The sequence below is a fragment of the Rissa tridactyla genome, chromosome 1 (assembly GCF_028500815.1).
Source record: "Rissa tridactyla isolate bRisTri1 chromosome 1, bRisTri1.patW.cur.20221130, whole genome shotgun sequence".
In the NCBI taxonomy this organism is placed as follows: Eukaryota; Metazoa; Chordata; class Aves; order Charadriiformes; family Laridae; genus Rissa; species Rissa tridactyla.
Window position 1 is genome coordinate 27,211,790 of NC_071466.1, and position 253,933 is coordinate 27,465,722.

The 253,933-nt window shown below is 38.8% G+C and overlaps 4 protein-coding genes and 1 long non-coding RNA gene across 17 annotated transcripts in view; 2 read left to right on the plus strand and 3 right to left on the minus strand.

The window, feature by feature from the left end:
• BRCA2 (BRCA2 DNA repair associated) overlaps nucleotides 1-38,716 on the plus strand; it is a 42,850-nt gene extending 4,134 nt beyond the window's left edge. Inside the window, exons 4-27 of the mRNA XM_054202951.1 lie at nucleotides 28-133; nucleotides 940-992; nucleotides 1,092-1,132; nucleotides 1,225-1,336; nucleotides 3,183-3,238; nucleotides 4,166-4,280; nucleotides 7,903-9,084; nucleotides 9,896-14,671; nucleotides 15,897-15,989; nucleotides 17,511-17,580; nucleotides 17,971-18,389; nucleotides 19,385-19,575; nucleotides 20,192-20,379; nucleotides 25,982-26,152; nucleotides 26,466-26,817; nucleotides 27,510-27,665; nucleotides 29,746-29,890; nucleotides 33,091-33,212; nucleotides 34,294-34,495; nucleotides 34,728-34,894; nucleotides 34,989-35,124; nucleotides 35,774-36,030; nucleotides 36,732-36,884; nucleotides 38,168-38,716. Coding sequence (XP_054058926.1) covers nucleotides 28-133; nucleotides 940-992; nucleotides 1,092-1,132; nucleotides 1,225-1,336; nucleotides 3,183-3,238; nucleotides 4,166-4,280; nucleotides 7,903-9,084; nucleotides 9,896-14,671; nucleotides 15,897-15,989; nucleotides 17,511-17,580; nucleotides 17,971-18,389; nucleotides 19,385-19,575; nucleotides 20,192-20,379; nucleotides 25,982-26,152; nucleotides 26,466-26,817; nucleotides 27,510-27,665; nucleotides 29,746-29,890; nucleotides 33,091-33,212; nucleotides 34,294-34,495; nucleotides 34,728-34,894; nucleotides 34,989-35,124; nucleotides 35,774-36,030; nucleotides 36,732-36,884; nucleotides 38,168-38,716 — 9,812 coding nt within the window. The remainder of the gene's footprint in view (nucleotides 1-27; nucleotides 134-939; nucleotides 993-1,091; nucleotides 1,133-1,224; nucleotides 1,337-3,182; nucleotides 3,239-4,165; nucleotides 4,281-7,902; nucleotides 9,085-9,895; nucleotides 14,672-15,896; nucleotides 15,990-17,510; nucleotides 17,581-17,970; nucleotides 18,390-19,384; nucleotides 19,576-20,191; nucleotides 20,380-25,981; nucleotides 26,153-26,465; nucleotides 26,818-27,509; nucleotides 27,666-29,745; nucleotides 29,891-33,090; nucleotides 33,213-34,293; nucleotides 34,496-34,727; nucleotides 34,895-34,988; nucleotides 35,125-35,773; nucleotides 36,031-36,731; nucleotides 36,885-38,167) is intronic.
• LOC128910134 (uncharacterized) lies at nucleotides 1,328-18,370 on the minus strand. Its single transcript, XR_008466622.1, has 3 exons — nucleotides 18,258-18,370; nucleotides 13,007-13,081; nucleotides 1,328-2,576 (listed from the first exon to the last, which is right to left on the minus strand). It is a non-coding gene; the product is annotated as an uncharacterized LOC128910134 (long non-coding RNA).
• Nucleotides 25,945-53,272, minus strand: N4BP2L1 (NEDD4 binding protein 2 like 1). Of its 3 annotated transcripts, none has more exons than XM_054202730.1 (6): nucleotides 53,101-53,272; nucleotides 45,563-45,687; nucleotides 44,626-44,714; nucleotides 43,351-43,427; nucleotides 41,148-41,414; nucleotides 25,945-26,805 (listed from the first exon to the last, which is right to left on the minus strand). In XM_054202730.1, exons 1-5 carry the CDS (start codon nucleotides 53,220-53,222, stop codon nucleotides 41,183-41,185), a joined length of 645 nt encoding a protein of 214 aa, XP_054058705.1. In that variant the 5' UTR covers nucleotides 53,223-53,272; the 3' UTR covers nucleotides 25,945-26,805; nucleotides 41,148-41,182. The 3 variants fall into 3 exon arrangements, with proteins under 3 accessions (XP_054058705.1, XP_054058614.1, XP_054058798.1); XM_054202639.1 differs by lacking the exon at nucleotides 25,945-26,805 and adding an exon at nucleotides 38,845-39,532; XM_054202823.1 differs by lacking the exon at nucleotides 25,945-26,805 and having other exon boundaries at nucleotides 41,115-41,414.
• A 4,918-nt stretch (nucleotides 53,273-58,190) lies between these two features.
• On the minus strand, nucleotides 58,191-104,408 carry LOC128913098 (NEDD4-binding protein 2-like 2). Of its 8 annotated transcripts, none has more exons than XM_054210176.1 (11): nucleotides 104,245-104,408; nucleotides 100,302-101,779; nucleotides 94,174-94,298; nucleotides 90,166-90,254; nucleotides 89,728-89,804; nucleotides 84,911-85,054; nucleotides 69,563-71,376; nucleotides 67,028-67,113; nucleotides 66,259-66,301; nucleotides 65,334-65,526; nucleotides 58,194-58,366 (listed from the first exon to the last, which is right to left on the minus strand). In XM_054210176.1, the coding sequence occupies exons 2-10, from the start codon at nucleotides 101,777-101,779 to the stop codon at nucleotides 65,366-65,368; spliced, it is 4,017 nt and encodes a 1,338-aa protein (XP_054066151.1). In that variant the 5' UTR covers nucleotides 104,245-104,408; the 3' UTR covers nucleotides 58,194-58,366; nucleotides 65,334-65,365. The 8 variants fall into 8 exon arrangements, with proteins under 8 accessions (XP_054066158.1, XP_054066151.1, XP_054066113.1 ...); XM_054210138.1 differs by lacking the exon at nucleotides 104,245-104,408 and adding an exon at nucleotides 103,844-104,238; XM_054210144.1 differs by having other exon boundaries at nucleotides 58,195-58,366; nucleotides 65,334-65,454; nucleotides 104,245-104,405.
• Nucleotides 104,409-117,821: 13,413 nt separating this feature from the next.
• On the plus strand, nucleotides 117,822-239,952 carry PDS5B (PDS5 cohesin associated factor B). Of its 4 annotated transcripts, none has more exons than XM_054198837.1 (35): nucleotides 117,822-117,975; nucleotides 140,229-140,354; nucleotides 143,861-144,064; nucleotides 148,306-148,392; nucleotides 148,484-148,581; nucleotides 149,720-149,846; nucleotides 156,801-156,881; nucleotides 159,099-159,239; nucleotides 169,739-169,854; nucleotides 171,458-171,552; nucleotides 173,735-173,880; nucleotides 174,792-174,943; nucleotides 176,690-176,803; nucleotides 178,145-178,226; nucleotides 184,040-184,088; nucleotides 185,583-185,722; nucleotides 185,798-185,913; nucleotides 187,622-187,727; nucleotides 191,841-192,001; nucleotides 192,639-192,762; nucleotides 193,509-193,667; nucleotides 194,470-194,538; nucleotides 199,166-199,302; nucleotides 205,498-205,621; nucleotides 212,214-212,418; nucleotides 217,307-217,421; nucleotides 217,788-217,920; nucleotides 218,705-218,824; nucleotides 219,164-219,226; nucleotides 221,927-222,072; nucleotides 224,260-224,365; nucleotides 228,942-229,384; nucleotides 229,476-229,577; nucleotides 232,551-232,692; nucleotides 233,517-239,952. In XM_054198837.1, the coding sequence occupies exons 2-35, from the start codon at nucleotides 140,247-140,249 to the stop codon at nucleotides 233,550-233,552; spliced, it is 4,347 nt and encodes a 1,448-aa protein (XP_054054812.1). In that variant the 5' UTR covers nucleotides 117,822-117,975; nucleotides 140,229-140,246; the 3' UTR covers nucleotides 233,553-239,952. The 4 variants fall into 4 exon arrangements, with proteins under 4 accessions (XP_054054812.1, XP_054054831.1, XP_054054840.1 ...); XM_054198856.1 differs by having other exon boundaries at nucleotides 224,260-224,359; XM_054198847.1 differs by lacking the exon at nucleotides 117,822-117,975 and adding an exon at nucleotides 118,434-118,687.
• The last annotated feature ends 13,981 nt before the right edge of the window (nucleotides 239,953-253,933 follow it).

Consider the following 253,933-nt stretch of genomic DNA (forward strand, 5'->3'; position numbering starts at 1 on the left):
TGTTGATTATTATCTTCTGTGTTTTAGGCAGAGAGAATTTGATAAGCCCAAGTATTACAAGAAGAAAAATAGATCAAGAAAATGAAATGCTTGCTTCTCCTCCTGGTACCTGCTACAACTGCCTTGCTGCTAGGTATGCTAAATATGTTAACACAAATAGAAAATAAACTGGATTTTAAGCAAAAAGAAATATTAAGACTACCGTATTTGATAGAGTTCTTTGGAGCAGTCAGTAATCTTGTATGCTTACGATACTAGTAGGATGGTAAGTAAATTGAAAATAAAACACTAGCTAATTTTGAAGACACTGTTGCTATTAGGAGTTCTTCCTTTCTATTTTTCTACTCGTTCACAGCTGGCATATGGCATTTGTTGACATTATTTCAGCTTCCCAAATCCTCAACATCCAATGCAAGGAAGAGTAGTATGTATCATGTGATTCTCAAGTAGTAATTAGTAAAGCTATTTATTTTACTGAGCTTTTTTAGTAATAGCCTTGATTTCTACATTTAAATGTATATATTTCAGATCAATCTGATAAAAGTACTCATGTTGATTATAAGAACAGTTAAACTGATTATTTAAACTGATTCTTTAATTAAAACCAACTAATTAAGCCAGTTTCCGTAGTTTCATACAGCATGTTAAGCAATGCATGGTTATATTGAAGTCTAGTATACTATTTGTCAGACAAATCATTGTTGAAAACTAACATTTCACAAAAGAAGCATTTTACAGTTTGAAATAAACTTATGGTAAGGTTTAAAATGCTGAATGATGGTTAGGAGAAATCTGTGTTTTATTTAGTCAGGGAAATAGCTGTGGTTTCAAAGAAAGAAAATAATGGAGGTGGTAATACATGTAACGTCTGAAACATCTACTTGTTTCCAGAAATTGATAAGTGAAATTAATATTTTTTAATTTGGTTTTGTCTTGCAGTCCGACTATTTTAAGGAATACTTACAGAACACCTCAGAGAAATAATATTCATGGTTTGTATTTTCACTTTTTTGGTTTTACAAAATATCTGATATCTGTAGATATAAATCCTTAGGTATTGTTTAATGTCCTTATTACATAATGTTTTCTAGGACCATACGGAAGCTTGTTTTGCACACCAAAACTTTTGGAGGTAAATATTTTATTCCTGCATTTTGTTTTCTTTTTCCTGAGTAGTCATTTAGAATTCTTCGTAGAAATAATAATTGTCAAATATATTTCTAGATCAGAACTCCAAAACGTATTTCTGAAAGTCTGGGAGCAGAAGTGGATCCAGATATGTCCTGGTCAAGTTCTTTAGCCACACCTCCTACACTTGGTGCAACAGTGATAATAGGTATTTATAAAAATGAACGGTTGCTAAGGTTTAAAAACTTCTGGTTTTGACACTGCAAGTTCACTTAGTGTGAACTGATTTTTTTTTTTTTTAATTAAAAAGGACAAAACTCTCACAGTGATGCTTAGTGGTTGACTTTAAATAATGCAGCCCTAAAAGTAAGAAATGAAATTAGATAATGTCATTGCTTTTCAAAACTTTTCTCCCTTTATGTAAGGGATATGGGAATGTAAATTTAGAAATAACATAGCAAAGAAAAGAAAGAGAATTAGATAATGATTCCTTATATTTGCACTATCACAAAACTAGATACTATTAGGTTAAGTCATGTGAGTATGTTTTTGCAGTCTAAGGAGGTAGCCTGTTGAGTAAACTTCCCGGCAGCAATGCTTCAGCATTTTCAACCGCTCTTGGTGTGCCTGCCATCACATTGATGCAGTGAGACAGACTGGGATATGGATCCAATTAAAGACCGTATTTCCAGGGTTATTTGGTCAGGGCAATTCCTGGACCTCATTTACTGCACAGCTGCACAAACAGCTGTGCCAGTATAACCGAGGATGAGAATGAGTGGGTAATGACTGTTTAAGTGGCATTAACAGTGATGGTAAACATTGAGCCTCGACCTCAGGTGTTGCTGTAAGTGGGATTTCTTTAGCATATGATAAGCAAAATGAAATTTGACTTTATGATTTGTTAATGAAAAGTCTTGAGAAAATGGGAGAACCTGGATATCTGCTTATCTCCTGACATTGCTTTTTTTAATGTGCTCAAACTATCACTGTGTAAAGCATATAGAGCATGCAAGCATATAAAGCGTATTAAGAATGAGTACAACAATTGGGAATCTCCTCATGCAGGAATCGGTCATGGCACCAAGCCTGTCAGAGTTCAAGGAGCATCTGGACAATGCTGATAGTCATATAGTTTAGTTTTAGGTAGTCCTGCGAGGACCAGGGAGCTGGACTCAATGATCCTTATGGGTCCCTTCTGACTTGACATATTCTACAATTCCCCTATTGGCAGGGAAGGGGTGGTACTATTCACAGGGCTACTGAGTCATGCTGTTTTGGATGTTAATTGGTTCAGAATGATGTGACCTGAAAAGAAAGGCTGGGAAAAGTACCCATAGCTTCTTCTGGGAGATGGGTTATGGTTTGAACTCTGCTTCTCATTCTCCCACTTCCTGGATGAGCCTAGTATTTTATAGTAGTGATGCCCACTCTCTGCCATCTGGCACCTGTAAAAGGAAACAGTGAGTCATTTGGCTGCTACTTGGAACCTAGATGCTATGTCTATGAAATGTGTTAATTGAATATGCTGCTCTTTAGGCATCTTAAAAAATAGGGTTCACTTTCTCTCTTCGTTTCAGTGGCCATCCTGTCCCAAACCATGACATTTTGTAATGTAGGTGAAAAGATATTATTCCTGTTGTGGGAGGAAATGGGGAAAAAAACAAATTCCTGACAGAGGCTTGAAGATCTCATCCAGAACATTTTACAGAAAAAATTAGAGAGTAGTGCTATGAATAACTGCTGGAAAGGGGATTGGCAGTGATGGTGGGCTCAGGGTGGTAACTGGTCTACCTACATAGCAGCAACTGCAACCTATGATTTACTGTGTTTTGTGCTGTTATGAAGCTGCTTTTGTACAATGTCCCTCAGCCTCACCTGTAGGACTTTTTAGTTAGAACCTTTGGTTAGTTTTCAGTACTTTTTTCGTTTACAGATTTCAGTTGCATTTAAAATAATCCAAAGAAAACCTTCCCAAAACACAACCATTTTTGAACATACTCAGCAAATTGCTTAGAAGCAAATGAATTGACTTGTCTGTCTTTCTTCTAAAGCTAGAGAGAATGATTCTATTTCTGGAGCAAAGCAACAGGATGAAAGAGCTGAGATAGTAAGTAGTTTTAAGAGCTATGCTGTTCTTCAATTTCAGTTAAGCTATTCAGTTATATGTTTACATTCTTTGAGTCAAGAATAAAAAAGTCCATTTTTATTCTAGGCTTTCTTATCTGACTATTTTTAAAAGTTGCTGTTCAAAACTAAACTTGCAAAACCTGTCTGTAAACTGTATTTTCACAAATAACCCCCTTTGAGGAATCTTTTTGCCATGTTTTTTTAAAAAAAACCCAAACCACTTGGACTCAGCAGCAGTGGGAGTCATTCAAAGAGAAATCGAACTTAGGAATTGCAATATACTACTTCATCTGAGGGTTGGCTGGTTTATTTTTATTCCTCTTCTGTCAAAGTTTTGAGAGCTACTGTTTGGCTTATACTGTCCAATAACTTCTGGTGCTCAATCACTATACCAAGAGTTGAAATTGAGTATTCATTTCAGTCCTTTGATATTAGGAGAGGGAGAGTTCCTGCAAAACTGTAATTTTACTCTGTGTATATGGAAGCTGAATGATTATTCAGACTGAAAACTGAGAATGGTGCTAATAAGATTCAGTTGCAAATTTACCTTTGATTCTTAACTACCTGAAACTTCACAGTTAACTAACCGTTACAAATTAAAATAAGCAAAACGTCTTTCTCCTTCCTTATATATCCTTGGTTCCTTTTTGAGAGGTTTCCTTATAGTAAACTGATGAACCCATTCGCTGCCCTTAAATTGCTTCTAGAGTGGAACCTGGTTTGCATTGAAAATGGGGATTATCTGCTTATTTATTTTCAAATGTATGTGTGAAAATGTTACCTTTCATTTTAAGAGATGCAGAATTATTCAGATATTGCAATAAATGTTTAGAGTTGCTTACTTTGCTGTTAAAGTGACTCTTATTGATATGTAATGTATATAACAGCTTATGTCTTTGGTTTACAGGTTTTGCACAACTTTTATTCCAACCACGATGAACGTCCTGGGACGAGTGATACAAGTACACTGTCCATACCAGAGGCAGTAAAGCTAAAAGCTGAAGATGACATCAAAGATTTTGGTATGTATTGATACTTTACTACTGAGTATGCTCTGAAGCAAGACTGAGGGTAAAGTTACATTGTATGTCTTGAGCTGATCCTATGACTTGTTTCCTCTGCCAACTGTATACTCCCACTTCCTGAATTGATTCAACTGGGCATAAAAAAGGGAAATCAGTTTCTGTTGAGTCAGTGAATTAAATCAGGTTACCATGCCACTGGATGACAACCAGATTAGTATTGGCGTTAGCGAAGGCGTGAGATTGCATGGGAGAGCTGAGAGAGAAAATGGTACAGGCTCAAGGGGGAGCAAGACTACTACTTCTGGCTATTGAAAAGATTTATGTATACTCATTCTGTGATGAGTTTGTTTTTTAATCCTTTCTTCATTTACTTCACCTATTACTAGTTCAAAATGTGACAATTCCTTTAGGAAAAATAAATGTTATATTTTTTTAAATGTATGTAGAAAATACTCAGTCAAGGGAAAAAAAAACCAAACATTTTAATTCTGTGTTCTTAGATCATGTTAGTGAGCAAGTGAAAATATCAGTGTGAGTTTTTTGGGTTTTGTTGAGAAATGATGTCAGAAGAGAAGAATATTAACAGAAATTTTTTCAGTATGCGTGGGTGTAAAAGGGTACTGTAGAGACTGACAAAGGCTAGACAGGACAATACATCCTTAGGATTGTGTGTCTCCCTCTTGTCTAAATTGAATGGTCTGCCCTAAAGTATTGTTTGGTACATGTAACAATTGTGAAAGAATCAGTTTAGAATTTGACAAGGAGGGCTGAGAATGCTGGGGTCAGGAAGCATTGTTGATTGCAGAGTGATATATACTGCTATTTTTATATTGTAGGTTCAAACATGCTGAGAAAAATGTAGTTGGTAGCAAACATATTCAAGTAATCTGTAGTCAGTAAAATACTTCTAGAAATTAAGGAGACATTATTGTCTGTGTTCCAAAGTGGCTTATTACATCCCATGCCACAATAGAGAAGGCTAGTTAAAACAATGTCTGAGTAAAAATAAGAGGAAGAAACCCATTTCTTTTAAAACACAAAACAACCTTTGCAAATGTCTCTTCCTCCCCCCATCTTCCCTTTTTGATAATAGTTAACTTGGCATTTGAAGATACAATGTGAAAAGAAGGACAGCTCAAACCTTCATGTTTGTGGCTTTCAAATCTTGGTTTTCTCTGGAGTAGTGTTATATGACCATGAAAGGCAGTCAGTTTTATTAGGTATACATTTTGGTTCAGTCAATGAAAATAAGAGAGATCATAATGTTGATTTGAATACCTACATGATTTTAAGGATATGAAGAGATTACTCATATTGTACAAGTTTTGTCCTTAATAACAGTGAGACTGAATATATATGCTCAGTACAAAGCACAATAACTACCAGATGTTTCAAAGATTTTTTTTTGCTGAATTTTTTTGATTTTTAGTTGTAATAATTTGGGGGAAGAGGAGAACTTTTGAAACTATTTTACATTTAGTGTAACCATGGACTGCAAGACGTGTACTGTCATGTATTAACACTTTGGAATTTCAGAAAAGCTAAATTTGCGTATAGTCATTAAGCATATTCATTTATAACCTAATCATTAGTTCCTAAGGTTCACATCCCTAGTTTAAGTAAGTCATTGTAATGCTAAGCTTTAGGCATTTGGCCCTTGTAGCAGAATTCACAGCTTTGCTGTAGGTATATAACCTGGATTCAGAGTTAAGATTCTTCAAATATGTAGTAAGCAGCATATTGACTGGGAAGCTATTTAAATTGAAAAACTAATGGGGCAACATGGAATTCTGTAATATTTTAGGTATTTTACCCTGGCCTGTTGCCCAAAACTTAATTAATTAAACTCTTTATTTAAAAAAAAAAAAAAAAAAATTACATCATTTGGTCCCTTTATAACCCTAATCAGAGTAAATGGTTCATCTTTAACCTCAGTGTCTGGAACTATTCATGAAATAGGAGAAATGGATTCAGTACCCTCTGCTTATAAGGATTCCAGCTTGAAATGTGGCAACATGTTCTAACAATCAGTCATATATCACTACAGAGCAGAAACATCTAATGTTAAGCCTCTTTTTGCCCGAGTATTGTATTATTTACTCAGAAGGAGAGGCTCTGAGAAAACAAAGTAGTTTTTGTCTAGTTAGGGCATTTACTGGGAAAACAGGAGAATTCTGTTGTCCAGTCTTTGGTTTTGGGATTTTCATTTCCCAGACCCTCCAGTGAGTTTAGATGTCAAAATGAACTTCCCTGATTATTTTTTTTTCCTGGCATCAGGTTATATACGGTGTACAACCAATATCTTTACAATCTTTCAGATACTCCCAGGTTTATTTTTTGATTAAATGTAATGGCTCCTGTTTAAGTAAAAAGAAATACAACTGTGTCTCTTTAGAAAGCTCTGTTGACAAATTACAGGCTGAAAGGATGTGGACACAAGTTTCTCTAGAGGAATGCTATTCAGTAAGGAAAAAGGACCTGTACATTTAATCTGTAGTGGTAGGTTCTTCTTTTTGAAATCTTGTTTAGTGGCACCTTCTGCCACTCAGGCAAAAAATAAAAAGTAAAAAGAATGAGTAACTGTTCAAAAGATGTGATGAGAGAGGTGGTTTTATACCCGCAGTGTGGGCATGAACCTTTAATGGATATATTACAAACAGTTGGATGTGTGTGACCAAGTATTGGGAGATCTTCTATGGACTTCCAAATGGAAAATCTTCCAGACACTACGTTATTTAAAAGTTCTAATGGGAAAAATAGTTCTAAATTATAGAAATTGTATCTAAAAAAGGCTTATGGAAAAAGTTATCTATGTGCCCAAGGATAAAAGAGTACAAGGATGTTTTCTAGGTACTTTGTTACAATTTCTTTTTCATAGAAAAGCCTTAAAAAGTACTCTCAAAATAAAACCTACCTATCTCTTTCAATGTGAAATATTTTGGTAGGTGAGTCTAGTTTCATGTATTTGGGAAGGTAATATTTTTATTTGGAGTGTGTTTAGGTTATTTTTTCCCCACTGCATATTTCCATACACCAAAAATTCTCATCATTTTTCTAATATTTGTGCAAATCATGTGGAACTTCTTAAAAACTTCCCAATCAATTAAAAAACTGAGAATCTTTTCTTATTCTGTCTAGATACTTTACTATTCTATAGTAATAAATCAGTCCTTAAATAACAGCTTGCTTAGCTGACAGTTATAGACAAAAATAGGCAACTACTTAACATGCTTGCCTACCATCTGTAAAAAAAATCCAGACATTTCTCTTCTAAAACTTACTACTCATTCTGTTGTTCATAGGAAAAAAGAAATTCTTTTGAGACAGCTAGGTTTTATCTTGGAAACCTGCTCAACCACCAAAGTCCTCAGGAGGCCAGGGCATCTGCATGTATGTCCTTTGTCTCCTGTTCACCAACACCAACACAGCTGGTGTTGGAGAGTAATCTACATTAAAGACATGTAGATTTATCTTTCCAAACTCACTCCTGAGTGAAGGTAATTGCCATAAAATTGAAAGCCATATTTACCTATAAAAACACAATGCTGTTCCTAAGTTATTTCCTAAAACTTAATTTTTTTACTTCTTTTCTTCTCCCCATCTTCTCTAAACTGTTTAGAGTCGGAGATGTTAGATGGCTTATTTGGTGAGATGAATAGCTTTGAAGATACATTCAGCATGCCTGCCAAGTCCAGTGGAACTGTGCTGATGCCACGTGCTCTGGATGCAATAGAGAAATGTGAAATAAACACAGACAAAGCACAAGAAAAGGGGGATGTTCCTTCTGAGCAGCCTATTAGAATAAAGACTGGCATTTCACAGAAAGTGAAAACAACTAGCTGGAGTGAAAAAAGCCACTCTACTGAAATGAAGGATTCTTTACTCCAAAACACAGATGAAAATACAGGGGATGGTATAGATGGTTGTTTAATAGGACATGAAAAGGAACTGGAGTCACTTAGGATCGCAGGAGATGCACAAGATTATGGAACACACAAATCATCTGAGAATGAGAAACCTGTGAAAGAAGATCTGCAGTCTTCAAGCCAGTGGTCTCAACTGAACTTATCTGATCTTGATGTAACTCACTTGGAAATGTCTTTATGTAGCTCTCTGCCCTCTGACGTACATAGAGAGAAAAATTTAGAAGAGAACCCAGCACTAATGACCCAGGATGATGCTGTGGAAACACCTTTACTGAATACTTCAGGCTTGATAAAAGCACAAAAGCTGTTGAGTGTCAATTTCTCAGAAAAGTGCCATGAAGTGAAAAATTCTGAAAACAACCCAACATCGGAAATAACTCCAGTACAATCTGTGTCTCTGAGTGTTCAAGATCCAAAGTTAGTAAAAGGATGTGCAGCTGAGAAGGTTTCCAAAATGAACTTCTTAAACTGTAATTCTTTTTTAATTGAAAGTACAAATGTCACAGAGTATTCTGTAGTCTACAATGGCAGCTTTTCCAAGCATTTAAAAACAACTTCTAAAGCTGTCGTAACTGATGTTCTGTCTCACCCACTTGTATGTAACGCTACATCTCCAGATAATTGCAATGACCTACATTTAACAAACGGTGAAAATACTCTTACAAAGTCTGGTTTTAAAAGCCTAAATATGTTATCCAGCTTGAGAAAGAGATCCAAGAGATTTATTTATACAATAAACAATACCGTACTGTATCAAGAAGAAAAAATACAGAAAGAGGTAACCTCGGAATCACCTATTCATCCTGTATTACCACGTTCGGAATCTGATTGGTGTGAATTTAAAGGTTGTCACATGGCCAGTGTTGATGAGCAAGGTATATTATCAAGCTTTTTATCATTTGTGGAGAAGTCTGTATTTATTTATTAAGAACCTTTTACATAAATGTTTCAGATAAAATCCTGTAAAATGTTGTGTTTGTGATAAATTAGCTCTGCAACTGAGTAGTCTGGGAATCAAGATATGGAATTGGTCTGTTATAATAATAGTGACAGAATAGCATTGTTTTCAAATAGTTTGGCGCTAATTTACTGATTTAGTCTCAGATTAGTTTCTGGAATAGAAACTTCCACCTTGAACCGTTATTCTAATTGACAAGCTTAATTATCTTTGTCAATGCTGTTTAGACATCCATAGTGTCAAGGGCCATCCCTTGACAACTCATCCTGTCTGAGTTGATAACTTCTAAGAGATCATAAAGAGTGGTAAAGTTGTATTGTTACTTTTCTAAAACTCGGGGGTTTAACACTGTACATCTGTTTCTTCCAGAAGCACAAAATATTTCAAAAAACAAATTATATAGTGAAAGCAAGCACATACTTGTATTTTTAAAAGCTGTTCTTGCTGGAAGAATTACTTAGCATTAGGAATTGAAGTACTTCTCTTTAAAGTATTAACTGCAGGCTACTCACTTGTTTCTGGCTATTAGAACATGATTGGATTTAACAAATCTCCAATTTTGTCAAGGTGTCCGCATTTGAAAACAAAAGTGTTATTTATGGTACTGGTGTTAAGCATGTGTAGAAATGATCTTATGGACCAAAGTTTATGAAAATCTGAATTTGCATTTGTTTGAATAAATGAGAACTACTTTATTAACATGTTTTATTCTGTAACATCTTTTGTAGACTGCTTGCTTCTTGCTGAGAGAAAGCATTTGCAATCGAATATCAAGGAAAATAATTCCAACACTTGCACTTTACAAATGGATATAATGGATAACTCATCTGGTAATTCCTTCAACAATAGGCTGAAGCAACAAGACTTGAGATTCTTGGTGGAAGGTGCAAGAGAGGATCAACCCACTACATCATTAAAATGGTTAGAAGTATCTAATATACAGAAAGAAGACACAACAGATTCCTTAAACAGTGAAATAATTTCAAATATAAAACGTAAAGTTCTAACTTCAGCATGCCTAATGGCAAGAAAGCGTTCCAGATTGCTCCCTAAAGGCAAGGAAGACAAGTGTATGAGTGCTAATGTGAACGATGGAGCTACTGTACCTCAGAGCCTTAAAGAACAACTAGTGTGGTCTTCTCCTAGGGGCAATGATATGCACCATGACACTACATCTATGATGAACAGCAGTTTCAATAATACTTTGAGTCAGATCAACTTTGGCATAAATGGAGTCAGCAGTGATTGTTGCAATAAAATATCAACTGATACAAGGCATGCTACGGCCCAGTGGTCAGTAGTTGACTGTAAAGAAGTACTTGAACCTTTGGGAATAAACTGTTCAGAAAATGATAGTAGTGGATTAAAACAAGGGGACAAAACAGATGCAGCTGCCTTTTCAGAAGGTGTAGCCAACAATCAAGAGCCAAAGTCAGTAGAAAACAATGAAAGCACTCAAGCAGCTGCTTGCGATAATGTAGCTGTAAAGATTGCTAAAGAATTGTTAGATTGTATAGATGATAATTCTTTAAATGAAGTAATTTCTGAAGAAGGTAAACAAGTAATACCTACGTACTCCAGCACAAAGTCAAAGGAGAACCTAAAGTATAAAGGGAAATCATCAGGAAATCTTAATGCATGCTGTTTGAATCTGGACTTCAGTGGCTTTCAGACGGCTTCCAATAAGCAGATTAAATTCTCTGAAGTCAGCATAGCAAAAGGCAGAATGCTGTTCAAAGATATTGAAAATGAATACTCTGAAGCTTCTTCTGTGGAAAGAGTCAGAAACTTTTCAAATCAATTTAAAAAGGAGAATACGTTTTTCTCAGATTCAGAAAGCAGGTTGTGCAGTGATTTATCTCATCCTTTAGATTCACAGATGAGTTTTCTTGAGCCCAGGCAGACACAGTTTATTCCACATGAAGTTGGCTTGTGTAAAAGCTTTCCTAGAAGTCAACAATCCTTGCAAGAAACAAACCAAACTTTGACAGCAAGCCAAGAAGCTGAAGTTGCTGAACTTTCTAGTATCCTGGAAGAAACAGGTAGTCAATTTGAATTTACACAGTTCAGAAAGCAAAATAACATGATACAAAGTCATGTCGGTCAACAGTTTGGAACTGTAGAAACACCTGGAACAACACATGTGGAAAGTATTTCTGAAACAGGGCAAGATGCTGATTTTTGTAGGACTTTTAAATCTGAAAATCAAGTGAAAAATGGTGGGTATTGTACTAAGCAGGAAGACCTAAATGAACACTCTAAAGTGGTCGAATATGAAAAAGAAAACACAGTGGTTTTCCACAAAAATGACAAAAAAGTTACTTTTGCTAACTTAGAGAAAAATGAAAGTAGAATATCTGATGCGAGCTTTCCAGTAGCTAAACAGGACAGCTTTTCTAATTTTGTAGGCTTTACTTCAGCTGGAGGTAAAAAAATAAATATTTCTAAGGAGGCTTTGACCAGATCTGCAGAGCTCTTCAGGGACTTGGATGATGATAACTATTTGTTTAAATCTTCTGAAACTAGTATTAGGTGTTGCAATTCAAATGGACACATGTCTTCCAACTGTAACTTTGTCAGATGTCAGACAAAAGAAAACAAAGGAGAAACGGTTTGTATTTCAGATTTCAAAACCATAGGTGCCATTTCCCACACAGGTTCTGTTTCCCACCATGCACAGAAGAAAAATGAGGAAAATATTAGTACACCATTCAAAGACGATACAGAAAATCAAACAAAAAGATCAATAAATGATAATGAAAATGTTAATTTCAGTAGTACTAACGCTATCAGCAGCAGCCTAACATCCATTAAAAAACATAACCAGAATCATAAAACTTCCAAACAGTTTTTGAATCAAGGAGATTGGCAAGTTGAAGGTAGTTTGCAAGAAGACTCATTAGATGTAACATATCCAGGAGATGCTATTACAACTGCAGAACAACATAGCTTAAGCATATCATCTGAAATGGAAAACCTGTCTCCTGATCAGAAAGGAAAAGACAGAAAGGAAAATGAACGCTTGTCACAAAAATTTCAAACTCCAGCTGGTGGTGATATATCCATTTCTGATGCAGCTTTGGATCATTCTCTACACTTGTTCAATGTACAATGTGGAGAAGGAGATGTAGATGTTTTGGAGAAGTCTGATAAACAAAAGACAAATCATAAAAATATGAAAGTAGAAGATGATAAGAACCTGCCAGAGAATGAAAGCAGAATAAAAATAGGTTCTTACCATCATCATCAGATACATTTCAAGCAAGAGGTGGATGTTGAAAAAAATGAAGTGAAAGGGAGTTATCTGACTGGCTTTCATACTGCTAGCGGCAAGAAAATAACAATTCCTGATGGATTTCTGGATAAAGCTGAACAGTTTTTTGCAGAAAATGTTGATGTAGGAAAGGAACATAGTGAAAATTTTGACAACCCCTTAAAGAAAAGGAAATGCGGTAAAAAGTGTGTCAGAGACTGTGATTTATGTAGTGAAAGCTTTGCTCAATGTGATCCAGAAAAACTTAATAAAAAGCTTGTTCCTGAACAACCTGGAGGTCAATTTGAGCAGACAGTAGAGAGCAGTCCCATTAAACACGCTGTGATTCTTGATACTGTCAAAGTAGATGCATTTGTTAATCTAGGTGAAGGTTATGAAAGAAGTTTGGTAAATTCATATGCACATAAAAAAGCTGATGTCAGACCTGGAAATTCAGAATTGGAATCCCTTCCTGGACAGGAGAGTGGTGCTTTATGTAGAACTCGTTTCTCTGAAGGTGGAAAACTGTTTGCGGAGAGAGAGACGGAATACTCGGCAAAAAAGAGAGATGATTCAGAAAACATACATGATTTTCCTGGGCATTCTGCTGCATCTCTGCATTTAACGAAGGTACCAAATGACCATGAAGATCCTTCTGTGCCTGGAGATATAAAAAATACTTTATTTATTGAGGATAATAACAATAAATCTAATCAATCCCTCCTCTTAACTTCAAAAAGTAGCTCCTCTTGTTTGAACTGTGACAGTAAGGAATTTGACTTAAAACATTTAAATGAACCTCGTGCTGATACGAACTGCTTCACAGACACCATAGTTAATGCTTGCCAAAACCAGTCACTAGTCAGCCCTCCTGAAGATGAAACTATTTTAACCAGCTTAAAAGAAACATCGCTTAATGTTGAAAATCAAAAGGATGATCTGAAACAAACTGTGTTTAGTACAGCAAAAGGTAAAGCAGTTTCTGTTTCAGAAAGCGCATTAGCAAGAGTCAGACAAATGTTTCAAGAAGACTACAGTGAATTTGTGAAATACGAAATTGAGACTAACTCAAGAACTAATCAAACAGAAATTGCTGGAAATTCATCTTCCGTCATTTGTGGCAACTGTCCTAATTCTGCCAAGTTTTTAAATGCCGCAAGAAGTGAAGAGATTAATTCAGCCGCATTCCATTTTATTAAAGTAAATGCAAGTGCTAGTGAAAATGGTCATCAAGATACAAACACATTTGTAGATGTTAAGTCTGTTCCAAATTCTCGGAGGCGATGCTTTGAACAGAATATTAAGCTTTTAGGGCACTTGCCTGTTCCAGATAAGCAGATAAAGCAGGCAGATTCTTCTATGAGCAATCTTGGATTTTTTAGTACAGCAAGTGGAAAGCCTGTGCAACTATCAGAAGAATCACTCAGGAAAGCTAGACAGCTCTTTTCTGAAATAGAAGGTAATCATTCAGCACAGATACAAGAAGCGTATTTAGTTGAGGAAGATGTTGAAAAGGCTGAAATGCAGACTGAAGTAGTTCCTAGGAAAATGCAGAGAGCGTTATCAAAGGGGGAAGAAAATGCCAGCACTGAATTGATTTTAAATCCAGTTTTTGGGTTCAGCACTGCAAGTGGAAAGCAGGTAACAGTCTCCAAAAATGCCTATCAAAAGGCAAAGGCCATTTTAAAAGAATCTGATGACGTTTTAAGCAGTGGGCTTTGCATTACAGATCAACTTAGTTCTATTACAGACGGTGGTCAACATGTAAATTCTCTAACTGATAAAGTGATCTCTGAATCTAAAACTGAGAAAAGCTGCAATGAAGACGTTAACTTAAAAAGCATCGACCCTGAGGAAATTAAGTCTTCCCCAAGCACTCACCATGTTAAAATCCCTGAGTACGTACCACATAGTAAAAAAACCAAGCAATTAACATTATCTAAAAACAACTTGCAGCAAGAGGAGACCAGGTCTTTCAGAAAAGGGCAGCTGAATCTGGGGATGAAAACAGAGTCTGAAGCAGCTTCATGCAGTGCTACTGCTCAAGCAGAAATGAATATTAATCTTCTCCAAACTCCAAAAAATTACTTGGAAGTGGAGGCTGTAGAAAGTGCAAGAGCTTTTATGGAAGATGATCTTTCCCATTCTGGAGTACAAATTAATGCTGTGCAGTCCTTCGGTGGCAGGCTGGATAAAAACTGTCAAAATAAGACCTTTGGGAAGAGACACTTTGATGAAAAAAACTCAGTTGGTAGGTCTTTGCCTTATATATTTTCAACTCCATATTGCTGCACAGTGGGTTGTTTGGGGTTTTTTTTGCATGTCACATTGATTTTTAGGTCATATAGAAGTTGAAGTTCTTTCTCTAAGTGTCAGTTACAAAAAATCTTCTTGCTGCAGGCAATAGTTCATCCACTCTTTCCAGCCTTAAATGGACAATGCAAGCTAAATTTGTAATCAGTAATTGTGAAGGTCTGCAGCTTTTGCTGTTTTATCATACAGTTATCGAAGAAAGCTACTGCTCTTTTTCTTTCTGAGCAAATTTTCTTTTTTTTTTTTTTCTTCACACAAATCTAGTGTTTTGTCAATGAAAAATGAGTAGTAGTATTTCTGTTTTCCCCTTTTTGTCCCTTCTAGGTGAGGACTAGGTTTCACTTGTATTGAGATTCCTAGTCTATTATGAAAAATAATTGTTGGTCTAAAAGCACAGTTTCTTACTATCTAAAACTGAACCATCTCAGGGCTGAAGTGTTGGTATTTAATGCTTGCACAGTCACCCAAACCTATTCCGGGACCTCAGCCAGCTGAAAACTATTTAGGGAAGGGTAGATGGCAACAGAGGGCTTGCCTCACTGCACAAGTTCAGGTAGAAAGGTTGGGCAGGCTGGTGCAGGGAAGTTTGGGTAGGTGTGAAAAGGCAGATAGCACTCCCTCAGTCCAACCTGAATCAGCTGTGACACAGCTGAACCATATCCTTTGTTACAGTTTCTGTAAAAGATGTGTTACATGCTCTTTTAGAATTCTGTAGGGACTCTGATTACTGAAAGTACAAAAGAAGATGCAGGTGAGCTGTGCTGCTGAAGTCCACTGTGGTGCACTTTGAGGCAGACTGTCTTGAGTATGTTTGATAACTTAAGGCTCACAAATTTTGATTTGGACAGAACAGACCTACTGACCTCAAAAAGATTCTGCAACAGACTTCATTATATAGAGTCTTGAAATCATTCTTAGTAACACAATATGCAGTCATTCTGTACAGAAGAAACTTTTGCAAATTGTGTTGAAGTAGCTCTGTTCAAAAAGGCTATTGAATACAGATGTGTATCGACTTGAAATGTGACGTGAAAACTTGCTAATTCTGCTTGCTCTGACTTCTTGAATGTTTTATTTAGAAATTATAATTAAGTTATACAGTATTGGTAAGAAACTGAACTTAAATGGAACATCACTTTTAAAAATCTGTGTTTTTATCCTAGGAGAACCTCCAATTAAAAGACAGCTACTGCTTGAATTTAACAGAACAAAGAATCCCCCCAGGTCTTTGAAAGCTTCGAAAAGCACCCCTGATGGTAATTTTAGTCATCTTGTGTTCTGAGCAGTAATCTGATGTCTGTTGTTAGTTTTAGAATTCTTCAATTTCCAGTAAACTAACATGTAGTAAGATTGCTTAATTGCTGCTTCTATCAATATAGTCATGGAAATTCAGGGAAGCTGCTATGGTAAGGTCTCTGCTGACTTGAAATCACATGATTAATGGCATGCCTTATTGTGTAGAATCTAAATACATTACAGTGTAGTACTTCTGCAAGAGCTGTTTTAATTTCCAGCTCAGTAGGAATTTATCCCGTTTCTCACAATCCTAAATCTCATGAATTCTAGTCTCAGTAGGAAGAATATATTTTATTGGTCTGTAACTTCTCAATTAAAAACTGTATCTACAGGGAAATGAGAAGGTACTTGTAATATCATCATGTAATAATTTGTGAAGAATATACTGACTGATAGATGTCTACATTACAGATGCTTTTAATATTTTGAGTCAGTAATATGGAGGCTTATGAAAGTGAAATCAAGGTTTTAAAGTCTGAGCTGATGCTTTATGTGAAGCTAGTTAGTAGTTAGGGTATTAAGATAATGTTATTTTGGCTACAGCTTTTGGTTATGAGATAAGGTGTGTTCTTTAAGGAACTTGTTCTTTCTAAGCACTGCATGCTCTCACCCAGGCTTCAGTAGAAGGGTTCATCGAATGTATTGGTTTAACCAGTATATTGGTTCCTGAATGCTGTTCTTAATTTGTTCTAAGTATAAATCAAATGATTTAAAAAAAGTCTTAAATGAAATTTGTAAGTTGCTGCCAGAGAATAATTTTATACTCTTCATATGTAAATATTATCCTACACTGCAGCAGGATCTGAACGGTGTTATTCTTTGGTGGAACAACTGAAAACAGTTCTAATCTCCGGTACAGTCTTGCCTCTGACTTCTAGAACATGTGGCATCTTAATATATATGACTTCTCATATGAAACTTCCTCTTTGCAGCCTCAGGGGATAGCACAAATGAGTTTAAATTCCATGCAGGCATGATTTAGTTATGTTGATAATTCCAAGATAACCACGTCCTTCAATGATGGAAGGAGGAGTTTGTGCAAATATGCCCTTTTCTGTTGTAACTTTAAAAAAAAAAAAGGTTGCTAAAGAGTTCTAAATTGAATAGTGAGCCTATGTGGAATTAAATATGTGATAAACATTTCCCTTTCAGGAGCTTGAAAACATAGAATCATAGAATTGTCTAGGTTGGAAGGGACCTTTCAGATCATCGAGTCCAACCATCAACATCTTGCAGGCTCACAAATAGGACCTTTTGAGAGTTCGGCATTGTGGTCACTTGTCCTTTAGATCTGACTGCAACTAGTGTGAAGATGCTTTATACAAAGATTTTATTGCGGGTGGGGGGGGAGAACAAAGCTGTTTAAATCCACGCTGGGAACTTTTCTATGTATTTATAACATCAATATAGAAAAAACATGTGCTGTAAATATCTATCCATATAACATACCATTTCAAACTTTTTTTCTAATTATCCTACAGGCATTTTCAAAGACAGAAGAAAATTTATGTACCATGTTCCTTTAAAACCCATAACTTGTGAACCTTTTGGGTGAGAAATTTATAATACATTTTAGAGTTCTATTAAATTTTTTAAAACCTCTCAAGCATTTGCAACTTTTTAAAAATATACGGTAATAATTTGCTACCCAACTTTATAAAGACTAATAATTTTTTTTCAAAATAAACATATTAAATTACCACATAACACATTGCTGCAGTAGACCAGTGAGATGCTAAACAACTTTTACACTTGTATTTCTCTTTTCTCGATAGATAGAAATTAAGTATTGAGTTTTTAAAATGTCAAAGACTGATATTTTGTCTTTTTATTGACGTAGCGTTGAAAGTTGTATTACTAAATTAAGAATATAAAAATCCTGACAATTATTTTTGTCAGGAAGCTGAAACCTGTATGTTTAAATGTTTTTCATCTCTGTAGGGCTACTAAAGAACGACAAGAAGTCAGGAATCCTACCCTTACTCTACCAGATCAAGACTTCAAAGGATTCAAATCTAAACCGGCCATTTTTCAGCATTGTGCGCTAAGGCAGTCTTCAAATGGTACTTCAGGGGTTTCTACTCCGTGTAAGGCCTCAGCAAAAGAGAGTGAAGACACAAGAAGTTTGTACAAACCTGGCAAAACTGCTAAAACTTTTATTCCACCCTTCAAAACCAAGCTGGCATTTGCTACAGGTGAACAAGGCAGCAGCAAAAGATGTGACTCACCAATCAGCAAAAACATGACTGAAGAGACAGAATTAAATCCAATCACAACTGAACAAAATGTTGCTGAACCTCAAGATCGCCAGTCTTGCATCCAGCATGCAGCAGACGCTAACCTAGAAAATGGTGATTTAGGTATTTTCAGAGTTTGATCATTTAACTATTGTGAATACTAAGTATCAGAAGTGAACCTATATAAGGGTTTTGCATATTCTGCCAGACTTCTTTTTTAAATAAAAAGAAGCTTCTTTTTAAGCTTTTTTTTTGGGCAGGAAAATTAGGAAATAATTATTTTCCTAATACTTTATATTGCACTCCTATAAAGCATATGCAATTCATCTCCAAAGTTAATTAATAACATGACAAATTTGTTTTCACACAGTGCTTCAGAAACAAGAAGGTTTATGTTTCATTTGATACTTGATTTTCTATACCTATTGAGTAAAATATTCTAGGAACCTTAAAGACTAGCCTTGCTATATTTCATTCACTTTTACAGAGCTTGTTTTCATTCTGTTTTCTAATTAAAATGTAGGGTTAACTATCTAACAGGCCGATTGTGTCATTTTCAAAGAGGCAGAGTTTAAATGCTCAACTGTTTGACTTCAGCATGTGGGCTTGTGCCTTCTAAGCTCTCTTGACTGTTCCAGCGTGTATAATTTCTGTAACAATTACAATCAAATAATCTGGATTTTTTTAGAAGGACTTGTGGTGTATGTTTGAACAGGTGCATGAACATTTGCAGAATTAGATCCTGTAGTTACAGGTCAAAATCTCGGGATTACTGACTTTGTAGCCATCATGAATTAATTTCTGTTCATTTGGAGTTTTCTATGAAGACAGAGTTCAGTCGGATGAGAAAAATACATGGATTTAAGTTTAGTTCAGGGACTTACGTACTCATATTCATTTCATATAAGTATTATTCAAATGTCTTCAGTAAACACTGCTTTTTAAATGCATGAAACTTCGAATATTTACTGTTGCAGTTTCTAAAAATCTGCAAAGTGGCTTAGAAAATATGCTTATCTGAGTCTGCTTTTATAGCGTGACTGTGTATCTTAAGTCAATATATGACGTAAAAAGGTTTTGATGTTTTGGGTTGCTTGGTGTTTTGTTTTTTTCTGCAGCTATGATCAAGATGGTGACAAATCTCCGCTGTGCCAGAGATCTGCAGGAAATGAGAATTAAAAAGAAATATAGGCAAAATATTAGCTCGCAGCCAGGCAGTCTTTATGTCATTAAAACATCTGCAAGAAATCGAATCTCTCTGACAACTGCAGTAGAAGAGAAATCTCCTAGGTTTTATTCTACAGAAGAGGTATATTGACGTCTTTTTATTGTGTGTCTTTCCCAGGATCTGTTCCTTAAGCCAAGCAAACAAAAACTCAGTAGCTTTTGAACAGATACATTCTTCAGTTATAAGTATTTACAGTAGCTGTTACACCGGTTTCTACAGTTTTTAAGTAGCTTTGCATATCCACAGGTTTTGAAGACTATTCCAAATTATAAGGGTCATAAATGTCTCTGTAGTGTTATAATCAAACAAGAGAAGCATCAAACAAGGAAAAAATCCACCAATTATAGCTACTATTGACTTTTAACCTGTATGAAGAGCTTTTTAAGGTAACAGTTAAAATTTAAGCTTAGGTAAGTCTCTATCAAAAGCCTCTTGCTTTTGGTACAGTGAAGATACAAAACCTACTGAATTTTTTTAAACACTTGTAAAGCACACTGTGATGCTGCTATTCTGCTAAAATACTGCTCGGAATTCCTCCATTCTGCTTAGATTACATACAAAATGACAAGGTCAGACAAAAGCTGTCTCAACCTCAAGGAAATATTTTATTTGAATTTATAACATTAGATACAAAAACTCTTAGCCACATTCTTTCTGTATTGTCATTATTTTGTCTTTTTCATCTAATTTTTTGCAGCTTTATACATACGGTGTTTCAAAACATTGTGTACAAGTTAACAGCACAAATGCGGAATCTTTCCAGTTTCTCATCAAGGAGTTTTTCAGTAAGGAGTATTTATTAGCTGGAAATGGAATACAGCTTGCTGATGGAGGATGGCTAATACCTACAGATGAGGGAAAAGCTGGAAAAAAGGAGTTTTACAGGTACTATTACTTATGTACTTGAGGCAAGTATGCTGTTTATTAGTTAGTGATTCTTTTATCTCCTAGAATAAATCCTTGTGATCTTTCAAAACCTCTGACTACTTTTTTACTCTGCAGTTTTATTATGTCTCTGTGAGCCTAAATAAAGATATTGCAGGATTGTAAATTTACTGTGTAGACTAATGTTAGTGATCTTCACTGACCATTAAAGAAAGCATACAAGTCAATTTAGAAAATTTCTGGGGATTCTTCAACAGTGTAAATAGTCTAGAAAAATATAACTATTTTCTGCTAATTCAGCACTCTACCATTTTGTTTAGTTACCATGAATAGGTTTTGATTATTTTTTTTTTTCAAGTGGAAAAGGATTTATTTCTGTTGGGTTCTAAAGCTTATTGATGGGAATGAACGTTGATTGGGGAGGTGCTTAGGGCTTCTTTGGCAGGACAGGGCTGAAAATGTGTTTTCACGGAACCTCACGGAATCTTCAGAGTTGGAAGGGACCTCTAGAGATCATCTAGTCCAACTCCCCTGCTAGAGCAGGATTGCCTAAAGCACATCCCTCAGGGCTGCATCCAGGCGGGTCTTGAAAATCTCCAGAGAAGGGGACTCCACAACCTCCCTGGGCAGCCTGTTCCAGTGCTCTGTCACCCTCACTGTAAAGAAGTTTTTCCGTGTATTTGAACGGAACTTCCTATGTTCTAGCTTGTGCCCATTGCCCCTTGTCCTGTCGCTGGGAACCATTGAAAAGAGCCTGGCTCCGTCCTCCTTAAACCCACCCTTTAGGTACTTGTAAACATTAATCAGGTCCCCCCTCAACCTTCTCTTCTCCAGGCTAAAGAGTCCCAGCTCTCTCAGCCTTTCCTCATAAGGGAGGTGCTCCAGTCCCATAATCATCTTGGTTGCCCTTCGCTAGACTCACTCCAGTAGTTCCCTGTCCCTCTTGAACTGGGGAGCCCAAAACTGGACACAGTACTCCAGTTGTGGCCTCACCAGTGCAGAGTAGAGGGGGAGAATGACCTCCCTCGACCTACTGGCCACAGTCTTCCCTATGCAGCCCAGGATGCCATTGGCCTTCTTGGCGACAAGGGCACACTGCTGGCTCATGGATAATTTGCTGTCTACCAGGACCCCCAGGTCCTTCTCCTCAGAGCTGCTTCCCAGCATGTCTGCCCCTAACATATACTGGTGTTTGGCATTCTTCCTTCCCAGGTGCAGGACCCTACACTTGCTTTTGTTGAACCTCATTTGGTTCTTCTCTGCCCAGCTCTCCAGCCTGTCCAGGTCACGCTGGATGGCAGCACGGCCCTCTGGAGTGTCGGCCACCCCTCCCAGCTTGGTATCATCAGCAAACTTGCTGAGGATACACTCTGTCCCCTCATCTAGGTCATTAATGAATATATTGAACAAAATTGGACCAATATAATTTTCAATATAATTTTTTAAAGCTGTCCTATGGTTTGAAGGAAGCCAAGACTTCAGTAGTAAAACTTGCTGATTCATTCAAGCTTTCTTTTGCGTATATGTAAGAAGAGAGGAAAAAAAAAAGTGCACAAACAACCCTTGCTCTTGCACTCTTCCTGGTCCTTCTATCCCTCCTTTTGTAGGTCACTTAGGATGAGCTGAAAAAAAAGTGTATGTGTTGAGTGCATTTGTCCTAAACACTTTCAGAAAAATTATGGTTTGTTTTACTGTAAGCAAGTTTGTACATTATAACTTCATCAAAAGCATGTGCAACAGAACAAGGAACTACCAGTGTAGCGTTGTTCCAGCAAAACTTCAGAAAATACTTAACCATTATTTTCTGACTTCCTCCGTAAATTTCAGATGCTCTTTTTTTCAAGGCAGTATCACTGTTGGTAGGCATTCACACAAACACTCAAGGCAGAGACCTGTATCTGAGTAGTATTTGTAGTCAAGCACGCATTGCCAGCCTATGTAGTATCAGAATTCAAGAGGTTTGCAACGTTTGCTTCCCAGTACCGAAGTGCAACAGAGATAGGTCTGTTCCAAGCTCAAGGACTGCTTTTATTTGAAAGTTTGAGTTGTTGAAGTTGGTGCTGGTAATCCAATATGGGAAAATTGACTAGTTACAAGATGTGTACTTCCACGTTGTGATCTGTACTTCCTCATTAAAAAAAAAAAAAACTTTCTGCTCTTGCAGAGCAAGCATCATTAATATCTTCTCCCACATGACTTTGCGAAACATTTTTGATGCCAAAGTCATTGCCCTGACTTTGGGAAATGCTTTTGGTGTCAACAATATTTGTTTGTCTTCGGAGAACTGGAGATGTTATGTGTCCATAGCCAACAATTACTCAGTAAAGATCAACCAAGTGCTGGAGTTCAAAGAATCATAGAACAGTTTAAGTTGGAAGGGACTGCTGGCAGTCATCCAGTCCAAGCCCCTGTTCAACACAGTTTGAATTAGATTAATTACTCAGGGACTTGTCTTGCTGAGTCTTGAACACCTCCAAGGGCAGAGATTCCACAACCTTTCTGAACAGCCTGTGCCAGTTGACCACTCTCATGGTTTAAAAAATAAAATAAAAAAAAGCCACAAAACAAAAAAAACCCCACTGTTATCTCCAATTAGAATTTTCCACATTCCAGCTTGTATCTGTTGCCTCTCATGCTATTGTTGTGTGCTTCTGAGAAGAGTCTGTCCCTATCTTCTTTGGATCCTCCAGTCAGGTAGTTGTAGACAGCAATAAAGTCTCTGCTTTCTCTCTTAAATTCAGACAAACCCAGCTCTCTTCACTTGTATGTCATGTGCTTAGCCTCCGAGAGCACGGGGCATCACGTTGGTGGCCCTCTGCAGGGTTAGCTGCAGTATGTCCTGGTGAATCCAAAGCTGGACAGAAACTTCAGGTGCAGTCTCTCATGTGCTGAAGAGAGAGGAAGGATCACTGTCTTCCTGGCTTTGCTCATAATATAGCCCAGGATGTTTTTGTGCTTGTTTTTGCAAGGACACATTGCTGCCTCATGGTCATCTTGCTGTCCACCAGGACCGTGGACCCTTTTCAGCAAAGCTGCTTTCCAGACAGGCCAGACTGTTACTGTTGGAGGAGGTTGTTCCATTGCTGGTGCAAGACTTGGCTTTTGTTGAATTGCATGAGATTCCTGCTAGCTTTTCCTCCAGCCTGTCCAGGGCCCTTTAAATAGCAACCCTGCCCCCCAGTTTATCAACCACTTCCTCAAATTTCCACACTATCTACTTATCCATCCCGTATCATACCAATTTTGTTTTAAAGAGACTGTAAGAAATTGTCATTGCTAACATATGCAACATCTACTGCCCTCCCCTTGCCCACAGCACCAGTTACTTCATCATAGAAATCAATTGGGTTGGTATAGGCATGATTTGCTCTTAGTAAATCTGTGTTGGCTGTTTCAAATCACCCTCTTGTCTTTCACTTATTTAGAAATGGCTTCTAAGAATTTTTGCGTGCTGCTCTGGAAGTTACCGAGACTCTGTTTGACAGTAGACTAAGTCAGTCTCAGAGCAGTCCTTAAAATTGATTGTGTCTTTTTTCCAAATACTGTAAGGCAGAGCTAATGCTCCCCCAGTTCCATTTTGCACCCTGTGGCATCACATGTAGGCATATGCATTTATGTTGTCACTCAGATGCAGAGTATGCAAAATTTAACAGAACTTGTTACTTGTCTGTTTCCTCCCCCGATTTGGCAAGTATTTTGCTATTAGCAATACCATCCTTGATTTCTGCATTTCAGTGATGACACAACTGTTGAATGTTTTGGGGATATACCTTGCTAGATGGAATGTTCCTACAAAGGATTTATGCAGATGCATAAAAGATTGTCTGGATCGTTCACCCATGTGAGTTACGATGCAGGGCCTCTTGCCTACATGTCAGTGTTCTGGAGTTGCATGCATTTTAGAAAGCAGGCTGTTCACTTTTCCCGTGTCAAATTGCTATGTCTAGGCTGGCAAGCAAAGCCACTACACAAATTAATAGGAAATATGAGGTTTGAGGTTGCTTTTGGCAAGAAGCAGTAGATCTCTGGCAACAAAGCATCCAACTCTGGATCAGCATGTTTGCAATCTGCTGCAATCTTGATTAATGTCATACAATTTCCCTGTGAATGGGAAAAGTATTACAGTATTTGCATAAAACAACTTATGCCTAGATGTGCCAAATATTGGGCTTTTTAGGCAGTCCAACTTCTTATTCCAGAGGCAGCTTGTCTTAATAATCACTTTCAGATGTGCTTCTCATTCTGTGGTCAGACCATCAGCTATATGGTGTTCCCCACATTCATTTTTCAGAAACAAAAGAGAGAAACCGCCAACATACATTCTGGGTTATTCTATATCCTAGAATCACCACGGTGGTTCTGGTGTCAGAACCTGCTCTGTGTGGCAGTGTCACTCTGACCTGAATACCAGATAGCCTCTCCAGCAATTTGTAGCGATTGCTCCCCAAGAGGTTGCCTTTAGTTCCTGTATCTTTTCTGGATTTGTTATATGTTAAAGCATATGGTTGAGAATAAATACCTACTGGTTGGTCAGCTGAATCAGTCTTTCTATCCCTTTAAGCATATTAACTGAATCTCTATCAACTAGAATATATAATGTCTTCATTTAGTCATCTGTATTTAGGATCTTAATCTTGAACTAAATTCTGTCTTTAACTCCTGAATTGCATTATTCTTCATAAAAGATCACAGAGAATCTCCTAAAGTTTGAGATTGCTTTTCTCTCTTCTAATGTACTAATAATTAATTTGATGGTCACGCCTGCTCCTTTTCTTCCTGTATATGACTTTTTGGCTTTTAAATTGTTTCTTTTGTTCACCCAACTGCAATACAGTTCCTTAAAATCTTCATGAGGTTTTCTGACAAGTTTGAAATTGACTTTTTGACAGGACGTATCTTGTGTTCTAAGAAGTCTAATGGCTTAGCTATTTGAATCTCTGGTCTAATTCTTTCTCTTCCTCCTTAAAGGAAATGACCTTCCTAAGTGACTGTGAAAGCTAGAAAAAATAGATGTTTCCAACCCATCTTATGCAGGTCATGGTGGTACAGCTTGGACTCCACACAGAATGAAAGTCCATTTGAGCAGTCACTCAATGGAGAAAAGAAAGTTCTTCAGTAGAAACTGAAAGTTCTTTGAAATGTGTTGCCTGCATGCATGCTTAAAAAAAAAAACCAAACACACACAAAACACCCAAACCACAAGTCTAGAAACTGTGAAGTAGAGGGAGATGGATTGGAACTCATCAAGCAAATAGGGGAAATTCCAGGGCTGAAAGGGAATAGAGCACACCTCTTTCCCTCCATGCTATGTGCATAACTGCATGAAGCAGAGCATGCCCCTGGAGCTACTGCTAGGCTCTAAAGTCTTAATTTCAAGAACACATGCATGTATGCACATGCATGCTGCCAGAGTGAGGACAAAACTTCAATATTCAGACAATAATCGTATCAGGTTATGGAATGTAACCTGTTTTCACTGTAATAAATACTCCTTTGTTAATGTTGCGTATGTACATCCACTGAACACAAAGCTATGGGAAGAAATAGGCAAGTAAAAACTTATAGTGTATTTCATGTTAATTTATTAACAATTTATCTGCAGAGCCCTCTGTGACACTCCTGGTGTGGATCCCAAGCTAATAACAGAGGCCTGGGTTTACAATCACTATAGATGGATTGTATGGAAATTGGCAGCCATGGAAGTGTCTTTTCCACATGAATTTGCGAACAGATGTTTGACACCAGAAACAGTGCTGTTGCAGTTGAAATATAGGTACGTGTATAGCAATGTATTTCAAGTTGTAATTTGTGATACTGTGTGCTTTCTAATTCATAATATTACAAAATAAGCACCTCTACCTTGCATTTGCTGTTTATCAGAATGCTTATATTGTTAAATCTATGCATATCAATATTAAAAATGTAGTGCATGTTGTTTACAAAAATTTAGATAACGTTTGCTTTGCTACAGTGGTACTTAGTCACATAGATTGTTTTTCCATAAAAGTAATTGTAGCAAACTATTGCTTAATCAATGTGATGGATTTTGTTAGCTATAACAAAGCATCATGAATTCTTTTTTGTAGGTATGATTTGGAAGTTGATAGAAGTAAGCGATCAGCAATCAAAAAAATAACAGAAAGAGATGATGCGGCAGGTAAAACACTTGTACTGTGTATTTCTAAAATCATATCGCTAAACGCTGTTGTATCTCCTAGCAGTAGCAATAAGAATGTGGAAAGTAAAAAAGCAGCAGCAATAATTGAAGTTACTGATGGCTGGTATGGGATTAGAGCTCTTCTGGATCCACCTCTCAAAGCTTTCTTACATAGAAGAAGGCTGACTGTTGGTCAGAAGATCATAGTGCACGGAGCAGAACTTGTTGGCTCTCAAAATGGATGTACGCCACTGGAAGCCCCAGATTCCCTTATGTTAAAGGTAAAACAAAATAATAGTTCAGCTTGACTGGATGTGACCGAAAGATGTGATAGATACTATTTTGTTGAGCCACGTTTTGTAAACAGAAAAAGGTTTGACAGGGCTTTATAAACAGATTGACAAATTGAAATTTAATAACCAGATTTGTAAGACATGACACAAGGTAGCTGACGCTGTTCAATAGGTTGAAGAGAAGTTTATAATACACAATTCTGCCAAGTTTTGCTGCGTGTTTTGACAGTTCCAGCTCTTTAATTTGGTTAAGCACCGAGTTACAAAAAGTATTTATCCATCACAGGCAATATGGAAGTTGGAGGAAGAATGGGGGGGAAAAAAACAGGTCATCAGAGGGTGGGCTTGGGGGGGAGGGTCTTGATTTGTTTGAGGGCAGTTAAAGTACTGGGTGAAGTTTCAGCATAAAAATTTTGCTCCTCTGGTAAAAGCAATGGCTTGTCTCATAGATGCTCATTTCCTAGAGAATTTTAACTCATCAACTTTTTAGTTCCTGTTTAAAATACGTTCTTCAATGTGAAGAGAAACCTTGAAATTAAAATGTAATATGTTCAGGTGCAAAAATGTGATATTCTTAGTGAGGTCAGTGTGAAAATAGTCTTTCCTCTAGATATAATAAGTTAGATCTATCTTTTTAACCTACCAGTCACAGTTTATCATTCAACATTTAACTTATTCAGATTTCAGCGAACAGCACTCGATGTGCACGATGGCATGCAAAACTAGGATTTCATCGGGATCCCAGACCTTTTCCTTTGCCTTTGTCATCGCTTTACAGTGAGGGTGGTGCAGTGGGGTGTATTGATGTAGTTATTCAAAGAACTTATCCTATTCAGGTATGGTATAAGTATTTTATGAATCTAATAGGTTCTGTGAGATCTAAATTATATTAGTTTATTGCTATATCATTCCTCCAATCAGACATAATATAGAGAGCTAAAAAATTCAAGAAAACGTACTATTATGTGTAAAATGAACAGGAGTGGTTCTTGCAGTGTTGCATGTATTTAATATTTCAGGACTGGAGTATCCTGCTGTAAGAAGAATTTGAGTTTGAGCTCAGTATCTTCTGGTTGGATTTGCTTTCAGCTTTAAAAAGCCAGAAATAATTGAATTTCAGTTCTGTAATCTAAAAAGCACAGCACTTTGTTTTAAAGGAGAAAAAATATTGACAGTTACAACTCCCAAGTAGAAGTGAAACCCAATTTTTTCGATTATTAACATATATATCCCTGCAAAGAAGTTAATTATCTATAACCATTAGTAAGATTACTTTTTCTTATATGTGTAAGATCTATTATTTAAAAATAGTACTGAAAAGACAATGTGATCATGGTGTAAAATAGAATGAAGATCTTTTAAACACCACTTGATATCCAGACATTTTAAATATGGTCAGGCTTCACTGTAACTACTTGCTTTTATAACAATACCAACTACAAGAAGAAACAATATTTTGTTAGTAATCAATCCTCTTAATGATAACAGTTTAACTGGGATACAATTTTGAGATTTTGTTAACTTTTCTCAGTATGTTACACTTGGTATGTACATATAGGGAGGGGTTTTTTTTCATTGCTTTCTTTCTAAAGTGTTGTATAACTGTTGGTTGATATAGAATGAATTCTGCAAAGATAATAGCAATATTTGGTTTGGATCATTACTTTGATATTTAGATCAGTACTTTAATAGAGGAAATTGCAGCACTTACGATGTGAACTGTCTGATAGAACTAACATTTATTTAGGTCCCAGAAAGGGGACTGTAATCTGTAACTGCGTCACAGTAAATGGCTTCCAGGCTGGGGAGGAAGATGGTGCTTTATATCTCACTATATCAAGAGATTGATATGTTGATGTAGATTTTTTTTTTCTTTTTTAAACACTGAGACTCTTGCTCAAACATACCAAAATTATAGAAAGACTTGGGCTGTCTGTCTCCTTTTACTCCAAGAGCCAAGGCGTGTAGGAATCACAGTAACCCTAATTAAAGGTGTCAAACTGTGAATAGTGCAGGAAATACACGTCATGCAGTTAATGAGGCAGGCAGAGCCTGTTTCAACAATTCACTGCCTCTTAAGGATCAGTCCTTCAACCCTTCCTCATCCTTCTGTCAGTATACTCCTGCTGTTTCTCTATGCTAAACCTGGAGCTCCCTGATCCTGTTGCTTAACTAATTCAATTCACTAAACCAGGAGTGAGCAACTAATAATAATAATTTAAAAAAACCGCCAACAACAATAAAACAAACTGCTGTCTATTGAATTAACAAACTGATGTGGTCTGATGAGGTCAGATATGTGCTAGAGTCAGTGCAAGGGAGAAGATGGGACTGTGCAGCAAAGAGGAAGGGAAGGCACCACTTACAGCAGCAGTGACCTCTTTGTTTGGCTCACCTGTCTCTTCAAATCAGGCAAGCTAGTTCTGGCAGGGTTGTGGACAAGACTGTAGTCCTATGGAACCAATTATAGCAGAAAAAGTTTAAGAACATCGTAGTTCTTTCACAGAATCTAATCTAGCATGTTAAAAAAGATGGTATAGTTGATGTGGAGAGATAAATTGGATAGAATGCAGATCTGGTATATTTTTAAGCATTGAGTTTGATGGAATCTTAATGTATCTAGCAGTGGGATCCAGCTATCTTCTAGACTATGTCATTGATACCTATTACTATAAGCTATAAGTTTCTTCATCTGTTAAATCATGCAGTTTTGACTACTGCTTCATTCTGTCTGTGTATCTTTAACATGAATATTTATCAACCAATGCTGTGGACTTTTGCCCCTCATCTACTTACAATCTACTGCCTGTTCATTTTTTAAAGCATTTTTACTTAACAGTGAGTATTAGAAGGAAGCTGGATGAGATTTAAACATTTCTAAAAGGGCTGGTTTTTGTTTGAATCTTTTTATTTCAGTGGATGGAAAAGACATCAGCTGGGTCATATGTGTTTCGTAACAGCCGAGCTGAAGAAAGGGAAGCTGCCAAGCATGCAGAGGATCAACAAAAGAAACTGGAAGCTCTGTTTGCAAAAATCCAAGCAGAATATGAAAAACATGAAGGTAAAGCTTTCATTATTTCAGAACATGTAATAGGAACACAAAAACTTCTTTGGCATTTACAGAACAGTTTAAAGAAACTGGCAAAAATTTCTCTGGTGACAGAAAAGCAGAGATAGGGTGTTGGGTTGTTTGTTGTTGGTTTTGTGTTGTATTGGTTTAGGTTTTTTACTTCGTACGTATCAAGATCTTTCAGTACAAAAGAGTTACATGCTTACTTGCTTGGCTTTGCAGCTATCTAGGAACCTCTTCCTGAATATATTGATAGCCAGGCTACTAAAAAATTACCAGTGAGATGATGCTCAGGGAAGTGCTACAAAATTGTAGAATTGTTAATTCCATTCTTTTCAAAGACCTGACACTGTAATATTTCACCCAGAGTTGGGCGCTGCTTAGGATGTATCTCAGTAGACCTGAGCACCGAGCCTCAGTGGGACTGTAGAGATACTGAGGTCAGTGGAGCTGCTAAATGGGACAGGGACCCTGGTGACACAGGACATGGAGAAGGCTGAGTTACTGAATGCCTTTTTCACCTCAGCCTTAACTAGCAATACCAGCCTTCAGCATTCCCAGGCCATGGAGACCAGGGGAAAGTGGAGCAAGGAAGTCATACCCTTGGTGGAAGAGGATCAAGTTAGAGAATACTTACACAAACGAGACATAGGTCCATGCCCAGTAATGGGATGAACCCACAAGTGCTGACGGAGCTGGGTGATATCTTTGTAACGCTGCTCTTGATCTCTTTGAATGATCATGGTGATTGGTAGAGGTGCCTGAAGACTGGAGGAAAGCAAACGTGTCTCCTGTCTTCCAAAAAGAAAAGGAAGGAGAACCCAGAGAACTAACTACAGGCCAGTTAGCTTTACCCTGATCCCTAAGAAGGTGATGGAACAACTAATCCTGGAAACGATTTCCAGGTACATGAAGGACAAGAAAGTAATTGGCAGTAGCCAGCAGGGATTTACCAAGGGGAAATAATGCTTGACTAACCTCACAGCCTTCTGTGATGAAATTACTTGCTTGGCTAGATGAGGGGAGAGCAATGGATATTGTCTGCCTTGACTTCAGTAAGGCTTTTGATACTGTCTCGCTTAAGATCCTCCTAGAGAAGCTGAAGTATGGGCTAGATGAGCAGCCAGCCAGGTGGATTGAAAACTGGCGGAACGGTTGGGCCCACAGGGTGGTGATCAGTGGCACAAAGTCTATTTGGAGGCCAGTAAATGTGTGTGTGTAGTCCAGGGATCAACACTGGGTCCAGTCCTGTTTTAACATCTTCATTAATGATCTGGACGATGAGGCAGTGTACTCTCAGCAGGTTCGCTGATGATATGAAATTAGGACAAGTGGCCAATACACTAGAGGATTGTGCTGCCATCCAGAGGGACCTCAACAGGCTGGAGAAATGGGCTGACAAGAACCTCGTGAAGTTCAACAAAGGGAAATGCAAATCTTGCACCTGGGGAGGCACAGTCCCATCCACCAGTACCCGCTTGGGGCTGCCCAGCTGGAAAGCAGCTTTGCGGAAAAGACCCTGAGGGTCCTAGTGGACAAGTTGAGGATTGTTGAAGGTGTAAGGAGGTGATCCTTCTCCTCTGTTTAGTATTGGTAAGGCCATGCCTACAGTACCATGTCCAGTTCTGAGCTCCCCAGTACAAGAGAGACATGGACATGCTGGAGAGTCCAACAAAGGGCCATGAAGATGCTTAAGGGATTGGAATAACTGACATAGGAGGAAATGCTGAGAGAGCTGGGACTGTGCAGCCTGGAGGAGAGAAGGCTCGGGGGGGATCTGATCAACATACACAAATACCTGAAGGGAGGGTCTAAAGAAGATGGAGCCAGGCTTTTCTCAGTGGTGCTCAGTGACAGGACCAGAGGCAATGGGCACAAACTGAAACACAGAAGCTTCCCTCTGGACATCAAGAAACCCTTTTTCACCTTGAGGGTGACTGGCAGTGTTGCCTAGAGAGGCTGTGAAATCTCCATCCTTGGAGATATTCAAAAGTTCACAGGAGACATGGTCTTGGGCAGCCTCCTATAGGTGACCCTGCTTGAGCAGAAGGTTTGGCCAAAAGGACCTCCAGAGGTCCCTTTCCACTTCAACCAGTTTCCGACTCTGTAATGGGATGACACTGCATACCTCTGCTAGTGATTTCTAGCAGTAGTTTCAGGTCTGCTGTTGCTATAAATGCCACGAGTGGCTGCTGATTGCTACAGCTCCATGAAGCTCACTGCTGCACCAGAAACATGTTTGCCTCCCCTTGGGTTTGACTCAGCTAAACTGGAATGAGGTAGGGTATTTAGGATTCTTGGCACACTGATTATAGATTCCAGCTGCCTTAATACTCTGGTCTGTTTCTTGGGAGGAGTTTTTGTTGGTTCTGGTTTGGTGTTTTGGTTGTTTTGTCCAGGAACAGATAAGTTTCCATCACTAACCGTAGCCTGTGCAGTTCCGATTTCACAGGGTTGTATCTACAATCCAGATAGCTACTCCCTTACCATCAGTCTTTCTCGTGGTGATCTGTAGCACTGAGATGTTCTCCAACTGCTTTCTCAGAAGCTGGAGTCCCTCACAAATAACAAGGAAAAGGCAACTAAAGCCATACCCTAAACCTCCTCACCCCCAAATTCTTAGTTGAAATCTGAAGTTGCTTTATAATTCATAACTTCACTGATAAGAACTTCCACATATCAGTCACCTCATTGTGTTTGAGTGGTAAACTATACTGAAGGAATTCATCGAAATGCTAGCAGCATTAAGTTAAAGTTAACTGGGCTTTTAGCTGGTGTCCTAAGGAGGCTTCACATGCAGGCCTGTGACCAGGCCTGTTGTCCCAGATCTTGGTATCTTTGAGACTTTTTTGCTGTGTGAGAGGAAGTTACAGACATACAGGAAATATGGTCAAATATTGATGAAGTTTCATGGCAGCCCATCAAGTCTCCACCCTCTCTTAAGTGGCTGATAGTGGCTTCCCCAAAGTTTGTATAATATTCTAATCTATGTTGTATTTAAATGAATGAGAATTTTTTTTTCTGCTTGTATTTTCCTAAGATATATATATACACACATATTCCTATACAGAAGTGTTTTGTATTTTTATTCTGGCAAGGCCTAAGTACTACCATGCTTCTTACATAATTATGTCTTCATTCACTTTTAAAGTATATTGGTTATACTTAACATAATGGCTTTTTTTCAACAGAGAGAACCAACAGAAGAACATCAAGATCGTGCATAGTCACAAGACAGCAAATCCATAATTTGCAAGACGGTGCAGAACTTTATGAAGCAATTCAGAATGCATCTGATCCTGGTTATATGGAGGTAACTGTAGATCCTGCTGGGCTAATTTTGAAATGCTTGTGGAATAATTTACAATTCAGTACCTCCTGCTAAAATCAGCCATTAAATCATTACTTATTTTGGCTGCCTTTTGAGATTTTCTACAGCATGCTTATCGCTAAATAAATTAAGATTAAAATTTTTGAAAATATTTTAACGAAGGCTTGTTGAAATAGATTAGTAATATCTTGGATTGCAAAACAGAATGATATTTTCTCTTGATACAAAACCCCAGGATACAGCACAATTAATACCTAATGTTACTTGTAATTTTATTACTTTGCTTTGTCTTGCATATATGAAAACTGAATACATCTTGTATGTCTTGAGTTTTACACACTTATTCTTGCATGCAGTTCACTGAAGTGTTTGAATTATTATACTGTTGTTGTCATCACAACTTTTATTTTATTGTCACAACTTTTATTATATCATCTTCACAACTTTGAAGTGGTTTTGCCTTTATTAATAAAGATGCAAGTGACTAGTCCCTGCCAGTTGTTAAAAATTAAATACATGCCTTGTGTTTTGCAAGTCAGGGTCCTTGACTGTCATAAAGCCATACAATCTGTGACTTTATTTGATAAAACGTTACACATATCTGTGGTGCTACACGTGAAGACATCTGGATCTTGGAGGCTTAGTTAGAAGGGTAACACTCCTGATGCATTTTAGTGTGAAACACTGCCAGCTCAAAGACAGCAGCCTGCAGAGAGATGCAACTCTTCTTCTTACTGAGTTTTTTTTCTAATATTTCTTCTTTCTTATGAAACAGGCAAGCATGCCTGTTATATTAAATATTCACCTTAGTGAATATTTATGCACTTGTAAGCAGGCTTCCCACGAAACATAAGAACAGTGTGTAATGTAATACTTAGAGAACTGAGTACCAGTCAAGACTGTAGCATTAACATACCTCGTTTCAAGTCCTAGTAGTGAATCACTTGAACAGGAAATCACTTGTAACAGATGAACACTTGAGAAAGAGGCTATCTAAAAATGACAGGATTTTTTTTTTTAATTAATAAAAAAAGATACTGAATACATTTTCTCTTGGTTACAGGGATATCTCAGCGAAGACCAATTAAAAGCTTTGAATGGTTACAGGCAGTTGATGAATGATAAAAAGCAAACTCAGATACAGGAAGAATTCAAGAAGGCTTTAGAGTCAGCAGAACATGAAGAAAATGGTTGCTCCAAAAGAGATGTGTGTACTGTGTGGAAACTATGTGTAGTAGACTACAGAAAGCAAGAAAAACATAAAGGTTAGTATGTAGAAACTTACGAATAACTTTTATCTGAACATGTTAACTGGCCAACGTAACAGGTAGATTTGAAGTTTCCCAACAGCATTCTAGCTTGCATGTTAATGTTTCAGGCTTTATTTGGGTTTTGCTTTGGGGCTTTTGGATGGGAGGGAGTGTTGTTGGATTTATTTTGTTAAAAGCCTTCAAATTAGTATTGCACAGCTAATATATCTTAATCTGATATTGTTAGGAGTGATACTGAGTATCTGGCGTCCACTGCTAGATGTTTGTTCATTGTTAAAGGAAGGCAGTCGGTACAGAATGTACCAGCTGTTAACATCACAGTCCAAAGGAAGATCAGACTCAACTAACATACAATTAACAGCAACAAAGAAAACTCAGTATCTACAACTGCCAGTAAGTGCTTTAACTGCATAAAGATGTATCATTAAAATGTATCGCGTTGTACATAAGTGTGTTATAAAAACTTAAAATTTTTTTGTTTCTTCAGGTATCACAGGAGATGCTGGTACAGATTTTCTTTCCAAGAAAGGCTCTAAAATTCACCAGTTTGTTAGATCCTTCTTTTCAGCCACCATGTGCTGAAGTCGATTTAGTCGGAGTCGTAGTTTCTGTTAGCAGAACAGGTATGTTGTGGACCACATTCATGTCCTCCTATTGAATAAGCACTACATTTTTTATTTCAAAAGTCAAAATTATCTTGGTGTTGTACCTGCATCTCAGGCCTGTGAAAACCTGCTAATATAGCCCATCACCATGATATGCTGGCAGATAATTCTCTTTTCCTAAAGAAAAACTCTTTGCTTATTAGCTCAAGAAGAATTTAGTAAGGAAGGATCCAAGCTCAAGAGGAGCTTTTCTTTATTCTTTTCCATAAGTGGTGTAAGTAAGTTCTCAACATTTATGTTCAGCATCTGCAGAAGTAGCATCATGCATGTACATGAGCTCCCTCTTTTGTGTACAGTGGCAAGGAATGAGTGGAACACAGACACTGGAGCACATGGGTAGGGACAGGTGGATAATCTTCTGAATAAAAAGGAAAAGCACCACAGGAGTATTGTTTTTTAAGCACTGGAACACAGACTTTTCTGTTATCAGTAGGGAGATAGTGTAGAATATAAATGAAACATCAAACATCTGTTACCATGCACATAGGCTGCCACGTTATACTTACCAATTCTCTTTCAAGACCCCTGTGATTTTTTTATAGATACAAATTGCAGCAATCAACCTTTATTTAAAGGTTTAAAGTTTAATCCAAACTTTTTGTTTTAGGTTTCACTACCATGGTGTACTTATCTGATGAAAGCTATAATTTGGTGGCAGTAAAGATCTGGGCGGATCTCAGACACTTTGCTATTGAAGATATAGTTGTCCGCTGTTCATTCATTTCTGCAAGCAACCTTCAGTGGCAATCTGAATTCAGATCAGAAATTCCTATACTGTTGGCTGGAGATCTTTCTGTATTCTCAGCCAGTCCAAAGGAAAAACATCTTCAAGAGAAGGTTAATGAACTGAGAAGTATGATAGAGGTAAATTTTAGCTTAAATCATAGCTTAATGATTAATTTTAGTTACTGCTGCATCACATTCTTCACCAAAAGTTTGTTAGTACTAATAAATCTTTAAAACAAGTAATGCACGTAATGTTGAATTTGAGGGGATTTTGCAGGAGATGGAGTAAGGTGCTAACGCACTTTTCCTGGACAACTCTCAGGACTCTCAATTCACCTGTTGAATGTCTTTTGCTTTTTTTGATTCAGCTCAATCAACACTCTCTTCAGGACGTGCAACAGAATCTTCTCTGGCTAGCAAAAATGTTGCACCTGTCAGTAGGGAATCTGTCATGGACAGTTTGGGTCTAGCCTTTTAAAAGCTGACATATACTGTCTTCCTCACTTGAACATCTTTAGTATCAGATTGCTGGTTTCATTTATTTATTTATTATTTCCATTTTCTAGCTGTGCTAAGTAGCATGTCTGGTCATGCATTCTCATTTCTTACTGAAAAACAAGTTTAAATACAAAAGGATTTTTTTCTTATTAACAATAAAAGGAAGGTATGATATTTCTCTCCATGGGAAGTACAGCAGTCTTCTAAGTTGTTGGTTTGATATAAAATAAGCTTCTAGTAGGACTTTGTTTTCTCATCATAATCCTAAATACTTGGTTTGTGATCATATAGTACTTACACAGTTTGAAACAGCTTTCTGCATTGTAATCTGTTCTTTATAGAACGTGGACTCCTTTTGCTCTGACGCAGAAAGTAAATTGATGAATTTGCTACGAAGAAATCGCTCGCTTACACCCAGTTTACCTAAAAGATGTGGCTTGGAACGCCCCTCTCCTTCCTGCACCTCAGGCCTCTATGCAGAGGATAAAAGTTTGGTAAGATTCTGGTATTTAATATGGGATTTATTCTGGCAGTACGGATATGTTTTATACTGATAGCTGTGAATGATGCCTATTCTCAGTCCACTCCATAGGTTCTTTTCAGGGCAATGCAAGCTCATTCAAAGCTTTCTCTGTGTGTGGGTTTAGGATTATTCCCCAGGAGGAGCTGTGAGACTATTCTCCCTCCAAGCAGTACATGAAAACCTCCTGTTGTGACCAGTGTTTTGACAGCATACTTTAAATAGTCAGAATTTTATATGAGTAAAATGCATCATCCTTTCCCTGTAGATGATTTATTGCCTCTTGGTCCCACTGTAAAGATTATCTGACATGGATGTCACTGGAAGGAAAAATCTTGATGTGTATATTTTTCTTTCATGGCATTCTGCACTTCCTACCCTTGTTTAGAGAATTTATCTCCTGGTCTTTTTTTTCCTAGATATTGTTTGCTGTTTCCAAGATTTAAAAGGGAAAAGTTACTACCTAGTAAATGTTTACATTTTATAGCAGTCTTGACAAAAATTGTGTTAAATAGTCCTCAAGTTTCCTGTGAAGGCTGCTGGTGGCAAGTTGTTCCTGATGTGGAGTACTGAGTGCAGTCAACAAAAATTTTTCCTGCCAGTAGTTGTGATGGAGGTGGGAACATCCTCATGTGAGATCAATTCCTGGACACTAAATTTAAGCTTATAAGGCATCCTTTTCCATTTCAGAGAGAGTGCTAATATTTAAAGCTAAAGGTTTACTTTATATCTGTCTATTAAATATATCAACCAAGTGAGACATTAAAGGCATTCTCAAATTAAGCATGTGTTTGAAGGATTTGCTGTGTAGTGTCTACCCTGTGTGTATTGTTATCCTCAAGGTTTTTGGTCTATATTCTATCCCTTTTTTTCTTCAGTTTTTTTCCTCATTTTTCCCTGTTTAACAACCTTTTAAGGATATATCCAATGCAGTAGAATACCAACTCCTTTTTATGAGAGCTTTGATTTCTTAACATCTGGCACAGAAAAATTCCCATACATTTTACTTAGATCTCAGAAACAGAATGTAAATGTGCTGTCTTAATGTACATGTAAACAGTAATTATTAAGCATCAGTATTTGAAAGAATAATATTAGTCACCATCAGAAGATACCAACCTAAAGTTGGACATGAGTGATGACATAGCATTTTTGTATCAATTCCCCCACCACACACACACACATTTTGTGGAAGTAATTGAGGAAGCTAATGATAGGACATCCTATTCAACATAAAACTTATCTCTTTTTAACTAGATCTCTTCTAAAATGGAAATAAAGCATCCAAGCCCTCTGTCAACTAGCACACCAAATATGAAACTTGTCGCACAAGGGTCAGCAAAAACGCCTTCATCTGCTACAACTAATGAAGACCACCCCAGAAACAGCAAAAAGAGGAAAGCGATGGACTTCCTCAGTTGCATACCTGCCCCTCCACCACTGACACCAATCTGTTCCATCATTTCTCCATCCTTAAAAAAAGCATTTCAGCCTCCACGAAGTTTGGGCTTACAGCATAGAAAATCATCAAAAGATACAAATCAGAATATTGGTCATGTCACCCCCTGTAGAAAATCGAGAGAAACTGTCCATCTGTCTGAGAATGATCTGGTTGCCGATGAAGAACTTGCAATGATTAATACACAAGCACTCATGAATAATTTAACAGAAGAAAAGAAGATTGATTATGTAAATGAAAACAGCAGTACAATAGCTACTAATTTATCTGATGATCTTTCACACAAAAATAGTTCCAGGTCTACTGGGGAGAAGCAAATAACTAATCAAAAGGCAGGCCTGAAGTAGCTGAAGCTCTTCAGAAAGACAAAGGAACCTGAGGACTTGCTACCTGCCTGCTGAATGCTACAAAGACAAAATCCCCGAGAATGCTACTAAATGCACGTGTACAGTATTGTATATATTTCAAATTCAAATTATTTTTACACTTTGTACATGAAATCCTGATTGTATTTAATAAAGCTGATTTACAAAAACAAAGACTCATGAAATGACATTTCACCTGCAAAATAATTTGGAGCTGAGTAACTGATACATTTCTCACACAAACATGGATCATACAATAGCATCAGTGGCTGTTATGGCTGAAGGCTTGATGACATTTTATAAGCCGCTGCTTTGATTCTGATGTATTCTTAAATTACAGCAGGATCTTTGTTTCAGTCTAAAGCAATCAGTTTTGTTACCCTCTGTAGTATTAGAACAGTTGTTTGTCAGTCCGAAGTAGCATAGGGCAAAATAAACAATTCTCGAAGTTCATTGTTACCAGACATTAATTCTGAAATATTGCTCTGTAATTCTGACATAGTTCTTGTAATTTTCCCCTCAAACATTCCCTATAGCGCAAAAAGAGTTTTAGAGAACAACTATGATTATTTGAATCATAGCAAAATGCCATACAGAGGTATTAATGGTAGATCGTTGGTCAGTGTTTCTGAGCTACTCCTTAAAGAATCACTTCAGGCCACAGCATCGTGAAAGATAATCATCTTTCTTTGATTTCATCGGGAGGTCTTCCCGCTGGGAGTGAGTTAGCACTTGAATTCATTACTTTGTTCTCATTAATTTCAACAGGTGAAGCGTGTCAGAATTGGAGTTTCTCCCCTGGAGAGAGAAACAGTCCCGCTAGACCCACTGCCAACTCCACATTTCAGTTCATTTGTTGTCTGGCTGCCCCTTGCCCTGCTGCTTCCCACCACTTGTGGCTCAAAGGAGGGAGGATGTTTCAGACCTGAGACCACCAGCTCCCACTCAGCAACCTTTCAGGGGTCCTGTGGCTCGAGTGCTGAACTAGGGGTGATTCCTGTCACCAAGTGGGACACTGTGGCAGTATGGGAGAGCTGTAATGGGCCAACACAAGCTTGCTGACAGTTCTGTAAACATTTGTGCAATACTGCAAAGCCAGGTTCCCTAGGCACCCTAGTTCATGTTTATTTACAATGATAACATTGCTTCTTTAAATGCAGCTTGTGTAGAAAATGCAATTCACCTCATACGTCTACTGTGTCCTGAAGACAGCTTCACTTTTGCCCAGAAACAGCATATTTTATTATACCTCGTACTTGTCTGCTACACTGCTAGATGAGTAGCAGCTATACACATCTTTCTTAATGTCCAGTGTGAGCTGTCTTCATTTCCTACTGCAAAATAACTCACTACTGTCCTGTTCTATAAGCACTGCCTAATCATCCACACCTACTTTAAAAAAAAAATTGTCATCGCAAATGCTGAGTTTTAAAACTGTTTTAGGCTTTTTGATGAGGACATAATCAGCAGAAGTTAAAATATGGATAAAACTACTGCAGGATTGCTTCTTTTCTCACTCAGCCATCAGCCAGTGGCTTCTTGGCACTTAGTGGTAGAAGGAGTTGATTTCTCTTAGAAGAGCATTTCTTTTTTCTCCTTAAGTCATTATTTTGTACTTCTGAGTTAGTTTGGGTGTTTGGTAGCCTTGCGCTTCAGCTGTTCAGAGCTGCTCCTGTAGCCCTGTTCCTACTTAGAAGTTAACAAGCACTAGCCTGACACTGATTGTTCCCTTTTAGGAGCCTCTGTATATGGACTCGTCTCAGGATCGGTAGAACTCCTATGTCACGGCAAGATAAAGGGCTGGGTTTGGCGTGTTGAAGAGTTTTGCCTCCACGCTGGAGAAGCTGTTTGGCTGCGACAGAGCTGAGGTAAGACCAGCACGAATCCAGACAGCAGACGTGTAGACGGGGAACAGCGTCAAATCCTCCTGCAATCTGTCAGAGCTACCTTTTCCACCATTCCCTTTGCCTCTCTTAAGCCAGCAGTAATGCTCTAGGCAAGGTGGAGTGGAAAGAGACAAAAGGTTATACAGCCAGATATAAAGTATTAAAACAGCAAGAAGCGACAACTGCGTGGAGAAGAATTGGCCACATGGCCTGTAAGAAAGAAAGGAATAATTTAGTATTTATTGTCCTTTTAGTGACAGAGTGCAATGCAGGGGAAAAAACCCAAAAAGCATGTGGGACAGGCAGTAAATTTCACCATAAGCTTGAATGGGTTTTCATGGAGGAAGAGGGATGAGAGGGAGTACAGCCTGTACTGGGGACAAGGCTCTTCAATCGGTCATGTAGAGCTGTGAGATCAGAATCCAGAGACGCTTAAAGATTTGCACAAGATAAAATTTAGACATGTAGTAGAAAAATACAAGAATAAAAAACAGTTTAGAAAAATGTAAAACTAGAGACTTTTATACCCTGATAATTAAAATCCACTGAGGAATCCACCTCTTCAGTTAAATGGCACGTTGTTTGTACGTGCCACGTGAGGTCTTCTGTTTGAGAAGACTGGAGGCGGGTTGAAATGGGCACCCATCCCGTAAGCTGCATTTGGGCCACTGGAGCTTCTCTCATCATCTCTGCTTGGTTTTTCAGAGTGAAGAACACTGTGGAAGGTAACGTTGTGCTCGTATTGTTCTTTCATCCGTTGTATCTTTTGTCGAGGGACATGATGAGTATTTCTTCTGTAGAGTCAATATTAACAGAAAATACAAGTATTTAGCTGCCTATGTATTAGAGGTTAGCATAAGCTTGCTAAGGTTCCTGATGTGTTCGGGCTAATGGTTCATGTCCCCACTGATCTATTTCTAGCCCTTTTTTACCGAATGGCTCTTCACTTCCACCGACTTCTTAAAAATATTTTTGTGAGTAGCCCAGACACAGACTCATCATCAACAAGAATAGAGGGCAAAAACCTGTAGTTTCTTTGTGTGAGCACAAGTGGGGAAAAATCATACCCGATGGGGCTCACGCTCCGGGGCAGATTTGTAAATGCTGACGAGGCTGAGAGGGAGTGGAACAGGTCGCTCAAACATTCAGGGCTTTGTGGAAAGACCAGAACAGGCTGCGTTCTCTCAACACAGTAGCGTGAATTGTTCTTCCAAAGACCACCAGGGATTTCTGCTTGTCTGTGAGTTTGCAAACTCTGAATATCTTTGGTTTTGATATTTAGCTGTACTAGGCACAATTCTTCACCTAGAAAGTTTGTCCTGCACCCATATTTTCAAAGTCTTGTGGTGTGTAAATCCTGCACTGCTCAACATGGTTTTTTAACCTGGTGGAATTAAGGTGACAGTAATGCAGGAGGTTGCCAGCTGCAGCATCCCACTTGTGAAGCGGGCACCAGGTGCCCCAGCAGCCAGTGCCCCACACACATGTGCAGCCCCCGCCTGGGACCAGCAACCGGCACAAACTGTATTGCCAGTAAAGACACACCAGGATGGAAGCAACCCTCAGCTGTCCCCCAATTATTTGCCAAAGAGCTGCTCCAAACTGAGCTTATTTCAATTAGTTTTACACTGCTACTGTAAAAAGTCCACTTGTTTCAAACGATTAATAAAACAAAACACAAGTGACTGAGTAGCTCGTCCTATAACAAATGATTACCAGTAAAATCTGCCTCTCCAGTGATGCCCTACAACTGGCTCCCAGCTGGTGCTGGTGAAGCAAGAGCTGACACTTGCGGTTGACCACTAAGGCTGTTGGTGTCCTTGCCTGCCTTCAGCCCCAAGCCATCCATGTCCTGCCTCTCGCTCTGGAGCCACCGGCACTCGGGGCCACAGCCCTTTGCCATTTGTCTCTGTCACACGCCAAAAGGAGCAGTGCTGATTTTTGACTAGAGTTCCTAGTTGGTGCAAAACAAATAAATCCGTCGGAATGAAGTACCCATGCTCTGTTTTCTTGCAATAACAAAGAATTTAGCACATGTTAGCTTCTGGATCTAGTAGATGGGACTGCACTTGCCACCGTAACGTACTTTACAGCTGGTTGGTTAAAGGCTAGAAAATTAGCCTGCATGGAGTTTTTTTAGTCATATAACCATTAACCCTACATCCACTAGCCAAGCTAGCATACTTAGAGCCATATGTGGCTGCCTCTATATCCTACCACATTATGCAGAGTTGATACATTCACTGTATCCCTTTTGCGTGTGCACGTTAAGATCTTTAGAAAGATCCCCGAGAACCCCATTTCTTGGCCACACTTAATGTAGCATCCTGCCGTGGCAAGACAATATTTGTTACGGTTAGCTCTTTTAAGAACAGATGTCTGAATATTGTCTGTAGTGCTTAGACACGTTTTGTGCCCAAATAGAGAGAGCACTGCTCAAAATACAGGATGAAAATCAGCGTTCCTGCCCCAAGGAGCTTGCAGTGTACATACACACTTCAGGGGGAAGGTGCTTTTTCTACTGCCTGACTCCCTTCAGCACGGTCAGGCTCCTTCAGGGCTGAATGCACTGCAGACTGGGTACTGAGGAATAGAAATTTTCCACGACGATCCTTCTGTTGTCATTTACTTGGCTACTTTTTAGGGTATATGAAGAAGAGTGCTGACCTTTCTCAGAGCACATCAATAAACCGAGCAGCTGTCTGCTATATCGAAGAGAAGATGATGTACCTTGTCAGTTCTCGAACATTGAACTTCCAGGGTGTATCTGGTTCTTGGAATATAACTTCATATCTATTTTCACGTGCCTGAAGAAGGACACAGAAGTTTTAGATGTATGGCTGCGGATCTGAGAAGTAGCCTATCTGCCAGACCCCCTGAGACCTTATCTGGCTAAGCAATGTATCCCATGTACCAGGGGCCAGAAAGAGGAAAACAACCATGACTCTCATCAAGGTGCTGGTCTGAGTCCCAGATAGTTTGTTTCCGTTACATCAAAGGATTTGGGTCTCCCAGCAAAACCTGCCTCAGCATTTCCCCCAGTCCTCGTCCCCCACAGCAACGGTATCCTGGCACTTGAACTGTCTGGAAGTCACAGATGGTTCAAGAGACACCGGCTGGCCACGCCATTCTGGAACTTCTGGGAGGGTCAGGTCAACATCTCACAGTCATGCTCTTTCCAAGCACTGAGACCACAGGCCTTCAATTTTTTTTTTTTAAGGTAAAGCAACATATTTTTGTGTGTGTGTGTATATACTTAATACAATTATTGATTGCTTTTGGGTTTTGATTTGGGGGAAAGGAGGCAGGGAAATCTGTTGACCTTTTTACGTCTTGTTCACCTCTGGCTGCGCTCTCTCTCTCTTGCTGCCTGGTCACCCACAAGCAGTCCCAACTGCTACTGGAGTGGCACGTCCAGGCTTTCCAGCACCACCAGTAATTTTTGCCTCTTCTGTGATCCCATACAAGCATTATTTAGACCTAAATTTCTTAACTGACAAGACCATAACCCAAGAACAGAAGCGTGAGTATAATTTTAGCAGAGAGGCCACATTATGAAACTGTAGTAAAACTATCGCCATCGCTACCAGAACTCCTGACAAGAGATACCAGTGCATCTTTGAAGACTCTTTATGGTGTATTTTTCACAAGTCATTAACGCAAATTGGAAGTCATATCTTAATATATTTGTCACCAAATAATTTGGGAACTGTTCAACTGATGTCACTACTGGGGATTGCCAAGAAGTAACAGGGCACGTTCAAAGACTATTAATCTTTTCAAGTAATTTTGCTCTCACTGAGTTATATAGCTGATGAGATAAAACAACTGCACTGCCACCTCTTCCCCTACTTCATCACAGTATCAATCCTTAACTATCATTAGAGAACTAAGGGAAAATGGAAGTAATTATTTTTAGCCATGTTAAGAACCATTTCAGTCAGATCACTTCTTAAACGTCATAGCTGAGCATATATAAAAGCAATAAATCGGAGCTTTCCCTACCATCATCACATACGGCTTCATTTCCCAAGCATGGATGTTGGTGTTATCAATAATAACCGGGCTTTTCCCATTCTTCATTGCTTTGCGTGCTGGAACGTAACACATTAATTAAAGCTAAAACATATCCAATAACAGACTGACCCAGGTCTTACTAGCCCCCAAGGGTCCTCTCCTTGCCCACTGCTAGCACGCTTGAGTCCCCAACAGGCTTGGGTTGGTAGCCACCACCCAAACAGGAGCAGAGGTCAGTGCCCAGCAGATGCTCTCCTGCAGGAGGTGCCCTCAGCAGCAAGAGCTGAAGCTCTGACAGAACATAGTCAGCGGTATCACAGCACTAGGTATTTACAACAGCTAAAAATCACTGTTATTTGCAAAAGATCCCTGTTATATGATCTGAAAGTATGTCTGCCATTGCTAGTGATGAATTCAGAGTACAGCCCCAAAAGCACGTTACATTTTTCTCTCTGAAGCAGAGACCTGGCTTGTTTCATTCTCAAACTTACAATTAGGTTTGCAAGTTTTCCTCCTGCCTGTCACTAACTTCCCCTGTCCCCCGTAACACCCCCTTCCAAGTCAGGACAGACATCCAAGAAGCTCCAGCCTGAAGGATGGCGCACACACAGCTGCACCCAGCAGCCGCTGGGCTGGCACTTGCGTGCCACCTGCTGTTACCAAGCTTCAGCACTGCTACCGAACAGGCACTGGTTTACTTTCTAAAGTAACATCTATCAATCACCAACATTTTTTTCATTTATAAATTTCTCTCTTATAAGTCAGAAGAAACAAAGTCAGAAGTGTAAATATATTTTCTTAACCAGTACCCCGTGAAGTTCAGTATACGACAACACTTTGAGATATTTTTATTTTGGGTCCTAAGTTTAAAGACAGACTGAGAAGCAAAACTACTCTGCAAAACCTCTGGATCAGTTTCAGTCACCTCGCTTTTGGTTCCATTTGTGTGCGTCCTCTAGGAAGTCAGGCTCAAACACGTATACACCATTTTCGATAAAGAAGTCGTCGGTACTAAGAACTACAGCACTGGGATAGTCACGTTTCAGTTGTCTGGAAAACAAAAAATGACAGGAGGATTACTATATGCCAAGACATGCCTGTAATCGAGACCATTAAATGAAGAGCTGTATGAATGCTCTGCAAATACGGACAGTGCTTCATTTGAAAAATCTCAGCTTAAAGGACCTGAAAGTAAAGTAATCAGTAGATGGACACAACGGACCTTAAAGGCATGGCCTGGATTTCTTTTAATTCAGCAGAGGAATCTACAATGGACCGACAACACAAATCTTTGATCACATTAATATATTCAGTTATCTGAGAAAGTACGACTGTAAATACAAAAAAAACCCCCACCAACTCCAAACTTGCTAATCCCATGGAAATTGGTCTCAAAAGACAATGTGATCATGGGAGTTTTGCTACAGAGAGATTTTTGAAGATAACCAGGACGAATGACGATTTCTCATTTAGTACAGATGGTCTACATTATTATCAGTTTGTCTTGTTTGGGTTTTTTTTGGCTACAAAGCACTTTTTTTTTTCAATTTGCAAACAAATATCTGAGTGATTAGTCAATATTTCCTATTTTTTGTTGTGCTTTTATGGTTCTTTCTGGTTTTCACTTGTCCCTGTTTTACTTAATCTTCCTCCTGTAGAGTTGAAGTCATTTTTATTTATTTATTTTCAGCTTTTAAACATGTTTTATAAACAAATCTGAATTGCTTAGACGGGCACCCCAAATGCAACAGACCCATAAACCTCGTCCCCCGTGGCCAGAGGCCACCTCCCCACCCCCACCCTCCCTTCGCTTCTCTCTGCTGTGTCCCCCACCGCAATGCTCATTCGCAGCTGGGATGCCCACGAAGGGTGGATGCGTGTCCTGCCGTAAGCTCACCAGCTGCCTCCCAGACACTGAAAATGCTCCTTATGGGATGGCTTAAATATGAAGTGTTTCTCTGCCAGTCCCTAGAGAGCATTAAAAAAAAAAATCATGCAAAACTGGGTTTTGGATTTATTTGTGTCCACAGACAGAATTGTCTATTTTTTTGAATCAAGGGAGTGCTGGGGGAGGAGGGAGTCTCTGGAAGAAGTCAGGGAGAGCCCACGGCATCGTCGCCCTGCTCTCTGTCTCCCTAAGGCCCAAAACATCTCTGGAAAAGAAAGGCAGGCCCACGGAGAAACCTTGTGCCTGTCAGGCGTGAGCGCGCTGCCCTGCCATCTCCCACCACACATGGTCTCCACGCCCTGGGACTCATTTCAAGCTTCCCTGATAAAAGCGCTTCTTCTCCATCCCCATAAGCTGCAAAACAACTATTTCTCAATGTCTTCTCTAATTGAGCAACAGCAAAGGAAAAGGTGCCTCCAGGTTATCGGCAAATAAAGACACACAGACAGAAAAAGCTGAATTCTGTCATCTCTAGCTCCGCCCTAACCATTTACTTACCACTTTTACCCCACTCTGCCTGCTAGCAGCAATTCTTCGCCAGGATTGCGTGTTACATTTAGGCGAATAAAGGTCAGCTTCTGACTTTGTTCCGCCTGCACCGTAACTTCTACCGTCTGCTGATTAATTAATATTATTTTGTGGTGGCAACCGCCCCAGAGAGCAGAGTCCCTGCTGCGGGGACTGGCCAGGGCTGGGCCGCGGCCACTGTCAGGTACCGTGTAGCACCTACATGTCGTTACCTTCCAGCTCCTGCTTTATTCACATAATTATGTGTGGCCAAACAGATTGACCACAAGTCACTTTGCGAACTGTTAGCAAAGAGTCAAATTATTTTTGCTTTCGTTTTGGGCCCAGGCAAGTATTCTTGTCGTGAAAAGCACGGGAGCACCTAACGCTTATCTGGTTTCTCTCGTGCCGATAAACTGATACATTCAGCTCTGACCGTAATTCAGCACCTCTCCCAACGCTTTACCCATCTGCATCGCCACCGCTGCTCTAAAAAACCTGACCGTGCTAAAATACGTGTCATCCCTTTAGCTACTAATAGGCACATAAAACTGCACGCATTGGTGAAAGATCTCAAGATTATTATTTTTTTTCTTGCTCAGTCTTTCTTTTAAAAATGTTCTCAACCAGTGCAAACCTTAAAAATTATCTTCTTAGCCTATACCTTACTACATTTTTAACATATATATGCCCACTTGCATGAAAGCTTTGCTATTAACCACGAGGCAATCTAAATAGTGTGTGGTTATCTGTAAACTCAGTCTCTCTGCTACCCTCCTCTCACTGGTAATTAAAGTAGGTAAAAGCCGTGCTTCAAAGGAGGAAAAATATGGCACAAAAAGTGCTAAGAGCTATGAATTCCTGTCACATTTGCTATATTCATACCAAACAAACTCCTACTAACAGCAACATAAGAAAACATTAAGTGGGAAAAAGAAGATGTGTTACCTTCTGCTTATTTTGCTGGTTTTAACTTTTAGCTTTCTACAACCGCCAAACTGCCACTCCAGCTTACGACCACTTTCTGCAATGCCCTATCGCCCGCGAAGCTGGCAAAAATCCTGGTTCTTCTGTCCCTTACAATCTCAAAGGGCACCAAAACCTCTTTGGTACGTTCCTTGAGAAATAAGCCTTCTAAGAGCTAGGCAGGACCACAAGTTGGTTTAGAAGACAGGTTTTATAATCACATCAGGCTCCTAACCACTGTATGGAATGAAAATGCCTATAGTTTAGCAAAATATACACCAGTTATGCAAAATGGGGGGGGCTTGTGCCCAGTGTTATTAATTAATAAATTTCGAGCAGCACTGCAAAAAGAAAATTACCCATTGCCGTTAGATCAGCAAGTGTAAAGCATACTAAAGAGGAAAAGAAAAATGACATTTCTTTGCAAGATCAAAGGGTACATCTGAGCTATGTTTGCATTTTTTAAAAAAGCCACGGAACGTGAAGCACTGCACTCTGATAAGCAGCATCTGTCGAAGGCTCGGTATTAATTTGCCTAATTGGGACATTTAATTGCACAGTGTTACAGCTCTCTGTCTTGCAGTAAATACAAAATATGGTATGTGCTGTATCTTGCTAAAGACAAGTTTGCTGCTCTTTCAGGAAATACAAAGGATAAGAAAATAAGAAGAGAAAGGGGGATGTTTCCTCTGCTTCTAATAAATCTCCCCAAACCCTTTTCTCCCCCTCCCACAAGGCGAAGCAGGTTTCCACGCCAGGTACCGCAGCTCATCAGATCGGCTGATGCACTCAGGGAAAAAGAAAAGAAAGCTTTTGGATGCTTCTGCTCTTCAGCTCCGACACAGCAGCAGCAACTTCACGGATCTTCCAGCAGGACCTGGGAACTGGTAAAGCCCCTGGGAACACGAAGCTGGGCAGAGGCAGAAGCTTCGCCGTCTGCCCGCACCGGCCCCACCGGCAACCCGGGCAGCAGGGACGCTTCTCACTGACGTGGCGTCTTGGCTAGTGTTGGTGCCGTCTCACCCCGGTCAGACGGATGACAGCTGCCGTGATTAAAAAAGGAGAATCTTTCTGTTGAAAATACAGCTGCGTTTCTGTGTGCCTGCAGCAGTGTTGGAACAACTGCCTCAGGGACCAGATCGGTGGCTTTAGGGTCTCCTGCGCTATTCATCTGATGATCTGTTCCCGTGATTTACACCAGTTTTAATTTCTCCTTTTTTTCCTAAATAGCATCTTCAGTATTTTCAAACAAGCATTTCAGATTTTAAATGTATATACAGACAATAATTATTCAGGGTTTCAGCTAGCTGGATGCTATAGAGTACTTGGGAGAAGTCTCCATGGACACTAGTAACACCATTGGAGACAGAGAAAAAAAAATCCATAACTGTATTTCATAGGCTGTCATGTGTTTCCATCAGAAAATTTGAAAAAAACCCTAATTTCTGATTTGAGCCTGATAAGCAGAGTGGAAGGAACATTTCCAGTGCTCAGAAGGCAACAGAATGGTACACTGGGCAGATCTTCTCAGAGCCGGTAAATTCCCAAGGTATTTCCAGTCAGAACTAGGAGATCTGGAGCGCATGCCCAGCGCTTATCAGCTGCCTGCTGGGTTCTAACACACACAAAGGTAAATGTTTACAATACGTCGCCACCTGGAAGCAGGAGCTGCAGAGCTAAAGTCCACAAACCCTGGTCAGAGCCGCAGTTCTGCAGCAGGGTGGGGGTGCTGGGATGACCTGGGGAAGGTATGGATTGTACAGATCACGCCAAGCAGTGATGCTCCGGTGCCAGGGCATTTCCTGTTCTGGCAGATTCCTCCCTTGGTGCTTCATAAGGGCACACAAGAGCGAAGGCGTTTCAAGTGATAAATCAACAGCAGTGGCTGAAAAGTTGCGTGTTTGATCATGCCCAGCCTCGCGCTTGAACAAACCTGCCAGATAGAGGGTTACATGAGTTGTGCCCCATTGCAGTATGTTGTAGAAGAGCTGGAAATGCAGCTACTGTGCAAGAGAGTGTTGGGGAAGCAGGCAGGAGCTTGCATGTGGCTCACTTGATTTTTTGGAGGTGTTTTTGGAAGCTATACCCGCAACTGCACCTCAGGTAACTGTTGTCTTAGCAGTTACCCAGGTCTGATCATGAAATCTGAACTGTGAAGTCAGGGGAATGCGTTCAGGAGGAAGGTGTTACGCTCACCTGATGGAGGCTTCGGGAGATGCAGCTCCCAGCTCCTCCTCCTCTCCTACGCGCTTCTGCTGGTGGTGACGGACGGTGAACAGTTAGAGGAAGATGGTTAGGGTCACCTAAAATATATGGTTCAGGGAAGCATATTCTCAACAGTGAAGGAACTGGAAAGGTTTGGAGCTCAGCGGTGAGCAGACCAACTCCTCATTCTGCCTTGACTATTCGTCACAGGTGGATCCTTCACCATCTTTACCAGAAACGAAAAACCAGTCCTGAACCGATCCATACCAATGTCGGCTGCTCTGAGCTGGGGGAGCAACCGGGATGGGGAAGTTATTTTAATGAAGATGCATTAACTAAATCTTACAAAGCCGTGTCCAAACTGTGCTGGATGTCACTGAAAGACCAGGGAAACGAGTTGTGGATCCAAGATTGTTCGTAGGATTGTGTGAGGAACTGAAAAGGGGCCTTTCTGCTGGAGTTATCAGCGACTTGCCATATGACCAGTGATAACATTCATGGTTTGTGACTCTTCTGAGCACTGTGAAGATGTACAAGGTGTGACAGAAATACTGGCTGATACACGGAATGAATGAATGGAGGTCTGCGTGAAAGCACCAGAAGAAACAACAGAGCAAAGGCAAAGGCTGACAACCAAAGACCATCATTAACAGCAATAAAACTGGGAAAGGTGCTGTTTACACAGCCCTCAGAGGCCAGCACTCAGCTAAGGCCCAGCACAGATGACTTGCTGCTGGTAGACCTGTCGTCTGAGAGGAGAACGGTCAGGGGGTCACACCAGCCTGCACACACCTTCCTCCCTCCCCTCGTTCCAAAAGGGGGAGAGGCTACAGCTGGAAAGACACCCAAAATGGGAAAATGAAAATAACGAGCAAAAAAACCTGCCGAAGATTCGGAGGCAAAAAGATGGCAGCACGGAAACCACTGGCTGCGGGATGGCACAGCAGACCTGGCCAAAACCCACCCTGCCACCACCCACCAAGAGGAACCCGGAAGAGAAAGTGAGGATGGGACAGCTGAAGGTCCTTGTCCTCTCCGATTGTGGCCAGACCAGCTGTGCATACGCATCTCAGGGCTTGCGAGAATTTGGGTATGATTGTGTGAGTGAGTAACATCTGAGAGAATGAATCTGAATGGGTAAAATGAGTTTACCGGGGATTTTGCAAATAAGTATCACTCTCCTGCTCCAGCAGGATCCTGTACTCAGCTTTGCTGCAGTAATTTTCTGCAAACATCGCTTTGCTTAGCACATTGCATTTACCAACACCAAAAGGTATATGATGTGGGAACAGCAAATCTCAGAATTTTCTTGGCGCAGTCCTTTCATAATCTGGACAAAGTTAATGGTGAGGTGCCGAATGCAGTTTTTAGAGCCGCCCTTTGATCTGTGTGCTGCTGAATGGCCAAATGTAATGATATAATTAACAGGGGCTAGAAACAGAACGAGTTCCTCAAACGTTCACCTCATAGGGGACTAAAACAATAGTTACAACTGAGTTTATAAATCTGTCATTAATAATTAACCCTGTGTTTTGACCTAAAAAAACAGGTGTGTCAGTTATTTGCACTGGCTGAGAATATGGCCCCAAATCATTATGTTTTTACTGTACTATGAGAAGACCCGAACTCCCTGAAGGAGAAGGCGCCTGCACTTACACAACCTTTTTAGGGGGAGACGTATTTTGGGTGTCAGTAAAAACACAGCGTTTGGCTGTTTGTTAAAGACCTTGGTCTTGCAGAAGTCCTGTGAGGCAGAAGGCACAGCGTGACATGGAGGACTGTACCGAAAAGAGGAAACTGTAGATTACCCCAGTGCCTCACACAGCTTCACGCTGGCACCTCTCACAGCAGAGCCCTTCCTGTGGCAGCCAGTGATCCCAGCATGGGTTCCTCACCCGAGCAGAGCAAGAAGACAGTGAGTGTCCCTCTCTTACAGAATCATAGAATGGTTTAGGTTGGAAGGGACCTTAAAGATCACCTAGTTCCAACCCCCCTGCCCTGGGCAGGGACACCTCCCACTTGCAGGGACACTTTGTTTTGATGGAGAGTGGGTGGCCCTGGGAGCTGCGACACCAGAACCTGTCATTTTCTGATAACAGACTACGGCTAACGCTGCGTCACGTCGACTGCGGTGCCGTCTCCGAGCATTCCCCTCTGGGTTTTTCCACCTATTTTATCAATCTTGGAGCTGCTGGAGAGTGAACAGTCTCCTCTGCCCGTTTTATACACCCCTATGGCTCTGACCGGATGGCAGGACATCATGAAAACAGAAGTCAGAGTTGTTGTCAGTTTTCCCGGTCAGAGCAAGTAAGCACTTTACCGTCTTTGTGATTAACCACGATAAAAAAAACCCAAAAACCACCAGTCTGGTGTTTTTTAGAGAAGAAACAACAACTGTCTTGGCTTGGGTGATGAGTCCATCTTATGAGAAGCACCCCATTCGGCACTGCTCGCTCACAACAACAATACACTGCGCTACAGGCAGCGCACCCGTGAAGCAGCTGCAGCAGCGGCGCTCCGAGCCCTCTCTGCCGGCAGCGGCGGCTCCCGGCCGGCTCTGCTTCATCGAGGTCCCTGCGAGGCGCCCACCCCCCGCCCCCAGCCACAAAACCAGCCCCGAACTGCTGCCCCCGCCGCCTCCTGAAGCGTTTTTTCCAGCGGTTTTTTTTTTTTTTTTTTGCCGTTCCCAGTTGGGAAGCGGCAGCCGCGGGGGGTGGGGGCAGAGGGCTCCCGGCAGCTCCTTCCCTCCCCGCACCGCTCCTGCTCCGGGGGCAGGGGGCAGCCGCGCCGGGGAGACCCGCCGCCGCGGTGAGGGGCTCCGCCGCCGCCGTCCTTACCTGGCCAGGGTGGTCTTGCCGGCGCCCGGCAGCCCCCGCAGCAGCACCAGCCTCCCGCCGAAGCGCTGCGGCGGGGGGTGCAGGCTGAGCCCCCCCAGCGCCCGCAGCAGCCGCTCGTCCATCCCCGGCCGTCCCGGGGAGGCGGGAGCGGAGCGGCCGGGCCCGCAGCGGCGGCGGGGGAGGGAGGGGGGGGCAGGAAGGTGGGTGCCCGGGGCAGCCGCTCCGGAGCCCGGCCCCGGCCCCTGCCCCGGGGAGGCGGCGGGACGCGGGGGTCCCTCCCCCGGCAGCCGCTGCGGGGCGGACGGACGGGGGCAGCGGGCGAAAACTGGCGTCCCTCCGGGGAGGGTGGATTTGGGATCATGGGTTTCCGAGACTCTTCCCCCGTGAAAACGAAAGCTGCCTTGAAGAGAAATAAACAGGAGCGAAACGGCGTTTGCGGCCCATACAGCGAAACCGTCCAGTTACGGCACTAGCCTTTCTACCCGGAACACGTGCCCAAGATACCATCTTCAGTTATTTAAAATCAAGATTAATCTCCGAAGTGTCAAAAGCAGGATGTTCAGCCCCGTGTGCTGCCCATATGTACCGTGAAATACAGGGCGTCCCAGGAAGGGAATTGTCAGATCACTCCAGAGGAGTGGAGCTATCTCCAGTGCCCCACGTACAGACTGATCTTTTTTCTTTATTATCCCTTTTTTCCGTTTTTTTTTTTTCTTTTTTGACAATGATGGAGCTATTGGAATCAAACACCACCACACCCCCCCCCCCCCAAAAAACCAAAAAAACCAAAAAAACAACCAGACAAGGATTCCAAGCAGATGTCACTAAATAACTGCCCTGCAACGAATGACCCAGCGCATCACGCTCACTACATCAACTTTACTTTTTTCAAACATATCATCATCACATGAGAAACTATAGGAAGTTTAACAAGATTTATTTCCCCAGCAGAAATGCTGGTTTGCTTCAACTTGATCACCATGCAAAGCCGAAGAAAGAAATGATAGTTTCCAATTAAACCAAAAATAGTTAGTGTGGTATCACGCTCTCCCTCTCAGAGCCATACACAGCATCAACCAAAATAGCAATATCAAAAATTATAATAAAATAATATCAAATTATAATAAAAAAATCAAAATATCAATACCAAAAGTATTATTTCTTGGTAAGAAGCCAGCCTCGGGTATGTCACAGGGTCACACCGCCAGTGAACTACACCCCTGAAGGTTTAAGAGTTTAAAACTTAAACCCTGAAGGTTTAAGAATTTGCAAAGAGTGCTAAAGAGAGTGTTCACGAACCGGGAGAAAGCCAAGTTCCCTGGGACGTGGCACACTAACGCCAGCTGAATCAGGTGGGGTAAAAAAGTGACAGGAAAGATACATAAACTCTGAAATTCAAAGATAACAGGGGAGGTTTAAAATAAACTAAAACTGGCAACACCCTACTAAAAGATGAATCACCTTTTGTCCATAAAAGAATATTGCAAGATTTTGAAAACTTATTTTTGTTTTAAGCATTCTGGAAGGTCAGTATTCTGTAACAGAAAATATAGGCGTTCAGATTTCTCTCTGAATAAACAAAAGTAGGAAACAAATATTAACCCTTGAGTGGCATTTCCTTGAAATCAAACTAACTGTTCTGTTGCCACTGGTACCTCAGGTAAGTCCAAAGCACACTTTTCTTTCTGATCCACCACACCCCACACTTTGCTTTCTGCTTTCCTCCTCCTGTTCATGGTGGGTGAACCCACCAGCCACCTCGGCATCATGAACTGGGTCTACACTCACGTGGTGGTGCAACTCCACCCCCTCCATCCCGGGCCACTCGGTCCTTGGTGTGATTCCCCCTCCCTGGACCACACACCAACTTAGGATACACAACTGTCCAGAGAAGCTGTGGATGCCCCATCCCTGGAGGTGTTCAAGGCCAGGCTGGATGGGGCTTTGAGCAACCTGGTCTAGTGGGAGGTGTCCCTGCCCATGGCAGGGGGTTGGGACTAGATGATCTTCAAGGTCCCTTCAAACCCACAGAATCATAGAATTGCTCGGGTCAGAAGGGACCTCAAAGACCATCTAGTTCCAACTCCCCTGCCAAGGGCAGGAACACCTCCTACTAGACCAGGCTGCTCAATTTCTCTGGGCAACCCATTCCAGTATCTGACCACCCTCACAGGAAAGAATTTCTTCCTAATATCTCATCTAAATCTACCTTCCTTCAGTTTGAAACCGTTACCCTGTGTCCTGTCATTACACTCTCTGATAGAGAGTCCCTCCCCACCTTTCCTGTAGGCCCCCTTCAGGTACTGGAAGGCTGCTATAAGGTCTCCCCGGAGCCTTCTCTTCTCTAGGCTGAACAAGCCCAACTCTTCCAGCCTGTCCTCATAGGAGAGGTGCTCCAGCCCTCTCATCATCTTCACGGCCCTCTGCTGGACCTGCTCCAACAGGTCCGTGTCCTTCTTGCATTGAGGACTCCAGATCTGGACACAGCACTCCAGGTGGGGTCTCACCAGAGCAGAGTAGAAGGACAGAACTCACCTCCCTGGACCTGCTGGCCATACTTCTTTTGATGCAGCCAGCAGTTGGCTTTCTGGGCTGCAAGTGCACACTGACAGCTCATGTTGAGCTTCTCGTCCACCAGCACCCCCAAGTCCTTCTCCTCAGACCTGCTCTCAAGGAATTCTCCACCCAACCTGTATTTGTGCCTGGGATTGCCATGACCCAGGTGCAGGACCTTGCACTTGGCCTGGTTGAACTTCATGAGGTTCATACGGGCCCACCTCTCAAGCCTGTCCAGGTCCCTCTGGATGGCATCTCTTCCCTCCAATGTGTTGACCGTGCCACACAGCTTGGTGTCATCGGCAAACTTGCTGAAGGTGCACTCAATCCCACTGTCCATGTCACCGACAAAGATGTTAAACAGCACTGGTCCCAGTACTGACCCTCGAGGAACGCCACCTAACCATTCTATAATAATTGAGGCATGGCTTGTCCAAGGCAGTGGACATCAATAACCTCCTGACTGCCTCATACATGTGCACCTGTGTCATGGCCCAGAGGGCGGGGGGACACCAGAACTTGAAAGTCTAGCAAGTTTTGGGCTTGTGCAACTGGTGGAAAGTACGAGAATATTTTATTGTCTAAGTTGGACCAAAACGGAAAAGTACCTGATGAAAGTCAATTTCCTCAGACCCTACAAACAGCTACTCTCATTGAGACTCTTTGAGCACTCCTGGATTGCAGCGGGCTGTGACCAGCACCTCCCCTGAGGTGGGACACCCCTCAGGCATAAACCTCTTGAGGTTTAAAGACCATTTGCCTACAAAGAGCCAGGGCGAAGTCAAACTTCTTGAGGCTCAAATTATCGCCCCTTGAGGAATGCAGATGCATTGTGAGTGTTTACTCTAAACTTGAGGATCGGGAAACATTAACGACAGGCTAGCCTCTTCCATCCACCTCTCTATGTGTTTGAATATACACATTGGCCTCTATGAGTGTGGGTGTCGATATATTTCATTGGATCCAAATATTTCTCACTGTGTGAGGAGTGGAAAAGGGCACCCGTTGGCTGGAGGAGTCACCCGCCGTGAAGGGACTCTCATTGGTGCAGTTGAAGACTTGGGTAGTGTCTGTGCGACTCCTTGAGTTGCACGTTTGTATCTTTTGTGTTTATACACATGTACATACACATATTTTGTTTTAGGACACCCTGTAAAAAGTTACTGCGAATCTTGCCATTCTCCAAGCTGTAACTACGTCGCAGTTTTAATTATAACATATTCTACCAAATCACCTTGTTAATCCTTAAATTGGTTAATGATTAAGTGCTGCTAGAAGTCAACCTTGTGATCCGCCTCAAACCATTAATAAATCTTGAGTTGCTGCTAAATCGTAACCGTGTCAAACATTTCACCCGCAACACCTCAGCACTCCATTCCCGGGCATCACAAGCACCACTTTAAAGACAGATGCACAGAACAGGTCACATTTTATGGACCCACAGCAACACCTCCCAGTAGTTCTGTGCTTCTCCAGAAAAGCAACAGAGAGCTGGTGGAAAAACCTTGCCCTGTTTACAGCCTTCACAGAAAAAAAAAGAACTCATGAATCCAATCACACCTTGGAAAAAAACCACCACAAAACTGTATTTTAAAAACATGGGATGAAACTAATCACCTATGTAATTTAGTTCACTCTGCATATGCAAATATTTCCCACTTTTCTGATACCTCTGTGGGCCTTACATAGACATTTATATGAGTGAAATTTTAGATTTTTACTGTTGAGGTTTTATTAATTTCCGCTGCTCATCTTCCCCAGGAAACGAACACTCCACCCATGTTACTGGGATCATTTCCTCAGTAACAGAGGAGTCGGTACCAGTAAGGTTACTATTCTAGTTGAAGGCATTACCCTTCATTTTGAAGGAAAGCCCTAACATTTTAAAAAAAAAAAAAAAAAAAAGAAACAACTGCTCTTAGCTTAAATTTCTCCTCACATCATAAGAATTTTAAGTAAAAAATGGAAAAAGGAATACCACTAACAAAAACATCAAATTACTGGTTACCAATTTTAGTTATAGGTCTAATCAGTCTACCACACACATCTTCCCTCCAGCGTGTTTGAATTGGGTTTAGAGTGAAATTTTCTCCTTTTTTCTGCAGTCCCAAATGACTCTAGTTGATGGGACGGTTTAAGCCTGGTCTCAGGAGAAAACAAGTTGTACACCCCTGAATGAAAGAACAGGAACAACAGATGAAGCCTTTTGCCTACTTGACATTGTAAAGAGACTGGGATGTAATTATGAGTGACAGGACAAAAGGTAAGAAATAGGGTAAGACACCAAATTAACAACAGAGAAACAGGCACCTTTCCCTGCCTGTAGGCATCACTACCAGTGCATGTGGCGACGTCTGGGATCCTGAAAGTGAATTAAACACCAGAGCCTGAAGCTCACACCTCATGCTGACACATACCTTCTTTCTGCTTACTGGTCCCCGCTCTCTGTACTACACTCGAGGATGTACTGAGAAGGTATAAATCCCAAACGCCTTCAGAAAGTGACCTTTTGCCACGCACAAAGTTATCTCAATTTTGTTTTTTATTATGCGGACAGAGAGGTTGATATTAGGTAGCTGTGGGGGGAAGATGGCCAAAGATTCACACCAGAAAATCTCCAGCGGTTACTTTCTTCCAGGTTATTCCTTACATTTAAAATCCTTCGTGGCCAGCCGAAGTCCTTCCATGGTGCAATCAAAGTGAGAAGTTTCTGTAATGAAACAGAAGAGATTCTGCTGAAATATCACAACAGCACAGACTGTAGAAAGACTTTAACAGTTGCAAATCCGACCCTCAGAATGAGAAGGGTCTGATATTTTCAAAAGTCTCTCTCTCTTTTTTATATTGCGTTGTTGGTTATTTCTTAAAAAAAAAAATAATAAAAAAGAACAGAGAGGAAGCAAATGACAGAAAGCAAAGGAAAAATAAAAAACGCAAAGAAACTGATAAAGGAAGAGAAGAAAACTTGGATGTCAAAACTAGGGACAGTAAGGACCTAGCAATCTTCTCAAGGCTGAAAATTAAGAGAAGTAATGCAGTGGATTATTTTTTTCCCCTCTCCACATCACAAACACTATATAATGAATAGCCATTCAACCAATACTACTGTAGCGTAGCTACATCTTATTACATTGCATGTTTTTCCCCTTTACATTCACTCAGGACCTCACAGGCCGCCAAGTGAAGGAGGTTCATGTGAAGCACCAGCACAACCTGGTTGTTACACTCTTCTGAGAGCTTTAGAAAGACCGTTCTGGGCAACTCTTATTCTCCCTGGTAATTACACTCTCTGCTTAAGTAAATTTTAGGCCAGGTTTTCCTGGGAAGCACTGTAAAAGGCAGGTGGGGTTTTCTGGTCATAATCCTATACACTTTCTCTTGCTTCATTTTGTTTAAAATCAGTCGTTAAATGTCAAAGGATAGATAAATTTTTTTTTATATAGTACATATATTTTATATATTTTCTTTAATAAAAGTAGCAACTGGAAGTTTGGCCATGGGATGATATTTTCTGTGGCAATAGTGGAAGACTGCTTTAGTTTGCTTTGTATCTTTTAGATATCTTTGTATCTTTTAGACAAAAGACAGTCCTGCCTGTCCCAGCTAGACACGTCCTGCTGACCGCATGGCTCTAGGACAATTTGTTTCAGCTCGATGAAAACTTTCCGTATGCTTCCATGCCTTGGATGGTAGAGCTGAACTGCTTCCCTCTCCGGCTGCGGAAGCACCGCCTCCAGCAAAAGGAAGCGACAGGAATAGCACATCCAGGGAAAGGAGGAGTAACAGGTAACACGTGTCCTCCAGAGATTTGTCTCATCAAAACCTGGACCCTACTGGGCTGTCACCGAGGAAGTCTTCCTTCAGGGAGTTACTGCAAAGTGACCTCTACGCTTCAAACCCAAACATGCCAGCTCTTATTTTGCAGCAATCCTGCAGAGAAATGCTTAAACTGACATGAGGTTTTGTCGTCTCGTTCTACATTTGTAGATCATCTGGCACTTGGGAGTCCTGGTCCAAGGAGAACTTCTGGGCCCTAAAATAATGCTGTTTTCACTGATCTCAGCATTTTTTTAATTCAGGATCTCTTGCTTAATCTCCAGAACAAACGCTGGTGTGCTGCCAATTCTGCAATAAGGAGCTCTCACAAGCACTTGAGATTAACCCTGTGCTCTCACAGAGGAACACCATGACCGTTCAGTCTGCCATTTGAATAAAAGAACCCTTGGACAACATGAATACAGAAGCACGATCACCTGGCTAACAGGTTAAGTCGCACTTAGCTGGTAATGCTTAGTTTACTCTCAAATCTGAAGGGAATGAAATGATCGTATTAGCTCTCTATTTTCTATGATTTAAAAAGCTTTTGGTAGGAATGCCTGTTGCGTGAAAAGGGGCAAAGCAGTTTTGGCAGAAAATAAACCCCCTTGCGTTCTAACACTCCTCACCGAGGTGGGCGGCTAGGTGCGGCTAGGTTTAAATTCTGAGTGATGCCCAATTCAACACTATCAGTCCAATCGCGTTTAATATGTATTAAACTATTACGATTTGGATACACTAATAGTGGACTGCACCTTCAGTCTAGTCGTGCTCATGAACTAGCACGGCCACTCTCGAGTCTTTGGTCACGTTCAGTGAGAAACCAAAACGACTAGCTACTTAAAAAAGTGCAGTTTATTTAAACAACAGATATATAGGTTCTTAGGATTGCCGGTGATAAATACACTGTCTGCAAAGCACGTGCAAATGAAAGTATTGTTACACATACAAAACGCGCGACAAAGTTATAAACGATACAGCCTGGCTTTAAATGTAGAAAAAAGAGTCTCTAGAGAAATTTCTAAGTTTCCCGAGGAAGCGCTCGGTATAATCTAAGTCTTACCCAAAGGCGTCCCTATGGGGGGGAAGAGAGGCTCAGCCCGTCGACTGATCCCAGAAGTCAGTGATGTAATTCTTTGCGATGGTGTCTTCCCTGGGCATCCCCCCTCTCTCGGGCTATTTTTATACTATTTGTTATCTTCAAGGTGGAGTTTGAGTGACTTTAGTCATACATAGTTTTATCATGATTGGTGTAAATTTCTCTCGCTTCACAATTAAAGGTATAGTTTACGAGAAATTCAGGGCGCAGACTCAAGAAGGAGTGGTCGCACCTTGGAGGCGGGTAGCCTTCGGGATGGAGGTGTGTTTTGGTATTATAATGACATTATAATGAGCAAAGTTCGCACAAAGGACAGCATTTCATCAAAATCTGACAAAATGTTGGCTCTGAGCATCTAGCGGGCAGCTAATTGGCAGCTTATCTGTTTCATGGTATCATCCCATTCCCGTATCCGCTATACATCATAAGGTAAAGCCACGGAATAATTGCATCCCGTCCCGTACCTCGTGTAGCTTATCAGGGAACCACAGATGTTGTGTCCTTCATGCCAGCTGCGGCTATTTTCTACCTCAGAAGCCTCTTGATTTTAGACTTTTCCTTAAGGTGTGAACAATGCTGTACTTTTGTATTCTTTAGCCAATTTAGTATTTATTCCACAATGCCTCAGTTTTGTTTCCTTTTTTTTTTTTTTTAAATTTTTTTTATTTTCTCCTGACACTTGATGAAGTCAAATCCATTTCAACATTTACAGTTGCTCGCTTGAGCAGTTCTACAGCCACTCTGGGACATCATTCTTCGCAAGTCTGTTTTAATCAGCAACCAGAAGAAACTGATTTTGTGGAGAGGAAAGACCACCTTATCCCTCAAAACCAGGGGCTCCATCAACCAGAAAAACTCACCTGCCTTTTACAGCGCTTACACATCCAGGCTTCAGAGAACCACTAGAATACCCAGGGGTCTGCATTACCCTGTATCCTGTGCCTGACTGCGAGCACGAGTCGACTGAAAACCTTAAGAGATGCTTTTTGCTTTTCACATACTTTTAAAAAAAATTTTCTTCAACATCCTAACATTTGTATAAGCTGAAAAGCAGTCTATCATCTGAAGGTATGATTGCACAATGTGCGGTCCCTGCTGTCAGAGCCAGCTGCCACCCAAGCGGGGAGCCCTGCGCATCCTCCCCCTCACATCCGTAGCAGCACAGCCCCGTCTGCTCCCCGGCCCCAGCTTCCGCCCTGAGTTGGACTTTCATAGAATCATAGAATGTATTGGGCTGGAAGGGAACTTTAAAGGTCATCTAGTCCAACCCCCTGCAGTAAGCAGGGATATCTTCAACCAGATCAGGTTGCTCAGAGCCTCATCAAGCCTGGCCTTGAATGTCTCCAGGGATGGGGCCTCCACCACTTCTCTGGGCAACCTGTGCCAGTGTCTCACCACCCTCATTGTAAAGAACTTCTTCCTAATGTCTAATCTAAACCTACCCTGCACCAGTTTAAAAGCGTTGCCCCTCATCCTATCACTACATGCCCTTGCAAACAGCCCCTCCCCAGCTTTCTTGTAGGCCCCCTTCAGGTACTGGAAGGCTGCTATAAGGTCTCCCCGGAGCCTTCTCTTCTCCAGGCTGAACAACCCCAGCTCTCTCAGCCTGTCCTCATAGGAGAGGTGCTCCAGCCCTCTCATCATCTTTGTGGCCCTCCTCTGGACCCGCTCCAACAGGTCCATGTCCTTCTTGTGCTGAGGGCTCCAGATCTGGACACAGTACTCCAGGTGGCATCTCACGAGAGCAGAATAGAGGGAGAGAATCACCTCTCTCGATCTGCTGGCCACGGTTCTTTTGATGCAGCCCAGGATGCTATGTGACCTTACACAGATTATCTAAATTCTCCAGCCCAGCAGAAAACTATCCAGTGGGGTTAGCAGGTTAAATTATAGACTTCGTGTCAGGCAGCAAGTGCCAGAGCTGGTCAAGGGGGCAGGGCTGGGAAGGGCACTGCCTGCTTTCAGCAGCATGGAGCCACCACACAGCTTGGCCCAAGGCAGCAGACCCAGCTCCAGAGCAGTCTCAACCCACCCGACCTCTGGTGTCTCATCCTCACCCTCCAACAGCCATCAGGACTTTCCCTGACTCATTTCAAATGTTCAACAAGAGGAAAAAAAAAAACACCACACAAAAAAACACCCCAACTAACTTCCCTCCTTCTCCCAATAGAAAGCCCTAACCATCTCAGCAGTCCCAAATCAAAGGCTTTGCTGAGCATCGAGGCTGCTGTAAGGAGGATGGGACCTTGCAGCAATCAACCCTTACATAGGCTTCATCTGCATCAGGAGACCCCCAGCTTAACCTCACGATCACAGCACAGATCTTCATCACCAAGTCCTTCTGTGCAGAGTGTGCAATACCTTGTGTTTTTTTTTTTTAAAACCAAACGCTGACTGGAAGCCTTCTTTTGTGGTAAAGTACGCATTGCTTTAATTCCATATTCTCTGGAACTAACATAAACCAGTGCTGTAGAATATTAGACTGCAACATCACATAACAAACTGGGGTTCAATGATGTTTCTTTTCAGACCATCAGTGCTCTCCAAGTTTATTTCTTTAGCATAAAAACATTTTAATCAATAAACCTGGACATTTTTGGGTAGTAGCTTAGGTTACAAATCCACACTGAGACAGCCTGTCTGTATCATAAGCAAAAATTTTGCCTGCGGAGTGTTCGCATTTGCAATATCATAAATAGGTAACTTATGAAAATTTGTGGCTGACATGGGCCTAAGTATTTGGTGAAAACATTTTTTATTTGCTTACCAAATATTTTCATATTTACCAAATATTTTAGTGTTTGATTATGTAAGAGGACAGTACCACTACCAGATGTTCTTGATGCGATTAATAATCTGTGCTGACAGCACCTTGCAAGATCAGTGCTGTCTCCACTGCATGGTTCAGAGAGATTCCCCTCATTTTCCTACAGCCCTGGTTGGTAGAGGCTAAGCAGCAAATGACCTGCAGTGTCATTTTTTTCATCAACGATATAAAAACGCATTATAATCCTGGGCTGCATCAAAAGAACCATGGCCAGCAGATCGAGAGAGGTGATTCTCTCCCTCTATTCTGCCCTCATGAGACCCCACCTGGAGTACTGTGTCCAGATCTGGAGCCCTCAGCACAAGAAGGACATGGACCTGTTGGAGCGGGTCCAGAGGAGGGCCACGAAGATGATGAGAGGGCTGGAGCACCTCTCCTATGAGGACAGGCTGAGAGAGCTGGGGTTGTTCAGCCTGGAGAAGAGAGGGCTCCGGGGAGACCTTATAGCAGCCTTCCAGTACCTGAAGGGGGCCTACAAGAAAGCTGGGGAGGGGCTGTTTGCAAGGGCATGTAGTGATAGGATGAGGGGCAACGCTTTTAAACTGGTGCAGGGTAGGTTTAGATTAGACATTAGGAAGAAGTTCTTTACAATGAGGGTGGTGAAACACTGGCACAGGTTGCCCAGAGAAGTGGTGGAGGCCCCATCCCTGGAGACATTCAAGGCTAGGCTTGATGAGGCTCTGAGCAACCTGATCTAGTTGAAGATGTCCCTGTTTACTGCAGGGGGGTTGGACTAGATGACCTTTAAGGGTCCCTTCCAGCCTAACACATTCTATGATTCTATGATAACCAAATCAACCCCCATTCAAGAGGTTTCAATTCCAACTCAAACTATTCAACTGTTTTACCTCCATCATGAACCTCCACTGTGAAAATTAAGAAACCTTCTAAAACGTGAACTTCTGCTCTTGTAACTGTCCCAACACAGCACATGTCTGCCTCCAGCTATCGACTCATGCTCAGGTCAGGCACAGGACAGCGGGTGACACAGACCCCTGGCCAGACCCCATGTGGAGGATATTCCAGTGGTCCTGTGACATCTGGATGGGAATAATTTAAAGCTTGGTATCTGGAATTCTTTTCTGGCTCAGTGTGCTCATGGTGCAAGTTATTCTGTTTCCACGTACCTCAGTTTACTTGTTTTAAAGCTACGGATTAATCCATTTTCCACTTTGGAAAGAACAACTGATGGAAAATGATGAAATTAAACTAGCATTTTCCAGCTGGATCCAGAATTCCTTCCTTCTTATCACAATCTACCTAGAATATCTCTCATAAGCAAACTGGAGAAACTTTGCCAAGTTACCAAAGGGTTCAAAAATTCACAAGACAAGCATGAACACGACAGCGTACTTTCTAATACTCAGTAGCACACTTTGTCACACCAAATGAAAAACATTCATGAAAAATTAACACTTCAATATATGGAGTCCTATTGCAACCTCCTGCTGCTGATTCTCTACTGAAAAGCAGAATCGTCACTTTTTCATAACTTGGTGAAATACTTTTTTACTGCTTATACAGTGCTCTTCATAATTAGACCCTTAATGGAGTCAGGATTGCTCTCCATGCTGAAGGGACGGGGAAAATAGGACTGAGATGACATGACTCGCAACAGATTGCCACAATAATCAAACTGGGAATAAAGTCCAGCTCTTGGGCATCCTAGACCACTGCTTTGACTTCACCAGGCAGGTTTTAGGTTTTGGAGGAAAAAAAATTGTATGGCTTTAACAACAAAAGGCTGCCTTCTCTTTTCCCCATTCAGGCTTTAAAAAAAAACCCCAAACCCAAACCTCAGCTCTAACTTGAAGAAAAAAAAATAGAGTTGAGTGATACTAAATGCACCTTAAAAATTATAACAAACAATGTTCTTTAAATGCCTGGTAAAACACGATACAAGAATGAAACACATTCACAAGTGGGACTGATTACCCTTTCCTTCATGCAGAATTTAAGATGGTCAGTCATGACTGATGAAACATGGCATCCAGACAGCCAGTGCTAGTGTAGGTCGTGATGTTCTCCTCTATCAACCCTTGAAACAGCTCCGTTTCTGGAAGAGTTTCAGAAGAGTCTTGATTGTCCTGGCGATTTTTATTTAGATCTTCAAGACTAATAATATCATCTAAAAATAAAGAAATTACAAACTGCAGTCAAAGACACCTGAAATTATCTCACTTACTCTGTCATGATGTCAGGGTAGAATATTTCTAGAAGAAGCTTTTATTTCATCAGAACACTTCTATGTCAGACATCAAATCCTATCAGCTTCCAGGGAGCTACTATTGTATATTTTTAATCTCATATTATGGAACTTGTGAAATTATACTAAACTAATATGGAAATCATGGAAAAGGCAACCATCAACCTTATCCCATAACTTCCACATTGCAGGAATTAATGCAACCCCAACGCTTCCCATGGACCCTGATATCTCTTGCTGCTCAAGTGTGTGACCTATTATTATGCTGGCAAGTTTTAGTGATCATTAATTAAGTTGAAGATGCTCAACCATTCAGAGAAATAAAGTCTAAAGAAAAACTACTTTATGCTAAACATCTTTCTGACCTGGAATGGGTAAACTTGAGCCAAGGACTGGATTAATTCCATATGGGAAACTTTAAAAGGCAAGGAATTTCAGCATTTGCATCTGGGAATGTGAAGTGATGATTCACAGCAACTGTAGCTCTGCCATACCGTGCATACGATCAACAGAGGCACAAATTCATTTATCACATCCTAGTGCTTTTGTAGGAAGAGGAGTTGTGCCGAAAACCTTCAACACACTTCACCATTAACTATTTTTTCTTCTCAACGAGAATTATTTCATACAATTTTTCTATCACAATACACTTACCAGCCACGGCGCTTCCACTCTCCAATCCATTTTTCTGTTTTTCCTGAAATAGATAATAACAGTCCAGAGAAATGAAGAAGGTATGTGACAAGAAATTTTGTTATTTTGGGAAAGAACAAGGTCCGTGCTCTATTTTATAATTACTACATAATTATAATAATTTATAATTATTTCATTGTATTTACAGGATTTTCCTCATTTCCACTACCTGACACTACAGTGCTCCTTAAATACAAACAAACCTTCACAAAGCAACAGTCACAGCAGGAAAGAAACGTAATTTGTAAGTTAACACTTTCCAACTACACAAGGAGAGTTAATTTGCCGTCAGTTACTCAGAATGACTTCTCTGCTACACCTCTTGGTTGAAGTAGCCGTGCAGAAGCTACAGGTAGTGGAAGATGAAATTTGCTCAGACATTGGGAGAAAACCACAGGAAGGAAAACAAGTGGATGATGGTAGGTTGTACATAATGAACACAGGCCAGGTCAGGACATAAGTATCAATGAAAACCATTGGGTTTTTTTTTCCCCTCCTTCAACTACTTTGTATACATTTCTGAAGCTGGTCTTTGAACCCTACACCATGGCCAAAAGTTGGTTCTGGAAATATTCAGAAGAGTACATAAAACATCCATCTCCTCATCGCGAGTATTAAAAAAACAAAGCAAATTTACTTAGCAAAGAACATCATCTTGCTTATGAACTGAAGAATTCCTCTTTACACCTGGAATATTGGAAAGCCTTCCAAAATCCCCTAAAATTCGTACCTCCACAGAGGTCTTCCACAGTAAATAGATCATCTTTGAAACTTTCCAGTCAAGAGGAACTATATAATCATCTGGCAACAAGGATTCTGCAGAAGAAAATATTTTTTGCAGTTGAGTGTTCAGATCTCTCCATAGCCAAAATATATCACTGAATTACAATTTTTGCACACATTATATATATAGACGTAAAAAAAAAATAAAATCAGCAGATATTTAAATGAGCCAGCAGCAAAGTCAGAATTTAGGTTTTCTAGAATCTTAAGGCCAGTGCACGGCAGGGGGAGGCGGGGAAGGAGATTTTATTTCGGTTTCTTTTTTTAGGCAAAGGCTTTCCTACCATACTTTCATTTCCCCTGCATACTCCCCCGAAACTAGGCACAAACGAGAAAAACAAAAAGCTTTCAGGCCATAAATTAAAAAAATGCAGCTTAAGTAACAAATTTTAAAGTGTTTCATTATAGAAATTTGTGCACTGTTACTAAAGAAATTACTTTCTAAAATGTTTTAACTCTAACACAGTTTAGAAGCTGAGAACAGATTCTTTGCAGGAAAACAGACTAAACTATATTCTACGCTTATACGAGAATCACACAAGCAAGTCAGTCAACTAAGTCTTTCATTTATAAATAACCAAAGACATTTATTTACCAAAAATATCCCCTCCAAAATAATTTCAATAAAAATGCACTGCAATTGTGTTTTAAAGTGTTGTAAAGTACTAGAGCTCAAAAGAGCACATGAATAAGTAGTAGCCTATCAATGCATAACAGGCCACGAAAAAGCATAGGACTTTTTGAAATTGTAGGAAAATTATTCAAATGAGAATGTGGCAAGGCTTCTGCAGACAGCAGGTGCAATTTTGATGGAAAAAAAACTCCAACAAACAGCACTCAGAAGCTGGCAGAGCTTCAGAGGATACTGGGGTGGGCTTGTGTTTCTTAAAGGTTATTTCCAAAGGAAACTCACCTAAAACACCAGAGAATTTTATCTGCTACTGACTCAGAGAAGAATGACATTTGGTTCACTAACCTAACTGAGTGTTTCTGAATGCCTGTTTTTAATTTTTTCCTGGAAGATCCCTGTTTTCAAGTCGTGGCCAACTCCCTCTAAGATCATGACATTGAAGATCACAAATACGAAGACTCATGAAGTTTGGAGAAGAAAAATGTTTTGTATGTACCAGCAGTACCTCTCTGCTCTGTTTCAGCTCCGTATGTCAAGTTCTTTGGTGTGCGGTGCCAGATTTAGATAAAGCGCCACTGCAGGTCCTTTGGGGACCAAGCCGAGTAACGCTGCCAGTGGTTTGCATCACTGTTCTGGCAGGCAGCACTGCCACCGACTTTTACAACAAAAACAAAGAATCCTGAGGTGAGTTTGGGCAGATAAACAGACATAATCTCCTCTTCAGTTGTCATCTTAAAATTTTCATATGAAAATACATGCTTAACTTTAAATTCTACTGAAACAAACAGGTGTAAAGGTCTATGTGCTGAAAAAAACCCACCAGTCTGTGTTTTTTAATCCTATTTATTGGCCAAATCAAAGTTACTGTTTCCCCACTGACTAAATTTGGACCAAAGAAGTTGCAGAACTTTATGCACAGGGAACGTGGCTCTTTCAGCAGGTGCGTACCCAGCACCACCTCCTGGGGTGATTTCCAAACAAATGGCGGTTGTTGTTGGGGCTACAGCTCTGTAGGGCTATGTTAGTCGGCCTGCAGTAAATTTGGAAATCACGGTTGCCACACACAACTCCTTTGAGGACTGATCATCATACTTCTAACCGCTAACTTAAAATGATTAAAGTACAAAAAAAATATGACAATTGGAGCTCTGGAAGGCAAGTATAAAAGACTCTGATGCTTCTTAGTCATGCATGAATAAATAAAAGGTATTCACTATCAGAAAATGCATCTTGTAAGTTCGATATTCAATTACAAATTAAATTAGCTTCTGGGAAAGATTTTCAACAGTATCATGAGGGTTTATGAAAGCTTTACTAAATAAAGAAAAAAGGAATGGTACCAGATGGACTACAAAAACAAAACACACAAACTTTATGTAAGAGAACAACATTTTGTACTATGTTTTCATCTAGTTTTGTAATCAACACAGTAAAGTCTTACTCAGTAGGATGTATTAAAACATTAACAAGAGCTTCATGCTTTGGATTTAAAGTTAGTAAGCCTTTGTTACTAAAAAGACCACAAATATGAAGCCAAACCTAATGATACCTTTGACAAACGACTAAAGAAGATTTTAAGTAAGAAATAAAATAAAAAATAAAATAATGACCAAAGCAGCAGTGACTCCTTTCAATAGGATTAATATTTGATTAATTGGTACCTGCAATAAACCTGAGTATTTGATCATAGAGATTTAGGGGTCGTTTTGTTTGTTTGTTTTGTTTTTTGGGGTGTGGGGATTTTGTTTGTTTGGGGTTTTGGGAGGGTTGTGGGGGTTTGCGTTTGATGTTTTGGGGTGGTTTTTTTTGGTTGGTTGGTTTTTTACATAGGAGTAGTGAGAAGAGTATTACCCAGTGGAAGACCTGGAGAACCAAAGAGTTGCACAAGTTGAAAAGCAAATCCTAGTGATAAGGGAAGTCCCAGAAAACTACATTTCATATTCACATCTTGATTGTCTTCAACCTGTGAGGCCTCTGCTGGCTCAGGGTCATCTGCTCCATGCACATTTTCACTGCAGCTTGCCAATATACTAGAATCTTCTGGATATTCAGAAACAACTTTAACAGAAGACAAAATATCTGGTTGGCTGTTCGTAACCTCTGAAGAAATTTGTTCACTCTCGTTGTCTTTTTTATCAACTACCTGTTGTTGCTTAAGAGTTCTAGCTTGCTCCTCCTTCGTCCTGGAAACTACACAAACCCCGCAGGAATATTCTGGCATAGGAGAAGATTGTCCCAAATGAATGTAAGAAATATCACCTAACAGAGCATCTGCATCCGGGGTGGGTAGGGAATAGGTTGCCTCGGTGCCGCTGTAAAAAGCGGAATATTCCTGCAACGCACAGTCCTGTTCACGTTCATCTCCAAGGTCCTTCCTTAGAAAGCTCTTTTGCTCCACTTCCAGAACACTTTTTTTGGGAAGATCATCTTTTACTGGGACTTCCTTCCCTCCCTCTGTACTACGAGCAAGCTGTCTTGGTAGATTAAACTTTGGTGCCAAGTTGACAATTCTTCTGTATCTTTTCCGCTTCGATGTAATCGGTGCGGCACCATTTCTTGGAACGTTTACTTCACTTGAACATTGCACAAGAGTGCTCCTGGCTTCCACAAGGGGATCAAAGTGCACTTCACCAGCTGGAGATGCTGATGGACCATTTCTTATTACATTGCCAGCCTCCTCAGTTACTGTTACCTGATGCTTTTCCTTTACCAATCCTCTGTTGGACCAGTAGCAGTTTAGGTGTGTTGAACCGTTCGTATGAGTCTGTTTAGGTTTCCTCATTTTTTGGGGTCTTTGTTCACCTACAAATTTATCCTCAGACCAAGAAGAGAGAGAAACTTGTGTACCAAAGCCCAGCTGCAATTCCTCAGTAGGTAAATTCACTGAAAAAAATGCCCAGGCATCAGAGCTGTTCTCTTCTGCTTTTAATACACCTTTGTCCTCTGTGTTATTATTAGGCACATTATCACATACATTTGAATTGTAACACTGAGAGATTTCTTTTTCTTCACCATTTAAACTTAAGAGCTTAGCTTCCATGTCAGATTCACATATAATATGATACGATCCGAGTTTCTTTTCGGTGCTTAACTGTGGCGTGTCATAATCCTCAGTGATGCCTTCTGTTTGCTGGATGGAATTTTTATCATTACTTATTTTTAGGAAATTGCTTCTGCAAAGATTTTCTGTGGACCTTTGATTTGTTTCCTCATTACCGAATGCATTTTTGGTTAGGTTTTCAGTAGACAAACATTTTGCATCTATTAGAAGTGAACTGTCACTTTCTACAGGCAATTTGGTTTTCAGTGGACTGTTTGACATCATTGAGACCTCAGACATGGCAACATGAAAATTTTCTCTTGAAACCACTGCAGCCTCTTTCAGGCTTTCATCATCACCGTTAGGCTGCTCTTCACAAACTGTTACTGGATCCTCTGGACCTTCACTGAACGTACACAATGATTTGCTGTTTTCTTCTTCCGAATCATCCTCTTCGCTTTCTGATGTGTCCTGGTCATCTGGAACTGGATGATGAGCTGCTCCACCTAACTTCTTCTTCATAATTTCCGTATGATTGCCTTTCATTTTTCTGTTTCTTTTTCGTTTTTTCCTCTGCTTTGCTTTTGTCCACAGGTGCCCAGGGTTCTTCTTTGAAATTGTCTCCCTATGTGAAAATAAAAAAAATTTAAATGTAAAAATAATTAAAATAATAAATTTCAGTAAAAATGTATTTGTGGTGTTTAATTTGAAGAACAGGTACTCTATGTTGATATGATGATCAAATACAGATGATCAGCTTTTTAAAATAGATAAAATCTCAGATAAAACCTTCTATTGATTAAACAAATGTACATTTTACAATTCAGAACTATCTTGAACATTTTAAACCAATTTAAATAAACATGGCTGCTGCCTCATTAACTTTGCTTTACAAAAAAGTATCACAAATCACTGCAAGATCAAACAACATGTTTCTGGATGTCTTTCTAAATGATGTTTGAATATTAGATACTGAGCAGCTACTGCTATTCTGAAGTTTCATTAAAAGTCATACTGAGCAGAAAGGTACTAAGTGGAGGATGTAGTAAGAAAATTTCATCCATTAAGATTAAATGGACTATACTTAGATAAGCTGGACTCAAATTCAAAACACACTAACCAAAAATCTGAACAATGTAAAGGTACCGTGACTACAGCGACTCTGGTATTTACTGCTCAGTATATCATGTGGGGATGCATATGTATTTGGAAAAAATACTTCATATTTTATTAGCAACAAAATAATACTCTACAGGAAAATTAACACAGTTGTAGGCAGTTATTTGCAATTATTTCTGTAGTTCTTTTCAGAACATCTGGGGTTTTTTGGTCTGCATTTCTCACCGAATTCTAACAGATAGCAGCCCTAACAGTGACTTCTCTGAAATCTTGAAGTTAGCCCATCAGCCAGCTAACCCTGAAATGAACGCTCATAACAAGAACCTAGTCCAGAAATCTAACTTCTCCCTATGCAACTCTTCAGAGAGAGATGAGATTTTCCAAGCTAAATTTGACTGATAAATCTTCCTATCAAAGATCTGCTACTTTTCTGTAATTCTTCACTTATTCTGTAATCCTTTGTTCCTTGAATGGTACTTCACACAACACACTAAAGCAAACAACACAGTAGCTGGAAGAATTATATGGTAAAATTAGTTATTTTCTGGGCATTCATATGTAACATCAGCTGTTTGAAGTGCTGTATTCTGAAATTAAGAGAGAAATAAAAAAAAAAAAGAAAAGAAAATTGTGACTGTGCATGTGGAGGGGAAGCCAGAGTCACTAGTAGGCAACCTGGGACCTAAAGGTTACCTATGGAAACCTATCCTTACCCTTTATTCATTCTTAAATCTATTCATTGTTAGTCTCAAATAAATTCTTTCTAGTTTGAATTCTACAAAGCAAATCCCACTAATTCTCTGAGTGCGAAGCACCACAGCAGTCTTCTCAGCCTCAGTATAGCCACCAAGTCACTTGACTGGACCAGGATTCAAAAGTCTTGGTGCCCTGATACTGCTGCAACAAGCACTATGGATCTCCAAAAAGATCTTGTTGGAAAGCACACAAATTTTTCTGCCCTATAATGGCATCCAGGTGAGATACCCTATGAAGAAATGGGATTTCTTTCAAACATTGGCATTTAAGTCCACATGGTGGACTTTCACTGAGTAGTGAAAATTGACTTCCCCTTTTTCAAATCAGTGTATTTTCAATACAGATCTGTATGGTTTAAGTGCAGATGTCTATACTGCAGATGCTTGAAGTCACCCAAAACAAATTCCACCCTGAATTCTGCTCACAATATATTCCCTACTCATCAACACGCCTCCATTCTCCCCAAAAGAGAGACATAGGATGCCAGACAAAGTTTTAGGATTGAATAGATATTAATTGTCTATTGAATTAAACGATATAAAAGCGAAGCATCTGCAGTGGTAGTTGGAGAGACTACTTTCTTACATATAACCCAGATTTGCAGAAATCATATACTAATCACAGATTATGTCTTAAATCCTGACATTAACTTTCTTCTTTGGTGATGAAAATTAATGATTTGGAAGTGTTTTTAGAAGAGGAAATTCTCTGAAGTTTTCAGAAGCATAAAATCCCTTGGCAGTGAAACAGAAAATGTCCCATTTTTTAATTGTTTTGAATGGGGTGGGGAATAAAACATCAGACCCATGCACCAATGCCAAGAAGAATTTAGTATTGTACCTAAAGGCCCCTGTGCTACCATAACGATTCTGCAGAAATGACAACCAAATTGCCATGTCAGCACTGGCACAGGAAAGGAACGGACTTCTCCAGTCTTGGTATTATTGTAGCTATCAGCAGCTACTCCTGCTTACCACTCACTTCTCCCAGATGAGAATTTGCGCTGCTCCTGCTGGAAGTGAACTTCTCTAATACCGATTCAAGCATGTTTCTAGTGCCTAACTCCTGACATATGAGACCACTGTACAGACAATGCTGACAAACTTTCTTAGGCTAGGATGCCACACCAAAAGGTATTGTAGAGCTTTGCAGAAATGAGGGGAGGGAAAAAGTCTCAGAGGTCAGCACAATTTTTCCTCTCCTCACCATTAATTCTGAATCAGGAAGGAAAACCATACTGGACAAGATTAACTTCGGTATGCAAGAACAGCAGAAATGCATCCACCAAATAACGGGAGGAGAACCACCCAGACGATCCAGAGAAACTAATAGCTATTATTGCATTGAAGTATTTCCATGTCAAAGTAATAATGAATGCAAATGTTGGTCCAGGTTAATGATTTAGCATAACTAGATATGACCTTCAATAGTGACATTCAGCAGTCCATATTAAATACAACAGCTATGTCATTTCTATGCTTTGGAAACATGGAGGTTTTATAGCAATTAGTTTTCTAAAGGTCTGATTTTCCTAAAAAAAGGACTAAAGCAAAAAGGAAAGCGATGAACTACTAAATGCAGAATAGTAAAAATTATTCTTCTTCACTATTCCAGGCAACTTCTGTTTTCCAACTGATTTTAAGAAAATACTACCCCAAAGAAACACTCTAATGCACTGTGATGGTATATTTCCTGCTTGTGGTATACCCAGTATTGTGTTAAGGTTTTTGCATTTAATGAACCAAATTGTCTACTAGTTTTCTTTAGTTTTATCTTAGTTCCTCCTCTTTTAGTACACCTACATGCCTTTGTTTTCCTTATTGTAAAACCATATGGCACACAAACACTGAGAAAACTCAAGAGCCAGCATGGAGATAGACTTCTCTTCTTTATGGGGGCATTTGCTAGTGAGTTGTTTTTAAAGACATACAACACATGCAAAAAAAAAAAAAAAAGAAAAAAGGTGTCGTTTCAGTTGATAATTAAATTTTGCTGTATATTATGCATTTAAAAAAACTGGTTAGTAATAAACAGACCTAAAAAAAAAAGGTAACAGTATTTCTGTTGAAATAGGAATTCCCTTTCTGTAACAACATTTTGAAACTTCTCAGCATACTGTTTAGACAATATTAAAAGCTTTTTGCCAGAACTGTTATATGTGACTTCAAGGTTGTAACCTGCTGCTCAAAATAGCACTGGCCAGCTTGATTGAGTCAGTGCTCAGATGACGCTCTTTACCGGAGAAACAAATGCACTTTCATGATTGCCAAGGCAGAACACGCAAAGGAAATGACCTAAAGAAGTTAAGTCACATTCTACTGGAAAATGGCAAAACCAGAAAAGAGTTTTTTTGCAGTTGTACAAACTTCAGCTCTAGCATGTATCTAAGCTGATGTCTGCTTGATATCAAAAAATGCCTGTAGTCATTGCTGTAATGAAATATAGAGGAACTGATAAACTTAACAAGTAATTCTATGTGACATTTAGCAATGAGGTACACACTCTTTCAGAAATATTGATCTCCAAAGTCTCTTGAGTGGGTTTTCCACATCAAAGTTATGGTAGAGCTGCTTACAGAAAATGGCATTTACTGGGATATGCTTCACCTTCTCTACCTGGTAAATCCAAGTGCATTGCTGAATTCCTTGTGACCTAACTTTACTTTAGCAACATCACAAATTGAAGTTATAGTTTTGGAATAACAAAAAAAATGCACGGTACCAGCCTTTTTGTTACATACTGAAATGTGTGATAAAGATCCAGTTCCTCAAACCCAAATGGAATATTGGTATTAGGTGATCAAGCAACTGGAAAAAAAACACACGCCAAATAACTTGTCAGCATTATTTGGCTTCCTGAAAGGCGACATTCCGTTTGACAGCTGAGCATCCAACTTAGCACTTTATTGTTGGTGAAGAAATAGTCCTAGTCACCCTTTCCTACTTCGTCCCAGATGTTGCCCTTGCATTCCACTACCTGTCTTTTGCTGGCTCCACCACCTTCTGGGTGGATTTACCTGCCTGAGCCAGCAGGAGAAGAAAGCAAGTACCTACTTTGTTGTTGAGCTGATTTAATTCACCAAAGAAGTAAAATAAGTGTCTAGCTGAGACAAAGGACATGGCTGGTGGGAGCAAGGTGACTACTTTCAGCAGCAACACGTTAGGTTGCCTCACAGCCCATCTTAAGGAAATTCACCATAAATGATTTGTTAGAAAGGTTTACACATTACAGTGTTGCAAATTAATGCTGCCGACCCCAAATCAGTAAAAACCCTCCTAATTGGATTCAATCTGAAGTAACGCTGTATTTTTTATTGTCTCTCAACAGCATCGCCAGTGGTGGTAAGATTTAAATACTCACCTCCGTAAAATACTCTATTCTATCACAATGCTCCAAGAGCTACTCCAGTCTTTATCATTTCTACAGGGTTGCTGTATATACAGTTCCGTGCAATGTATAATCAGCCATCAGACTGCTGCCCAGCTATAGTCCAGGCACAAGAGACACTGATTGAGAGTACACAGAGAATAGCATACAATTGGTTTGATCAAAGCATGCCTTTAGAAGCTGTTCATTTGATCAAACACATGGCAAAGTGCAACCACTTTACTTTTTAAGGTTAAAAAAAAAAACAAGCAAAAAACCCAGCCAACCAAAAAATCCACCAAAACCCCCAAGTTCCTGAGGTGCTAGTAACGGCAATTCAGTCTCAAATGACGGTCCATTCACTCCACAAGAAGTCTCAGGTGGGGTGATCTGGCTGGTCTTTGTCCTGCCTCATTCATGAAAGTCAAAAATGTCTTCTGACTGAAAGAGCCAATCTTCTATTTCAGCTCCTTAGTCATAGAATATGTTGATCAACATTAAGGAAATCAATCCTGAATATACTGATTGATATATACGTACATATGCACTGAATATCCTTGTGCCCAATACCAAACATCTGCTTTCTGAACAAATGAAACAACTCAAAAGGTGCTTTCAATCTCATTTAGGTACCACAAATATCTCACCTGACACAATTCAAAATTCTAAGTGGAAAAGAAAATAAAAATCACCAGTAGAGGTACTGATGGATGCTAACAGACAGAAAAGAGACACCATTTTTTGTTTGACTGGATTTCTCTGCACAATTAAGTATGGCTCAATGTTAAAAAGCAGGTTAAGGAGGAGGAAAAAAAAAAAAAAAAGGACAAAGAGAAATGCTAAAAGCGATCTGGATCCATCCTAAGGGGATGCACTTACAATACAGAGAAGAAACTGCAGCTTTATTATCAGCCTTCTCACCCGTGAAGGCTCAGAGAATCAATTTTCATTTAAGTTCTCTCTCTGGCAACATTTAGTCTTTTGAAGAGAACATGATGGACAGAGATGCCAGCGTTATGCACTGGAAGTACAGTATGAGTCATCGTGTCAAGTCTGATGACATCAGTCCTATTACTTGGATGGTACCAGCTCAAGCATGGAGACAACCTGACTGAAATTAATCCAGGCTAGACAAGAAATACGCTGCTTTGAGAAGTAGCTTGGAGAAACAGGAGCTCTAGTCAGATTTGCACCAGTTAATAAAGTTTGGCATAACCCCCTGTGCAGCAGTGCTCCTTAATTTTCTATTGACATAAAGACATTTCCATATCGGATTTTAAGGAATGCTTTCAAAAAAGTGTAACAGGATAGAAAAATCCCACCTTCCCAGAAAACTATCAGTCTCCGTTTTTCATTAGCTTCTGGAAAAACTATAGCACTACTGCATATGCGGATATGAAGCAATCACTTCTCACTATATCCTAAGCATCCTCCTCTTAGCAACACCGGAGAACACTTTTTAGAAAGCCGGTGGTCCAGGCTGAAACCCATGAATCACACTGTTGAAAACCGTGACTGACCAGACAAACAACATTATGCACTGCAAACGCAAAGCCCATTTGCCTAATGGCAAATTCATAGCTATTGAAAAAACACTCAAACTATAATTATTACCTTAAAAATCTTCACCTTTTTCTTTCCAAATGAAAAACAGTTGTTTTTCCTCTGTTTACAGATGCATTGCATAACGTATATATAATCTAACCATACAAGACAGTATGGAATCTGAGCGGATCTTTCATTTTAGAAGATCTGCATTCAAAAATTAAATTCTGTGAGCCACCTCACAATCCATTTTTCAGTTCCCCTCCCTTACAATCTGCTGCTTTCCAGGCATGTGCTTATGCGATTCCACTCGAGAAGCTCTACCCAGAAGACAGATTTACCTAGGTTTTCATGACATTTTGAAGTAAATCACGTCCTAAAATGCAGTCCACAAATAAGACATTTCCAAATCCTAAGAAATATCCTCATTGTGTATTTAGGCCACGGTAGAGTCTACTCTTTAAGTGAATAAATAAATCATGATTTTAAACAGAAAATAAAGAGAACTACATAGAATCTTCATGGTTGGAAAGGACCTTCGAGATCGAGTCCAACCATACGCACACACAAAAAAAACCAACCAAAAAACAAAAAAAAACCCCAAACCCCTACTATGTCTGCCACTAGAGCATGCCCTGAAGTGCCACATCTAGACATTTCTTAAATACCTCTAGGGATGGTGACTCAACCACCTCCCTGGGCAGGCTGTTCCAGTGCCTGACCACTCTTGCAGTAAAGTAATTCTTCCTAATATCTAACCTAAACCTCCCCTGCCACAACTTCAGACCATTTCCTCTGGTCCTGTCATTATTCACCTGGGAGAAGAGGCCAACACCCACCTCTCTCCAACCTCCTTTCAGGCAGTTGTAGAGGGCAATGAGGTCTCCCCTCAGCCTCCTCTTCTCCAAGCTAAACACGCCCAGCTCCCTCAGCCTCTCCTCGTATGACCTGGTCTCCAGACCCCTCACCAGCCTGGTAGCTCTCCTCTGGACACGCTCCAGCACTTCAATGTCCCTCTTGTACAGGGGGGCCCAGAACTGAACACAGGACTCGAGGTGAGGCCTCACCAGCGCCGAGTACAGAGGCATGATCGCTTCCCTTGTCCTGCTGGCCACGCTATTCCTGATACAAGCCAGAATGCTGTTGGCCCTCTTGGCCACCTGGGCACGCTGCTGGCTCATGTTAAGCTGGCCGGCCACCAGCATCCCCATATTGTGATATATCATCATAGTACTTGAAGACATAGATGGCAGCCATCAAAACAGAATATAGAGATAAGCAAGTACAACAAAAAGGTTTCAGAAGGCAAAATTAGATTTACAGTGAAGCGTTGTCCTTTCTTGCCAAGGCATGTTCACACACAAAACAAATGTAAAATGAAGTTTGAGGTGATATGCACGCAAAATCAAGTTGAGGAAAAATATGGGTGGGAGCGTAAGGAAGCAACAGAGGTACGATGAGAGCAGAATGCAATATTTAGAACTATGTAATAAGCTATTTTCTGTTAGGAACTTTCAATAAAAGACGAGAGATTTTAGCTGTATTTAAAATAGCTTCAATCAACAAAATTGTAGCAAAGACATGTAATTAAATATCCACCAAAGCACAGACCATAATTCTGGGAACAAAAGTATGAGTTTCAAAAACACAAGAAGATGCTGCAAACTTAATGACGCCACGAAAAAAAAGGAATGAAGAAAAATATATTGTATGACAGAAAATACTACTTTCAGGAGAATAAAAACAAAATTCAAAGCGACAGCCTGTGAGAAGTGGAATATATATACACTCAGTTTTTAATTAGCACCAGTTTGCACTGAGGCATTAAAAAAAATAGAGAGTAAGGTGGAGCTCTCTACACAGGTTTATAGTTCAGGGGAAAAAAGGGACCGGGGAATGGATAGAGAGTTATGAAAACAACTGTAGTAACTGAACACACAGGACTAAGATCAGACAGATGCAGTTCCAGAATAAGAAAAAAGGGGGGGGGGAAATTACAAGAGGAAAATCGTAAAGAAAACAGATCAGTAAATACTAAATAACCAGCCTCTAACCTAGGTTATAGCAACATTAAAATTCAAATACTCGTAACTACAGACAATGTTGCTATTGAAAACATCTGCTCTGGGTATGGTGCTCATTCTATGCATCTCGAATGCTCTATGAAATACTGAGCTACCCAGCATTCAATTATAACGTGCGTTCTCTGGAAGATATTACACCCTTTCCAACAAATCTCAGTGCTTTGTCATACTGCCATACTCTCAGTAAGGTACACATTGAATGGTCAAGGACTGCCTGCCTGCCCACCTGAGCAACGAAGCATTATCATCATCACGATAATTTAGCATCATCAGCTAAAAGGAAACTGCAAAGACCCATTCCAGACACAATACTTCAATGCTTTTATTGCCCTTGATCTAGAATAACACTGACAGTCTATCTCAAGCTAAAACCACCACTTGCTGCTTCTCCATTACTACAGAAATAAACTAAGACGACTTTTGAATGATCTGACCTCGACAAAGCCTGTTATTTACTAGTTTATCTTCTAAATACTTAGAAGACCAGCTACGTTTGCGCGTATTTTCCTGTGAACTCAAAATAAGCTGATTTACAGCTAATTTCAACCAATTATGCTCTAGAAAAAAACAAAACGCAAACCCCAAATTAACTGACATACAAGTAGATTCTCACCTAGGAAATGATTACTACAGAACTTCAAGCTCTGCTCTTGCTTTTGAAAGATGTTGAAAGGATGAGAACATAAAACATTGAAATGAGGAAGCGTCACTGTAAAAACACTGAAGTGAAGCATTTCCACATCTGACCTATATGAAACATCTGATTGCTCTTTTAAATTGAGTACTTAATTTCAGTGTTATGAACTGCATCTGAACACCATGTCTTCTTATTGCTCTTTACTGGGAATTGTAATATACGTCTCTGTTCTTTTGTATGGAAAACCCTCAAGTCTCAGCGTATACCTAAGTCACCTCATCTCCATGACATACCAGCACAGAGGGAGAACATTTCTTCCAGAAAACTTGACTGCTAGGAGGAAGCAGCAGTTAAAACTACAGGTATCACACACAAATGTGAAAATACAAAAGTTTTGGGTTTTTTTTCTAATTCTCTGAAGTGAGTCCTACTGGTCAGCTCAAAGAAGAAAATACCAACACAGTCTGAATTACATCAGGGAAGACATCTCAGCTAGACAAAGCCTGGTTTTCAGTTATCTATTAGCAGAGACACAAAGCAAAACTACCATCTCTGTAGAAGGTTTCAAGAAAATAGATGACAAAAGACAAAAATCTTGGCTTTCATTTTAAAGACAAAAACCTTAAAAAAGTTTTGCAGCATGGCAAACTAGATTAAAATGAACCTAAAGAGGACATGACTACAATAACAAAAGACAGAATTCCTCACAGATCATTTAACATCACACGTTAAAATATAAAAATAAAAAAGTGTTACAATAGGTTGCCATGGTTTCACCCCAGACGGAAACTAAGCCCCACGCAGCTGCTCCTTCACTCCCCCTCAGTGGATGGGGGAAGAGTAAAAGTGATGAAACTTCTGGGTTGCGATAAAAACAGTTTAACAGGTAAAGCAAAAGCCGTGCATGCAAGCAAAGCAAAACAAAGAATCCATTCATGACTTCCCATCAGCAGGCAGGTGTCCAGCCATCCCCAGGAAAGCAGGGCTCCACCACGTGCAGCAGTTACTTGAGAAGACAAATGCCATCAGTCTGAACGTGCCCCCCCCCCCCACCCTTCCTTCTTCTTCCCCCAGCTTTATAGACCAAGCATGACGTGATACGGTATGGGATATCCCTGGGGTCAGCTAGAGTCAGATGTCCTGGCTGTGTCCCCTCACAACTTCTTGTGCCTCCCCAGCCCACTCGCTGGTGGGGCGGTGTGAGGAGCAGGAAAGGCCTGGACTCTGTGTAAGCTCTGCTCAGCAATAGCAAACACAGCCCTGTATGACCAGCACTGTTTTCAGCACAAATCCAACCCACAGCTCCAGACAAGCTCCTATGAAGAAAATTAACTCTATACCAGCCAAAACCAGCACCTAGATGTTCTAGGGTTTGGTTTTGTGGGTTTTGGGGTAGGTTTTTTTGTTGTTGTTCGTTTTGATTTTTTGTATCTGTTTTTCTTTCTTCTCCAAACAAAAGAAAAATAAGAACACTAAGTCATCTGCCAAAGACAAGGCTGATGAAAAATTCTGATAATTCAGGAACTAATCAAACAAGAATCATCAGTTTAGATGAAGCAATAGAACTAGAACTATTTTTTTCTATAGCAACATGTAATCCTATATAAGCTGATGCTAACTGGTCAGCCAAATTACGTATGTTCTGCAAATTAATTTTCATAAATTTTATGCTTAGAAGAGTAGGATGTTAAAACTATAGCTCAGTATCTTAACTATTCTGTTTAAATTTACTTACCAAACTCCTCACTGAAGTGAGATTTTTACAAATTTACATTTGTAACATTAAGGTCCTATGCATTAGTTACATTTAAAAAAAAAATTTGACACTTATTTAATGAAATATGGTGAACTAGCAATCTACTAAAAATCTAAACCAAGAAGAAGCCTTTGTTATAGGTAAATTATTATGCTCAAAAGGTGTACTGCATAAATACTATGACAGATAGTGAAAACTTTTACATCCCCAATCTAATTGAACAGCAAGTTCTTACATTTCTGGTACCTTCTTTTTGACAAAATAAGTAATTTTCCTCATTTGTGAGGGAGCAGGAGAAATCCAATACCTGCAACATGTATTTCACATCATCTTTTTATTATTTTTACATATAAATGTTGTAGTGTAAAAGCAACTTCTAAGACATACATATGACCATGACTGTCATATCCTCATGAAACATGAATATACCATGAAACAAAAATGTGTTAGACAGTAATTCCATTGTGTTTTCACGTACCATGCCATTGTACTTACCTTGGAACACAGCTTTATAGGTTAAACAATTTACAAGAAATGTTTGATACAGTGCCAAGCTGCAAAGCGTTCCTTTCTTGTTATATGTCCTTTGCAAACTGCAAGCCTATTATCAACATGCTTTGCATGTCAAAAATACTCACCATCCACCAATAATTTATTAAAATGGTAACACCCCAAAATGCTGCACCATTTTAAAATAGTATGAATTCACATCTATTTAAATACAAATTTCAGTTAAAGAGAACTTAAATATCAATTAAATCCTAAAAAAAAAAAATCAATTTCCTTTAAAAACTGAAGACAGAAGGTGCCAAAGGATATTGTAACATCAATTCTCCATTATCAGCTCTTTTTTGTCATACCTTACTTAGCACACTGTGTGAATATTACATAAAGCCTCAATAAATTTTATCACTTTATTTCACCTTAAAGTAATATACAGTAAATAAAATGAGTCTTTCTAAGACGTTTTTATCTTCCTCCTGCTTGAAATATTCTTTCATGTTTAAATATAAAAACTTTGGGGTAATTAAAGTATTACTGACCATTTACAACGATGTCCATGATGCTTTTGAGACACGGAAAAAGATAACCATGAAAACTAAAATACAATAACATAATCGGTATGGATAACAGACAATTAATATAGTTGGAGAGCTTCTTTTCTATATATATATACACACACGTAATTCAATATATTAACAATCCATGCGCTACTGAAATTTTAAATTATTTTTTAATAATTAAAAAACGTGAAACTGCACACTTCAACTTTTATAATTAATAGAATCTCTTATTAAAATACTACTGTAGATATATACACTAAATTGTACAAATTTAGATTTGCACAATAGGCATAGAAGAATCATTAAAAAATACTTCATTATATACCTGGATTTCCAACTTTCATGATATTCTTGATGATAAAGATGAAGTAACTTTTAGGGCGTACTCAAAAATTGTCCATATGTAAAAAAAAAAAATTATGCTGGCTTAGGAATTTTCAAAATTCTGATGGCCATTAGACCAAATTAGTAATAGAAAAACCATGAAAATTCTTTTAGCTATGTATTCATGTTCTTGGCAAAACTTCCTATTCAAGATTTACTCATTCAGTGCATAAGGAAATAAAATATAGTTAAATATAGTTAGACCTGAAGATAGCAAGTTAGTAATAATGTTCACCTGTATAAAATCCTAAAAGCTGGAAAATAATAAAACCTGTTGCACTGAACTACTAGAAAAACACTGAAGACAAGTACGTTTTATTAATACAGCAAGCTGTTAGAAAGCAAGCAAAGTGAAAACTTACAAATTCATCATTTTTTTTTAAGACAAAAAAGGCAGTAAATTAGTCAATCTCCATGCTGGCTCATTCTTTGATATGCGCTAACCAGATTATATTGGCTGTGCCAAAATTAGGAATGCAACATGATTTTACAGAATTATGTCCACTATTTATACTGCATTGATGCATCCCAGCTGTGGACTGGGACTTGACATCCTAATGCTTTAATACTTCATTTTTATCCTAAGTGATTTGACTGAGAAAGACATAGCTGTGAAATTTTTGGGTTTTAGTGATAAAATTTAGATTTAAAGAAACAAAAAAGTTCGCACAAAAAAGCTGGCGGTGTGCAGCCACCATCATAGTTTATATACTACCACTGAAAATAAACAAGTAAAAAGATAATTCAGGTTACACAGTTTAAGGCTGGTGAATACTGTATTGGCAGAATGTTTCGTCAGCTTCCAGATGAGCTTCTGAGACAAAACCCCCCACAAAAAAAAAAAAAATAAAATCAGAAAACATAACTGAAGCCAGAAAATACAAGCCAAAATTTTGCCAATTGGCAATACATGCCAAATAGAACAAAAGGACAATCCAAGGCATAATCGTTTAAAAAAAGAAATCTCATGAAAGATAAGGAGACTTTATGGCAATCATTAAAATTGGTTATTACATAAATAACCTCCTCTTCTGAGACTGTAATTCTCTTCTAAAAGTTATCTAATATGAACTCTTCCCTAAAAAACTGCTCAACAGTTACTTGATATATGACATCATTGTCTTAAGTTTATGAAGGAAGACTCTGCTGTATGTCATAATATATTAAATATTTTACTAAAATCAAAGTTTTACAACTGTAATAAATATAGCTTTAAAAAACATTTAATGTACAATTTTTTTTTACATGTAAGTCCATTAAAGGAACAACCTCCAGAAGAAAATGGTCTTGAAATAGGCCTATTTAAAACACAGGTGATCCACTATTTTATTGGAGGTGATGATGTGTTTTAGAAGGGCAAGCAACAAATTTTTATTTACTGACTGCAACTGTGTTATCGGCTACTGGAAATACTGAAAGAATTCCATGAGTCTGTACTGCCTCCCCACCTATGTCTTCTCTGCAGAGGTGGCCTTTGTGAGTTTTTGTGGGGAGGTACCACTGAATTCATGACAATAGGTACGGATATTTGAAATTCGTATCGTTCCAACATCTGAGCAATCTTCTCACGAGTGACCCCATGTTTATTCCTCCTACAAAAATAAAAATTTAAATAAATTGTCTGGTATGTTTATCTGTTTACAGTCTTTAAGAAAAAACCTCTAATTTCACAATTTTTCTTCTTGCCTTTCATATTTGAATTTTCACTTTTATTACACTGTATTCTCATTCTCTCAGTATTCAGCTTGTATTAAGGTTTATTTCAACAATTCGCCACTGCATATATTAAATAACAGAGAACAATACAGTCATTCTTCTTCATACAGAAATATGATGTTATTCACCAGGACTATGTACCTAAATAATCCTAGAATGACCTTGCTTTAGATTTATTCATCAGATTTTACATAGTATACTAGCCAATGAGTAGAGAAATGAATAATATTATAGACTACTACTTATGCAAGCAATGTAGCAATGTTCAAACTGTCATAAAAAATGAAATTACATTGTTTCAAGAGTTAATGACCGAATATTTTTGCATCAATAAATCTATATATAAAATAAGGAGCAATTTTAGTTTTGAACCAGAACAGCACGCTCATGATACCTGTATCTACTAGCTCTTATGCATACTTGCTGTAAGTTTAGAAATGTACCAAAACACCCGTAAGGGAAGAGAGGCCAAAAGTCTTGCCCTATTCTTGCAGTGTTTAGTGAACAGGTACTTTCAGTGAGAACTTGGCCCGAGAACTTATTAATAACCCGAGACATTAGACGTTACATCAGAATGTATCTATCTCCTTAGTATCTATGGAATAGGATCTTAAAATCCACACTAGCAGAAAATTTTGGTCCCTGCGAAAAAGAAAACCACAAGGCTCACGCACAAACTGAATGTCAGAGAATTGCCAGCACTGTAACAGAACTGGAACTAAACAGATATAAGACATAAACAAAACGTTTTGATAATGTAGACACGCATTTATCATAACCCAATTCTTATCACCAAGAAACCTTGTCCAAGCTGAATTATTTCCAAGTCATACCAGCAGGGAATATATGCCAGCATCTTTGTGCTCTCTGCCAGGGACAGAAGAGGCATGGGCCTCCTTACTGACTTACTCAGTTCTATAGAGCAGAAATTGATACTAGGAACAAACAGGCTGTAATGGAAAGAAGCTATTCTCTATAGAAATATTTTTAAAAGGCTGATTCACTTTCCTTCCCTCTCCCCGCCTCGTAGTTTGTGCATATCATTACAACAAAGTAGCACATATCAAGTTGATGAGGTTCAAAGCACACTGCAGGTAGCACATTAGTTTCACATTCAGAATGGAAGAAGAATTGGTCATCTCAGAAGTACTTAGAATTATGCTGGCTCCTTAAGGTGTATTTTAACAGCTTGCTTTCTAAGAAGGAAAGGCTTTGAGTATTTATCTTATAGACCCTCTTCCCTGAGACTACATCAGAAACTAGAGCAATCATCACAAGTGGATCATTGTTTAAATGCTACTAATTTCTACATTGTGCTAAGAAGTCTAGGAGCAGCAGCTTGTTGAACTTGTCAGTTAACAAGTCTTAACAGTTTTGATTTTATTCATGAACACGGTTAATGGTAAAGAAAAGCCAATCCCCTAGAAATATGGGGATTCTATGAAGCATTTGACTCTCATGACATAAAAAAAAAAACCTGAGAAGAGGAAGTCTTAAGTCCTTTTATGCCAAGCAATGGAAGCACAAAGTTATTCAATATTTTCCAGATCTTAGTACTCCTAGAAAAAGATTACAGTTCAAATGCTCTGGGCACTCATCCACAATTGAATGGACTTGTGTATAATCACTTCATAACTGAGCAAGTACTTTTCCTTAAAGAACACGGCAGGATAATAAAATCACCACCAGCAAAATCATATCAAGCATAAAGATTAATTTAAAAAAGGAAACAAATCTGCTGTATAGTGTCGTTTAATAGCTGGACCTCCTATTCAGGCATGTCTTCACTCACGCTTTGGCAGCTTGGCTATGCTGAAAGAGCATAAAGCCATCTATCCTTAACCAATACAGATGTAACAGCAAAAGCTCCTAACAGATAGTTATGCTCTGGAAGCTGGTTTTGCTTGGAGGAACACAGAATCTATTGATAAAAGCAAAGTTCTGTCACTATTAAACGCTTCTACACTGGAATAATCTTACATACCAATAAACTGGCAAAGAAATACTGCACAGACATTACTACATAAAAGAATCAGCACAGGTTTGATGAAGTTAGTACTAAATTGCAGTTTTATGATCATACTGAAGGGAAAAGGATTATATTAAACATTTTGCATTTCACTTCTGTGTGAAGTTACACAGCAGGTAACTTTTTTAAAATTAAAACAACATACGTCCCAAAATACAGATTATACACAGCCTACCTGTTATTCCCCGAAAGCTTGAAACGAATGTATACTTTTTTTAAAAAAAAGTTCTGGTTCCCAACTGACCAGCTACTCAGAAAGCATACAGATGTGACAGAGGGTAATCTTTTCATCCAACACTGATTAAACACTTAATAAAGAAAATAATTAAAAAAAATAAATCTCTTCTACCAGTGATTTTGCCACCCTTTTGTTCTCTCACCTGCAATTTTCAAGATTTCCTAAAAATTATATCAAAGTTCGAAATCCTTTATACCAAGGTCTAGACGCTATGCAAGAAGTATTGACCGCTACCACAAGGCATATGCCTGTGCAGTCAAGATGTTTTCACAAAAGTTATGTGCACAAAACTGAACTAAAAGCAAAATCACTCATGAGCGAGTCTAAAGATAATTTGTACCTCACAGGCACACTGCAAGAAAAAGACACCGACACCTATTTCACACTAAAACATCTGTCACATTCTTGGCATCAAGAACTCCCCCAGTGTTGATGTAGAGAGCCTTTTCACAGATTTCTCAAACACATTAAGCAGTGGCAGAAACAATCCTACAAAAATAGCATCTAGAAATCCACCTGACTTCTAGAATATCTGCATATTGTATCACTTGATAAAAGTTACTAACAATCTAGACAGCGCCACTAAAATAAATGAGTACATATCCAAAACACAAGAAAAGTCTTTTGCTAATTAAAGTAGAAGCTAGTGTATTTTTTATTCTGACTACCAGAAACAGTCTTAAGTGATAGTGTGTAGGAGGGAATTAGAACATATGACTCCGGAGAACTAATAAAATTACCTAAATTTATTATTAGTATAGTATTTGCCCAGGTTCTTCACAAAATGTTGATCTCAAAATTCATAAGGGGAATCCCAAAACTACAATAATATCTCTATCATTATCTATTTCCCAAACACAAATATGGAAAAAACAACTCCTTTAAAAATTGAGCCCTCTCCCCAAGCAATTGAAAAGCAAAATGAAACCTCCTATTACCACCCCTCCTAAACTCCCCAAAAAATAAAGTTTCCAGACAATGGGCTGCTAATAAAATATTTAAAGCAACCGGAGCTGCTAAAACATTTCTAGAAAGCTCCTAAGAACTGGCAGCAGTACTTCACAGTTCAAGGGTTTTCCTTCGGTTTTAGGAAAGATAAGAACTTAACTGCTCCAACTAATGGCTAGAGAATAAAATTCAACGGTAACAACACTTCACGTTTGTTTATCCTGTTACTTGTTAAGACCCTGTGAAATATGTATTTTCCTGCAAAATGAGTCTGTCTCACGTAATGGAAATCTCACACTCAACTTCTTAGAAATGTTCGATTACTAAGACAGCTTCCTAACTTGGCTGGGCTGTACCCCAGACTGGAAAAATTTATTAGAATTCACCCTACAGAGAGAGGACTCCATCTCTAAAAATAAGTTAGTGGTAGCTTAGGAGCAAAAGGTGAAAACTTTAAGATGTTTATAAACAAAATAGAGTCCAAATCGGCAATGTAAGTATAATACACACATACTTCATGCATTGTAGGGGCTACTTTACAAAGCTGAAACAATTATAAGCCAAGCCGGTTGGAAGCATGTAAAATAACAATTAGCGAGAGAACTCTTAAGATCAACCATGAAAACATTACGTTATATTTCAAACAATGAAATATCCGTTAAGTTGTTTTGGTATCTCATAGATTCCTAAAGCAGATACATCTGAGACAAAAAGAGACATTAACCAGGAATAATAAGCAGCTTCCCAGGCACTCTTACAACACAGAAGTCCACTGACCTATGTCCAACAGTACTCTAAGTCAGATCCTCTGAAGACTGGGGACAATTTCACAAAATCTTGCAATAGAATAATCTAAACTACAAGCTAGCTTTCTTTCTTTTTAACCTTTACTGATTAGTAATGGACTGTTGTTCTTTGACAAGGAGACATCTATAAAAGTAGTCAAACCAAAGCACCTATATTGACGCACTCCTTGCAAAATGTGCAATTTCTTTTTGTCTTCTATCTATTTTTTGCCATCACCATTTTGTAGCAACGAATTTATCAGAAAAATTATTCATTATAGTAGCAGCAATTCTTACAGGTGTCAATCATTTTTCTACTTATGTCCAACAAAATTTTAACATGGATTTTTTCGGCCAACAAGACAGGACCTCCATTTAAAGGTATATCTCAAAATGCCTATTTAAATAAAATACATTTTATACTAGTAGTTAAGTATTTTAAAAAAATAAGATACTGAAGAAAATATGTATTACATTTATATCTGTGTGTACATTTATTTATCTACCTCTATATATAAAGTACAATGATTTCTGTAATATAAACCTTACTTTTCTAATTCTTCAGGATCAAACTTCCACCAAGTATCTGGTTCATGGAACTCCACTCTGTATCCCTTTTCTAGAGCCTGCAGCAAGCAAAAAAAAATTAAAAAGCATGATATATGTATCTTTATTACATAAAATGTAACAGGAAGTTTACAGACCACTATAACAAACAGATGTAGTTAACTCTGTGGTGGTAGCATGCTGAATTTCACTTACCCTCAACCCATCTTAGCTTTCATTCCAGGCTAAGCAGATTAGATCAAGTTAATCCTTAAACTGGTCTGAACTATTGTCATACCAATTACTGATTGTATCAATAAGCAGCCTCTCTTTAGAAACTTGAGTAAGAAAATGTTTCTAGACAACACAGGCCAACTTATCGCATGTGAAGGTATGTTTGCAAAGTTATACCAGATGATATAATCACACAACAAAACCTACCACTTCCACATATGGTTTCATTTCCCAGGCTTGAGTATTAGTGTTGTCTATTATAACTGGAGATTTTCCCTGCTCCATTGCTTGCTTTGCTGCAATGAAAAATAGTGCAAGTTAATAAACAGCTATGTAACTCAAATAAAATGGTAAATGTAAATAAACTGTTCCAGACAGGTTTAGCACTAATCTAGTCTGACTGAAACACACTGTTCTAAGAAAAGGAATAAAAGCACTGAAAGGTAGAGACAGGAATGGAAAGAAGTAGAAGCAAGAAGGTAAGAAAAATTAAGTGAAGGGCATAAAAAACAGGTGGTGGTGAATTAATACAAATGGATAAATGGGAAGTGTAGAAGTCAAGGAAACACAACAGAATTGCTCAAAGTCTGTGACCTGCTGAGTACAGAGATCCTGGCATGAAACCATATCCAATCCTGATGGATAAGACATGGTGTGTTGATAACTGAGACCTGTGGTTAGGTATTGCAGTTCTCCAACAAAATGCTACGAAATACGTGATCTTCACAGAAAGACATCACATATCTGAACTATTTCTGAGATCCATTAAAAAAAAATAAATTACAACCATGCTGTCTCTGCTTGAATAATGTTTGAACTCACTGGTCAACTTCTACCAAATCCAAAAGAGGGCAGAAGCTTCAGGAACAACAAGCTGCTTTGAGTTCTACAAAACAGGAACTGGTAAGAAGGCACATCCAAATTCACATCTTTATTGATGGAAAGGCAGACAGAGCACAGACATGATACAATTTGTTTGGCAGGACACTTATTCAGTAGCATACTTTTTAACTTTGGACCAGCAAGAGTATACCACTTCTTAACCAAACAGAAGCATCCTGGAGATCACAGAATCGAGATTGGCTGGAAGAATTTAGGGGACTAAACATGCAAATCAGTTGGCTACCTGAGATTCATCACCTCCACAGCACAGAAAGCACTTTAACATCACCCTAATGCATAAAATGGTATCTCTTCATAAGCCCAAGACTGCTTTAGTCTTCGTAAATCAATTAAGCATCTATCTTATGCCTAAACTTAACTTTGATCTGAGATCAGGTATTCTTCTAAATCCCTACACAGTCCAGAAAGGATTCTCAGAGGACTCCTAACTCACATTACTAGGATTTGTCCCTGAAAAAAACAACATTACACAACCACTTTTTTTCGAGCACATCTAAAGAGCATGATTATGACATTCAGCTTCTACGTAATGCTACACAGCAGACTCACCCAAGGAAGTGAAAAACTCAAGTTCTGTACCCTTATCAGCTTGATATTCACCTCCTTTTTATACAAACCAGGACAGCAGTTAAGATATTCTTACCAGAAGTTCAGCTGTTCTTACCAGAAGTTCAGAAGGAACTCCTGCAGAGGACAGTACCTAGACAGGGTACTTGAGTATCCCACTTTTGCGACAAATGGGCTATCTTAGTTTTCATTGTTTTAACTTCCTTCACCTTTTTATTTTGAAAGCAAGACCTCTGCCATTCCTTGCAGAAAAGGTCACAACTTTTACATCTTTAGAGAATAGCTACTTTATGCATGAATCAGTAAATGAGGTTCTTTTTGCAGGCTGAAACTAAGCCAGATGGAGAAGCAGATTTCCAATTTAGGATTATCAGATTCATGAAGAAATTTCTCATCTCCACCTACGACCCTAAAGCATCTTACAATTGAAAGTAAGGCCTTTATAAAACACATTCCTTGGCTTCTTTGTGCCTCAGTTAATCAGTAAAAACATAACAATGATTCCTTATCTATTTTACAAAAGCATTGTGAAGATCAATTCCATTAAAAAAAAGTCAACTGCTCTGATGCTACACATTGAAGCCAAGAAAAAAATTTTTTTTTAGTCCTAAGCAGTACTAGCAATGCAAGCCAAAACCACATCAATAATTTCACATTTCAAAATTCTTGCAGGAAGAGAGCAAGGATTCAGTTCTGCTTTTAAAAGACACAGAAAGGGTGCCAAAAAAAAAAAAAAAGCAAGCATCATGGTTGCAAAGCAAAACTCTGAACCTTACGAAATACCTGAATTAAGGCTGGGTGTGTAGTAATGATAGGGCATATGCATTACCATACTGTCCTTAAATATGCATGTGTGCACTATTTCCTCCCATATACTCCCACTTCTTTGAGCACATGACAGACTTGTTCTGTAGTTGAATCGGGGGTATGTATCAGATCATCAGCACGATCCAAGCACTCCTTTTCTTTTTTTTTTTTTGTGAGATACGTAATGAGTGAGTCAGGATGACTGCAAAGGGAGAAGGATCCTGTTTTGGTGAATGCTCTTGAACACCGTCTCACCTCTTTCCAAGTGGCCACTACTTTGTATGATCTTCATTTCCTGGCTGCCCAATTTCAAAAGTTACAGGTATCGTTTAGAGAAGTGATATGAATTCATCTGAATATGAAGACAATGAAAATTTATTCTGAATATATGAAATTTAATTACTACTATATACTCTGAAGAAAATATCTAAATAGCTAAATTTGTCATCCAAAACAGGAAGACGTCTTTAGCAGCTCTGCCTTAACTTGCCAATGAAAAATTCAGAATATAATACTACTAGTGCTCACAGGAAAGTTAAGATGACAAACTAGATGAAAGAACAGAAATATCTGAAGTTCAAAAAATTAAAATAACACTCATACAAAAAAGTTTCCAGAACTAATAACATTCCATGAAAAAAGGTTAACATTCTCTGAAGGCCTCATTTCATGCATTTCAAGGATACACACTCAAATGAAACCAAGAGCTTCTGAAGTCCTTCAAGTCAAGAGAGCTCTATCTAGACAAAGTAGGAGGTAAGAATTGAGTGTAACTTCAACCCAAAGCTATTCTGGCAAATGTTTCGCAATGGAGATGTTCTGTACAACATGGCACAGCTACTGTTCTTGCTATCAAAATACTGAATAACTAAATTATATACTGTTCTGGTTATCAAAACCACTGTGTAACTAAGTGATACAGAACTAGAGAGATCTTAAGGTCTAGTCATAAGAAGCCATTATCAAGTGAAAATTGTTTGATGGTCTTATAATTGTGAAGTGTTGAGCCCATAAAATACTGCCTTGTCAACTCTGCTGCTATTCAGGCTCCTACTGGGAACTTCATTCAAAGTATTTATTATTGCTGCACTCCAGCCTCAAAAGTGCTCTTTATAACTGATATCCTAATGATTGCTCTAAAAAATTCCTTCCCTGTTCAGACAGAAACGTTCCCTGATGTATAATAAATTTTGCATTAGTGTGAAGAGGGGAGGAAAGGGAAGAAGTTTTTTCTTCCTTGGCCCCCTGTATCTTTGGATGCAAAGAAGCAGTCTCCAGACAGGAAGGAAGTTTCTGCTTGAGACACTGCAGCATGGAGAGTAATCTGCATGCACAGGCAATGGAGTTGCTCAGTCTGTCCACTCCTTGGAGCAGACCAAACACATAATACGATTCTTAGAAAACTGCTACAGAAAGAGCAAGAATCTGTCTGCTACCCTTCTTACCCCAGGTATCTACTTCCTTACCAATTAAACCCAACCTTTGGACGCTGCTGGGTGTTAAAAAAGATGACTTATTAAAGCTGTTAATCTACACAGATGAACTAAAATCTTCCTCAGAAAAACTCTTTCATAAATTTTGTATGAACCTCAGATCAGGAAAGATACCGGAAAAAAATAGGATACTCTGCTGTTGCCACCATTGAAGAGGTTCAATTCTGCCATCGAGATACTAGTATCAAATCAGCAGGTCATAGCACAAGGAAGAGAGATTTTCTGTTTTTAACTCTGAACCTTCTGTAAGTTCAAAATTTAATGTGTATATATATACACATTTATTAAAGTATAAAGAATACTTTAAATATATACTTCTATATATCCTATACTAATATATATATATGCTTTTCTTCATATAGACTATTAACACATGTGTGTCATTCTATACTTCTATTTTCTAAATATAAGCATAATCAATAGGATTCTTCTTATGCACTCAAACCTCTCTTCTGGTTCCACTCATGAGCATCACCAAGCTGAGCAGCATTATATGTATATCCATCTTGTTGACGAAAATAATCATCGGTGCTGAATACCATGCCATCACGACTTTGACCAAGCAGAATACTGTTAAACAAAGGAAAATGCAAAATTATTTTAACTCTTATTTTTCAGATAGAAAACAAAAAAAACAGGAAAAAAGAATATAGTTAAAATAAATTTAACTGTGCCCTATTTCTGAACTTCTTGCAAACTTCAAACAGGTTTATAAAAGTACACTCATATATATTACCAATAATTCTAATCCAAATTAAAGCAATATATTTTCTCCCTTTCTGCTATTTCTGTATTTGTTATTTCTTGTCCTCCACCCCCAAGAGATGTTTGTACCCATCTAATTTATGTTTATATTGCAGTTAAGTTCCAAGTACCTCATAATAATTTAGTGTATTTACTAACATTTGCCATATCAATTCTCATTTCAAACTATCTCTAGAAACCAATCTGATCATGAGGAATCTGGATATAGCTGAGAAATGAACTGGATTTTTAAGTCCTTTTTCACCACCTTAAACTCTCAGCACACCCTGCTCTGACCTTTGCCCATGCTGCTTGCACATACAATTTAGGTCAAACAGGAACAGCGAAAGAAAACTACTACTGTTTACAGCAATTTCCCTATTTTCAGAAAAAAGTAAATGAGCCCAATAAACTTTCAAGATTGTCCTACTAATGAAAGTCAGGATTACAGAGTGTGTCCATATTCCTTCAAGATCCTGTACTCTTCTATTCCAGTTCTATGTCTTCTCCCTCAATCCTGGTGACACAGTCTTTCTGTTTTTTCATTAACTCTGGCACTCACTGGATCTATAAGCCATTCGAATTCATACTCGGAAGAAAGCAATCCTTTTCTCATTTTTTTTTTCTGGGTTACTTTTCTGAAGCTTTAGCAGTTGAGTCTATTTAAGAAAAGGTCCCAAACGCTGATACATTAAAACGGACTATCAATGGAGACCTCCCATGGTTAAGCAGCAGCAAGCTGCTACATGGGTTAGCACGTGCTGTAGCACTGTAGTTTCAGTCTAATAGAAGACAAGAAATTTAAGATAGGATTTTTTCATATCTCAGTTTCTATCAGGGCATTATATTGGTTTTCCCTATCATTCATACTTTAGTGCTAACAGGGTGAAAGGAAAGCCATGCGTTTTACTATCCCTGCGTGTATTACTTCAAATCAGGAGAAAAACAATCACTTCTCAAATCACTTAAACCACTTGATTACAGTGTTTTAGCTTGGTTTCCTAAGGCCATTTGATGATGACTTCTGGACATACAGACCAATTTCAATGAAATCTGACAAAATATTATCTCAAAAATACCATGAAATTTTTTTTTTTGGGGGGTGGGGTGGGAACAAACAGACAAAGCAAAGCAAATTTGCAAACAAATGGATAAAAAGCAGAAATTCAAATTATAATCCACAAAGATAAAAGAAAACAATCGCGACATAAATTTCACATCTACCCAGTATTTTAGGCCTGTCATTTCCAAGCATAGATACTTTACTGGCTAGAAGTTTATTTCATTTGTAGGTTAGAGTAAGTTGCATTACATTCTACTTCTTGCACAGCTAACATTAAAGATTATGGGAGAAATTTAAGTATACTTTAGCAAATAATAAAAGACACACTACACTGGAAAGCCAATGAGGGTAAAAAAGGGAACTCAGACACAGTTGCAATGTTCACTGTTAACATATTTATTTTTACTCCGTGTTGTAATATATTATATTACTGATAATATGCTTATTAATTACAGAAGTTATTGTAATCAGTGATGTAGGAATACTACAAAAATCCATTCAGCATTTCTAGAATTCTGTATTTGCATTGCCATGAAATGCCACAGTCAAACCTTCTAGAAGCATCATACAGATCACTTTTGGATTTAATTAAAATTCATCCTAAATGATGCCCACAAATACCTGTGAGTTAGAGAAACTGATTATAGCGAAGTTACGGGGAATAATTAACTGCTGGTTAATCAATAACATCAGACTCTGTCAAATCAAATCCACATTAATCCATCCCAATGAGCAACCACCATTCTGACAAATCAAACTTTATTTTCAGAAAGTCTTTGAAAGTTGGGGTTTAAAGGAAAACCTTGTAAAACTGAGACAACAGCACAATCCCGTTTAAAGTCTGATCTACTTAGCAAATGTGATTACAAAACTTCCTGGAGTATTTTTGTTTTCGATAATATATTTAAATTTGAAAATAGAGAACAGCCAGTTAGTGCCAAAAAGCATTTATAGCCCTTTGCAACACTCAGACATCACTGTCCTATGGAAATTTAGGCAACTATTCTGGCTCAGAAATAGGCAACATGTCCAAAGGTTACAAAACGCAAACTGCACTACAGAAAAGAACTGGCTAAATCCCAAATAATGTAGGGGAACAAATGTATGTTAGTTCTAAGTTACCAAGCTTTTCTGTAAGTATCTGCAGGAAGAGCTACTTAAGTTTAATTCCCACACAAACAATTTGTTATGTTTTGCCACCTGCTGTCACCAACAACAGACCTGTTATGGATCATAGTTTAAAGACTGGGACACTGCATTACAGATTAATTTACATTCCTACACATTTACTGTCACAAAATTAAGTTGTTGGTTGTTTTTGCTTTTAAAATACAGATATCTGTAACAACAAAATTCAGATTAGTGAGGACCAGAAGAAACACTAATGATGCAAATATTAAGTAACATGATCAAAGCTGCATACAAGCTGTTTTTATCCTTCTTGCTCTTTCTCCCTTTTTCAGAGTTAAGGTTACTTCAGGAGAAACAGCAATGCTACTTCAGAAAGCAGAGCATGATAAACCAAAAGTACAGCTGCTTTTCTTGGACATTGTTCAATAATTATTTGTGTTAGAGCCTATGTCTTTTAATAGGATGTGTATCACACTGGTTTAGGAGAGCACAGAAGGCTTTAAAGCCTATTTTTTTTTTCAAAGTAGATAAAATGGCACAAGGAAATCACATACCACACACAATGGCAGGTTTTTTCCTATCTATTCCTCTCTTGTAGAAATCATTTAACAGGAATTTATATTCATTACGTTACTTGGCCATGACTTCAAACACGGCCCAATTTTCTTATTTACAGTATGCTACATTTGCTGATTAATAAGGCTAGAAAAACAGGATCCATCTTCCACACTCACTTTGCGTGCTGAATGTATATACATGCATCTTAAAGAGTAAGGAATATCTGCCTTAATAAAAGAGACAGCAAATAATAACTGGTATTCTTCTACTAGATGAGTAGGTAGACACATCCCTACAGCTCCTGGCCGTCAGGTTTCTGTAGGAATATATATGAACTGATGAATCCACACTAATGGGACTAATGGGGCATTCATTTTTATTTTTATTTTTATTTCTAGGAACTGACTGTTTGCGAGTGTTCTGGAGAATAATTCACTTAGTCAAATTCTTCTGTTGATCTTCCAAGCATCATTAGTTGTAGCAATAAAGAAATACAACGACAAGGGGTCAGGAATCTCGCAAACCCATCAACAAAAGTTTACTCTTGAAATATTTTGTTATTATTCCTTGAAGTTCAGAATACACCACAATTTATTTATGAACCTATGTAACTGATACCCATACAGACTTCTTATGCCGTACGGATTTCATATAGCAAACTACGTTTGCAAGAATAATCCTAAAACTACAGAATTTGGGAAGGCAAAGTTACCACCAAAGAGGCCAGAGTAACAAAACCCTTACCTTATACACAACACACAAGCTATCACAACGTAATGAGTTTCTGAACTGAAACTTCAATTATTACAGCAATGATCATAGCCTGTTTCTAAATTGTGAAATGAAGACATAAAATAAAACATTTAAAAGCCTGACAATTACCTCCTTCAGATTTTGTAGTATTTAAACTTGTAAAATTTAAAACACAAACATACTTGTTGACGTCATATGTAATAATTCACATACTTCTAACAAGTATTTGGAAATAAAATTTATCCCAGGCTCATGAATTAGGAAACAGAAACAACAAAAAGCACATCTATGCAAAGAAAGTATCATTACTACCTAAACCCACAGACTTCAGTGGAAGATTTGGGACAGATACGGGTCAAGTTTGGGAGCAGGAGGAAGTGTCTGTACTTACAAACCCTCACTTTGCACAAAACACAAATAGGAATTCAAGATTCCTGAGTCTCACTGCTGCTCTGCTGTCATTTCATACTTGAGAAACCCACTTGCAAGATGCATCTCATTCCCTTCTAGCACTGATCCACATGGATGATGTCAAGTTTCTGCTGTTCCTACACAGTCATTTTGCTACCAAAAGTGGTAGAGGCTTGTCTGCAGGAGCTAAAGAGGTGAAGCTTGCAAAGATACCTTTGGGTACTAACATGACATCAGAAGACTGCATTTACTGTCCTAGTCTACACTGCAGAAGTCTATGATGTTACATACATACAAATATAGTCAACTTTATTAAGAATAAGACTTAGTTAATAATATATATATTTTCCTCATAGGCAGACATTAATTCATGGTTCGTTCCCCTTCCCTTCCCCCCCCCAGGTACCTGAGACATGATTTTATGGGAATCAACAATTGCAGCCAAACTTCGAACATATGAAACTGCACATAATTGAATACACTGAAAAATAAGTCCCACACAGTTCAAATTCTGCATCCAAATTTGGTGACTATTCTTGACGTTGATCTCATAGTACTCACTTTCCCATCTGTTGAATGAAATTAGTAATTGATCTCACTAGCAAAAAAGCAAGAATATGTGTTCATAAAAACCTGAAGATATTTAGAATCTCTCAGATAATATGAATAAAATATTTGGAGAAAGACTCAAAAGACAATTCAGCACACAAAACATGGAAAACAAAATATTCTATTCTGCTAGATATCTTCATTAAGTACTGTCCAATTCCTGCACTGAGGCAGCATTTTTCCCACAGTTATTTTTTTTCCAATTTTTTATGTTGCTTTCATATATTAAAGGAATTATTGCCATAATACCCACACAGGCTCATGTAGCTTCAGAAATGTATGCTTGCAAAAGCACTCAGTAACCAGAAAATGTTATTGTTAAAATTATACAAATACATAAGCTAGACATTTCTAATAGGTATTTTTTCTATTATATGGTCTCCTAACTTTCAGAAGAAAAAAACCAAACAGGAAGGTTACTCCTTTATGCGTAAGACAAGGAAGAACATGATCACTGTATCTATCTAATAGACTCTTAGCATAGAACGGAAGATAACCAGAGAAGTGATGTACAGTTTCTGGATGAAGCTCAATCAGTTAAGTACTGATATAGTAACCTTTTTTTTTTTTCTATGCAAGAGAAACCTTATTTTCACTTAATACAAATAGTGCCTGTGCTCTACGTCAATTTCTGTGCTTTTTAAACTAGGCTAAAAAAAAAAAAAAGTGAAAATCCAAGTTGGAGGTGGTACCTGCTTTTAACCCTGGCAGACTTCAACAAGTATATTTTTAAGGGAAAATAATACTTTTCTTGTGTGCTGTTCACAAATAAACAGAGAAGTTGGCAAACCATAGTATGAAAAAAAAAAAAAAAGAGTGAGATTATACTTAGTTTCATCAACACACTGAAAACAAATTAAGTATTTTCAAAGTAGTAAAATTCTTATGGTCTTTGAAGACTTTTGCATGGGCATAAAAAAGTACTTCTGGTTCAGTCAAATTACTACTGTTAGATTTGACAGAAGATTTTTTTTAAATTAAGGAACTTAAGAATAAAAAAAAAAAAAAGAGGCAGAACATCACATACCAGTATACCTGAAAATTTCAGAATAAAAGGCTATGCAGTTTAATGGATAGAGAACACAAAACAGCTCCTGTTCATCAAAAGTCTAAAGGAGACAAAAAACCCCAAGTGAATGTTTTTAATATTTACTGTCATTTGTACTCATTAACTAAAAATTACTGCATTTTAATAGCCTACTGTACAAATACTAAAGTTTGCCAAGTGCTTACAGATACATATATTTTTAATTCTTAAAAAATTTTATTTGAATAAGCTTCTCAAGCTTTAAGTCTTTACTTACCGAGAAAGTGTTGATTTCCCTGAACCAGGTAGGCCTCTTAAGATTAGGAGCCATTTCTGTGAACAAGTGAATCTTTCTTCAGGTAACTGCAAGTGAGAAAACCTGTGCATTCCTTCTGTATTGTCAGCTTTTGGATCCTTCCAACACTCTTGTCTGGTTTCACAGAAACCATTATTTTGAAGTCCGTTCTGGTCATTATTTTGGAGTCCGTTCTGGTCATTATTTCCATTTCTGAAGACCTGAGTAGTATGAAAATCAGTATGACCAGTACAGTCGGTATTTTGATCAAGCAATGGACCATGACTGTTGAAATCAGTATTTCCATGGTAACCATGATAATTTTTGTAAGGAAGTTCACTACTGTGAGAAGGGAGAGAATCTGTGTTTTGTGGTGGGGAATTAAGTATCTGAAAATGTGATTGATGGTTGAATCTAGGAGCAAGAGGTCCCTGAGGTACTACGAAGGACTCTGTTGACTGCCAAGCAGGTCTCAATTCAGGCACTGAGTAGTTCCAATACTTAGAATCTACTTGTCCCGTACAGGTATTTTCAGTTTTCCAGCCACTTGCTTCCACAACAAACTGCTGGTCATTGCTTGTTTTCTCACTGATATGTTCCCCAAATAAACACTGTCCATTCTCGTAAAATGAGGGTTGCGGGCTGCCCAACAATACACTTTGATAATCCTCTTGTGAGGTTTGACAACAGTTATATGGAGAATATTGTTCCTGAGAAGTTTCAGTTTCTTTTTCCTGAAAAGTAGTATCTAAATTTTCACTTTCCAGCTGGTGAATTTCTTTATAGAACTGGTCAAGTTCATCATCTATTTCTGGTACAGCAGAAGAAATAGCCTGAAACTTCTTTGCCTCCTTTCTTTTAGCTCTGTTTACATGCAATTCATTCTCATCTCCCCCACTGCTTCCACCTTCATCACAACTCCCAGATTTGTCATGTTTGTTGCTTTCGCCAGGCTTGTAAATTGGTCCGATAAATTCTTTGCTTGTAAAAAACTCTTCATCTGACGCATTTCTATTTACTGAGAATGATGTGCAGATATTCCTAATATTATCTTCACCAGCAGTATTTGTAATAAAAGGGCCTTTCTTTTCTTCAATTTTAGTGTCATTTATTGATGCAAATGGAGGATTTACATTCTGCACAGTTTCTGAATCAACTGGCTGACTAAGCACTACGTTATTGTCAGGGGGCACTTCATCTGGTGCTTCAGTTCCCAAAACACCAGTATGTATTTTCTCTTGCTTCTGCATTTCATGTTGCATTTGGTTATCCAAGGCATACACTGGTATCAAATAGTTTGATGTTCTCTTAGCATACGCTTCCCCTTGAATACCTTGGTTATCATCATCAGAGAGTTTCTTGTAAGCCCCTTCTGTTGACTTCATTTTTTTAGAACATGGTTCAACTGTGATTTCATCCTGATGCTCCAAGAGTCTTACTCTATTTTCAGCATGAAGCATCTTAGAAAAAAATAATACATTATCAGCATGTACATTTTTGAAAAGCAGAAGTTATTCAGGCCTATGATACGCATCCTCAGACCTTCCATGGTCACAACTAAGATGTACTCAATCAGATGAAAAGCAGACATCACCTACTGGAAGTCTTGTTTAAATAAAATTGCACCATTATTGCACATCTTCAGCAAAGCAATACATTAGTGCTGTAGCAGTCTAGCAGTCACATTTTATGACACATCTTAAATAATTTACAAATCACTCTTTTAAAACGTGAATATTTGAAAATTAATTACATCAACAACCTCTGTTCTCTATTGACCTATGCTATTTTGACGAGTGTTATAAATCTCTTTTACAGCATAAACATGTGCCAATTTCCAATGCACAAACTGATGCCTGACATCACTAATACAACCAACAAAAACGCAAATACTTCAACGACAAGGATTATTTTCTGTGACACAAACTGAACTCAACTAATTCATTTAACACCAATCAAATAGATGCTGGATGGCATTTATAATTTGGTATTAGTCAAATAAGACTTAAATCTGCAATCTGTTATTACATTTTTGGTTTTGGAACAACTAAAGACCTTTGTCAGGGACCAAGACCACTTGGTTGCATGTTTTCTAAAAACAAGCACAAAAAAAGCAATCCCTGCCCCAAACAGACTGCAATTTAAGAATGCGTCAATAGGTTCCAGAAATATTCAGAGACATGAGAGCAATTAAAAACAAAGCAAGATGGCACTGACCACCACAACATGCAGTTATGCCATTACCCATATATTGGTTAGAATTACGTGGATTTTCCTTTGTATTCCTGAAGTCTAGATAGAATGCAATAAAAAACAATAGTCATTTTATTATAAATCAAGTGCCAAGTAGTTTATTCAGCAAATCCCCCCCAAAAAAAAACCCCAATGCAGTACCAAACAAGAAAGAAAGAATTTTTCCTACTAGAGGGTTTATTCTACTGCTTTCTGTGAACATTTCAAGTTTCTGCGAGTAAATATTAATAAGTGTCACATATACCTCATTCTGGACAAAAAATGAAGTTTTGTTTCTCTACCTAGAAAGGGTCTGTAGGTAGCATTAAAGGAAGATTTGTAAGTAACCTTTATCATCTCACATTCACTTGCAAAACTAACAAGGTGTTACTCCAGGCACTTTCTCACCTACTTCCCAAAGGAAGAGAATTCTGCCATCCTCCGTCTCCAAATGTCTAAACCAAGGAGACTTTACTGTTTACACTTGACTTTACTACTTGGAAGGCAGCACTAATATCAGAAGAGGGAAAAACATGGCCATGGAACTACCCCTCTTCCGCAGAGCTGGTGGAACAACATTGTGGGTACTATGGTCTCTCCTCAAGATATACACATTTTAGGCATACCTCCAACTCCTCTGTTCCTCTTTTTTGTAAATTAGAAAGCGAGAGTGACGTCAAATGAACTGGGGACTCTATCCCCCATCTATCCAAAAATGTTACTCTAGCTTCACTCAAAACCAGGGTTGGAATAAAAAAGTTGCTTTATTAGTTTCTATGTCCGCATCTATCTTCTGGTATGGTGTTTAAGCAGAGTCCATGTTCTGATATGTAAAAACAGGGCATGTGCATACTTGCTGCACAGCTATCTCTCTAACGATGGAGAATGCTGCTCTGTTACTGTCCCAGATAGGAACATCCTTTCTTGATTATCTTTAACACACTTGCTCTGATTATCCTTTGGGACAGTGAAGTTACATGAGAAAGCATCTCCACCAGCATTCTTGGGGAAGACAGAGCAAGTATGTACTGAGAACGCACAATCTATGAGACAGTCTTGCCTCTTTAATGGGACAGGCATAGGTCTGTCATATTTCTGTAAAGAACTGGTTGTAAGCATTGAACCTGAACTGGCATACATCATTCACCAGGCTGGTGCTTGCAACACTAAATTACCACTTTAACTAAGCAGCCAAACATCCAGAAAACTCAAACAAGTAACTCACAGCCTTAAGCACCACCTGCACAATAAATTTCCATATGAAAAAAGAAGGCATATGTGGCAGAACTTACAGATAGGGGAAACTGATTGGTTTTGTCTGTGCGACCACCTCTTTCTTGGTTCAGAGGAGACAAAGCACGTAGGCCAGCGTCCCCCACACAGGCAGGCCGCACAGCAGAGCCGGAGGCAGCAGGCGCTGAGGCGAAGGCGCGGCTGCCGGGAGCCGCCTGCCCTGACTCCCGGTAGGTGTGTCAGCCGCTCCCCCCACAGGGTAAGGCACCCTGCTCCCCGCCACACACACGCTTCCCTCAGCCTGGCGCCGATCTCCCACAAGCGCAGCTGCCGGCACCCATGCGCCAACACCGCCGCCCGCCCGCGGCGGCCCGAGCACTCGGCCAAGCCCCGCTTTGCCACACGCCAGTACGGAGAAGCGCCTCCCCGGCCGCAGCCGCATGCGGACGAAGAAACCAACCTCAAGGCAGAGCCGCCCGACTCCCGCCGCTTCGGCGAGCAGCGCCCTCCCAGCCGGCGGCGGGGGGAGACTCTGCCGACCTCTCGCCCTCAAAATGGCGCCGCCTCCCACTACCCCTTCATCCCCGCAACCCCCGGCCCGTTTTGGGACTTGTAGTTCCGCCCGCCTCGGCCTCGGACTACAGCTCCCAGCATCCCCCTCCGGGGGAAGGGGCGTCACTGAGCGCGCGGACGCGGGGCGCGGGAAGGGGACGTTGCGGGTAGGCCACGACGGGCGCGCGCGCTGGGCTCGGCGGGGTCGGGCAGGGCAGGGCAGGGCAGGGCCGGGCTGTGAGGGGCGGGTTGCCCTCCGCAGACCCGCCCCCCCCCCCCGGAGGAAAGTATTCGAAGGCAACGGGGGGAGGGGAGGTTTAGGCTATTTTAAACGCTCTTTGGGGTACTCTCAGCGGGCGGGGAGGTGTTTGGGTGTGTGCAGTCTGTCCGGTGGGGGCAGAGGCCCTCTCCGATGTTTCCCAGCTGCCAGCAGTACTGCAGTAAACTCAGAGAAGCATAGAATGGTTATGGTTGGAAGAGACCTTCAAGATCATCAAGTCCAACCAGTAACCTAGCATTGCCAAGTCCACCACTAAATCATGTCCCTCAGCACCACATCTGCATGTGTTTTAAATACCTCCAGGAATGGTGATTCTGCCACTTTCTGTTCCAATGCTTGATGCCGCTTTCTGTGTTTTTTTCCTAATATCCAATCTAAACCTCCCCTGCTGCAGCTTGAGGCCATTTCGTCTTGTCCTATCGCCTGTTACTTGGGAGAAGAGACCAACCCCCACCTCTCTACAGCCTCCTTTCAGGTCGTTGTAGAGAGCGATAAGGTCTCCCCTCAGCCTCCTTTTCTCCAGGCTGAACATCCCCAGCTCCCTCAGCCCCTCCTCATAAGACTTCTTGTCCAGACCCCTCACCAGCTTCATTGCTTTTCTCTGGACCCGCTCCAGCACCTCAATGTCTTTCTTGTAGCGAGGGGCCTAAAACTGGACACGGTACTCAAGGTGGGGCCTCACCAGTGCCGAGTACAGGGGGACGATCACTTCCCCAGTCCTGCTCACCACAGTTTCTGATACAAGCCAGGATGCTGTTGGCCTTCTTGGGCACACTGCTGGCTCATACTCAGTTGGCTGTCAGCCACCACCCGCACAGGTCCTTTTCTGCCAGGCAGCTCTCCAGCCGCTTCTCCCCAAGCCTGTAGCATTGCTTGGGGTTGTTGTGACCCAAGTGCAGGACCCAGCACTTGGCCTTGTTGAACCTCATACCATTGGTCTCAGCCCATCAATCCAGCCTGTCCAGATACCTCTGTAGAGCCTTCCTACCCTTGAGCAGATCAGCACTCCCACCCAACTTGGTGTCATCAAATTGGCAAGCTAATGTCTCTAAATCAGCATTAAGATATCTGGTGTTTTATTCTTGGTAGAAGAAAAAATGTCGGAAGCTCCAGCTGGCAGCCTCGTTTGCATTTCCTCTCTTTTGCTTTTCCACTCTCCTGCTCTGACTGCTGTACCCACACCACATTTGGGCTCTGGTTTTGGTGGTGCGGCTGACCTTCCTAAAACTCTTTGATTGTTGTGTTTGGTTGTTTGGTTTTTTTTAAATAAATAAACTTTGCAGGCATCTTATGCCTAGACATTAGGCCTGTCAATGTTAATTTGAATAAAGCTTTATTTTTTTTTTGGCTGTAACTCCAAAAGAGAAAATTTATTATATACATATACACCTCTGCTAGATGCACTTACTCTGACCACTATGTTAAAGATAAAATATTTCCTTCTGTAGAGTTTTGAGCGCCAGAGCATTTATTTTGCTTTAAGTGGTATTCTGATTTTTTGTAAGAACAACAAAGAAAGATTTTAGCATTATGAAGTTATGATGAGGATTCTCCCCAATGTAAGAGCTGCCCAAGTTTCCTAGAGATGTATTGTACTTCTTAAATTAACTTGCAACTTCTCCTTACAGCAGAGAGTATATTTTTTTCTGTAATGTGGCTACATTCTGTTCTTCACATCTTCTGGTATTACGCAAAGCAAACCACATTTTTCCTAAGGAACAGTCTTGTAACAGCAATTCCCCAATTTTCTTTAGTGCACACAGCAGCTCCTGTAAGTGATGTGCCAATTCCAAATATCTGCAACATTTATACTTTCAGATGACCAGAATAAATGATGAGTATTTTAGAGTTTATTTAGTTTATAAAGTCTCTGAAATTAGTTTATTTGCTATTCAAGGTAAAAAGAAAATAGTAATTGTTAAAATCCATGCCAGGCATTCCCTCCAGTTACCCCTGTGACCGAAACATAGTCTCTTTTCCTGTGCCAGACGATAGCCTTGTTTTGTTAGAAGGGACAGATGTGTCTTTGGTAGCATTTTAATTTAGATCAGAAGTGAGATTTTGAAGTGAATCTCCTGATTCGTCCCATTTACGATGCTTTGTTAAGATTAGTGCTTGTCCAATTTAAAAGCTACGTGTATTGTAGCTACGTGAAATGTGTATTGTATGAATGCCACAATCGTAGCATGAAATACTTTTCCACATTGATTTGCTCTTAACAGTGCTGCCATAATTACGTAGACATTGCCTGCATCAGAACCAGACCTGGGAAATCTGTGTGCAGCTGCTTCTGAGGAATAAGGGTGGCATAACCTTGGCACTCCATTGCAGACTGGAAAAACAATATGTGAATTCTCCTGGAAAACAGAAGCAGTCCTTATTTTGTAATCTACAGTCAAAGGGACAAATTCTAAAGCTATTTTGAAGTAAATAAAAATTCAGAAGGAACTGGTCATTTCTGCTGTAAGGAGTTCTTTCAGAAAGGAAATTTCATAAAGAACTGGCCTTTGCTACCAAGAAAATTGTAGAGACACAAGATATACAAGGGAGTATGTTATTGCAGGTTGGTGGAATATTTCTAACACAAGAATTTTCGGAAATACAAAGGGCTACACTGCTTTATTCTTCTACCCTTTTTCATGAGATAATCTCAAGATAATAAGACTAGTCCTTAATTTTAATATTAAAAATATTTTGCAAGCAAGTTTCTTGACTTCTTAGAGAATTCTTTTCTAATAGTAATACTATTGATTATTTAATCCTAAGGAAAAAAGTATTTTCCATCTGAAATAATAATTATTTGCTTCCCTATGCAAGCTAAGTGATGAAAAGCCCAAGTTAACCATTTAGAGAGAGTAAGAGTGTGCTGTACGAGGACCTTTTGAAGGGAGTATCTGGAGATCAAAGCTCTTAAGTGCTTCATGTTGTGTATCTGGTAATTGTCTCGGATGTATTTCATTTTGGGAATTCTCCCAGTACTTGTGTACCTAATTAAATAAGCCACATGTTACAGCTGACAATACCCTAATGTCATTTTTTCAACCTCATTGAGGGTAATAAAATATGCCTTCCCTGATGATACTGCTACAGCTGCTTCAGATCCCATAAGGGGAGATGTTGTACTTATTTGAGACAAAGCTATAAACATCTCCCTCAGAATCCTCAGACTGCACTGGATGATAAAAGACGTTCCGTCAGAAACATCGGCAGGAGAAGCTGATAGGGTAGGTAAAAGTAGTGTCCAAGGGGCTGAACACTGTAATGGTGAAAATATTTACAAAGAAGCATTAACAGATAGTGGTTTATCTTTGTTTGCACAGGAGTCTGAATTTTATAACTTCATTTTTTTCATCTGTTTATAAATTTGCTTAGAACTGTACCATGTACCAGGTAGAACTCTACTGTGTACCTCTGCTATATGTTACCCAAATCACACTTCCTGTAATGCACAAAACTCATTATGATTTTGGTAGAAGCTTCTCATAGAAGTAAAAATTATTATAAGAGTGTAGTACTGTTGTTGCATGGATAACAAATAATGAAAAATTATCTATTCTTGTGTTTCTTGACATTTATGCCATCACCTTAGTATTAGTTGATGAAATGTTGTCTTTAACTGCTCTAAGAGAAGACTGAAAGGAAAATATTCCACTTTATATAATCAGATTTTGATTCAGTTTTCCAGGGGTCTTGTAAGTCTGAGTTATTTGATCATTACAGATAGCATCACAATCTGTATGTGTAAGGGAAGAATGTTCTATGAAAAAAATTCATTTTGATGTTGTGTAACTTGAATGTTTGAACTTGCAAATGGAGCCTTTTCTCAGAGTAGTTTTTGCATTTCATTGCCTTAATTAAAAAGGAAAGATGGCAACTGTCCACTTTGGAGGATCATCCTGGTTGCTACATGGTTTACCAGTAAAGTTGGTGCTTTAGATCCATGGCAGAGATCACTGGTATACTGGTACTAAAGGAGAGCGTTGCACTGACAGACTGCTCTCTTCTGCATGGTCCCAATTTCATGTTGTGTAGAAAAAAATACCTTGAAGTGCAATTTCGAATTACAAATAAACCACACTAAAACTAAACTACTGTCAGAAAAGGTGCTTGTGCTACTCTCGTCCCATACATGGGGGTGCCTAGCTGCTGTCCTGCCTCCTTTCTCTTGGTAGCTTTTGTTCTTGTTTGACCCTGGACAGACGCAGTGCTCATGCATCACTGAGAACAAGAACCTGGGGAGGGTGTTGGGACTGGACCCCTCCTTTCAGCAGCATTCAGCTCTTGGATCAGTTTAAGTGTATCGCCTCACCCTAATGGTTACCAACTAATGTGAACTCAGCACCTCCTTGCCATTGTTGTTACACTCCAGTGTTTCTGCCCACTGTGACTGCAAGCCTCTTCCTCACCTCAAGTGTTCCGTTCCAATATGATCTTCCTTCTTGAATGGTTCCCATTATTCCCTTACATTCCATAGTCCTATATCACCTCCTACCACGAATGCTCCTCTTTTTTCCCCTTCCCTCCCTTTCCATTTGATTCAGGGTGTTTTCTTCCTTCTGGTTTTTATCACTTTCTTTGCTACAAAAGACTAATGTGCTGCCTTTATCTTCTCCTGCAAGCCTGGAACACAGCATCACAGTGGCATCCGTTTGCTGAGGGGAAACTACAGAGAATACACACGTTCTCTGCAGAGAGAGAGGTACACTGTTTGGGTACACTGTAATGGCAGTAGGAAGAGGAATATTCTTCAGATTTCTGAAATTGGTAGTTCCTGTTTCATAAAAGGGGAAGCGCTGTGTATTTTTAATAAAACTATTATACTATTCTTTTTTGTAAGGAAATATTTCCCTTAAATTTGCTTCTAGAAACATTTTAGATAAAACTTCCCAAAATAACTCAGCATGAAGAAGGTAGCTGACGTGAAAAATACTAACCTACAAAATTAAATGTTGGCAAAGCAATAAATGCCTATATTGTGCCTTTCCATGGAAAAGATTAGGCAAATTTAAGATAGAATGATGAGACTCTATGTATAATAGCAAGGAAAAAAAAGTAAGAGAAATACCCAGTGGGCACCACTTGATATTGGCTTTTGTAATTAAGGGTTAATATGGAATGATAGCTTAATCATTTAGATCTTGTGTCTTGATCTTGTTATCAGACTTGACGTAGCAGAGTACTCTTTCTTCTTCTCATAACGCTGTTCTTCTAATAACACTTTAATAAGACATGCATTTGAGCTCAAGAGGACTAGTTATGTACTCGTATTTAATCGTGCCTCTTTCTGAAGGATAATCACCTTGGGTCTTAGTTTGTCTTGCCACTCTGTACCTCACTAAATCTTGTTAGAAAAAGTGAGGCTTCAAGATGTTTTAGGAAATATAGGAAATACTCTTGCATAATTCTTTGAATTTAAATTAAACTATATTGAGAGAAAAATTCTGGTGAACATTAAGAGAACTGGTTCACTCAACCAGCTAGGAATATTGTTTGCCAAGTGGTTTTCTGAAATATTTGTATGGCAAAGAGGTATACTGATATGTAAATGTCAGATCAAAGTTTCAATCATAAAAATTTGGTAACAGTTTTTGGCTTATTTATTTCCACAAATAAAAGGGTTTTTTAATTTTCAAATTTAAACTTGAGAATTAACTTAGCAGCTCTGTACTATAGTTTTGATAAAGTCCTATCTTTTTATGAAAAAATATCCCTACTGGCCTGCTGGTTATAGGAGATAGGAGTATTTTTTGATATGTATATAACAGTATCTAGTAAGCAATATTTAATATATGGAGAGATGAGTATTTCTTTTGATTATGATATAAGTCATTTTTCATTTAAATAATTGTTATTAGATTCCCTTCCAATATAGGATGAACCCTTTTGAAGATAAAAATATTGGGGAGAAAATAAAAGGAACACCACATTAGTTTACTTTGGAGGCTCTTTAAATCTTTGATTTAATGTTTTTACGTTGAAATATGCATGATATGTAGAGAGAGATACATATATGTGTGTGTGTATATATATATTGACAGTAAAGTACTGTAAGTTAGGTCTCAAGCACTATAGCAAAACAGAACTAAAAGAACTGTAAGATTTAACCTTTGTTTTAAGGCAGAGTGCTTTATAAAATATAGCAACTGCTGGCCTATAGCTATGCTGAGTTTATAGGCTGTGAAATATCAGGGGAAAGCAGACTAAGAGAACACGATTCTGAACAATTTAAGTGTTTCAAAGTAGAGCATGGGAAATTTCTGGGAAGAGACACTCAAGGTGAAGGTCTGTGCACTGCTTAGTGTGCAAGAATATCTAAATAGCAGCTCAAATTTACATAAAAATGGAGGAGACTGAGTATAATGCTTTCAGTAGGCTTAAATTCAATGGGACATTAAAATAAGTAGCTTTAAATAGAGGGCAGACAGTGGAATAGTAAAACGAAAAAGTGTGAGTAGAAGAAAAAGAGCATCAGATAGAGCAACTGAAAAATATCCAGCATTTTACACAGCAGAATATGTTTATTTAATGTTTAATACACTAATCACTGTTTAAGTGAGAGGAAAAGAGGTGATGAAATACTACAGAAGTTTAGTGCAACATGCTTAGTTATGGCAATGTTAACATCCCCACTGTTTTGTAGATTACTTTTTCCTTTTAACTATGCAGTTGTTACCTGAAATTAATTTTATTTGGATACTTGAAGTTAAACAACTGAGATGCTCACCTTTCAGATGCAACTTACTTAAATATTTTCCCCATTTTTTCATACTAACAGCATTGCTTAAGAATATTTAGGTTATGTACTCTCCCACCTCCTATCCTATATCTCAATTAAGGATGGAAAGTATTTAAATCAATTAAAGGTAACTCCGAGGAGGAACTAATTTAATTCACTGACAAACTGAGCTAATCACCAGGGAAAGACCGACTGATGGTACAGACTCCCAAAATACTAATTCTCTACTGTCATGCCTACCAGGAAAGCACTAAGGGAAGAACAATTTTTATTTATTTTTTTCCTGACTACAGTGGGTTTTTAAATGCTGTCTGCCATAGGTTATATTAGCGTTAAGTTGTAGGCATACACTGTGCAAATAGCTGGAGTGGTCAGCAAGAAGATCCCGTGACATTTAGCAACAAAACAGCTGTTACACCACACTAGAATGAAAAAAACAATAACAAACTGGTATTAGAAGCCTTAACGGTTTGTGTATTAATGCTCTCTAACTTATCAGACAGCGAGATAGCTAAATTTGTTTAAGGAAAGTGTAAAATATGCACTGGTTGGTAGTGAAGTAAAGCACCATCACTTCCTGACTGCAGTAAAGAGACAGATTCTGTTTCAGAGCATTAACAATCTAAATGATGGTTTTTGCTCCTGTGGCTACTGTAACATGAAATGTTTTATTGTTCTCTTCCCATACGTGTCTCCAAAGGCACTGACCTCTTTAGGATCCTATCTACCTGAAGAAGAGAGGTCAGAGAGAAAGATACATCTACAGCTGACTTGAGGTGGCATGTGTTGGGAGGGGGTAATAGTTTTGGTTTTAATAGAAAGATTTACTTTAGTAGGTCATTTAATCTTCCTTGTAGCTGTTAGCAATCTTTCTTGTAGCTGTTAACTATTACATGAAGAGAGCAGATGAGTAGGTGTAGTGAAAGGCTTCCTGCAGTCCTCACCCTGAAAAGTAACATAATGTCATCTCCAGTAATTATTTTTGTGAAATATCATCTAGTACTTAATGACTCTTGTCTTTTTATTAGAAAACAACCACAAGAAAACAACCAGGTAGGTATTCTTGGTGGTCAAACTGATGAGCACTAAGAGTAAAGTGGTACTTATTAAACTTTAGAATGAATATTGCACATATATTAAAGCTGGTAGCTTCTGAGCATCACTTATTCAGCTGTTTGATTTTTGTTTACAAGGAGACAGTGTTGGGAACAGCACTCACAGAGACAGTAAGATTCTAAAAATTCCAGTCATCTTAAGTCACAGTTTCCATGTGGCTTCCTTGCAAATTACTTAAGAGACATAGGAGATACTAAAATTAGTTGCAAAGTTAACTCGTGTTCGTAAGAATGTCAGACATTTAATTGAAGAGCCAACACTAATAAATGAACTATTTTTTTCTTTCTCTGAGACAAATCACTACACCTGCAAGTTGAAGGTGTATACAGGCACCAACTCTCCCTTCTATATGGCAAACCCCCTTTCAGTGTGAAGGGCTCAGTATATAAATGACAGGTATTTCATCTGAATTGGTTTTCTAGTATAATATTTTTGATGCAATTGTTCAAGAGTCGTAAAAGAAACAAACAGAAGGGAAAGGTGGTTCTACCTAAGAAACAAAAGTATTCTTTTCAAAAACTTGCTACATTAAGAAAGGGAATTTAGATAAGCATGGTGGAAAAAAAAAAAAAAGAAAGAAAAAAATTGCTCCCTTCTATTTCTTAAACTTTTTCCATTTTCACTTTCCTGTTCTGCCTAGATTTTCCCCAAATCACTTATAAAAGGAAAGAAAAGCTACTTTAGGATTCAGTTAAGTGGTTTTGATTTCTCTTGGGTAACTTATGTAATGTTAGAAATCTAACTTGTTTGCATTCAAATAAAATCCCCATCAATTGGCTTTCATTCAAATTCTTTGGTATTTGTGCTGGCTCTACATCAGACACTGGTGATGAATGTATGGGGGGTTTTGCTCAACAGTTACTCTGAAGTCACATGACGTTAATCTATAGGTAGGGAAGTTGATAAAAGAATTCACAACTTACTGCTATCAAAAGCAGGTGTTCTCAATCTCTGCTCTGTAGTCCCCCCCTTCTTCCTTGTGGTAGTTCACCATCCTGTGAGCTGCCTGAGCTTGCTAGCCAGGAAAGTTCTATAATATGGTTTAGCTAAAATATCTGCTTCTCCTGGGGGAAAAAAAAAAAAAATTTGCTCCCTCCAATCTATTCCTTCCCTTGTTCTGTCTGGGACTATAGGATTTTGTCAGGCTATTTTAATTTTTCACTGTTGTGAATCAGTAGGGATTGTTGAGGCCTACAGTGTTTAGTCATTCTAGGACCGAGCTTCCTTCCATCCTTCCAACCTTCCTTCATCCCACAGTGGGATGCTGGGGTGGTTTGAAGGTCTGTGTAACTTCTCACCTGTCAGCTCTCTTCCTGAGCTCCCTGTCTGTTCAGTCCCATGAGGTATATCTTAGAGCTCTTATTTAAATAAAGGTATGACTGGTTGTTGTGGTTTAACCACAGCTGGCAACCAGGACCATGCAGCCACTTGCTCATTCCCCCTGGTTGGGATAGGGAAGAGAATCCGAAGAGTAAAAGTGATAAAACTCGTGGGTTGAGATAAAGACAGTTTAATAAGTAAAGCAAAAGCCGTGCATGCAAGCAAAGCGAAACAAGGAATCCATTCATGACTTCCCATCAACAGGCAGGTGTTTAGCCATCTCCAGGAAAGCAGGGCTTCATCACATGAAACAGAGTTACTTGGGAAGACAAAACACCACAAGTCCAAATGTCCCTCCCTTCCTTCTTCTTCCTCCAGCTTTATATTGCTGAGCATGACATCACATGGTATGAAATATCCCTTTGGTCAGTTGGGGTCAGCTGTTCTGGTTGTGTCTCCTTCCAACTTTTTGTGCACCCCCAGCCTACTCACTGGTGGGGTGGTGTGAGGAGCAGAAAACGCCTTGGCTGCTCAGCAACAACCAAAACCATCAGTGCACTATCAACACCATTTCTCATCCCAAATACAAAACATAGCACTATACTGGCTGCTAGCAAGAAAATTAACTCCATCCCAACTGAAACCATGACACTGGTAAAGTTAGGATGTTTGTCTGTTCTGTTGTGAAGTATTCTAAAAATATCCTATATCTTCATATACTTTGGTTCAAGTTCATGAGTGGAAAAAATGGAGAGACTTAAAGGCAAAACATAAAGATTCATACATGCAAGTGCCTCAGGGTTACTGTAATGAGGAAGGACACTCAGTAAAAATGTTTAGTGAATCTTCTGGTGGTGGTGGTAGTACCTTGACAGATATTCCTGCTCCTGTTCACACTGAAAGGCCAATACCATAAAAGAGTAAGATCACTGGGCACATGGATAAAGACAATGTCTTGGGAAAGCGCCAGCATAGTTTCTGTGAAGAGAGATACTGACATGGTCACAGACTTCCAGCAGGCTTGTGAGTCAGGAAGGATGTAGAAAAAGGCAAACCAGGGAAGAAAGTTGGATTTTCGGAAATCATTTCTGGAGGTTCCTCACCAAAACCTATTAAACAAAGTTACCGTGGAATTGGAGTAAATGTCCTATTCTGAGTTGGAAATCTGGTTGAAGGATGGAAGCAGAGAGAACAGCATAATGGTTACTTTTCAGGGTGGAGAAGTCAGCAACGCTGTCCTCCAGAAATGTTTAGGTTTAGTGATGTTGTTTTACTCAGTATCTTTGTCAATGACCTGGAAGAGGGGGTGGATGCTTGGATAGTGTTAAGCTCTCTCAGGTGATCAAATGCTGTGTTGGTGGAGAAGATTCTGCATATTTCCAAGTTACAAAGCTGCCCTTGTCACTGCAGTCTGCTATTTCCACGCAATGTCTTACAGACAGAAAGCTGTGAGAAGAATGCTGCTGTGTAAGATGCTCTTTGGCTGGCATGTTCATCCTTGTCACTTGAACACTGAGATGTGAGCAGCATCTTCAAAACGCACAGTCTGTATAGAAGATACGGTCTTTACAGTCCTGTGGCACTGGCTTTTTCTGTGTGTCATACTGTAAGCAAAATATTTATTTTGTGCAAACATTTTGAATCTTTCTGAAGTATACCGTGTCTGTAAGTAACGTACATTTGTCCTTACTTTTGGCCGCACTTTCAGGAGGTGGCAAATATAGTACAAACGAGTCTGCTTACGGTCACCAGTGCCCTGTGAGACTGCACGGCACAGCTCTTTTGGGGCAGCATCGAAGAGGGACAGGGTGCTCGTTCCTCCCTCCTGCAGGTAGAATATCGCTTCTCAACACTTTCTGAGGAAACTCCCGCGCAACACGTCTGGCAAAGCCACCGAACGAGCGCGTTAAAGAGATCTGACGGGGTTTTGCCGGCGAGTGGATGGATTTCGCCGGCGCTGAGGATCAGCAGCTCCATGCTGCCTCCTGCCGCCCACGGCACCCAGCCGGCATCGGCCTCCGGCGCCTCCTCGCGGCGCCGCCGCCCAACGGCCGCCACCAACCGCCGCCGGCCGCTTCCCCCCGGCGTTGGCGGGAACCGGCCGCGGGGTAACGGCCGGGGTGAAGGTCAGCGGGCGGCCCCCGGCCGGCGGGCGGAGCGCTGTGGGGCGGGCTCCCTCCTGAGGGCCGCGCAGGCCGCGGCGCCGGCAGCCCAGCGTCCCTCACGGAACGCGGCGACGGTTCCGCGTTTCGAGGGTCGCGAAACCGAAAGGGAGAGTAGAGGGGGGACGAAGGGAGGAGTGAAGAATTAGCTCAAAATGTCGATTTCGGAAATGTTAAAGAGTCTTGGTGCGGGCACGACGTGAAGGGCAGAGCGTGACGGGGGGGAGGCCCCCGTTACACGCACCTGGATCCGCTTTTCCAGGGCTCCACCGTGCCGGGAGCCCTGACGGCAGCTGGGAGCGTTACTTGCCGCTGCAGCCCGCCCCGTCGGTAAAATCGAGCGAAGCTTTTCCGCACAAAGTAGTTATTTTCACAGTTATGCACCCGGTTTCGCGGTTTCAATACCTGTATGAATGTTTAACTCTTCTGCTGGCTTGTAAGCATCCTCGCACACGCGTGGAAGCCCTCCACAGGAAAAGGATGTGTTCCCCAGCCTCAGATTTTATATTTCTATTTTACCTAAGCCCAGACAGATGGAAGTGGAGGGGACTGAGGGGAAATTGTTCAACCTGCATCCAAAAATTATATCCTTCACAGCTGCAGGATCCTTCCCGATAATATGCAATACAAGTGCAGGATTCTTCCCGATAATGGGCAATATGAAAACATCAGATAAAGTGTTCCTCTGTTGACTGTCCGTGCAGCAGTACTTTTGTTTTCAGTAAGAGTGTGACAAACTTAATTCACCCAGAAATGTAAACAAGGAGAGTTTTGGGGCCTGAAAAGTGAATTTTATGTAATAGCCCTGGCCATCTATCCTGGTAGGACTGACATAGCCTTCATTAGAAGATGAGGATATTCAACTTAGTCTAAAACTTGTCTGAAAATAAGACAAGCTGGTTACAATATATTAGCAAGTTCAGAAAGCCTAAGGGAACTTATTTAAAGATTTTAAATACTACCTACAATGTCTTGGCTAACATGCTATTTAAGTATGTTTCTCACACCAGACAAAGCCCAGAGTATATTTCAGCAGATCTGCTGAAGGTTTATGTCTTTTAAATCATCATACCCTAAACAGTTCCATGTTCTCCTGATGTGTCATTCATAAATGCAGCGTTTTCTCTGTGGCAGTGAGGTGAAATTACGTCACTTTTCTGTTTGCCTTTTCCTGTAAGGGTGCCCCTGAAACTCTTGCACTCACTGAAGCAAAACCAAAGGGCTCGACAGGCGATTTCTGCTACTTTTTCTGCTCTTTCCCTGCAGTTGAGTAACTTTATTCCTTATTGCTTTACAATAATCCTTTAATAATTCGCGTTGTTGGGGTGAAACACTCATTTCGCTCATTTGGACAGAGCACACCAGCACATAATGGGCTGTGGTTTGTCCGCCGGCCGCCTGCCCGGTCCTCTCTCCACCCGGGCCGTTTGTTTTTATCCCCCCGTTCACCGTCTCCGGCTCCGTAGGTGCTGCGGTTCCCGCCGCCGGGGCCGCCGAAGCGGGTTGTCCCGCGCCGCCAGCCTGGAAATCTCCCGGCGCCTTTCCGGACCTACTTTTGGCGGGGGTTCGTACCGATGCTCCGCCGGGGGAAGGCGGGCTTAGTCTACCCCGCGCCTGGACCAGGCCCCGGGGCGCCAGCACTCGTGAGGAGGGGTCGGGACTTTCTCATCCCCCAGCTATCTCCTGGCAGCCGTGCTGGGCGGCGGGCCGGGACGGCCGTTGCGGGGAGCGCCGGCCGCGGGGTCCCGGCGACTGGTCGCCGCGGCGTGGCAGCTGCGCGGGCCGGCAGGGGGCGCTGCTGCCCCGCTCTGGCCCCGCTCGCTTCCCCCGGCGGTTCCATTGGAGCAGCCGGAGACAAGTTGGCGCCATTTTGAAGCCGACAGGGGGACCGGGGCGAGCTGCGGAAGGGGAGGGGGTTAGAGGCGATTGGCTGCGGCTACGGCGGCAGCTCCTCTCCCAGCCCGGAGCAGCGGCAGCGCGGAGCGGACCCGCCTGGGACCAGCGAGGAGAGGCGGCTGCGGCGGGGTAAGGAGCCCGGCGCCTCGGCCGCCGTTACCCCCCACCCCGTCCCCGCTCCATTTTCCTTTTCTTTGGGTGGGGGGCGCCCGCTCGGACCGAGCTCCGCGGCCAGCGCTGGAGGAGAAGGAAGGGAGGAAGGGGGGACTCCCCCTCCCCCCCCGCCCTGGCCCATGGCGGAGCCCCCCTCCCCATCCCCCTCGCTCCTTGGCGGGGCTGCTCCCCTCCCCCCTTCCCCATGGCCGGCGTCGCAAATTAAATTTGCCGCCCCCCTTCCCCCCCCCCCTCCCCGGTTCCCGCCCCGGGCGCGGCGGGGCCCCGCGGAGTGTGTGGGGGGTGACCTTGGCCGGGGTGCGCTGTGCCCCTCGCCCGGCGCGGTGGCCTTGGGGCGGGGGGGGTCACCCCCTCCCCCGCCCCGGGATGGCCCGGCGGGCGGTGTCGCGCGCTCGGCGGCGGTGGCTCCTCGCGGCGGGGGCGGGTGGCGGCGGGGCGGGCTCGCCCGTTGTGGCGAACGGCCGCGGCTCCCCGGGTGTCCCCTCGCAGCCGGCCTAGTCCCCGCTCGGGCTGCACCGGGGCTCCCGCGCGGCTTGCCCGGGCTTGGCGGGGGGACCACCACCCCCCCACACCCGCCCTTCCAAGCCCTCCCCGCCCGGTTGGGTCTCTCCGCTCCGCGCGGATCCTCAGCCGGGAGGAGGTGGCCGCTGCCGAGGACCTGGGTTTGGTGGGTCCCTACTTGTGCGAGCCCCTTTCTTTCATGCTGGCTTCTCTTTTCTTTTTTTTTTTTTTTTTTCTTTCTTTCTCTCTCCCTTTCTTTTTCCCTCCCCCTTTGCATCAGGCTCTGTTAGAAAGCGCTCGGGAAAGAAGGGGGGGGGGTGGTGATAGTGGTTGCCGCCGCTTGGTAGATGAAAAACTATGAATTTTACATCTGAATTGCCAGATGGAGAATGGTTAATTTATAGGTTATGTATTGTTTACGTTGAGAGCCCCTGGTCAGGAATCTAGGTCTGTAACTTCAACCTGCTGCAAATAAATCACTATCTGTTCTTCAAAACAAATCAACAATTAATGACGGTGAACAATCCTGGAAAATTAAACTGCAGCAGATCAGCTCCTACAGAGCTGGATTTTGTCGTGCAAGCCTTATTCTGACTTTTATGTTTGCTTCCTGCGCCGTTGCTTACTGAGAGCTGTGATTATTTTCTTAGGCGTTCTGTTTTCCCATTCAGCACAACTGCTGAAGTATTCTGGTGTTGGTCTTTGTTTTGTGCTTGCTGGGTAGGTGCTTTGGCTGTAACTGATTTCCCTTTGCTGGAGATGGAATAGAAGGAGCTTTGAAAATTTGAGTGGCTTTGTAGTTGAGAGCGGGTGTCAAATCACATTTTGGGGAGGAGATAAGGTGATGCGCATTCCTTCAGGTTTTCCCGTTCCAAACTAGTAGAATTGTTAAGTTTTCAGTTTACAGAAATTTTGCTTGGTGTGTCTTGTATGTAATATAGATATGCTCCAAATATTGTATTTACTTGTGTCAAGTAATACCTCAAAAAGGTGTGAAACAGCTGAATGTATGCTATGCTCAGACCACCCTAGAAGAAAACTGGTAGTGACAGACAATCAGGTAAGATAGTTTAACGGAGGTGTGTGTATTGTGTTCATCACCGGCACTTGAAAATGTGCACTACTGGAGAAAGTAGTTGAGTACTTTAGTCCTTGCGTGACACCTTGTGTCTCTGAAGGAAGGTTGTACTTTATTACTGTGAGGTGGGGGCGTGTGGTGTGGTTGTGTGTGTGGTGTTTTGTTTGATTGTTGTTTTTTTTAAATATGGTTCTTAGACAGTAGCATTTGCTTATGTGTCTCTTGCATTCTGTTTACTGGTTACTATGCAGACTGGATTAACTGTAGTTCAGTTTTTGAGGAAAAAGCTAAAGCATATTAAAACGGAAAAGCATATATGTGTAACACTTGTATGCTATTTTGTTTTCTTGTGTACCATATAAATACTGGGTTTAGACTGTATATAGCAAGCTTACTTATGGACTTAAATCGAGCAAGTCAGCTAAGTCATTATTAAGCTGTAATTAAAAATATAAAAACCAACAGTCATTGCTAGCATTTGGAAAAGCATAGTAATGAAATATGGGCATGACCTCGGGCATTATCCATTTTTGGCTCTAGAACAGGAGTCTCTGTTACCTCCTGTAGATCAAAAGAGATGCATTTTCTTTTGGGATACGTTGCTCTCTACCAGGCTCTCGGGTTATGCTTTTTGCCTCTCTGTCTCTTTCTTTCTTCAATCACACAGCTTATATTCATACAGAGGAGCAAGAGGTTGTATGGGTATGTGTAGGAGTCTTTTAGTGAGGGATTGTCATTTAAGTGCTTTTGGAGTAAATGTTTTGGTTTTTTTTTTTTTTTTAAGCCTGAGTTTGGAAGAGGTGATAAAGGCTACTTGTTGCACAAGGAGAATTTTCATGGGAGCAATGAATAAGAAAATGTGAAGCTGAACAGTAAAAGCATGCAAAGTGGGAAAATGAGGAAAACATGATGCTAAAACTCATTATTTTTCCCTAACAGTTTCATTCTAATACCACTTTCCCTTAATATTACTTAGCCCAAATACATACCTTCCTCTTTCTTGACATAGTCCCCCTGCCCCCTTCAGACAAGTTCCTTTATTAGAACCAAAAAGTAGTTCTGGTGTGTGGTAGACAAGTAGTAAGATAGTGTATCATACTCCTACATACTTATTGCTCTTCTATTGGTGACATCTTCAGTTGAATGTAGTCTCCTAGAAAACTTGTTTTGTTTTTTTTTCCTGCTTAGTTCTGATGCTTAAGTAAAACATATCAAAAGTGCAGTGTATGGATGAAAATAAACTTTGTTATTTTATTAAGTTAGTGCTTTATTTCAAAAACTCTTTGGAACATTTTGGATTCCACAGTAAAAATGCTATTAATGTGGGTGATTACTGTAACACATCTAATTTGAAACAATTCTATAAAATACAACTAATAGTTTGACTTTGTTTTTAAGAATCAAAAATTTTAATGGTTCTACTCTTTTTAAAGGTTATTACTGTCTGTCTCTGTATGCTGCTTTTCAACCTTTTCTAAAGTGCGAGGAAGTCCTTCAAGTAGGTTCTGAGGATGAAGACCTCCATTACTTTGTCTCCATCTGCGGAATTTACTTTTTCACATCCCATCCCAAGCATTGGAAAAACGTTCTGCATCATTCGGCTTGTTTTGCACTGCCTGATCTTCAGCTCATGACAACTTTGGTATTAATATGCTTCAAGAAATAATAATAAAAAAAAAAGTGCCATACCTCACTGAGAACAGATGGGCATGTTTGTACTAATCATCTTGTGTCTGTCACCATTTATATGGTAGTACCGTAACCAGGGATCAGGACCCCATCTGGGGTTTTCTAATTTAGATCCCGTTCTTTAAAGATCGGTTCCAGACAATACTAACTGCGTGTACTTTTTCTCTGACTTAATTAGGAATCCTCGTGGATGCTTCTGCTGCTGAAATGAGATGCTTCACTTGCACACTTTTTAGTGGGCAAAACCAACACGAAGTTAGCAGTCAAAAATGTTATTGTCTTAATTGCTTCCATTGTATAGTCACCTAAACTATATTTTGTACCTCTTTTAAAGAGGACTAGATTCAGCTAAAACTTAATTGGTAATCACTTAGAAAGTAACCGTTGAGTGAGGCTTTCTACCTCTTGTGTAAATACGCCATTAGTTGTCCACAACTTCTATCAAAGCAGCCTCTGGTTCTCTCTGAGACATCCCCAGTGTATCCACATTGTAGCTCAATGCAACATCAAGAATTAGAATTCTGAAAGTCTTAAAAAGGAGAGAAGGGAAAAAAAAAACAACTGACTATTTTTAAAAACTTAAAAAAAAAATTGTTACCCACGCTGAGTGTGAACATACTGCTCATGAGGAAGTCTTAAAAACAAATTTACATCAAAACTTTTTGTATGTAATCTGTGGGCCACCTTGAGTTTGACTGTTCACTTCTAGTAGTACTGCTTTGTTACTTGGATGTAGAGTTTCAGTGAAGACAATCAGATTTCTGGGAAATCTTTGGCGCTACATGTGTTAGGTTTCTGTTTTTAACAAAGAAGAACTTAAACAACTCATCTCAATTATGAGAAATGAGTAGAAGATACTTCATGGAAACTTTCGGGAATTTTTTTTCTCCATCTACCTACTTAAAATTTGAAAGAGTTCTCTTGGGGAAAATGTACAGAGGTGCTAAGCAGCTTACCATTATGTGTGATACTGTGTCTGATAATTATTTTGTTATTTGACAGTTCAGTATGAAGCATTGTGTGTAGTTCATTATGACTTCCTGTACATAGAAACAAAGTATACGGAAAACTGTAGCTTTTTGTACCATCAATTTGTGAACCTTTTGTGTGGGACAATGTCTATGGACACTCTGTGTGCCACCCAGTGCTTTTTCAAAGGTCTAAGGGAGATGAACTGTGGAAACTTACTTCATGGTATATAATAAAGTTTACATTGGGTTTTCTTCCTCTGAGAGTGTGAACTAGTCAGTATAAGGCATTTTGCTTTCCTTGTTTTGGAAGTGGAAGAAAGAATGGTTAAGCCCAATGATAAACTCTTCAGAAGATTTGTGAGGGAGTTTTTCAGAGACATAGCGAGTAAGAGATGCATTTCCCTTCCATTTGCCCAGCTTAGATTATGTAGTCTGCAGTTCTTAGAAGCATTTCTGTAACCGAGGGAATTAAGAACAGAAATTTTCATGCATGTACAATTTTCAGAAAGAAATATTCTGCTCTCACTTTAATGACTGGTATATCTGTATTTTGAGAACTTGAAACATTTTGAAGGTGTTGCTTATAGCAAGCTCTCCATCAAGTTGTTCATATAGTGTTATATATGAGCACATTTACAGTAACTTTTTATTTCTTACTGGGTCATTGCACCCTTAATCTTCCATATTACATACAGAAGTGCCTTAAAACAATATTCAATTGCAGTTTCTTTTTAAAAGTAGGAAACAGTTTTAATTCATTTCTGTCTGCATAAGTACGTGTTATGGTAGTCTTAGTTATGATTTATATATAATTTGCAACTTGCTGTATTTAGGAATTACAGCTGCATATCAAAGTTGGCTGACATTTGCCAAAAGCTGGAAAATGTGAAATGAATTGACAGGGGACTGTGGGAAGGGAAAGCATCTCTAGTGATTTGGGTGATTGAATGTCACTTTGGAATACTGGAATTCTTTCTTTCTGTTAGTTTCTTGTGATCCCAGATGAGTCTGTTTAAATCAAACTTTCTATAAGATCTTAGAAGTGCATTGATTTCCTGGGAGGCAGGCTCTAGACCCTGACTACTTCTGCATGGCTCAACAGAAGCTTTAGTTTCAGACACAGTACTGGATAACATGGTGTACTTTAAAAGTTGTGTCCTAAATTTCTCTTAACTGTGCAGGCAAAATTGGTGGATAATTCTTAAATTTCAGTGTGTAACTCAGGTTACTCATCTATAAAATGGGAAGAATACTCATTTTTTTTATGAAAAATTTTGTGAAATTGTTGTGAAAACAAGTTAATTTTTATGGCATGTTAACATATTACAGTGGTGAGTCCTGCATAGAAGCCCATTAGGAAATTAAGTCTCCTCAGAGCATCATTTAGATAGGGTGTAATAAGGGGCACACATTAAATTACAAGGAGAAAAGCTGAGTAGCTGCTTTGCTTTGATTGAGAAAGAAGTCCTGTGGTATGGAAAGAGGTAGTGAAGGATCAGGAAGAGGTAGTGAAGGATCAGGTAAATCGGCTCCTTAATTCTTAATAAATGATTTTGCAACTATTTTCATACTTTTGCTGTTTCTTTTTAAGCAAACTTAGTAAACAAATTCACTATATGGATGTGCCCCTGTGAGTCATTAGGTTGTAACCTTTAGGTACGTTACCACTAATTAAATTAATGGAATGCTATTAGTAGCAATAAGTTTTTCTTTTTTAACCAGCATTAAGTGGGATGAGGTGCAAGAGCTTTTCAGTAGATTCTTGCAAATACTCATTATTGGTAGAAGAGCAGCATAGCACGTGATGATTGCATGTTATACTGCAGGCCCTAGAAAGGACTGACTTCTGCTGGATGTGTCTTCTCATGCTGCCCTGCAGCTGAATCTTCCCCCTCCCCCCCCCGACCCCGGTGTCTCTCTAGGGACTTCTCTGTCTGGTTTGTCCTCATACCTCTTCAGGCTTCTGATTCCAGTCCTTCATTGTCCAAGTAAATCCTACTTTCTCTCTCACATTCAATATTTCTTAGACTTCCAGCCTTGAGGTTCCTAAACTGTGGTGTACGGAGTTTGTGGAGTTTTGTGTGGTTGGTTTGTTCGGGTTTTTTTTGTTTGCTTGGATTTTTATTTCACATGTCCCCTCTCATTAACTTTATTTCTTGGTTGAATGCCTTTCCTATAACCCCTAAACTGTCTACTCCATTTGGCTGATACAGCTTGTTGGTCCTGCAGCTGGTAGAAGTAAGTGTGTCCGTATCTCAGCTGTTTCCATGCTAAGCTGAGCTGTTTGTCTTAAAGACTTAATTAAGACAGACTGCTCTTGAGCTGAGAATCTGGCTGAGGTGTGGACAATTCCAGCTTTTTCTGCTAAAGAAGCAACAACATCTGGCTGTGAGCAGACAGGTGGATTAGTGATGGATTCAGTTGTCAACAGGATTTACTAGAGGTGTTCGTTAGTCTGGTTTGGCTGTGTTAACCTTCTAACTTCAGGGGAGTCAGGAGACAGCAACTATAATGTACACATCAACAGTTCTTTTACCTTAAGTAATAGATGGAAACTCGCTGAACAGTTGTATCTTGATTGTATGCTTACAGTAATAGTGCAAGCAGCTGTATTTGTTTGTTAATACTTTAAAGCTTCCTCCTCTCAATTTGCAAAGCCCATCCTTTTAACAATGAGTAAAGATCAGTTTCTATTGAGTTTTTTACTGTTATCTCCTATGGGTGTTACTTGTGTCCTAATTGTTTCTATTTATGAAACATAATCCAGTGTGGGGTGTGTGGGGCTTTTCATTGTTGTTTTGATTTGGGTGTTTTTTTTTTTGTTAATGCTGATGTGCTTTAGATTTTTCTTCTGAGTAGATCTTTGCCCTTCTTGGCGGGGTGGGGTGGTATTGGGGTATTGTAAGGAAGTGATCCAGTCTAGTAAAATGAGATGTGTGTCCTTACTACATATCAGCACAGATCTAAGTCTAAGCGAAAGCATAACCTACAAACTGAAGTACACAGAGTTTGGTTTTCTCTGTGCAGCGACTATGTCATAGAATCATATCTGAAGTTGGAAGGGACCCATAGGGGTGGAGTCCAACTCCCTGCTGTTTGCAGGACTACCTAAAACTAAACCGTATGACTAAGAGCATCGTCCAGGTGCTCCTCGAACTCTGACAGGCTTGGTGCTGTGACCACTTCTTTGGGGAGCCTGTTCCAGTGGCTGACCACCCTCTCAGTGAAGAACCTTTTCCTGACGTTCAGTCTGAACTTCCCCTGATGCAGCTTCATTCCATCTCCTCGTGTCCTAATGTGAGTGCATTAGGAGCTGCAACTGAAGGATAACTAAATATTAAGCATTGATTCCAAAGGGGAAAATAAACCACAGAGTTTGAAAACTTACTGCCAACGTTGGCATAGCTGTAGCATTACATACACTCCTGTTTCTACCTATGCCGGGATTAAAATGTATCGATGTTTGTAAATTTCTGAAAGGAGGGTGCAAAGAAGGTAGAGCCAGGCTCTTTTCAGTGGTGCCCAGTGACACGACCAGAGGGAATGGGCGTAAACCTGAAACACAGGAGGATGCCTCTGAACATCAGGAAACACATTTTCCCTGTGATGGTGACCAAGCCCTGGCACAGGTTGCCCTAAGAGGCTGCAGAGTCTCCATCTTTGGAGATGGTCAAAAGCCATCTGGATGCAGTCCCCAGCAACTGATTTTAGGCAACCCTTCTTGAGCAAGGGGATTGGACCAGGTGACCTACAGAGATTCCTTCTGACCTCATCTGTTCTGTGAAGACACAACTCGTCAGGGCTAAATAATTCTAAGGAATAAATACCTGTGTTAGAATAAGTTACAGGAGTGAATAGGTTATTGGCAAAGAACTTAAGTCTTGGTCAAGTGTAGAGATAGATGTCAAAGGTTAGTTAGGACTCTGCAGATTGAAACACCAAAAGAGTCTTCAGCTTCAATTTTTTTTTTTTAGAGTGATCTTTACTGGTGGGTTCATGTATGATAGCACATGACTAGGCTCTGTCACTTAAGTTTTTTCTAGTCCTATGGTCTTAAAAACCTACCACAAATTCGCTTAGGTCACCTGGTTGTAGTTAAGTCTTCATCTAACTTGTGCTTTGTAATCACAATTATAAGTTTTTCCTCCGTCTTCAGGGACACGATCATTTTTTCAATCTGTGGTTTTCTGCCACTTAGTTTTGCAAAAAGCAAATAAAATCTTCAAGTAAGCTGGAGGGAAAAAAAGCTAAACTGATAGAAGCCATCTGGGTAGACAACTCCTATTTTTAAGACACCGAGTTGAATGTGATTTTAGTACTAAGATTTCTGTATGCAGTCCTAATATAAATGTTTGTTTATAATTTTACTGATTGTTGTTTAGCACAACATCTGACTTTGCAGTGCAAATGCTTTCTTTTAGGTCTTACAATTCAATCCACACCGCTAGCATTTTTTTGTTTGATCTTTAGTAATTTTGTATCGAATCACTTGCAATAGGGTGTGAGGCATTTAATTTTGTATTTTTTACATTGTATATGAAGTTAGGAAGGGAAGAGAGTCTCATTTTATATAAAAATTCGGACTTGTTACTAAAGCAACTTTACAGTAGTTGTTGTGGTTTAACCCCAGCCAGCAACTGGGACCACGCAGTCGCTTGCTCACTCTCTCCGCAGTTGGGGTGGGGAAGAGAATCAGAAGAGTAAAACTGAGGGAAAAAAACCTCCTGGGTTGAGATAAAGACAGTTTCATAGGTATAGCAAGAGCTGCACACACAAACAAAGCAAAACAAGGAATTAATTCACTACTTCCCATCTGCAGACAGGTGTTCAGCCGTCTCCAGGAAAGCAGGGCTCCATCCTGTATAATGGTTACTTGGGAAGGCAAATGGTCTCACTGTGAATGCCTGCCCCCTTCTTTCTTCTTACCCCACCTTTATATACTGACCATGATGTCGTATGGCATGGAATACTTCTTCGGTTAGCTGGGCTCAGCTGTCCTGAACTCTATCCCCTCCCAGCTTTTTGTGCCCTCCCAGTCTACTTGCTGGTGGGGTGTTATAAGGAACAGAAAATGCCTTGGCTGCCCAGCAACAACTAAAAACACCTATCAAAAGTATTTTAATCCCAAATCCAAAACATAGCACTATACCAGCTGCTAGTAAAAAAGTTAACTCTGTCCCAACTGAAACCATGACAGTTGTCCGTCTGTGAAATCTTACAAAAATATTGTTTTGCTTCTGTGGCAGCATGTTAGTATTCTTAATGTTTGTGGTTTTTTTTTTTTGTTTGGTTTTAATTCTTGCCAAAAAACCCAAACAAACTGTCATGGTAAGGCTCAATAAGGCATTTTTTTGCTAAATAAATGGTGTACTAAAATAATACCAAGCATTGTTTCCTCCTAAGGGGCACTACAGTGATGAAACTTATTTGTACCTAATGTCTGTCTGTTGTAGTTGTCTGCGCCTTTCTGTCATGTTCCCCTTATTTTCCCCGTGGCTTCCATGCTGCTCTTGCGTGTTTTCTTTTCTCCCTTTGTGTATAAATGCTATAGATGTTAGCCTTCTAAATTCTGTAATGCAAGGCAAGTCACGTGAGGGTTTTATGACTGTTTTTTATTTGTTATGCTGTTTTGAAAATAGAGTTAATGTAAAGGAAAATAATAATTCCTGCCTCCTTCCCCTCATTCCTTTCCAGCTATTGGGGGAAAGAAACAAATCATTCTTGCCTTACTAACTCTTAAAGTAGCTCCCCTGCTAAAAGAGGACTGTGTCAAAACTATGGACATAGACTAGTGATATTGTGAAATTTTGATACCTGGGCTCGTTGTCAGTTCTTCTCTTGTTTTAGAATACCAGTCTAAGAACTACATGTCAGTGTTCCTGGTGATTCTGGTAAAAGGTATTTTGTAGAGTGAAAGGTCTGCTTTTTCAAATAACTATCCGTGTAGCCTACAACAGCAAGATACTAATCTCCTTTGTATACTGAATGAGTTCTGTTATATTCTGTTTGGATATTTGCTTCAGTTGTTGTCCAGAAAGTTATTCCAAAACTTTAAATTAAAAACTAGGAATCTTCCTCTAATTACCATGTTTTCTTCATTGTCTGAGCTATTTGTCTTTGAGCTTTTGTCTTATGGTGGTTCACTTTCTTTGGTTGGGATCTTCCAGTATTCCTGGTATTTATAGTGATTTCTGCCTCTCTTCCACTTATCCTTCTGACTGTCTCTTCTTGTCACCTCTGTAGATAAATGCTCTCCTGATGTAGTAGACTTTATGTGTGCTTTTTCTAAGTTCTCTCAATGATAGGTGCTGGTAGTTGTACATAATATTCCAAGCAAGTTCTTGCCAGTACCTTGAAATGTGTTAGATGTTGAGGCTTTGGGTTTGTGGGGTTTTGTTTGTTTGTTTTTTGAAGTACCTTGTCTAGAATTAATGTTGTGTAGCACTAGTGTATAGTCTTGTGGTGATTTTCTGTGCCTGGACCTAGGCATAGGACCCCCCTTCAGCCTCTTGTTTTTCCCCCTTACATTTGATTGTCTTTCAGACTTGTAGCATATATTGTTTAGGGTTTCAGATGCAGTCTTTATACTTTCAAACATTTCTGTTTCTCTGGTCTTTTCTTGCAGTGTTTCACTGAGAGACAATCTGATCCATCTCTGCCTCCATCCATCTATGATTTCCAATTTAATGTTTACATAAATGATTTTTGGTGTAAGGAAAGTGCAAATTGTTTTATCACAGTCTGATCAAACATGAATTGTCCCATAGTAATATAACCTTAGAAGTTACATTTATCCTTGTGTTTAAAAGTCTTACTTTAGCATGCAGATTTTCTCTAAACTCTTCAAATATTATTGGTATCAAACTGGTGCAGCTGCAGTAGCAGTATTACTTTTTTGCTCTGCATTGTTAGTGACAGTGCTGCCTTTATTTTCTTGTACTACACCTTCATTTTTAAAGTTAACTTAAATTTTTAAGATTGAAGTGTACTATACCTTAATTTTTAAATATCTTTAAAAAGCTTTTTAAAGATACCACACTGGTTCACGAATTCTCAGATTATGTCTGTGCAGTTGCTTTCATTTGAAAGTATGAAGGTCTTCAGTGTAGACACAGTAACTTTTGATGGAATATACCTGTTGCCAATTGCCACAGGAGAATGAAGTTTTACCTGGTATTTCTTTGAAAATGGGTGTTCAGCAGACTTTTAAGGGTATTTCAGTATCTTCTTGATACCCAATCATTACTATGCAGGAGCACTTTTTTTTTCCCCCTTGGTTTTAGCTATTGAAGTGGGTTTTTTTTTGTGTTTTTTTTTTTTCTTTCCAGTTTGTTTACAATGGCCATCTCAGTTTGGCTCCAATTCTTTCTTATTTCTGTATTTCCCAGTCTTTGTGGTGCAGCTCTCCTCTCCCAAGGGCTCTGATTACTACTTACAACTTTTACTAAGTGGTTGTTTGAATTCACTTAGTAGTATGAAAACTTTACTTGCACCCCAATCAAGGGGACAAACAGCTTAAAACTCGGTTTTGTTCCTTTGGCATGGACATTGACTGTGACCACTGTGTTGGAATTGTATACATCTCCAAATCACTTCTGCTTTCAATTTGTGCCTTTCAAAACAGAGACTTTATTTATTCACTGCTTGTGTCAATTTGATATAAACATTATTTGTCTCTGAATGTTGGCAAAATCATATCCTGTGGGATTGTATACTTATATGATGTTTGTGAAACTTAAGTTTTGTTGTGTGTTTATAGGCTGGAGAATAACCTATATCCTGACTAAATGTGAGGGTAGTTCTGGTCAAGCAAGTGCGTGCATGTGGCTTTCTTGATGGAAGATCTTTTTATTTTATTTCAAGTTTCCCACTGAGAGCAGCATTCCCAGATGCAGTAATAGTTAATGAGGAGGCTCATGTGGCCAAATTTCACTGATTCTCTTTAGTATTGCATAGCTCAAATGTACAGATAGGATGTTGTGAACATTTCTCATCTTTCTGAAAACCACCCATATAGCTAATGTTGGTGTGTGTGATGGTTTCATGTGGTGGAATGGAAGCAGAATTATCCTGCAGCTGATCCATGTGCTATTGGTTCACTATCTGTGAAATGCCGAAAGATGTCCAGAACACTTACGCCTGTGGTCTCAACTGATACTGATAGCTCACTGATTTATGCTCTCCATTCTTCTGGAGAAATAAACAGGACTCTGTGTGTGTCGCTTGACAAATGTCTTTTGAGCATCAGTATGTCAGATTTCTCACCAGTACCAGAAAGGCAGGGTATCTCAAAGGCATCCCCTACAGAAGCCAGGTGAATATGTCAAGGAGAGGTTAATGAGTCTTCGTTCACCAATGGTAGACTAAATGCAGTTTTGTGAGCTTTACAATCTTACGGAATTCTCCTTGAGTGTCACTTGTAATAATTAAATTACCATGCTTTATTCTCAGATCTCATCAGTATTTCAAAGCATACCTTCAAACAAAACACTTGTGTTTCAGTTTAGTACTGATTAGTTTGAGTCTCCTGTATGAAAAACTGCATTTTTTTTTTTTTTTTGTCTTATTGCAATCATAAACAAGAAGATTGTGAGAGGTCTTATTTCTTGAGTTAGGTCAATATATGCACTTTAATTTTAGCTTTCCTTAGACCATGCCCTTATTGTAGACTCCAGGTATTTTTTTGACTGCATTTTTTCTTAAACTATACAAATCATCTCGAAATATAGCCTGTGAAGGCATGGACTTAATCAATAAAGACAATTTTTGTAGGCTTTGTTGTTAAAATGGAGAGTCTCAAGAGAATATGTATATCGTGGCTTTTCAGAAGCTTTGGGCAAGTTTTCTTTAGCATAAGAGCATATTCTTTGCCCCCAAGAGTACTCTTTTCCTAAATTGGTATTTGTATTCTAGAGGACAGGGAAACTGTCATCTTTTTAGACGGCTCTGTCAGATTTGTGATACATTGAGTTTAGTTACTTCATCTTGGATTTATTCTTGGACGTGATTGAGCCATTAACACTCAACTGAAGATCCTTTACATAGCATATGTAAGTATTTCAAGTTTTTAAAAAATGAAGTGACTGAAATTTTTTTTTTTTACATGGAGACTATCAAGAAAACAAGAAGTGTTAGCAGCCTTTCTAATGTAGCTAAACTTCATAGTGTTTGATAGTGACCTTTAGTATGTGAGACTTCATCCTTTGAAGGTTAAGGTGAAAAGGTCATTGTCAAAAACTTAATAGCTTTTTCTCAGACTTAATGAAACTTACCTCTGTTCTCTGCATCTGCCTTTCTCCCTGCTTTTCCTCCTCACTGGAAGCGTGTTATCTTTTTGCAAAATCCTCTACATCCAACCCTTACATTTCTGATTTTGTGAGTATAATGACATCCTCCCTATTTGCAGCTCCTTCTGTGCATTCTTTTTCCAGTTCTTTAAGGAATTGTATTTTTGTAGAGCAAAATAAATTACTACAGGACTAGAAATGTTTAGTAAGTGTATTAGGTGAAAACTGTCAGGCTCCTGTCTAACCAAATTTAAGTTCAAGCCAGTTTGAATGACTTACGGCACTTTTTTGTAATATTACCATTTTTGTTATGTCACGTACTTTGCATTCAATGTTAAACACTCTGAGGACTGCTCATAGTCTGCTTGTTGTGTACTTGCCTTTTTTATGGTATGCTTGTGTAAATGACCACCTGACAAGCAATAAGGTGGAATGTTTTCCCTAGTATTTTTCTTGTCTGACAAATATATTGCAGATGTCTATTTTACTAACATCATATTTTGTCAGCCTACGCTCTTTTCTACATTATGAACCAAATAATTACACTTTTCTACATCTTAAATCTTTATTTCTTTGGTCAGTTATGTCTTTTCCTTTTTCTTTCTCTGTCAGAATCTTTTGCTATAGTCTTCCAATTTTTATCTCCTTATCATTTCTCTTCCTACAGCCATGGACAGAAATAAGAAATTACAATTATAATTCCTACATTCCATTTACTTAGTCTTGGGTAGAAGTATGAAAGCTGAGGTCCCACAATAACAGAGCAATTTTGTTTTTCCTTAGGTTGTTGATTGGTTTAGTGGTGAATTCTGTTATGTAGTTTCTCATCCTTTTTTTCAAACTGGGTTTATTTTGGTGAAAATGCTGTTTCATAAATGGCAAAAAAAAAAAAAGGCAATTTTATTCTTGTCATTTTTGCTTTCTGTCACGTCTGAAAAAATGCTGTTGGGTCACTTGAGTCTTGTGGAAGCTGCAAGTGTCTGCAACACCACTGGAGAGAGCTGTATGCTGAGACAAAGTGGTACTGAATATTGTCTACTTGCTTAATCTTTGGGAGGCTTTCTCTAATGAAGTTTGGGAAAAAAAACCCACAACAAACACACAAAAAAAACCAAACCAAACCCAAACAAACTCATCATCAGAAATGGGGAATTGCCTGGGATCGTTTCCTAACTGATTGCAAGAGCGAGTACTATATTCTGTGTGAGTAGCTTGCAGACTTTTTAGTGTGCCTGTGTGATTTTAGTATCATGGCTTGTCTTTATTTTATCATGGTTTGTTCTTTATTCTTACATGTTAGTTCTCTTCCTAAATCCTCCAAATTCTCTGTACGTTATCAAAATATCTCTTCTTGCACAGTTACTACTTCTACATCTTTTCCACAAAGTGTTTACTTAATATGTTAATAAAGAAACTCTATGCTCTTTGCCATATTTTCTAATGGAAGCTTGAAAAATAGTTTCCTAATTTAAACAGGCTTTATTACTTACGTATTGACTTAAAGGATTGCCATTAATGAGGCTTCTGTAGTGAAACCCAGCGCTTTTCATGTAATTTGCCAGGCTGAGTGTTACTTTCGCCTCACAATGTGGTTCTTCCTTCCAGATGACCTTTAATTAGTGGTTTCTGTAAATTCTTCATGTATCAGTCCTTACTGCATATAGTGCTGCCTTACAGAAATAGGAAGGTAACGTTTCCTTCATACTATGAGTAGTACTAGTACCTTGATTTAATGATGGTTAAGTAAACAGTATAACATAATGTAACGCTTCTTAAAGAGAATAGAAAGTATTCCTCTAGACACTATATCTGAATCAGTATGAAAAATGACTTGGATTTACGTGAGCACACTTGGTCCAACAGTAAAGTTTTCTGTTTTACTCAACAGCAGAAAATTAACTGCCAAGCTTCAGCTTGGAGTGGCTTTTTATAGCCCAGTTATAACTCCTTAGCAGTAGATTTATTATGGAAATAGATTTAATTTAGTGGCACTTAAATAATGAAAGTCTTTAACACCTAAGTCACTTCTCACCTTGATCAATTGTCAATCAGCTATACATAGCCGGAATTTACCAGGATGTAAAAACTTTCTGTAGGTGGCTTAAGTCATTAAATTATTTGTGTTTTATTAATAATCCTGCTGAAGCAGAAAGATGCCTGCCTGTTCCACTTCTGTAAATTGCTGAGTAATCTCTTCAGAATGTCTTGTTGTATCTTTTGTGGAAATTACGGCTTGACCAATTTCTTCTTACATGCTATATTGTTGAAGCAAAGTTAGTGCTCTCAAAGTATTTCTAATGGTTTATATTTATTCATACAAGGATGTTACCTACTAAGGGTACAAAAATAAAAAAACCTGGGTATAAATAATAAAAAGAAATGATAAAACAGCATGTTGACAGAGGAAGAGAGCTCTGGAGTGAACCCTGTATTGTAGTTCACAAGATAAAAAAGATTTGACTTCCTCACAATATTCCCTGAGACAATCTGGGGAAAATGTTCTTGGGTCTTCTAAACTCTCTTTGTATCCTTAATGGAATGGCCCGTGACAATGAGAGGCCACTGATTATACGGCTTGATTGTAGAGAACAGATTGATGAAGAGTTGCAAATCCTTTTTCTTGGCTACACTTTCTTCTTGTTGGAGTGATATGAACTGTGTAAACACATAGTTATATCTCTACACATCACAACTTTCTCCCATGCCAGCAATTTATTAAATTCACTTAGGCTTCTAATAGCATTGTGAATGTGAAGAAAGTGTTATTCCCAGGGCTCATTTTAAAGTGTCTTGCAAACATAGATTTATAGGTATTTGTATAGGTCAAATTTATGTAAGCTTTCTTAAATTTTGTAGGTGTAATTTTAAAATACTAATCTCAAGATGTAACTACATAAATAATTATGTATAGTTCAGTGAAAGTTCTGAAAAAAAGAATGGTGAAGTTTGTACGGTTGATCACTGTTTCTGGTGATCTTCCATGCCCTCATGTTTGGATTCTGGATTTGAAAGAGGAGGCAATAGTAACGCAGGAGACAGACTTGCAAGAAATATAGGAACTGATTTGCTAAAGCTTCCTTTATCTCTTGGAAAAGACTTCTGTAAAAATATCTGAAGGATTAAGATTTAAAGTATTTTAAGTATGGATCTCTGAAAAAGTACTGTTGACACATGACTTCATGTATGTTAAGGCATAGTTTGTTTGGCAACTAGCACAGTTAATTAAATCACCGTAGGCAATGTGAACTGTCATCCAAACAAAATACAATTAAATGGAGTGTAGTTTAAGTTCTCCTTTTAGATCATTGGCTGTAATGATATTTATTGACCTATTAAGTACATTGCGTAGGTACTTAATATGCAGGATATCAATCCATTTTTTATTTGCATGTGTGTAATCTATTTTTTTATCCTATTGAGGAAGTAGAGTATGTGTAGTTAAACTGTTCATAAAGAATTATGTACTATATAGAAACAATCTGAGTATTGAATCTTTTAGTATTTAATATCATGGCCAGTAGACTTAGCTGGAACCGAGTAGCTATTGGGTTCTTCCAATTATGTACAGAACTACTAATTTGTGTTTTATTTATTTAAGTTTGGACAAATTTTGGCAATGGTACCTGTTACTAATTAACTCTGTTTAGAGTAATGAATTGTTCCCCATCTATGGTCTGGCTGATAATCGTACTTTTACATTAAATATAATCTTTCAATTTAACTTTTGCCACAGGAGGTGGATGACTTTAATCCATCCTATTTTAATGTCCAATAAATGCAGCTTGCACTTCTGTTGCTTTTTCCATGTTTTAATTTTCCTGTTATCATTGTACAAAGAGTGTATATTTTTTCTTCTTTCTTTGTTTCTTTCTTTGTTTCTTGTACTAGTTTCTTCCATACACTCCTCATCCCCAATGTATAACTTAGTTTTTAATTTTTCAAGCTTTTTTTATATATACTGATTTTCAGTGTACTTCTGCAGAATTGCTCTTGGTTCCTGATTTCAAGTCTTTGAAGTTGTAGTTGCAACGGTGCTTATGGTGCTTCTGTGTTGAAAGAAGCAGTGAAGCAGGACTTCACTGAAGTCCTACTGTATCATCTCCTTCTGTACAAGGAGTGTAATACATATTTGAAATGCGATGTTAGTTCAAGATATTTTTATTTTCTTTGTAGTTTTTGAAGACTTGACTTGGCTTATAGTACGACGTAACATAACCAAAGCCTGATTGAATCATGATTTTTTTTTTTTTTTATTCCCATGTATTAGGATTAGCGTTGATTTGTTATGTATTTGAAGCTTTTTGTTATATTTATCTCCTTTTTTTTTGGGTCTCATATGTGCAGAAACAGTGCCCATCTTACTGATTAGTTAATAAGCTTACGTTCTAGCTGGTACAAAAGCATCCCAGTGTCTGGAGTGTTTTCTTGCCTTAAAGGTATCCATGTGAGCTTTTTCCTTTTTCTTTGCCTTCTAATTATGTATATGGAATAATACTGGATTTCTGAAAACATTGTGGAGAACTTCTAAAGTTTCAGTTGTTAAAAATTAAAAAATTATCTGTCAGCTGAGTCTCTTGTTGAATCTCAAAGAAACTTTGAAAGAATTGCCCTTTTTCAAAATGCTTGTCATCTTCCAGTATATTCCAAAAGAAGACAGTGCATCTTTAAAAACAAATTTGAAAAGCTTTTTTGAAATTCAGTCATTGGATATCATCTCGCTGGCTTATGGATTTTCATGCTTAAACATGTTCTAGGTAACAGCTGGCCTTGAGGCTGCTGTTCTTAGCTGTCACTTTTCCTTGACAGAAGTTAACTGAAATAGCTGGTGTAACTGTTATGTGAAATCAGAGGCTTTCATTTGGCTAGAATCAGGTTAACACCACCACCACCACCCCACTCCCCCCCACCCCCCCCCCCCAAAAAAAAAAAAGTCCTGGATCTTACTAAAGGTTCAACACAGATTATTTTGACAGGATAGCACAGTTATACTGGTAGTCCAGAAGACCAGCAACTTTTAACAGTGGGGTGTTACAAGCTAATTCAGTTTTTTTAGGTAATGGTTGAAGTGATAACTGTTGTACAAGGGGGTAGTTTAGCACTGAATTTTCTCTTGTCGAATGATAGGTTTTGTTTTTTACTATTTCTTTTAAATGACTTTTTTTTCCCCCAGTAAAGCTTACCATTAATGCTAAAAAAACTTTCAGGATTGATCTGCAAATTTTTTTCTTACATAGGAAGTTTAAAAGATTGATTATTCTTTGTCCTTTATGGCTGAAGTAATAGGCTATTTCACTGAACCTTTTTAAAATTTATTTTTGGTCGTATAAGATTAGATGTATTAATTCTATAGAAAATTAATTCCTATTTAGTGATTTCTATACTTCTGAGAGGCATAAGTTATTATGTACCCTATTGTGTAACCTTGGCTGGCTGCTAGGCGCCCACCTCGCTGCTCTCTCACTCCCTCTACTTAACAGAACAGGGGAAAAAAATAAGATGAAAAAGTTCATGGGTCAAGAGAAATACAGGGAGGTCGCTTACCAATAACCATCACGGGCAAACCAGGCTTGACCTGGGGAAGATTAACTTAGTTTATTGCCTATTAAAAATAGACGAGGATGGTGAGAACAAAGACAAAGCTAAAGGCACCTCCCCAACCCCCACTTCTTTCCAGACTCAGCTTCACTCCTTAATTTCTGACTCTTCTGCCTTCCCCATCAAGCAGCGCAGGAGAGATAAGGAAGAGGGGTTGTGGACAGTTCATAACCCTTCATCTCTCCTGCTTCTTCCTCACACTTTCTCCCTTGCTGCAACGCGGGTACTAACCAAGGGATGCAGTCCTTCACAAAGGTCTCCAGTGCCGGCCCTGCCTATGGGCTGCAGTTCTTCAAGAACTGCTCCAGCATGAGCATTTCTCACAAGGTACAGTCCTTCAGGAACAGACTGTTCCAGTGTGGGTCCCCTATGGGGTCACAGGTCCTGCCAGGAGGTTGCTCCAGTGTGGGCTTCTCTCCACAGGCTGCAGTATGGGTATCTGCTCTGATGTGGTCCTCCATGGGCTGCAGGAGGACAACCTGTGTCACTGTCATCTTCTCTATGGGCTGCAGGGGAATCTGCTCCAGTGCCTGGAGTACCTCCTCCCTCTTCTCCTTCACTGACTTTGGTGTCTGCAAGGTTGTTTCGCTCACGCTTTTCTCACTTCTCTCTGTCATAGCTGCTGTGCAGCATTTTTTACCATTTCATAAATACGTTATCACAGTGGTGCGACCAGTGTCACTGATGGGCTCAGCTTTGGCCAGGGGTGAGTCCATTTTGGAGCTGGCTAGAACAGCCTCTGTCCGCCACGGAGGCAGCCCCTGGTGTCTTCCCACAGAGACCATTCCTGCAGCCTCCCCTGCTACCAAAACCTTGCTGTGTAAACACAGTACTGATACTCATTTTCAAACTCAGACCTTGGATGCCGCTCAAGCTTAAGAGCTTGGTGGCATGATAGTTGGACAAACCAGCTGGACAGTTCAACTTTACCATAATACGTGAGTCTCAGTCTTTGGATTATTTAATAGTGTGCTCCAGATGGGACGGTATCACCATATTCTAATGAATTTTCCACTGCAGTTGATCTGATCTGACAGCTATCCACCACTGGAAGGGGGAGTTTTGTTCCCCAGTTCCCTTAGTTTCTTCCCTTCAGGTAGCCTTGTATGTCACATGTTTCAAAAATAATTAGGCGTGTTTTTCTGGGTTGATGAATTTGGTTGGTCCAGCAAAGCATCTGATGCTTCTATATATTCTCAGATTCAGGGGAGCAAGTTTCCCTTCTGCTGTGGTGAACTGTTAAAAGTAATTTAGCTATGATACGTAACATCATTCCATCTGAAAGCTCTAGAATGGAGGATCTACATCAAATAGCAAGAAGAGTGAACTTTGTTACATCTTCTGTGTGTTTTTGAGGAATCCTAGACTTACTGTCATGATGGTGCATTAAGAAATATACCGGGGATGAAGGTGGCATCATATTTTACTGGGAGTATTAGGAAAAGTTACTTCAGTGAGTCTTGTTTTGTCCCAGCTCTCTCAGTATCTGTTTTTATTACAACTGCAAGTACTTAGCACTTGATTCAGCTGCTGTGTATGTGTAGGTACAGAGAAGATGACAGAAACTGAGTTGGCTTTTGTGTCGCTTTTGAACTGCATTGCTTATCATGCCTCTTTAATTACATCTGCTCTGTTCATTGTACTCGTATTTTCACCATTTCCCCTAAAGTAAAGATGTGTTGTGCTGTATGTATTCTTCACAAAAACTATTCGAGTAGTCATCATTAACTTCTTGTTTTGTAAAAGATTAGCAAAGATGAGGTGAAATCTGCAACTTAGGTTGTTACTGTGAAATGTGGACTAAAGAATACAAAACACGTTGGGATATTTTCTGGTGGTGCGTGGGTGAGTCTATTTCTTGTTCCAGTTCTCCTTCAGTGTAGGGTGACCTTGGCTTGGGCCAGTAAGTCTCAGTTATGGCAGGTTACATCATCTTGTTAGGGAACATTCTTCTAGCCCCTCTCTTCTTGTGGATTCTCTTTGATTTTTATTTATGATGATATAGGTCTGAGAAGTTTGAAGTGTACATAGATCCTCCTTGTATAGGAAGTCAGTAGGAAGAAAATGATGGACTTGGAATTCACAGTTCAGGAAAGTGGTGACTGTGAGGAAGCGTTTCAAACTTTTAAGTAAATAAAAATATCAAGGCAATGGCAAAGAAATTTTATTTCCTCTGTTGTGGTGTGTTTTTTTTTTTTTTGTTACATTCTTGACTTGTAACTGCCCTGGTGCATTCTTTTTCTAAAATCCTAAGTATCCCAACACGTGCTGTCTAGTTGGTTTGTTTTTCACTGCCTTTAGTATTAATTGCTTTTATGTAAAGTTTTCGATTCAGATTCCTTCTCTACAGCAGTGGAATTTTTCATAGTTTAGGGTGGATTAGGTGGCAGTCCGCGTTTGCATCAGTTTAAAGGGACTGAGAAACCAAGTAACTGGGTTGTTTTCATAGTTGAATTTTGGAAGAAGATACCATTGCTTATTGGCAGTCTTTTACTTAAAAACTTGGCTTTATGGCATAGAGGGATGACTTCCATTTGGTCTCCTCTCTTCTTTTCCCTGTTTCATTCTCTATCTGCTGCTTGTCTGGCAGTATGGGCAAATTAAAATTAGTGATATATAACACTTCAACAGCACTGTTGTTTAGACTTTTGGGGAAATTGTGCTCTATTTAATCATTTGGAGAACACAAAGTTCACTTCAGATGTCTGTTCTCATAGAGTCTAAGATCTAAGCTGGCTAGGACTTATTACCGAGTGGCAGTAACAATTCATACAATAAGATGAGAAGAATCCTGGTTCTATCTCCACATGTGAAGACCAAATACACTTAGGAATGAGGGGGTTTAGCTTTTCTGTTGTGTACTTCTTTAAAGTGTTACTGTAGCATAGGATAAACTACCTGAATATCAACGGTTGCTGTCTGCCACAATATAGGTTACTGAAACAATCAAAATCTTTTGTTCATTTTTTCTTTGTTTTTATGGGTTTTGTCTGTATATTTCCAGTTGAGTTTTGTTTGTAAAAGTGGGACAGGTAAGGTAAACATAAACTAGCTAAACAACGTTGACTTCTTAATTTCTTTCCACAGTTTTAAAATCGTGAAATCATGGCTCATTCAAAGACGAGAGCCAATGATGGAAAAATCACATATCCTCCAGGAGTCAAAGAAATCTCTGATAAAATATCTAAAGAAGAGATGGTGAGAAGACTAAAGGTTAGTAAGCAAGTAACTGTTTGCCGAATGAAGTGTGTTGTATACAGCATTCAGTGATCCCATTACTATATTTTCTATCTGAAAGGATTATTTTTTTTTTTCGTTCGGGCTTTACCTTTTCTATGCTCAGAGGAAGAACTAGTTGGCTGTTACGCCTTTGGTTCTACAATTTTCTTGAAGTGACTTGTCCCAAAACATTTAAATAAGTTTAAAAAAATCACAAATGGAAACAAGCTATGTTAATTTCAAATACTACTTAAACTTTCTTTCAGCTTCTAGAGTAAGTCAGTACTTTTTAGGGAAGAAAATACTGGAAAACATAGAGTGTCATAATTTTGGAAATAGTATGAATGTGTCAGAGTACACTCTTTTTATGCATTTGTGGTCTTTGAGTTGATTATAAAACCCACTTTTATTCTCATTATTTCAGTCTATATTGTAATGAAAGTCTTTGATTATACTACATGTTTCTGTCTGCTGAATTTCTTGACCACTTTATTTGGTCTAACTCTTCAGGAAGGTTGGAGAGATTTGGGGGATAATCATGTTACTACATTTTTTTTTTTAATCTATCCATGTATTCTCACAAAAAGACAGGCCTGTTAGTATTGTGCAGAAGGAATGCCTGCAACTTGGGTTTGCCCAGTGAAACAGGAGGGAACAGATGTGGGAGAGGAACCTTAAGTATTCTAACAGCTGGAAGAGCTTAATTTGGAGTTTATTTTCTTAAGAAGCAGTTTTAAGTCAGTTGGAACTACTGGTAAATGAACAAAAACAAATAAAACCCTCAAACTCAATGATTCCTTCTCCCCTCCCCCCAGTAACCTGTCCATGCTTTGGGAGTTGCGCTTGAGAGACTTTAGTTGGTATAATGCATTCTATGATGTTGAACAGAAGACAACATTTATAACTTTATACATGAGTGACTCCTAACAAAAGAAATCATTTTTTAGCACTTGGGTATTTTTTTCAGCTTGTAAAAACGCACACAGTTCTCTACTGATACTTTTTTTTTTCCCCTATAGATTAATTTCATTTTTAGCCTTGAAAGTCTAGTCCCTTCTCCTGCAAGACAGATCAAGATGACAGAACAGAAGCGTACTTTGCAGGATGTCCTGTATTTCTTGTCAGCCCTTTATTCTGGCTGTGCATTCATCATTACACAGGCAGGGAGAAAACCACATGTTGTTTCTTTTATGAAGGCTTGGATGATCCAGGCTACACTACAAGTGTATAGACCTACGGTATAAACAGAATTTCAGGTGCTAAAGAACAGTAGTTGATAAATAAGTGAACTATTAGCCTCTTCATTTTCCTGACTGCCAAATTCATATAAGTAATAGGGAAGAAGCACTTTTCTGTGGATTTTTTTATCATTTACACAAGCAGATAGTCTGCTCTTTGTTAACGACAATATATTTATATAAATACAAAATATTGGGAAATCTGAGAATAAAATGGAAAATATGCACAGTGTCTTTACATATTAGCATGACTTACCTCACAAACGTTATGCATTTCTGATCCACGCCATCTCCAAGTTATAGTAGATTTGGAAGGGACATAGAAACTAAATGATTGGAGTTATGAACTAGCACTGAAGACAGTGAGAAGGTGATAAACATTTGAAAATGATGAACAGTATGACAGGAGCATTTTTTCCACGGTTTCTCTTCATACACAAGAGCCAAAACATCATCTAATGAGAAATAGTAATTTTAGACCAGCAGGCTAATAGCATACTTATCCGTAAGTTATATAACTAAATTTCAAAGCTTATTACTGTATAAAGATACAGGAGCCAGAAAAAATGAATAGGTTAAAAAGTATGGGCCACGTTTGGAAGATGAAGCTCCAGGAGTATTAATCATGGTGGTCTGGGTGTGATTTCAAGCTCAGGAATCCTCTAACCTATCGCTTTGCAGGAAGCTAGAAAGGTATGCCAGGAAAACTAGTTTGTTTTACTTTGTTTTTCCTTAAACACTGTGACAAATTGCTCTGGAGACAAGATGACTGATTTTGTTTTCCTGACCACTATGGAAGTCATATTGTCAGGAAAAAGAAACTGAAGGAAGGTTAATTTTTAGAGTGGACAAAAAACATACTTCACTTCCATAGAAGTGAAAACAATTCTGTGTTTTAAATTACTTCAATAGTGTGTAAGGGTACCAGTGAACTTCAGATGGTTCATCTTGTGTCTGAGTGGGGAAGACTTTATTTTTCTCTCAACAGAAATTATACGTGTGCATAAGCTACTATTCTTCTGTACCTTTTAGTAAAAGATTGTAATATGCTAAAGACTTTACAGCTGGTGTGATCCTAATTATGCCGTTCTTCCTTTTTTTTAAAGTAGGATTTGTTGTTACCTGATCAGTTACAGTAAATCAGGGCCCAGGGGTGGAATTAAATAAAAGAAACTATAGTAAAGTAAAACAGTTTGTATTGTTGAAGGGTTGTGGGCTTTTTTGTGTTTGGTTTTTTTTTTCCCCTCTTAGGGGTGGATTATTTGGCTTGGGTTTTTTTTTTTTTTTGAGGAACTTAACTGACATCATTATTCTTGAAAAATACTCTTCTGCACTGGTGAAATAAATGGGAGTTTTGACTTTAATTTTCAGGATTGTGTAGTTAAGGCTTTATTACCATTTTGTTAATTTTAACAAGAGTGTAACTCCTTAAGATAATTCTGCCTCTCTGATTCAAAGAAGAAATTGGAACAAAGCATAATTACTTTGTTTTGTCAATAGGTTTTTCTCTTCCAAATAGGTTTGGTTTTTTTTTTTTTAAATATAAGAATTCTCACCAACTAGCAGTTACTAATTTTGGCTGTTCTTGCTTTTGTTCTGTTGAGGGTGTTAAATACTTAGTGTCCCAGACTTTCTTTTTTTTCTTCTGTATCTTTAGTATACTGGATCCTAATAAGACTAATGGGCATTTTAGTCCTGCTGGACAACATACACGCTGCTGGGCTGCACTGGATTTATATAAGCTTCTGCTGAAAGTGCATGCTCTGCTTCTGGGCAGCACAGGGGATAAACTTGTCCTCAGAGCAGTAGTAGAGGAAAAACCTCATGTTGAAAGAGAATAGAGGGAAAATAAATTGTAACCCTAAATACTTTAGGAGGTAATAAATATTTTGAATAAAGTTTTGCTGTTTTCTAAATTTTTCAGTGAATGGCTGTAACAGTGAATGCTGTTGTGTGGTTTTTTGTTTTTTGTTTTTATTTTTTTTTTAATTGGCCAACTTGATTATATGGTTTCTTAAAGATATGTGAAGTACTACAGCCAGGCTTTCAGTGACTCTGCTGAGTTGGAACAGCTGATAGAGGGCTTGACTAGGCCCTTCCTGTACCCTGAAAAATAAGACACTAGTTATTCAAATAAGTACTACTGCATTGCTAATTATGCTTCTCATAGAAGTTGCACAAAACCAGAAAAGGAACTTTCAGTAAGGATCCTGTTACACACAGCACTTAATTTTATGTACTGATGTCTGTCTCCCTTTTTAGATGGTTGTGAAAACTTTCATGGATATGGACCAGGACTCTGAAGAAGAAAAGGAGCTCTACCTAAATCTTGCTTTACATCTCGCTTCAGATTTTTTCCTCAAACATCCTGATAAGGATGTACGTTTGTTGGTAGCATGTTGTCTTGCTGATATTTTCAGAATTTATGCCCCTGAAGCTCCATATACTTCACCGGATAAACTAAAGGTAAATTGAATCAATGTCTTTTTCCACACCAGGTTTTTAAAATGAGTGATTGATGTAATTAACTTATTTTCCCCCCCCTCTCCCCCCCCCCCCCCCCCCCGCCTTTATTTTTGGTTCAGTCCGAGCAATCTGAGGTTTTCACTTGATTCTGGAATAAGGGTGTTTGATCAGGTCAACTGTTATCAGATAAAGTGATAATACAGTAATCTTTTAATAACTTTTAGAGTTTGGATCTATATTGAAAACGAATATTTTACTCAACTGTCATTGAGATTTGCAGGTAGTTGTCTACTACTTTAGAAATATTGATATGTCTATAGCTTTTATCATAATCTCTTGCAGAACAGCTAATTCCTTCATTGGGAAAATACCCCCGTGTTTCCAATAAAACTACCAAGAGACAATTAGTGTATTTTTGTAGATAAAGGCTCTATTGAAACAAAGAAAAAGCATTTTTGTACAAGGGATAATGATTTCTGATGTGAACTGTAAAATTCTGCAATTACAAACATCACTGATCCCACTAGATGGAGATGGTTGATAGAGAAATGCCAGGTTTGAAAAGGCAGTACATATCTGCCCCATTTGTTTCAGAAAAAATAAATTTTTAGATTGTTTTGTGTCATTTTTACTTATTTAAAAGTCGAAATCTAACTTACTTTCTAAGTCTCAAAATCAAACTACTTCCCTTACACAGTCTCTATCTAGAGTGATGAACCCAGTCTCATAGAAAATCTTGCAGGGAAAAATTACACTGAAAAATGTGTACTTTTTTTGTCTCCTTGATTTAAGAGTGAGGGGGGGCTTTTTTATTTTGGTTTGGTTTTTGTTTGTTTTTTCCATGGTAGGATAGAGAGGTGGTTGTGGTAGAAGCTATATCAATTATAACTCAAGAAGAAATTACTCAATTTCTGATCTAGTGGTTGCACCGGAAGTGCTTCATAAGTAGAGTGAACAGTACAGTTTCAACTGTAGTGCATCCATTGTTACCATACATACTGGAGAGATACCTAGGGATTTCCGTTAGCTGTATGTTCTTAATTCTAAATTATTGCACCTCTGATTACACACTGTCCAGTTACCTTACTTACTGATTACACCATCTTTAACTGGAGACAGATGAGATATTGAAAGAAGGGATCAGAATTTCAGGTTTCACTCTTTTTTATGTGTATCATCAGTATAAATCTTACATTCCTTGCTGAGTGTTGAAAGAGCTTTGACAACAGGGATGGAAAATGCCACAAGTAGGCTAAAAGCAGAACTGGAGCAGGATCGAGGGAGGTGATTCTGCCTCTCTACCCCTCTCTTGTGAGACCCCACCTGGAGTACTGCATCCAGCGCTGGGGCCCCCAACATAAGAAGGACATGGACCTGTTGGAGTGGGTACAGAGGAGGGACATGAAGATGATCAGAGGGTTAGAGCACCTCTCCTATGAAGACAGGCTGAGAGAGCTGGCGTTGTTCAGCCTGGAGGAGAGAAGGCTCCCAGAAGACATTATAGCAGCCTCCCAGTATATAAAAGCAGGCCTACAGGAAAAATGGGGAGGGACTCTTTATCAGGCATTGTAGTGATAGGATGAAGGGTAACGGTTTTTAACTGAAAGAGTGTAGATTTAGATTAAACATTAGGAAGAAATTCTTTACTGTGAGGGTGGTGAGACACTGGCACAGGTTGCCCGTGGAAGCTGTGGATGCCCCATCCCTGGAAGCGTTCAAGGCCAGGTTGGATGGGGCTTTGAGCAGCCTGGTCTAGTGGGAGGCGTCCCTGCCCATGGCAGGGGGGTTGGAACTAGATGATCTTTGAGGTCCTTCCTAACCCAAACCATTCTATCTATGATTGCTTTTCTGGCATCTGGAAACTTCTAACTGAAGTCCCTTACAGTCTGGGAAAAGCCTGGAGCTCAAATCTAATTTTCAGGGGGGAAGATGTTGTAATCACTGGTATTTGTCAAAGAAAACCACTTGGACAAATGGACTGTCTGCCTGACTTGGCTGAAATGGAGATGTTCAATGGTGTATATAGTAGCAGAACTTCAACCATCTGAGTGTGTTCTGTGGTGAAAGCTATGGCTGTGATGCTTACTGAAGCCATTATGTAGTTAACTGGTATCAAGACAAAAAATCCACAAAAAACATTCAGTGTTGTTTTCAGTGAAGTTGAAGTATAAGCACTTTTGTATTTGGAGTTGGGTTCTAATGTAGACTTGCTTTATGGAGTCTGATGTGAAACCATATTGTCCAATTTGTGAAAGTTGTTGCGATTTCTTAGGTGCAGCCAAAGTTTTTGTCCCATGTTTTGCATTTATAAATGCATGTTCAAATAGTATATTCTGTATGCTCAAAAAAGGGAAAAACCTTGGATTGTATTACATTAGCTATTAAAAATTGGTGAGTACTTTTGAGTTTAGTCTGTCTTGCTTCCTTTAAAACAGGAATAGGAAAAAAAATAAAATTAGAAATAAATGATCACTTTTTCAAATGATGCCATTATTATTTGTGAAGTATTCAGATGCTAGACATATTGTACATGGATGCTATTCATTAATGTACATGTTCATATACAATACAGTGATGTGTGCTTTATAAAAATTAGGAAATTTCGTTTTGGGCTTGATAGGGTCTTTGAATCACATCCACTAAAGTGTTGCATACTGAGCTCCAGGATAAAGATACTTTGTTAAATGAACTAATTGAGATTCATTGGTACAAGTTTAACAGAAAAATTCTACCTTGGGCATGACTTCTAAGATGAAGTATTTTTTTATTTTTGGCATTGGTCATTGTCTTGCATGCTCCCTCTTTTCTTTAATTGAATCTTAACCTTCACTGAGACTTCAGTTTTTCACATGATGGAACTCATTTTGGGTGGTCTGATGGCCGACTAATGGTTCAGGCACTTGTTTTTAAGCGGGGAATCTTCAGACTGGCTTTTTCCTCTGGACTGAATGCTCTTCAGTGGTTGGAGGCCATTAGATGCATCCTTTGAACTGTGTCTTTTGGTTTAGTTTCAACCAAAGAGTCTAGTTTGTGTGCTCTGACTGATCTGAAGTGTGAGCCAAACAGTGATTCTTCTGGTCATCCACTTAACACTTCAAAGGCACAATCTCGATCCAAATTCAAGCATTAATACAGCTGTATCTCTGAACAGTGTACTTCCTGTGCTTTTTTTTGGGAAGAGATGATGATGTCATGTGTGGTCTAATTCTTGTTTTTACCTAAAACCACAGTAAGTGCTCAGCTTAATGATTGAGGTTGAATTTTGTGGTTGTAGCAGTAGAAAAAACAAACCCTATTCTCATCTTCTGCCCATCTCCTTCTTGGGGGGTAAGGGGAAATGGTCATTTGAAAATGTTATAGAAAAGCTTTCTAGACTATTTTTAAGATAGTTTTTTCATGGTTAACCGTTGGACTTTCTTCTATTTATTATGGCAACTTTATACCTTTTGGAATTTATTTGATTTATACCTAGATTGTTAGATGAAATATTATACAGTTGAGGTTGTGAACAATGTTTCTGGTGATATGTACTTCTGAATCTTTTGATTTAATATAGTAGCTATGAATTTCCAGCTGTTAATTATCTGAATGTAAAAAGCGTTTGAAAAAGACACGTTCCTGTGTGTTTCCATTCTGTTCATAATCAACTGGTTGTTCCTTATAACCTGCTTGAATTTATTTTGTGTGAGACTTTCTGAAGAAGTCTTCCGGTGCTGGAAGTTGATAAAGGAAACAGGAGAAACTTGGTTTATTGGTTTTTGCAAGAGATGTGATCTCTGTCAGTAGTATGATGACTGAGAAATGCACAAACAATACAGTGCAGTAATACTCTAGGAAAGCTGCAGTTGCCTACTGCTTTTTTTCCTCTTCTGTTGAAACCTATTGCAGTATAAAGTAAAAATGTAAAGTTCTTCGTCCTTCTGAGTGATCTTTTGACTTCTGTGGGATGTCAGCCAGTTGCAGCTCTGTTTGTGAAGTTGAGTGTTTTTCTTTGGAAAAGAGAAACTTTTCCTTCCTTAGAAAAAGGTTACTTTTTCAGCCCTTTAAAGAAACACGAAGCATTTAAAGCATTCTCTGTGATGCTTTTGTAGATCATCTTCTTTTCGACAGTGAAATAGTGTGTCTGTCATTGCTGCATATTTTGTAGTGATGAATAATGCTGGTAATTTAAAAAGATAATTATTTCAGTTTTGAAAGTTTCATTGCAATTGATTAAATAACTGTCACTTTGTTCTTTTCAGGATATATTTATGTTCATAACAAGGCAACTTAAAGGTTTAGAAGATACAAAAAGCCCCCAATTTAATCGATATTTTTATTTGCTTGAGGTAAGCTTCATAACTTGTTTCATAGTAACTGTTAAGTGTAATTTTTCAACTTGTATTAACTACTCCTTTTATTTTTTCCTGTTCAACACAGAACATTGCTTGGGTCAAGTCTTATAACATATGCTTTGAATTAGAAGACAGCAATGAGATTTTTACACAGTTGTACAGAACGCTGTTTTCAGTAATAAAGTAAGTATCGCTACCCCCAATTATAATATATTATTGCATGGTTGAGGTCAGATATTTCTAACCGAGGTGTTCAGTCTATTGTGTTACTCTTGCATTAACGAGCTTAGTTTTGTAAATCAGTTTAACTAAAGGTAGTACCATAAATATGATAACCTGTTCATTTTGCCTGTTTTAATTAAAGAAGACACACTGCAAATCATCTTTTTCTTTCTAAGAAATTTATTTTGATTGTCTCTTACTGTGTCTATTTTATTCTGGTCTTGAAATTTAATGGTGCAATATGCAATTCTAAGGAATTTGGAGGATTATTGCTATAAAAAGGCGAGTCAGAAAATAGTGAACGCTGGAAGGTACTGCTAGAGATCATCTAGTCTGTCCCTCTTGCTCAAACCAGATCAGCTCTGCCCAGGACTGTAGCCAGTTGGACTTTGATCATCTCCAAGGATGGAGACTCTGTGGCCTCTCTGGGCAGCCTCCTAGTGCTCAATCACCCTTTAATTTAAAAAAGTTTCCTATGTTTTAGATGGTATGTCCTGTATTTCACTTGTGCCCATTGCCTCTTGTCCTGTTGCTGGACACGAATGAGAAGAGTCTTGCCCTGTCTTCTTTACTACCAAAATCAAGTATTTAAACATAATGATAAATTCCTTCCTAAGCTATTTCTTCTCGAGGCTAAAAAAAGATGTCACATCTCTTGGCCTCTTCTTTTATGTCAGCTGCTCCCGTAATCATCACTTAATCATCCCTTTGTGGCCCTTTGCTGGACTGACTCTGGCATGTCTATGTCTCTCTTATGCTGGGAAGCCCAGAACTGGACACAGCACTCCAGATGAAGTCTCACCAGTGTTGAGTAGAATCATAGAATATCGTAATAGAATCATAATACACTGTCTTTTCACGGTAGGGACAGATACAGTCCTCTTATTCTTTTACTACAGTTGTAAATTAAGAGGGCATGAGATTCAAGAACATTTTAGGAAGTGGTATGTGTAGCTGAGAAACTGTATTTTAACTTGTAAGAAAACTTGTGATTTGATTATTACATTCCTTGCTGTTTCGCATCACCACAGGGAGTACGCTGAATGGAAGTTGTACTTCATATGAATAGTACACTAAGAGTTCTTGTTTTTAATTTCAGCAACGGTCATAACCAAAAAGTACACATGCACATGGTTGATCTAATGAGCTCTATCATTTGTGAGGGAGATACTGTGTCGCAGGAACTTTTGGATACAGTGTTAGTTAACCTAGTGCCAGCACATAAGGTAAGACTTAATAGTGGCTTTATTTTTTTTTTTTGTAATCATGACTTATTGGATGTATGTAGTCAGGTATTTAGATTTCATTGAGAGAATATCTGTAGCAAATGTATTGCTATTATTTTGTTCTTTTTTAGCAAACAATTTTTAATAGCCAGAAAATCCAGAGTTTCATTGCTTTGATTCACTTGCAATCAGTGAATCAGTATCAGTGGTCATAGTAATCTAAAAGCTTTAATATCATATGAATTTATACACAGGTTTTTTATATACAGTCAATACCAGTAGAATTTAATAAAAATGATACATATATCCTTTGGAAAGTTTTTAATTAGTGTAACGCGGTATCAACAGTTCAAACTAATGTGCTGCCCAAAGTGGGAGGGAATAATTTGTTATGACTGCTGATTTGTAGCTGGCTCTGTTGTATTTCAGAAATGTTGGCTTGGTGTTATTGAAAGCGCATTGGTATCTTTTTGATGCAGCCATAGAACTAACTATGTTTGGAAATGGTGCTGCCTGAAGAGCCCAAGTGATGGCTGTCTTTCCTTAATGTTTTGTTTTAAAAAAAAAAAAAAAGTCCTGCAGGTAAACTGAGGAAAAACTTCAATGTTTGCATGTGTTGTGACACTTAAATGTTTAAAAAGCAAGGAAGTCTGACTTCTTTGTTCAGAAAACTAGCTGGGTCCTACTGGAATCTCTTGGTCTACAGTGTATAAGACTTGTAAGTTGTGTAGGACAAAAAAAGATGATGAGAAATTACCCGGGAAATGTGTACTTATCTAGATTTTGGGCAGTTCTGGCTGTCATCTGACAGCTTTTTTTGTTTTCTTTAAGTGTGCTCAGGAAAGGGTTAAATTTAGTAGACATGAAATGCTCTCTGAAGAATATAGCAAGTAGCACAACATAGTATGTGTTATTGCAAGCCATCAATTTCAGTAAATAAACAGCACATAAATTATTTTTCTATTGACAATGAAGTTTACAGTAAAGGACTAAATATTAGTATAGATTAGCCTTTTTTCTTCTGGAAATGTTTTAGTTGTGTCCTTCAGGGAGTCCAATACTTTTGTGCCGGGACTAGATTGAAATTTGTGTGGCTAAAATTCAGATTTACCAAGTAAAGCCTTGGAATACAAGAAACAAAAGCAAGACTATGCAAAATACTTCAGTTTGTATTTCTCAGTTGTTAAACATCTGTTGTTTCATTGTGTCGCTTGTGTTCAACTTGATTTGACTGTACTGATTTTAATAAACTGATTTGGGGTTGAAGAATTTGCATCCTGTTAGATTGGCTTTAGCATTGAAACAATTCTGGTTTATAGTGGATTAAAAGCTACTGACTGAGCATTCTAATAGGATAAGGTATCTGGGGTTTTGCATTTTATTCTGCTTCTGTTTAGTCGAACTTGCTCCTTGTATAGGATGCTAGTTTATAGCTTGCTTCTAACTGAATTAGTTACATAACTTTAGACTATATTCTGAGTACTTTTACCTTTGTTTTGATTTTTTTTAACCTTTTTCATATTAATGGAAACAAGCTTCTAATATTTCTGTTTCATCTCAATATCTTCATATTGTGTTTATTTAAAATTTTGGCGCTTACATAGTCATCTAACCACTTTCTGTGGTTTCTGTCATGTTGGAAAAGTGTAATGAATTCAGAGTGAGAATTCTTCTGCTCACGTCCATTGAGCACAAAACTCCAAGGTTAAGGAAAACTACGTTTTAGCTGACCTAGCCATTAAGCTGCACAAACTGTGGGAAAGGGAAATTGAAAAAACAGACTGGCCACCAAAAATTGCGTATTGTGTTGATGTAATGGTGACTAGGGAATCCTTACCTAGCCAGATTCCCTGAGGACCAGAAGAATACTTTTGATGGAGTAAAAGGAGCATAGATTTGTTACTAGCTCAGGTTTGAAAATAATCTGATTGAGAGATCATTGTAGATGTGACAACTATGTTTGTAGCAAGTGACACAGGCAAGTGGTGTGTTTTTAATACAGCCAGAAGTAAAGTTGTGCACATGAGAATGTGGAGTGCCCTTGTGAATTGAATGACTGCATTCTAGAAAATAGTGGTAGGGCTAGTATGACTTTTGGTGTATAAACAGTTGCATTGAGTAATGCTAGGTTGAGGACCTGAGGAGCTTAGTCTGCATAATTTATCAAAGGAGCAATCTCTTAAGTGTGTGTTCGGGAACAGAAGGTTCAAACAGCTCCTTTAGTTTTGGATCCCAGATGCTAAGGTCTAATGGCTGAAATTAAAAAAAAAAAAGGGAATTACAGATTGATGCAAAAAACTACATGAGTATTTTTGAGTTGTAGTAACTAGTTGAACAATATACCAAAGGTTAATTCGATGCTGTTACCTCTCACAATCAAGGTTAATATTTTTCCTAAGAGGAATGTGAGATATGGTCCATAGTCCTGAGTAGTAACTCTAATAAGCAATGGTGCTAGCAGGATGGCTACGAAAACTCAGGCATAAGGAGCGTATACTGGGGACATGACATACTCTCAAATGTCTGTCTGCCATAATTAGGAGTCACTGAAATAGTCTAAGCTGCTCGCTTGAGTTTGTCATCCATCTCACTTGGCCAGAATAAAAGCCATATTGATGCAAACCTGATGCTAATATCACAAAACAGGTATGTCAGAGTATGCACAAGCTTAATTGAGTAGTACAGCATGTGCCAGATAATTCAATAAAACAGTAAACTTAACTTGTCTGACCATGTGCTCGACTGTTAATTTCTTTCCTTTTGTGGCTTTTCTTTTCTTCTTTTCTATGAACTCTACTGAAATTCTTTTGCTAGATAGTCTTATCTTAATGTAATCATTAAGAGGATATTAAAGAGATAGTGAACTAAACCCAGAAAAGACTGGAAGCAAGGGACAGGTAGTCAATGTGAAAAGGGAAGAAAAATTAATAGTTTTCATTTTCCTTTTAATTGTCATTTTAGATTATAAAGCCTTTATGGCAGCACCTGTAAACAATTTTGTGTTTGTATAGTGTGTTAGAAGGCAAATTGTACTTTATTTCCTAGAAGTGTTTGCCAGTGTTCCATTTTCAGCCTCAGGAGCACTACGGGGAATCCCACGTTGCGCATCATGAATGCTTTACATCCTTATCTTTTTGAAAAAATTATATTGACAATTAAGTTCCTAACTTTCTCTACAAGGAACTTGCTTAATAGTTAGTGTTGTCTATCTTGGCAACACTTCAGCTGAGCTTTTTCTTTGTCAGACATCCTTAAAAACCTGTTTCCCTCCTCCAGCAGAACTAGAGAATCTGTTAAAACTGTTTTGTCAAATGTTCTTGGATACAAATTCTGCTGCTGTGCCATTGATAGTAAGAATGAAATTGAAGACCCTTTTCAAATGCCAAGAAAATAATATGTTACAATGTATGGGGGTTTTTTTTAGGAATGTTTGCTCTAGGTACAGACTTAAAATTTGATTTTCCTCCTAAAGTTATAAAATTAAGGACTGGATTGATTCTAGCTTGTTGTTTGGTGTGTGTGGTTTTTTTTTTTTCATTTAAAGGATGAGTACAAATTATTTCACTCTTGATTTCCTTGAACTGTGTTAAATTGGACATTGAGAGGCAGCTGCAAAAGTTAACTGAAAAAATTCAGTGGGTATACATTTATGTCACTGCCAACCCCATTGCAGCAGTACAACTGCTTTTTAGCTCTGTGGCAAAATGTCCTGGAGACCGTTGCCTGTATATACACAAAAATGTCTGTGCCATGCTGTCAGAGAGGTTGCCACTGCTTCTTGTGTCTGCAGTAGAAGTTTGTCAAACATTCTAGAGAACAGGTACGAAAAATGAGTTGGCAAAACTCTTAGTGTCTTCCAGAAGTGTGAAAAGCTTGAAATGCTAGCAACATATACGCAAAAACTCATGGTAGGAATTTAAATAAAGGAGAGAATTTATGGTTGACGAAGATGGTCTGTCTTCAAATATTAACTGCTGAAGGCCTTCTAAGCATAAAAAAAAAATGTTCTCTACTAACATTCTTTTCTGAATGAAAACTGGAGGGTTTTTTTTTTTGGGAAAATGTCTGCAGCATCCTATAAGTCTGTTTTAGATGTTAAATGTAACTTCTCAGCTATCTTGCAGAAGATCTGTGTTCTGCCTTTTCATGGGTTCTTCTTTGGTTTGTCCTTATCAATCAATACTTCTTTCTGCTTTTTTCTTCAAAATGTAGTAATTACTAATGATTACTTTAGTGTTAGCAGCTGATGGCTTAGTTACTACCCAATTCAGGACTCTTGAAAGCTTATCCCCACTGGGTGCTGATGTGCTCTTAGAGGCATCCTGATTAAGATGATTGTCCCCATCAGCGAGGGATTTCTTAAATCATTGAAAGATCTTGAAATATGTCACTTTTTTTTCGTAAATGTATAGAAAGATTGAAGAGAGGATAACAATAGAAGAGTTTAAATAAACACAGAGAAGAAATTTGCTAAATTAGGTCTTACCCTTATAAAATTTCTCCTTCAGGCAACGTTTAAAGTATCTTTGTGGCTATTAAATTAGTCGTAAAGATAGGTTTGACATTTTGCAAAAGATCTTTGAACCTATTTGGTAGTGGCCTGGGCTGCTGCTGTTTTAATTTCAGCTAAGGCAATGATACTTTTTCTTGTTTCTACTTTTATCCTTAAGCTGGAAGAGGGAGAAGAAAGCTTTCTCCTGTGCTTTTAAGGCTTCTTTGGCATTGTTATTTTCAGAAAATTTGGACTCTGGACACTTGAGGGCCCTGGCTATTGGCACATATAAATCAGATGCGTGAGGTGTGAAAATAATAGCAAACTTTCCTTAGCCAGTTGTGATCTAGAGTATTTTTTCTCTTTGCAGCTTTTTTTTTTAGATAGAATAAAGTATAATGTGAATATGTTACTCGGGGTTGCAAATAGCTACTTCTAGCATTTATCTCAGCAAACATTAAGGTGTTGGGAGATCTTTTGCCTGGCCTTAAGTAGCTTAATTATAAAAGGTCTCTGTTCTTTTCAGACTTCCTTTCCTAAGGCTATGTGTGAGAATTTATGTTTAATTTTTTTAAACTTTAGTTATTACTAGTTGTATGGATGAATTACGACAGCTTGTGTGAAATGAACTGCTGTGTGAAAGATACAAGCTGAAGCTGTAATTAATGTGAATCAAAACAGATCTGCCTGTTGGAACTCTGCTATGCTGTTCAGACTTGTTTTATACATAAATCAAATCTTGCTCATGATCTAGAGTTCACTCTTACCCAGGTGAAAGTTGTTTTCATTATTTTGGTGGAGGTGAACTGTGGAAGCTGAGAAGGATCAGAGCAAGACCTGCAACTGGCATGCATTCCTTGTTACTGTTATTTGTGGCTTTTAATTCCTGAACAGTCACAACTCTTACTAAATAACAGAAAACATATGCTACAGATGAAAATGCGGTGCTTTTTTTTTTTTATAAACCATAAAGAACAATTGGGCATTCCAGAACCTTCTCTTTTCTGGAACATGGAACAGCTGTACAATTTTGTAAAAAGACTGCCAGTGTTGACCCTTGTATCTTGATTAGATAAGGGAAGAGGAAATTACAGGGATGTTAGTATCTTATGCGAGCATTCGAGTATCTTTCCACAATTGGGATTTTTATTCACCTTCTGTAGTGGCTCTGAGTAAAACAGATACTTCAGGCATGAATCCTTGTAGTCGTTTTGACTTCATTCACCTAACTTAATTCTATCTATAGGCAAGCCACAGACTTCCTTTGTTTTATATTAGCAGAAAATGTTAATGTGTTCCCACTGCTGTCTAGAAGTCTATTTTACACAGTTTTTGAAACTGAATACAATACTGTCCATCTCTTGCAAATCTTTTCATTCAGATAGCTACAAAGAACCAAGCACATGCAGGCAAAGAAGTAACCCTGGGTGTGGCAATGCATCTTGTGTTTGCTTTTCATTATGCTAAAAGGAAGGTGTTTTCCTTTTATGGATGAGATGTATTTAAAAAAAACCCGAACAACCACAAACTGCCCCTTTATACTATTTTCTTGTAAATGAAATAGGCTGGGTATTTTTAAATTGCAAAGACTAAGCAAAATTGGGGAACTATATTTTTACAGAGACATTACCTATTAAAAGACAATATTTTTTTTGGTGTTGAAAAGTTTTCCTTGATTTTTCTATGTGTTAATCAACTCTGCAGAGGGCGTCACAAGAGCTGAGTTGCATTTACTTCTGAAAATTTTTGAAAAATAATTGTATAGAAATGGAGAAGTGGAGAAATGACATAGCAACTAGAGAGTGGAGAATACCTTCTGGGAAAGGAAGGAAATAATGAAAGAACAATAACCCAAGTAAACAAATGGAGCTATAGGAATGTTGTGGGTGGTGGGTTTTATTTTTATATTAGAGTTTTGTTTATTTGTATTCTTCACCCTTTTTTGCTCATGGACTGAAATTCTAAGTGTGGTGGGTTCTTTTCTTTTTTTTTTTCTTTGCTATGTCAGTCAAACAGACTTGAGAGTATCTTGAGATAGTGTAGAGAGACTATGATGGTGGTTCACAGGTGGCTGCTTGGTGCAAGGACAGAATTGTACTTTCCACCATGCTCCTGTTGAGAGTCTTGCTTCTGTGGTGACTGTAGGCTTTATATCGCTTTCCTGTTTTTTGGGAAGCTGATAAGGAACAGCAGTAAAATGCAGGAACTGAGTTAGATGGGCAACTGAAAAGTAAGCCCTGATTTGCCAGGAAAGAGTTTTCTCAGTAGTATTGGTGGAGACTACAAAGCTCTGTTTGGACTAGGTTTGTTTTTACTGTATTGTCTTTACTACTGAAAGTATAAAAAGAATAGGCTATTTCTTTAATGCGTTTACCAGTGCCTGGTAGCTTTAAATTCTTGTATTTATTTTTAAGATTAATGCATGTGCTTACATCTTTTTCTGTTTTTTTCCCCCCCCCCAGAATTTAAACAAGCAAGCCTATGATTTGGCAAAAGCTTTACTAAAGAGGACAGCGCAAGCAATTGAACCGTACATTACTAATGTAAGTGAAGACTGCAGACAAATATGGAAATCAATACAATCTTTAACTGAGCTGTATTATAAAAGGAATGAATTGCATATAGTCAAATAGGGCTGTAAAATAAATTCTTACAAACTTTCAATCGTTCTTTGAGAGAATTGTTATATTAATGAAGCACTGCGTAACCTGTCCCTTTTGAGTCTAATTCTTTACAATATAGAAACAACTAAGCCCATAACAATTTTGATTTCTGAAATGCAACGGATAGTTTACTTTCTGCTGTCTTGGAAGACCTTGCACTTTAATCTTTAATGTGACTGGAAGACCAAATGTACTTATGTATTGTTCTGATAAAAATATATAAACACATTGTTCCTGTGGCAAAATTCTTTTTCTAGTGAGGAGATGAGAATATTTAGAAGCTAGGATAAGTTAAGATAGAGCAGAATTTTAATGCCGTTGTCACATGAAAAGAAGAGGAAACAGAATCTAAGAATAGGTAGTAAGGAAGAAACCCAGCGAGTGGATTGAGGGTTGTAGCCAAATTGAGTGTAGACATCATAGACATTGCAAAAGAAGAAGGATGAGAGGAAATAAAGAACAGACAGGACTATGCTCTAAATTAAGCTGCACAATAGAAAAAAACCCTACACTTTTTTAAAAAGTAATTAAGGACTTAGCAGGTCTCGTGGCAGCTGTCCAAAACCTCAAGAGCTTGAAAACAATAGAAAATTTTCAGTATTTTTTGTTGCTTTCAGACTTGTAACACTTCTGGTACGTGGAAAGTGGGTAACTTCTAAGATCTTTTAAAAAAAAAAATAAATCTTCAGTGAAAACTCTTACTCCAAATCTGTTAGTCAAACCTTGCATTTGTGAAGGTATTGCTACATGGGAATGTGTTTTAAATGTTCATCTGTAAGGGGTTAGATTACAAACTGCGTGACGTTTTGTGGGTTTTAAGGAAGTCTGTACAATAAGAATCTTCCTCTTATGGAAAATATGTACATGTAGTCTTCTGTTCTTGGTTTCCCACAAGTGGGTAAAATTATGCTGTCTGGTTTCTTTGTTTTGAAAGTTACTTTCTTTCTTAAAATATATTAAAGACACAGTAGGAGTTAGTTGCCTAACCAGGAATGTATACATTCTAGACAACTCTGTATCCAGAAAAGGAAAACTTTTCTGCATGATGGTATGGGGTCTTTAACTTCCAATGAAATGCGCTTATCTCGTATTTTCTAGTCATTATTACAGAAACTATTGACTTTTTCTATTGCTTCACTGGTTGTGGTTCACTTTGTAACCTTAAAAAGTAGCATTTTTCATGTTTTTAATTTCTTTACTGATATGATTAAACTTGTTGGGTACAGAGTCGTGATGTTCATCTGTCCCAAGTTTGGGAATAGTAAACTGAAGTGCCAGTTAAGTGTATTATGTTGCATTAGTGGCTGATGGAAATAGTATTAATTTGTTTAGCCACACTTATGTGGTGTTTTAATGCAAAGAGAAAAATAATTTTCCAAATTATGTCCTCCCCCTTACAAGTAGGGGATGGTATACTCCTATTTAGTTACTTCTTACCCGTCTATTATGAGAGGATATAGTTGAAAGTAGTGTGGAATTAAAATTTGATATTAGAAAATATTTTTTTTAATGAGAAGTATGAAGTTTCTCTCAAACCTGTCAAGTTTACCAAGAAAGAATAATTGCTTTACAACTGCATTATGCTGCTTTTAAATATGAATTCTGAACAGTCAGTTATTAATTTCTATGCCTTACTTACAAATCCTCAATGTGCCAACTGTGTGGTGTAGTAATTAGCCGGTTGTTTCAGTCTTGTTTTGACTAAATATTAGAATGCTTTTAAAGTCATTGTTCTCAATAGTGAAATAACTCTAAATATAGTCACATCATAAAAAGAGCCGATGCACTGGAACTTCTCTAAAGTTGTGTTTTTTAAATTATTTTATAGGCTTGCTGTGGTAAGCTAAATGTCACTTTTTATGTGTCTTTCGTTATGTGTAATATTGAATACAGAACAATGATATTTTAAGATTTCTACTACAGAATCCTGATCTATGTGTGCCCCCTACTCCCCCTCCCCCCTTTTTTGTTTTTAATAGCGGTGAAATAAATGTTGTAAGATTAAAAGGTAGATTTAGTGGTAGACAATCATAGGATGTAGAAGAGTGTGTATACATACTGTTGTTATTGATGTATACTCTGTGTTTTATTTTCCAGTTTTTCAACCAGGTCCTCATGCTTGGTAAAACATCAATTAGTGACCTGTCAGAGCACGTGTTTGACTTGATTCTGGAGTTATACAATATTGACAGTCACCTCTTGCTTTCTGTTCTACCACAGCTTGAATTCAAACTTAAGGTAAACACTTCTTACATTTTCTATGTATTTGAAATGTGTGTGCTTTGACTATTAATGTGATTCTGTTTTTTTTTTTTTAAATGACAAGTTCATCAAATTACTTGGCATATAAAACTAATACTTTGTCCTGGTTTGTAAAGCATATAAACTCTCCATAGTTTAAAGAAAAACTCATAAAAGCCCTCAAAAAGAGTACTTTAACTTCATGTGCGTGTATGTTTGAATTTTGGCTGGGGTTTGTTGTTTTTCTTTTTTGGCTTGTATCTTTCAAGCAGTAATGTAATTTTTTTTTTTTTTTGACCTGAGAATCTGACCTGTTTTGTTCCTTGGTTTACTGTAGTATTTATTGTTAAGGGCTTTAATGTGTTGAAAGTACTTGTGCTGCTAGCTGTGCAGAGAAACTATATCTGTTCAGAGTAGTGAATTTTGGCAGGGAAAAGTTGGGCTCCCTGTTAATGGAAACAGATGTACTGACAATTTTGTCCAAATAAGTGCTGTGTGAAAGGTGGAGATGGAGCATTGGACTCCATGAATATGTCGTGTCGTCATTGCTACAATGACTCTTATGATTTTTCAGGTTTATTTCTTATGTCTGAAGGATAGCTGGTGCTAGCTATCTATTTTAATAGTTATTTTTCTTTTTGACTTTTAACCATTTCAGAGTGTTTCTATCACTTGGAGAAAGTCAGTATAACAGCTGGTACTCCCTTTATTCTGCACTACTTTTATTCTATTTGTCATTCAGCAGGGTTTCTGTGAAAGTGGGGAATTTGGTTAGCTTTATGTTACTAAGTTTGAAAGTGATTTGTTACTAAACTTGCGGGCTAATGTGCAGTGGGCAACTTTTAACCTTGCATGTATTTTTATTATCGAGGACGAATTTTAGGTTTGTAGAACCTTTGGCCTGTTCTCATTGCAGTATTTATTATCATAGTGGTTTGTTCATGCCTATTATTTTTTCACTAATGATGCTAGGAAGGCACACTACTCTTGCTGGATGAGTTGTCTTTTAATAGTTACATCTTTCCATTCACATTTCTGAAAGTAGGGTTCAATTTACTGTTTCCTGTCTGTGTCTTGAAAGTAGACTTTTTTTCAGCCTTTAATTCCTGTTCTTACAGATGGCAAACAATTATCATTCTCATTCCAATAAAAACAGTACTTTTGGAGCTGAAGCTGTTATTAAAGAGATTTAATCTTAACTGCTGCCACATCCTTTTTTTTTTTTTCATAGCCATAATTGTAGTAACCTTTCCAGTTTTAGGTCCATGTAAAACTGCAGGTTCTTGAATTGTCTTCCTGCTCCTTCATTGACTCTTATATTTCCCTATTACAATACAAACTTCTTTTGCATCCTGTTTTATCATTGGAATCAGCAAGTTTAGTTGCCCAACACTGTCAACCTTTTCTCCCTCCCTAGCCGCAGAACTTCTGGTCTCACCCCTCAACTGAGTGATTTCAGCCCTAATCATTTCCATGTTCTCTTTGTACCTCTTGATTTACAACACTCTTTTTTCATGTTTGTATTTCTGTTCTTTGTTTAGTATACTATTTATATGTTGAATGTGTATTTTGTTGCTTTTCGTCTCCTTGATCCTTACTGTAGCATTCTCCATGTGACCTAAACCATTGAGGGTAAGGTGTTTCTTCTTTGACATGTGTAAGATCCAGTTTAGCTATGTTTCCAATAGACACGTAGGTCTTGATAGTTACATTCTTACGGCTCCTATTCCTTGATGTCTTGTTGAACTCGGTTCGGTTTGTGGCCATTCTGAGAGCACGGTGCAGCTTGGTTGAATCATCTTGTTGCTTCAGGTGTGTGTGTTTGATGCCTGAAGTTATAAGGACAAATAATACATGCATGTTTTGTCCTATTGAGCAGGTTAATCCTGGTTTAAATCCTGAGATGCTGGAAAAGCTTTCCCAGGGAAGTTGTGGATGCCCCATCATTGGAGGTGTTCAAGGTCAGGTTGGATGGGGCTTTGAGCAACCTGGTCTAGTGGAAGGTGTCCCTGCCCATGGCATTGGGGTTGGACTAGATGATCTTTAAAGGATCCTTTCCAATCCAAACCATTCCATGATTCAAAATGAGTTGAGAGGTCTGTAAGACCTTTCTGTGGTTAAAAGGGTATTTTGAAGATGAATGTTCTGAAATATTCATGAAATACGGTCAGCCTTTGGTTTTTCTGAGATCAACACCAGTTCATTCTTTATGCAGACCTGCCAGTGATGATTAAATACTTTCCACTCCAACAATAGCTGTGGCTTTATTCTATAGAGCAGCAGCTAGTGTCGAGCATTTTTAATTCATGTCCAGGTAAATAGCAGTGTGCTGAGAAGAGAGTGTGATTTCAATGAAATTCAGAGTACTTACGGTAGAGGGCAGCTAATGTTTTGCTGCTTTGAATGAAAAGAAGCTGGACAGCAGTATCCCAGTTAGCTTTACGAAGCCCTGGGTCAGGGTGGGTGGTAAAGGAGAAAAAACATGCTTGTCAGTCCATATTGAAATATGGGAGAGGGGAGATGTCTTTTAGAATAAAGGTCAATATGGTTAATGACACAATAACCACGAACTTCAGTGAGTTCTGCATATTATTCAGAACTTGCCTAGATGGCTTTGCCTTTTCTGGATTACATAGTATTGTGTTTTTATTCACACCCATAGTTTGAGCCTTGCTCTTTGAGCTCACTCGCTGTGGAGACTCTACTAGGTATTTAAGTAGAAGTTTGTGGAGTATATTTAGGTCAAACACATAGTTTCACAGGGATGTCCAGTTTTTGTTCTATGAGATTGTCTGATACAGCCCTTGAATATAGAGGTGTGATAATAGAAGTCAAATGCTAGGGGCAAATACTCAAATAATGCTTGTGGGGTAGAGGGACGGTTACTGTATTCCAGGATCTCATATAGCTGCTTTGCTGCTGAAGAGGTTTGCATTGCTCTTAAAGCAGATGATGTTGAAGGAAAGCTGTGGCTACCTCAGCTGTTGAGTTGTCAATTTTGAGGAGTGAAGATGTGTCAGAATGATCTCATCTTGTATGCATTGAACACATGGAAGTGGACATATGATCTGTGCTTTTCAAAGATAAATTGGGTAATTGCTCTTTGTGTTTTTGAAAACATGCGTTTTCTTTATAATTGGCTTCAAAAGCAGTGATTAAAGAAAAAAATTTGGCCAGATGGAGTAGACTCATGTTGATCTTCTGAGCAAGACATCAAGTGTTCTGGCTGACTTTAAAGGTGATGCTTTAAAAAATATTTTCAGGTGCAAACTTGGCAAGTTCTGTATGAATTTGAACAGAACGCGGTATTCTTGATAATTTCAATCAAATTTAATTTACAAGAAATAAGAAAATGCTTTAAGAAATTGATTTATGTTTTGCCGTAGCTTGAGCCATTTTTATCCAAGAGCTATTCTTTTTAATTTCTTGTCTAAATTGTCCTGTCTAAAAATTGTCTTAAATTCTTGTCTCAAAAGTCTTTTTGCCAGTAGAGAATGGTAAATGGTTACTTTCATACAGATGTTAAACAACTTTTCAATTTTTTTTGCTGGCCCTATCATGTAAAGCCTGCAGAACAATGAAGGTGATCTTAATAGGGCACAAGACTTTAAAATAAATTGGGAAATAAGAATTAGGCCTCCGTATATAAAAAAAAAAAAAAAAAAAAAAGACTGATGTGACATGGGACTTAAAAAGGCAAATTGTATAGAACTTGATTACTTTCAACCTGAAAGAAATTTCTTTACTTTTTTGGATGTCATTTGGCAGCGAAGTGGGAAATTATTAGCCAAAGAAAAGAAGACAGGGATTCCTGGAAGAATGATACTATGGTTATACATTTTGAAGAATCATCCTTGAGAAACTCTATCTGTATGTTCTAATGGTATACATATTTTGCTTCCTGCTATTGAGCACTTAAGAGAAATACAGTTTAGTTCATTCTTCCTTCCTTTTTATTTGAGATGCACCAAGGACACAGGTGTTGTGGTCCTGGAGCCATGTGATGACTGACGAATCTTGTTTAGTGAATGGGATGAGTCAATTTACACTGAGGGAAGCCTTTCCAGCTATGCTTCCTCTACCCAAAGCAAAATCCTCATCCACATCAATTAATTTGTAATAACATTGCTGAGACCGAGATGTACACTGCCACCATGATGTGGCGGTGGAGCAACTTGAAATACTGAGCTGAATATAAAAAGATACTGATGCTGATGGAGAAATATTTCTGTGCTGCCTGCCTCTCTGGTTCTGTGCACGCATTCCTCCTATGGCTCCTCCATTTTCTTGTTTGGCACTGCGGGGAGTTTTTCAATATACTTTACCCAAGGAGAGTAGGTGCTAGAGACTGCAAAGACTGAAGTGTCACACCAGCAACTTTATTTTTACCTTAATATCAATTGTTTCTGGAGCTTAGAGAGCTGATGCTACCACCACAAAGCATTAACAGCTAGTAATATCTTTGGATGCGAGTGGATAGAGTCGTTCTGTAAGCCTTCTGGTGACAGATCACCTTTAGATAACCCGTTGTCTTTTGGACAAGGGAGGAAAGTGGAATGAATTGTCTAGACACGTAGGTGGCTTTACAGGCATTTTAAGAGCATGCTGCAGAACTGGTACACGTTTCTCTTGGAGAATGTGGAAGTGTGGTGCTGTTTGCGGACATGCTGTGCTATTGGGTCTTCTGGACTCTCTTGAGCCTGGCTTATCTAAGTTGATGGTCTCTGTCTTGTGTGACAGACATAACAACCATTATCAGGTACCAGTGGAGATTATCTGCATGCCATTTTGGTGCTGTCCTCTTGATCTGCATGAGAGGGAGCTTAAAAGTATGGTATGGAGTAAATGGCACACTTCAGTTCCAGTTAGTACTTGGAAAACAAGGTCTGGTAATTAACTGGGTCAAGTTGCTGAACAAATTCTTTCTAAAGATTCATAGAATACAGTACATAGAATGATAGTTTTTTCCAGTATGGCCACTATAACACTGTCTTGGAATATGTGCTTCAGTAATGCTGGTGGACATAGCCCTTCTTGCTTAAGAAGGGCTATTTGCTGTCTTTTTTGAGGATTGTGTGGATAAGGTGATGGACAACTCAGCAATCATTTAAAACTTACACAATGTTGCAGAAACTGTATCTCAGTCCTGCTTTGTTGGGAGCTGTTGAAACTTTAACAGTGTCCCATATCTGTGCCTGCATTCTTCCTATGGCTCCTCCATTTTCTTGTCTTGTTGTCAACAGTTCATATGCCCAATGTCTCCAACTACTGACCATCTAAACTAGTAATCTACAAAGAACTGTAACTTTGTTTAGTGGAACATCATGTCTAGCATTCTTCCATGAATACGCTTGGCTTGGTGAATCTGTATTCTGCTTGGGCTTACAAGAACTACTAAATTCTGTCTGATGACGGACTGAAATCTGTGAAGTCTGGGCATTTCTCTGATATCCTGTTTCTCTAAACTGATTCTTCCTGGTATCGGCAGCTTTTCCACGAGTTGCATATTCTGTACATGAACCAGAATTTCCATGTAGTATCTTGGTGGTGGCTTTCTCCCACAGCCAGGTGAGCTTCACTGAGTAATGTCCACTGCCTTCCAATTGATTGGGCTGCCTTGTTCTCAGCATCTGTGGCTGATAGGAGTTTTAAGGTGTGAACAAACATCTGTGTCTCTGTGACTCAGGGATCCAAATCTCTTGCTCTCCATCTCCCTGAATTTCTTTTGCACTCTTTGTGGCAGGATACCTCTTGATTTATCTTCATGGGATCAGGATCTTATGGAAGTTCTAGACTATCTCTTTGAGTGTGGGGAAAAATCCAAGGGCTTTCCTGTCAGTGACCAAAGAAATTTTCGGCCATGTATGGAGGGGTTATGAAACTGTTAGTATGGAATATGTGAGACCACTTAGGTGCCTTGGTAACACTGTTGTGCATATTTGCTATTTTGTCTCTAAACAATGTGGCCACCTAGTGTTCAAGCACCTTGCCTTTTTGGTACAACCAGTGACCGTAAAGTTTGGTCATGATCATAGAATCATAGATTTGCCTAGGTTGGAAGGGACCCTTCAGATCATATAGTCCAACCATCAACCTAACTCTGACAAAACCTGTCACTAAACCATATCTCTAAGCACTATGTCTACCTGTCTTTTAAATACCTCCAGGGATGGTGCCTCAACCACTTCCCTGGGCAGCCTGTTCCAATGCTTAATAATAATAATGCTTTCAGCGTACAAGCTTTTCCTAATATCCAATCTAAACCTCTTCTGCACAACTTGAGGCCATTTCCTCTTGTCCTATCACCTGTTACTTGGGAGAAGAGACCAACCCCCACCTCTCTACAACCTTCTTTCAGGTAGTTGTAGAGAGTGATAAGGTCTCCCCTCAGCCTCCTTTTCTCCAGGCTAAACATCCCCAGCTCCCTCAGCCGCTCCTCATAAGACTTGTTCTCCAGACCCCTCACCAGCTTCGTTGCCCTTCTCTGGACCCGCTCCAGCACCACAATGTCTTTTTTTTTTTTGTAGCGAGGGGCCTAAAACTGGACACGGTACTCAAGGTGGGGCCTCACCAGTGCCGAGTACAGGGGGACGATCACTTCCCTAGTCCTGCTCACCTCACTGTTCCTGATACAGGCTAGGATGCTGTTGGCCTTCTTGGCCACCTGGGCACACTGCTGGCTCATACTCAGTTGGCTGTCAGCTACCACCCCCAGGTCCTTTTCTGCCAGGCAGCTCTCCAGCCGCTCCTCCCCAAGCCTGTAGCGCTGCATGGGGTTGTTGTGACCCAGGTGCAGGACCCGGCACTTGGCCTTGTTGAACGTCATACTGTTGGTCTCAGCCCATCAATCCAGCCTGTCCAGGTAACTTTAACTTCTGTGAGCATTGTACATGGTGTTGACTTGGGTGAAGAGTGGAAGATTGCTGTCAGTAACTGGTGTTCTCTGAAATGTGCAGCTTTTGTGTGCTTTACTCCCTCACTTGCCTTTTCTGTCCTGTGTATCCCAAGAATCTTATATCTGAAGAAAATTGGAATGCAGTCAATTGTGTGTCATTCTGTGTCACATACCAAACAAAAGTGGACAAACTAGTTATCCTTTTGCGTCTGGCTGGGATGGAGTTAATTTCCCTCGTAGCAGCCATCAGCACACTACTGTTTGGGCTGTTGTTGGACAGTGCTTGCACAGGTAAAGGCTTTCTCCCCCCACAACGAGTGGGGGCTGGGACAGGGCAGGAGGTTGAGAAGGGGACAGGTGCTCAGTAGTAAAAGCTCAGGGCAAGGAAGAGAAAGCTGGGGGGCTGGGGGGGGCGGGAATGTTTATGCTTATGGCGTTTGTCTTCCCAAGCAACCACTCTGCATGCTGAGACCCTGTTTTCCAGGAACTCGGGGGACCTTTGCCTGCCAATGGAAAGTAGTGATGAATTCCTCTTTTTGCTTTACTTGTGTACACAGCTTTTTCTTTACCTATTAAACTGTCGTTATCTTGATCAGTGAGTCTTTTCAGCTCCTTCTGTTTTTTCCCCTTCCCCTCTCTGTACAGGAGAGGAGAGTGAATGAGAGGCTGTGTGGGTGTTTGGCTTTTGGCCAGGGTCAACCCACCACACCTTTATAGATTTTTTTGTAAAGAAAAAGCTCTTATGTTCTCATGTGGCAGAAAAGGAGTATTGTTAAACTCTAACACTCCGAGAGCTGTGTCAAATCATGGTTGCTTCTTATTGGTAATTATTTTTTTACCTTGTTTTGGAAAGGAGTCTGGGGGATTAGCAGGAGAATGCGCACTGAAATTCATTTAACTTAACCTCTCCTGTGAGGGTCAGTCACTTGTGCCTGAACTTGGCATTATAAGGTGGTGTGTTTAGAGATCTAGCATTGGCAGAGAAGCATTATTGGTGCAGGAGAGAACAGAGGTAGAATGTATTGTTGTATAGGCCAACTGGTAAAGGAAACTGATATTGCTTCTTTTGAATTTGATATTTGAATTTTATAAATTTGTATTACTGAAAGTGAATACCATTTTAATGTTTAGGAAAATGAAAAGCTCATGAATAGAGTGTTTAGGAAATGACCATAATGGGTTTTAGGTTTTTATTTTACTAAACCAATATGATGTAATGAATAAAATCAATAAAACCTTGACCTTTTGTTATTGTAGAGCTGCCTTTCTTCCTGGATATGGCAAGTTTCAAGTCATGCGTACAATTGTACTCCCAATTCCCCCCAGATCCCCAGTGCTGCTTATTCTTTTGGACTTGGTAGCAATAACAGTCTGACCAATGTCAGCTGTTGTTAGTGACATCTAGGCAGAAAAGCAGCTGCCTGTGTGTTGGGAGCACATACGGGGAACTGAAAATGTAAGTGTTCAATGTCAATTGTTATTGACAGATCATTGTGGAACACTATTAAGCATAAAGAGTGCTGGATCATCCGTAAGAAGAGAAATGAAGAATGTGACTCTTCAAGTACACAATGTCTCACGGAATGGAGAAGATTAATATTTTTTCAGAGTTTATGATAACTCATTTCTTTTTCCTCAGAAAAAGAAGTAGAGATTAAAGTAGAATAAAGGAAAGAGATTGTAGCAGTGATGCATTCATTTAATAAGTAGTACAGGTTTATTTTTATTACCTTTAGGAGCTTATGTAAGAAAGTTTCAAGGAAACCAACATCTGTGCACAAATTTAGAAAGTACCAAATACTCTTGGTCCATAGTCACGTATATTCATTGTTTCTACAAAAGGGACTAAATATGATTGGGTTGTCTTATAATTGGATTAGTGGCTAATACAGTGAAAGCTTCTTCTATGGCTAATTCATTAAGGACACTTTAGTTCTTTTTTTTAATGTCTCTCTTTTTTCTATATTTCTGGCTGGGTAATTAAGTAGTTCAATGTTTAGTGTCCTCCCTACCCTCTGGGGTGTCTTGCTCTGGATCTGTGTCGTTTACCTAGAGAAATGCAGAGATGCTTAATATTTTTAATATTTTACTGGTTTAAATGGGACTGGATGGGATTTGACTAATGGAGGCTGGACTAAATAGGCTACAAAAAAATTCTTAACCATGAAGGCACAGAATAAGAATTTATAATGTAATGGACACTTACAAGTTGAAACTCAACAAGAAAAAAACATAATTATTGCAGATTAAGAGGGGGAGGTTGTAGATGGCTTTCAGTAATGTCAATCTGAAATTTAATTGCAAAAATTAGTCAAATGCAGACAAATGTATTAATGGATTTACTATTAATGTTGCTAATACTTAATACTAAAGTATTCAGAAGAATTGTAGTCTCTTGTAATGTAGTAATATATTAGTGTTAGATTTCTTCATCTTTAACTTTTCTTGCTCTGTTACTTTAAGGATTTTACAAATGCTTTTACTGTTTTTAGGGAGCTGAATTAAAAGGACATACTTGTAAACTTTTCAGACCATTTATGGCATTGAGTCAGATAGGAGAAATAGTTGGTCTTCAAGACTGTTGTGTAGTATTAGAGAACTTTGACAGCTACATCGTGCTCTTATTTCTTGTTCACATTCAAAAGGTGATGTTGAACTAACAAGAATGTCAAAGATGGTAGAAAAGAACAGTATTTTAAACAGACCTTGTCTCTATTACTAGAAAAAACACTGAAGGAACAAGGGGTGAATAATAACTAGTTAATACGAAGTAACTTCAGCTACTCCCTTTTCAAAAAAGTGTTGCAGCTGGTTTTTCTTCTTTCTTTTTCTTTAATGAGCAAAAGAAAAAAAAATTGGTGAACAGGAAGTAATTGCACAAATGTTAGCACACATTTCCAAAGTATGTATTAAGCTTCAAATGCTGTGTGTTGTATTAAACAAGTGTAATGCCAACGAGTGTCAGTGAAAATACACTGGAGAAGGCCTTGTTTTATCTCTGTTAGTGCTAATTTTAAATATGAAAGAAAAGTATCTGTTGTAATTCGTAACTTTTAAATGTAGGCTTAAATACAGGACCAGATCCCATGCCTCTCAGATCTTGGGTGCTTAATGTGATCTCTAAAAACTTACTTTCAGAAAACTTCTTTATTTTTAACTAAGTTTTTGTAATCAAATACTATTCTAGAGAACTGTAAACCTTTATGTGCAGACAAATGTAGAATGGGTTTTGTGGTGTGCTCGAATTTATGTAAGCTTGTGCAGGCACATACCAGGTTTCCTAACAGGATCAGTAACCTGCGATTGAGGGCTGTGTATGTATCTGTGTATTTTTCACCAGGCTTTGTTTACATTGGTTTTTGTCTTGACATTGTTTTTTGTTTTCACTGCCTTTATTATTTTGTCTTCTCCTAATTATAGTGAAGGTTTTTTGTCTTGAGATATACATTTGTATAGAAGAAAAGCTTATTAATCGGTTTTATGATATATCTAGAGATGTGTAAGTGTATTGATGTAAAAACTGTACAAAACAGTAGTCTGGCTTTTGTTTGTGTTGTGGCTTTTTTTTTTAATTAGAAAAAAAAATGTGTTCATTTTCCAGAGCAATGACAATGAAGAACGCCTGCAGGTTGTAAAACTTCTAGCAAAAATGTTTGGGGCGAAGGATTCAGAGTTGGCATCTCAAAACAAACCACTTTGGCAGTGCTACCTGGGGAGGTATGTGTTGGTTTAGTTCCCTTCCTAGGAGGGGAAAAAACATTCAATGAAGTATAATTCAACTTCTTTTTAAGTGACAGAGCTAAGTGTCTGTTCCCACCTGCTGCTTTATCTCAAATGTGACAGATAATGCTAAAGGTTATTTTACATACATCTTCTGCATCGGTGATTCTCCCTTCATAGTTCAATTTTTTTGCAACCATCTTAATTGCTGTTGTCAAGAAAAAGGCATAGTTTGTTTTAATCTTCACAAATAAAACTATTCAATAATCGATCAATTTTAAAACAGCATCAAATGACATTTGCAGGTGATATTAGAACTGGTTTTGAGGCTTTTATGTACAGTATTTGTATACTGATTTCAATTTTTTTAATGGTTGGAATGCCTTAAAAGAGGTATGTAGTATTTACAATGTTGCAAAGACACTTAATCTTTTGTTTTTGAAATAGTCTGCCAGTTCAAGATAGAAAATACAGCTGGAGCTTGCAGTCAGGAGAAATTAAAGTATGATAAAGTATGGCTAATATAATTTAGCATTCAGTTGTATCAAAACCAGAGTCCTCAAAGAAATGCTACTTTTAAAAGTACAGGACACTTAATTGAGGGAAGGCCTTTAGCTTGAAAGTATATAACTATTTAAACATTGCATGTCATCAAAAAATACCAGATCTAATTGGGCCCACAGGAAAATGCTTCATTGTGTGGTGTTGTGAAGCAATGTGAGTGTGCAATCTGTTGTTCATAATTACTGTTTTCAACTAGTTATGAATTGCATGCATGTACTTACTTTTTTCAGGGATTTTAACTAAGTTGTTATAGCTGCATTACTAAAGGAACCATTCTTAAAATCCCTTGATTTTGAAAACATACCTGGTTTTTACTACAACAGTTATTCCTTAAAACCTCTTTATTTGATAGATAAGCATTTCAACAGCGTTAATGTTCTAAAATTTGATTTTTAATTTGTTTAAAACCAAGCATTTTGAGGACAGCTTGAAAATGCATTTGATTTTTCAAAAGAGTTGTTTGTAGCTTTCATTACATCAATAGTTTTATTATAAAATTACTTATATGAAAATTAAACACAAGAAAATACTAGTTTTCAAGCATCAAACTTAATTCAGTCTTTCGAAAGGAAATCTTACAGAAGTTGAAGTGATCCATCTGTGAAAAAATTTACAGTAGGCTAGATGCCCATTTGTTTGCTGTCTATCATACAGTTTAAAGAGAGGATGAGTATTGCAGTCTTAGAAGACTTTTAGTTGTTGATACATGGAACATTACAGAAAAGATAGTTAAAATATGTCAGACATCTTTCTAATAAATAATTGTTGTCTGCCTCAGAGTTTCTCATGTGTACCAGGAGAGGATATTTCTCTTCGTGTTCAGAACATGAATTAATGAGAACAGGATTTTTTTTCTTAAGCTAAAGACAGACCACTTAATACTGTGAAATCAGAGATGTTTTATGCATGTAACTGAGGATGGGAAGCATAAAAATATTTTCAGAGGTATTTGAGATTGTGTAGAAATAAACTAATTGCTTTAGTAAAAGTGATATTTTTGTTGTTTTTGTAATGCATTTGTCTTGTTTCTAAATAGGTTCAATGATATCCATGTACCTATTCGTCTTGAATGTGTGAAATTTGCAAGTCACTGCCTTATGAACCATCCTGATCTAGCAAAAGACTTAACAGGTACCAGATTTATTATAACATTAAAATACAGTGTTAAGTCTCCTGGAAAAATCAGGAAGGTTAGTTGTAATACTAAGTAATATTGCCAGATGTTGTGGAGGGCGTAACTGAGGTTGGACTTCTAACTTCTAGAGTCCCTGCCTTCAGTGCTGCTTCTCGGGCTGGAGGGATTGTGCATAAAGAATGCCTTAACCAAAGAGATCACTCTGCGTTCCCAACTGCTGTTGAAATTAAGCACCATGGGATCAAGCAAAGGCAGCCTGGCTAACCTAGTGGTCATGGCATTTATTAACTAGGGTGCAGAGTGAACACTTCAGTTCCACAAAACTGAAATGTGTAAATATTATGTAGCCACTGTCTAAAACATGAAAACAGTTGTCCTAACTGTGACCACAGCCATTGGTTCCTGCTCCTTCAGATCAAACACAGCCTGTAACTCAAGGCTTCTGTGGGAAGAAGGCAACTGGCATAAGTGGAAGTGTTTAGTGGTTGTTGCTCCTGTGTTTTTTTTTCCCCTCAAAGTGTATATGGATACTGTATCTCCCCCTGATCCATAAACTCCTACTTGTAATTTTTTGGTGGTAATATCTTTGTCCTTTTGCTCTAAAGAGAGGAATATAAAGAGCTGTTAAGTGCGTGGGATTGCTCTCCTGCTTGCTGATCATTTGTCAAGTTAGACACAAGTACCGGCAGGCTAGAATCATCCCGTAGTTATTGGTATTGTTAAGCCATTTAAAAAAAATAAAATGTTTCTGGACCTTTCCTTAATGGAATGGTAAAGATATTTCCTTTTTGATTATCACAATTGTATTTTCAAGAATTTTTTTTTTTTTTTTTACATTGCAGAAAGACTTTGTGCCCCCTCTAATGGTATCCTCTGGGAAATGTAATTTTGCTCGCCCCTCCTCTCTCTCCCCACAGCGCTTATCGAAGTCAAATTGTTGAAAAAATTCCTCTGACTCACTGGTGTTTGAGACCAGAATTGTTTTGTGCAATGGCATTGTTCTTCATTTGTTTTAGTTTATTATGTGTTCCTGTGGAACAAAACTGGGTTTTTTTTTTTAAAGTCCTGTTTGGATTTCAAATTTCGTAACGTACATAAGTGCAAAGCTTTATTTCTTGATGTCCTCTTTCAACACTTGTGCTGATTACCAGAAATGTTAATGGCCAATATTTCAGATGAGACTTGAAAGGTTTCACTGGTCATTGAACAGTAATAAGAGAACAGTAACCTCTGCTTATTTCATTCAGAGTAAACTTTGAATTGTCAATGTTTCTTAATGTTCTCAGTGTTTCACTGCTGTATGCTGTGTACAGTGATCTTAATAACTTTGGTGTGCGTTTTCCTACCCATTTGTACTTCTAAATTAACGTACGATACATACTTCTAAAAAGATAAATGAACTTTGCAGTTTTATTTGTCAGCTTTCTAAAATGGCAGTAGGTAGCTGACATGCTTGACACTTATAAGCAGAAATCTTAAAATGTTGGTAGTATAAGGTTGTTGATGCTACCAAATAAGTAGCAATGGGCCAAAATAATCTAGAAATATTGTTTTAAGATGAATTAAACTAGGATGTGTCTAAATAAGCATTATAGCTTGGTCAAAGAGCATGCTTTTGAAGTATGTCTCTTGATTTGTCCCTGCTTACAATGCTTACATGGCTCACACTGTGGAGTGTTCCTGGAGCACGTGAACTAGATTCCTTGTGGATAATGCACTCCTGACCACAACTTCTGTAACTAATGTGCTCCAGCAGCCAAAGGGGATGGAGTCTGCAGGAAGAGAGTAGCCTCTAGCCTGAAGTAAGACTTTAAAATGTATATAGTGTGGTTATCAAGTTCTCAGCACTGTCTGTTCTACTCTACAGATCCAATTCTGTTTGGCTGTAATAATTGCTAATGTAGACATAGCTTAACTATTATGAGAAATAATAAAAATGTAACTCTATAACTCTCATTTCCATAATGTGAGGAATATAAATATTTGTTACTCTAAGCAAATGTAAAGTTTTACTGACACTCCAGTTGATCTTAGAGAAAACTATTGGTTTCTTACTGTTGATGCTCAAAACAGTAGAAAATCGTGTTTACTGCTTCTGTCAGTTGAGTACTGTCTAGAGAAAGAAAAGTAGCTGGAGTTGTATACTTACAATGAAGCGCTTATTCTGTTTTTTTCCAGAATATCTTAAAGTAAGGTCACATGATCCTGAAGAAGCCATAAGGCATGATGTTATAGTATCCATAGTTACTGCTGCTAAAAAAGATCTTTTGCTTGTCAATGATCACTTGCTTAATTTTGTCAGAGAACGAACACTGGACAAGCGGGTAAGACTTAATTAGTACTAATAATGGCTATGTCTTGTGTGTCTAGACTGTAATTCAGCTTTTTAAAAAGCAGCACTTCTGAAAAATGCTGAACTTATTTTAAAATGACTAATGAAAATGAACATAATGCAAAAAATTTTGAAGTTGCCGCCGACTGAAATATCACATTTTTCATTGTGCTGTATTTTTATTTAAGATAGTATGATAAAAAAGGCTGAAGCACAACAACGTTGTTCCAGTTGTCTAGCTTTAGTAATTTTTTTAAGTAAAATGAGATCCTTGTAAAACATTCTAACAGTCTTCATAAGAAATTTTGCTATCAGGTTTCAAAATGTATTATAGATTACTGCATATTCTATTGTCATGTTCCACCATCAGAGGTAGCTAGTTTGCCTGCTTTTAATTAGATCATTTGAAGACTGTGAATCAGTGTAGTAGCTTTCAAATTTGAATAGTCTTGAAATTTAGTTTAGCCATGTTTCATTATTTGGTAAAATTTGAGATTTGCTGCTTATGTTAAAGCATAGTAAACAAGGCCGTTGATGGCACCAACTTTTAAAATTAACATTATTACCTTATTTTTTAATTTGATGACATGCTTTCCCCCATTGCACCTGTAATACAATCACAAATATTCAGTATAGATCTGTGAGAAAGGGTGTTAGCTTAAATTTGTAACAATTCTAAACTCAAGATGCATACTTGCGTACTAGTTACTTATGTTGAGTTTAAGCATAAAAGATATGATGCAATATATGCTTTAATGAGAAAGGGTTGCAGTTAGAACTCAATTTAACTTTTTTGGTCAATTAAACTCTTATTTTGGTGTAGAATAGGAAATGCCTACCTCAAAATTCTGCAGTCTTTTGAGTTTTGAACTGCTAAACTGGGTACTATTTCTTTTTCTCAAGTGGAGAGTGAGGAAGGAAGCTATGATGGGACTTGCACAGGTATACAAGAAATATTCATTACAATCAGAAGCAGGAAAAGAAGCTGCGAAACAGATATCATGGATCAAAGATAAACTTCTGCATATATATTATCAAAACAGTATTGATGACAGGTAAGTCAGTCATGAAAGCTAGGCAAGTCTGTGGGTAAGCGTGGTAACTTATTATGCACATTTGTTTTTCCTTTGTACTTAAGTGCTGACAAGAAAGAGGAGACTTGATAGTCCTCTATGTTTTGATTCAGCGTGTAATTTTATACAGCTGCAGCCAAATGTTGTCCTGTGTTGTTTTCTATTTTTTTTTCTTTTTTATGACCAAAAGTGATTATAAAGGGTGAGATAGGTTGGAATATTTCAAAATTTTTAGCTGTACTTCACCACTGCTTCAGTAAAGGAGATTTTTGTTTATATTTCAGGAGCTTGCTATTTTTTATGTTAAAATTCAGTAGGTAAAATTGCTTTAATGATCTTGCTTTAGATTTTCCTGTTGTTCCTGTTATGCTTTAAAGGTAAGTCTAGTACATGTAGTGACAATGGTTAAGGCATCTCACTCTGCAGAAGGTTAGTTTTTCTGTACTATAATAGCCATGAATTAGAGGCTTGTCCTGGATTTGTGGTGAAAGCAGTGCCTCTGTTGTACCAGCTATAGCATTGTATATAGTTGTTCGTATTGAAAAATAGATGGTTGCACACGGGGAACTAGTTTGGGAGTTGGTCCACCTTGACTAATCAAGGCCGTCTTGATGGCTTTAGAAACGAGCTTTTGGCCCTTGCAGCATGTTGCGATACAAACATCGCATTGCAAACCCATAAAAGTCTCTTCAAAAACTCATGGCCTCAGAAAGTGATCTCCAAAATAATGAATTATTTCATGGTACCATGGAAGTGGGCAGAACTATCTGGATCTTCAGATCCGGTCTTTCCCACTGTGAGATTTTTCTTAAACTTTGGTGTCTTTTTAAATTAGCTGGGTTTAGGTGTTGACCACCTGCTCCAATTGTGCATAAGGATTTTCTTCTCTTTTCTAGCCTAAAAAATGCGTGATTGGGGTTTTTTTTTTTTCCTATTTACTTCATTCTGTTAACGTTGACCTCAATTTGCAAAAGTCTTGGGCCTTCTTGGTATTTAAGATTGCAACGTGGGCTTCGTTTTCCGTTTGTTTTTTCTTCTCAGTCTTGCCTAGGTAACTGGCAGACTCAAACCTTTCTCTCTTCCTGTTTCCAAATAAGGAGCTTCCATGTTATAGCTGAAGCTTTTAATAATTCCTTCGTGACTGTACCCCCATTTTTATTGCAGAAGCAAAAGAAGTGAGATAAACTCAGCCCTTGGGAAAGGGACCAGGGAGGGGTGGAGGGAAGGAGCTAGTCAGCTCCTTCGGACTAGTATCTAAATTCTCCTTCTGGGCTTCATGATAATGTGAGATATAATCAACATGTTATTTCTTTTTTTTTTTTTTTTATTTTAGGCCTGTTAATTTGGGTCAATTCCTGAATTTACCCTAATACTGACCCCTAATGAAATTCACTGATAAGATCTATTTCGGCTGATAATTAATAGACGTCATTCTCTAAAATCCTTTGATTCCTGTCTAGATTAATACATCTGATTTTGATAATGTCATCTCTTAAATTTCCTACTGCTGACATTAACATTATGTCTTCTGTAATGATATATTTTTCTTTAATTTATGCTGAGTTATATTGGAAGTTAAGTAACTTGACCTTTAGGTTTTTGAATAGCCCCATCTTTATATGCAACTACTGATCTCCAAATAGGTCTGAGAGTTTCTGAATGAATGTTTTAGCAATTCAAGACCGCTTGCTTCCTTTATAATTTAAGTTTCTTAATCTTGTCTTTCAGATTACTTGTTGAACGCATCTTTGCTCAGTATATGGTCCCTCACAACTTGGAAACAAATGAAAGAATGAAATGTTTGTATTACCTTTATGCAACACTGGATTCAAATGCTGTGAAGTATGTACTATTTTTGACTTCCTGCAAAATAATTTTTAATACAGATATTATTGTAAATAAGTTCTAAATTGTTATGAGTAGCCTAAGGCAGTAGAAAAAGTATCTATTTTTCAAGTGGGATTTTGAAAAAAACAAACAACTAATAGGGTGTTTTGTAACAAGGCATGGTACCTTTTAACCATAAACGGCTGAAAAAAGTAGTGTCAAAGATCTGGAAAGAAGCTTGAGTGCATGTTAGTCCTTTTATGTCTGAAAAGAGATAGCGTTGACTGGTCCTAGATCTTATATGGATTTTACTTTATGTATCTTCTCCAGCTTAAAATGGGTATATGCGCATGTATTTGACTAATAACAGTTTTGCTGCTGTAATGTTCACAGTTTGATAGAATTTACTTAGTTTTACTTTGTTTTTCATTTAGTAGTAGGTTTTTTCTCATGAGGGAGGCTAGGAAAAGCTTTCTATATGAAAAAATGGCTTTAAAAACCCCCAAAGCCTTCAAATACTAGAGAAACTGAATGCCCTGCATTTCTTGCATTACCTGCCTAAAGATATTACAACTGTAACAAATTAAAATTAAGAATGCTATATTAAGAGTAAAAAGTTACTGTTCCAGTAATTTGTAGTATAGGCTAAACAAAAATGCAGAATAGATTCTCTTCAGTACTTGTCATTTTAGGTAACAAATAACTTTTGAATTCTATAGTTTTCATATGCAGCAATACTCATTTTAAAGACACAGCATGTTCAGTTAGTTGTATGGAACTGACTTTTTACTTGTGGATTCTGGAAAATTTGAAATGAAGCTGTGACTTTTTTTATTTATATGGCTTATTTTTCCTGGAAAGTGTGCTAATTTTCAATTTTGTCAGAGTATCTCTAATGTGTCTCTTACAAGTCTAATCATGTCCACTCGTAACAATTTATTCATGTAGCAGCCACTTTCTGTGTGCAAGAATAACATTGTTTTGATGATAAAAATCTTAAACATGTGCTTTAGCCTGTTTCTTGGAATGTTTTTAGAAGAGTGATTTCAGGCTTGTACAAATGAGTTCTTTATGGGCCAGGCATCGGTTAAGGCAGTGTAGTTAAGCATCTGAAGATCTTAAACAAGAAATGAAACTTGTTTCAAAACCTCACTTTGTTCCAGTCTTATACGACCAATTAAATTTTCCATATCATGCCATAAGGAAACATTTAGCCTTTGCTCATACAGCAGTGAAAGTTCAGGTGATAAGCACATTTCCCAAGTCTGAAGCTGAAGACAATTTAAAGGCTCTTATTGGACAGTTGTGTTGTTTATTGAATAGATGATTTTGACAACTTTATTTATTTGTTTTTAGAGCATTGAATGAAATGTGGAAATGTCAAAATCTGCTACGGCATCAAGTAAAGGATTTAGTTGACCTAATAAAACAACCCAAAGTGAGTTCAATTTATCTTTATCCCATAGTGAATATGCACTCTTACTTAATGTGCTATTTTTTTTAATTCCATTTGTTTCATTATTTCAAGCTGATTTTTAATGGCATATAGAAAACTTTGTGAAAGTTAACTGATATTCCATTAGACTACAGTTGCAATGGGAAATGTGTATACATTTTGTTAGTAAAATTGAAAAAGTGTTACAGAATTTTTTTTAAAAGATTTTGCCAGCCATTTGATACTAAAGTATTTGCTTTCAGTGTTTGAGTTACATCTTGCCAGGATTATTTTGGCTCTTGAAAGGGGAAAAAACATCATACTGTTTTCAACTGCCAAATTGAGTAATTAAGAAAAAGTACCTATACACCCTAACTTCCTATCTTATGTATGATTAGTAACATTCAAGAAATCAGAATATATGGTTATAATATAACCAACAGGTTACTTGTTTCTCTTCCCTCTTGGAAACTTCTTAAATGTTGTATTGGAAATATCAGACTATAACTGAATTCTTTGATTACAAATTTGCTCAGAAGGAAAAAATAAACATTTATTGAGCATTTAGGATATTTTGTAAAGTAAAACTTAGGTAATTTTTATTATTATTAATATGTATGTGAATGCTCATCTTTGGGGGGGGGGGGAGGATAAAAATTCGTAAGATGAAGTTCTGGATATAATTTGTGACTAGAACTTGACTTTATTGCCAATGATATATAGTAGAAAATGTTGCCATGCTCACATTCATATATGTGTGCGTGTCATTTTTATTTTCTATATGTGTATATACTGCAGCAAATTTAATGAAGTTTTATGACTGATTATCCATTTGCTGGAATGACCTGAACCAGGAAGAGTGCGTAACTGTGTGGTTGGATTATCTAATGTATCTGCTTAAAATGCTGTGTTGCAGACAAGAAAAACTAATTAAATCAAAATGCATCCCTTACTGTTTCGGTCCTGATTGCAGTGAAATTCATAATTTTTACGTAGTGCATTTAAAACATGCTGTAATGTTGTATTAAATTCTAAGTGCAGTAATTGTTAGCATAACAATACTTAATTGCTTTTAGGTGACTGTACTGAAATATTTTTTATGTCCTGTTTTATATTCTTTGGTGTAGTTTAAATACACTTATGCATTTAAAATCTGATTTAGTTTCTTGATGTTTTCTGCATTTCAGTTGAAAGAGAAATTTCAGCTTTTCCTTTTGTTTTCAGGGAGATGTAATGAAAGTTCTTTTTCAATTGTAAAACATCAAATATGATAAGGAATTAAACATGTAGGTTTTGATAAATGCCAGCATAAGCATTGCATTCAAAGCAGTATATGCTGTTGACATGTTTGCATTTGTCCATGTGACTTTCATTCTATCTTTCGCTACTAAGTGCCAATTCTGTACCCTTGAGTATTCTTTTGTGTAACAGGACTGCATGGGGGAATTTAGGGGGCTAGCGACAGTCTGAGATGCTGTCGTGGGCAACAAAACGGTTTTGAATCATGGAATTTTACTTAGTTTAGTTTATTGTCAATTGACATAATCTTTGAATTATTGATTCTGGTATTGAGAAATAAAAGTGAACACATAAAAATTTAGAGAAACCAGCCTTCAGTTCCCCTTTGGACACCTTTCTTCCCTGCTTCGCCATTTCCAGGCCTCTCACCGCACCCTATACACAGACCCTTTGGTGAGGCGATGGCAGCGCTAGAGATGGGGATCAGGGCATGGTGGTTCCTTTCCTGTGGCTGCTTCTCACATCTTACCCACTGCTTCAGCATGGGTTCCTCCGCCGGACAGTCCCTTTAGAGTAGTGCTTCCTCCAGCGTCTCCTCTCTTAAATATGTTTTCTCAGAGGCACCATAGGCTCCTCTGGCTGGTTGAAGGTTTGGGGGGTTGGTTTGTTGGTTGTGAAGCTGGTTGGAAGCGGCTTTGATCAGCACAGGGCAGTCCCTGACCACCTCCTGCACAGGTCGCCCCAGCAGCCTGCCCCAAACGCTGCACGCTATGCCCGATGCAGGTGCTTAGCTATTTTTACCAGAACTTTTATTTCTGTGATGCTCCTCGTATGGTTTGTTTGGGTATTGGGTTTTTTTTCCCAAATTGATAATTTATGTAATTAAATCATTATGTTTTAAGATAAGAGTGCATTTTTATAATCATAAACTGAAGGGGCATACAACCCAAGGCAGTAATAATCTTGATACAAATATCCATTAGCCATTCAGAGCTGTAGAAACTTTTGTTTTCTTTCAGAAAAGAAAACTGAAATGAACTAGTAACCTTTTAGAATATGACTTGGCGTTACCATATGTGCTTTTTCACTTTGGTTTAATTTCGCCACCTAATCATTATAGCTTAGTTGTTTATTTAATTCCCTGTAGATGTCCCTGTGGCAAGCGTAGGCATTGTAAGAACTCTGGGAGATGAGGAGGGATAAGACAAGAAGCAGTGTCCAGAACTTGCCATGAGGAAACTCTGATTAGGTAGTAAGGAAAAAAAAATTGCTGTGGGGGTAATCAGATATGGGAACAGGTGACCAGAGAGGTTTTGAAATCTTCATTCTTGTAAATATTTAGAATGCAACTAGATGAGGCCTGGAACAACACCTGATCTAAGTTGGCCCTGCTTTGAGTAGGCAGTTCAACCAGGTGACCTACAGTTGTCACTTCCAACCTATGTTATTCCGTGGTTATAAATTTTTGAACTTTCTAGTCCACTGTTTTTTCTCATCTTAGAAAACCTTTTTGCAATTTAGTGAAACTCTTCAGGCATTCTCCTTTCTTCCTCTTCAGGCTCTCCCCTGTGTAAGCATTATTGAGGAGACTGAAAATGTGTTAAGAAACTTTCTGGTTTTGCTAATCATAATGTCTCCTAAACTGAGACAGAACAGACCTCAAACTCAAAGACGAGTTACTCTTCTGAAGAGAAAAAGCGTAAATCACAGCTCCTCTTGTTTTCTCCTACAGCAATGGTATACAGTTAAACAAGATACATAAACTTGCCTGTTCACATGCGGAAAAGTGGGTGAATGCTGATTTGTCTGTACTGGAGTATAAGCTTCATTTGCTGCAGATATACCACCTGTTCTGATGCTTCCATATCATGAATGCAAGATAATGTAGATAAAGCGCCACAGTAGATCTTCTAAAAACAAATGTTTCTTGATCTTCTTCAATCTCTCATTATTCAGTGGAGTTATACTATTAGAAGTTAAAAGAATACTTCTGACTTCAGGTTGTTCATGTTTGGCTCAATGATTAGTAGTTTGCTCAACTTAAGGTCTGTGTTAATGGGAGCTTTAGCCAGTACTTGAAGAGTTAGCCGGTATTAGAAGATCAAACCAGTTAGAACCAAAGAAACTCCAGAAGTACAGTTTTTGGTATTTTTCTTCAGAGTTGCAAGAGGTGCAAATATAGAGATTCTGTATCTGTTGACAGCATTATTTGAAGCCTGTAAACCAGATTTGACTTATGATTTTTGCACTTTTTATGTCTGAACATACCTGTTCAGCTATGACAGCCAAAAGCCCTGACATTTTCAGCATTCTTCTGACACTAAAAAGTGACAGAAAGTTCTGCAGCAATACTTAATGGCTAGAATTATGTGCTAAGTGTCCATGTCACAAGATAGTGAGGACGTTCACTAAAAAAGTTGTTTGTCTTAATCTCATGCTATTTTTTTGCTGTACTCTGATCTTTGTGAGGTTGCCACTATTCTCAAACATTTCCACATTGTCCACAAATTTGCTAATTTATTTCCTTTTTTTAATGACAAAAAGCCTGTGCAAATATGTTAGAACTCAAAATCCTATTTTCTTTCATAGTACCTAGACAACTGCAGAACAGAAGCTTAGTCTGAAAAGTTGAAGGATACTCCTCCTGGAAATAGATACCTCCATGTGTTAGCCAAGGTTATGGCAATAAATTGTAATCTTGTTATCTCCAAAGCTGATATAGCTTGTTTTAACCTTATTTAAGATCTTTATGCAAATTTCTTCAATAAAATGCAAAGAAAATAGATATGTCTGAATAAGACTCTGACCTCTGTCTTTAAGTGTTTTTTTTTTATCTGCTCCATAATAATTCTAAGACTTTTAGAAGAAAACGTTAGTGTCTTGCAACACTACCTCTTAGTGGCTCTTTCCTGAAAAGGCCCACTGTAGGTCTTCATTTATGTCATGTTTAAGTACTTTGGTAAGAAGAGTTCTCTTTTTTTTTTTTTTTTTTTTTTTTTTTTCTCTAAGATGACCCTTCTTTCTGAGTTGATTTGACATTGTTGGTAATTTTTAGGTTTGTCTACTATACTTTTTGTCTGTTATAAAGGGAGTTGTGTAAAAGACAATTTTAGTAATGGTGGTGACTAAATACTCCTTAAATACTTTTCAGTGAAAACTCAGTGGTTGTGTTCCTATTTAAATCTTTTCTCAAAAGAATATAATTTGGTATTTTTAGGCCATAATTGATATTATTTATATGCATTTATGAAGTTTTGTGGACTTTGTAAGTTATGTCACCAAAGTTGTTCTGTCAGAATTCAGTTGGCAAAAGAGCAGGTTTCTTTATGGTGTGGAAGCTGATGGGTCTGTATGCTTTTGACAGCATTGCTGTAAGCTTGAATTTTCTTTCAGGTTTCAATTTTCATTTTACTTATGAAGATTTCAGAGTTGTTTAACAACACTTATTACACAGCAATGAAAGATTTCTTTTGTTGTTCATATTTCATCCACCTTAGAATACTTTTCTGAAGATGATTAGGGTGTTATCTTCACTGTACAGTTAAGGATTCCCTTTGTCATTTTTACTGATAATTCCTTGATACTTCAAACCTCAGTATAATTCCATAAAACTTCCCAGTCTGTAGAATATTGTGGATTACAGTTAAAAGTGTGGAAAAAGTGTCTTGGGTACTAGTTTGTCTACCTTCAGTAGCAGGTAATATGTTTTAGAAATATCACTTATCTGTTAAAAATATAATCTCAAGAACATCTACTTGCTATGTAGTTTTACCTTGCTGTGAAAAGTATTGTATTCTTTTTTTCCTCTTCCTTTTACTCACTGGCAGAACTAATTCTTAAGGTGAACTTTGCCTGTGGAATTTGAAATCCTGTACCAGAAGAATTACCGACAAAAGGAAAATAAATGAGATTAAAAGTCTGTTTTGTGTAACGTATTTTGCTTGTAAGGTGCTGTTGGCTGACTTTATATCGGCAACAGTTTCACTGAAGCTTCAGCTTCACAGATATCCTGAAATGCAGTTATGTTTTAATTTTTTGTTGTTGTTGTCATGGTCCCTGATTGTTACTTTCACAAGTACACCACTATTGTCTGCCTTCCCTGTTCAGCTGAGCTGGGGTAGCACTTGTCTTACTGACTTGCTCCATTCTTTAAAATAAGGTAGGAACAACTGCCAGGACTACTTAGAATCAATATCTAAACAAGAAGATAAAGTGAATTTAACGCTTGCTGTTTGTTTTATATTTTAATATAAAGAGACTTTAGATGGAAAACAGTTACAGAAATAACCCATTTGTGCTGTTCATAAGATCTATAGTAGATTGAAAAAGTAATAAAAATATTTTACATAAGTATGTGAGACAGAGCGATACTGTGTAGTCATGATCTACTACTTACTGCCTGTGACTGTCTAACACTTTGCAGGGGACGTTTTGATTTCTAACACACTGATGTGTTAGCAAAATGATGGGTGCTGACCTGTTGATAGTGGATTATGGAACTTTACTCACTCTGTATTCAAGTGGAAATATATAATGTAAAATTTTAACTTAATCCATTTTTCTTTTGTGACTTGCAGACAGATGCCAGCAGTAAAGCTATATTCTCAAAAGTGATGGTTATAACAAGTAAGTCGGTTGAAGTATTTACGCTGTCTAAAAATTACAGTTGAAATATATTGCTTTCTTGCTTTAAAGGTCATTTGAGATAAGCTTATAAAAAGTTTTGTAACAGAGAACACTTACAACAAATCATGATAAACATGATGTAACAATATGCTTTAGAGAATTAAGACAACTGTAAGCAGAATTACTTCCTTACTGTAAAAAGTCTCCAGTTGTGAAGCCTGTCACGTGACATTTTGGCTGCATCTGTTGTGGACTAATTCAAAATCTAGATGATTAGGGTGTTAGTGTCTTCATTAGCATCTGCTATTGAATATATATTAACTGATGGTAACTAACCTACTAAATGATCTACTGACTTGCCTGTCTTGGAAGTGTCGGTATTGTAAGTGCTGTTGGGAGAATGTGAAAGAGTTTGGGTTTCAGTCACAGGGAAGGCACTTTGGAAACTGAAGAAGTTCTATGTAATCTGAACTCCTGGCAAAGAAAGAAAACACCAACCCCAAAGCAACACTTCTTGCTCCTCACAGCGTACCATGCCAATAGCATTAAAAACAGTAGGAAGAAGAAAAATTTGTTTTACAAAGCTGAAATCTTGTTTTTAAATCAACCTTTTTTAAAAAATGCAAACCGTTCTGGAAAAAAACCCCACAACCTGCTTAAGGCTATGTACATTTTTTAAAAAAATGTGGAGGAAAACCTGAATCTTGCTGCTTAGTTTGCCATGTTCCAAATTCTTTTTCCCTTTTATTTATAGATAAAAGTTGATGAGTTAATAATTTTTTCTAATTCTGTAAATTCTGGGTCACATTAAAAAAAAAATAAAATCAATACAGCAAAACAAATACTTAGTACAATTTGTTTTGAGCTATCTCGTAGTCCTGTGCCATTTTCTGTGCCAGCTTTGCTTAACGCCTACTGTACCAAAACCATGAAACATCTTAAACAGTATACTAATACTTATGCTAATAAATTGTCTTGTTATAATATAAAATGTAAATATAAAATTAATATGTAACTTAAGAAGTGCATCGTTAAAGCTTTTTTAACATGTAAGCTTATGTTTAGTGAAGGAGTAATTTAGGAAGAATACCCTTTTGATGTTTTTCACACTTGTCATATCAGACAATGTACATAAAGAGTATATTTTTCTGTGGAGTATTGGCTTTGCATTCTGAGGTCAGCTTCAGCTGTTAATATTACTAACAGGGACAAGTACACTTGCTGAAAAATGAGTGTGAAGGGCATGGAAAGTGAATAGCCAGGGGAGGTCTGTGGGTACACCAATTTCTTAGAAATTGGTGTCTTCATAGGTGTTTCTGCACACATTGAGGTGTTTTGTGGTTTGTTTACAGGTTTGTTTGGGTTTTTTTTCCACCCTTCTTGATTAATTTAAACACACATAGAAACTTTCTTGGTGTGACACTTCAAACTTGGGTAACTTCCAATACTGATACTTAACTAAAATAAATAGTGATTTCTTTTGCTTATTTAAAGGAAACCTTCCTGATCCAGGGAAAGCTCAAGATTTCATGAAAAAGTTTACACAAGTTCTAGAAGATGATGAAAAAATAAGGAGTCAGTTAGAAATGCTTGTTAGTCCAACATGTTCTTGCAAACAGGCTGAAGGGTGTGTGGTAAGTATTGCTCTTAATATGTGAATATTTTCAGAACTGAATTGATTATAATTTTAATTGAAACTTATATTGCAGAGGGAAATAACAAAGAAGTTGGGCAATCCAAAGCAACCAACAAATCCTTTCCTGGAAATGATAAAGTTTCTTCTCGAGAGAATTGCTCCTGTGCACATTGATACTGAATCCATCAGGTATTTTTGTGTGTGTTGTTGACTGCAGATCACAGGGTTTGAAATCAAGGTTTCTTATTTCGCCTTTAACTGTAAGTAGTAATAGATTGGGCGGGTGCAGTTTAAGGCCTGGTGACCTGCAGTATTTTCTTCTGTTTCCCCTTGCTTAGGGGTTTTTGTGTCCTCACTCAGAATGTAGCCGCACAAACAATTGATTTGTCATTCAGCAGAGCTGGGACAACCTGTCAGGAAACATGAACCTGTTGCTGATGGGGAAAGTTTGGTTTGTGACTGACTTATTTTAAAACAAATTTTTGTCCATGGCTACTCATTGAAACTTTCCACTCAGAGTATTAGCTCATAGTGACATAAACAGTAATTTAACTGAGGAAGTAAAGATTGTGGTGCTGAGTCAACAAGGAAGAGCAAGCCAGTGAAATTATGGGTGAGGAAAAAAGTAATTGCTGAAATGATTATTAAATAGCTGTATTTGAGATATGTGGTACCTTAATAAAGACAAGTAGTTCTAAATAGTGGTAAATTCTTATCTGTTAATTCCAACTATAGTAATTGACTTCTAAGTACTTGAGCTTTTCAGTTTCTGCCTGTCGTGTATGCAATGTAGTGGAGCCATTGAGATTTCACTTAAAAGTCTGTCTCTGATTTGGATTAAGCACAATGTATAGCTGGATTTTTACTTTAAATTTGAAAATAGATTTTTTCATGTTCACGGAAGCAGTATAAAATGTGTATTTAAAGTAATATTCACATGTGGCACTAAGTTGTAATGTTTATTTCACAGTCTACCTGTTGACTGACTGCAGTACAGTATACAAATGGAAAAAAAGGCGTAAAAAGCACATATTTTCAGTTTTGCCACAGAATTGGTCTTCTCCCCTCTTTGTAAAATTTCACTAAACTTCTGCTTCATTTTTGAGACTCAGACTGTGTGTTTTTTCTTAATAGGTGGTCTTTTTTGTCCGATTAGGGACAGGAAAAAAAAAAAAAATTGGAAGTCTGGGAAGTCTGACTAGGAGGTCTCTCCATTGGTTTGCTATACCTGGTTTTATTTTTTTTTATTCTTTTTGGTGGTTTTTTGTCTATAAATATAACTTACAGGATATACTGAAGGAATATTCTGAGTATTATTTAGTTCTTGATTGGGAATCTGCCTGCACCACTCACTAATAAGATCATCTGGATACTCACCATTTCCCTTCCTAGGGTACATTGCAACAAAAAACTCAAGCATTACTGTCAAGGTGAAATATGCAGGAAACAGGTCTTTTAGATTTTTCATCATCTCTTAGCACAGCTGTTTAATGATGTTTTTTGTTTCTCTTGGTTATAGACTAAACATTGTAAACAGTTATCTTCCATCAATTATTACGAATCCATAGCAGCTAGTAAACTCACCATAATTCTTCCCTGAATTCGTTGCTTGTAATGCTCAAATTGTTTTCTTATTTTTGTCATCCTTCCAGAGTAATTTGTATATAGTTCTTAATTCAGGATGGATAAACATTTTTGAACTTAATGCTTCATAAGATTTGATTTAGATAGGAGACGAGGGCAACCAGATTATGTATGTGGTTGACATATTTGTTTTATAACAAGCTTATGCTTTAAATAAGTTCCTATAATAAGATTATATCTTAAACTTATGAAAATGGTCATATGCGGTAGAATTGCATTAAACACAAGGCCATGTTTTGTTTTCCTCTCCAAGTGCCCTTATCAAGCAAGTAAACAAGTCTATAGATGGAACAGCTGATGATGAAGATGAGGGTGTACCTACTGACCAGGCAATCAGAGCAGGTCTTGAATTGCTTAAGGCAAGTATACTCCTGGTGGTCAGTGAGCATGTGAAATGTTCTGAAGCAACTTTGCTAAAATAAGTTTTTAATTAGCACTCAGTATCTTTAGTTATAAGCATGTGGTGATAATCTGGAAGAATATTGGTTTGTGTTTTGTTCTCTGTGCTCATCTTATGTAAGGTATCTTATAAATCATTTAGAAGTTTTTCTGGAAGTCAAAAGTAGTTGCGTGTGTGACATCAGCAGCTGAGTTTTGATTATTAGAGTATGAATTCAATGGTTTATGAATATAGTTACACTACTTCTGGAATTGTACATGTATATCAGTACAACAATATTGTTGTTTCCTTGAGTTCCTAATAAATTGAGGTCTTATGTATTTCAACTATGTGTAATCTTTGAGACTCAGTTAACATAGCAAATCCCATCAAGATGTGTTTCTGGGGACATTGTGCAAAACTTTTATTAGGAGGAAGAAGGCTGATCACCATGTTATTTAAAAGTACTGTTAAAAGCGTGAAACTTCTTAAATGCAACTACATAGGGCTTTTTGTTTCACTTAAAGTTTTTAGCCTAGTCTTTGAGAGAGACTTATGTAATGTCAGCTTTGCCTGTACTTGCATAGAAAGGCACTTGTGCCATAGTACCACCTCAGTTATATGATAGTGTTGGGAGTAGTCCAGCTGTGGCTTGACTTCAGAGGCCTCAAAATCTAAAGAACTCCAATACTGAACTTTTCAGAATATCTCAAATCAACTAAGGGCCTAGTAGATTCATCTGAGAGCAAGTGACTCTTTGGACAGATGTGCATGTTTAGATAGAAGCGCAGAAAGCCAGTAGCACAAAAATGAACCGGAATACGAATGAGTCATGTAATGAAGGACTATATATTTGAAAGAAGGCTCCCAGGTCAGTACTTACATACTCATATGAACTGACATGACCAATTTAAGGAAGAGTAAGATTGTCCTAAAGAAAGGGATCTGTACATCATGAGAAGAATCCAGAAAGGACACATGTAGGAGTCCAGAAAAGGGGATGGCATACAATGAAGTGGTGAAAATAGAAAACTGCATGTGAAGAAGTTCCTACATTTAAAGCTCAGAAAGAATTAAATCTGGCCAGGGACATCAAGGGCAACAAGAAAAGCTTCTATAAGTATGTCAGAGATAAAAGGAAGACTTGGGAAGATGTGGGCCCTCTCTGGAAGGAAACAGGAGACCTGGTCACCCGGGTTATGGAGAAGGCTGAGGTACTGAGTGACTTGTTTGCCTCGGTCTTCACTGGCAAGGGCTCCAACCACACTGCCCAAGTCGCAGAAGGCAAAAACAGGGGCTGTAAGGATGAAGAACTGCCCACTATAGGAGAAGATCAAGTACGAGAGCGTCAGAGGAACCTGAAGGTATACACGTCAATGGGACCTGATGAAATACATCTATGGGTCCTGAGGGAACTGGTGGATGAAGTTGCTAAGCCACTAGCCATCACATTTGAGAAGTCATGTCAGTCTGGTGAAGTCCCCACTGACTGGAAAAGGGGAAACATAACCCCTGTTTTCAAAAAGGAACACCCAGGGAACTACAGGCTGGTCAGTCTCACCTGTGTGGCTGGCAAGATCATGGAGCAGATCCTCCTAGAAACTCTGCTAAGGCACATGGAAAATAAAGAGGTGATTGGTGACAGCCAACATGGCTTCACCAAGGGCAAGTCATGCCAGAAAAATTTTGTGGCCTTCTACAACAGGGTTACAACACTGGTAGATAAGGGGAGAGCAACAGACATCATTTACCTGGACTTATGCAAAGTATTTGACACTGTCCCACACAACGTCCTGGTCTCTAAATTGGAGAGACATGGATTTGATGGATGTGCCACTCGGTGGATAAGGAACTGGTTGGATGGCCACACTCAAAGAGTTGCGGTCAACGGCTTGATGTCCTAGTGGAAACTAGGAGTACTCCCCACCTGTAGTACTGCATCCAGTTCTGGAGCCCCTACTACAAGAGAGATATGGACGTGCAGGAATGTCTCCAGAGAAGGGCCACGAGGATGATCATAGGGCTGGAGCACCTCTCCTGTGAGGACAGACTGAGAGACTTGGGGTTGTTCGGTCTGGAGAAAAGAAGGCTCCAAGGAGACCTTATAGTGGCCTACCAGTATCTTAAGGGGGCCTACAAGAAAGCTGGTGAGGGACTTTCTAGGATGTCGGGTAATGGCAGGACTAGAGGGAATGGATTAAAACTAGAGATGGGTCGATTCAGACTGGACGTTAGGAAGAAGTTCTTCACCATGAGGGTGGTGAGACACTGGAAAAAGTTGCCTAGAGAGGTGGTGGAAGCCCCATCCCTGGAAGTTTTTAAGGCCAGGCTGGATGGGGCTTTGAGCAACCTGATCTAGTGGGAGGTGTCCCTGCCCATGGCAGGGGGCTTGGAACTAGATGATCTTTAAGGTCCCTTCCAACCCAAACCAGTCTATGATTCTATGAAACCAGTGACAAGTGGCGTTCCTCTGGGGTCAGTACTGGGGCTGGTGCTGTTTAACATCTATGTCAAGAGACATGGACAGTGGGATCGAGTGCACCCTCAGCAAGTTTGCCGATGACACCAAGCTGCATGGCACAGTCGACATGCTGGAGCGAAGAGATGCTATTCAGGACAGGCTTGAGAGAGGGGCCCATGCAAACCTCATGAAGTTCAACCAGCCCAAATGCAAGGTCCTGCATGTGGGTTGGGACAATCCCAAGCGCACATACAGGCTGGGCAGAGAATGGCTTGAGGGCAGCCCTGAGGAGAAGGACTTTGGGGGTGCTGGTAGATGAGAAGCTCAATGTGAGCCAGCGATGTGAGCTTGCAGTCCAGAAAGCCAACTGCATCCTGGGCCGCATCATAACAAAAGTGGCCAGCAGGTCAAGCGAGGTGATTCTGCCCCTCTACTCTACTCTGGTGAGACCCCACCTTGGAATACTGTGTCCAGCTTTGGAGTCCTCAGCACAAGAAGGACATAGACCTGTTGCAGTGAGTCCACCGGAGGGCCACGAAGATGATTAGAGGGCTGGAACACCTATACTATGAGGATAGGTTGAGGGAGTTGGGATTGCTCACCCTGAAGAAGAGAAGGCTCCGGGGAGACCTTATAACAGCCTTCAGTACCTAAAGGGGGCCTACAGGAGAGATGGGGAGGGACTCTTTATCAGGGAGCGTAGTGATAGCACGAGGGGTAACCATTTTAAAGTGAAAGAGGGGAGATGTAGATTAGATATTAGGAAGAAATTCTTTACTGTGAGGGTGGTGAGATACTGGAACAGGTTGCCCAGGGAAGTTGTGGATGCCCCATCCCTGGAGGTGTTCAAGGCCAGGCTGGATGGGGCTTTGAGCAACCTGGTCTAGTGGGAGGTGTCCCTGCCCACTGCAGGGGGTTGGAACTAGATGATCTTTAAGGTCCTTTCCAACCCAAACCATTCTATGCTTTTGAGAATAGTTTCTTTGACATGGGTCAGAATATTAACATGAAAAGAAGCTAATAATCAACAGCCAATTAAAAATTCAGAGAAGGCAAACTTTCAAGGAGGATCATATGAGGATTTTTTAATATACATTATTATTATTGTATTTTCTTTATGTGGGAGGACTCTAGTACTTAAAAACAGTGTCCAAGAATCTGAAGGAGATGTACAGGACCTGGTAAGCTGCTGTGGAAAGCTTGAGAGACTAGAGACCTTATTGGGTATGTCTATATTACTATTTTAGAGGTAGCAACTGCAAAGAACAGCCAGTTGTTCCACTCAGCAAAGCATGAAGTCTGGGAGGACACAAGCTGGATTCCTTTTAGAGAAACAAAATTATGAGATGGGCTTCAGAAGCGCGCATTGTGTTGCAGTGGCTAAAGTGGTTTCAGTCAGTCTAGCAGCACTCTGAAGTAAAACTCCTGAAATGTGAATGCTGCTTCCTTAGCATCGTGTTTCTCTCAAGACCCACAAAAAAGTCAGAAAAAGAGAAATGTGGATCATGTGACAAAACCAGGCAGAGTATTATAAATATTCCAGTATGGCAGTGGAAAGCAACTCTTGATGGAATTTTCTACATAAGTGGACCTTTAAAAAATACTAACATGGCTTTCATCTTATTTTGGCAGGTACTTTCATTTACGCACCCTATCTCATTTCATTCAGCTGAAACTTTTGAATCTCTCCTGGCTTGCTTGAAAATGGATGATGAAAAAGTGGCAGAAGCTGCTTTACAAATTTTTAAAAATACAGGAAGTAAAATTGAAGAAGACTTTCCTCATATACGATCGTAAGTTGTGTATTTTATTCTGTTTGAGTAGCGTTCTGTATTGTATGGGATTTTGGAAGTCTTCATTCTTCCTTTTGCATGCTATAGCATTATGTGGCATTCTTTTGGAAGAAAGTATTACTTCAGGTAAAAGAGGAAAGAGATTTAAATGACTTGAAAATGCAGTGTTTTTTGAAGAACGGAAGTGAAATGAATATATCCAAAGTAGTGACAGCTGATATGTCACTAATGCTACTGTAATTTTTATCATTGCTCTTCAGAATTACTTATGTTTTTTCCTAAATTAATATACAGCAATGTAAAAACATTATTTGCAATTTATTTGGGATATGTAGGCAAAAATATTTCCAAAAGAAAAATATTTCCAAAAATATTTCCAACCTGCATAGATAAAATATTTGTTTTGCCACATATTTTATCAACAAAAAACAGGTTTGTTTGTTTTGGTTTTTTTACTTGCAAGCCATGTAAATAACCCTTTTTTTTTCTTTGGAGAAATTGTCAAAGCCAAGACAATTGGCACTTTTGCAGAGGTGTTGTGTTCTATATATATGTATATCTGTATTTTTTTTGCTAGTTTGATATTTTGGCAGATTTTCAATTTGTGAAAAGGTACTTCTCTTTTTTTTTTTTAAAGTGCTTTACTTCCAGTATTGCATCATAAAGCTAAAAAGGGACCCCCTCGTCAAGCCAAGTATGCTATTCACTGTATTCATGCAATATTTTCCAGCAAAGAAACACAGTTTGCACAGATATTTGAGGTAAAATAAAAATTTTAAAGTTAATTTTTATTAATGTTTTATATTGCATATGTAAATTAAGGCATGTAGTGGCAATTGATACAGCAAGTTGTATCAAATTTAGAAAATAATGTTTTTCCTGTTTCCCTTTGTTCTCATACAGTTTGGTTTGAAAAATAGTAGCGGAGGGTGTTTTTTGTATCCTGTGATCCATCATGTTTAGGATTTTGTATTTTAACAGACAATAGAATAAAACAAAGTGTTGGACTGTTTGCTAGAACCATGAACTATTTATGGAAAGAGGAACCATACGTCACTCCTCACCCCTGTTGGGGCTAGCCCAAAGTATTTAAATGGTACAGAAATTATGGAAAACTGAATACTTATAACTGCAAATGTACTTTTTAATTAGTGCCCATCAGCCTTTTTTCTTGAAGGCTGAATCATAGTCCATTACTGAAATTGCCATCTTGAGATGTAGTATGCCCACTTCTTCAATAAGAAAATACGCTTTTTAATCCATTGTTTCCTAAACGGTCCTTCTTGAGCTGCCACTTTTTGAAGTACCCAGATGTGATAAACATTTTGTTTGTCATCTTGTTTTTTCATTTGTAGGAGACTTGTAAGGTTTGTGAATGTGTTCTTTTAAAATTGTATTTCTGAAACAGAAATAGACATCAATAACTTGGTACAGAACTCTTACTCCCTTTCCCCCAGTATGACACAGATTATATCAGTAATACTTGAATTTATTGCCTTTATTCTAGCCACTGCATAAAAGTCTGGATCCAAGCAATTTTGAGCATCTTATTACACCGTTGGTTACTATTGGCCATATAGCCATGCTAGCACCTGATCAATTTGCTGCCCCTTTGAAATCTTTGGTTGCCACGTTTATTGTTAAAGATTTGCTAATGAATGATAGGGTAAGTATTTTTTAAACCTTGTACTAAGATTCTGCTTCTCCTGTAGTATGGTACTCAGCAAGTGACAATTTTTGGCTTGTTGGTTCTACTTTTTGGATATGGTTGTCTTTTGATTTCCACGTGTACTGTTTGACTCAATTGAAAACCCACAGTACTGGAAAGTTAATACTACTAATTTTGTAGTCCTTACAAAAATGACAAACTGTATAGCACATCATTTGATCACTCATGACTTGTCTTTTGTTAAAAACGGGAAAATTGGATTGACTTCACTCACTTAGTCTCTTGTCTTGAGCAAGCAAGTTGTGATTATTTTTTTTTTTTTTTGGAAGCGTAACACATTTGAAACTAAAATACACTGTTTAAATGGAAGACTGTGAATTTTAATATCTAATACTTCTGTATCGATAGTGATTATACAGTGAAAGAAAACTCGTGCATTGTCAACCATTGTTGAAAGATTTACTGTCTAAAACTGTGCTTGAGGTTCCAATCTACTGGATGTGGAAACTGGAAATTATTTTCAAAGCAATGGCTATTACACTCTAAAGCAATAGTTTTCAGGTAACAACAGCAGCAGCAACAAAACCCCCTTAACTACTCTTAAATTTGCGGATACTTGAATAGTGATGTAAGAACAGTATCTCACTTCTGTAATAGTTACTTCTATAAAATACAGACGGCATAAAACTAATTAGTGAGTGCTGCTGTATTGTTTTCAGAAGTAAACAGGAAAGATGGGGTTACAGCAGGTTTCACTGAAGAGTAACAGTAGTGCAATAAAATGTAACATTTGGTTTAGCTTCCAGGAAAAAAGACAACAAAACTTTGGGTCCCAGATGAAGAAGTGTCTCCTGAAACGCTTGTCAAAGTAAGTAGCACTTACTATATTTCCTATGACCATGTGTATAATACTTAATAAAGAAAGTTAAATATCCTGATTCCTAAAGTTGTCAGCTGCTTTTCTACATTTCCTTGTCACGTTTTTAAACGTAAGAAAGAAGTAACTTTTTAAGTTGAGGATCTTATCAGTATACACATTTTTTTTTGATTGACAGAAGAAAATAATTTGCTTTTGGGAGCATCTACTTTTTTACTTTTGTAAATACATTTACTTAAGACTTTATTGAATTTTTACAATAGCTTTTTATAGGCACAGGTTTGATGTGCAACACTTAAGTATTCCAGATATTATGACAGTTAAAGTAAATTTTTTTTTCCCTCCTGTTTAACAGAGGAGTTAAATACCATAGAGACTTTATTTGAAGTCTTCCCTTTTTCTTTTGGATTTTTAGGACATTCGAAAAAACTTTCAGTGCTGTTTTGGAATAAAGAAAAAATTGGTTTTGGATGTGTCAGTTTCCTGAAATGAATAAATGTGTTACATTGCTTTTCTTTGTGTACAGTGTGTATTAGAGAAAAACCTAGATTTAAGAAAAAAAATCTGCCACTTAAAAATCATGTGGGTTTAGTTGGGGTTTTTTTGGTGGTTTTTTTTTTTTTTTTTTACTTAAAAATGTCGTCTCAAGCTGCTTCTTTTTTGGAATAAGTTCATTATTACATTTTCTGGACTCATTCTCACTCAATTCTTCACTCAATCAGAAATAGACTTCTAGTGTGGAAAATACATCCTATGTCAGTATTTGTTTTTAGAAGCCCTTTCTTCAAAACAGGGATAATTATGCTTTCACATATAATTTTTTTTTCAGATTAAGAAGGATGCATGTACTTTGTAGCATGCTGTTTCTAAGTTAATTATAGCAGTCATTTAATTTCCAGTGCCTTTTGGATAAAGTTGCTCTGGTGGTTTGAAAAAGTTCTTTGCCTCCTCTCTTGAAGTTGTTAAACTCTTTGTATTAGTAAGTACTTTGGTTTCCAGCTTGGTACAGAACTTGTTATTGGAAATGCTTAGTTGTGTTTGGAATTATTTGTTAGCTCCTCATTTGTTTGACTACAGCAAGGATATTTTTGTGTTTGTGCAATTCCATAGTTACATAGTACGCTCCAAAAACTGTTAAAAGAATGCATGTTTGTTTTGATTTCATTAACTGCTTGTTTAAAATAGACATGATTTGACTTCAGGAATTATACTTGTAACTGGAAGTAGTAAATATCGTTTTTCTTAATTTTTATAAAATTATTTGTGAAGCTGTAATATGTCTTTAAAATGTGCTTTTATGGTAATAAAACTTTTCATACAGTTGACTATTTGGAAGGGAGTTGGCGCATAGAAAATCTTGAGGCAATTTGAAGTTGAAGCCAAGCCTGAAAACTGTAAGAAGCATTTATTGGCAAGTGAAAACAGGTTATTGTGAAAATTGATTTGCAAACTTAATTAGCATTTATTGCCACTGAGAAGCCTATATTTAATGAACGCTGCAGGCCACACCATTAGTGTATAAGCGATTTCTCTCTGGCAGTGTATTTTTTTTTTTATTCTGGTTTGAAAAGCCTCTTTCTCCCTTTGTAACATAACCATATCATATATCTAAGGACTGATGAAGACAAAATTTTAGTATCGTCCAGTCTAATGGATGTAGACTGATATGGGCTAACCTTAGTTTTAAATGCTAGAACTTAAATGAAATGATGTCTGTAGAGAAGTGTTGCAGTACAGTACTAAATATTGATTAGAATTGGATTAATTGCTGTATGAGTTAGATTTGGATTCCTACACCTGGCACTTGAGTGTCTTCTCTAAAGCAGTAATCTTTTGACAGTGACCACTACTGAATACTTGTTTCTGTGCACCATCCAGTGGATTGAGACTTACGTAGTAGCAGTGATATTTCTTGTTTCTGTCTGTGTATGCTGCAATATAGGGTTTCTCTAACTGTGCTTTATGTGGGCATGGTTTTGTTTTTCACTACTGCACAAACTGCACAAACCACCAGCATTTGTCGTAATGCTGATAAGACAGTGTTTCTAGGATCACTATGCGGGATGGGAGCCTGCTATACTTTTACAGCAGTCAACGATGATAACATCTAGATCAGAGAAAAGGGTTATAACTATCTGATTATTTTTAATTGTTAATTTTAACCTTAAAATTAATACTTATTCACTATTTTTATGTAAAGGTAGTAGTTAATTGCAGTTTTCTCATATGACAGATCAGAGATCTGTCACATCATATTTGCTATCTCAGAAATTACAATGTCCTATCGCTTTTGCTTGCACTTCAAATATAGGTAGTTCATGTTGTGCTGCTAAGTCAAGCACAAAGCAGTCATTTGTGGCCTTTGATATGGTTCTGACCCATGTTGTATTTTGACTTTCTTGGTATTTTCATGTTGTGTATAATCTTTAATCTCAGAGAACTCTAGGCTCATGGGACACAATTAAAACAGGAGGTTCAGACTGGATATAAGGAAAAAACCCTGAGAACAGTCAAGGCGATGGAACAGGTTGCTAGAGGTTGCAGGTTGCCAAGAGGGCCTGGGCATCTCCGTTCTTGGAAGCTTTCAACACCGTGATGGATAAAACTGGGACCAACATGGTCTGACTTCATAGCTGACCTTCTTTTGAGCAGGAGATTGGACTAGAGACCTCCTGACACTCCTTCCAACTGGAATTATCCTTTGATAGTTATCCTGCTTGTCTGCAAAGAAAAAATTTAAAACACCAGGGCAGTGCAAACTCATGCCATGTTTGTTTAAGTTTTCAGGTATCCAGCGGCAGTGACTGCAGGAATTCTCATGCCCTGTACTAATATCATGGGAATGCTTAAAGGGTTGCTGGAATGTCATCACATCACCACTAACACCAGCAAAGAAACAGGGAACATAGTGGGGTTAGAGGAAAATACTGAAGTAGCTGGGATTAAGACTTTTTACGTGTAAGGAAAGACTAGAATAGATTCAGAAAATAAAATTAGGGGAAGGGAATTGTGGAAGAGGAAGAGAGAAGCAAAGGTTAAAACAGAAATTGCTCGTGAGCTGACCAGAGATGTCAGGGCACAAGGTAGCATGTGGCTGTTCCTTGTCAGAATATGTCATGTGCTTGAAGACAAAATAGAGCTAGCACGTTTCTGTCCTCCTGACAAATGGGAGGTACTAATAGTTACAGGTACTGGTTGTGACATGAAGAAACTGAATTGGTAAGCTGCCAAAAGATCTGCTGCTGCTGTTGTTGTTGCTTTTATTATTATTGGTGGTGGTTTTATTGTTAGTAAAAATCTTCTGGTGGGATAGCTACAGCTGTTACAGTGGAAGACCCTTTGAAAGCCAGGGCAAGATAATTTCAATTCTGTTCCACAAAATCCATTTGCATTTTGACTTCTTGAGTGGCAGACATCCTACCTCTTGTTGGTGTTACCCAACAGAATTAGAATTCTGTAGGTAGAGTAAATGGGCTACAGTGCTAAAAAATAAACTCATGTATAGATGTCAATCCTAGAACTTCGGATCTGAAGGGACCATTGTGATTGATCAGTTTGTTACAAGGAATAAAACAACTGTATGATGAATTTCATTTGGTGATATTATGAATTTTTATATAAAAGCTATTAGAACTGCCTTTCCCGTTAAGGAGAAAATTGGAAGTTACCACGTACAAGAAGTGTCATATTGTCTTCTAAAGCTTTTGGGTTTTGTGTTTTGAACTTCAGGGTTTGGTGTTTTGATTTGTTTGTTTTTCTATTTTCCCAAGGATGTCTATGTGATTCAGATGAGCATTTTCATTTTCCTGTAAGAGGATACTCCTCTTTCTGTTTTCTTTACAGTCTCTGCCCTCATATAGAAGGAAAATGAAAGGACAAAGGGATTCAAATAATAAAATAAACTTAATCTCTAAACTCATGCTTTATTTTCACTAAAGAAACATGAAATTATTCAGTGCTTTATGATAGCTGCTGGATTCTGCATACTTTTAGAAGCTTGCCTCAAAACACTTGATGTTTCCATTGTCAAAAGACAAGTTATCCTAAGTAACAGGCTTTGATCCTTTTCTTTAAATAGTCATGAAAGAAATATTCTTTTCCGGGATGAGTTATCTTAATACAGGTTGATACTCTAACAGTCAAGATGTCTATGAAGTGTTTTTTAATTTACATGTCTTACATATATTACATATATAAATAAAGAATATATAGGGATTGTTTAAGCACAGGAATTACAGGAATATAGGAAGATGAAAATGTGTTCTGCTTTTTGATCCAGTAACGTCTTTGTAACAGCTTAATTAAGATAATGTTTTCATGGGACAAAATATGTGATTGCTTAGTAGAAGAAACAGTTTGAACTTTAACTGAATGTTGTATGTGGTTTTTATTTGCTGTAATAAATGCCTGAGACTTTCAGTGAAAAGTTGCTGTCTAGTGAATGTATGTCTAGTTTTCTTTCAGTATTTAAATGATGTTTTGCAGCCGTGACAGGCTTATGTTCATAGCAACAAAAAAGCACTTTGGAAAATACTGTGTGATTAAATTAAGATGAAGGTTATTTAAAAAATGAGGTTCATGCTGTGATTTGACTTCTGCATATCAAATTTTTTTTCAGATTCAGGCCATCAAGATGATGGTTCGATGGTTGCTAGGAATGAAGAACAACCACAGCAAGTCAGGAACTTCTACTCTGAGGTTGCTAACAACAATATTACACAGTGATGGAGATTTAACAGAGCAGGGGAAAATTAGGTATGTGATAGATGGTGATGTTTAATCTGACGATGCAGTGGGGAGAGTTTTAGTCAGAGTAGTACTTAAACTATTCTGTTAGACTGCTTAACAATTTATACATCTGATTTCATAAGAACTAATGGTAAGCTTGGCTGGATTCCTACATAAGTTTTCTGAGTCTCGAGTTTTTTAACACTATAGATATAGCTGTTTTTTAATGTTTTCATCTTGTTTGTTATATCTCTTTCTTCAAAGGGCCATTACCCATATTGCAAGAATAAACTGTGTAACTTCCTCTTTCCCATTGAAAATTGGTTTTAATTTTTTTATGCAGCTTGGTCTTTCTGGTGTGTTGCTTGTTGTGTATGCCAAAGGCCGATAGGCAGGCTTTCTAATAAAAAATAATAGCATGTTTCAGTAAACCAAGTGGGAATAGCTAGTACATAAGGCACTTCTGCTTCAAGGCAGATTTCAATCCCTTGAGGCCTCTAAAAGTGAAGAGAAGAGGGAAATGCGTGAAGAGGATTAAGTCTCAATAAATAATTTACCTTTTAGGTGATTGTTAAACAGCTTATTTGTTTTTCTGGGTATCTTCTTAATCCTCTGCGTTAGAAGTGACAAGTTGTCAGTCACTATTGCTTGCCAAACATTGAAGGTTTATATCTGCAAAAGCCATTAAAGGCATGGGTGGATTGTGCCAGTATGACTAAAAAGGTTTTAATTTTCAGGTAATACAGTGATTATGCAGGTAGAATGTACATTGTGTGTGCAAAAATGCAAACGTGAGAATTGTCTAGTATGTATCTGTGTAGCAACTGTGTAGTCTTAAAGTTTCTTGTAAATAATTGTTTCATAGCTTCAAATTCTGTAATATGAATTGGCATGTCGTGTTATATGTCATATGAATTGGCATGTTATGTTATAGACATGAATATGGCAGTTACTAGGGAGTTAAGTGGCAGTAATTTAGCTTTTCAACATAACTGCTTGGAGCATATTGTTGGCTTATCCAGTAGTTTGTGAATAGATCAGTTCTGTGTGTTTTCATGCTTGGAGCAATGATTCCTTACTGTGTGTGTTTTAGAAACTTAATTTTCCCATTCTTTTTGTACCCAAAACTATAAATAATAATAGAAACTGTACATAATGCTGTGATCACATCTTCATTATTAAAGTTAACGGAGGGCTGAGGATACTTATAAGGGAGGGGAAAAAGCTGCATGACATCTGAGATTGCTCTGTATTAAAAGCAACCCTTCAACCCCAGAGCGTGGGCTCTGCCTGGGGATGGTTGATGAGCCAACTGAGAGCTTATGGGTTAGGATTAGAGAGCAGGCTGGTATGGGTGACATTGTAGTGGGTGTCTGCTGTAGGCCCCCTGACCAGGACAAGGAATTGGATGAGGCCTTCTATAAACAGCTGGAAACAACTTCATGTTAGTGGGTCTTGGCCCTCATGGGGGACTTGAACCACTCCAATATCTGCTGGAGGAGCAACACAGCAGCACATAAACAATCCAGGTGCTTCCTGGAGACCATCAATGACAACTTCCTGACACAAGTGACAGAGGAGCCAATGAGGAGAGGTGCTCCGCTGGACCGCATATTCACCAACAAGGAGTTGTTGGGGATGTGAAGGTTTAAGGCAGCCTTGGCTGTAATGACCATAAGATAGTGGAGTTCAGAATACTGAAGGCAGCAAAGAGGGCAAAAAGCAAGATCATAGTGCTGGACGTCAGAGAACAGACTTGGGCCTCTTCACGGATCTGCTTGGTGTAGAGTCCCATTGGATAAGGCCCTGGAGGGAAGAGGGGCCCAAGAAAGCTAGTTAGTTGGTATTCGAGCATCCTCTCAGCTCAAGAGTGGTCAAAGCAGAAGGTCAAGCAAATATTTCATCAGACCTGCATGGATGAGCAAGGAGATCCTGTCAAAACTCAAACACAAAAGGAGAGATTGAGAGCACCCCTGCAGAGAGGGACTCGGGGACACTAGCGTGTGAAAAGCTGGACATGAGTTGACAATGTTCACTTGCAGCCCAGAAAGCCGACTGTATCCTGGTCTGCATCAAAAGAAGCATGGCCAGCAGGTCAAGCGAGGTGATTCTGCCCCTCTGTTCCGCTCTGGTGAGACCCCACCTGGAGTACTGCGTCCAGCTCTGGAGTCCTCAGCACAGGAAGGACATAGACCTGCTGGAGCAGTTCCAGAGGAGGGCCCTGAAGATTATCTTGGGGCTGGAGTACCTTTCCTATGAGGACAAGCTGAGAGAGTTGGGATTGTTCAGCCTGGAGAAGAGAAGGCATTGGGGAGACCTTGCTGTGTCCTTTCAATACTCACAGCGGGGCTATAAGAAAGATGGGCACAGACTTTTTACCAGGGCCTGTCACTACAGGACAAGGGGTAATGGTCCTTGACAGGATGCACCTATGAGTGTTGAGGGAGCTGGCAGATGTCATTGTGAGGCCCCCCTTGATCCTTGTTGAGTGATAGTGGTGATTAGTAGAGGTGCCTGAAGACTGGAGGAAAGCAAATGTGTCTCCTGCCTTCAAAAAGGACACAAATGAGGGCCCACAAAACTAACTACAGGCCAGTTGGCCTCACTTCAATCCCTGTGAAGGTGATGGAACACCTGGGCTCCCCAGTACAAGAGAGATGTGGAGCTACTGAAATGAGCCCACTGTAGGGCCGCAAAGATGCTTACGGGATTGGAGTATCTGATGGATGAGGAAAAGCTGAAAGAGCTGGGACTGTTCAGCCTAGGGAAGAAAAGGCTCAGTGGGGATCTTGTCAACATGTATCAATAACTGAATGGGGGGTGTGAAGAAGGTGGAGTCAGGCTCTTCTTAGTGGTGGGCAGTGACAAGACCAGATGCAATAGACATAAACTGAAATACAGTTGGTTCTGTACACAAGGAAACATTTTTTCACTGTGAGGGTCACTGAGCACTGGCACAGATTGTCCAGAGAGGTGGTGGAGTTTCCATCCTTGAAGATACTAAAAAGCCATCTGGACACTGTCCTGTGCAGCCTGCTCTAGGTGACCCTGCTTGAGCTTGGGCTAGATGATCTCAAGAGGTCCCTTCCAACTGTTACTATTCTGTGATTCCCAATATTGCATTTTGGGAAAGCTCTAAGCTGCAAGGTGGGCAGAACATTGTCTCTGTTCATGTGATCTATATTGTCTGCACTAACAAGTACTCAAAACCTGAAGCAGAGGGAGATGATGTTTCAGACCATTAGTTCTGCAGGGAGCTTGCTGGTGTGTTGCTGACACTTCCTGACCTTTATTCTTCACCCTTTGAGAACACAATGAGTGTATCTTCTTTCTGGCTGTGCTTACTGTGTCCTTAATTTGCAAATCTGACACTGCTCCTTCCAGATCAGAGCAGGCTTTGGAAGGAGTAAAATTGTCTGTTCAGTAAAGAATATAACTTTTAAACTGTACTCAATCTGATGTCATTCCACATGGAGTCAATTTTTGTTTGTGGCTTGCGTTTGTCTTTTAAACAATGTATAATTTGCCAAAGGTAACTGAATTAACTGAAAGCTGTGGGCTTTGTGAGGCATTTGACCTCATGTAGGCCATTAGTCATGTTGTAATCACTTTGGTGTTACTGTCCTTATCAGCCATAAAAATTACTCTGTCCCCATGCCTCTCTAAATCTACACAACTGTATATTTCAGTGACAGTGTAAGGGAATGGGATTTTTTAAATTTCAAAGCATGGTTCAGCCTAGAGTGTCAGATGAAGGCAAGGTCCTACTCGGAAAACAAATAAACAAATCCCTACTCTTGTTCATCCTTCTTGCTTTGAAGTAGTAGAATTGATGACTTTGTTGAATTGCTTTTAAGACAACAACTGAATGCTTTGAGATGTTAGCATATTTAGGTTAAATTCACCAGTGTCGCATTTTTTTAATATTGAAGTTGGAGTTTAGAAATTCATAGTTCTGTGCTGTAGATAACTTGCTGCACCATCTGCTATGCAACATTTTCAGTGGTTATATTCAAAAGACAGTTTTTATTCCGTGGAACATGGGAAATTGGACACTGGCATTTATCCTCTGGAGAAGGAAAAATGTTAACTGCTAGCTTGTAAAGTGAGAGAAGATGATTATGCACCAGATATGTTTTCAAGATGCATTTATTTGGATTATCTTTGTGCAGCCCACCACCTTAATGAAGACTGTGTTTTGCACTTGATTAAAATCTTTCCATGCGGTTGCACTTTTGTTCTCATTTCAAACATCTGGTCTTCAGCAATAGTAATAGCACTCCGGAAAAACAAATAATCCAGGTCCCTCTTGTATCTGTTAGAGAGCTTTTGATAGGACAAGGGCATCCTTGGTACTAATTTTCAAAATTATTACAAGTAATCAAAACTTGCAATTATATCATACAGAAGCTTTTATTTCAGCCTTAATAATTGGGTGATTTGGGATAAAACAGATCAGAAGGCTTTTGGATATAACAATTTGATCAAAAATAAATCCTCAATTGAGTTTCTTCTAAGATAATCCTTTTGGGGAATAACACAGATCTGATTCTCTTCTTCAGCTGTAAGTATCATATTCACAACTGATGCTGTCCTCCTCTTCCTTCCCACAGCGTGCATGCATACTGGCGGGTATTTCTGTGATATGTCTACTTTCTAAAGATTTGGCCAACTTTTATGTGAAATATCTTTGATTCAATTTTCAGAATTAAATGTTTTTGCAACCAAAGCTGAGGAAGATAGAAAGTTCTTAATTTTATCCTTTCCTTTGGGTCAGTCACTCTGCACTTGTAAGGCATTATTGTTCAATTGTCACTGAAGTCCAAAAATGGAATCTTTATGGGGTTCACTTATCGCACTAGACGCAATTTAAAGTGAAACTTAGCATTTAAGAATTAGATGTTACCATGTTAATCTTCATGCCTTGTTTGAAAGTTAGTGCATCTTTTGTCCTGTCACTTGGTTGCTTGGGATCTATTTGGGGTTTTTTTGAAATATTGTGGTTTTCATAAAATGCTGAGGTGTGTATGAAGCCTGATTAGATAAATTTTAAGATTTAAGCTCTTTAGTAGGTATTTTTATCATGAACTCTTTGTTAAAGAAGGAGATAAAACAACATGATTAAAATGCTTTATACAGTTTTCATTATAATGGATTTAAGAATACAGTGTTTGCTCTTCCTAAGGATAAAGGGCAAATGATTAAGAAGTTAATATTTGTCCTGCTTCAATAAATAATTATTTCTAGATAAGAATATGACTTGATTCCTGCTCCAAGTTATCAATGGAAAAAGCTATACTTGCTACTTCTGAATAGAATTCATTAATGTTTTAAGTGATGTGTAAGACTTCTTAATTCTTTTGTTTGATGTGAAAAAAGGCAGAAGTAATATACTTTACTGAAATAAATTTTCTAAGAACAGTGAAAGCTCAACTATGTTTAGTAATGCACACATTAAGTGGATATCAATTTGCAAAGCTTGTGTGAAGATGCTTTTGATATTCTGATAACCTTTGTAAATATGGTTACAGAAAAAAACATTCATCTCTTGATATGAAAATTAGCAAATGCTTGGAGTGTTTTGCTAGATGGGAGTGCAATTTGGGTGTGCAAGTCAAGTAACAATACTTTCAGCATGTAGAAAATTCTTTCACTTGCTGAATCCTTTTTGCTATTGTCTTAAAAATACAGTTCACTTAGTCACCTACCATAATAACTAATTAATTTATGTTGACTTGAACTGTCATTGCTAGAAAAATGTTTGTCAACTTTGGGGACTAGAAATGGGCAACTTCTTTGGCAGGAGCCCCCTGCTGAGGGAAAACTAGCATGCTGAACAAAAGTATCTTACAGGCTAAATGATGTCTCTGAGGGACAATTTGGACTGTGCTGGTTCAGTGCACAGCTAAAACTGTTTCACATCCATGAGGAACTTTCAGGAAGTTTCAAGGAATATTTTCATTGCTAAACTGGGGCAAGGTAATAGGTATGTGGTAATAGGCTGTAAAATGTGGTGCCATGGAAACTACTTTTGGTTTGAAGTGACTTCTGCTGCTGTTTTTTGGGGGCGGGGAGGGGGCAGTGGCTAAGTTCATGGACACTTTTCCTTCTTTTTAAAGTACCTGCTTTTCAGCAATGCAAACTGATTGGGATTAAATGAAGTCAAATAATTACATAATTTTTAACTAATTAACCTTCATAATCCATGTGCTTGTTTTTCAGCAAACCTGATATGTCTCGGTTGAGGCTGGCTGCAGGGAATGCTATTGTGAAGTTGGCACAAGAACCTTGTTACCATGAAATCATCACCTTAGAACAATATCAGCTGTGTGCACTAGCCATAAATGTAAGGAAATTAGGTGGGACTTGTGGGTTATCAGCAAATGTATGAGTATATATGTTGTTTGTTCTATATTTTGTGTATACTTCTGCTAATCTGATTTTATGCAAAACTTTCAGCGTTCGCATTAATTTATTTTTCCATTTACATAATCTTGAAAACTGATTTTGGATGAGCACTAGATCTATAGTACTGGGCTGCGTGGTAGGGGAATGCTAACTTAAAGTAGTGAAATGTTAGAATATTGGTAAACTAAGGAATTCAGTATTGACTTAAAGTAATGCCCCAGCTTCATTATGACATTATTAGAAGTTGAAATGAGATGATATGAAGTACGTTGGACTGTGGTGACAACAATGACCTTGGTTTCTTGATATTTGGGTAGAATATATTTGAAACACAGAGGCCTGCAAAGATAGTTGGCATCCTTTAAATATTAGGAGACATTTCTCAGTAGATACTGGAATTTTCATCTTTAATTTCTGCCTGTAAGCCCAAAGTATCAAAAGGAAATAACTTTCAAGTTATAAGTAGAGATACAGAGATCCTCTGTGTTCCTGTCTTCTAGAGTTTGCAAATTCTACAGAAATTGATTCACACCCCAAGAGTAAGGTAATCATGGAGGGACTCATGTTGGTGTTACTTGTGTAACTGTTGGTATTCTTGACTTTACAAAAGTCAAGAAATCCTCTGGAAGGAATCTCTTCCAGAAGATCTTCGGTAATAGTGACATTCCATTCTAAACCTTAATGCCTGTGACTAGCTAAAGCCTTAAAAGCTGCAACCTATTTTAAATGTCAGAAGATTTGAAATTGACATTTAATATTAGAAAATACAAAGTATAGCTCCTGTGTGGATATTGTTTGTTTTCACATAGAGTATCTTTTTAAGTTCTTAAGTTGTTTGGAGTTGGGTACAGTTAGGCTAGAAAAATCATTCATATAGCAGGGTAAGACAATCTGTATTAGGTATTAGGCTTGTACATTATTTTAACAATGTTTTTGTAGATTTTAAGCTTCTGTATTCCTATGGGAAAGAACCCTTACTCAGTTCCCAAATGCTATGAAAAACAAGAGAAATAGAACTAAATCTAAAATTCAGAAATTCATTGGTAACAACTGAAGGTCTTTACACCCAAAGCAAGGACTGATACTTTCAGTCTTCCTATTCCAAAACCTAATAGAAATGTTAGTCTTGTGTCAAAATGAGTTATAAAGATTTTTACAATTCAGAACAAAACTAGTAGGGAGGAAAATAACCATTTACTGTAATGACAAGTAAGATATGTCTCTGTTCCAGAAAGGATACTCTAGCTGCATAACGTCATGCCAGACTAAGCTTGCCAATATAGTATTTGCATGTTCTGTTTTCTTCTGATCCCAGTGATCAAAATCTGTTCATTTATTCAGTCATTTCCCTCCTGTGGAAAATTCTTGTTTATTGCAAGTGTTAACCTTGGGGTTCTTCTCTGTCAGAATTTGCGTTCTTTGTTTTGGCTCTCTTTTCAATACGTTAGGTGCAAGCTCCTTCCACTCCATTTCATCACTGTCTCTCACTTTCTTTTTCACTTATTTTCCAGCTGTACCAGTCTTAACTGTTTGTGGATATTGATAACAGATGTGTTGTTGCTTTTTCCTACTGTCTTTGGGTCTAATGCTTACCTGTCCTCAATTTTTGAAAGGGAATTTTGAGAGATGAGATTTAAATCAGAAGAACATAACAGGGTCATCAACATTTGTAAACAATTTCACATCTTACTATAGAATAGTTTGGGTTGGAAGGGACCTCTTAAAAATTATCTCAAATACCATGCTGTGGGCAGGGACATCTTACTCTAGATCAGGTTGCTCAAAGCCCCATCCAACCTGACCTTGAACGCTACCAATGATGGGGCATCCACAACCTCTCTGGGCAACCTGTTCCAGTGTCCTACCACTCTCGGTGTAAAAAATAAATAAATAAAATTAAAAAAAATAAAAAATTCTTCCTTATGTCCAATCTAAACCTACCCTCTATCAGTTAAAAAAATGTTGCCCCTTGTCCCGTCACTGCAAGCACTGGTAGAAAGTCTTTCTCCATCTTTCTGGAAAGTCCCCAGAGCTGGATTGAGTACTCCACGTGGGGTCTCACCAGAGCAGAGTAGAAAGGGAGAATTACCTCGCTTGACCTCCTTGCTTGACCTGCTGGCCACACTTCCTTTTATGCAGCCCAGGGTGCAATTGGCTTTCTAAGCTGCAAGTGCATGTTGCTAGCTCATGTCCGCTTTTTCATCCACCAGGGTCCCCAGGTCCTTCTCTGCAGGGCTGCTCTCTATCCCTTCATCTCCCAGCCTGTAGCGTTACTGAGGGTTGCCCTAACCCAGGTGCAAGGCCATACATCTAGCCCTTTTGAACTTCCTGAGGTTCACATGGGACCACTCCTTAAGCATGTCTAGGTTCCTCTGGATAGTATCCCTTCCCTCTAGTGTATCTAGAGCACTACTTGTCTGTTACCAAGCACTGCTTGGCTTGGTATCATCCACAGACTTGGTGAGGGGTATACTCAGTCCTGCTATCTGTGTCATTAATAAAGATATTGAACAGTACCATTCCCAATATTAACCCCTGAGGGACACCGCTTGTTACTGATCTCCGTTTGGATGTTCAGATTTTGACCACAATTTTAGAATGTGGCCATCCAGCCAATTTTTTATCCATTGAATAGTCTATCTATGAAACCCATATCTCTCCAATTTAGAGACAAGAATGTTGTGTGAGACTGTGTCAAAGGCGTTACTGAACTCCAAGTAGATGACATCATTTGCTTTTCCCCTTACCACCTACACTATAAAAGGCTACTAGATTAGTCAAGCATGATTTGTCCTTTGTGAAGCCATGTTGGCTGTCTGTAGTCGCCTCCCTGTGGATATCCATATGCCTTGACATAGCTTCCAGGAGAATCCGTTCCACTATAGTATCACTTCTGTCATGTTTTCTCCTCATTTATTGATGTTTCTTTCCCTTTTGTGACTTTCTTACTTGTTTACTAGAATTTAGATTGTATAGAATCATAGAATCATTTTGGTTGGAAAACACCTTTAAGTTCAACAAGTCCAACCGTTAACCTAAGCATTGCCAAGTTATGACTAAACCATGTGCCTCAGCACCACATCTACATGTCTTTTAAATACCTCCAGGGATGGTGACACAACCCCTTCCCTGGGCAGCCTGTGCCAATGCTTGACAGCCCCTTCAGTGAAGAAATTTTTCCTAATATCCATCCTAAATCTCCTCTGGTGCAACTTGAGGCCATTTCCTCTTGTCCTGTCACTTGGGAGAAGAGACCAACCCCCACCTCACTACAACCTCTAGTTGTAGAGAGCGATAAGGTCTCCCCTCAGCCTCCTTTTCACCAGACTAAACAACTCCTCATAAGACTTGTTCTCTAGACCCCTCACCAGCTTTGTTACCCTTCTATGGACACGCACCAGCACCTCAACATATTTTTTGTAGTGAAGCGCCCAAAACTGGACATAGTACTCAAGGTGGGGCCTCGCCAGTGCAGAGTACAGGGGGACGATCACTTCACTCATCCTGCTCACCTCACTGTTCCTGATACAGGCCAGGATGCTGTTGGCCTTTTTGGCCACCTGGGACACTGCTGGCTCATATCCAGCCAGCTATTGACCACCACTCCCAGGTCCCGCCTGGCAGCTCTCCAGCCACTCTTCCCCAAGCCTGTAGCGCTGCATGGGGTTGTTGTGACCCAAGTGCAGGACCCAGCACTTGGCCTTGTTGAACCTCATACCATTGGCCTTGGCCCATCGATCCAGCCTGTCCAGTTGTAAGCTCTGTCAAGGCAAGAATTCTGCCTTTACTTTTCTCTGCAGCTCCTAATTCATTTTGAATACTTACGAATGACTTTCCTAGATCCTGCTGAGGTCTTCTGCAGTTTCCTTTCTGCCTGGCTATTGAGTTCAGTTCCTCACATGCAAAGTAACTGTAATGGTTTCAGTGGCTTTTGCACTGTATTGATCTCCTGTGGAAACCATCTGTATGGTTTTTTTTGAGATGTTTGCATGTGTACATATGCATAACACATCTGGTTAAGCTTAGAATTTTTAGTATCGGAATTCATTTCTTGATGGTAGACACTGATTATAACAAAAGCTTATTAATTCTTAAACGCTGTCAAGTCTAGCCACAAACAAGGATGTCAAGGCCAACTCTAGTATTAAGTAATTTAATTTACAGCAAATTTTCTTTAAGTGAACACACCAGGAAGCAGATTAAACAAAATGAAAAGCTTAATTTTTAAGGTCTGTAATGGTTGCACAGGTTCTGCTATGGTTCTGTGCTGCCTTGTTTTTTTTTTCTCCTCTGAGACTGCCATTTTGTAATGTGGAATGATTACAGTGCAGAATATACAATGAAGTGTTGTCGCTAATTGCTGTATTAAGGTTGCACTGGTAAACAGAGACTTCATGATGACTAAATGCATGTAGTTTTAGTCATTTTAAAGTAAGTTATTTATGTATTTGACCAAACCTCTAAGCTTACCATCAGATAAGTTCTTTGATCTGCAAAACAAATTTTGATGTCAGCAGAGCTTCATATTGAAATAGAATAGAAAATAATTGAGCATAGTGTTAAGTACTTCAGTGTTTAACAGGCCTTAAGACCAGATTTAAAATCTAATAAGCTTTGCTGTTGAAAATGCAATTTTAGTTGTAGAATAAATCTTTTAGATTGCATAAATTTCACTTGTTAAAAAAAATAATCCCAAAGCTTTTTCAGTTTCTTTTGTCAACTCTGAGAGTATTTTAATTGTTTAAGCAAGTATTTGTCCATTTTCAAGAATCAGAGTTGTGTCTGAGGGGTACATGCTGCTTTGCAAATACATATTTTTTTAATTATTATTATTTAAAACATACTTTTAAATGGTGACCTTCTGATTAATTGATGTCATGTATCTATTCTGAATTTAAAATTGGGCTAATGTAAGGGATTTATTTGTATGCTATAAAAATGTAGAACTTTTAAGTTTGGTCCCCATTCTCAGTGAACTAGTGTAACTGAGCTGAATTTAAGGTTATTCTTAATATTAAAAGATGAAGAAATAACTATCATTCTAATTCATGCCACAGAACACCATCAGTAACAATGAACTATACCTTCTTTGTCGTCTGCGTCAAGGGGGACATGCTTTCTTGTCAGTATACCGACTAGGCAGAGGGCTTTTCTAAGCTTTCCAAAAGCTTTAGGCTTAGGTGATGCTACTGAGCAGGAAAAGAGGGCTGTATCTTATCCTTCTGCTGGGGAGTGGCTTTGCTATAAAGAGGCATTAGATCTTGGGTAGGTCTCATAGTTAGAGTTTGTGATCTTGGGTTGCTTCAACTCTGGCTACAGCAGGTATTTCAGGGTTTCCATCTATAGAGAAAGACTGTGGCTTGAAGCACAGAAGGGAAAATGGGGCTTGATGAATTTCTTCTCGATTTAATATTTGGTTGGGAGGCTTGTTTTATCTAATACGTGATCTCTTTTGATACCACTTGCAGATTTGGCAGAGTCAGTGTTACCAGTGGCTAGGTTTTGTCTCTGTACTTCATGTTGGCTGATGGCTGAAAACCCTCTACAGTTCTTTCTGTTTTCAAAGCTGTCATTTGACTAAAATAGCTGTTTATTCCTGTTTATGTTTTTTTTTCGTATTTAGAGATAGCAAATCTATCCTCTTGACTTTTTTTTTTTGGCAGGTTAAATGTACCAAGCTGTTTTGGTGGCCTTGTTTACCTTATGCTCTTCCGTACATTTTCTTCTAAGTGTTTTCTGCACCTGCTTCTGTTAACCTTCCTTGACGTGTGTTACTAAATGGTTTGTGGTATATTTTTAGTTATATACTTGAAGACACTAAGTGGTGTCTTAAAGTATGCAGGTAATTTTCATACAGAAAATTTTAAAGTTCATATCTCTTCTGGAAATATGTTGCTTAATAAATTGTAGAAGTACATTTGCCACTTTCATATTATTTTACTCTGTGTTATTTGGAATGGATTAGTCTTTTACATGGTCAGTCATCATTCATAGGTTTCCGCTGTATAATGGAAATGCTTGGTACTCTCTTCAGTGTTTGACCTTATTTTATCTGGTAATTCCATAGAATTTTATTCTGTTTCTAATATTAATGGCTTGATGAAAATTTGTGAAATCGCAGTAGTAAAATCAGCACAGTGGGTGCTGGGGGTAAACGCTGTTTTGGTGCAGATCTTTGACTTTATCTCCACGAAGCAAGTGGTTCTATTGTAAGCAATTTCATTAACTCCATGCCTCAATACTGTGCTAAATTAGGCCTTGGATCCCAAGTGTGATACCTTCCTGTACAGTATCTGCACCTTAACTCTTCTCCTGATCTTAAGGGAAGCTTCAACTGATTAATTCAATTTAAATGCTCTGAACTGGCATTAAAAAACATTCTTACCATTCCTGTGTTTCTGTGGCTGCAAGGTCTGAAATTGATTTTGGCATATTTACCTAGGCTTCCATGTTTTATTTCACAGTCTGTATTACTTTTCTAAAAGTTTACTGATGTGTTTTTTGGTTTTGCTTTTTTCTTTTTTTAATAGGATGAATGTTACCAAGTGAGACAAATATTTGCTCAGAAACTTCACAAAGGCCTTTCTAGACTACGGCTGCCACTAGAATATATGGCTATTTGTGCACTGTGTGCAAAAGATCCAGTGAAAGAGAGAAGAGCTCATGCTAGGCAGTGCCTTGTGAAGAACATAAATGTCAGAAGGGAATATCTGAAGCAACATGCAGCAGTTAGTGGTAAGAGAATAAAAGCTGCTTTTTGGTACAAGTGCTATAATTAAAATGTAAATGCGAGTAGATTGTGAAAAATATTGATGGCTTTCTGTTTTTATACATAGAATGTCTGTAAATTTCAGTTTTCATTTGATACCTATAAGTGAAAATAGAGTCCAGATTTTTGAGTTTTAACAGGCATTTCCGAGATCTTTCAGTTTTGTTAAAAGCTGTGCAAATGCTTATGCTTAAGTATATTGGCAATGAAGTAGTTTTCCAAGGCAGTTATGTGTACTGTTTGAACTTAATGGTTAATTACGTTGTAAGTGAAGTGACAATGATTAATTTTACCTCAGTAATTAATAATATGCAACCTTAATGACATAAATGCTGTACTAAATTGACTGTCTTTGCGCTGCTGTATTGAGTAGCTTTTTATCTTGTCTTATGCTGTCAAAGGGCTATATTTGTAGGCACTTCAGGATGATTTTTTATGCAATTCTTTCTTCCCAGTGCCAGCATTCTGTTCGTGGGAATGCTTTGTAAGTTATTATGGACTAATGTTAGCTATTTTTCTTTTATAAAATCAGTCCTTTTCCCTTTTGACTTACTCAAAGCTACACACATACAATACGACAACACTGGTATATGGTCATAGGAAAAGGTAGACCATTATGAAGAGCTATGGGCATTGTGATTAAGAGGTTTTTGAAAGTTTTGTTTCTTTGAAAGATTACTGATGGTTTGGCTTTTGTGAAATGAAGGGGATTTTTTCATCTCATTTTAGGATAGACCAGACCTGTTTTGTGACTCTGATCTCACAGACACTGTCAGATAATTGATTTCCTTCTGCATTTGTGAATCACAGATTTTGTTAGCCATGTCAGTCTATATGTGCCCTAGTCCCCGTAGACTCTGATCAGACAATAAGTCTGCAGAGAAATCCTTTGTGTGTTGTTAATTAGACTTAAAAACCAAAAAAGCGGTGCTTTTCTCCCTCCTCAATAACACATGAAAAAGCAAAATCCATTGAGCAAACACCTTTAACTCATCCTAAGTCTACTCCTCCTCAAAGTTAAAAACTCTTCTTAGTTATGTAGGAGGAAAGTATAAGAATTCTCCTATGATTAAAAGTAATCTCTGATTGCCTAACGGTATTAAGATAGATGATGCAAACTTACTCTCAAAAATCTGTGGAAGAAATTGAGGAGCATAGGTGTGTGTGATTCTTCCTATCCAGTAGGACCTCAACGTGTGCCTATTTTTTTTTCTTTTCTTGCCGAAAAACTTACCTCGAGTGATGACATTGATTTTATATGTACTATAATCTGTGAGGAGTCTGGATTAAATAAAGGTTGCAGCATTTTTTGAGGATTGTGATGTTAATTTCGCGACATTCAGATCTACCAGTCTGAACTTTTAACCAATAAAATGTCTTAAACTGTTTGCATCTTTAAAAAAAAAATCATTATTGCAGTAATACAAATGAGGCTCAGTTCTGTAAGATCATACTATTTAAATGTGTATGTGTCTCCCTCTGTCATTCTCCCTGCTGGCCATGCAGTAACTCAGGGTAGTAATGACGGTAGTACCTCCTTTGAAAAGCTTCCACAAAAAACTAAAGCTGAGAATCTGCATCTTTGATTAATGCAGCTATTTTTCTGAATCTATAAAAATGTGATTTTGTGATACGTTTTTTCTTGAAAACTTGGTACAGATGAGGAGGATATCTTTCAGATATTTGGGGGCATTTGCTGAAAAGATGGTAAATTTTGTGTACTTTGCCTAAAGAAAACTTCCTAAAGACTGGTACCAGACAGTAAAATGCCTCTTGCCTCCACACTGACCTTTTACAAGCTGAAAGGAATTACTCTCAGGCCTCTTAAATTCTCTGTTACTCGGAGTGGAAGCCACTCAAGAAAAGACTTACCTTGATTGTGTATCTATTACTAGTTTCATCTGGGTACAGACTTGTGTCTTGCATAGGAATCTTGGTTTTCTAAGGCTGGGCTTTTATTTGCAAGTCAGTAAGCAGAAAAATTACAAGAGTAAAGATTAATTTTTTTAACAAGTTTCTTTCCTAAATGGTCTTAAAGGCCTGTCATGAGGGTTTTTGGCATTCTGGTTTCAAGTGCTGGTAGTTCACATCTGTGAAGCCACCCAACCTTTCAGGTTGTGTTCTTTCTTCATTAGAGATGAGGAAAGAAAGTCTAAATTACACTTTTTACACATTAGGGAGCGTAATGATAGGACACGGGATAACGGCCTCAAACTGAAAGAGGGGAGATTTAGATTGGATGTTAGGAAGAAATTCTTTCCTGTGAGGGTGGTGAGGCACTGGAACAGGCTGCCCAGAGAAGCTGTGGACGCCCCATCCGTGGAAGTGTTCAAGGCCAGGCTGGATGAGGCTTTGAGCAGCCTGGTCTAGTGGGAGGTGTCCCTGCCCATGGCAGGGGGTTGGAACTAGATGATCTTTAAGGTCCCTTCCAACCTGAACCATTCTGTGTAAATACTATTTTTTTTTTTCTTTTGTCATGACAGGGGTTAAATATAATATGCATCAATATTTGTCCTTTTCCTGTTTTGTCTGGATCTGGTTCACTGTATTTTCCAGACCCAGTTGGAATTATTACTATAGTTATATTAGAAATTGTACAAGGCAGGAAGTTAATGAAACACTGAGTTCATGAGCTCTTGATGAGCATTCTATTGAAGTTGCTAATTAATACAAATAATAGCGTGTTAGTTTGCCTGGGACATGCCTAAGGAAAGCCAATTTTGCTAGAGTTCTGAAATCATAATTATGTTCTTTTTCTTCCCTGCCACATCTTTATTTTTTTATTCAGTTACGCAAACAGCTGCTGGCTAAAATGCAGGATAGTGCTTGAAAAAGTGAAAGATGCTTTTAAAGTTAATAGTGGAATGTCAATTGAAACTCATTAAAAACTGCTTTGCAAGTACACTGGATTTCAATTGCATAAATACAATGTGAAATAGAAAGAAATTGGGTGATTTTATTGTTTGTTTCAAACCTTATGGTGGCTTACAGTCCGTGTAGTATAGATATTATTCTTGATAATTATCTGCATCAACAGCAATGGCTTTCTAAAAGCGTATCCTCGGAACTTGACAGCACTATCTTCTGTGGGCCTTTATTAATTTTGAACGCTCTCCTTGCTATTATGAATGAATCAAAATATTTTTATGGAGGCTGTGCATTATCCCTGTTTATGCAGACCTTTAAGAATGGGATAGATTGAGTAAGACTTGACTTATGTGTGGCAATTATGTAGTTAGTCTCGTGAAATCTGCAATAATGATATATTTTTTGACATGCACATTATTTGTCAGGCACATCTCATATTAATACATATATTAGAGATGAAAGTGTCAGTGTTCAAATGTATTTAAAAAGAGTTTTCAAATATTATGATATATAATGATTTACAGATGTTTGGACTTCTTGTTCATAAACTAATATGGGATAGTTAAAAGCTTACAAAAGATGATTTTCCAGACTTCGTCATGTCTTTCATCACCACTCACTAGCTCAAAAAGGTGATTTTTTTTTTTTTTCAAAATCAGAGCCAGGAATTTCCCGCCTTCCTTCACATGTACGTTCAAGTGTTTATCCATAGGCACGTTAATACTATGACTTTGCATTTGCCACAAGCACTCTAAGATCAGATCACAGGATCAGAGAGTGGTTTGGGTTAGAAGGGCCCTTAAAGATCATCTGATTCCAACCCCCTGCCATGGGCAGGGACACCTCCCACTAGACCAGGTTGCTCAAAGCCCCATCCAGTCTGGCCTTGAACACTTCCAGGTATGGGGCATCCATAGCTTCTCTGGGCAACCTGATGCTTGTACCATAGTAATATACCTAGAATACTAGCATGCCTTCCTTACCTGTCGTCCTGCCTATTGCACAGGGTACAGGTTTAATAATTTAGGTGAGTTGTGCATCCTCCGGTTCTTCTCAGTCATTAGGTTAAAGAAAGCCAAGTGGATGTTTTCTGCAAAATGTTTTTTGACTTTTGGTGTACAACTTGCTTTTTGTTGTCCTGATTTTCATCATCAAATTTTGAGGTGCTGAAGCTCACTCTGCATAGTGTTGGTTAGCTCAGGAATTTGTTTGTTACCTTATGAAATGTGTATTTTGTGATCATAACTCTGAGAGGGCCTTTGGCAACAATCCTTACTTTTTGAATCCCCAATGAAAATAGGCCATCTGACTGTCGGGATGTCGGAAAGACTTTCTCCTGCAGTCCTGTCTCAGGACTACTTGCAAGTCTCAGAGGATGCTAGAAAAAGTTTTGAATGCTTTGAATGGCCTAGTTCAGTTGTGCTGCTCTGTTCAAGTGGAATTAAGCCTTTCAAACTCAGTGTGCTACTACTTTGTTGTAGCTTCCATGTTACCTCCTATTTTAAACAGATAAGATAGGCTGTGGCCATTTGAATGCAAAGGGCCTTCATTTCTGTTCTGTTGACAGCAAGGCTGTACGCTGCAATGTCCAAAGAAAGAATAGTAGCTTATCCTCCCATTGTGCTGGTCTTACGTCTTGCAGTTAACATGGATTTTATGATCTGTCTTCACTTCTGTTTTTCAAAGTCTTTCAGAATACAGGCTTTGAACCAAGGAAAGGATTGGGAGTAGGGAGTGACTGTAGCTGTATTCTCAAGGTAGCTAGAAAATATGCAGCCCTGAGTGAGAGAGACTTAAAAATTTAATTTTTGCATGCATGAAACATCTGTACATCAACTGTGAGATAGAAAATCATAAAGAAATGATAGGCTTGTGCCTATACTTTATCTTAATGTATGCTGACCTTAAATTTTGCTTTCCTCTGTAGTAGAAAAAGCATATTTCTTGGTATATAGTCTTTTGATGCATCTTTCTTCTGCTTTTCAGAGAAACTGTTGTCACTTCTACCAGAGTATGTTGTTCCTTATACTATCCATCTTCTAGCTCATGACCCAGATTATGTCAAAGTCCAGGACATTGAACAACTCAAGGACATTAAAGAGTAAGACTTCTTTTAATAGTGTTATTTCTAGGGTTAAAACAATCTAACTTTATCATAAGTGAAATTTTAAGTCATTGTGATACCCTGATACAGTGTCTAGTGCACATAACAATGGCAGTTATTTCTGTAAAATATTGTGAGAAATAGTATATATGCTTTTTTTAGTGCTCTGTGATATCTTACGTTCACCTTCTGCTCATCTTACCTTCATTTCTTTTTTTTTTCTAAAGAATGGGTTTCCCAGAGCTAGGCTGGTTCAAATTCATAACACAATAAAACCTAGAGTAAACTACTTTCTCAAATGTGCTTTTCAAAGGAATTTCTTTTGCATTTTTATTCATGAGGAGTACTGCATTTCTCCTTTAGGTGCCTGTGGTTCATCCTGGAAATATTGATGGCTAAAAATGAAAACAACAGTCACGCGTTTATCAGAAAAATGGTAGAAAATATTAAACAGACTAAGGATGCTCAAGGACCAGATGATCCAAAAATGAATGAAGTAGGTGATACATTTTGATTGGAAATTGCATTTAGTTCTGGCCTGCTTCTGGAAATGAATTGCTTTTTGTTTACACACCAGCTTTAAAATGTCATTCAATAGAATTGTATGTGGAAGATTATATAAAGTAACGATTACACTTATTGTAGTATAGATGACAGTTATTTTCCTATGCCTCAGTAGATCTTGCACATTTGGAAGGGAGTTGTAATAGGTTGCAGTCCTGTTTCTGTCTCAATAAGATTCTTAAATGTTAACTTTAAATATATGTAAACTATAATTTTTACTGTTCAAATCCTCCACTGAAGTGCTTTGTAATATTTCATTTTAAAAGTGCAAGAGTAAGCTCAGTATAGGAAGAAAAACACATGCATTAGATGTCTCCAGTGTGTGTTGTGTAGTGAATATATCTTGTTTCTCAGGATTTTGCATCACATAATGTACAGATTTGTCACTTTCCTGTTTTTACCACAGAGATGAGATTTATTTTTTTTACGACCTTTGTCTTTGAAACCATGGCATGCACTATTCTTGAGTGTAGAAAGATCATGAAAGCTAGCTCTTTTCAGCTGCTGCACCTAAAGTGCTTTTTGTCTTTTGCTCCTATATTTTAGTACCCTGTGATACACTCTTTAAGATGCAGGCTAATGTCAAATGTTTAAGATAATTGCTTTTAAACTGAGTTCTTGTACTTCTGTGTTCAAAAGATACTGCCTTTTGTCAAGATTTGTGATGAACTTCTAAAGTATTGTGTTGGGGTTTTTTTAAACTTTATTATTTACAGAAACTATACACAGTCTGTGATGTAGCAATGAATATCATTATGTCAAAGAGTACAACATACAGTTTGGAATCTCCTAAAGACCCTGTACTTCCAGCCAGATATTTTACTCAACCTGACAAGGTATGCCTTGGCACTTAATTTTTCCCAAGATAAGTCTTTTTAAATCTTTGTTAATTGTAATTTAGTGGGTTTTTTTAAATAGTTCTTGTAACTTCAGACTTTTCCCTATTATAATGCAGTTGAAAACGTATGTATGTTTTCACAAACACTTATATATGTGTACACATGCTGATTCCCCACCCCACCCCCCAAGATATTGTTGTTCAGGTGTAAAATTTCAGAAGCGTAAATGATGTAAAGAAAATCTTTCAGTATTACCTCTGAAATGTATATATCTTGTTTGTTGATTGTGGCTGTGTTTTTATTTTTATTCCCTTCCCCCCCCTCCCCCCCTTACAGAATTTCAGTAACACCAAAAATTATCTTCCTCCGGAAATGAAGTCTTTTTTCACTCCTGGAAAGGTATGTACGGTGGCGGGAGCAGGGTGGGGGATGTCTGCGGTGAGGTTTTTGTTTTGGTGCTGCGTTTGCAGTTTTGGTTTGGCTGGGTTTTTTTGGTGTGTATGTGGCTGTTTTGCTTGTGTTGTGTTGTTTTGTTTTTAAAGAAAACTAACATGTAGTTAATGAAACACTTCAAGTTTAAGAATATAGATTGTTTCTGTCCAAAGGGCTTATATACCAAAAGTTAGTAAATGGGTAGAGAGAAAAGAGGTAGGTAGAAGGGAAAACCAATACTGTCTATGCTGCATTGTGGTAATAGTAGGCAAAGCCTATTGTGTGTAAAAAGAGAGAGTCCAAAAAAACCCACCCCATAATATTTGACAAGTTCGCAAAATGGTTAACCTTTTTTTCTGCAGAAGACTACAATATTGCATATGAAGCGACAGCTATGAAAAACTCTAATGTAAATGATTTTAAGAATCACATACTTGATCTTTGGCAAAGCTGAGTACCATTTTACAGTATCTTACAAGATAACTGACTGTTCTATGGTTATATTAATTTGTTCTTTCTGAATATGCATTGTATTTAATGTCAATGTTCTTTCTTCACTAAAACCAAATCCACGTACTCTTTAGAATAAAATTAAAATCTAGTAAAGCAAAAGACAAATTGTGCGTTTCATCTGGATTAATGTGTCCTGTTCTAGGTGATAAGAGAGCACTCATTTGCTACCTTGCAAAAGCAATAAAAGTGCAGCATCTTCATTACCCTTAACTTTGCTAATGAATCATTAGCTGCGAGCTAGCAACTTACTAATAGAGGAGGACTGCAAGTTAGGAAAAAATGCAGGTGTACAAGAGCATCTTTTTGATTAGAAGTTGAAAGCCAACTCTTATTGATTGGGATATATCATCACTGTATTGCGCATTTAAGTATTTGAACTCCATGGATTAGAGATTCACTTCTTACTGAAGACAGGAGGTTGTGTGTCTTCCAGTTTCTGATCAGTAGTCAATATTAAGTTCTCTCATCCAATTTTTGACATAAAACATTCTTGCTAGTTTGTCCCAAACTTAATATATTAAGTGTACTGTGACAGTATTAAATGAGAAACATAGTTTGTGCTACCACAAAAAATGACAGAATGTCTCAGGTCATCTAGTCCAAAGCCTCTTGTTTTCTCAGACTTTCCTCATATGAGAAATGCTCCAGTCCCTTCTTTATCTTCGTGGCCCATTGCTGGACTTGCTCCAGTAGCTCCATATTGCTCATATATCCTAACTGAAATTCTTTTGAATCCTAAGGTAGCTTTTAATTCTTTTAAATTTCTAGCGCCAGGTACTCTAGCTCCTTTTTTGCTGTTCTGAAATTTTGTAACAAATAGCAGAGGTGTATTTGACAGCCAAAAATTTTCAGCTGCTTCACCATCATGAGAGCAATGTGAAATGAGAGTTGGTGTAGGGAGTCTTATTTTTGGGGATGGAAGACTAGCTTGAGTGGATATAAGTAGGGAACAGCATCTGAGGGCAGCAAGGCTTTGAGTGTCGGTTCTGTGGTAAGGCAGGAGCTGTTAGTGCAGACCCTGTTAGTGTTAGTCCCTCCTTAGTAGGAAGTCCAGGGCAGTGTGAATTTGAACAGCTTTTGAGCTGTTTCTGTATTCACTTATTGATTAACATTAAGTTCTAAACTAATAGATGTAAATTCTTAAACTGGATTTTGTTCTCCAAGGTTTATTTTTGGAGAGGATATGCTGTTTTTCTTGTACTTAGTGCAGAGTGAATCTTTGTAAGTGTAAAATTCCCTCTGGCAGTAAAAGTATAACCAGCACAACAACAGTGCATATCTCTGAAAAAGGAACTCTCAAAGCTGCTACCACGTGCACGTTGAGCTTTTTTTTAGCTGTCACTAACTTTAGACATAGCTAGAATCTAATAGTGAAATAGAAGAGGGATCATCCTAGATAATAAGAAATGTGGGGAATGGTCTTTAATTCAACATTTTTGTATGTGGGTGTTTGGCACAAAGGTCTGTTCACTTCAGGAGTAACTGAACTCTTTCAACTCTCTCAAAAGTTAGTATGAGCTGCAGGTATTTGGCATGTCTGAAAGATAATCCATTTAAATGAATAACCTGAAGCTCACCAGTGTCTGGAAACTTTGGCATCTATTAAAAGCCTCACATTCTTAATTCTGTGCATGAAGTATCAGAACTTTCTCCACAGTATTTGATTTTTGAGATTCTTATTCGTTCCCAGTTGAAACTAGTGTGGTTTGCCATTACAGTAAAGCCAGTTAAATGGCTTCTTTGCTGAAAGGGCTGTGCTGCTGCTATTTCTGTTTTGCCAGTACAGATGCTTATCTGATCCAAATGGTGAGCTGGTTCAGGCAGCGACATCAGCAGAAAGCAAACAGCACAAAAAGTGCTGAAGTGGCTTACTGGAAGGTCAGGTGAGCACCCAGTACTACCAGTGAGAAGAGCACAGAATGTAAGGGTAGAGAGAAGAATACTGGTTTTGGTGGCAGCTAGCTATTTGATTACAGCTTTGTCAGCTTCCTTCTGGCGTCTGTTTTAACTTTCATAGGAAAATGTTTATTGCCTTGTGTTAAAATTAAGATATTGATGGCAGAAAGTGAAATCTGTGAATATTTTAAGCATAGTACATGTTAACAATATCTAAACGTGTAGCTTGAAATAAAGGAAATATATTTTTGGTTTCAGCCCAAAGCAGCCAATGTTCTTGGAGCAGTTAATAAGCCTCTTTCGTCAGCAGGCAAGCAGTCTCAATCCAAATCTTCACGAATGGAAACTGTAAGCAATGCCAGCAGCAGTTCAAATCCAAGCTCTCCAGGAAGGATCAAAGGGAGGTTGGTAGACAACAAAGGAGCTTTGATATTTCAAGTATTTGTAATGGAAACTTTGAATATTTCTCTAATGCTTTTTAAGTGAGAAACAGAAATCTATTATCTTATTTTGAAGTAAAGTTATAGTATTGCATTGGTATAACTGAAACCATGAATTTGGCCTTCTAACCCCAGAAATAAATTTGCTTTTAAAACAGATAAAACCCAGAATCAAACCACATCCAGAGTTGGCTCTAGGAGGGAAGGAGAGCCTCATGTGTTGTGTTTTTTTAATATATATATATAACCCCCCCTACATGTATGTATATTCACACATGTATATATATGTCTGTGGGCACACATACATCTGCAGTTCCTAGGAACTTTGTGGCCTTCTGTAATGTTAACAACACATCATAGACAGTGAGGACTGGTAGGCTGTTGTGGTCATCTTGCATGACTTCCTCCTCTATAAATTTGTCCTGCACTTTGCTGAACTATGCAGATAAACATTTTTGGATTTTAGATTCCTTCTGTGATGGAGAGGGGAATGTACTGCAATGCTACATAAGTCTTCTTATAGTTTTATGTCTTTAAAAACTATAGCTTACTTTATGTCAGTTTTTTCAGATTATTCATCAGTTACTGGATCTTCTTTACTCATTTTTTAACTGAAAGTCATATTATCATTAATTTTTTTTCACAGTCATTTAGAGATTGCATAGCCCCCACTATTGATATTTCCTCACATTACTTCAAGACTGTGAGGAAATGTTATGTTTGGAAATAAGACTTTTCATTTGGTACTTCTGTGACAATTTAATATATAATAATAATTTTAAATGTAGAATCATAGAATTGCCTCATTGGAAGGGACCTTTCAGATCATCTAGTCCAGCCATCAACATAACTGACAAAAACCATCACTAAACTATATCTCTAAGCACTATGTCTACCCATCTTAAATACCTTCAGGGATGGTGCCTCAACCGCTTCCCTGGGCAGCCTGTTCCAATGTAGTGCAGCATTTTACAAGAAATACTCTTCAACTTGTGGAAATTGCACAGAAAGCCTTATTTCTTACAAGTCATGCAAGTTCGCATGCCGAAATACATTATTGGCTGAAGAAAGGTTGGAAATCCAGATTCTTCTCTGTATCCAGTGAAATGAATCTTGAGACCAATACTGTTCTACATCTAGTTCATTTAAAAAAATGCTGCACTCACAAGCTAACATGTTCTGTCATCTTCATGATCTCCCCAGTTCACCTAAATTAAACTGATTAGTGTTTTCAGTGGAGATACCGAAGAAGAAGAAAAGTCCTCTAGAAGTGATGGTAATGATTCAGTATGCAAGGTATTTCCAAGTCAGTCTGACTGAATATATCCAGGCAAGCTTGCATCTGTTAAGACAATGTATAAAATCTAAGTTTCCGATAACATCACAGTTATTATAGGTTTTATACTTGTAGGAGTGATAACGTCTTTCCCAGTCTATGTAGTGTCCACGCCAGGGAGTTAAGAGTTTGTGTATTTGAATACCACTTTTCATTTTGGTGCATAGCGTATTTATTTTCATTAAAAAAATGTGCACTGTTACTTAAAAATGTTGCTTTTACCTGCCCCAGGACAGATGAAACAGACTGACTTGTGTATTGGCTTTTGTATATTACCTTTTATCTGTGGGTCTCGGGATATGCAGGAGGTATTTTTGTCCACTTTTACATACGTAGAAACTGAAACAGAAATGAAATCACTGTTCTAAATAACAACAGAAAGCTGAGGGATGAAATGGTCTCTGAAATTTAAATCTGCTGTTCTATTGCCTCAGCCTCACCATAGGAAAGTGTTCATGCTTTGGCTGGTCTGTCTGTGGGGATCCTTGGTATATGAAAGTGTATGCAGATGTGTACAAATGCACAGCTCTCTTCAAACTCATTAGGCTTTTCTGTTTGAAAAAGCTGCTTATCTTTCCCAGTAAAAAAAGAAAATTCAACTTGGCTTATGATTGACAACTTTGTCCAGAGACTTAGATGTTCTGGCTTGTGATATGTGGTGGCTATAGTGGCCAGAGTGAAAGGTTCTTTCTGCCAAATTGTTCATGGTTTAGGAATAGATTTCTTCTGAAGATTGTTGTTATTAATAATTAATTTTTTTAACAATTGCCCACTGACCTGTAATAATGAGGAGAATAAATGTTTATTCATTCTAGGCTTGACAGTACTGAAATGGACCACAGTGAAAATGAAGAATTCACGCTGTCTTCGCCCTTACCAGGGAAGAAAACTGACAAAAGGGACGACTCTGATCTTGTAAGGGTGAGCTGTTTGGTTGAATTGCAGATGTTTCATTTTAAGTCACCAGGACTTTAAAATAAAAATTAATGTGGTGGTACTTGATACCATTCAAGAAGATACGATGAAATGTGAAACTGAGTTGCTGTTGTAAACTACGAGAAAATGTATTTAAAGTTGGATATGAAAATGCAATGGAAAAAAAAGGTTCAGTTAATCTGTTTTTCATGTGTACATTACATTACTTTTGCATCATACTGACAACTCCTGTAAGCTTTCAAGATTACCAGTTATGATTTGCAGGATATTGGTAATATTGCCGGGGTAGGTTCTGCTAGAGCTATGTTGATGATAATTAGTCCATGATTTGTCTTATTCTCAGGATTTGTTGGTGAATTGTTGGGGACATTGTTCAAGTTGATAGGTTCTTTGGACTTCTGTTCCTCAATATACAGTAGAGATTTTTGTATATGAAATACAGCTTTGGAAGAATTAATTGGATTAATTTGAGAATGATCAACTATACTAGAGTTTTGGGGGAGTGGTTTAACCTGTCCAAAACTTCAGATTGCCTTCTGAGGCTGTAAAAGTCCGTATCATACATGATTTCTTGCTTGTAGCTAACAAAGTTATAATACCTCATTATAGTGTTGATGCATTATAATTTGCGCCTTTTTTGTGCTGTCCCAACCCTGGTGCTAAGGCATGTTCTCCTTTTCTAGCCAGATGTGTTTTCCTTTCAACAGCTGTAAGGAATAGCAACTGTTTGTTCTGTGGTTATCTAAAATACCAAGAGGGCATCGTGATTTGACATCGGATTTAGAATCATAGAATGGTTAGAGTTCAAAGGGACCTTAAACATCATCTAATTCCAACCCTCCTTGCCGTGGGCAGAGACACCTTTCACTAGACCAGGTTGCTCAAAACCTGGCCTAAAAGTTTAAAGAAGAGTTATCTGAATAGCCATATAGATTCTGTTTTCTTGCATGCAACTTGTACTGCAGCGAAGGTAGGAAGATGCTTGGTTCTGAATGCCAGATATCGCTAGTAGAAGTTGCAGCATGATTTTAAAGCTGTTGATTGTGCATAATACAGTCTTCAACGTGCTTTTAGAGCAGAATGAGCTAGGTAGCTGATACTTATAGACAAATACAAGCCAATATTATGTAAAATAGTCTTAGTGATTAACAAGTACATTGCTTATGCTGTTAGATAAACAAACCCCAAGGGGTAGCAGAACGGTGTCTTTGCTATGCTCTTTTACAGTGTCAGAAGCATTCAGGAGAAATTACATGTGTCTCTATCTCAGAGAGAGGTTTTAGTGAATGACCACTAGCCAAGGCCTTTGAGAGTGATAGGCTTGTCCTTACTAATTCTTACTGATGGATTTATGTACTTCTGTAGATCAGTAATGCCAAAACTTTATAGGTTTAGAGGATATAAATTATAAACAGGCTAAATATTGTCTCAAGCAGTATTTACACCCGTATCAGAATACAGAAAAATAAAACACCAAAGAAAATTATAATTGTATTATAATTCTAAGAGCAGTCCAAATAATAAGAATTTCACATACCATTAGTAAATTTTGGTTCTTTGTGCCTTAGTAACAGTTGGCAGTCTGTAAATTTTGTAGTATTTGGGATATGCATGAAAAAGTAATAATACAAACAAGATCAGATATGTTATAACTGGGTTTTCTAGAATGCATTAAGGATGTCCTATATCTGATGTCACTGCTGCTTTATTCTTTTTGACTGTCTGACATTTCTCTGTTCTCCCATTATGTGAATCTGTTACATTTTTCAAGTTGCTTGGGACATAAGCTGCTGACTAGTAAAAGTGTCCTGAATTTTTGCTTGTCTTGAAGTGAAAATAACCGTCTTATACTGTGATACCTTGAGGGAAAAGCAAACCGTCTTATAACAAAACCAGAAAAATTAGGAATCTCTTGTCAAAAAACCCCACTTCTGATGCTTCCTGTATTGATATGTCACTTCAGCTTATACCTTGGAAAGTCTGAGAGTACAAATAAGCTGCTGGCATGCAATTCATGTTCAGAAGCATTAGGTTGAATTGGTAACCGTCAAAGCTAAGTGGTAAAGTAAATACAGTTCAGTATTTCAAGTACTTTAGAGGGCATTTGTATTTCACACTGAATATTTAAGCAAGGTGCTTACGATCATTGATTCAGACCTCATTCTTGTTTTCTTTTGAGCTGGGGAGCAGATTATAGCAAGCATTAATTGAGAAGCAGAGTTTTAATTGGGGAGCAGAAAGTCTGTGTGTTAAAGATGTCACTATTCAGGATATTTGTTCAGATTACATCCTAGAGTAACATGTTAGTTCTAAGGTTGTGGGACACTGTTTAACCAGAGGGAGAAACTTTGCTTTGAACTTGGCTACAACTGCTTACTTGGTAAAAGCAGCTGCAGTGACATTTGTGCACAGTCACTCCAAAAGCAAATAGAACAGGGAATAATGAGGATGTCACTGATCTAGATCAACAGTTATGTCACTGAAGTCATGAACTGACAGGACATGTCACCGTTATTCAAACACTTGTCTTATTTTCTTCCAGGGTAATTCTTTTTCCTTCCATTTCTTTTACTTTTTTTCCTCATATCCTTTCTAGATTTTCTTTCTGCGTTTCTTGACCAGGGTTTATGGATAAAGTGGAGACATATGTTTGTAAGCTGACTTCTATCTAATGTCAGAAGGGAGATGTGAAGGAAAAAAAAAATTCAATCTGGTTTTAAGTGGCATAAGTATGGTTATGTAGGTTAAATTGCAATGTGATGACTACTAATAAATGAGTGTTTGTATGTGCTAAAATACAGTAATGCTAGTTTGAAATGGACATTGGTGTGAAATTGTGAATATTGTAAGTACTTGGACTTTTGTACCATGAAATGGTACAAATTGAAACAGTCATGGTCCCCATGAAATGGTACGTGAGTAAATTTTTTTATTTTTTTCTCCCAGGGTAGGAGTTGATTGGAGCGATCCTTCTGGCCCTAATAGCTGCTTATTGAAATTTTTGCATATAGATTGAAATCTATAAAGTGCACAGAAATCTTTACCATGCACTTTAAAGAACTAGAGCATGGAGAAGTGAAGGAATAGTTTCTGTTATGATTCAGAAAGGCCACCACCTTTCTTGATATGCTAGAGGGAAGGTGTGCCATCCAGAGGGTTCTTGACAGGCTTGAGGAGCTGGGGCCATGTGCAGGTCACAAGGTTCAACAAGGCCAAGTGCAAGGTCCTGCACCTGGCTCAGGGCAGCCCTCAGTATTGATGCAGGCTGGGGGATGAAGGGATTGAGAGCAGCTCTGCAGAGAAGGACCTGGGGACACTGGTGGATGAAAAGTTGGACGTGAGCTGGCAATGTGTGCTTGCAGCCCAGTAAAGCCAATTGCATCCTGGGCCACATATAAAGAAGCGTGGCCAGCAGGTCGAGGGAGGTGATTCTGGCCCCCTGCTCTGGTGAGACCCAACCTGGTGTACTGCGTCGAGCTCTGGAGCCCTCAGCAGAGGAAAGACGTGGACCTGTTGGAGTGGGTCCAGAGGAGGACAACAAAAATGGTTAGAGGGCTGGAGCACCTCTCCTACGAAGACAGGCTGAGAGAGTGGGTGTCATTCAGCCTGGAGAAGAGAAGGCTCTGGGGACACCTTATTGCAGCCTTTCAGTACTTGAAGGGGGCTTAGAAGAAAGACAGAGAAGGGCTTTTTACCAGGGCCTGTTGTGAAGGGACAAGGGGTAATGGTTTTAAACTGAAAGAGGGTAGGTGTAGATTGGACATCAGGAAGAATTTTTTTACAATGAGGGTGGTGAGACATCGGAACAGGTTGCCCAGAGAATTTGTGGGTGCCTCATCATTGGTGGTGTTCAAGGTCAGGTTGGATGGGGCTTTGAGCAATCTGATCTAGAGGAAGCCATCCCTGCCCACAGCAGGGTGTTTGGGATGAGATGATCTTTAGCAGTCCCTTCTGACCCAAGCTATTCTATGATTCTTTTAAGGGTTGTGTGGGGTTTTTTTTGCTGCACAGAGCAAATGTTGAGTCTTAATGGAGCTCTGATAGCAGCGCTCTGGCAGCTACCACTAATTTCTGTGCTTGCTTCTACAATTATAAATTCAGGTTGCCTACTGTATTCTGTATTAGCGTCTTGCGCCTGCCAGCATGGGAGCCAGGCAGAAGCACTCCGCAGCTCACAACAGAGCTGAAGCCCCAGGTTGACAATTCTCATCCTCTATGTCTTTTTATCTTCCTATTGATAAAAAAGTAGTTATGGATGATGTTCTAGCCAATTGTGTTTGACATGTCTAATGCTACAAATGAGGAAGACCTTACACACTTCAGTGTTACAACTGCTCACCTTTGAAATAATCTCACTCTCTTGTCTGGCACTTGATACGTATGTATGCGTTTATACTTTTGCAAAGTTTTTTGAAATGGATAAGGTAGACAGTCTCAGTAGACAACTTGTGCAACTTGACTGTTTGTCTTGTTGGGGAGAGCTTCTCTAGCTTTTGCATAAGTGACAGTTCAATATGGCAGTTTAATTTTTTAATTTAAAGATGTAATCTTACCTTTTCAGTCAGAGATGGAGAAGCCTAGAGGAAGGAAGAAAGCCGCAATCACAGATTCAGAAGAGAAACTAAGCATAGATGACCTGAATAAACTGGGTCAAGAGCAGAAACTTAGAGGTAGTCAACGGGGAAGGAAGAGACCCGCAGTTGTTTCAGAATCTGATGAAACACAATGGCAAGAGGAAAAAAGGCTAAAAGAAGATGTAATAGAAAGTGAGGATGAGCAGAACAGTCCACCAAAGAAAGGGAGAAGAGGACGCCCGCCCAAAGCAAATAATGGGGGAACACCAAAGGAAGAACCAGTAGCAAAGTCATCAAAAAGGAGCAAAAAAAAACAACCGCCAGCAGCTGCAGCAGAAGAGGAGGAGGAGGAGGAAGAAAGGCAAACTGAAAACATTGAACAAAAACCAAAAGGCAGGCAAAATAGGACACAGAAAAGAACACAGCAGAGGTAAGTCTGTCTTCTTGTAAGCTGCATCTTTTTTATCCTTGGACATTAGTTATAATTTGATACTTTGCAATTTGGGTCTTCCTCAAAACAGAGCAGAACCATCTGAAACTAGTACAGTTGAATCAGCACAGTCTACGCCACAGAAAAGACGAGGAAGGTCATCAAACACACCACCATCACAGCAAAAAAAAGTGTAAGTGGTGAATATTTTCTGAATTTGTGTTTAGTGAAAATTAAAAATATGCCTCTCTGCCCCCAAACAATGATTTACTGAAAATAGCTCAGAACACTTTAATTGAAGTTAAGAAAATAAATTGCCATTGTTACTTCTAAAAGTATTTTCCCTAGCTGCTTCTCCTAGAGCATCTCAAACCAGAGCAAGAGGCTACGAGTAAGTTTAATGTGCTCAGGTAGCATATACGTAGCTTTGCTCTTATAGGAGAAAAGTCAATAAAGCACATGAGGATCTTGAAGACAGGGCTTTATTAGGACTTCACGCAGAGAAAAGTGCTCCCGTTTGTTTTGTATAGGGAGGAAGAATCACATTGTTTCTGTATTTGAAACAGTATTGTGGAGAATTAAGTTTATTCTGATTCTCTGTAAATTAACGTTCCTTTACTTTCTAATTTGTGGCCTTCTTATTATCCACTTGAATCATTTCCAAATGAATAAAATGTGCTACAATCTATGAATGATAGGAGCTCTTGAAAATTCTGAGGCATATAAAGCTCCAAAACAAACGTAAACTCTGTGGCTAGCTTCATTTCTTGTGCCTACTGTAGGAAACTACAGGTATCTCTACCTTTTCTATACATGTATACACAATATATGTAAAGCAGAAGTGTACAAGTGGACAGGACTTATCTGCCCACTGGTATCAAACTGCAGCTCCTGGAACAGATTTGCAAGATACTTTTCCAGAACCTGGTGATAAATTCCTTTGGGCGGTATCTCAGTCTGACATTTTGTATTACTCTGTTTCTAGCTTCTGGCCTTAGTTAGCATCATGTTGATCTTCCTCTGGCAGTTTAATGTACCGATTTGCCTGTCCCTGGAGATCTTCCATACTGCAGATCTTTGCCTAAACAAGGTTGTACCCTCAGTTCAAATTCTAGTTTCAGACTGGATCGCATGTTCTGGCATTTTGCACACACAATATCCTGACCTTTCCAGTGTTCTGTTTTCCTACCTCAGGTCAGATCTCTCCTGTCCTTTGCTCTGTAACAGAAACACAGGTCCCAACACTGTCTTGGTTACTACAGAAGCCACTGCTACATGTGCAGTGGAGCAAGAGTTGGAAACTGCTACTGCCTTGCAGAGAAGACATGCCAACAAGTTATTGTTGGGTGGTGTGCTGTGTGGCATTTGTTGAAGATGCCGTTTAGTAAATACTTTGGTAGCTTATGATTCACTACTCAGTGAAATCAGTGAACTCAGTGTGTTTCTTTACCCCGTTTTACACAAAGTAAACTGTATCAGTGCACATAATCAATAACAGGCATAGCTCTCATTCATGTGTACGTACACTGTTCTGGCCTGAGGAGCCCAAGTAAGTTGTTTCAGGGTTCAAAGTTATTTGGTCTATTCTAGAGTTCATCAAAAAAACCTACTTTGCGTATTTTTTATTTTTTGTGATCAGACCACCCAAATTGTGACTGTCTTTTTTCCAAATCTGCGAGAAAAAGGGTGAGACCACAGTTATTCCTCAGTGTTCAGAGTGCATTGTAGTCAGACCTTTCTCCCTTTTCTACATACATATCTACAGCAGTTTTAACGGAAGGGAGCTGACAAGCTCAGCAGCACTGCGTACCACAAGGTAGAAGATATTTAATCCAAACGCTTAAAAGCTTTCTGTGCTCCTTGGGGATGGATTTGGCATAAGAATTTGGGTTCCTATTACCTATGAGGTGATAGTGTATAACCTGTTTCTGATAGCTAATTGGGTTACCAATTAGCACGTGTGAACTGACTTATTTTTGTAGTATGTGAAAAAATGAACCTAGCTTATGAATATTTTTTCTTTCCTTTTCAATTCTGTTGCTTCTATCAGAGTTGAAAGGCTTGAGTTGGGCTAATTTGTATTGTTTCTCAAAGAATGTTGTGTTGGTTGGTGCTGAAACTCCTGCTATACTATAATTACTATATGCAATTCAGAGATTTTATTTTGTACGTGTTTTAGTGTGATTCTCGGGACTGAAAATTCCCACCGCATGTGTGGTTCGATGCTGTCAGAGGACAGTTGGTTTGGATCTGTAGGCCCCCACTGGGGATTGAAGTGTGTGTGTCGTCTGCCTGGAACAGAGTTTCAGGTTTAATTTCATCCAAGCAGTCACCTAGTTTGGGTGCACCAAGTCTGCATTTGCAGCGAGCTGGACAATTCAGTGATTTGATTCTGAACTGTGCTAATGACCCAAACCAAAATGGTAATGTGGGTGCAGCTCTGTAGTTTTGGATACATATCTAGCTGGCTTTTTTGTTTTTGAAGGCACGGCAGGGGCTAGTTCTCAGTTTAAGCAAATGGGTGCTTTTTGCTTGTGGTTCAGCTCCTATGACTAACATAGACAATTTAAGATATTGTTGACTGATAGTTGTTGATTATCCTGATTAAGATATTGTTATCCTGATTATTCCTAGCATGAGGTGCTCGGAAGACTTGCATTTAGGTTCAGTATAGTGCTAATTTCATAAATAGCAACATGGGTTCTTCTAAGTCTGTAAAAAACATAGATGCAGTTACTAAAATTTTGTTGTGTGTAAACTCGTATAGAAGTAGAGTACATTTATTCATGGAATTGAATAGAAGGAAAAAACCCCAAGTATTCAGTCTCTGGTTGTCTGGCTTTTTCCTGTTCAGCCTTCTTTGCCCTGTATTCTGGCACTGAAGAGACAAAATCTGTCTTGTCTATAGAGGCAAAAATTGTTCAACTTTTTACTCCTAGCCCTCTATTCTGGAATAATTTGGTTTTCAAATGCTGTTGTCCGGCCCCCTGGTTCTACTTTTTCTATTCCATATGTGGATGAACTAGATAGGTATACAAGACAGAAGTACTACATAACATGGAATTTTAAGGCTGCCATTCCTGTAGAGTGCTTAACTCTCATATGGTTTATGCATGCGCACACCCATATACTGCGAAACTGATCTTTATTTTTCTTCTGATTGTAGCCGTGCGGGACGTTCCAAACAAGCAGCCAGTAAAGAGAATGAATCTAGTGAAGAGATGGATGTATTTCAGAGTAGTTCACCTGTCAGTGATGACATTCCTCAGGAAGAAGTAATGGAAGAAGAGGAAGTTGCCACAATCAATGTAAGAGAAATGCCTGAGACTTTCTTCGTGAGTCTTTGTGGTGTCCTCTGTGTATTGGTGATCAGAGAATGACTTCTGTTCTTAGAACTTAACCTTGCTCCTTTAAAATGGATGAGGTGGTTGTCAATGGCCACTGTTGTGTAGTGGCACTGCACTGTAGTTTCCCAGAGAAGCTGCATTTCTTAGAAAATGTCGGGTTTTGTCAAGCATCTTAAATTTTTCTGTTCTGTATAGCTTGTTATCTGTCTGCCTGAGTTGTGTAGTACCTCATGGGAATTCTTTTCCAGGTAACTAATGCCCGTTCTTCTCAGCTAGATAGTAATAGTGAAAAATGTGTCCTTATACAAAACAGGAACACAAAATGAACAGTACTGGAAAATAAGTATGGAATCTTGGAGCAGAATCCTAAACCAATTTCTTCCTCTTACCATCATATGCAACTATGTTAAAATAAGTTTATTTTTATATTTATTTTATACAAATACATTAGTAATGTTAGTAGTAATACTAAAAATGTAACTGTGAATGCCTTGACACTTTTGGACATATCTAATGATCGGAGCATCTGAGTGTATGAAAACTCTGAAAAAGGAAATCAGGTTATTTTTGAATACTTGAAGGATGCAGGCTCAGTAACATCAAAGTTGTGTCCTGGTCATTGACTGAGACTTGTAACTGTGGTAAAATGAGTAGTGAATGATACTGTATACAGTTACTCAAGCATTATTGTGAGAGTAAGCAATTTTCCATTATTAAATATATTTATTCTTGAATTTTTCAAAGTTTTTCTGTAAAAACATTTAAAATACTTTTTCTCCAAACAGGTCCGTCGCAGAACTTCCAAAAGGGAAAGGCGATGAGTGAGCATGTAGTTATCAGCCTTCCAGGTGAAAGCTTTGAAGAATGCTTTTAATATAAAGCTTGAGACTGAATGAAGCTGTTGGTGCACAAATGGGGTTGCTGAAAAAAAGACAAAACCTATTTTACTTTTACTGCCCCTGCATTTGCAGTCCCTAGGTCACAAGCTTTAGCCACACACATGTTGATATCATTAACTGTGGATTTTTGTGAAGTGTAATGTGCGCTGGCTTTGTAGACATATGAACTAAAGAAGAAAACTGTAAATAGTTCTTTTTTTAATGTTTCTGACTTCTAAAGTGCTTGTATAGCTTTTATCTGCGGCTTTAAACTGACAGTACCCCACTGTTTATTGGATCTATTGATTTAAAAAAGAACAGAGTTTGTTGAAAATTGATCTCAAGCAATATCTGTCAGTGTTCGTATTTGTACTTTTGTTGACATTTAACTGTGGAAAAAAAAATCAGTTGAACAAATAGTGCCACTTTCTTTTGCCACTATTTGTTGAGGAGAAGAAGAAAAAAAAAAAAGTCTTTGTTTCCTTCATTAACCTAACCTAGTGTTTACCTGTAGGCACCTACCTATCATCAGAGGTGCTAAATTACTTTCTTTTACAGTTGAACAATGTTGGATAGAATAATACAAGAGATGCAAATTGTGAAAGAAGTTGTTTGACTTGTTTTACACCTCAGTATTGATGCCAGACTTTTCTGGACTTCTAGTGGCATTGAAAATTCAGAAAGGATTTAAAATATTTTAATTTTAAAAGTGTGTTATTAAATAATGTACTGAATACCCTACCCATTTTATCTTCCCCTATCAGTTTTTATTAATCTACTGTATCAATAAAATTCTGTAACTGAGTTTTTAATAGTCTAGTATGTTAATGTGTATAGATATTTCCTTCTGAACATGACGTTCACAGAGCAAATTATTACTACATTATAATATGAAATCTGATATATAAACGTTAGTGAAAATACAGTTCTTATTACAATGTAAAGTTAATCACAAAGAAAAATTTTATTGATGCAGTGTGTCTTTATAAAGCTGTTCTTGAGAGCCAAGTGTTTTGTATTTTATAGTGAAGTTGCATGTTTATGAAAAATGTGCTGAAAATGGGATGTAATGTTTTTTTGGAAACTCGTATCTAGCAGTAGTATATGGTAGGTTGCCTCACGAGAGAACCTTTTATTGAGAGTTTATTGTACCTTTTTGTTTTGTTTTTGTTTTTTGAGCCAAATTTTTTTGGTATGAAGAGCTAAGTTTTTGTTGAATAACCAGCTGTTGATTCTTGCAGTCGAGGTATTCAAGGTTTGAACGAAGCTTCATTTTTATTTTGTGCTACCATAGAGAGGTTGTTTTTTTGGGTTTTTTTTAGGTATAATCTGCAAAAAAAAATAGAAACAAAATACTTAAAGCAGTATCCTGTATGCAGTTTTACAGTTTACAGACTGTGTCTTTGAACCAAAATGTATAGATTACTACACTATGCTTAGCCAAGCACATATTATAATTTCAGGTGCTGTTCTCCCTCTGGTTCCCTACAGTTAACAACAGGTGAAAAGATCAGTTTCTAATTTAGGAAAATGTTATCTCATTGAATAATGGAGCATTTTCACATAATCCATCGATAAATAAGTTATATTTGCAAGGTGGCCTGTAAAGATTCAAGAAAAGGATAAGACTAGAACACGGATTTACCCGTTTCCAAAACTGTAAGATCACTAGTAAAAGACACCTTCAGAATTTTTTCATTATGCTTTTTTCTTTTTGTTAAGAATGGAAAAAGGTATTATAAACAATTAGATTATTCTGTCTCAGCTTAACTCTACCCCCTCAGTATTCAGCTTTTCAACATTTATACCTATAGATATGGGGGAAATGCTGCCTAAAAAGGCAATTACGGTTGATTTGAATTGACTTCGAAATAGTTGGCACAATGGAACTGGCTTACTTACGCTTCAGCAGTGCAAATGCAAGTTGTTGGGGTTTTTTTTTAATGGTATAAAATGATTGAAAGCTAGCTTTATATTTTCCTCTTTGACAGAATTGCACTGAAAAACGTTTATGGAAGATGTACCTTTAAGTCCATTTTATACAAAAATATGAAAAATTGATGCTGAAACTGCTGCAGACTCTTGAGGCTTTATGTGCATAAACATGGTTAGGTTAAACTTCATTGAATATTGATGCACATTACTGATCATAATGTTTAATGTAAATTTAAAGTATAGTTTTGCAATTTAAATGTTGATTTCTTGGGTTATAATGTGTAATTCATTATTTCTTGAGAAATAGGCACAGCAAATACTTCATTCTTATATTCAAACCTCTTCTAAGTTCATTCTCATCTCATAAAGAAAATGAATATTTTATGTACTAACATTTTGAGATCTGCGTACAGTAGCTACAGTAGAGTATAATTATGTATAAAAGATAAATTGCTAACATTCAGTTAGCATGCTCTTCTGCAATGATAATGTTAAGTTTATAAAAATGTACTGTATTACATTAAAAGATCAAATTGAACTCACTGTAACAGGTTCCAGTATGAAATTTTTATGAGATTACCGAAGTATCTTGCTGTACTTTGCAGCAAATTAAGCTCATTTGTGTTACGTTTCCTTTTCTTGCTGCAGTGCAACAGGAAACTTTCAGTGATCTGTAGTGCATATGCAAAATGCAAACAGTGATTGTAATCTTGATACTAGTGTTTAAGAGTAATTCACTCTGATTCCAGAAGCATGGGATTTTTCTACTTGTCACCATCTGAGATAATTAATATTTAGGGCTAGCTAATCCACTAATAGGAAGGAAACATGAAACTGCTTGAAAGCTCTAGTGTGAGTACACCCCTTCTAGGGTAACCTAGAATCCTGTATTAGCTATACTTGACTCTGCCAACTGACTTTATTTTCTAGCAAAACTGAACCCTTTTTCAAATATTTTGACGTTTGCTGTTTTGACATTTTGATCTATGTGAACAAAAACATTAGAATTTACAAAAATGCATTCATATTAAAGACATTTCCACTGAAAATGAATATGCTCAATTTGTGAGTAACTTGCAAACAACTTGGACTTGAAGATTAAATGCTTCATTCTGGCATAGCATTTGTCATCTGATATTCTAAAAAAAAAACAAACCACCACCAAACTTCACGCAGAGGTGTGTGTGCAGTTTTCTTGCTATTTTTTTGCATGTGTAGGTTTCAACAGATTATCAAAGTCTGCTTTTGTGAATGCACACAATAGGTTTTGGATCCTGCAAGTTTTACATCCCTATGGTTCCGTGGGATGTAAATGCATTAAGTTCTTAAATGCACTCATCCTATGCAAATGCAAGTGCAAAGCCAAGTATACGGATATATTTTGATATTCTAACACTTGTGCCCACAGGGCATGTAATGAAAAGAGCATACATGTATCTTAAAACTGTATACCCCAGACATACAAAATTCTGAGTTTGTGGATGGAAATATTTTTTAAAATTGTCTGTTTAGATATATATATGAGAAATATATATATATATGTATTGTAGAGATTGATACATCAAGGTAGGTGCAGTACATACTTCATGAAGAATTTTTTAAAAGAAACACATTCAGGTATACCACTGTGTTTGCCCAACGCAGCGTGTCTACAAACACATGATTAAGATGAGTTCTAGATCAAACTAGTCATCCCGCTAGTCTGATGGCTCTGTGATGACCAAAATGATGAAATTCACCTGACCAAGACCCTCTGTCCAGTCATCCATCAGGAGGAGCAGAAGAACCTGAATGGATCCTTGTTTCACTTATGCTCACAGATTGCCATTCCAGACTTTGCATCTTTGTTGGATGTTGCCTTTACAAAAGATGTTTACGAATTTAGGTGCAATTTCCTAATCTGACAGAAGTGATTTATATTCCACGTATATTCCATAGGCAGACTTCCTGCTGTGTCAGTAGGTTTGTCCAACATACGTAGGACACCTGCTTCATTACGTACAGGACAGTTTCTGGTATTTTGTCGCTAGTGGAAAAGTAAGAAACTGAGATAGAATTACAGAGAAAAAAAAAAAAAAACCCACCCAATTTGCTTTAAAGTTCTTCAAATTCTGCTGTCTAAAGGATCTGACCTCTGCACAGAGTTCACAAAGTGCCATTATATTTGTATAGGCAGGATAAACATAGTATCATACAGTGTGTATATGCAGTAGAGAAAAGATTTTACACTTGCTTTTTTTTCAGTGCCTCCCTACAGTCATTTCTCTAATGAAGAAGTATATTCTATATTCTTTTGAGATAGCAGCATCGTATCGTATCTATGTAAGAAGGAAGAAAGTCTCTCAAATGCAGATTTCTACTCCTGCAGATCAGTATTGCAGTAATCATGTGATAAGATGGAATTAGTGTTAACATATAGTTTCTTTGGAGGATGGATAACATAAGGTGTTTGATTTGGCTAGCCGTGTTTCTGGTGCTTATATCCTACCTCACGTACGTAAATACGAAGGAACACAGTATTTTGAAAGTCAAAGCAGTATTGTATTATTGAATACGCCACCTGCTTACTTGGAAGTAATTTTATTTTTAAAAAAAATTGCAGTTCACAAATTTGTCACGCTGTTCTGAACAGATCCAGAGAGCTGAAGGTTTTAGATACTCGGTTCTGTAAGACTATGTCAGTATTGTTGCATTTCATTAATCTTCTATACATAGGAGACAATTGCTCAAATTATGACATACAGTATAAGAAAACACATGAACTTAGTAACTAAGTAGTAGTAACTTCTATTGGTGTTATAATATAAAAGAATGCGTTAGAATGAAACATTCTTGCCCTAAAAAGCTCTTTCTTTAATGTGTTGAGAAGACATGCTGATAATGTAAAACAGCTTTTTTCTAAAGTCACGGCACCTTGAAATAGTCTGGTTTGGGACAGCTGGCTTTTTTGGTAGATATATTTTAAGCTTACAGGTTTCTATGTTCCTTGTAGTACGTTTATATTCAGCAAAATTAAATTCTTGTAAACTAAAGATATTTTGAAGAACAGATGAGTTTTTAATCCATATTTAATAAACAATAAGGTGTTCTTTTTAAGCAGCGAGTTTTTTTTATAGCCTTACCTATAGATGCAGTAACATGGTTATGTGAATCTGATGTACACCACCGTTTCTCTGGAGCCTTTGACCTACAACATACTGAAAGGCAGTAGAAGCTGCCTCTGTGTTTTCCCCCAAAGGCAGTTATTGTTGTCCTTCCGTAAACATTTCAAAAGATAAGAGCTGGAGGAGGAAGAGAGAGAAAAATGATTTACCTTCCATTTATCTTCTGCTATATTCTAGATGGTTTAGGTGATGGAAAAACAATGGTGTGTGGAGGTGAAAAGCGGGATGTTAGAAATGAGTTACTAATTTGAAAGGTGCTGGAGAGATGAGTAAAGGGAAGGGAATCGACAGATAAATGAGATGGGAAAGCAGTTACTTGATACCAGATGACCAGTGACAGGAGTCTTCTATTCAAGATGAAGGCCTAGATGAGGTAAGCTAAGTTAGCGATGATCATATTATCGTTATTATTATTTGTTTAAGAGAGAAGAACTGAGGATATGTTGCTTTCTGTGATTTGGAAGAAGAGGTTGAAGTGTTTAAATATATGTAAAAACACACACAGAATTGAGACCAGTGCCCAGAGTGTGGTTGTGGAAAGAATGTGATAGCTGCTCTGAGGTCAAATGTCATCAGTAAGGGATTTGTTATAGTTATAGGCAAAAGAAGATTCTAAACTTCACAGGTAGGAACAGAAAGTTAAGGCAGCATCCATTTAAATGCAATGTTAAAAATGAGGCAAAAGAGGACAAGATACAAGCCATCTGGAAATAAAAGCTCTTAAAGCTGCCTAATCGCAACAGTCCTCACAGGTGCACACTGCAGACAGCAATATGTAACCATCAGGATTGATGTCTCCTACAGTGCCTCTCATTAAATCCTTCAATGTGACCTCTTTTCTCAGCAGCTTTTTGTCAAACCCTGATGACCCAGTCTTTCCTACTAATTTCAGTGTACCTTCTTAGCAGCCTGGGATGGTTCTCCCCTTCCCTCATATACACGTGTCCTCTCCCAGGGGACAGCATGTGCCAGGCATTGCTGATTCTCATTCCCTTCAGCGGACCCCAGCCAGCCAAGTTCCAGTCTTTCTCGTTTCCGACATCGGCTCTTCACTGAGAGGGTTGTTGGTCACTGGAACAGGCTCCCTAGGGAAGGGGATATGGCACCAAGCCTGTCAGAGCTCGATGAGTGTCTGGAGGATGCTCTTAGTCATATGGTTTAGTTTTAGGTAGTCCTGCGAGCAGCGGGGAGTTGGACTTGATGATCCTTATGGGTCCCTTCCAACTTGAGAGATTCTGTGATTCTAAATGCGGCCATCATGCTGCTTGTTTCACAGCCACCAAGTTGTGCTGTGTGCTCCCAAATACAGACCAGAATGTAAACCAAGAGGAGGAATAATCTGGAGGGATTTGGGCAGAAGTTCAGTTTACTTCTTGTTTCTTGTATTAGGGAAGAAGCAAGTAGGAACATGAAAGAAAATTAAGATTATTGCAGCAGGGTAGATCATGTTTTGGCAAACCATTTTCTTGTATTCATGGAAGTAACAAGAAAAGTTATAAAATAGGTATCGCTTCAGCAACTTTTAATGATAATGTACTTGGGTACTATCTCAACAAATGTGTGACTATGGGTTACGGGATATTTCACTTAATTCTGCATGGGATAGTATTTTAATCTCTGCAAAGATCTAAAAATGAATTTTGTTTTCTTCTTCCTAAGCTGCTCTGCTACTTGTATTAGGGGTTTTTTTTATAAGTCTGGTATTTAATATCAGATCAGCATCATTGCCTGCTATCCATTTTTGTATTTATCCAAAATAAGGACATGAGAGATGGCCATAATACAAACCTAGTGTCCCTTAGTGCTGTCATATTTAGTTTAGATAAAACACTTGATGTATCAGGAGAAGACTTTAAATTCATACTTAATTTGTTCAAAACTTGTGACTCTGCCTTCTTAGTTTCTATGCTACTATTTGATGTTGAATTTGGAACATAGTTTTCTTTTGTGTTGTTTTCTGTTTATGCAAGTTGGGTTAAAAGATCCAATTATGATCTGCCTAAAAAAAGAAAGTATTAATAGTATAGAATACGTAGTGTGTTGCTGCTACATACCAGAGCCTTCACCAGACTTGTATGTTGTTTAGCCTCAAGTACTTGGTTTTGGTGTAAACCAGTTGTTTCTCTTGGAGCCTGTGGAGTTGTAAACCAGCTTTCAACAGTCAGGGCCTTCCTTCTGTTTGATACACATCGCTTGTAACATACGTATGTTGTTTATATATACAAATACTTGGCATAAAGCAGCAAAACGAAGGCGGAGCTCTGAAATATTTTCTATATAGTATACCTAGAATTGCAAACCTTTTGTCTCTGACTACATATATGCACATTTACCGAAAAAACTTACTGCTTGAGGTTGGAGAGTCTTTGCAGTCCTCAGGGAGCTGTACTACTCCGTTCTCCCTTACGTGCTGTGTAAGTTTGTATGGACAGTGTGCCTAATGACATGTTTGTTCCTTTAAATTTCCTGATGAAATAGCTTTTTGTGTGTTGCCATTTTTCTACCATGTGGTCTGTTGTCTTGTTAGCAACTGATTCACTTTTAAGACGGACTTGATGGGCTTTACTGAGCAAGGTCTTCTATTATCCTGACCCTACAGAGGGGCTCTTGTTTGAGTGGGGAATAGTTTTGGGGTGGCGTTCAGCCATCTTACCTCCATACTAAGAAAGAAAGGGACATGTTTCAAAAATTACTCTAGAAAAGAACCACTTTCTCAGGTCTGTTTGCATATCTAGGTGGACCTGAGCATATTCCAGTTCTCAGAAGAAACAGCTTTCTCCATTTTTAGTACTACAGACAGGGAAGATTCTTCTGAAGACATCTCGCCGTATCTCAATACATTGCATGGTTATGCCAGTATGCCCTGAGATCTTTCAGCTCAAGCAGGGGCTATAGCGGCACAGTAGATCACAAAAACATGTGTTTTGGAGCTGATGTGGCTTTGGCCTTCCCAAACAAGGACCACATGGGTGGTCTGGAGGTCACTGGTGACTTTGATTCTGTATCTGAGGAAACAGTATTGTTGTTACTGTTCCTGTTCTCAGCAAGAAAAAGTAGTCCTTAGTACTGAACCCATCCCTGCTTCAGGAGGAACCCACCACCCTATTTAAATTCAACATGGATGAGGACTTTTAAGAAGTTATTAAGTAGCTGGGTCATCCCATTTTGATATAAAGGGACTAAAAAACCCCAAAGTGTTCCTCAGTTTAAATTCGTGGGATGAATGACTGAGACAACTCGGGGGGCTTCTTAAGGTGGATCCCCTATTTGAACCTCTGGGTTCCATATTCTTGGTAATTAAATATGATGTTCCTGATAACCATTACCTCTATTAGACACAGGGAGATGCTCACCCTCACAACCCTTTCTATTGTCTTTCAGCCACACTTCTCCATTCCTCTCTCGTGTTCATTTCAAAAGCAGTGGAAGTTTCATCTTGGGCAAGAAATTGCTTCAGGTGTTTTTCTCATGAGCCCTTTGCTTTTAGGTCTAATTCGTCTGACAGTCTTGATATCAGAAGGCTTTTTGATTTCTATTTTTTTTTTTTAACTGCATAGATTCAGACCTTTGGGCATCTTTTAAGCTGTTCATTTCCCCTGTCTCGGTGTCCTGCTGTTTCTACCCAATGACTGTACAACGGGATAGCAGTCTGTGTCCAGGCTTTCTATGAAATACTTCTAGGAGGTCAGCGGTCAACAGGACTCGGATGACTCTTGGAGCAGTGCTTGAAGATCTACTGTATTCTGTTTATCCCCTGTCCATCCACATGCAGCCTCATCCATGCTTTCACGAATCTGAAATAGGATTTCACCACACAAATTTCACCACTAGAGTTGATGGAGGTCATCTGGCACACTGATACTACACGCAGCCTGGTGGGGTTTTTTGAGAACCTTCTGTGCTTGATAGTAGCTAACTACTACTAAACTACTAACTGCACTAAAAATGGTGCAACATCTTTATGGAATGCATGCCAACTCACTTGAAGAGAAAGTAAGTTAGTGTGTCCATCTTTGAGGGACATGAGCATCCCACTTGTCTTCCCCGCCCTTTAGTATCTTCTGTAGCTGAGAGGTACTGCAATGCTGAGTAGGAGAGGAGAGAGACTCTAGAACGTGACGGCTTGACGTATAGCAAGGGAAAACTGTCTCACGTGGCAGAGAGAAATACAACCATGTAAGAACTGTGGTTATTAAAGTACCAGATGTACATTTATTCCTTTCCGCCATTTCTGTTGTTTCTGTTTCTGTCTTCTGAAACATCTGATGTTTTAATTTCCTAGACAGTAGGGACTGAAATGGAACAGTTTTGTCATGTCTCACATTCATGAGAGAGGGCAGGTTATGGATATATGCTGAAAAACCCAGGTCTTCCTCAGTCTTGAGTTCTGTGCACACCTGTGAAAATGTTCTTTGGTAAGAACTCAGCGCCTGTTAGGTTGTGTCTCTTATTTTCCCTCTTACACATTTACATTTTTAATGTGCTGAAGCAGACTGTAGTGAAATGGTCCTGAAAACAAGGTTGCAAGACTTCAGCATAGTATATTCTTTTCCTTATTTGAAGCATGGTTCTTGCTTTTCTTCATACGGCATAGACTGCTGTGGAAGTGGTCTTGGTGGCTATGAAGGGGAGAGAGCTACCCAACTAGGGAGAAAGTTCAAGTCCTCATGGGAGAATGTGGGGTGCACTGTTGCTCTACATAGCGGGCACCATCAGAGTTCAATAAAAAATTGGCAGTAGCTGTGGAAAACTCCTCAGAATGTTAAGTGTGATGTGCTAAAAACAAAATCAGAGCATACAAAAAATCCAAACAGAGTGTATCTTCTGTATCTTCTCAATTTCTTCTGATGCTTCTGCTGTGGGTTCCCATCCACTCTATACTGTTCCTTCTTGTTAGTCACATGTAATAGCACACATACAAATGAGGAAAATCAAGTTTCTCTCAAGAAAAAGCCTGTCTAAAACTCCTAAAGTTATGCCTATTTTGTCAACAGCAGATGCCCTCTGCTCTTTGTTGCATGTTCACTGGCCCACGAGGCTTTGATGTGCAGCAGTCATTAAAAACAGCCTCTGAGAAGGAAGGTTCATCTCCCACCATCACTGGAACATCGACCTGTTTGCACAGATCTGCTGTGGATAAGAACCAGAGCTGTGCAAGACGAAAACCGGTAAGAAGTGAAAAATGGTGGAATGGAGTAAGGAAATAAACTTTTCAAACCCTGAGAATATCCTAGGAAAAAAAGTGGTCCAAAAGAAATGCATAAAAAATGCAAACTTGCAGATTCTTGTAGGTGGTCCTTTTAAGTAATGCATTGAATTTGAGATATTGGTGGTGTTTGGGTGATTTATTGAGAAAATGTCTCTATGAATAACAAACTAAATGTATTTCAGCCCTCTGCAAAGAGGAGTAACTTCACAGAACACTGCATGAACAGTCACGTGGTGACCAAGTCACACAACACTTTCTCTCCTGAAGGGAAGTGGTATAAATTTACGTTGCTGAAAGGAGACTGGTAACAGGCTTAGATTTTAATAATGTGGTATCACTTGAACAATCCCCTCAGCTTTGTGAGCTTGTGTCCAAGGGGGTGCTTTCGCCAGTTGGGATGAAAGGTTAGGTGACTTACTGCTGTGGTGGAGCAAGACGTCAAGGGAAAGACCGGTGGTTACAGAGATACAGAACAGGCACAGATCAAGATTAGCTTGCCAGCCACAGGTTAATATGTGCCGTAGTGGATGGAGCTGGGCGATGAAGACATGATTCCTGGGATGGGAAGAAGCTGCAAGCTGAACTCCCTCCTGGGCATGGTCTAGGTGGTAATCTCGACAGTGTTTCAGTCCAGGCCTTATTTGAATTGAATGAGAGAGGGAATGGGTATTCTGGCTGCTTATACTGAAACGTGAAGATTTTCTCTTACACCTGTAAATAGCCTAGTTCTAGGCTGAGGAGGTATCAGTCAACCAGATGGGTAGAAACAGTGGTTGGATGATTGGACCCAGAGCGCAGTGGTTCAAGGGCTACTCTGCCTCAAGGCTGGTAACAACCGGGATCTGTCCTGGGATGTTTTGATGGGTCCTTTCCAACTTGAGATACTCTGTTATGTTTAACATCTTCATCAGTGACCTCAAGGAGATAGCAGAGTGCTTGCTCATGAGTTCCCGCAAAATGGGAGGGGGCAGTCAATATGCTGCCATAGAGAGGCACCTAGAATCCTTGGAGGAATGGGACTGCCCATGAAATTCAATCAGGACAAACGTGAAGTTCAGCCCTCGCACAGGAAGAATCCCTGGCCATGATACAGGGTTGGGAACTGGCTAGTTTAGGCAGCACATCTGCTGAAAATCACCTGGGGGAGTTGGCAGACAGTGTTGAGGCATGTATTACCAGGAGCAAAGCCAGCAGGTGATTAGGAGGTGGTGATTATCTCCTCTACGCAGTAGTTATTAGACACATCTAGATATCATGCTCAGTTCTGGCACCCTGAGAACACGGAAGACTGATACGCTCCTGTGAGTTCAGTGGTGGGCCACCAAGATGGTCAAGGCCTGGAGCACAGGCCCTGTGAGGGGAGGCTGACGGAGCTGGGCTTTCAGTGTGATTTTGGGGGACCTAAGAGCAGCCTGCTGATACCTGCAGGGAGGTTGCTGAGAAGATGGGCCCAGGCTTTTCACAGCAATGCATGGTGGCAGGAAGGAAGACAAAGTCAGAAGCTGAACCTGGGTGTAAGGCTGGATGCAAGGAGAAGTTTATGAAGACAAACTGACCAGAATGGGATCAGTCAAGCAGCGGAACAGGTTGCCCAGGGGGATTATACATTCTCCCTTGGAGATTTTTCAAGAACCAGCTGCATAAAGCCCTGAGCAACCTGGCTTGACCTCATGGCTGACCCTACTTTGAACCGGATTTTGGACTAGAGACCTCCTGAGGTCCCTTCCAGCCTGAATTATCCTATGATCCCATTCCTGTGACAGCACAGCTTATGAAGTGGAAATTGTTAAATAGGGAAACTTTCCCTGGCTTGGCAAATTTTGATCACTCTATTATAGCATTCAGTTTTTACTCCACCTGCCATTTAGCATCACCCTACATGAGTGTTAGCATAACTTAGAAGATAACAAATACAAAGCTAATAGATTGGTTCATCTTAATTTTTCTGACTTGTGATTATATTTTAAGCGTGGGTTCAAAATAGCTTATCAAATGTTTGTGCATGTATATATGCCTGCACACATGCAGGCAGCTTGAAATCAGGTTTTTAATTCTATCTGATTTCTATTTACTAGTACCAGAAATGTATGTACTGTTGCATTAATGGTGTTAATTATTATTACGAGTCATGTAGTATAGTCAAGGCCCTGTATGGCCATGGGCTTAATTCATCTAATCTACTAAGTACTAAATTCAAATCTCAAGATACTGTGGTGGACTTTGGATCTGAATAAGAGAAGAACTACTTTAGCATAGTCAGGTTTCTTTAAAGAATTTTGAAGTTATTTGATATGGCGAGATGAATGTTCCTCAATGGTTGATTGAAGGCAGCCTTGGGTTGCTGGAGACACGTTTGAGGAATGGCACATCTGTCAGAGGCAGCCAACAGGCACAGCAATTTGCAGCAGTTTGAGCTCTGCTTTGAAATCTTATGGATGTTCTGAGAGTTTCTCTGGGGCCTGGTGGAGAACTTCCAGAGCCTTTTGAGGAGCGTCGGCGTGCTGCTGCATGTAAGGATACTGCAACCTCTAACAGGTCTGGCCTGTTAGTCTGAAGTCTGTTAGTTAGTCTGTTAGTCCTGAAGAAAAGGGGCTCTGAGCCTCTGTTCAGCTGGTTCCTGGCCGAAGCGGACACACGCCTTTCTAGCAGGTATGGAGCAGCCCTGTACAAGCACTGGCTGGCCAAGAACACAGCTCCCCATAGCAGCAGTTAGTGCAGGACAGAGCCAGGGACCTCACTGGGAGCACATGCCCTGCCATGGTGAGGATGTGCCACAGATCCCAGCAGCATTGGGCCAACTGCTCCTGCGATGTCAGCAGCCTCAGCCCAGGTGCAGCTCCACAGGGCTGGGGCTGAGGGACACTGGGGACCTCTCACCAGGGCTGGGGAGATGGGCTTTTGCCCCCAGGAGGTGGGTGCCTGGGAGGGTCTCTGTTGCCAAGTAGCAGAGCTGTGGGATGAAGGCAGTGGCTGCACAGCATCAGGGATGACAAGGAAGGTCAACTAGATGTTCTCAAGGACCCTGCAGGTGCAAAAGCCTGAAACCCCCCCCAGAGCTGCACTCAAGGAGGCACAGGCAGAGTCTGTTAGGTGGGAGGGCAGGACTCCCATTACGGTGAAGGCTGGGAGTTGGTGGCTCCTGGCCCCAGAAGCATGGCTCCTGCTCCCCCTGCAGATCTGCTACCAGGAAGAGATTCAGTGTCTGGCAGCAGACCAGGGGCTGGAAGCTCCCTCCAGTGCAGCTCAGTACCTCAGTTGGTAGCACTGGGAGAAAGCAGTCAATGGCAGCAGTGGGAGACTCCATCTGCTGACCCAACTTGCTATCTAGGGAGGCTTGCAGGGGCTTGGATCCTGCTTTTCCATGTGGGCACCAGAATTGTGCGTGGGGAGACTAGGAATGACAGGGGAGGGAAACAGTGACCCACCACCAAGTGATGGATCGGGTTGGCAAGCAAAGGGAATCAAAGTAAAGGCTGAAAGGGAACAATTTTGAGAAAAGCAAGTACCTGCATCAGAGTTTTATGGGGGAAGGTCTCATGCCTCTTCTGGTAAATCAGAACTGTGTGCCTTTCTGAAGTGCCTGTACACTAATGCACATGGCTTGATGAGCAAACAGGAGAAATTAGAGGTCCACAGTCCAGTTCAGATCAGAGATTTGGTGAGATAACTTACATGACTGGAGTGCCACCATGGATGGATACGAGCTCTTAAGGAAGGTTAGAACAGGAAGATAGGAAGATGAGGAGGGAGAGTTGCCCTGTATGGGAGTGCAGCAAGGGTGCACATAGCTCTGTGTGGGATGAATGAGGAGCCAGATGAGAGTTTATGGGTCAGGATTAGCAGTCAGGCCAAGATGGGTGACATTGTGGGTGTCTGCTACAGACAGCCTGATCTGGAAGAAGCCTCATGTTTGCAGGCCCTGGTTCTTGTGGGGACTTTAGCTACCAGAGGTTCCTTCCAGCCTCAAGTATTCTGTGAGTCTGCCTTCTAGGAAACCTGCAGTGAAAATGCCAGTTGTGGGAGCGAAGCACTAGAGAATTTCATAAGAAGCTGAGTTTTTGCTGCAGTTGAAGACACTTTGATAGTTTATCTCATTGTACAAGGACCAAGAAGTATGGGTATCTGGAGCTTGGCCATGCCTCATCTGCCATATTCTTCTCCTGTAATGAGGATGGTCGTGTTCTGGCTACTGCAATGTGCATGGCTGCTTATAGCAGAGGCAGTAGGTTAGACCTTTCCTTTTCTATCATAGGAAGACAAAATTTTATCCCCTGCAGCCTTCAACAGATAACACTACATTGCCTTCTCTCCAACTGTCTCTTTATCCCTCTAAATTTGCCAAATCAAGAGACTGATGGCAGAACTGCTCTGTTGGCAAGAACAGGAGATAAAAGGCTGATGGAGCAGCTTCTACCTCATTGCAAGAAGGTTTTACGTGAACTCATGGCTTGTTTTTTCACCCAATCCTCTCCTATAGTACTTGAGAATCCCGGGAGTTATGTTCATGGGTAAACGGGGTGTTCTATTAAGCAGGCACAGTACCATAAGCAGGACTGTTTCCACTAATATGGGATTCCCTAGGGATAAGTCTGTGTGACCGTTCTCCATCATAGGTCTTATCTACTGAAGAAAAAACCCCAACCCAAACAAAAACAAACCCAACAGGCCTTTTCCTGTGTTATGTATGTAATAGTTATTGGCACGGATTTTAACTTTCCTTTCCCCACAGATTGCTTAGGGTTTCTTTTAGGATGTGGGAGGTGCCAGTGTCTGTGATGTGAATAGCAGAAACCAGGTCAAGCACAGGAGTTCATGACCAGACTGGCATTTGTTGGGAAGAGAGGCTGAGATCAAAGAACAGGAAAGTAGTTGTACTGGGAAACTGTACTGTACAAGAGAGACAGACTGCCTCCAGTAGTGGCCAGAAACGGGTGCCTAGGGGAGAATAAGAACAAGATAAGAGTATATAGTAACTCCCCCAGACATCCCTGTTGCTGTGAGCTATTTTCAGTCCAGAGGATTTCCTGAGCTTGCTGCAGTTTAACTCTTTAGCAACTTGCAGTGGATCTCTCTTTCAACCCACAGAAGCTACACATGCAGGTACTCCTTGGCAAGCAGCTACTGTGTGAACTGCCTCTGATTATCTGTTTCTGAATCCAGTTCCTACTACCTTCATCTGACCATCCCTAGCTCTGGTGGTAGAGGACTTGCTGAATGGTCAGCCCTTGACCACCATCCTCATGCCACTTAGAGCTTTACAATACTGCTTTAGTTATCTGTGTTTTGGGTTTTTTGAAGGCTATAAAGAAGCCATTCCATGTCTTTCAAAGAAGACAGCAAGCATAACATTTATCAAAATGCCAAAGTCTTGCTCATGAATGGTAACAGTTGAGAGCATATTAAGAAAATTCCCTAGTTATGGGAGAAGTTTAATTCTTCCAGCAGGGATTGCAATCCTCTGCCTTACCCAAGGAAAGTTAAAAATGGCACAAAATGTGAGGAGGAGAGACAGTACTCCCTCATGCCTTTGTTTCCTTTAAATGCTGGCTGCTCTTTGCCTGGGACAGCCAAGCCTTCTTGCTTAGGGTCATGAGCACTATCTAAAACTGAGGTGTCTGCACTGGCAATGGTGTAACAGAAGCAGTAGGTGAGCCACCACTTCGTTATCCAAACCCAGGAATGAATTTCTTCATCCCAAACTGTTCAGTTTCCCTTTCACCCTGTGCTCTTGTTAAATACCTTCAACCTATTAAATACCCCCAAATTCCTCAGTAGCTCTATTACCTTGCTTACATGCAAATTTTTACAAAACGTTGCTTGTGGAAGTTTACTTAGGCCTTGAAAAGTGTCTGCCACAACAGCTGCATTTGCCATTTGACTGTCAACCTGGAATTTTTATGGGCAACTGCTCATTTCTATTTACTCTTCTATTAAAAGATGAATTGACTGGTTTTGCAAACCAACCTCTGCACCCACCAAAATCAGTACGACATTTTTTGTTTTCAGTGGGAACAGAAAACTGTCCAAGAGCAATCTGTATTTCACTGAAACAGTGGTCGGGGTTTTGTACCTATGGAAAGGGTGCACATTTCTCCCTTGCGTGAACAGTATAGTGTTTAACGAACTTACTAGCTGGTAATTAGCTAGCAGCACATATAGAATGACTGTAATACTGTGACAGTCTGCTACTAAATAATCAGATGCAAAACTGTAGGCTTGTAACACCCGAAGAGGAAAGACATCACTGGTAGTGCCCCTTTGTTAGCAGGAGCTCCCAGTACTTCAGTTAAAAACAAGCGTGTTTCTTCCTGGCTGACTTCTTTAAAATTTATGGTCAGCCCTGTAGCGTCTGATTATTTAACTTGGGTTTCACTTAGCCTGTGGTGCTGTTGTCTCCTTACACTTCTGTGTCTTTGTTCCATGTTGTGTCAGCATTTAATAATGGGCTTTGTAGTCTTGATTTTATTTTATTTTTTAAGTAGATACACATTTCTAAAGGTTCTTCAGAAACAGGCCTGATTGTGTGAATGACTTAATAGATGTCTGAATGTGACCAGCAATGAAAAAGGTGCCAAACCCCCAACTCTGCATCTCATATTGGTGCGAACGATGCCTCAACATGTCCGTGATTCTGTTGGGTAAGATGATGTCATGCTTGGGGGTTTTTTTGGTGGGTTTTTTTTTTTCTTGGTTACTTTAGTACAGATGTGCTCACCGGACTTTGAGAAACTTGAGAGCTTTGTGCTGTGATCAGTGACAGAGAGATGGACTGAGTCATAATGGCTCAAAATGTTTTGGTAGTTTCTCTAAGGTTGAATAATATCTTTACGTTGGGATACACTGCGGCTTATGGCGAGAGAGATCTTGGTAGCCAACTCGTGGTGGCCTGATCTGGGGAGCTGAGCAGCTGCACCCCAGTCTGGGGTGTCCCACTCACGGCTGCTGTCCTGACATGGTGGCAGGAGGCTGCTCCCAACCAAGGGAGAGGTGCAAGAGGACTTGCGTCTGCGCCTTGCCCCTTCCTCACTTGAACAACAGTTTGTGGCCCTTTGGGTTGGGCTTTGGACAGGCACAAGCAGAGATGCCGGGCTGTTGGCTGTTCCCCGAGCAGCTGTTCCCCATCTCCTGTGGGGGAAAGAGGCATCCAGCCAGGCAGAAAGCTCCTGCAGGCTGGGTCTGGCCTGCAGACCCCAATTGGTCTCTGCTGAGCTGGCCCATCCATGCTGTAACTGCGCTGAAAATTATCCGCTTGGTCAAGATTTATATATTTTAATTAGCATTGTTTGATGTGGGGTGTGTGGGTATAACCAATCGCATTCTGATAGTAGTTTCTGCTACTGTTTTGAACGTCAGTATTTATAAATCCACGACTGTTAACTTGTATTAGGTTTGGCACTGTTTCTGAAGTGTTGCTTTAGATTAATGTTGATGTTGTGTGTGTATTGAATCTTTTTTTTTTTTGATCTAGGAAATTAATGTTATCATTGTGAGCAACAAATAGGCTGTTTAAAAACACGTAAGGCTGAACTGTCAGTGTGGCTACTGGGTGTTAACATGAACTGCTTTATTTTAAACTAGTGAAATTGCTGATAAGGGGCTTTGAGTTAGGAGAAGAAAGCGAGTTTGGTGCCTTTGCTTTATAGGCAGGCATCCTCTCTTGGCTGTGCATTACGGATCGGAAAAAACAGTTTAAAAGCACAACATGCAGACAAGGCAAAAATATTCAATCATCTGATAATAGTTTTAATTGCATTTAAAGCTTTGGTACTTTTAGGAAAGAATAATTGTGGATGCTACGGAATCTGTTTGAGAAAAAGGAAGTATAGGGCGAGATAGGGCATGTGCACAAGGGCTTTAAATAGGTAAACAGGGTGGTAATTAATTTGTATAGTGCTGGGTTGGACAATTGCCCCGGGAGGTGTGGAAGGGAGCTGGAGGGAACATACATTCCTGGCTACTCCTGGAAGAAGCTGATGAAAGAAGATGAATTACTTAATTTAAATATTTACTTGTGCTCTCAGTAATTTCCATCTGACTTAGTGGAAGTTCCTTTTTACCCAGATTTTAGTCGAATCTGTGCACATTGTTATTCTGAAGAAAGATTATTTTCTCAAAGACAATGTTTACAGTTTGCAAGATGATCAAACAGATGGTTTAAATTTGTTCTGATGCTCTGTGTTTTTTCACAGTCTCTTTGTAAGTTAAATAAACTTGAAAATGATCTGTCTAGAACTGTGTCGTTTCCCAGACGAGATAGCTGCTTGAGGACATGCCTCTCTTCTCTCTCCAAAGAGATAATCCTCATCTTCAGTAAATAGCAATGACTGTGGTTCCCTGCTCTTCCAGGACTTTTGCTTCTCTCTCCGCTCTCCAAAATGAACCTGTGACCTCACTGCCTCCTACTGTAGCTTCTAAAAGAGGTCCTTCATCGTCCATGGACATTGTCCATGCCCTTTTCTCTTCCTGTTAGTCACCCTGGCAGTATGGATCCTGTCTTCCATGCCAAGAGGGAGCAGGGGAAAAGCAGGGCAGCATGAAAGAGGTAATATCCCCAGTGCGACAGAAGTGATATTCCCAGTGTGCAGCTATTCAGAAGTGCAGACATTTCCTTTTAGCATCCCTCCAACTGTTCAAAGTCTCTTCTTCCTTGCTGGCAAAGCACCCGCTGCAGCCCGCAAATGATCGCCATGTGGGTCGTCTTCTGAAGGGCTGAATGTGTGACTGTTTGTCCCATGTGGTACAGGCTGACGCTGGTTTCTGAACTAGCTGAAGTTTGTTCGGACTGGCTGGTTTCAGTCCTCTGCAGCAGGCAGTGCTGCCATAGCCCCCAGTTTGCCTCTTACGCAGTGAATGCAGTTAACAAAGATCTTTTGATGTCCTCATGGAAGCCTTGATTAACTAAGCAACTCTAGAAAATTTATTTGTGCATGACAAAGCAGTGAAAAAAAATATTTTTCTTTTTTTTTTTTTTCCATTTTGGGACAGGGCTGCAAATTCAGCCTTAATTTACTGTGCACATCGCTGGAGACATTTTAATGATATACGTCTGTTGTCACTGTGCTGAGGCAGACCCAGGGGTAGATTCTCATCCTTCACAGAGTTTGGCGGGGTGCTGGGCTAATTCCTTTTCATATTTCATTTAGGCAGAGAAGAATGAGATTGCAATTGGATACCTCTGAACTTCTCTTCATAGTTGTTGTCTCTAAATCACTGTTTGTGCAATCAAATAGTCCTTCAAACCAACATAGGGACTAGCCAAGGGTATTAATCGAGTGGCTCTTTATCTTCTTTGCCTGGTGTAGAAATGCAGTGTCAGAAAGGAGTGTAACTACCTAAAACCTCAACATTCCCTTTTATTTTCTCTCCATATCTTTTATTTCTTCTTTCCAAGAAAAAGGAAAACAGACTGGTGTAGAGATATGTCTTGGGTTTTTTTCATATTTCTCTCTCCCCACACTGTATTTTCCTTTTTTGATTGAATCAGAATCTTTTCTCTTTTCTGATACATATTCTGACAGTCTTTGGGGATACTAGTGACTGGTAGAATTAAACATTATTGTGATAGAAATTTCTTTGCTGCTTTTAGCAGCAGTAGAACAGTCAAAATGGTGAACTATGTATTCGCCCCCTCCTGTTTTAGAAAAGGCCTCAGCAATCGGATTCTCCTGAGCTGAGGTAGTTTGAGTGGTCAGTTCCAATGAGACCAGGGTACCAGCTCATAACTGGGATAAGTCTAGTGTTAGATGTTACTTACCCTGTGCTAAATTAAAATTTGCTATGAGCTCTGTGTAAAATCCATGGCAGTGGGCATAGCTGATACCATGGTAGTTCGGAAAAGCTAGTAGGTAAATTTTTTTTTATTTTTTTTTTTTATTTTAGGATGGTGTTTGCAGTGAGAAGATCAAGGTATGTTCATTGTAAGCACCTTTTTTTAAAAGGGTGTATTTTTTACGAACTTGTGTAACTATGTTTGTACATCTGTGAATTTGGGCTCTGTAAGCAAAAGGAACTAGCTG

Excerpts from the sequence above, each read along its gene's own strand:
- LOC128913098 (XM_054210176.1), bottom strand. The coding sequence starts at position 101,779 with ATGCTTCATGCTGAAAATAGAGTAAGACTCTTGGAGCATCAGGATGAA. Across the intron at positions 89,805-90,165 it reads TGAAACCATATGTGGAAGTG|GCTCTAGAAAAGGGATACAG; the intron begins GTAGGTTTTGTT and ends TGCTTGCTGCAG. Across the intron at positions 65,527-66,258 it reads GAGTGGAAGCGCCGTGGCTG|ATGATATTATTAGTCTTGAA; the intron begins GTAAGTGTATTG and ends CTTTATTTTTAG.
- PDS5B (XM_054198837.1), top strand. The coding sequence starts at position 140,247 with ATGGCTCATTCAAAGACGAGAGCCAATGATGGAAAAATCACATATCCT. Across the intron at positions 148,582-149,719 it reads ACGCTGTTTTCAGTAATAAA|CAACGGTCATAACCAAAAAG; the intron begins GTAAGTATCGCT and ends TTTTAATTTCAG. Across the intron at positions 185,723-185,797 it reads AACAGGCTGAAGGGTGTGTG|AGGGAAATAACAAAGAAGTT; the intron begins GTAAGTATTGCT and ends CTTATATTGCAG.
- N4BP2L1 (XM_054202730.1), bottom strand. The coding sequence starts at position 53,222 with ATGGACGAGCGGCTGCTGCGGGCGCTGGGGGGGCTCAGCCTGCACCCC. Across the intron at positions 45,688-53,100 it reads GGCAAGACCACCCTGGCCAG|ACAACTGAAACGTGACTATC; the intron begins GTAAGGACGGCG and ends TTTGTTTTCCAG. Across the intron at positions 41,415-43,350 it reads AATGTTCGAGAACTGACAAG|AAGAAATACTCATCATGTCC; the intron begins GTACATCATCTT and ends TTGACTCTACAG.